Here is a 288,358-nt window from a genome sequence, read left to right as displayed (position 1 = left end):
CCAGTGTATTCATATGGAGTTTATTTTATGTTCAATCAGTCAAACAGAAATATGGAAAAAAATGTCTGTTCGGGTGCAAAGGTTAACATTACATACTTCCAACAGAACAGAATCTAATATGAGCTTTCTTAAAATACTACTATGTTTGGATTTTAGATTCTAGGTTGTTTCTATCTCTTACTGGATTAGTCAAAATTATTCTCAACAATCTCCTGAACCATATCCGATACTCATTCATGTACATATTTCACATCACCTTCTGTGCTGCTTCACTTTTATCCTTATTCTGTTCTGCCGCTTCATTTTTCTTACGTTCCTCAAGCTTCTTTTTTTCCCTTAACTCCTTTGCTTCTCTCACTTTCTTCCTTTTCCATGCTTCAAAAGATGCAATTGCTTCCTCTCTTTTAACAGCTTCTTTCTAGAATGAAAATAAGTGTACATTTAAATGCAGTTAAATATAAAACTATAATTGAAATAGTATGCTTTAAACTCATTATCAAATGTAGGATGAGATAGAGTGATACAGAAATGGAAGATGATTTGCAGACAACATTCCAAGTAATACTCAGTATTAAATGTTAACTACACAGAGTGGTTTATTTCTATGCTCATTTTTAATTTAACTTAATCGAGACAAACTATTCCTGCAAAATATGTGTAAAAGAATATGAAATACATGTTAAATGCTTAGAAGTGAAACATCATAAATACTTAAAAGCCAAATCTAAGAATTTTGTATGGTACTAATCAAAATAGAGTCTTCCATAGATAATCATCTCTTGAGACAGGGAGCACATACATTTTCTAACATAGGACAAATTTAATGACAAATTGAAACTTAACACCTCAAGGGTTGCACCTCCCAAGGTAAACAAACCTGAAAATTACAAAGCACACTTCTAACATACCTTATGAAAATGTGTAGGGAAGCATCAGTCACACACACTTTATAGCAACCATAAGTAGGACACACCATTTAGTGTTTTGACTCACCTCATGCTATTTAGAAAAAACAGGATGCCTTAGAATAGCAGTGATGTAATTAGGCATAAAGCACAGGTAAGCATACTTCAAAGAACTATAGTTTGTCAACTTCTTAAACAAGAATGTAAACAAACCTTTTCAATATTGTTCCTTAGATTTTCAGCTTTCTCCTTTTCAATCCTCTTTGATTCCTGTAGGAAGTGCTTTTTCATTTCCAACCAATTCTGTGAGAATCATTTAGAAGAGTTTTATACTTTTGAAATCTTTTAAAGCTATAACTAAAAAAGTTCTGTTAAAACAACCAAATGTTATTAGAGTAGCACCAATATAATGACCACCAAAATTACTCTAAATTCTTCCTACTTAAATAACTACTTAAATAACTACTTAAATAGCTACTTAAATAACTACTCCATTTGGAAGACCAAGCTGTGATCACATAAACATTGTGATCAAAAAAGTCTAAGGTTCTAAACTATGGCTGTAAAATACAAAAAAGTTTAAGAATCTTTAAGAAAAAAACCTTTTAAAAAATCTTTTAAAAAACTACAAAAAAAGTAAGCATTAAAAAAAAAAGGAAGAATGGAATAAGGATTCTCATCACTTGGTATATTGAACATTGTTTACATTTATTGTCACTATAATTGTCTACCTATAATTAAGAGAATAAAATCCAACTGTGAAAAGAGACGCTTCAAGTATTCATAAAGTGTTATGAGCTATCAGACTTAAATTTTCAAGTTTTAACTAAATATTTGGTAGGCTGCTTAGAGATGCAAGTGTCCTAAATTAAGCCTATTTTACCTTTAAAAATAATGGAGACAATGTAAGTATGTATTTGAGGTTTGAAATTTTGTTCTAGAACAATAACCAGTATTCTAAACACATACAAATATGAACAGCATCTGTAAATAAAAGTAAATAAATCTCACACAGATTAGTAGCAAAAATCTGTTGGAACCCACAAACTAATCTTTATGAAATTCTACACGCAATCCACATAGATTAATCCTTCTGGTGAGAATACTAGACTAGACACTTTTCCTGAATGCCAACTTAATAGAACATAGCAGGAAAAGAAACTTGAAGCTACACACTTATCTATGTTTAGGAAGAAGCAGAAATGAAGAAAAATAATATATATGTCCAGAAATAGTCTGACATAATAAATTGTGAAACATGGTATGTCCCTCATAGCTAGCTTTTTAGTCCATATTTGACAACAAGGCATAGCCAACAGAATAAAAGGATTATTATACCTGTAAGCATATGCAAAGAATATACTGAGAAATACTGATCTCCAGGAAATAGGAGGTGTCAACTCCTATAACAGGGCCTTTATATGCATAGTTTTGTTTGTTGGTTGTTTTGTTCATTTCTTATTTGTTTGGTTTTATGATCTACCTGAAAAACAGCTGCTCGTAAACTATCTGCTTTGTTAAATTCTGTACTGTTCTTCTGCACATGTTTATCCTCCAACACCTTTAATGATCCCATATACTGAGATGAAACAGGTGTAGCTGATGGAACAGCTTTCACTTTTTTCTTCAAGTGTGCAGAACACAGAGACCTATAAAAATATCAAGACACACATATTATCGACTTTTCCATTTACTGTAGTTGATACCAAGGTGTCTTCCTTTTATCTCAGTGTGTATTAAAAGTTACTGTGATTGTCTCTACATGCACTTGGCTGGGCATAGGGGAAAGAGGAAGAAGCCCATTTTCTCCTGAGGGCTTTATTATTCCCAAAACAAGCCACTACTCAACATATCCAGCCAAAGAAAGTTTAAAAATCCCTTGCTCATTTACCTACAAACCAGCTTAAAACCTGTAAAGACATCACGAACTAGATACACTGGTGGAGCTAGTAGACCGCACTCATTACAGACACTGGCAAAAGACTTGGAATCTGATCTGGTACAACCTTGACCAAGGGTTAGAATAGCAGGCTACATCCACTAAACTTTTTACCTGTTTAGTTGTCAGCAGTGAAGACAATGCTGACAGAAAACAAGAATGAAGAAGCATTGTCAGGGCAGTTACATGCACCTCACACTCTGTGGAGTCTGATACATAGCACCTTTCCCTTACCTGTCAGATAAAGAAGCTTTCCTGACTTGTAGAACACTCTCTTTTGTTTCACTTAGTTTCTAAGAAACACAGAGGAAAAGTAAAATTATAGTTATGTAACAGAACCAGACCAGGATTAAACAGATTTCTACAATCTAACAATGCTGGGAGGGAATTAGACTCAATGATCCCTATGCGTCCCTTCCAACTCAAAACATTCTGTGATCATATGATGTTAGAAGAATAGGCAAGAAAACCACTTTAATATAGAAAGGGTACAGTACAGGGTAAGAAATTAAAAAAAAAAAAAAAGAAGTTTCCCTGTTATTATATCAACACTTTTAACCATTTTTAATACTTAACTTTAACAGTTAAGTATATCTACATATTTTCTTTCCTATGATAAAGTGCTTTGCATCTTATCCATTATTCAAGTCACGCCATGGATTCCATTCTCGGCCAACATACACTGCCCATTTCAATTCTTCTAACCTGACAACAGCGATTTGATGTTTTCATTTGGATAAGGTTATTTCTTAAGATTGGCAAACACATTTATTTGATTTAAATTATTTGTGTAAAAGGTATTTCCTACAGCTTCCTTAAAACTACACAGAATTTCTCAGAGCCTCCATTCTAGAAGCCAGAGATAAATTATCAGCTTTACAGAGGTCTGCACATTTAAGGTACCAACAGTAACTTTACTTTTCACTGTGCTTCTAGGACATTGTTCTAAACAATGGTAAAAATGCATATGAATAATACCTTGATACAGTCCTCTGAAGTGTTCTTTGCCTCCCCATGCTCAGATTGATCATTTACCGATACCTTCTGTATTGTATCAGTTACTACTTGCCCCTCCATTGTTTTCACCTTTTCATCTGAACTATCTTCTGCTGACTTCTCTAATTTCTTTGTTTCCTCATTTACTGTGTTCATCATTGCTTTTGTCACAGCAGAGGATTTTCTATTATTGTTCTTCAGTTTCAAGTCACTGGCGTTGATCTGATCTTGATCTAACAGGAAAAAAATATTGAAAAGACACATTAACAAGAATTTCATTGTTTCCAAGTATTGTTATTTCTGCACTAAAACCATCACTTTCTGAAACTTATTACAAAATTTGATATAATTTTTTTTTCTGTATACTTCTTTCTAAGAACTATATGGACTGTTAAGAAGAGTATTCATTTGTATTGTATATACATGTAAGACTGGAGTAGCGACTGAAGTTTTAACAAACATTCTGGAACGTGGGAGCACGTCAAAGGCAAAACTTCCCATCTGCCTTACCACCCAAACACGGTTCTAATGGAAAAAACAAAAGCAAGAGCCATTGCAACCACAGCAAGAGTTCTTCTGACATCTAGCAAACTACTAATGAAGTTTCTACAACAACTTGGGTCACAAAAACTGCTTTCATTGTGTGGTGTTTTTCAGGGGTACAGGACACACAGGGAAACAATGGAAAGATCCTGTGGTGGGGATTTAAACATCACCTCAAATTAAATGTATGCCTAAATGGTGAACTTGTCATTTATGAAACTATTAATAATACTTAAACCCCCCTTTTTATCAGATCTGTACCAATGCAAAGATTTAAATTTGCAAAACAATTCAGACACAAACCAGAAAAGGCCATGGTAAACTCCAAATTACAGTCTTCTACAATCTTTAGATGGAATTCTCAAAAGAAATACGAATTGTGGATTGAGAGATTAACTCCAAGTTACCTGAAGAAAGGAGTATCAGTGCTGACAATCTAAAAAAATTAACCTAGATTTACAATGATGAGGGTAAGTTCTAGGTGACAAGGAGGATTCTGAATTTATATGAATCATTTTCTATTATGTGTTGATATGTAAACTTTCATTTACTTTACACTTACTAGATAGTAAAACTCTATGTAAACTGTTGGCATCAGAAACTGTACAACTCCAATTAAGCCGCAGCATGTAGCACACACGGCACTGGTGACAGCAGATTTACTATGAGCACTATATAGGATAAACTTCACACACAAGTCAGTTTAGCTTTGTTTGCAAAATGGATACAAAATACCAACCTTCCCTTAGCTGAGAAATGCCACATGAAACTTGCATGTATTATTATTGTAGTTACTTTCTTGACAGTTCAAGCTATACAAGTTTGATCAGTCTTCTGGGAATTCTTACACCTGCACACTTCAGCATCACACTTAAGCAATTTTTTCCAATCCCTTTTCCTCTGCCTTTGTTAAAGTCTCTGTATCGTTGTTTCTATGTCCTCCTTTGTCCTGACACCACCACCTTTATTATTCTCTTTCTCTTATGCTGTCCCTGCATGTGGAGAATCTACCCATTCCAGTACAGTGATGGGTAAAAAGGTTTCTAAAAGCCCATTCCAGTGGTTTTCAACCTGTGACCACATATTTTTTGTAACCAGTCTGAAAAAAAGGGGGCTAAGAAAGGTAAAGTCAATGGATACTGTTGAGAAGCCTACAGATCTGGTATTTCTTAAAGGGTCTGCACACCCCTAAGAACTGTTAGTGATTCACAAATCAAAAGAAAAAAAAAAAAAAAGGGCAAAAAATCCCACAACTCAGTTTATATTAAACTTTTTGGGAAAAGTGAAAGAAGAAATGAAAGGTCTACCCTAGTCACGTTGACTGCAAGAGGAAATCAAATGACTTAAGCCTCAAAGATGCTTATAATCAATGATGCATACCCTTGACATAAGTCAAAGTACAAAATCTAAATTGTCCAACTTTAATCTCTTCTTTCTATTCCTGGGATGCCTCTAAGACCAAATCTCTCAGTACCTGGCATGATACTGTATTTGAACATATCTGCAAGGAGGCTAGGCCAGGCCGTTCTCAAAATCAGAAAAGAAGAAGACACAAGGGCATGAGAAAGATACTGCAAGGGAATAGAACGGAAATTAAGAATGCTGCTGATTTTAAGATTGCTTGTATTGTACCATTAGATATTACTAAGGTATAAATGGTTAACAAATATCTCGTTGTACGTATCTAGGCTCTACCTTTTACAGGTGGTGCTTCTCCACACATCAGGAAATCGGAGTCTCCAAATCTTTCATTTGGGGAAGTAAAATTAATGGAATATGATGGTAAAATACTCTCTAGGCATGGACCCTGAGATCAGAAAGTGACAGACATATAAGTGAGCAAATCATAGCACATCAGTATAATTTAACTTGACTTTATAATACTTTGACAGAATGCGTGTCAGAACTCTCTAGGAGAAGTATAAATCTTATTTTATATTTGTAGAAATACATGCACAATCAGCACATATGGCTGCAAACCATCACAAAATCCTGTTTCTAGTTAGAAATAAAAACAGTGATATTCTTTTATCTGGCCCTCAAAAGAATGCTACTGGCAAAGACATTTTTTCCCACTCCTTTTTTTTTTGTTCTATTTTTCTCCCTGAAAGTTTTGTCAGCTAAATGAAACTTAGTTTCTCAAGTTTTCAATGCAGATGGCAAATATCAACACATATACTCTCTTACTTCAGCACCAGGGATTTTAGCAAGCAGTTTTTTCTTGGATGTGGCTTGGGCATTCTTAGCAGTTAGGGATGACGATGCCGAAAATGAAGAAAATTCTTTTCTAGAAGTTATTTTTCCTTCTGTCCTATTTTCCACAGGACTACTTTTTCTCAACATACTTCGTCGTTGAGGTGATGGTCTAGAACAGGTATCTAATGAAGGAATGCTGACATCCTCAGCTGAAAATAAACATTACAGTTTCAGTTATGTCTAGTTAAAGACATTTTAGTCTGGAACACTACTATGTCAAGACAGATTCAACTATTTTCAGTTAAATGAGCTATTTAAATAATAGCACAGCTTTCTTAACACAGTGAGGCCATATACAAACATCTATATAAAGAGTTACAGCCACTTTTTCACAAAGTTTAATGAAAGTTTTACAGCTTCTAATATAATCTCTACATAGACAATCTATGAACTTATTTTTTCCATTTATCATTATCTCTGTACATATTGAAACTACACTTAAGGGCTTATCTGCAATTAAGAGAGAGAGAGACAGAGTTTTCATAAATCTAGAAGAGAGCATATTTAATACAGTTCTGTTGTAAGAAACCCTTTCTGCAATTCTGCTTCTCCAGTTATCTACTAGTGAAGGTACAAAGGGAAGACTGCTTCACTTGCTCCGCATGGTGCAGAACAGAGCAACCTAGGTAGGAGGAGACATCATTAAGAAGTGCAGTTGAAGAGGAGGGCTTGCGTTGGGTTTCTAGCTTCTTCAATGACATCTCTGCTCCCTGCCTAAGGCTGTCGGCCACTGGGCAGCAGAACCACCATGCAAACATTTCTCACAGATTTCTGTCCTCTGGCTTCTCACCTTCCTCCTGCTTAGCAATGCTACCTTTTTCACGTTTTCTTCCCCCTGGCCCACTACCAACAAAATCAGGCTATATAACCTTTCTACCTGCCTTTTTCTTTATGCATGCTGATCCACATAGAAACACTTATCTAGTTCCACGCATTGACACATAAGCATTTCTTACTAAGTCCCTAGTTCATGCAATTCTATCACAGGAAATGAGAGAATCATCAGACCCATCCAGCAGTCACCTGAGTAATGTCTATGTAATTAGTGTAAAGTTAAGAGAGCTAAGAAGTCACAATGTTCCTGCAAGTGCACCAACAGTTTTTCCATACAGTAAATCACAAGAAAAATCAAAGCAGCAGAAAAAGCTGATTAATCTCTGGATAATCACCTCCTCTGTTGGACTGAGATCAATTTATCTAATACAAGAAAATTTGCAACGGTTGACTACTGATGATAATATGCTAGTACCACTGTACTACTTAAGATCCACATGAAGAAAAGGATTACGTCTTCTGCCAGTCTAAAACTACACAAGCATACCGGTAAGGAAAGCCATCTGCCTAGCTGCACAGTCACATATCCAGCCCTTTGGTGCCATCATGTGGAATGAAAAAAAGGAGCTGACATCACTAATCATGCTCTATCAATTTCAAAGTTGTAATCTTCCATCACAGGTAATGACAGTCATAAATTTTTCTCAACATCAAACAGAACGAATTTTTCTCATGTTAGGAAGTAGATAAAAAATATGAAGTCCTTTGATATTTGAAATTTGTAAAAGTATATAAAGTCAGTTATCAGAAAGTTTCTCTTTTCATATTAAAAATTAATTAGCTATTCCTATAATGAAACACTAAAGTTCAGGTTTTTAATATATTTGACTATATTAAAAGTGGCTCAGTAACTTCAAAATAAAAGAACATTTGAAGTTTTAATTTTGTGACGACGAGAAGTCTATCATTCAAAAATGTTTTGGTTGCAGCTCATTTTCTGGATTCCGTTACATTATAGCACTGTGATGTCTCAGCATCACAATTTCAACATTGTATTTGTGAACACTGCAGTCCAACTTCACTGGCCCTAGAGAAGGGATGCCTGTTTAAGGACCTTTCCATTAAAGGGTACATATATGCTGTGGATACTGTGTGAATCTGTGCTATGCACACACAGAGATGGCAACTCTGTAGCCCTCCCACACCTTCCATGGACATAGGCTGATGAAGAGCTGGACCCAAAGTAGCACCCAAAACAACTGTTTTTCATCTCCTGAAAGGAAAAGGAAATAAGAACCTCCTGCTATTTGGCCCACGTTGGGTTCAGTTTAGCCTCTGGAAGCTGGAGGATAGCAAAACATGTATTTTTAGAAGAATATTGAATAAATTTCCTGCAAGCCAAAGCAGCTGATACTTAACACAGAAAATAAGCCAAGTTATAACACTTTAAAATATTATAATATGGCTAAGCAAATAAGAGCAACAACATTCAAATGTTTCTATTCACCTGATGCTGAGGCATTTCTTGGTTTGTGCACCCGTGGCTTTGGTATTGGTATTTTTCTCTCCTGATTTCTTTTCTTTTGCAGTTTATGAATAGGCAAGTCATTGCAGTGGTCACTTTCATTATTATCACGCCGTACTTCTTCAGCAGCTGAACGCTCTTTATTATTTTTTCCGTCATCACTCCCATTTTGAATCTTCAAACATTCTTCTTCACCATCTTTTCTGTCATCCTGTATGTTTTCACTTTCTAAAAGTGTTATTTGCTGAAGCTTCTTTCCATGAAAGGATAAAGAGAAGTCATCAACAGCTTCATTTTCCAAATCTGCTGCCTTTTGTGAAGCATCATCATCTGAGAGAGGACTCTCAACAGCAACTGATTTCTTAGTGCTTTCATCACTTGAATAACTTTCATTAAGTTCTTCCCCAACACCTGAAAATAACACATTATCAACTTCCACTTGAGACAAGTGTAAAAAATGGGACACAAACTGTATCTTCTATAACTGAAAAATATTTTTCATATAATATTCTCCTGACTTAAGTCTCTGAGCATTTCTCTTTCTCTACCTGTGACCTCTGCAAAGCCACCAAGCTAGATACTTATTCTACTTCCTTTCCTGTCATCTATTTCCATGGACCCAATCCAAATAAAATACTTGAAATATTCACTGGTTAATTCTTATCTGTTATGCAGTTCAAATCCTTTCTAAAAAACTAGGTCTCCAGTGCCATAAGTGGAAGCAAGTCAGCAACCACAAAACTAGGCATGTTTGGTTACCAGAATCCAACCTCCATTCAATCCACTTCTACTGAAAGAATAACAATTCTTTCTAATAGAAAGAATTCTATTCTCTTCACTTCTGTCCCATCTGAAATCTACCAGAAGATACTCAAAGGAGGTATTTGCTCTAATGCTAAGGTTCATGTGTTTAACAAAAATATTTTTATCTTTGTGCAGCCTGCTATTTTTAAGTGACAATTTCAGAGCTCAAATGCTTGAGGAAGACAACAAAAAGTGTCATGATAGCGTACCATAGTTAATGCAGGAGGAGCTTTTTTTCTAAATCTTGTTAGCAAAGGCAAATCAAAGCATCTCACAAACTTTTAAAAGATGTTTCAGATGTGAATGAAAAATGAGACACAAAGGAAGTCCTTTGAAAAAGCACAGGTTGAGACAGTTTGGCTTGTTCAGCCTGGGGAAGAGAAGGTTCCAGTGAAACCTTAGACCTTCTAATACCTAAAGAGGGCCTACAAGAAATCTAGAGAGGGACTTTTTACAAGGGCATGTAGCGATAGGACTAAGGGAAATGACTTTAAAATAAAAGAGGGCAGATTTAGATTAGATATTAGGAAGAAATTCTTTACTGTGCGGGTGATGAGGCACTGGAACAGATTGCCCAGAGAAGCTGTGGATGTCCCATCCCTGGAAGTGATCAAGGCCAGGTTGGATGGGGCTCTGAGCAACCTGGCCTAGTGGAAGGTGTCCCTGCCCATGGTAGCGGGTTTGGAACTATGTAATCTTTGAGGTTCCTTTCAATCCAAAGTATTCTATGACTCTGAAAAATACATTATGGTATTTAAGACTCATATTTCCCTTAATATGCTCCACCACATGAGGAGGAAGAAGAGATATTTGACCAATCTCCTTAGACTAAACATAAATATTATCAAATGTCAAATGCATCCTGTCCTAAGAAAAACAGCCAGATCCTGGCTAGTGTACACTGCCAGGCAAGCATACCAGCATGCTCTGCAGTGCGTCCTGCAGCCCTTATTTCCTGATTGTCCAGACTGGGAAAACAGTAAGACAACACAGCTTTCTCTCTGCCCATGTACATTTTCATTCACAGTGCTGCGTGCTACTGTCCCATCCAGGTGTAAACAGTATGGCTAGGAAGTAAAACTGGCCACCGCAACTGTGGGAAACAGCTTCTGTTCTAGGAGGTTGGCACCACCACTGATGCCACTAGGAGTTCTGCTCCTAACTTGGAAGAGAAGGACTAAATGATTTAGAAGTTGTTAGAACACAAAATCTTGTACAATGAAATCTACTGACTCACAAAGATTGTCTGTGATCTAGTAATTAGTTAAGAAAGGGAAGAACAACAAGGAAGAATATTTTGTCTTACCATTTAGCACATTATCTTTGTCACTCTCAAAGTCATCTGAGTACTCAGCTGCTTGCTCTCTTGCTGCATGTGCAGTAATTGCTTTTTGTAGCTCATCCTAAAATGGTTTCACAAATAACTCTTACATAAAAGGGAAAACTCACTTCTTTAAGATCAGCATCAATTCCTCCCTCCCACACACACATAAGACTAATCTATTTAACTGTAAGTTATTGTGAAGGGTAAGTAAAATACACTATTTTCAATCTATCATCATTCCCCAAACTTTCCTTTGTTTTATATATATATGTGTGTGTGTGTGTGTGTGTGTACAAAATCCATGTATTAAATTTGCATTTCTTTGCCATAAGAAACATATCTTGCATATCCCTTTTCCATTTTTGGCAATAATTATGTATCACCATTTGACACTTCTTCCCTTTTCATTGGTTTTGCTAGGCAAGAGCAGCACAACAAAAATGCCTGCACAGCCACCAGTGACAGGGAGGGTGATCAGGGACCTCTTTGTTCAGTGTTGCAGGACAAGAACCTGAAGCAGGTGGCAGCTCGGAAACAATGGAAGAACCACTGGTATTCTGGACTCCTTGCTGTAGGACATCGTGGACACAGCACATATATATGGGTTATCAACGCAACTAGCCTTACTTGCAGCTTAAAAATACACTAAGAAAGGAATCTGAGCTGATTCAAGACTGAGTCACACACCACTGAAGGCCTTAGGACAGGTTTCTTGACATGCCTCTTACGCTGTTCCTGAGGCACCTGCTGTCAGCTGCTGCTGGTCCTTTAGCCAGACATGTTTGCAGGACCATGAAGAACTGGGAAGTCAAGCTGTCCACATCCTGTAGCTACTGGCTCCTGGGTCATGCACAGGGGGCAGCTTTTGGTGTCTGCACACAAGGACACCGGCTGCCCAGTTTTCATTTTGATTTGCTAAACCTGCTTTTCTCTGCGTGTTGTCTTTAACAGCGAACGGCTGTATTCGCAGTCGCAGAAACCCCCTGGCAGCCAATCGCCACCGCCGCCGCTTCCCGGCCCCACCGGCCGCGCTCCCCGCCAGCGGCCTGCCACCGCCCCCGGCCCCCCCCCCCCGCTCACCTGCACCGCGCCTCGGCCCGACGACCGCCGACCGCTTCCTGCCCTAGACATGGCGGCGTCCCCGCCGGCCGGCCGGCCCTACGAGAGGCACTGCCCCCGGCGGCACTGCCTGTCGCCTAGCAACGGCGCCGAGCGACCGAACAAAGGGCGGGCCAGCGGCGGCCCGGGACCGGCTGGCGGAACGCTCCGCCTTCGCGCCGGGGCTGCAGGTGGGGTGGCACCCGCGGTGCTGTAACTGCGAGGTTTAGATCGCTGAGCGGCGGTCCAGGCCTTCGGGACCTCTGTTCTCTGTGGCCGCCGGCGCAGACGTTAAGGACAGCGGAGGACAGACATGTCTGTGCATCAGAACTGAGGCCTTCTGCCACCACTGGGCAACTTTCTTACCTGGGCCCAAGTCACCTCACCCGTGCTTTGAGCAAACCAGCTGTGGTCCACAGGGTTTATTATTTCTGCCCATACCCTACATACAGCACACATACCTGCTCCCACAAGGTACAGACATACCTGTGTGCCACCACAGGCATATTGTTGTGGCAGAAGACGCTCTTCCAATTGGGTTAACTGTCCAAAATGTCCTCCTTTGGATTTAAATCTTAGATTAAAATTTTAAATTTTAGAGATTAAGGAGTGACAATGTAATTCACCTGGTGCTTGTACCTCCTAATACTCCAGTTTGTATTTCCCCCAGTGGTGGTTGGCAACACACGTGTGGAGCTCACTAGCCTCTGGCTGGCCAGACACTTCACCAAGCAGCACGTGTCCTTGGCTGTCCCCAAGCTTATCTGTCTTCATATGAGCAGTGATGGGGAGATCAAACTGCAGAATGATCTGGGAATATTGATCTCATTCATCAAAAGAAAACCGTTGACGTCAGGACTACATACAAATACACACTTCTTCCTCCAGTTTAAATGCTTCTGATTGCTCCTTTACTAAAATAAGACATGGTCCAGTTGTTTTAGTGCTAATAAAGGACTTCTAACATGCTTTCTGTACTGGTGTTATATTTGCATGTATTAATCTTCCTCCAAACACATTACATTTTCACATGTTGTGCAGAAGAAAATCTCTCTGACAGAAACATGGAGCAAATATGTAGGACAGAGCCTTAGGACTTGTTTGCCTCTTGTTTATTTATGTTGAGTTACATTGTAAAAACAGTGCAGTTATGCAAAGACCTCAACACATTTAGGGGGAAAGAGGACCCAAGTTCTAACAGGTAACATTGGATTTAAACTAACAACTGTGAATGATTAATTGATATTTATGTATCATCCATGAGTAGCTAGCTGCTTTGTTTACCTATATTTCTTTATGACCAACTAATGCTGATTTTTCATGGCATTTGTTGAGAGTTATGCTTGCTGCACAATTTTTTGTCCTCTATTCAGCCTTAATTTTGCATCTATGCTATTCCATCTTTGTGCAATTCCATCTCTGTGGAAATTGGGCATACTTGTTTAGAATTTAAAAAGTAAGAAAAAACAAATGTGTGTGTTCTCTGTAATAATGTAAGCGATTGCTAACATTAATATTGTTATTAATAATGTTAGCGATTGCTAACATATTAGCAATCCCTAACATTATTACAGGCTAAATTATGTCCATGCCACAAAAACATGAGGTGCACACTTTATTTAATTCCAGAAGGTGGCAGCAAAATATTTTAAAATTTTATAATCTGTTCATTTTTTTTTTGGTAAATATCCTTTATCCTAGCTTCTTTTTCATTACCACTGGTGTATATGGGAGACATTGTATTATTTTAGATCAGTTTTCCAGCCTTATATATACTATAGAGATGGAAGAAAATTTGGTTTCAATTTTCATGCTATTTATATGAATCATGCAATGGGACCTCGTGTCACCTGTATTGTTAAATATTCAATGCACTGAGTTGGTAGGATGTGAAGGAAACAAGACCAATACTGTCAGCACTGAAGAACTCAAAATGTGTGGAGATGTTTTTGTCAAAATGCATGAACATCAGATCAGCATCTTCTAGACTTACCTCAGGCAAAATCCCATTGAGACCCACTGACATAAATAGGATTTATGCCTAAATATGAATATAGAGCTCTGAGTATAAATATAAAGGTTTTTAAGAGTCTTGCTTAACTAAAAGAAAAAAAAACAAAAGGAGGCTTATTAAGGGCAAAAAAGCAGAAGACAGGTAGAGCAGAGTGCTGGGCCATCTAATCTAGGTCATGCTTTGCCAAGAAAGGTTGGACCAGATGATCCCTGAGGTCCCTTCCAACCTGGTATTCTGTGATAAGATTTTATTGCATCAAAATGAGTGTTATCATCTGCTCTTTAATTAGTAACTGTTGCGTATATGACAGGTATTAATTGGACAAGGAAATGTATGTTTAAAGGTAAAATTGTGCTTTCAAGTATACATGGAACATTGGGAAAAATAATCTTAAATAATCCCAGCGACTATATTCATTTGGCTAAAATAAACTTAGAAGTAACGTTTAATTCTGCTGCCCAAGTGTATGTTCTCTGCAATGGCCGGAACCTTAAAAAAAAAGCCTTTTAGAACAAGCAGTACCATGCAATGTAATTCCAATCTGCAAGAACGATGTTACATTCAGAAAGCAGTCAGCTGTGGTGAGTTTTTTGATGGCTAGCTCATATACATATAAACAACTTCCAGAAGTAGTTTATTTTATTCATGTGGCTAGAGTTTCTAGGATTGGATTCAGTGTTTCTTCTGAACAAATGACACACAAATTAAGAAATCCAAAATCATATACCATAAATCATCTGAAGTCAAAATAGATAAAACCCCTTACTGGAGAGAAATGGTGTTGTGCTTGCTTTAGTATTCCTTCCCAAGGTCAAAAGTTGTACTTGAAGGAGACCTAACACCATGACACAATGCCCAAGTTGGTGCACATTCCTGTAGAAAGTGTTTTTTGGTGTTTGTTGCAAGGGTCTCCACACATAAATGACTGTTTCTGTTCTTAACATCAGTAGGAATTAGACATCTAGCTCCGAGTGCACCTGACTCTTGGATTTTGCATACATAGCAGTTTAGCAGAGTAACATAGTTACCGAGTCAAGTAGCTTCTTTGGTTTTAGACAACAATGAGATCTTCTACCTGTGGGTCATTCTCCCAGACAATTTTAAGTACAAGTATTAATCTTTTCACATTTTCTTCCCAGTTCATATGAAATTACACAATATACTGTATTTTGCAGGGCTATACCTGTCCTGACAAAATATACTCTTCTTTTTTTCTTGTCTGTAAATAAAGACAGAAATACAATCAACTTTATGTCTATAGGGTTAGATATGCCAGGGAAACCACATTCCTTCACTGTAATTCATCCAGTATAGACATGTCTGCACTGGGCTTGACCTTTGCTGTCTCAGATGGTGAGAGGAGCGTTGCTGTGTTGGGAAAACATTCATCATAGTGTAAGCACAGAAAAAGCTGGGTTCTTCTCTGAGCTTGTAGTCTGGAATAGATGCTGCTCCACCTCAGCTACTCAGAGGCACAAAGGTGCCTGAACCAGCTTAAAATCAGTTTCTGAGTAACTGAAAAAAACAGCCACCCACCACTGCAGAGAAGTATACAATAGGACTTGAGCCTTTTGTTCTCCTCACTGATGTTATTTTAAGTAAATTACATTCTTTCTTAGAGAACAAGCTGTTCAAACCATGACACTGCCAGTCTAACTGGGAAGGATTTGACAACTCAACTAACTTAATTCATATTCGCAGTCCTCTACCAGTATCCGTGGATTATTCCACAGCTGCTCCTGCAAGAGCTGAAGGACTTGAGTTGCTCCTTCTCAAAATATCTTTCTGAACATCTCAGTCACTTCTGGAAAGACAGATTCAGATGCATTTCTTGACCATCTGATTCCTTTTTTTTTTTTTTTTCCCCTAAACAAAAACAATGGTTAAACTAATGCTCAGTTAGAGCAGCTAAGCAGATAAGTCAGGAAATACCAAAACTAAGGGTGCAATGTATCTTTCCCTCCTTTCCTTTTGCATTTTTACTATGATACAGTCATTAATTGACTGAATAATTTCTTGAATTTGTTTACAGGGAACCCCCATTTTTTGGATAAAAATATATCTTTTCAGTTTTTCTTAAAAGAAGATCTCCTTATTCAGTGATTGACACAGCAGCATGGTCCCCATCACACAGTGGAAAAGGGTTATATTCCAATACATTAATAACAAAATAGCTATGTTTTTAACCACATCTGCAACCACAAGCTGTCAGATTTGTCAGATGAAAATTTAGCTTGACCTTTTCATCGTCATTCATTCCTGTAGAAAGTCTAATGATATGAAAACAAAATATTTCTTCTTTTACTGCACCTGTATTCAGTGGTTTCCTACCATGTTCCCAGAATAGAGCAGCTAAGTTTGCAATAATGTGTTTTTAATGCATTGAACACAGCAATATTCTTAAAATATGGTGTCATGGAAAACAGTTAGAAATCCATGTTGCTATTAAATTTGTCCTCTCACTTTTACATCTGGATCCTGATTTGTCAGTAGTTAAAGAAGATGTCAGAATAAGGAGGTGTGCAAGCTTCACACAGTGAATTCTTGCTCTCGGGCATATTATCAGAGAACTTGAATTACATAAAACTAATATAGAAGTAAACATATATGTTCAAGGAAAAGGCTGGAATACTGGGACAAAAGAAGGGAGTAGCTAAGACAAATAAATTCACAGCTATTTCATTTATATGGCAGTTTATGAAGAATACACGTGTTATTGTCTCATTAATTTAGTCCTGAGCATTAGACGTAGAAGCTGCAGAGGGAGGTAGATATCTAAAAAGAAAAACGAAAAAAAACAAAGGGTCAAACACCAGGTTCCTTTATTTTTTAAAGTTATTTTAAGCTTTGGTTTTTTTTAAGCTGCTTTTTTTCTTTTTTTTTTTCTTTTTTGTTAATAGCTCTTGATGTGATTTTACGGAAAAGCATTGGGACACACAGGAATGAGACACAGCTGTTGTGCTTGGTCATAGTAACAGATAATGAACTTTTCAAGCAGACAAAGCTTGTTATGTGTTGATGACAGCAGATTAGACTTCCTGTAAGAGGAATCAGAAAATGCAAACCTTTTCACATCGAGTGGAGTCATTTTGTGTGCAAATGACTCAAGCTACTGGTATCTTTGTATATAGATAAATTCTTCTTTTAAATTCTTGCAGATGTGAGCTCTGGTTGAATAAACACCTTTGATAGAAACCTCACAGACCTGCAGTTTCATTAAACATCTATCACTTGCAAAACATCTCTATGTCTAATCTTGTATTAATGCTGTCAGGAAGAGCCAGCAGCTGTTGAATGCTGAGCAGTAACTCAGACCTTTAATGCTATGGCACATTTCACAGAGAGAGGAAGAGCGCTTGTCAGATTATCACCTGGGTGTTTGAGAAGTGTCAGGACTCCAGCTGCTTCCACCTGCAGGATCACCAGAGAGGCAGATGCAGGAGCTGGGTTAAAGACTTGGACAATGTCCCACAGACTTCCAGCCCCAAGGGACAAGAAGTCTGACATCATTAAAATTAATCAGAGAAAATGGATGCAGTAAAAGGCCAAATTAAATTGCTTTGTGGTCAGAAAGATTGATTGGCTAATTCTCACTGACAATAATAATGTTTGCTCCTGCTCTTTACGTCTGTATTCCTCCCTTGTCTCCTTTTAATTTTCAGCGCTATTCTAGTTACGATAGGGCAGGAAGATTTAAAGGAAAATAGAGCTGCCAGGTCCGGTTTTGCTATTGTTACCCTAATGAAGATAGAACTTTACGGTGCAAGTAGCTTCAGCAAGTGAAGATGTAGGATTACTTTGCTCAAGTAAGTGTAGCAAAACTAAGGCCTATTGAGAGCACACTGACTGTATCGATTAATCTTTTTTAATTTATACTTGCCTTATAAGATGGCAATTTTTGTCTCTTTTGAATGTGTTGGTTTGTCTATCAGTATGTCTATAAGATCCTTGCTGCTACAATATCTGAAGACTTCCTAGTCTGCAAGGGAGTTACCAGTTTTCCCTGGCACACTGCTGAGAGAGCAAATTATTATTTCTATTTAGAATATGTAGAGAGAAGACTTAGAATCTGTGCTAGTAACACAAAGGCATGCAAAAATACTATGATGTTGTAACTTTGAAGGATTTCTAATATGCCTGTCTTTCATTAATTTATGCCTTTAACCAGTGAAGAAAATTCAGATATCATAAGAGCTTGTACCCATCAAAGACAGTGCTGCACAAGAAACAAAAGGATCTGAAGAACATCCATGGTATTTCAGTGCTTGATAAAATTTTTAAGCACTTGCTACCAGCTGCCCTTTGTGGTGTTTTCTTTTTTTTAGTAGAAAAGGTGTTGAATGGTGTTTTTCTGCATATACAACAGACAAGGCATGTATCTATGATAACATAGTAGAGAAAACTACATCAGACCTGCTTCTGAAGAAATAAATAATAGCAAATAAGTAATTTTCTATTTTCTATTTAGCATATAAATGGGTAGATCACTGATTTTCTAGTAGAATGGAGCCCTAGTTTCCTTAGCTTCAGATGCACTGTACTCAACTGCTCCTTTAAAGAGAGCCATTTCAAGGGAGGACATTTACATACCCTTTTCCCTTCTCTAGACCAACCAATACATGTCCATTGGTCGTGTCTGTGGCTGCAGGCTGAGCTCTGCAATGGTAACACCAGAGAGACCTGCAAAATACAAGCTTCAGATTTTGTGTAGCTCCTATAGAGACCAAACTACTTTATGATATTTTTCTTGTGGATGAAGAATTATATTGACTTTCCCTATTATTAGTATTGTTGTATACTTTTATGTCATCTCTACAAGGGCTATGGAAAGAACATTTCATTCAGACTTGTTAAGGGAAAGCTCTGATTAACCCCAGCACTTGGCATCAAATAATCCAAGTTAGTAATATGGAACATTAAATCAAACTCTGTGTTTGCAAAAGAAGCTTAACAGTTCATCTTTCCTTGTTCTCTATGTTTCCTTCCTTCCGTCCTGTGACTTAGTTTATAGCCCCTGCAACTTATTTGAAATTTTGCAGATGCTAAGATTACTTAGTTTAGGTTTGACAGAAAGTGGCATCAGTCCAAATCTGTGCTGCAGGTGATCTTTCTTTCCATTTACTATTTCTTTTTCAAACTGATTAGTCATCAGTTATTAGTCATTAGTTAAGGAGATTATCTAAAGCTGCCCCAAGACTGGTTCTCTGTGCCAGGGCTCTTCAGCCTTTTTTGTCAGAGGAAAACCCTGAATGGTAGCTAATGGGTATGCCAGAAACCTGTGGAGTGTAGAAGATCGGAGTGCCAAACCTCTCTTGCAAGGGACTAAGGGAGAAAGAAGTGGTATCTTATTACAGAAGGGAGCTGGACTGAACACAGTGGGGAGGACACAGCATGAAGAGGTGGAAAGGGATAAGTGAGCTCTTTGTATCAGAGTATTTTTGACTGTGTGCACTTCAGGAAAGGGGTGGTGCCTCCTCTAAGTACAATTTCATGTATGCATAGATTCACAATAGCTGATGTAAGTTTAATTTTCAGTTACAGAGGTCCACCCAGGCTGTTTGGGAAAGTGGGAAGGAGAGCTGTTTAGCTTCGGTACTGCAGGATCGTGCTAACAGCTGCACTGTTTCCATATCTGAAGTAAATTCAGTCAGCAGTAATGCTGGTATCACTTGCCAGCAACATCTTATGCCATGAAGATATGTTCTTAATGTTTGAGGTGCATGGAAACATTTCCAGGTACAAACCCAATACACTAATACACACCAAGCATTAATACAAAGATTAATACTTGAAAATAATATTTTAAAACCATATCTGTAAGACCATTTGTAACATGAAGTTCCGTTTTCAATTTTAATTTTTTTTTTTAGTTTCAATACTGGTGCCTTTTAAGGGTGTGGAAGGTGATGCTAAAGCTACTCTTTCCTGAGGTTAAAAGTTATTTAAAACAAATGGTTTAAAACATACTTGAAAACTGGCAGTAAGTCTATATATATATATATATATATATATATGCACTCACATTTATAGTGCAATAACAGTCTAAGCATCTGACTGCCTACCTACCTACTTCATCAATGGGCTCTCTGTGTTGAGAACAGATCCTGGGATGCCTCATGAGAGGAGCCAGCATGATCCTTTTCATCTGTTGCCTATGAATTATCCATAGTATAGCAACTGAACTTCCCACCAATGGTATTTTCTGAAGCTTTATAGTTCTATAACGTTGACAAGCTTTAGACGCAAAATTAACAGGCAGCATCCATATGTATTTACCCAGCTGCTGAGGGCTGTGAGCTATGAAAGCCATTTGATGACAAAATACAGCTGGGAACTGCATTTTGTCTTGTTTGAAAACATCTTTTTTCCTGTAGAAGAATAATGGAAAGCAGATCAAGATGAGCTACTGATTGCATGCTGATCTTTTCATGCAGTGTTTCAAAGTTGAAACATTTCATAAAAACTCTTTTTGCTAATGATGTGAGATCCATTTACATTGCAGTAATTGCTAAATGCATTGTGCAGTGCTTTTCTTACATGAGATTGGTGCCTCTTTTTCTCTTATGTTTGTTTTTTTCCAAACACACAGTTATTTACCTCATAATTCAAATAAAATATGCCAGCTCTATTTCCAAGTCATCTAGGGAAATACCATGCAACTCAGGAATTGCTAATAGGAAGCACAGTTCACTTCCCACTTTTGAGCAGCAGCATTGGCAGATGCTGATGGCTTACTGCACAAGAATACCTATTACAGATCTAAGGGGATTTTCTCTAGTACTATCTACTTACTTTTGGTTTCTAATTTTCTCTCCAAAATCACCAAGGGATCCTTGGAAATCAGTGGAGATCTACCAAACCAACCCATTTCCTTCTAAATTCTTGTTCCACTTCGTGTGGCCAGCTGCTGAAAGAAGGCCCTTATAAAACTCCTGGGATTTTTCCCCTTTTTGGTACAATCCAGTCAGTGTCTGTCTCATAGAAAAAAAGAGGAAGATCTCTAGAGATACAATGTTCATGATACATGTTTAAGCAAACTGGATTCAGAGCAATAAAAGGCAGCGGCTTTCATATATGCTAATCCATGCATTTGTGATATTTAAAGTGTTCAGTAGTGGCCTAATTCTGCACTGCTGGTTTTAGCAGGAGGACTAGAATAATCTGTGAAGGGGCAGAGCTTGGGCAGTGCTGAGAGTTTTTCTAATTCTTTACAGCTGTATTATGTGAGTGAGAACACATTCTTCAGGTATTGAGTTCCTGTCATTTATCTGTGGCTTAGTGTTGTGTAAGGAATGGCTTTAGCCATTGTGAAGTGGGCATAGAAAGACTCTCCCAAGTCAAATGGTGCCCTTACACAACTCAACACCTCCTCTGCTAGCTATCTTAGCTAGCTTTAATCTTGCCTAATACGGATAAAAAGACTGATGGAATCAGGACTGCAGAGACTTCCCTATGTGTTATTCAAATCCTGTTGATAACTCTGCATATGTATTTAGGAATTCATCTCTGCTTTGCTAAAAGCTAGCTGGCTACAGAAAGCTATCCTTTGTGGACGTCAAATGCAACATGTAGAAAAAAAAAAATATCCAGAAAGTATTTAGACATTTAAATCAATGGAGCAAAGCACCTGAGTATGATTGCGTCTGACAGGTGGGGTGGTTGTGTTTTTTCTTATGGCTTGGGGCTAAAGGCACTGGTTTGAAAAAAGTTGGAGTAATCCTGCAATGTCTTGTAATGAGAATTATCCTTAAGTTTATGATGCCACCCTGCTTACACCCGAGAGATAATAGCCAAGTAGGCAGAAACAAAGCTATAGAAGAAAATAGAAGGAGCTGAAATTATATAGGAGCTCCAGTTCTTCAAAGAGGGGAGTGAAAAAGTAACTGGCCCCAATTTTATTTCAGGAAGTGGTTCTTCCTCCCTGTAATAATGGTGCTGGTGACATTATAGAGGGTTTCACATGATTCAAAGTGTTATATTGCCATTCATGAATGATACAAACAGCCAAGTGGATTAGCAGCAAGTAAATATTACCTGCCTTTTAATTTAGGGAAAATTAACCTTACAGCAGACTCCTGCAATGAGCATTTAAATATATACTGCATAGCGCAGTACTTAGCCTCAAAAACAGTCTCCATGCAGGTTTGGATGTTGGTGTTGGGTTTTTTTTTTATGTTGTACTAGTGTTTTTCCATTTTTTCCTGAAAATTCTTACTGCTGGCAAACAGAAAAGAATTTAATTTGACACCAATTTTTCCAAGTGAGTGAACAATGCAAGCTCACAACCAGTGTGATTGCTTAAACTAATCTCTTAATTTGAGTGTTCAGCTTGGCTTGTGGATATGGAGGTGACTGCACCATTTCTGTACTACAGGTTCTTAAGGTGCAATAGGTATATAGGCTCTTTTCACAGTTTTAGTTACATGGGAATTTTAGTGTTAACTTCTGAGGGAGTTTCTGTTTGGAAGACTATTTGCATGTTTTTCCCCCATCTTTGCTTCTTTGTCTCTCCTACACACAAATGCACAAACTTAATCATATGTATCCTTAGATATTATTTTTTATATGATGTATGCATATTATAGTACATGTATAATATATATGCATATTATACTACATGTATAATATACAGGATATAATAATAAGTCAGCCTCAGTATTTGAGATGTGTTAAAATCATATAGTGCATACACAAATTCTACACAGATACTGCAAGTTGGCTTTTGCAGTGTTATATACCGACTTAATGCTCTCCTTCTAATGTGGACTTCGATGTGTGCTGGTTTAGCCCACAGTTATGAATTCTGTGAAGTGGACTTTTTGAGTTACATCTACTTATCCTAAGATAAGCAACTATACTTAGATTTGGTATCAATTTGTTGTTAGAGAAGAGTCTACTAACAGACCTATAGTTGTTAATCTGCAGATGTGAACATGCAGCAGTGCAAAGCTTGATTTATTTGTTTGCCCAGTGCTATGTTCTATAATTAGCTTTGGCTTCCTTTCACATGGGACAAAAACCATAACATGTTCCATGGGGAATCATCCAAGTGTGTTGAACTCAGATGTAGTACTTAAATCCCTTTTAATTTAATTTTTCTCCTATGCCCTTTATTACTTTGTAATTCTCACTTACTTAAAAAGATTTGCAGTGGTAGAATGCATTTTTGAAGGGTAGAGATTTGTACTTAGAAACCAGGTTTCAGATATGCAGATTCTTTCTCCTTTCTTTTAATGGAGTGAGAAAAGATATGATGATGTGCTGAAGGTTCTTGTGATTTCTGCAGTCTCTAAAGTTATATTGAGGCAATGATGAAATGTACAGACTATTAAGGATGACTGGTCGAATATACAAACTTCTAAGATTCAAGTTTTTGGCAGACATAAATACTGTCATAGGCTGAAAAGAATCAATTTTAAATTATGTGGATCCTGGTAGCCTTAATTTTATGGCAAATGCCCAGCTAAACACTCTGACTGCATCCAGGATGAAATCTTTGAATAAAGTATAATACTTTTGTTTTCCAGGTCAGAGGTGGCAATAAAATTAGGAAAGGAACTAAACTGTAAAAACTTGGTCCTGCACATGAAAAGGACCGTTTAGTGTTACACAACTACTATAAAAACATACCCAGGTTCTGAGCAAACATTCTTTTGTTCACTGACCATGACAACAGAGTGTTTCTAAAGTTACTCCCAGAAAGCCAAGTTCTCAGTTACTGGAAGAAACCCCTAAGCACTGAGCAGTGTTTTGTCACATTTCTTAAGACAATGAAGTTATGGGAGCGGTGAGCGCTTAAAACAAAATAGAGGGATCTTTTAATCAGTTTTTCAAATGACCTGTAATAAAGGAAGATACTGACAGGTACATCCTCTCTGCTGACTATCCCATTACTGGTAATTGGTTGTGGTCCTCAGAGAAACCATGTTCATGCAAGTTACAATTGCTTCAGGGTTTTCTGTTTTAAATAGGGACTGTGGATCAGAACTGCAATCCCTCTGGAAGAGGAGGTGCAACTGATGCACAGGAGCTTTACCTGCATCAAATAAGACAGTTCTTACTAATCAGCAAGGTCTGGAAATGTGTTGCCATGCTGCCTTTTGGCAAGCTTAGGCATCTGCTCGTATAGCTCATGATGTCAGAGTGAGCTATCGAGCAGATACCTGAGATCATGTGAACCTGAGAACAGAGCATTTGCCTCTGCAAGCCACACTTTCCACTCAGGGCTTCAGGTCTTTCAGCCAGCCATTTTTTTCTTACAAAGATTACAAAGATTTTGATGTGAAGTTCTGCTTTTCTTCTTGGAACTGAACTTCAGAGGGAGGTTAAAGAGGTTATGCATTTGTAGAATTAATCAGACGCTTGACTAGACGCTGCTGCCTTTCCAAATTCGTGACAATTTTTTTTAACTGGTATTTTGTTTAAAAAAAAATCAAATCCTTCAGCACTTTTTACAGCTCTTCCATTAATGAAACACACACACAAAAAACCTCTTATGGTAATTGGCTTTCTGTCCACCTGTCACACAGGTAATCACCATGCAGTATATTTATAACCTGTATTTCCCTCCAGAATGTCCTTCTTGAGAAATACCTTCTGGGCTTCCAAGGAAGAAGCACATCAGTATTTCAAAAACATCCTTACAGGGGAAAAAAACCCTGTCTTTCTGGATTTAGAGTGTGAGGAATTGAGCCACTTGTTCTATCCCTTTAACAATGTGAATTTTGTTCAATTCCAATCTATTAATACTGGCAAATCTAAATGTTAGATCTTGGACTGTTTTTCAATTTTGATCTTTACAGCAAACTTGTACAGTAAGGGACAACAGAGTTCTATTGTGATCCAGGTACTCTTGTAAATAGTTGCCCATTCTGCCACTCTATGTATCATTTACTTCACTTGAGGTTGTAAAATTGTATGAATATCAGATTATAGCAAAGGTCCATCTACTTCAACATCCGTTCTCAGTCATTTTTTGATAACACCAAAAGAACACAGCAAGCATTTAGTGATAATTTCCTCAGAAAATGTTCTCACTTTATAGCTGTGTGTAGGTCAGAAGATTCCTGAGTTATGGCTAGTGGCTCTTTAATAGCCCTCAGTGGGTTCTTCTAGTGATCTGTGGAGTGACTCTTGCACTAGACCTCCTCACTGGTCTTTTGTATGTTGCTATTTACACAGAATCCATTAGTGCTGGGAGTGGAGGAAGCCACGATGCAAGGTTTAGGAGAGCAATGTAAGATTGCAGAAATGTTTGTCTTTCCAGTCATAAATTCCTCTATTTACTCCACTTATAGGAAGTTGCATATTTCTCTTCCTCAGCTGTGATCTGTGCACATATTTTGTTTTAATATCCGAATAATAGCATCTAAACCGTGTCATGTGGAATGCAGGGAGATGAAGCTCTAATGCCTGTGAGATCCTTCCTGCCTGAGCGTTTCTAATCCCTGATCAGAAGCAAATCACTAAATCACAGTAGTGACAAATGCTGATATTTTATTTTCACTCGCTTGAGGCTCTTCTACCTTTTGCTGGGAGGAAAATGCTCCCTTGCACTCAGTCTCAAACTCTTTCACCTCCCACTGTCCATCTGTGCCAGGGATCTGAAGCAATGCTGCAGAGCCCTTTTGCCCCGTGCACAGCAAGCAATCATGGAAGTGGCTGGTAAAGCAGTAATCCCTTTGTGGTCTAATCTGTTAATTAGAATCGTTAATTGTAGGGCTACTAATTAATTAGTTTGGAATGATCTAGCTCAGCAAAATTCAGTCTCCAGCTTAGAATTTGTGGCAGAGATTCTGATTTATAAAATTAATCTTACTTATAATTCAGAAAGCATCAGTTAATAGAATAAATGGAATGTGAGAATATAAATGCAAATATAAAATATCTGGTGTTGTATTAGTATCTTAAAAATGTTATATTAGAAAGTTTTTCATGTTAGCTGTTTCACCAACCATCAGTCTGTGTCATTCATACTAACGTTGTTATCACTTTTTAGTTGGCTGATGTGATTTGCTTTAGTTCACTTATTTCTAGAGTTCTATTTCTCTTTTCTAAAGAAGTTATACAGCAAATATAGCTCTAATCAGCACCAGTGTCAATGTGCTACCACTACTATGATGCTGCATTTGCACAGTGGTGACATCTGTTCACTCCAATACTTTAGTTTAATTTTCCTGCTGAAATGCTTACAAGTCTCTAGGATATGGAGTCTAAAAGCTTAGAGTCCAGGACATAGCTGTAGTATTTACTCTAGGCTTAAGCCCTTTTCTTGTATTAGGCAATGCTTCTGTTAAGTTGCTTGGCCTTGTCCATACTGAAGCCTTCTTGAACACATTCAGCAGTTAAACTTTGAGGGATTTTTAAGTGTTAAAAGTTGAGAACCAACATGAAATATTATCTGTCCTGTATGAGAAGGGCCAATGATTGATCAGTCATGAGAAATGTGATAAAAGCAAGCTGCAAAAGTTTAAATCACTAAAATGAACACTCCAATGTGCTATAAACGGTATTTGGAAGCGTGTTTAGTAATTGATACAACTTTAAAGTATTAGAGGACAATCATGATTGTGGTCATCAGCTTATTTTCTATTCTGACCTGATCCAGCATCAATCTAGCCTAACTTTGAAGCTGGATCATGTTTTGAGCAGGTGTTTGGACTATATAACCTCTGGAAGTCTAGTTTTGAGCAGGTGTTAAGACTATATAACCTCTGGAAGTCTAGTCTAAATTATTGTATTATATTGCCTGTTTTGACTTTGCATTAATATGATGACATTGATATCATTAAGGCTTTACATGATGCAGAGTAGTGTGAGTTCAAAGTCAAAGTTGGAAGCAATTATTATTAGCACAATGAAAGATGGCTCCTTTTTCTTCACTAACTCTTTTCTGCTAAAAAATAAAGCCATTTCTTTTATCTGTTCACTTTGAAGGTGATCCCACAGATGTGAGAAAAAAATCTGTGGAAGAAATGAAGATGAACATAAACAAGAATGACAGGGGAATGTGGCCCAACAGCTTCTTGAAATTATAGTTCTTTTTCATGTATAAGTACGTGCAGACTAATTCTGTTTTCTACATGTGTAACCGTTATTAGTACTTATTGATTTGTTTTTCAGAAAAAGTCAGACTGTAGATGGTTAGCAAACTAATTATATTGTATGCTCACTGTGAGTCGTCATTCGAGTAAGAGGGGACAGATTCTGTTCCCCAAAAGAATGCCTCTATATATTCTCTAGTATTGTAGCTAATGGTGGAAGTTAGGTATTAACAAGTAACTAAATACTTCCAGAATTACCATTATCCTGATAATACTTGTAAAATCTGAGTCAGTGTGTAGCATTTTCAGAATTATTTCAGCAACTGACCACAAATAATAGTGTCTTCCCAATAACTAACTAATCTTTTTGTTTTCATTTACAGGAGTGTTTCCTGATTACCTTTTGATTTGTATGACCTACTCTTGAAGCAGTCTTACTAGCATTTCATAGAAAATAATATCAACACTTCTTTGTGCATTTAGAATCAGCCCAATGAGCACAACATCTGGAACTCTTTAAAGTAAAATTATTTAACACCGTTGTCCTCTGAAAGGATAGACAATTTATGTCGTGGCTGCAATGGGTGTCCATACTTAAATCTTTTTGTTGGTTTATGCGTGACACAGAATAAGTAGTGGACCAACCTAAGCATGTCAGACAACAACAGTTTATGAGAAACACAAAACCACTAAGAACATTGCACTCACTTGAAAGAACATTAAAAAAAAAATACATTATATAGAATACTGTTAATGTAATTGCAAATAAACATTTTTAAAGAACATTTAAGTGCCAGTTTCCAAGATTTGTTTGTATCAATATCTGAGCCTGTTTGTGACTCGTACCTTGACTTGCTGCTTCCTTACGAATTTTCCTGCTTACTGCAGGTTACACTAAGGCAGCAATGAGAGTCAAAGATTCAAATCTTTCTCGGCTGCTTTTGTCCCCTACAATTTTGCATGTAATATGATTGTGAAATTATTATTTGATGTTGCCTTTGTACTGGAATCAGGAGGCCCCATGTGTTTTTTACCAATGCCTTGATTTTCAGGGTCCTGTTACAGTCGTTTTTGTTGGTTTTTTTTAAATTTTATTTTATTTTACTTTCAGGCTACTATTTACATTTCTCCCTTTATGCAGAAAATGTAGGAGTAGAAAGGTGTCTTTCTGAGTAAAGAATAATATGAAAGGGAAGCCTGTCCTTCCTCCGAAGGTTAATGGTGAATCAAATTCTCAAATTGTGAGTGAGTCTGTGTGCCTGTGTGGGTTTTGTAGGGAAAGATGAGAATTCTGGGCGGGGAACCAGGGCTGGACGCTGGTAAGGCTACTCTTTGCTCATGACAAAATAAGATTGCAGAAAGGACACATGTTTACATGCTTACAAAATGTCCCTGGCTGTCTAATAGAATCATAGAATAGTTAGGGTTGGAAACGACCTTAAGATCATCTAGTTCCAGCCCCCCTGCCATGGGCAGGGACACCTCACACTAAACCATCTTACCCAAGGCTCTGTCCAGCCTGGCCTTTAACACCGCCAGGGATGGAGCATTCACAACTTCCCCAGGCAACCCATTCCAGTGCCTCACCACCCTCACAGTAAAGAACTTCTTCCTTATATTCAATCTAAACTTTCCCTGTTTGACTTTTAACCTGTTACCCCTTGTCCTATCACTACAGTCCCTAATGAAGAGTCCACTCCCAGCATCCCTATAGCCCCCCTTCAGATACTGGAAATGCTCTTTGCTCCCACACTCTGTGTATAGCATCTGTGGAAGAAACCCAGGTCTGCTCCGTGGTGGACAAATAACATGCTAAGACATTTAATTTTTTGAATGCTCAGCTGCTGATGGACTTGCTTCTTGTGAGTGCGTCAAAGAGCCACAATGTGTGTAGATTACAATCCAATGAATCACAAAAGCTTTTGTGGAGAGCTTATTGTAGTCTGGTGGATGCACAAAATTAATCTGCTCAGTTATTTGCATTAAGAAAGAGAAGATGTGCTTAGCTTTTAATAGTTCCATGATAAATTAAATAGTGATATCTGATTTGGAATAGCTCCTGGTCTGTGACAGGTAGCATTAGCGTACAGGTGCTTGAGGGTTTTTTTTGTGTTGCTTTTTTTTTTTAATTGCTTTTTTTCCTGAAAGGTTATTGCAGACATGAGAAATAGCGAATAAAAATAGAGAATATGGGAAAAGAAGAAAGAAAGAATATCTATTTATTTCCAATAAAAAAAAATTGAGAGCACAGGTGTGTGATAGCTGGTTTCATTGCAAAAATATCAGTTTCACTGCATTCGTATCGGCTTAAGTGAAAATGTACCAGCTGGAAAAAATTAAATCAGCATGAATCATGCATCCAAAAGGTCACTGATCTAAAAATATACATCCCAAGAAAAAATAAAAATGGTGTATGCAAACTAAAATTGCCCAGTAAAAAAACAAAAAGCTTCTAAACGTTCCAAACTCAGGTCATTAATTAATTTAAAGTAATGCAGAAGGAGGCAAAAAGCCACCCTGTGATGTCGCTTTCATTATATGGAACACAACTAAGGAGATAAAAGAAGATCATGCAGAGCCCAGGAGCAGATTAAGCCTCTTTATCTCGTTGTGGAAGGGGGAGAACATATATACAGGTAGTATTTTGTATGGAGAAGAAGGAGGAACTCTTAAATGTCTGAGTTTTGATGGTCACTTAAGTGTACTGATGCATAATAGGTGATACACATGCAGGGGCTGGGGATCATAAAGACACCCTACTTGTCAGTCAAAATTGCAAAGCTAACAAGTGAAAACAAGTCCCTTTTCTTAGTATAAGTTCCAAATAGAAATTCTGAAAAGAAAAAAATCAAGCTCTGTCAGATGCTGTAGCTCCCTGTCACAGCCTAATGGTTAACAAGAATGAAAAAATAGAGCATGGGTATGTGATAGGTACGCAAATAGAGTGTAGGTGCTCTTGTAGTTAGAGGCTTTTTAGAAAATGTAGAAATGTTTTGATCCAAAAGTAGATTGTACAATGTTTTGTCAAAAATTGTATGTGCGTGCATGCCTGTGTGCATCTGAAGGATACTAAAAAGTCTTTCTTTTCCTGTGGTAAAATCTCATTACAACATCGTGCACTGGCAGAAGCACTTTTGCAAAGACAGTCATGCCACTTGCAGTCCAAAGGAAGTCTGGACATACAGCCACACAGGGAAATGTATACTGATACCTATATCAGGCCCAGAATATTTACAGAAAGCTCTGACAGTTTTTCTGCCTGCCAGCTTCTTGGTTCTGCTTTAAAAATCTCGTGTCCATGCATCTCCCTCTCTCTACCTATCATATCTTTGGATTTTGTAGTATACTGAAGGGCAACTTCCATGTAAAATCACTTCTTAATTGCAAAATTCCTAATGAGTTTAATGAGCTTCTCTTCTTTCTTGGAATGTCCATTTCTGCTTGAAGTCAAGTGATATTCGTCTTCTTCTGGTAAGTTTATTGACTTCATAATTTTGCTTGTATTTATTTTTACAGTTGGTTTGTTTTAGTTGTTTTTTTTTCAAGAGAGGTAGGAGGGCACATAGAAGGAGGAACTAGTGCTATAAAAACTCTTTGGGATGATAGAGCTGAAGAGACTTTTCACCATTTTCTAAAGGTAGGTACATTCCAAGTTTGTTTAGTTTCCCTGTGATGTCCTTTTCACTGCCTCATCTGCTTGGCTGTGGGGGAACAGACAGAGATTACACATGGAAGTGAATCACCGCATCAGCAAGCAGGAACCAAAACAAGCAGAAGGCCAAGCAGTGGATCATTGCATTTGAAAAGCAGAGGAAGGCAGTGGAGTACACCAGGAAATTGAATGGAGGAGTTAAAGGAGTGCAGAAGCTGAAAAGAAAAGGACTCTGAGATTAACAAAGGCTCAGTTTAGCAGCTACTTCAGTGAGGTTGTGGTAGACATATAGTTGTTGAAAACTGAGAAGATGCATTCAGATTAATAAGGGTTGCGTAATTTAACATAACACAAATTTTTACCCTGTCAGTTAATCCATAAGAACAAAAATATGTTTTAAGGAATAAAGCCAATTATTTTAATTACATGAAAGCATACGTTATTGTTGCTGTTTGTTGATACAGCTATCATTGGCAGTATTCCTCCCCCAAGTGTTTTCTGAACAACATTCCCAAACTGGCACATTTAGTTGTGGGCATTAGCAGGTAAACAAAAATGTTGATTTGCTAATTGTTTACTGCACAGCTTCTAAACCCTGGGAGATCAGTGTTGATGTGATTGTTTTTCTATCGTACCTAATTTCCACAAAAACAAAATCAAGAAACACTTGAAATATTCATGTGTTCATAACACAAAATCCCTTTCTAATACAAAGAACACCATCAGAGAATCAGTTATGATCTGCAGCATGGTAAATCATTCAATATTTGATTGTAATTCAAGAGTGTGATTTTTCGCAGCAATTTTTATGACAATTTCTCAGCCTTAGCTTGCACTCTAAGGTTTTTGCTGGTTAAACCAACTTTCCATCTCCAAAGTAAAATTACCTCTGCAAGCAACATAATTCTTCATCCAGCAAGGACAAGAGCGACAGCCATTTCAGTTGCACTTTTAGATGAAGAAGGGTGAAGAATAATCTGGTGCTTCTGTTCAAAAGTTACTGTTTCTGGTTACCAAAAACTTCCAGCCATGTTTGGATCCTTGCTACCACAAGTGAGAGAAGACACTCTTTCTGACCTCCTGAAAGGATTCCTGGCAGCACCCAGTAATGATTGCATTTATTCAGGAGAGGAAGGGGACATTAGCCCTTCAGATAACTAGGAGGAATTCAAAACACTAGATCTGGGATGGACAATGTTGCAGAGAATTCATGGAACCCACACTCAAGTCATGAAGAGGCAGAGGCAGCAGTCAGTGTTCATCAACACCCAGTTCTGTTTTAGTAGTCTGGTGCCAGTCTATCTCTGATAACCCGGTGAGTCCTTTCTCTTGCCGCAAACACCTCTCACAAAGGCTCTCAGGAATGCCTTCATATTTGTGATGACTCAGACTGTGGAACAGTCCTGAAGCAAATCTAACCCTTTTTAAATTTTCACCATGATAGCTTTATTTCTCCTCACTTGACACTTTATTCAATGTGCAGATTTGCCTTTTTCAAAGTCAGTAGGGATCAGTGGGAGTGCATGATAAAATGGTTGAAGCTGCTTGAGTCCATGTAGAAGCACAAAGGGTTAATGCGCAATGTGGCTGAAGAAAAGCAGAAAGCACAAAACAAATATTAGAAGAATGGTGAAAGCTGTGGGAGGTCTAGGAAATGCGTAACAGGACTTCCATGAATAAGACAAATAGCTAGGAGGAAACATGCACTGGGCTGTGGGAAACAATACATGATGTGTCAGAAACACTTCACATACATCTTAGTGTGACTAAGTTTTTTTTAAGACAAAGGATTAATGTTCAAGTTCATGAGCTCTGAAGTGCGTTGCTGTTTGCACGTCGTTTATCACAATTTGATATAACTTTGTTTTCAAATAATGAGTATGACATTCCTATTTATACATATTTACAGGCTCTGACATCTCCTCTAGCCTATTCATAACAGTCATTTTCAAGTTATGAAAAACCAAATCAAATCCAACTATGCAAACAACTATACAAAATCATCATGCTGTGCAATTCTGACTGTTAAAGGGATCTTTGCAGCCCTGTTGAGCTCTTCTAATTATGCCAGGTTATTCAAAATCAGCAGTCCTTACACTTCATTCCTCCATCCAACTAGTTTTCACTCTACAAATATTATAACATACATAACATCACATAGAGTAGCAGCAATAAGAATACTTAGTCATTACAGTGCAGGCTAGCCATGAGTCGCTGCCAGGATTCCTCAGTGTGTTTGGTACACATTCAACAGTTTTGTTGTTCCTGTTTAGAAAAAAAGCAAATGGTTCTCAGTTGCTAGTCAGTTGCAATAGGAAGCTAATGGCCATCTAAAATCAGCAATGGCTCTTTACACCCACAAGTGTAGGTCCCAGAATTGTGTTCCTATTGGTTTTGCTGTAAAAGATTTTATAGTTATAAGGCTGCAGCATCACATACCTTCCCCACTTAGTGAATGCTGTTCATAAACATCCACATTGCATAAGTGTGTTTGCTGTCATAGAAGACTACAACATCCCACATGGCCATGAAACAGGAAATAATAAGCAATTTCTTCTGTCTCCTTCAGTATAAAATATAGTGAGCATCAGACTAAATTAGATGCCCATTCAAAGCAAACTCATCAATGTAGTTCTATAGGCAACTTCCCAAAAACTTGTAGAACTTCTTACCACAATTTGTTGTGGATACTAGAATTTTATAGGGTTTCAAAAAGCAACAGCACAAATTACTGTAAAAGGAATTCGTCAAAGACTCTGAAATACAATGTGAAATCCTCTGATGCAGGAAGTCCTGAGGCTTGGAGGGTGTTCTGGAGAAGTGCCACTGTTTGCCTGGTCTCCTCTTTTCTCCTAGAATCTCTTGCTGGCTACTGTGAGAGTAGAAGAGGAGGCTAGTTAGACCTTTTTGTGAGCCAGTGTAGCTGTTCATCTGCCCCTTAATGCTCAGAGGCACAATGCAGTCAGTCAAACTGTCTTATACACCGCACTTCTGCATCTTCCAAAATTCAGGTGCCTTGTAATTTCAAATCTGCCACGGTCCTGGCACACCTGAGTGACAATCTGTTCCTACGCTGGGCTTTCCAGCCTGAGCCTCATTAATCTTTGGTAACTATCTGGCCAGACAGGGCCAAATTCTGGGTATGAAAAAAGAGGAAGGCTGTGTATCCATACAGCTGTGAAGGTATTGGGTTTTGCATCCATATGGCTGTGAGGATATTGTGCTATGCCAGAGCAGATTGAGCCAATGTAACAGTGCTAAGGGAGGGATTATACCAACTGTAAGCTCCCTAGCCCTTCTTGCCCCCAGTGAATCGGCATCTGGGCGGAGAGTTGGCAAATGAACAATCTCCATCTGTTGTCACCAGTGCCTCTATGCCAGAGGACACTTTAACCTTTGTGAAATTCAGGGTCGCTTATGATTTTGCTAAGTTTGTACTGCAGTATAACAGCGCACATTCTTTAATGCTTGTTTCCTGCTGCTCTGTTGTTCAGTGCTGATCATCAAATGTCTTCTACGTTTTGCCCTTTTCATGCACTGCTATCATCAGCCACTCCACCTGGTGTCTACCACAGCCCCACTTATCATCTTGGGACTAGAGTCTGCTGGGAGATTTTGTCTGTGAGCAGGCTCTGCTATGCTACTTGTTTCTCTAGGGCCCTTTTTCTCATTAAGAGATTAAGCAGAAAAATGAAAAAGCATCCTGAAAAATCTAAACCAGAAATGTGAATGTTGAAGAATGACAAAGGCATAGTGGGCTGGAAGGAAAGGAGTTACAAGAATCTGAACCTGAGCTCCTTTTGGTATCCCACAACACATTTCATAATGTCCCTGAGGAACTGTGCTCAGCAGAGTTGCTAGGGTTGCTAGAAAGTGTGCATACCATATCTTTTGCCAAAATGGACTTGTAAGGCAAGGACACTTGGCATTAGTGAAGGCAGTTCAGCAAGTGTGTAACTGTCCTTCCAGTGAAATGTGTACAAGCTGTAATCACCTCAAAAGTCCTGCCGGAAAAACTTTCTGGTATAGACATGACCTCAGTCCTCTACAACAAGAAACCCAGGCTAATATTTGTACAACAAGAAACCCAGGCTAATATTTGTACAACAAGAAACCCAGGCTAATATTTGTGCAACAAAACTATGTGTGCAAACATTTACTATCTCTCTTGCATCCATTACAGGCATGACTTCTGTGAGGCTGAGTAACCGGTCTGACGGCAAGCTGAGTGTTCATACTATCCTAAGAACTGTGCATAAACTATAATTAAGCTATAGGCATTATAATCATGCTTTCTTTCACAGTATTCTGAAATTTTGGAGGAAGATACATTTACCTTTTTATCTCTATCTTAATTTGGCTCCTGAAGAGAGAGACAGTTTTTGTCTGTCTTCAGTAACACCGTGGTCATTTAATAAAAAGATATCACATGTTCACACTACCTTTATTATGTACGATAAAAAGATATGATACTATTTCATTACATAGTTTATTATGAACCTTGCTGTTTTTCGAGGAATGGTGTAGTTACAAACATAATTTCCTCCCTTTTGTGTGAGAACAACAGTATTCTCCATTATTCTGCTAAGCAGCAGTTTATCATGACTCATAGATTCTGCCTCATATACATGGCACCAAGTCTTTTTATCTGATTAGGTAAGATTAAATGGAAAACCTTTTAATCAACATGAGTACTAAATTTAAATTGAGAACGTACGTTGTGATCAGCAGAGATCTCATGTTCTCCTCTCCTGTGATTAGAGAGATTGACATGCCTTTGCCACTAGCTGGCTTGTGTGTGTCACTTGTGTTGCCAGCAGCAATAGTCTCATGTGCTGATGCTAATGAGCTATGACACATATTGTTAACTATTTTGACATGAATTTTCTTTTGGACAGATGTTGTGTGTAGTATTAGAAAAGTACCAGCCAAGTACATCAATGTATTACTGTTTTCAAAGAAAGTTGTTCTGTGGAATGCATGCTGAAAAGCAGCTTCATCTTAGGAATGTAGTTTCAGCTCTATATTAGGATGAGCATCTCATCATAAGTATTTTAGGGTAACTTCGGAATGTGCAATAGAGTAACATACATGGAAATGACACAGTGAAAATCAATTTGTGAAAACAGAGGGCTGGTATCATAGTGATATAAATACATACCAGACAAATTACTTCATCTTTATTACACAAGGCTACACATGAAGTCAAAATAGCAAAGACATGCATTTGAGAAAGTGAGAGAGCAGTTAGAGCAGACAGTGGGAGGTCTTTGGTCCTCTGGTGTGTGATCAAACAAATAATCAGCAGCCCATCTCCTCTGGCATGTAGAACTGAAATTCCACTTAAAAAATATAGGAAAAAAAAATCATCAGCAAGGCTATTTAGGGAATTTCATGTAAAATGATGGCTTTCCATTTTCCCACTGAAAGGAATATATTGGTCTTAAGATAATATTGGGTATTACTTTCTCTCTACAGCTCTTTCACAGTTCAGAAAATTTTCTGTTGAAATTCAGAAGCCTGTCTCTACCACGTATTCAGTATTCCTGCTTGATACCCATAAAATATGTGGCTGTCCTGACTAGCTAAAAGAGGAATGGAAAGAGAGAACATTTTCCTTTTATGTAAGATATAACATCAGATAATAACCCGTCCAGCTTATACTGTTGTCTCATGGGCAGGCAGTATACATCTCTGAAGAAAAGTAAAACTATCTGAAGTATTACAACAGAAAGAAAACTGTAGTCTTTTTAGAACACATTCCTTCTACTTTTCTTTTCTTTTCTTTTTTTTTTCCCTGTAATAATTTTCCTTGAAATAATTAAGCTGGATTTCAGCCTTGGGTTATGTGTGGATGCACAAAAGAATAGTCTGGCTTGAGCCAACTACTGCTTTGGCTATAATTGCTGCTATTTTTCACAGCTGCTCTATGTTGATTTCTGTACTTTAAAGGTTTTCTCTTGTGTCCTTTGCAATAACATGTGGAATTAGAGCCTCACAGAAAGCATTTAGTAAAGGTGCTATGACAATAAATTTCAACAAACAGATTTCTGCACAGATGGATATCTAACTTTGTACATCTTCTTTAGACCCAGGATCAGCTCTTCCCTGAGATGTTATTCATTACATGGACAGCTAATACATGAATAATAGATTCAAAGTAATAGTATAAATAACCCTCCTCCATAAGCAGACATAAAAGCAAATGCAAAATCTAGCTGGAATAGGCCTGATTAAAATTAGTTTTCTAACTCTTTTTAGAAATCCTTTAAATATGCCAGCTGTTTGCAAGACATGTTTTTCTTAAAGGGCTATATGAGTCAACCATTGAAATCAGGTAGAAACAAGGAGGTACTTCTTTTTTCTTCTCACTTGTCTATTGTGGTTCATAATCTTTTAGAGAAACACAGTGAATACTGATAGTACGGAAATTAATATGAGGCACCACTAATCCAAACATTGCCGGAACATCCTGTTGCTCCCTGCTGTAGTTATTGGTGGGTTTAGTTTCTCTTATATATTTTTACATCAAACTAGTGGAAACACTGGCTTGCATTTATACTAGCAGTTTACCCATGGTACTCAAGCCTATAAGTTAACAGTAGCAGTGGGATGCTTAGAAAATAACAATTTGATCATGGAAAAATTCTGAGGTTTTTAAACCCTGGGGGGGGACACAGAGGACGGGACACAAATCAATTTGGAGGTCATGGAGGAAGAGGATTAATCCCCAATTCGGTATAAAAATGAGATGGGTGGGTCAGTCAGTTCACAAATGAGACAGTCTCAAACCACTCCTCTGCCTGACACAAAATAATTTGAACTTCATACGAACATTCTGGGTTAGCCTAAGGTCTGGCACATATTCTGGTCAAAACTTGAACCTGAATATAAGGTGAGGAAGTGTACAAGTGAAATTTTTATCAAGCTAATAGACTTTCATAAAATGCTTTGATATCACTGGAACAGTAATTTTGACACAGACTTTTTTCTGTCTGGTTTTGGTATTTTGGGTTGATTTGGGTTTTCTTTTCCTCAAAATAGTGATACTATTAAAAACTTGAACTGCCCAATGTATAATGTAGGAGTCTAATACTCTTCGAAAAAAACAGCGTTTTTAGTACAGGAAAGCCTTTAGCTCATTTAGAACATAAGTAATATCTCTTGGCTTGACTTTTCCCTTTGTTGCTTTTAGGTTTATAGCATTAGCCAAAATGAATCAGATTATTTCTCACAGCTCTGTACCTCTTTATAAAGGTAAGTGTTTAGTGATTGAAAATGTCATAAAGAAGATACATATGGCATTTTACGTTATTGATCTGTTTATAATGTATCATAGTGGCCTCTACTGCTTTAATTTCTTTACTAGCCCACTTAGTGCTGCTGTCAAGGTAGGAAATAATGTTTTATGTCTTTCCTGAGTTTCTCTGTCCTTACCTTCTGCCTGCATTTTACCACTTGACAAAGTCTTTTTATCTTTGCACTTGTGCTTTCTGAATTCAGACAGTTGTTGGTCTGCAGCCTTTTTTACTCCATCTCTTGTGCCTCAAAGAATTTAGCACCATATCGGCTATGTTATTATCCAGTGCACTTTTACTGTGGAGAGATGAGATGCTGAAAATAATGTAAAAATTAAATATTCATTGACTTGAAGGCTAATTTGACTAGGAGTGCATGTGTGTAGGAGTAGTATGCTTGCAAGCTCTATAGTAAGTAGGTTTTCAAATTATGTAAGTGACAGGCTGATTTCAGAGTTATAACATTTCATCTTGATGACCGACAATGGAAATGGAAATGAATATATGAAAAAAAAAAGTTACTGTGAATATACTGTTTCAGTTATGCTAATGGAGCAAATCTATACAAACCATGGAGCAAATCCATAACAATGGAGCTAATCCATATTTACATAATATCAGGATTAGGCTTTTACTGATTTGGTCCTTAGCACCTACACCTGCTAGTACCCAGTACCCAGGATAAAAGGCTGAATTTTTGGTTAACTTCCATGGTAATGCTGAAAGCCCTGGCAGTAAGAAAGCAGAATGGTACATTTGGATGATATTAACATTGCTTCCCATTTGGAATTTGCACTATGGGGTAGAAAGGTACTTCTGTAGGAAATGCAGAGCAATATTCTGAATGTGAATTAAAAATGAAAAACTTCTTAGAGTTTTACAGTACACAGAGACTCCAGACACAAGAATGGGAATAAAAAGCTAAAAGAGGTATCAAAACACTGTACCATGTGTTGCCAGATGAATAAAGAGGAATGACTTCCATGGAGAAAAAGGTGAAAGCCCAGAGATTCAAAAGGACTAAGTAAGCCTTTAAATTTTGGCCTCAGCCCCACTGGAGACGCTAGTGAGTTAGAGATTAGAATACAGTTAGTTGTTTTCTCAGTCTGCTCTGGGGTTTGGGGATCATTCAGAATCTTTTCTAATTAGATCACTGCTGTGTGTAGGTTTGTGGTTTTTTTTCTTTCATTCCTCTGTACTATCTTTTAGCATATTTACAAAATGTGGTCAGAAGGAAGATTTAAAATAGATTTTCTAACACTGATTCGCTTTAAAAGGCTATTTCACTTTATAGGCTATGTGACCTTATATTAATCTCACAGATCTGTATTTTCACCAGTGACACATCTAACACACAGCACACTCATCATTGGAAGTTATTCCTTACTTTAAAATACTTATTTTTCTAGTACATATAAGGTATTGACTCTACTTCTCCCCAGAGATTGCCTAAGGCTGTTGACATCTTCTCTGTGCATTGCCTGGTTACATGATGCTTGGGTCAATTAATGGATGATGTTCTTCCACTACATCGTTCTCTTATATTTTTTTACGTTGAGTGTTCCTATGCATGATTCTGAGGTGTCTTAAAAAAAAAAAGTCCTGAGCAAAATTTTTGCCTTTTGAAAATTATTTCTCACTTATGCAAGTTCAGCCTTTGTATTACCTCTAAAATAAACATTTTAGTTGATTTGAGCTTAATAAAACCTCATCTTAAGTTTCTGCCAAAATCATAGAATCACAAAATCGTAGAATGGTTTGGGCTGGAAGAGACCTGAAACACCATCTAGTTCTAACCATGGAACACCTTCCACAAGACCAGGTTGCTTCAATCCTCATCCAGACTGGCCTTGAACATATCTGGGGATGGGGCAGCCACAACTTCTCTGGGCAACCTGTACCAGTGACTCACCACCCTCATAGTGAAGAACTTCCTAATGTCTAATTTAAATCTCCCCTCTTTCAGCTTAAAGCCATTTCCCCTTGTCCTGTTACTAAAATTTTGTTAATACAAAATGGTAACAGTGAAGTCTGCTTCTGCCTTTCTCTCGGTGTCTGTTTTCTTGTATATGGATAGGTGCATGGGCCTTTATTTCTATGTACTGATTAAACATGGAGGGTAGCCTTTCTGTTTTACAAGTGACTTTTGAACAAGAATTCAGAAAGTAGAAAGGAATTAAAATCAACTTAAAGAATTTACATGAAAATTATAATTAACATGGAGGTAAAGTAAGCTTCACTTGAGCTTACACTGGAGAAGAACTCTGCATGCTTCTATTCGCCTCAGTTGTATTGATCTCAGGATAAAGTATGATAATATGACTTTATCCCATTCTTCTTAACTCTGGTCTTACTATTCAGTGCAGGAACAGGCCCAGTGGTAAGTTCCTAGGACCTAATGACCCTAGTCTAGAAGGAAATGTGCATTTATTGCAGTGTCCATGGCACAGCCAGGAGAAGACAGTTCTCGCTCTGTGAGAAATGCAAGTTATGTCTAGAATTAATACACAAAGCTGGTAGAATACTAACACAATTAGCATGTATACTTTGAATTCATACTCAACCTAAGTACAGAATGTTTGGTGAAACTCTTCTAAAAGGTGAAAGGTAATGTAGGAAACACATTGGCTTTTGCTGCCTTTGGGCAGAAGTACAGTGATAGACTGTGAAGAAAGGTAAAACTGACAATAGGCAACATAAATGGAAGCTTCTGTACTGGCCAATGCCTGCTTTGCTTGGAAGGAGTATGAATAAGTGAAATGCAGAGATTAAATGGTGCCCAACCAAACCAGAGGACAAGCAATCATGCTTTAATGTTGGGTAACAGTGAAGGGAAAATGAGAGATCATTATATTTTTAGCATCTGGTCCTTCTAATTTCTTTTCTAATATAAGTTACTCCAGCATAAGTTGAAAACACAATGTATTTATCTCTGCTACTTGCTTTTCATCTATGAGCCACATTATTTGAAAAGGTAAATTAGTTTCCTTCTGTCATTGTGGTTTATTGTGAGATAACCAGTCCATGATAAATCACCATGCAGTATCTGCATCTGTAATAGTCTATTACCTATGTTCCACTGAATGGAGAGTTAAAAAATAATAGCTGTTAGCCCTGTGTCTTCCACTGCCAATTGTCTCAATATCAATTTAAAAAAAGATTTTTTGTCTCCATTATAAAATTAGAGAAGAACATTGGTGAAGCATTGAAAGCTTACACTTTTCTTTTTTTTTTTTTTTTTTCAATGTGGTGGAATAGAATAGAGGAATGATCTGTATCCTTTAGATAAGATTATAACAGTTCTGGTTAGAGTAAATAATGTCCCTACACATTATATGCATAAATTGACATACCTACACAAATTCCTTATGAGAGGGTAGTCCCAATCCTGGAAGATTAATGTGCCTTTTCTCTCATTACAGTATTACTGATGGAAACAGAAACTTGCTTGCCTCAAATGAAAACACATTTCCTATCTGCAAGTTTCAAAACTTCTTTTCCATACCTGCAGTGAACACTCTTTAGAAGCCATATGAAAGGACAGTTTTACATTAAGATTGCAAGTTAATATGTAGAAAATTTTGTGATATGAAGCTAAATAATCTTAAAAATATCACAGCTCTCCTTCACACCCCCAACAGAAAAGAAGAAACAGGTCTGCAAACTTCATCAAGTGTTCTGTATTTATATTCAACTTTTCAAAACTGATCCAGCCCTGTTTTCCCAGACATATCAACAGATAACTAAATCTAAGAGAGCTTCTTCCTAAATGGTGAACAATTCATGCTGTGTAAAACCTCTGACATCCATTCAGCACCTTTGCTCATTAGTTTTTTCTTTTGTGACCTTTTTCTATAAAAAAATTTAGTTAAAATTGCTTGGTTTATCAGCAGGGTACAGCATATAAAATTGAACAAGATAGGCTATCCTTTCTTGTGGAGGGGAAAATAGCATAGAATATAGTCTGTATTCTCCATTTGCTTTGATTAGACACTGGAGATCTTCATGTACATTTTTAAAGCTAGGAAGATGAGTTTTCAAAGTGAAAGTATCATAAATGACATTAAAGAAAGCGATGGCACCAGTGGTCAGTGAGAATACAGAAGAAATAGGTGGAAAGGTTTTCAAAGAGAATGAGAAAAAGGGGCTTTTTTTGTGTAAGTGATTGAGAGAAATTCTGTGCTTGTCAGAAGAGGGAGAATTAAAGCAGAGTCTGTTCTCTTCAGGCAAGCCCTGTTTTAAATTTGTGGTCTGGATAAAAAAAAAAAAAAAACCTTCTAAGAAGTAATTAATATCTTTTATTAATGTAATGTCTCACAACGAGACAGTAATTTTGTTTTAAGTTCTCTGCCAGAAGATAAATTAGTATGATTGAACTGGGAAACGTGAAAGCCATTATTCACATGCTTTATTCAGGTAATTATTTAAATTATAGAAAAGCAAAAGAGGAGGGACTTACATTTTAATATATCACAGAATAATCATGTGTCAGAAAAGTATGTAAAACTTGAAAAGAAATGTCTGTGAATTGACAATTTAGAGTTCTTCTTTCCCTGAAGATAAAAAGCGCTATATATAACCTGTAGGCTACTGGTGCCATAGGCTAATAAATACTGGAATATGTGGTGACTAAAAACTCAGAAAATTGTATTGCTGGGGTTTTACAGAGTTTAATAACTCTGATTTATACATACAATTTTTCTACATAGCTTTGTATCATGCATAAAATGAGTGAGACCACCTAAAGCTTTAATGTCTGTTGATTTTTTTTTAAACATTAGTGTTTTCTTGCCTCTTGCAATAAATAAGCAGTAATAATAAATAATAATAATAAAATACTACTAAGTAAAAAGCCTGCAAGAATCAATGCAGGTGAGTTTCCTTGTGGTTAAACTACTTGCTTGTGGCAGTGTTACAAATCCATGTTTAGAGTAGATTCAACAGTATGGTGAGCTTGTCCCAGTTTTATTTTCTCCACACAGGCACACAGGCAGTGTTACAATTCTAGCCCTGCCACTGTACACAAGAAATCAGTTTCAGGACCAGGTAAGAGAAGGACAGGACTGTTAGGAAATCTTTTCTAATCCCTGGAAGTGTATGGCATGACATGGGATTACTGTTATCTTCACCTTATTTTACAGAGATAATAATTTCACAGTTGTCAGAGCAGTATTCAGTTGATTTAAAAATCCAGTGTAAATGGGTAATAATAATAGCAATTTTATACAGTAATAGCAACCTCTGTTAAGGTTTGGCTAATGTGATATGAATTTAGTGCTATCAGATGTACATTGAGTTTGAAAATATCGTTAACGTTTAATTGATTTCAGACTTTGTCCCTAGCTGAGGTATCCACACAAAAGAGAAAAAATAGGTGCGTGAGGTTGAGTAATCATTCTTGCTTATTTCCTCTGAAATGGGAATATGATCAAAGAGAGGTCTTTGATATCTGAGGCTCAGGCAGCTCCTAGAGCCTCATCCATCCTCAAGGATGGCCCTTCCTGGGCCAGAGATAGATGAAGCATCTCTTTATCCCTACTTTTTTCCAAAAGGACTCTTGTTGGGTGTCAATTTTCCCCTTGGGTACCATTTTGGTACCCAAAATCCAGCTGATAGACGCAATTAAATTATCAGCTCCTGCCTTCTGTGCTTATGGTGTCTTGGCCATTGTTTTAAAGGATGTTGTTGAATTGCCCCTGCTGGTTAGGCTTAATAGCTGGCTTTTAACAAAACTGTTTATGCAGTGCATCCGATGTACTTCTTTTGGCAGGCATCTCAAACATATACATAAGATTAACAAATTTTTTATAAGCTTAGTAGCTTCAGAAGTTATTAGATCTTTGAATGCAGAAATGAGCATGCTGAATGCAGCCATCATGAGACTATAATGGAAGCACTGTCCATAAAGTTGATAAACAAGCACATCTGGAGATGAGGTTTTTTGCAGCCAGAGCCCCCTGCTTGTTACAACAGTCTCCAGTGCTGAAATACTATTACTTAATTATCTCTTTTGAGATACAAGGCTTTGGACTCTGTTATGTGTATGAGTTTGAGTAGTTGGTCTGTTCACAGGCTTTCAGGTAGCCTCCCTGTTCCAAAAAGGTTTACAAACCTACAGAACAGTGTTACAGAATATAAAAACTTTCAGTTTCTCAGTAATGTTTGCTACTTTGTCAGGTAAAGGGAAAGCTAAATGATGAATGTAACAGTAAAATCCAACAGACTGTTGGATTACATGTAGGTGTATCTTTATCTGCATATGATTCTGTGTAGACTAAAACATTACAGTTGCTGTTGTTATTACCACCAGGTTTTTTGTGCTAGGACTAATACTAATTCTGAATACTAAAAACTTCATCTGAGATAAAGGTACAAATTGAATGCCATAAGTGATCAATAAGAAGCAAAATTCATCTCTTTACTGATACAGTGGAAGAAGAGAGAGAAAGGATCATAGGAATAAGACGTGGTGATGGAGGTGAATCCCATTTTACATTCTTAAAAGACTATCCCCTTCTTTTGTGGAAAGGAAAGATTAGGCTTGCAGTAGAAGCTACATCAAAACCCATTAATAATGAGTTTTTTGTAGAGAAAATAGGTAGGAGACAGAAGATATAGCCACAATGAATGATTTTGAGGGCAACTGACAGCAGTCTGTTTTTTTCATGGCCCTACCTCAGCTGGGAGCACAATTCTGTGCAGTAGGAGTCTGATAGACATACAAAAAATGATACTGCAGCAAGAAATAAACTAGTGACTGTGAACCATTTTAATGTCATACACCATAACAAAGAATAGGAAAAAAATGATGTAACCAAAGCACTGACGGACTGAGAAGGAAGAAAGGGCATTTTTAACAACTCTGATTCTGGGATTTATTAGTGCTAAAATAAAGCAAAATTATTGGATGTCATAGGTATAATTTTGCTATAAAATGCTTTCTTCAAGTTGTGAATTTTTCAAGCCCTTTTTTTTTCTATTGAAAGCACACAGATTGATTTTCTACTCACAGTAACACCTAAACCCATCGCTAGGGAGTTCCAGGGTCCAGTCCACAAGCTCCTGTCACTTGTATGCTTATTGTTTAGATGGCAGTGACATTTTAAAATTTTCATTTCTCATAAACCTGTTGCCAGTTCTCAGATTCATGTTTATACAGATCAGTGAAGAGCTTTGAATTCTCACAGGTCTCAAACTTCAAATACATTTATAAAAGCTTCTTTATTATTTCCTAGGCTTTGCCCCAGTGAACACCATGGGCATTTTCACAGCTGATGCTAAGTGCCAGATTAAAATGGGGGGAAGCATGTGAAAAAAAAACAGTTTGAACAAGTAATTCTCCACATTGTTTGAGTATAGCACCCAGAATTCTGGTTTACTTGACTTTAAATTCTATGTTTTATAAATATTAAATGGAAGAATAATATTAAACAGAAAACGCATCTTCATTCTCACGTTTTTAATGCATTCAGCCTTCTGTTATGGCAGAAAGGCATGCTGATTCGATACCTAAATAACCTAATTACTGTCTGTCTCTAAATGCTAAGACAAAATAAAACCTCCTTTCCTTCCACTGAGAATTTGGCAATACATTTAAGAATCCAAACAAGATGGACCTGGCAAAGCTTGCGGTTCAGGAATGGGAAGAATTCACTGGGTGCTTATGTTTTGCATCCAGACGTGTCTCCTAATTACAAAACATGATTTAAATCTCCAGATGATGTCAACTGGAATAAGTCTGGCCTTTCCTAATTTATGCAAGGCTAGAGATTTATCCTAAGTAAGTGTCTATGTTGTGCTAGGCTGTCATGCAGAATAGCTTAGGTTGGAAAGCACCGCAGTCACATTACAGGGGCTCTTTGCTCCAGCTAACACACCTTGCACTTGAGCAGAGCTGGTTAGGTCAGACCACTGGCTGATGATGTCCTGACCTTCTAGAGCTGGATATCTTTGGATGGCACTGCAGGATGTCCCTTTAGCATGATAAGACATGATCAATGTTTTCATGATGTTCTACCAAGAACAGCAAAAAAATGTTATATAACAAAACTTATGCGAGTCCTTTGCATTACGTGATAAGCCTTGATTAAAGACACATGATTTAAGCGATGCTAGAATGCCATTTTTTTTTGCGCTGATCTGTCTGTTGCTCCACAGCCCAGCAACAGACTGGTCTTTTGCTCTTTCACTTTGGAATTTCACTTGTCTGTACAACATGATACCTGCCAGAAGGATAGCAGAGATGATATTTCTTATATGAATGAGGGCTGGCTTCCCTTTATATTTTAACTTTCCATCCCATCTGCCAGAGATGCTTTTCAACTTAAGTTAGCTAGAATCACATGAAATCAGTTCACTGCATACAGACACAGAGAATTTTTTGTTAGGCAACTTCACAAGCTTTTTAGTATGTCATAAAATCATCTGTTTTAATTTTCTTTCCAAAACTTCTAAGTCAAACCAAAAGGTAAGGAAGCTGATTGTCAATAATCTGCATGACAAATAAACTGCTCCGACAATATTTTGGGGTGACATTTCTTAAAACATATGAATAAAACCAGCAAGTGGGAGTCAAAAAGGACTAAGGGATAATCAATCACTTTTAATATATATATGTGTCTATGTATGTACATGTGTGTGTATGTATCGAAAAACAGAGTTTTTACATTTCAGTGACAAGTACCACCAAGATGATTCATGGTAGCTTCGGTGGAGTGAGACAAGTTGGGGATTAGCTCTGTCAAATACAGAGAGTACATCACTCACACTTCCTTTCTATTGAAAATGGAGATGCCACTTCAAAGGAAAGGCAAAACATGTTTTAGCACCTTTTCTCTTTTAAACATCTCAGAACAGGGCTCCCAGCATAGCCAGCAGCCTTATCAGTAAGGTCATTGTTTCTCATTCTTCTGAAGCAGGCTGTGCTGTAATTAACCAGATGGGGCAGAGCACAGTCTTACCTGAATAGACCTAGCTATAATTCAGCTACCAAAGCAGGGAGCACAGCAAGTAGGATTTGAAGGGAGCCCATCAGAGACCCTATGGATTTGCTCATGTAGCTAAAACTGGATGATGTGGGCTACGCCTATGTCAATAACTAGAACAAGCCGTGTCTGTGTGCTGGCCCTGAGGGCAAGTGTCACAGCATAGATCACGTATACACAGGCACATTCTCTTCATTTCCCAAAATAGATAGGCCAGGACTGCAGAGCCAACTGGGTGCCACTGTGGGCCTTTGCTGTCCCTAACCTGTTCCCTGGGAAAGCCCTAATTGGCACTGGCTAGAACTGGGCTAGGGAGCATGACCCCAGTAGGAGCATAGTGGGCAATCACATGCCAGTGCTTGGGTTCGTGGCCTCATCTCTGCTTAGTCATGGCCATGCATACTAGTACCTGAACAAGCTAAACTAAAGCTGTCCTATATGTGCTTCACCCAAGCATTCCTCATAGGTTGAATCTAGGTAGAGCCTAGGATATGAGCAAGAAACTAGCTGAGATTAAAATAGTATTCGTATAATTGGATCCTAGCTGTAAACAACAGAATATCAGTTTTTGCACTTCTCTGTCCTGCTGTGTTTGTTATACAGGAAGGGAAGACTAAATCATTTCTCTATGTTTATGAATTCCCAATGTGCATTAACATTCACTGCAATAAACTGGAAAATGCCAAGTACTATTTTAAAGCTTCTTTTTCCAGATACACTGTGTCTCATATTCAGTCTTTTTCTTTCAGGCTCTATAGCCACAGAAAGGATGGTGAAGACAACAGGATGAATAATGTACTTAATTTAGAATGATTTTGAAAGCTTTTGCAAGTAGATTTCTTAAATCTTATGTTAAAGACAGCTATTTCAGTTTTTTTTACTTTAGGGAAAAATAAAGTGCCTTCATATTAAGGGAGTGTTTTCTCTATTATGTTTTTTTCTACAAACTAATGATAACTTGTAATGCTTTTATTTTCTTGGAGCTGTAGAAAAGCAAAACTTTTTATTTATAGAGGTTTATAAAAGGATCTGATTCATTCTTAGAAATAAATGATTTGGTACAAATTAATAGCACGGTCTTTACCTGCATCACTGAGAAGCATTGCACTGCTTACATGGGAACAAATTAGTTTATACTAAAAACCTCCCAGAAACCAGGCATAAATAGAGACTTGGATATGGTGACCAGCAATGTGACAACAGTGGGTGGACGCTGAGTGGGAATAATGTAGAAGGAGGGAAATTGAATGCCACTGATTCTTTGGAGCTGAAAAACTGATAAAGAACCTGGCTTTTATCCTTAGGATCTATTTGGATGCAGGCAATCACCACTTCCAGTGGCAAATTCCCAGAGCGAAACGAATTCACATCCTCTAGAGTTTGCTATGATTTGGAGAGGGAATAGCATGTGTAGAAATATTATCTTTTTTGAGGACATAGTAGTTACTCATACTGCAGCTTTCCAGGCAAGCATAGGGACAATGCTCCAGCTGAACAGAAATCATGTTGTAACATGCCATCAAGGTGCCAATGCACTTTCTATACGTAGTATCAAAACTCCTATTGGAGGGAATGAACCAGAGGTCACAGCATCAGGCTGGAGTGGATTTTCACGTCTTGTTATTCCCTGTTACCCAAGTTAAGAAATCCTGTTTGCTAGCTCCTTTTCACAGCCATGCTGCCAAATTCTCCTGCTATGGTAACACCCACCCAAGCACATTTACTGCAGTCAGTGCAGTTTCTCAGGCTTGACAGCAGGGTAACTGAGTCAGTCTGAATTATCTCAAAAATAACACGACAGAATCAAGGAAAAGCAAAAGCTCAGAAACCTACTGCTGTTTTCTAGGAGAAGCTGATGGAAAAGTTGAGGAGGAGAGGCAGAAATAGTTTGTTCTTCTAATAACATATGATAACTTACTCCACCAGTCCTCTGCTGTCTTCTCTTGTATTTTTCAAATATCCAAGATTTGGATAGAAACAGGTAGTGAGTTGGATACTGACTATCTCACTGCTGTGGGTTTTGTCTCATCAGTCTCACTTAAGAAAGTACTGAGAAATTTTAATTTCTGTGTATTACCAAACACTTTGTGGAATCTGAAGCATCACAAATGGAAGCATATATCTGTATGTATATGTATTTGTATGAAGACATATATATATGTATGAGGCACATGTATGTATGAACTGCTACTCTAGACACTCATGAACTGGTAGGCTTTTCTCTTTCAAGTTTTTGGGAAGGATTATATATCAAGGGCACAACCAGATAAGACAACTACAAAGTGTTTCTAAAGCATTAGGGCAATTTTGTATCATTCCTGCTAATGGCAGAAGCTAACGTCCACTAAAATGAGAAGAAGAAGCATGTGACACAGTGAATCTCAGGGCCAAGCCACAGATACGCATAGTTCATAGTCTGATTTATCACGTTTAGAAAAAGCATTCATTTTCCACATTAGCAGCACTAACTAAACAGTAGGCAAGTCCCAGGGAGCTATTTACATTACAGTAACCACAACTGCTGAAAACCTTTGGAAATGTACTGCAATACATTCCCCTAACGTAAGTAAATCCTTGAGAACAGCTGACCCAGGTACCTGGGTACCTAAGATAATTTGAGCATGTCATCCACATACTAATCCACACAGAAGCCAAATGCCTTTGAAGGTTTCCACCTAGAGCAATTTAAACGTATGAAGTGCAAACACTCCCTCAACAACACTGAAATTGAAGAAACAACAATAGTGCCTGGGAAAAAATGGGCTTCTTGTTGAATAAAAGATAGAATTATCTAAAGGACCCAGGTCAACCTAAACTTTTAAGTTATAGTTACAATGCTGATTGTTTGCCAGAACAGGGGAGCTGTGCCAAAGAAACAGCTGACTACAGGACTATATCTTATATGTGTGATAGCCATTTATAAGTGGGTAAGTGTGCATGTGTAATATGAAGTGATGAAAATTTATGCTTAATGGCAAATTATCCCTGTGAAATTTGGAGGCTGCCCAAACACACTGTGCTCCAAAAGCATATGGACAGTGAAAGGACAAAAAGAATGCATTATCAATAGTCATAGGCAAAAAAAGTATTTCTTCTAACTTCATTTCTAGAAGCCAGAGACACAGCCATTGAAAATATCCTCTTATGAAAAGGAGAGGAAAAAACAGGAGAGGAAAGTAGAAGAGAAGAAAGGAGAGAAAAAGAAAAAAGAAAAAAAAGAAGAAGAGGTAAAATAGCTGAGACGTGCAAAATGTCTAAACCTTTGCCAGGCTTATCAACAGAACTGCCTGTGGATGCCATTACTAAAGGCTGAGACATATATTCCTACTACAGGAAATTACTACAAAAATTATTATGAGGGTATTAAGCATTCATAGGAAATGTGTAGTGCATCAAACAATTTAGCTACCTACTTTACTAATAATCCTGTTCCTGGCAATTCTACACAGCATAAATACTACAACATAATATAGCATATATAAGGCGTAGCAGCCTTCCAATATCTGAAGGGGGTCTACAAGGATGCAGGAGAAGCACTTTTCATTAGGGACTGTAGTAATAGGACAAGGGGTAATGGGTTTAAACTGAAACAGAGGGAGTTCTGGTTAGATATAAGGAAGAAGTTCTTTACTGTGAGGGTGGTGAGGCACTGGAATGTGTTGCCCAGGGAGGTTGTGAATGCTTCATCCCTGGCAGTGTTCAAGGCCAGGTTGGACAGAGCCTTGAGTGACATGGTTTAGTGGGAGGTGTCCCTGCCCATGGCAGGGGGGTTGGAACTACATGAGCTTAAGGTCGTTTCCAACCTTATTATTCTATGATTCTATGATAATCCTGGAATTGATTTTTAATGAACCAGCTTTCTTGAAACCAAAGCAAATCTATTTAACACCACACAGAAGGTTTTGTACCCTTTTATGTCCTCTTTGTATATATATCCTCAGTTTCATGGTAGAAAAATATCACTCTGATGAGTTCCAGCTGAGCAGTCACCTTATTACAGACACCAAACTGGAAAAATAAGCCTGCAAAAAGTAATAATTATGCCTCAGAGCATGAGGAGCATCACATGGAGGATCAAGGAACAGCTTAGGGACATGACCAAACCATTCAACAGACTTTACATGCTCACAGTTTCCAAATTCTCACCTTCTCGTAAATACCATTACCGCTGCTGAATCTTGACACCATAATTTGAAATGGGTTTATTCCCATTTTCATTGATGTCACAGTAAGATTGACTTCAAAAAAGAGGTACTTGGACCAAATATTTTCCTGAATAGGTGAATGTCTGTGGGAATGATTTATAATAAAAGACATTTTAATGGAAGACCTAACTACATCAGCAATCCTTTCTGAATTCTGGGAGAATTCGGAATTTTATCCAGCCCTCTGAACTGGATTCCTGTTATGAAGCTGCATATTTCTGCTCAAATATTCATTCTTTATAGGAAAAAATCCTCTTTCTCACTTTTCTCTTAATAATGTTTCAGAGGCAAAAAAAGCTTACAGTATATTGTGTCTTGCTTTGCTGAGTATCCTTCTGGAGAGTTTAGAAGGAAAGAAAAAATGACCATCTGTGAATTCATTCTCCATTGATTTGATTAAAATTCCAGACTTTTAATGAAGTTGAAAACCTATAAGGAAGAAGAGAAAAGTAATGTTTCATTGATGCATAGGAAGGCTGGACAAAATACAATGACAAAAATATGACTAAAAGGCTTCTTAAGGAATAAGGCTTGCTTGTAAATATTTCTGGAATACACTCCCTTACTCCAGCTGTAGCGTATGCCACAGCTTGTCTAAGCCTTTCACTGATGATCTGAAAATTATTTGGATTCTGCCTTTAACCAACATTTTTACTGAAACATTGTGAGCAGAGGGGCATTCCACTGTAGTAGCCTGTCCCTGGACAGTTCCTAGAATTGTTTTCAGTGCACAGACCAGAGATAACTATTCTAATCAAGACTGTACCTCATTTTCTCTGCAAGAGCACAAGGACTGGGATTTCAGATGTACTCAAAGGACTTTGGAGCATTAGTCCCATTAGTGTTTTTTATTTTCTTGTGGTGAAAATGTCACCCCATGTTTAGAAGCTTTATCCTTCACCTTGAGCACTTCTACAGACCAGGCACCATCCAGGCCTGTAAGGAACCTGAGGCATGTGTAAGACTAATTGTGCAAATACTTATGCCCCTGTGGTACACCTTGGAAGCCATTTCACAGCACACTGCAAGAGTACAGGACCAGATTAAGTGCAGAACATTTCATCTATCATTCATCACTTGACTGCAGCAGTTGTTGTAAATGTCAACAAAGGAGTGAAAGAGTATGATTAATAGATTACACTAGAGTTACACTAGAGTGGCTTCTGATCTGTACTCTGGATTGTAATAGACAGAATTCAGTCAACACCTATTACAAGAATACACTTGAATCCTAAACTCATTGTCAGTGTACATTTCTTATCCTTACTAAAGTGAATAGGAAGCTTTAACTAATAGTGAATACCCAAAACATTCCTAGGAAAAAAACAGAAACTGAGGGGATTTTTTACAGATGGAGTTTAAATAATTATCAGTGTACAGAATATGGAGCTGTTCTGTGAAACACTTAATAGGTTAAACCACTGTCAATTACACAATATTCTCAGCACTGAGAAGCATAAATGGCATTTTCAGGTAGTTAATTAGCGTAGAAGAGCAAATGAGCAATAAAACATTGAAGACAACCAATTCATCTTCAAGAATACAAGAAGATAAATGGCCTTTACAGAAGAAGATAAATGCTCCTGAGTCTGTATAGCCTATCATGTTGAGCATAATTTGCTGTCATCAGTATAAAACTCCTTTCCAAAGCAGTAAGAACTATTGTAAGTTGTTCTGATTTGCAGCTGAAACAAATAATTCACAATTGCATTTCAGGTTTTTTGCCTTCCTTTCTCATCCTACTCCTTCTAAAATCCATTTATCTCACCATATTTTCTCCAAAAAAATCTCAGATATTATATGTTCATGTTTTGTTTTGTTGGTATGGGGAGATTTTGTCCCTTTTTTCTTTTTCCTTTTGTAAATTATCTGAAGGTGGTTTTAATCTGGAAACGCTTAAGGACACCAGAAGAAAGTTATAAAAATAACTCCAGTTTTCAGGCTGCGAAATATTTCAAAACCACTGGCTTTTCCACTCTGGCTTTTGGAGCTTTCCTCCGGTTTCTTCTACAAGGAAACTGTTTTTGAAACCCAGCTCAAGCCGCAGGGTCAGTGTGCATTAAAAGGTCTCTGTGTCAGTGTGCTGGGGTGGCCTCAGCTAGCAGCGAGGCACTTAGCCATTTGCTCAGTCTTCCCCTGCCCAGCAGGACATGGGAGAAAATAGGGAGGACATGGGTGAAAAAATTCATGGGTCAAAACGAAGACAGACAACTCATCAAGTACCGTTGTGTGAAAACCAGATTGAAGAATTTAGTATTTAGTTACCGATTTGAGAATGGGAAACAAACAGACAGAAGAGAAACATTAAAAACACCTATCCTCTCCCTTTTGCAGGCTCAACTTCACTCCAGGCTCTGCTCCTCACCCCTTGTTATCACTACCAGTTTCACTCAGTCTTTTCAGGGAGGCAATGAGCCGCACAGGGGATTGTGGTCAAAGATGTAGCAATTTCTTTCCCCAGTTCCTTCTTTTTGCATGTTTTTTCTGTGCTGCGGTGTTGGTCCTCAGCAGTTTGCAGTCCCTTTGGTAATGTGCCTGCTCTACTGAGGAGCATCTCCTACTCCTCCTGTGATGTTCCTCTGTTCTTTCTCTTTTTGTTCACTCCTCCTTCCACTGCTCCTTTATTCCCTTCTCTGCCCTCCCCCATCAGTGCATTCTGCTCTTAAGTATGTTTTTACAGAGGTGCCACCAGCTTGGCTGATGGGCTCTGTGCTGTGTTCTGCGGTGGGTCTTTTGCAGAGCTGTTTGGATCTGGCTGTGCCCAGCGCAGGGCAGGCCCTGGCCTCCTTACACAGAAGCACCCCTGCAGCTCCCTCTCTGTCAAAGCCTTGCCACCTACACCAAACACAATCTGGAGGTTTTATTCAACTCCAAGGTACAGAGAAGAATGTATTTCTCTTTCTCTCAATGACACATTCCCCAAGCAACATTTCTGTAGGTTCCACCTCAGCTGTAAAACCTGCTACAGGAAATTTTGGCAAATGTACCCATGGGGCTACCAAGTGCTTTTGGTCTCCAAACTCCAAAAGTTAAACATGCAGTGATGGGTGGAGGTAGTTCCAGGCCCAGACACTCTGCTTTCATCACAGTAACACTCCAGGAGGTGAAATAGTTCACAGATAAGAAGCGCTACACGCTGCATACAAGAACATATATAATGTAATACCTCTTCCTCTTATCCAAAAGAAAATGGCAGTAATCTTATCCAAGCTCTAGTAGGGAACCTAAGTTTTATACTGGCCATGATTTGAGGAGGTGTTATAAGGTCACTCATTTTGCTGTATGGCATCAGTCAGGTCAGCTAATTTTGAACCGAAGTTGGAAGCATGTTTTCTGGGATAAAAACCTGTCAGAAGCCCAGGAAACTCTGTGGCACACAAGTGATGCCAGCCAGATTTTTTCATGTATCTTAAGGGAGGCTGATTTTCTTCAGGTTAAGGGTCTGAACCATAGCCCATTTGAAAAATCCTCACTTCTGGTCTTAGTTGTCACTCTTTACAAAGTCCAACACTGTAATTCCTAACATACTTCTCAGGGAAAGATAAGTCAATAAAGCACAATAAAGCACAAAATTATCCATTCCACATGGATGGATAATTGGCAATACAGGGGTATTACTCCTTTTCCCTCGTGCTACCTATTTATCATTGACTGATTTGCATAGGCTTCTCCTCTGTTTTAAGAAAGCACAAAATTAATTTATGAGCATGGAATAGGCTTCTACAAATATTCTGCAAATGATAAATATTCTTGGAAAAGAGATGTTGGCTTAAGAGGGTAAAAATATGAATGCAACAGAAATCTCAACAGTCTTGCCATGTCCAGCCCTTGCTGAAAGTTACATGTCTATTGTGTTATGAGAAACTATGACTGCTGTTTTGCATGTCAACCATTTGCAGTGCTGAACTAAAGGGATAGTAATTTTAATAATAATAATCTAATTACACTTTGAGTAATTGTGCATATCATATTGAATTCAAAAGCTTTGACTTTGACTTACAGCAGGATCAGAAAATGTTTTGATTCCATAAAGCACAGTACAAAGACTTTCGTCAGCCTACAGCCTTCAGACACATAGGTCTCTTTCCAAAAATAGGTTAACTTCTTCTACCAAATGGAGAACACCTAAATCAAAACTCTTCGGCGTATTTGTCTGCTATGTATATCGCGTAGCATAGAGAGTACTGTAATTAGTCATCTTTTCCTGGTGGTAATTACTGGAAAAAGTTTAGACTTCAGGAACAGTGTGTCTCTTTTCAAAACCTATCAATCATTTTTAGAATTTGCAGATTATATAAAACATTCTGTATGCTTACAGTCTGTTAAATTTTATTGCTACATCTAGCCTGAGGACCATAGTTCACTGGCATTTTAGTAATGCAGGGGGATTTAAAATTTATATGCGAAGCTGCTAACTTTATTAAGAGCAATATTATTCTTATTATGCTTTTGCTGTTTCCTTCATTTAAGGAGCTGAACATCAGAGATAAGTGAGTCATCGGCATCCATGTTAAGTAATATTAGATAAGGCAGACTTCCCCAGGCAAACATTTTGATTTTAAGCTCATTATTTTATACTGTTCTAAATCCTTATATGAGTAGTTTGTTCAAAAGAGATACATATGGAAATCTAAACCATTCAACAAGCTTTACATATGAATATATAAACACTTTTGCTGCTGTTGTGCAAGTGTTGGCTAGTAATGTATTCAGTTTGCTTTTGAACAACACAAAATACTGCTTATCCTATCAAAGCATAGAAATCACAATAGTGTAAGGCAGTCATGATCATAAAGGTAGTGTTAGCTTCTGGTGACTGTAGTGAATTGGAAAGGATGGCAAAAACCCCAAAGATTGTGTTGCTCTTGATGGCAGAAGTGGGAAAAACTTGAAGTTAATGTTCCTCTTGTGAGGGTACAGTTCAAAGCAGCAGGCTAACGAGTTGCTTCATAGGAAATTTTTAGGCTCTGTCAATGCATCCATTTACCATAAGTATACAAGAAAAAGGTGTCTGGAGTTAAACAGCCTGAAAACCTCTTTGTTGCTATTTGTCTGAGAACTTGAAAGGGCTAGTTAATGAACAATGGAGAGACTCATTACATATTGATCACAATTGTAGCGATGTGTGTGCATGATGGTGAAAACAATATGCACCATAGAAGAAGATTAAAGAGGTTTTGTTTTTTTTTTGGAAAGTAATATTTAACATTATCGGAGAAGTTACTGTTGACAATTTATTGGTTTTAGGATGAGCCCTCACATATAATGAGCAAACATTACACATAACATAGTATTGTTAAGCTAAGAATCTGTACTACTTGAATCATTCCCACAGAATGATGTTGAGACCACCGATACTAGCTAGCAGAGGTAACAGCATTCTTTTCAGTTGCTCTCAGTCATGGGACTCTCAAAGTAGAGACTACCAGTCTCAGGATATTCCAGTATCAGGACATCACCTCAACACCCTTCCATTTTCACAACCATAGCCACTATTCTGCCGCTGTGTTAGATGAACATTATGTGAACTTTTTGGATGCGTGTGAGGTAGGAAAGGGAAGGTCTGTGCTGCATGGGACAGGAAATCCCAACAATAACCTAAACTTGCCATATTGCTACTTTGTGACACTGTAGGACAGGTATATAAAAGAAAATGCAGTGTCATGTAGTTTTTATGCTATCTCCATAAATGAGACATGGGAGCTGTGATCACAGGAAGCAGTGGAGCTAGTCTAGCATACTAACACTTCCTGGGTTAGCAGATCTTGCTACTTTCTCCTACCTTTCCCAGGCATCTTTCTAGACACTATCTTACTGTCATGAAGCTCTACAAAGAAAATTATACCATAACTCTAGCAAGGAGAAGTCCTAAACTGTCATAAAACCAGGTCTTTGCAGTGACATCTTTCCCACTGCATTAAAATTAAAATCCAACATCATGTGTGTATAGAGGCAGCCATACAAGATATACGCACTCTTCTATCCATGCACTCTATGTGAGGTAGATTTTAAATAGGCCAATGACATTTTCAGTATTTTGCTATAAAAAGCAGTAAGACAGAGTGGAGCTATCTTGAACCTGGCATTTAGCAACTTGCAATAGACTCAGAATATTGTTGCTTCATATCTCCTATTAGAGAAATATTTTCAGTCTTACTGTAGCTATTGTTGCTATGGTTCCCCATGTTGGAATACATGTTTATCTACACATACCCTTTTGCTTAGGCTACCTCATATGAGAGCAATATGAAAGGGGAGAATGTTTGAAATCTTCATCCTCCAGAATGGGGGAGTCTAGGGTCTTCTGACGGAGACTACTTCAGAATAATAGCCTCAAATACACTACCAGGTGGTCTGAAAGAGTGATTTAGGACATACTTCAGTTTTGCAGCTGAATGTCTTGTAAATGCGTAAGTTTCATTCTGAGCAAGCTGGCTCATTTTTCATAGCACAAAAAATACATCTCTAAGAAAATGTGGTACTATGCAAAGACTTTTCAGCTTGGTCCATGTCAGTTAGCATTGATTCCAGAAACACTATTGTCTGCTGTTCTGCTTGGGCAGTCTCTTTGTCCTAATTCAAAGTAGTTCTAATGCATTCTGAGATAACTGGCTTCTGTCCTGAAACTAGCAGAATTGTGTCAGTATGACTCTGCATAATCAATCACCTGTAACTGTAAACTCAGACCTATGCTACCACTGATTTACTGCTTTCCAGTATATATGGAGTCCTTCAGGTAGTCTCACAGTAATCTTTGGAGCAGTACTGAACGTGTCCACTGACCTTAAAGCACAAGAGCAAAACAGAGCCTGCACCGGGACTCTGCTTTTCAATTAAAAAGAGTTATAGAGAACAAAACATCAGTCAAGGCTCAGGATTTACTCTTCAGTGTCTTTCCCAACAAAGTAAAAGATTGCTTCTCTCCTCTGTGTTCCACATCTATGTATGCAAGATAAAAGGTACTTCATGCAAGATGCCTCATAGGCCTGAAGGATGCTATACCCAGAGAAGCAGCTCATCTGAAAGAGGCTAGAAAGGCTGTGAATACATTTCAGCTGATCCAGGCTCATCTGCAAACAAAGTTCAAGAAAAAAAATATTAAATAAAATGAGGGAATGGAAAAAAGAGCAAGCAATATATTTATTTAGTTCCCAGTAGTTTTCTACTCACTGGTTCTGTTGTCCTACTCATTGCTCGGAACAGTTTACGAGGCAGGACTCCCCCGCATTCCTCCATAAGAACTGCCCTTAGCATCTGCTACCCCCATGGTGAATTCTGCTTAGAAGCCCAGCATAGCACAAAAAGTCCAAAAACCCCAACTCAGCTAGATCCTTGGTGGAGGTGTTCCTTGAACTGTCCCTGCCCTCTATAGTCAAATAGAAGCCAGACAAAAACTCTCCCTGGGCTTTGCAGGAGAGAGGGAGTTTTCAACCCAATCTCTCCCTCTTTCTTTTCCATGCAGCACTGACCTAAGCATGCTCCGTGCAGCAGGGTCACACAGAGCAAACAATTTTTTGTTGGGGCAGAACTCAGCCATGTTTATTTATATAGCTGGACTAATCACTGCAACCTTCTGATGGTCACCATGTGTCTGGCAAACTTCAGCTGCGGTGTTCTGGGAAGCTACAGCCTTGCTTTCTCCCATGCATTCCCCTATGCAGCTCCTAAATGAGAGAGGGAGCACTGGGAGACAATGAGAATCCAGCTTCTATACCTACATATTAAAGCAGCTGAACTTTTGCTCCCTCCTTTTTCTTCCTGTGCACATCCTGCAAATACAGCAACTGCTTGAGACTGTTCAGTATACAAAGTACAATCCGAGGTGAAACATTTGGAAAGCTAGTGCAGCATGCATTTTCACATGAACTTTCGCACTTAGAAACAAATGCTATTTAAAGTGGATTGTCCCAGGAGTATCTCTCAGTTAGCACAATGCACTTTCCCAGAAGGGGTTCGATTTCAGGTCTTGAACTTGTTCCACGCTCCCAGACCTTCTGGGCCAAAGAGCGTGGCAGAGTCATCAAACCCAAACCCCCCAGACCCTAGCTGGGAGCTGGTACTCTGCTTGCTCACTTATAAGCCATTCAAAAAATGAAGTTTGTGTATCCAGAGGAGGAATCAAACTTGGCCTTCCTCAATCAAAAGCCAACCCCCTGCCACTCCAAGGAAGGGAAGTGGTGCTCTAACCACTCCTGGGAAAGAAAACAGCTACCCTTCCCACTTTTACCCTTCCCAAAAGAAAACCTCCAAGGAGAGCCATAATTAAAAGAAGGTGGAAATTATAAAAAGCAAGCTGAAAACTACAAGGATTTTTTCTATATTTTTTTTTTTTTTGCTACTAAGCTATCTAGAACATGCAGGACTTCAACTGGCACCTGATTTATTTTTTGTGGTACTAAAAATCTGCCTTTTGTGGAAAGCATCCCATTTTGAAAGCTATAGGGGTTGAAGTTGATAGGGTATGTGAGGGACAAAAGGGGAGGGGTTAATCACTGCCTTGCCACAGAAGGCCTTTTGTTTTGAAAATTCTCTTCTGTTTTCTAAAATTATCTGGCAAACAATGCAGCTGGCTTACAGCAGTCTGTTTCCTTTCAGGTCAGTGATGCTGTGCTGATTTGTACCTCTGGGGAAACCCATGAAGGTAGTGACAATGTAATACCTGCTATCATCTCCTGCAGTCTCAAGAAAATTTCGTATCAAAGGTTTTCAGTCTGGCTTTAAAAAGTACTGCTACAATATTTCTATGTTCAGGAAAGCCAGGTATCAGCCATGCTATGAGGGTTAAGAAGATGGACAGTTGAGAAACAAGAGCTCCGTTTTGGTATTATTATTTGCTTTCAATAGGCAAGACAGAAGTGGTGGGTTCTCAGGAAATGCTTTTGCTAATGTTCTGCAGGAAGAGGACACACTCACCCTGAACATCAGCTTTCCCTGCTTATTTTCACAATATGTGTAACTGAGTTTCCTAAACATCCACTAAAACAAACAGAATCTGGAGGTTTAACTGCCATTTGAGAGTCTATGAACATGGACCAGGATAAAGTTTGATATCGTGGGGCTTCCAGGCATTTGAAGATGAGGAAACCGATGCAGAAAAGGCCATGGTATACCTTTCTAAATACTCCTGATGGTGAAGAATAAGTAAAGCCAGAGAAAATAAATTGGAACATGCTTTTGAACTCACCGGTGACCCTTTAGGCACTTAGTGAAAACATGCGACATACACAGTGGTCATATTGACTGGGGAATCAAGCATTAAGATGAGGAGGGAAAGAAGATAGAAGGGAGAAACAAACAAGAAGGGTGGAAAAGAGGCAAGCAATACACCAAGGCCCTTCCTCACTGAGGCTGCAAAGATGCTATGCAGAGATGTTAAGAAAGACTACTCAAGCTAGAGGCATAGCAATAAAGTGGACTATAGTTTGGATCTCAGTATAAATCAGCATCTGTAGCACAGAAATCGCTAATGATGGTAAGCCTCAGAAGATAACTACTGAGTGCTCATCCATCAGCTGCAGAAAAGCTCATTGATGCTCACTCTATCCACCAAGCTGTCAGTATGGTGTGCTTGTGGCTAAAAATCCTGTATTAAAAGAGACACATGCACTCTGATAGAATAGAATTGCGTGAAAGAGTATTGCCAAACAATACTCGGGGTGTGGATATTGCATTAACTACTTTCTCATGCTGTTACTACGTTTTATTAAGCTGGTATCAAGGTGTCTTCCCCTAAAAAGTCCTCCCTGGCTTTATGTGCACAGTGGAGCACTTTGAGAAAAGACTGGACTGCTTAGTGAGAAAAGAGCTATTACTGTGCACACCTGGAAGAATTTCCTTTTCATTCATTCCCTTGTTCATGTATGTTACAAGTACCTGACTACAGAAAGACTTAATTGTAAAACCCAGGCTCCTGAAAAATTAGTTTTACAACTAGAAAGAACCTTAATCTCAGTGATTTATCTTCTGCAGGCAAACAGTAGGGTTGGCAGACAGCAGATCTGTGCATTTTCAGCTTCTAGCAGATATTCAAGACTACTACAAGAAGGACTTCAAGAAAACAAGAGTCAGTACTAGAGATCATTTGGCAGCTAAATAGAATGGCTACATATCTGTTTCTTTAACAGATGCCCTATGTGTTTTGGTTCTCTGTTGCAGTATACAGTGACTTAACTTCAATCCCTTCATATATCTGTACTTATAGACTGGCAATTTAATTTGTGCAAAGCACTGAACTTTATCCCAATATTTCAGTAGCCAGTTATCTAAATTTGGTAAACTGAGGAATTCCAAGATTGTCATACAGTGCTAAAGCTTGCAATATCTTTGTTAGCAAATCTGGAGCTAAAGTGAAGGATCTGTTCTCAGATGGAAGGCCAAGAGACCCTGTTAATAGTCCTGATACTGAGAGCAGCAGAACTGCCCCAGTGTGGTGACTCAGCTGGATTGTTTAGCTTTACTGATACAGAGGGTATAACTACTGTGCTTCAAGCTCCAGGATTACATTGCTCCAGGGCAGTGCATTTTCTTTTGTGGAGGAACAGTCATGAGCAAGCACAGATGATGCTTACTCGATGGTCTTTGCATTTTGACATGTCCCCAGAAATGTATATCCTCCTAAGGGAGAAAAACCTCAGGGCATAGACAGGATGTAGAATAAGGTTGAGAGACAGAACTATGGTTTAAAATCTTTCAGAGTTTATAAATTGTTTTCACAGTATTATTCTGAACAATTAATTTCATCTCTACCTACAGAGGCTTTCAGGGCTAGTACTCAAAGCCTGTATTGGTAAAAGAAGATAGGAGAACATAATCAGAAAAGTTATGCCCATATAGATTTTTGATAGGTTAGCAGGAATCAGCAGTGATACATACTTCTTCCAGAACTGATTTTCAGCAGTTAGTTTAACCTCTTAAAATCTTTGATATCTTCTAACACTAAAGATGTTTATAAACCTGGTAGAGTGGATTTTTAAAATACGGAGCTATATAGGACTTAACCTGGACCCTAGGTGTAAAGAATCTGTTCTTTTTTATTTCTATTTCACTGGGACTTAAAGTTCAGGGGATGTATTTCAGGATATATATTGCAGGATTTAATCCATCCTATGTGTCCCAATTATGCTCTGATTTACACTCCACATATTCCACTGAATCAGTGCTCCTACTTCATTCCCTGTCGCTAGCTACCAGTTAATGTTGTGCTTGTTCTTGTATCATATCTCTTCCACATAGCTGTGCAAACCCTCTTGCTAATCAGAATAGAGATGGCGTACGTTCCCAATGGGCAAAGAAATGAAGTAATGAACACAAATCCTGACACCAAGATCTTACTTAAATTGTATGGCCCCATTGTTACACATAGCTGCTGACAGAACATATATTTGCTTAAAGGCTCAACACACTTCTCACTATGTAAAAGCAAGAGGAGACCTTGGTGTGCCATGATTACGTTTTCCATAGTCATCTCCCTTGTGGTCCTTTCCTTTTGAAAATATCCATGTAAGATATTCAGTTAAAGGACTTTCAGTTAAGATGTTTAAGTGTTTTTTCAGCTTCCCCCAGAGAAGCAGCACACACTAGCACCTTGTTGTCTGAAAGATGTCACCCTCCCTTTTAGTGAAGCAGAAGGATTAGAATGAAAAACAAACCAGTCCTCCTGAAGTAATTTTGCTTTTCCTTTATCACTAAGAGACATAGCAGAGAGTGAATGGTGTTTCTTCTGTTTCAGAAGAACCTTGATTTTTGTCCACATATTTAAATAGAAATAAAGCTGCTGGTATCTGTGCCAGCATGTGACACTGTTTTTTGCTGCATAGTCATGAAAAATTCATGCATTATATATTGGTTAAGAATGTCATCCTTTCCTAAGACCCAAAAGGCAATACTTTGCTTAAACATTGATTCAAATAAAAATATCACAGAGACTTGTCCCCAGCATGGTACATTACACAAGCACATAAAATGAAGAAAGGAAGAAAGGTCACATTAAAGGGAATGCAAGATGAATTTAATCTGGTTAAACAGACAAACTCTCCAGGGCAGGAACTGTCTGCTTACGTGTTGGTGTAGTGCCTTACACAGCAAAGCTCTTACCCAGCGGAGCCTTCAAACTCTTGAACAGAAACAACACTGGGGATTATGGGAGTTAAGGAAAAGACTGAGGCCCATATTTGATTTTCATTGGCATAGCTGATTTCCTCTGACTTTTGTTTACGGTTTTTGCATTTCTTGGACTTTGTATTTCATTGCACTTAAAATACAAGCAAATCCTACTGCAAGTTATATTACAGAGAGTATGCTATTAAACATTTTCTAATATTTGTTGGAAATACTGTTTTAGCACATAGGCCTTTCGGTAATATACAAGGAAAAATGTAAGAGAGAAGTAGGAAAATGTCAAAATAATTGCATATAATATTTTAATGAAAAATCCCCAAAGAGACTTAGTTTGTAATATAATTCAGACTACTGCATTGCAGAATAGAAAGTTATCTGCCTAATAAAAATATCACTGTTTCAGCCCTGATCTGAGTACCAACTCGGTATCTCTTATTCTATTAATAACATCTACACCAAAAGCTATGTATATCTGTAGGCAGAGCAAAAAAATTAATCTCTCAGTTATAACAGTAATGGTTTCTAACCAGTGACTTTATGCAAAACAAAAGAAGTGTATGAAGAATCTGTGCAGTTGTCCATGCTGCCCAGCAAAGTGAGTCTTTCTGCACATACCACCTACTCCAACATGGTCTGGGAGTGGAGTGGCTTTGCTACATATAAGCAGTAAAGTGGAATGCACTGTCAAGCTTCATGGTTGGAACTAAAATCATTAGACCAGCTAACATAGGTGAAAAGTAGTAAAAATGGGGCTTTTTTTTTTGGCAGAAAACCCTTTCTTCTGGTTTTATAGCTCTACAGTCTAAGACTCCATCCAATTTTTCAAAATATACTAGCTAAGTCTACTGAGTCACTGACTTGTGAGCCTACTATCTAAACCTTTCCTTCCTTTGCATTCCAATTTTTCTTGCAGACTTCTCCAACCAGCAAGTCAAAAGCATGAAATAATAACCCTGCTTCCCCATTTTGACTATTGCTTCCCTGCTGTGTATATTTAGACTTTGGAACAGATGAGTACTAAAATTTATAATTTCTCATGGCAAATTTTCTGAAACTGCTTTCTTTCCCCTCTTCCACAAGTTGAATATATGTTTAAATAAGACTTGACTACTGTCTTCTGAATGCTTGTACTTTGTATTTTAATGAGGGACAAGCTGTGCACTAAGTAGCAGAGACTTAATCTCACACATTTTTACAGCTTAAGTGATCTCTTCTTAAAAGTACAGGAGTTAGACAATAACTAGACATTAAACAGTTATGAATGCAGAGGATGGTGCTCTTGTATAAAAAGAGTACAGAATTAGTTTGATAGCTCTCATCTTGTGCATTTGCAATATTTTCAGTGGGATTAAGATAGCCTGTCCAATAAGAAAATTTATCCATATTGTAGTAATTTGTTTCTCATTTTCTTACAATTTAAAGAGTCATTTGATAAACCTTATATGGTGCACTTGGAGGGCAATGTTCTTTTCTTTATTGTTCGCTAAATTTGCATTCCAAACAATAAGTGTCTTTCAGAGTTGTCTAAGTTAGCTCACAAAGATTCCGTCAGCTTATTTTTACAATTTAACTTCTTATTATTTGTTACCCGCTATTGGTATGTTAGGGAGACCTTGTGACTCTTTTCAGCTTTAAGAGATAGTTTCACTATGTGCAGCTCACACAAACACAGTGTCCTTCTTGTCCATATCTATAGAAAACTCACATCGATTATTTGGGATACTATTTTTCTGCATTTGATGTATAGACTGTGATATCCTGTGAGGCCAGTGGTATGTCTTAATAGGCACTACACAGTGAAACTTTCTGCACTGTTCTTCACAGGAGACTTTCTTTTTTATTGTGTTCTTTTACTGGAAGTGAGGAAATTATTAAATCCATCCTACAGCACACCTATTTTGAAGTTTCTCTTCTTGGTAATGAAGCAGTAAAACAGGTACAGATTTACATTTATAATTTAAACTTGACAGCCTCTCTTTCGTATTCTTCAGTTCTGTGCTACTCAGAACAGCAGTGCCTCTCCCCTTCTCTCTCTAAAATGATAATAATTATACTTTGTGATGTGAGATTTTTTCACTAATTACGATCAGAGTTTTCTAACTCTTTGAGCCAACTGTGCCCTCCTTTCAGACTCTACACAAAATGCGTTCATTTATATAGATGTGCATGATCTATCGTGATTTGATCCGTCAGGTTTATGTCGAGTTGACTGTTACTTTGGGCAGGTAATTTAATATTGCCTAGCACAGCTTTTTTCTAAGTTCAAAGCTCATACCCATCATCCCCCTTCCTTAAGCTGTGGGAAGGTACATATTTAGGTCACTGCCAGTTGAAGATCTGTAGAAACTCACTTACATACGGCAATAGACAAAGATTCTGGGACTTAGGTGACAGTCCCACAGCTGTGGTCTGACAATATTTATATTGTGCAGTGTTGCTAGTATCTGTCAGACTGTGTTGAAATGTTCAGCTTGTAATTGTTGGGCAACCCCAAGCAAGTCAGGTGGTGATATTTGTTTGGCTAAACAGAGAAAGGAAAAAAAAAGCCAAATTCTAATAAAAATCACAACTCAGCTTTCTTCACCTGCCTTTCACGTCTCACTAAGAAGTTCAAAGAACCCCCCTAAAACTCCTGTATATTTCATTGTCCAAATTTTACATGTCATAGTGGCTCAATATTTGATCCTGAAAGATTGCCTACTCTTGGTTATTCAGAATGCATGCATTTCAGAAAGAGATATATAGATAACATTAGCCTGTCAATATTAACTTCTCTCACAGAGCAGTAATTCAGGAATAAATTGACTGATATGGGTCTCACCTATAAAGAAATTGTGTTAGTGAGATAAGAAAATAAGTGCAATACTAGATCTATCCATATTGTCCTGCTTACCTTTAATAGGCTGCATAAGGTATGCAAGACAAAATTCCACCCAAAATCCTTACATGATTGTCTGTATAGAACTGGTGACACATCAGAGGATTTATTCTAACCTAATCATGATTTCAAATGCATTTCTTTCTGGCAAACTTTGAATAGACTTAATTATAACAGTGGGAAACACACAACACTTGTAAGAAGACAGTGTCAGTAAAGGTTTCAGACATCAAAACCACTAGATATTTCTTTCTGCTTCCTGCCAGAATAACTCAATGCTTTGCAATGTAATTTAGCTTTCAGTTTAAAACCAGACAAAATGATTGCTTCTAATTCTCATACCCCATGTAAATACTGCTTTGTCCTTCTGCTGTGCCTCCCAGATCGAAAGCATCTGCAGAAATTTTATAAATATTGCTGCAGCCCCTTTGGAGGCTGGTTAATTAAATTGCACAGCTTTAGAGACATATGTGGAAACACACTCTGAGGTCAAGTAATGTGCAAGAGAAAAGGGCTGAAGTCCGCATCTTAGTTATGAATAGAAGGCAAACCATGCAGCCACTAGCCATCTGTTTTAATTATGTGACTGCTTCTCACCTGTTTTTGATTAAAACTGTTTCTTTGAGCACAGACACATGACATACAGTGAAACCTGATGAGTGTTTATTATCCTCACTGTGTGCCATTTATAAATGGTGGTTTCTGTATGCCTAGTTTAACACTCTTTTCTGTTATGACCCTTGGTGGAATGATTTTAACCCTCACTGTCCTGACTGCTGCCTCAATGCAGCCCCAGACAGTGACTTTGGAAGAAAAAGCAGCCTCGTTCTATTAAAAAATTATCTCCAAACTGAGTCCCTGCAACTGGATTGATTTGAGACAATTTACATCGGCTTTACAAGCTTGTTGTCTTACAGGAAGGTGCTTCACATTCACAGAGGAACGCATTTGCTGCAGCAAACTCCTTTATCTGACAAACACACAGGAGTAGCTGTCTTGATTAGTGTTTTTCTGCTAGCAGGAGAGCTCACACTGCCTGGCTGCCTTCCCTGGCACAGTGCTGGGGAGCTCAAGCCACAGTCCTCCACCACTGGTGTCACTAAATGAAGGAGGTCCCTCACTTTTCCTATTGCAGCAAGGCTTAGATGGCTGTTGGCTTGTGGTAGCTCACTCACAGCCACTTGCAGAGCAACTGCCACAGCTTTCACTGCTGGATCTGGCAGGACTTGTGGTAGCAGTGATGAAGCCAGGGCACTGGTACCAAAATCTTCTTTGCCAGTTTTGTTCCACAAAGAGGGAAGCAGATTCATTCTGCTCAGAGATAGCAACCCGGTATCTTTTGTGTCAACCAGGACTATTCTGAGCACAGAAGCTGTCAGATTGCAAATATTTAGATGAGGCATCACAAGAAATATAATGTGAAAGAATCCTACTGCTTTCTAGTTAACACCGTATTCATCACCAGCCAAGCTCTAGCATGAGGTCGGGCACCAGTTTGTCATTGTATTAATCGTTTTTACGTCTCGGTTCCAGTCACAGAGAAAAAGGAGTTAAATAACTCAGTTTACAACTGCTAAAAATAAACTTGCAGACTTGCTGGATTCCTCCACATTAAAATGTAAACAACTGTCAGCTCTTCTGGAAAAGCTGGCTTTGCCCTGCCTCTGACTTCCCCAGGAGGATTTCTGAGGGTTTTAAAAAGTTTCATGATGAAGATTTGTTTCCATAATTGGAACTGGCCAGTTTTCTCCCAGAAAAATGAAAACTAAACTTTCTCCAATTAAAACAATTGCTACTAGAACCTCGACACACAGACCATGTAGAGAATGGTGTGAGCTGCTTCAGCAGGGATTGCAGCCAATCTTTTTCAGATTTGGGTGCCTCAAGAGAGGCAGCTAAATCCATATTTAGACACCTAGATTAGAAGTGGCTGGTCTGGCTTCACTGCCAGCACCCACAGATCCTATGGGTGTCTTCCACTGTCTGTCAAATCCAGGATATTTAAAAATAAATTTATTTAGGGGCCTAAATTCAGAAACATTTTTGGCATTAAAAATAATTAAAAACAATTCAGGCCAAAATTTTGAACACTTTGTTCAAAATGTTCCTCTTATGTTGCCACCTGCTTTCTAAAACTGTATCAGACTTAGTGTACTAAAGCATATGCTCATTGCTTTCGAGCACCACATGGTGCTACCTGAGATTGCTTGGTGCAGAAATAGAAGTTCTGGGGTAAGAAAACAGCTGACATATAATGGATGCACTGTAAATTGATTGATATACCACACTTTGCTTTGGGTTGGGATTTTTTTCCAGGGAAATACTTGGGCTATTTTATCAAAGAAGTCCAAATAAGTGTGTAATAATACAACAATTAACTAGTCAAACCATTAATCTGACTAACATGTATTTCCCTGCTGCTTAAATTGGTTTGGAGGATCCCTTTTTTAGCGCTCCTTTTCTGCGTGGCTTAGATTTTAGAAATTGCAACTGTCAGTCATGGATAATAGTTATCTTACAGAATGTTCATACATTACACATCCTTCTTCAGATCTGGTAATTAATGGGTTACGACATAGTACACCGACTTAGATAAATGGACAGGAAGCATGAAAAAACAGTCAGTAAAAGCTAAAATAAAAGGTGAAATAATTTTTCTTCTCTTACTTTAAGGAGAGAAAAATAGCAACAGAATAGATAGAAGATTAGAATATCTCTTAATAAGCAATATAGATCATCCTAATACTAGTGTAGTATCACCCAAGATTAGTGTCACTTTGTGAGAGCCTTCCAAGAGCAGAGACTCTACTGGGTCTTCAGGGAATCTCTTCTAGTGCTTCCCTATCATTAGAAATTTAACTCGTTTGCATACTGAAGCCAACTGATTTTTCTCCTAGGAGGACAGAGCGAACAGTTCCTTAGCTCTATGCAATAGCTTTTCAGGTACTTGAAAATTGATGTCCTCCTTTGGTGGTCTCCTTTTTATTTAATCTTTTTCTGTAAATCAGTGCCTCCTAACCTCTGATCTTTTTCTTTGCTCTGATCTGAGGACTTTTAAATCAGTGAAAACTTCTGCCAAATCTGGACACAGAACTGTCCAACTCTGTGACAAGGGGCTTTGTAATTCAAGTAAACATCATTTGAAGAATCACTCTTTTTTCTTTTGAATCTCCCACTAGGCAGATAGTTTGATGTCTCCTCCTTCAAGCATTAGAAAAGATAGTGAACAGCTTTTGATGCTTTCTGTATCATGCTCCTTTCTGCATAGTGGCACATCAGTTGTCTTTTTTCCAGGCAGGGTAGCACTGATGTAGTTAATTACTCATCATGTGAAGCTGTTCTAAAACTTAGATTTTAATCTGTGCCTTTGTGTGGTTCCCTGGATCCCTTTTTAAAAAGTCATCTTGCCCTTCCCATTCTACCTTATACTGAGGTGTCTTTAAGTGAGAAGTTACATGCTCTGCCTAGCAGTTCAGCCATTTCACATTTGCATTCCTTTAGAACTTGGGCAGATGCCATCCAGTCCTGGTGGTTTGAGCATTCTGTCAATTTGTTCTATAATCTGTTCCACTGACGCTTCAGTTTGTGACAGATTCTCTAACACCTCCTCCAAAAAGAAGGGTTTCAGCATGGAAACTTCCCTAATTCTGTCCATGGCAAATACATTTATGCCTTCCTTATCTATTGGCTCTCATGCCTCTCTGGCAGGCTTTCTGCTCCTGATGTGTTTGAAAAAGAATTTATTTTTACTTCTTATGTCTTTGCAAATTTTTTATCAAAATCTACTTTGGCATACATCTGCATTTAACCTGCCAGTGCTTGTTGCCTTGTCTGATACTCTTAGTATGCCTTAGTATGAAGGCAGCCCTCTTGTTCTTAATAACTTTCTTTACCTTCAGTTTAGCTATCCTAATCTTATTTTTTCTAGGATAGGTGTCACGCATCTGATGAGAGCTTCCAATATGGTTCTTCAGATAGCCTCTACGTCACCTGTAAAAACTTCGTACTTTGCACCACCCTTTTTACTAAAAGTTAGAAGAATGCCTTCATGGAAGTGAAGGGTGATGCTACAATAGCATGAGGATTTAATCCCTACAGGACCCATCATCTCAAATGTTGTTTTGAAACATTTAAAAAAAAAAAAGTTTTTCTTCCATTCTTCTTTCTCTCCACCACCACCTCCCCCCTCCAAAAAAAAAAAAAAACAACCAAAAAACCAACAACAAAAAAGCCTCCTGTGACATTTTTGATCTTAACCTGGTTTCCACTTTGGTTTACATGAAGTCTTTATTCCCTTCCGGTACCATCTCCCTTTGTTTCTGAAGTCGTTTGGTGGTGGGTTGTTCTCTTTTATCTGGTTCCCAGTAAATATGATCCTACTTCATTTTCTCAACTATGCATTGCAGCTTTTGTTTTTTGCCTCCATTGGCCCTCAGCATGGCAGGAAGGTTTCAGAGACTGTAACTCTGAACATCCTGGTTTGCTGCAGAACCTCTCTCCTACCCCACTGCTGGTTTCAAAGTACAAAGAAGTTAAATCTTCTGTCTTACTCATCTGCATGCCATAGCAGGATATATGTGGTGAGGAGATTACAGAAATATGTTTGCAGGTTCCTTCAGTTCCTTTTATTAGCTGAACGTACTTTGATAAAAACATTTTTCTTTTGCCCAAAAGAGCTACAGAATCCACCTCTGCTTTTTAACCAGGAGAGTGCATTTTATGACACTATTTCTGTATATTTGTGATGGAATCAGGTTTTAAATCTAAGATAACAAAATTAAGAGATAGTAGCACAGTCCACTCATATAATTCATCAATGCAAGGCAGCCTACTAAACCAAAAATTGTTCTTACACCAGGAACTTAATATGGCACAATATTACTGTTGGGCTTTCAATACCCTTAGTAAACATTTCCATTTAAATGATGTTGTAGTGATTACATCTAATTTTATTTTAATTTTTAATTAGAAGCAACGTCACTGCAAATTACTTTTGTGTTCTATTTGTCAATAGTGCTTGTTATGATGATATAGTTCAGGTTATTTTTTGTTTTATTGTTTCTCTTTTTTAAAAGGTTTATTTCTTTTCTCGTGTTTAGTACTCACTACTTTCATTTCTGAAGACAGATACAGTAACAAGTAAAAATGTGACTAGTAGTTTTGAAAATCAACCTATAGGCTAATTAACACTATAGATAAAATTCCCTATTTCTTAAGAAATGGAAAATAATCATATCAAGTATAATTTTCATTTATGCTAATAGTTCACATTGACACAAGGCATGAGGTTTTAAATGTAAAGTAATAGATTAATTGCAATGTATTAAAGTTGCAACATACTGAGAATAGGTTTTCAAGAAATTTCCAACAATTTTGCTTTACTATGCAATCAGTGTTTATTCTGGGCAACGTTTTGCATTCTGAGCTTCTGTTTCATATCAATTTCATGCTCCTTCAAATTGTCAGTGAGTTTGTCATCTTTATGGTTCACAGGCTTCAAAAGGCCTGAACAATTACATGTTTTCTGTCAAAATTTTCCCAGTAAGCCATTGAATAAAGTCTCTTAGACACATCTCAAATAATTGTAATTTTTAGATATGCTTTGGTTCAGCAAGTCATTGAAAAACTAATTTCCTGAAGATGAAGAGCTGCTGAACTTCCAAATTTGTATTGGAAATCCCCTTTGATGGTTTTGGTAATATGCAGCTCTATCTCTGGTGCCAAAATAAACAGTTGGATCAAATCCTCTCTTCTAGAGAGCATGAACACAAGCAGAGAGACGGGGAAATTGCTTGAGGATTTTTTTGTTATGTTTCTTCCAAATTCTCCAAGGAGTGGGAAATAGCTTTGATCCAGTGAAACTAAGCAAAATATATGCACTCTCAAACTCACAGATCATAGTAAACCTCAAAAGATAGTGTCATATTCACACAGCATCACATCATTTCAGTGCTGTTTCCTCATGTCATAGCTATGACAAAATTTTATACCACAGGCAGCTCCCAGTTCCTGTTTTTCATAGGAATACATCAAAAGGAGGGATCAATGGGAAAAATAAGGAAGTAATTTTCCTCTCTCTAGGAGGTATTTCATCTCCTCCTTCTTTGTCCATTATGAAAGATTATGGCATTACCACTGAATGCCAATAAGAAGTTCAGCATAAAATTGAACATATATATGTGTAATTTTTAAAAGCATCATTCAAGTAGACAAGGTAATGCTATGATTATAGATCAGTGTGTCAGCTCCAGTGAAAATCATCATCTGTTATCAGGAGCCACAGTTTCACCTGAACATAATTTAATCAAGAGTTAGAAAACTCTGGCAATAGCAAACACTCATTAAGGTGCATCAGCCTTCTCTTGTCAATTAAAGTTGATTCAGTATAGTACACTGGATGCAGACAGCAACCATAAATAACCATCTGTGCTTTTAAATGAGGTTTTCTAGGTTCAGATCCTCATCAACACAAATAATTGTACTCACCCCAGAAATCAGCTTGAAAGTCAGCTGAATACACTTGAGAGAATATATTTCTATCTGGCATAAATTCCAGGATTACAGATCCATCTGCTCATACTTTCCATGAGTTCATATTTTGTTCCTTCAAAAAATAAGCATTGACACCAATACTTTGTAGGTATTTTTTCTAAGCATAAGTTCCCTTAAAAAGTTCATGAAGTAAATATTTCCAGGTGCTCCATTGCCTTTGATATACTGCATATACTATGATTTCCCTCTTTCTTGCAAAATTCGATAGTCTGATAGAAGAGAATCATCAAGACTTTTTTTTCTTGAAAAGTAATGATTTTGTGAACCAGGTTGTCAGTTTGTGATTTCTTTTGTGCAACTGCCAGAGACGATCTTGAATTTATGTAGTTTTTTTTAATTTCAAAATGAAATTCAAAACTCTAACATCAAGCTTTTGTAACGTGGAGAAAAAAGTCTCAACAGAAACCACTGTGACTAATTGAGAGCAGCCCAGGTGACACAATAAGTCTAGCTAGCTGGACACCTCTGCAAAGAGAAAAAAGGAAAGGTAGTTTGTCTCTCTGAAATTTACTTTCAGAACAGACCTACTAGACATAAGAATAGAAGTTAGAGACTTTGTCAGGTTGCTCTGAACTATGCTACTATAGTTGAGTACAGTGCTATAGTTTCTGCAGAGCAGGCTGTCTCTGACACACTACTTGAGATTTTCCACCCAAACGTGACAAAAAATAATAGAAGCAAAGTAGGGTACTTATTTAGGTATGTAACTTGGTAATACAGTAGCATAGGCCACAGAAAACATGGAAAAATGATGCAACATTGGAACTAGTCTGGTTAGAAGTTCATAATGAACAACCACTGCTGGACAAAGGATGGCTAGCTCATTTAGGATAATGTGGTATGGACAAGGAATACGGTGACCTGGGTCCAGTGAAAATTAACTCTGAAGAAGAACAAAGTATTTTCAAACCATCAGTCTACCCAAGTTCTCAGTGATGCTACAGTTTTCCCCTCAGTTCTTGGAGTGCAACTGCTTCTGGCATTAGAAACAGTAATAAAGTGAAATGGCTTCCACCTGAACCATGAATACTTGGCTTCTATGAAGCCGGTGAGCCAATAACAAACATGGATGCATTTCAGTTTGATACAGCGTGGCATCTATGCTTCTCAAGGCTTGTGTAAGCTGCAAACCACACTTTCAAGCAGGCACTTACCATTAGTAAGAACAGAATCAAGGGTATTTAGTCCAAAAAGCTGTGGCATGTAGGTGGTGCAGACGGTTTTCATTGGTTGTGAAACAGCTGTAGAATACAGGACCACAGAAAAGGCCCTAGCCTCCTGTCATAGCCTTTCATGCTCTCTCCCCAGGAAGGTTATGAACGTTTGAACTTACAAGGAAATTTAATTGCAATGAGATAAAGACTTGTATTCCTACTTCAAAATGCCCTTCAATTACTTGAAACAACCTATTTGTCTGTGCCTGCTTATCTTCTGCTATTTATTCCCAAACATGGAGGTTAGGTAACAGAATGCATTGCCATGTGAAACTGAAAATGCAAATAGTTTGCATTTTTTAACACTTTTGTATGAAAGTTAGGCAAAATGAAAGTGTGAGTTGTCGTTTATGTTTGTATTGAAGCTAAGTGGGATCCTGCTTCGGGAAAAGCAAAAAATAGTTCCCCTAAAACCTGAAAAATTTACATAAATGTTAAACTAATGTGATCACATAATTAGGAGACATTTTAAACTATTCTGCATAAACACGCTTAGTTTGTATTTCCATCTAGATACAAGGCATGCCTATGCTGGCTCATTAGGTTGCAGCTCAAATATTAACAGAATTTCAGGTACCTACTTTGAGTAAGACAATGACTGCAGTTAAGAAAGCTATATATGTCTACTAAATAATCAGACAGAAGAACAACTATAGGCAAGCCAAACCCCATGAAATTTCACAGTTATCTATGGAGATAAAGAGACATGTTTCAATTTAACTTCCCAACCTCTCCAATTCTCCAAGCACACATTTGTGGACTAGGTATGATTTTATTTTTCTTTTTAATACTCAAGTGTAACATCTGCTTAATGGTGTTTTTACGTACTCAGAAAATATGCAAATATTGGCTATCATTAAGTTTTTACCTATTCAAAATTAATCTTGTGAAGGATAATCAGACATTAAAAAAAAGAAAAAGCTAAGACACTTTTATTTTCATTATCAACTAGTCTGTATCACTGTGGACATCTGTATGTCCTCAAAATTCTAACAGATGTGATATTATTTTTGCTGGATGCATATTGAAAGCATGTATCGTCTGCAAGCCACAGTCATTTCTGAATACAGGCCAAAAGAATGCTGTCCATGAAAAACAGCAAGAAAACCCTGGGTTCCTTTTCCTTTAAGGACAAGAAAAGCCTTTTTTCTTTTAAACAGACAACTCATCGGAATGACTGTCCCATAAGGAAACCAAACAACAACAGAGGCGAATTAGAGTTTTACGGCAATTCAGTACAGATAGTGGGATCAACCATGACAGTTGGCAAGTTTTTACTTCAGGGATTTGAACAGTAGCCTTCAATGGAAATTCAACCTGCTGTACAGTTATTAGCAGCGTCAAGAAAAATTATGTGCAAAGCAAGTGTGAGGCAATTGTTCTCAATGCAATGCAGAAAATGTAAAAGCCTTATACACAGCTAAAAGATGGGCTTTTTCTGATCTTTTCTGAGAAGCTGAAAAGCACGTTACTTCTTGATTTATGACTTTGAATAACCTCACTCCCTTAGATGAAAGCAAACACATATTCTGAAATGACATTCCATTTTCCTTCTTACAGTTACTTGCACCTAGAAAGTCACTATGTATTTAACCTTCCTAATAACACTACATGTAGGAGTTTATGCCTGACTTTAAAAAAAAATCTCCTCCTCTACTACCCACACAAATGAGTTACTGATGATCATTTTAGTCTTTAGATACTGTTTAGAAAAGTAAGGCGAAAAAAGTTTAATAATGGATTAACCTTCATGTCTTGTTTGAAGTAGGAGTCCTGTGGAAATGAGTAATTGGCAGCTCTTGGCTCTCTCAGATTTACCAAAACTCCCCCCATTTCATACCTTCAAAAATCTCTGTTCATTTGAATAAACTAGTACTCACATTTCTTCCAATAAAGTCCATTTGCTAGCGAAGTAGGGAAATCAAATAAAAGTATAACTAAATTCTGCAAGTTATTGTAGCTAAACAGGAATCCTGTATATAGGAGAAATAATAGCATTTCTTTCAGCTATGAGCAAAGAAATATAGTTATTTCAGTCATGGTGTGTGAGCAGGCAGAAACAATTGAAAAGTGTTGGAGCAGAGATTTTTAACTAGTCTAGGAAGAAACCTTACGATATTCTGAACCAGCAAATAAAGGTGGCACAGTTGGTTCCTCTACTGGCATGTAGCAGGGTAAATACTAAAAAGGAGTAATAGCTGTTCTTAACACTAGAAAATTGGATGCACATAAGATAAATGGTTGGGTTACAAATGCAATTGAAACTCACGAGCTAAATTCTGGCCACATTCCAATTAGTAAAACTGGGAAGTGGGGGGCAAAGATCATGAGAATAATGTAATTTTTGTTTGAAAAAAAAAGAGGCTCTTTAGCAGTTTTACTAGCGTAACAGAAGGAACTACAATTGATGTAAAGAAACAGAATGGTACCATTACTTTTAAAACAATACATTTTAAATTATTAAAATGGTGAAAAAAATGCATCCTTTTCTCAGCCATCATAATATCAATACATACCTGACAATGACATTATTCCTACTGCTTTAATGGTAAACATCTACCAGACAAAGCATTCTCTTTGTTGAATCAGCAACATGCAATTTAGAAACAGCACAAACCAGATGGGACAGCTGTATTGCACAGCCAATGACTGAAGTAAATAAGAGTTTTGACAAAAGCAAACACTTTAAGGTTAGGCAACAGATAAATGAACAAATGTCACAGGAGATAAGAATAAATATTTATGTAATTTAAATCATTTAGCTAGTGAGAAATTGGTTGCTAAAAAACCCCAACAAAACACCTTGAAGAAAAGACTGGGAGAAAATTCTATTTGGACAGAGATTAGGGAATAACCCCTTCCAGTATCTGAAGGGGGCCTATAGGGATGCTGGGGAGGGACTCTTCATTAGGAACTGTAGTGATAGTATGAGGGGTAATGGGTTAAAACTTAAACAGGGGAAGTTTAGATTGGATATAAGGAGGAAGTTGTTTACTGTAAGGGTGGTAAGGCCCTGGAATGGGTTGCCCAGGGAGGTTGTGAATGCTTCATCCCTGGCAGTGTTCAAGGCCAGGCTGGACAGAGCCTTGGGTGATATGGTTTAGAGTGAGGTGTCCCTGCCCATGGCAGGGGGGTTGGAACTTGATGATCTTAAGGTCCTTTCCAACCCTAGCTATTCTGTTTCTATGATTCTATATTGCAATAGTAATTATGGCTTCTATGTATGTACTAAAGGGAGATTACAAGAACTGATAGCAAAGTCTCTAGACAATTTCATTGGTGTAAAATAGTTGAGAGTAGAAGCAGACCCTCCACACAATACTCTGGAACAGTTTATCTTTTCTAATGGAGGTGTACAATGTCAGGATGACCTATTGATTGTTTGTTACAGGTTGTCGAGGGTAAGTAATGGCTCCACTTTGATGTTTAAATATTACCTAGTGGAAGTTCTAGAAATCTGTATCAAGCAGTGCAATCAGTTTACTAAATGCTATGGAAAACGAAGGGCTTATCTGACAGTCTTAACGGCTGTCTTGCAGTCAGAGAAAATGGGTTGGAGTATATACAAGCATAAGTAGGAAAGAAAATCTGGCTTGACTGATTTTTTAGTAGAAGTTCACAAACTGCGAAGCCAAGCCCGGAAAGACACAGTCTGCAATAACACTTGGCTAAGAATTGCATCAGTAAAGAATGAGTATGTCTGGGAAATCTGTTTGAGTAGGGCTGAACTGATGAAAATAGCACTTCTAAAGAGATTCACAGCAAAATTTGACCACTTCACAAGCAACTGCTTTGTGCAGACACGGACACAGACAAAACAAAGCAGGTATCTTAGAAGTATCTTATATAGTTAAATCAAGTCCCATACGGATTAGGACATATGACAGTGTTATGGGAAATTAATAAGTGATTTGACATTAAGAAAAGTGTTCAGGTATGTGGACCTTCAGTTCCTTTTTCCCCATTTAGACGGATGGACATTTTCCAATACAAAATAAAACTGTATTAGTTAATGATCCATGGCTAGAATTGGGAACAGAAACAGAAAGGTTGATGATAAAGGTTTCATCAAGTGCTTGGATACTTGAGCAAGAGGCTCAGTGATTCTGTGGCCTAACAGTTAAAGCGGTATGTCCTCTTGATTGAGCAGAAGACTTCAGTGTGGTAAGCCACATTTTAAATGGATGAGAGATTTAAATCTGATTTTATATCAGGATGATATGTTCTTCTTTAAGAGTTGAAGAATGTTACTATTTTAGCAGAACCATTGTTTTAATAAGGTCTTCTCAATGCCACTCATCCACCATAATTTCTCCAGCTTCTCTGACTGCTAACAAAGAGTGCTCCCACTGCTGCAAGGTACATGAAAACCTGGCGAGGTTCTTTTCTGTGTTACCCTCCTGTAAAAGTCTGGTTTTGAAGACAAAGCTGTCAGCAATGTTACTTTATTCCTGACTATATCAAGATGCAAATTAAGGGCATGTGCAGGGGAGGAAGCTGCATTATAAATAAGAACATGGATTTTTATTGTTCACTGCTCAGCCATCTTTGTCTCCTCAAAAAATTACCTCCCTCCCCTAAATGTTCATCATAGCTAAGAAATAGAGACTAAATTGCTTTTAGGCTTTAATAATGAATCCACAAGTGGAGGAAATAGCTTTTGTCTGCAGTTTCTGATTTTTTTTAGTAACAAAAATTGCATCACATAATTAATTTCTGCAAATATCCCCATGGAGTAACTGCATCAAAATCCTTGACAACTTAAAAATGCTACATTTTTGTTACGCAAAGCATCCTTCTGCCTGATGGCTTTTGGTCAAAACCTAGTACAGGCATAACTCAATTACATGAGTTTTAATACAAAATTGAATTATTTTATTCATAACATTGGTGTTCGATGTGTTTATTAAATTGTCCTGCTTTTCTCTGTGTTAATTAAATGGAAGTCAAACTGTTAAAAGAATCATTTGAGGATATTAGGCTGAAATCTCTGTTGATATAAATTGGCAAAGTACCAGGTTTGGTCCAGTAGCAGCCAAAATTCAACAATCATGCCTTATTGCCAAGGCAACTTACAGCAGTTGAGCATAAACTTGAGCAGCTTTTCATCAGACTGAAGAACCCAAGTGTCTCTGGTCTGCTCCTTTATTTATTTGCTTGGGGGGGTTTAAATTCTGATTAGTTTATTTCTGAAAAACAATGGTTGCTGTAGAAGAAATTTTACAAAAAGGCATATATAGACAATTTATTGTGGAAAAAATAAGAATAGTTTAAGTTTCTATATGCCAAGATAGCAAAGATCAAGAAAATTACACTTTCTTAGTGCTTCTGTTGGGAGATATTAGAGATTTTGTCAAAAGCTGCAAAAGCTGCTTTAATTGAAATTGAGAGGCAGTAGCTGAACAGAGTACTACTTAAAATACTACTGATCATTCAAGGGATATAATATGAGAAATAAGCAATCGATGAGTAATAGCTGGTAAGTGCAGAAATTACAAAATAAAAATAAGACTTCGATTAAGCTGCTGATTTTTAATTGCTCATTAGTAGCCCAAACTTGTTTAGATTGGTCCTTGTGAAGAAACATTTCTATCCTGGGCAAGAAGACAAAAGAGAGTTAAGACATTTTATTTGTTTCTTTTAAAGGAAGGCAAGATTAAGCATAGCTTGTATAATAGAGAAAAGAGCCAAACAAAGCTAGTTGAGTAAGGGATTTGCAGCTGGGTGTAGAACAGATAAAACATACACATCTGTAGCAGAGAAATAAGAAAGAAGAGATGGCTAACCAAAGTGAGGAGGAAAGTCACACACTGTTACACCCACTGTCTTTTGATGAATAATGAAAATCCCGTTCAGTGAGGAGGGCAAAGTCTGAGAGAGTGGCAGGGACATGGAAAGCAATGCAACAAATAATGTCACAGGTACCTACTAACTAAAACTAAGGCTGCATTGCACAAATAATAGACATGAAAATAATCATCAAGTAAAAAAGTCTATCTGTTTATGGGTTTCCAAAATTCTCTGAATTATGAAAGCACAGTACTTAGTACTAAGGCATGTTCATGTTTTGGTGAGCTGATATATATTTAGTTGCATTCGAATTTGCTCTTATTTTGATCCACCGTGAACATCAACATGATTCTAAGGTTCTTCCAAAGATGGATCTACTGAGAATGCAAAATGGAATTGGTTCGGCTTGGTAAAGAAGGAGAACTGTCTTAACTGCCTTTGTACAGTCAGCCTGTAATGTAATTTTCAGCATTGACTCCTCAACCTTCTTCGCACATTACTGTAAAAGATCAAACTAATGGATGTGCTGTCTCTAATTTTTGATTGCTGTTGATTCATATTTTTGTTGTACTGTTGTACACAGCAGATTGTACCCTAGTGTTTAAATGTTTTTCTCATTCAAAGCTAAGGCTGATATGCTTAAAAAATCTTGCCAGAAAAATGGCATACTGTTCTAGTGATTAAAACTGTATTGGTAGCCTATTTTCAGTTGTTACTACAAGAAATGTTAAAGTATTTACAGGGAAAATTGTTAACAATTCTAATATTTAGACATACAAATTGCTTGGATATCACTGGAAACAGGATATGGAACTATGGTGAAGCAGTAGTAACCCTGCCTTCATAGCCCAAGTGGAAAATTATTCTGTGGATGAATTTTGAAATACAATAACTATAAGTTGCTTGTAACAAACATCATTAGCTTAGGTGTTATAGCTCTCTTCACCTCAGTCATCACATAAATCAGATCTACCGTGCCCTCAGGGATTTTTAGGGACTTTGAACAATGAGTAATATTGACATATTCCAAAATATTTCCCTCAGATACTTGCTAAATTATTGATGCCTGTCAACTCACTGATTATTTGTAAGAAGGATATCGACATAACAGAATTAAAATCAGATTAGGCTTGACATCCCTGTCAATAAAATACAAGTAATAAAAAAAAATGAAGTGAAAAATAACAGGCTTTTAAGGGTGGTCTGGAACACAGCTTGAGCAAGGGTTTGAAATTTTAAAGGAAATGAATATTTTCTGAATGGTTCCCACTGCTCTGAAGGTAGTTGATTGTCATCATCTTCTCTAACAATTAAGTTCTTTTGAGACAATTTTAGAATATGTTTGCAGGGATAATAATGGAATACCCTCTTAATTTTCCCTTTGATGAAATAGTGCTTGACTCACAGGATAATTTGACCATGATAATGGTTTCTTCTTATTTCTCAATTACATGTTTATGTGGAGCTGTGAAGAGAATTAATTTTATAGTGACTCTTCAGTTTCCTACAAATACCTGACTGGGAACTTGCACACAGAGGAGCTGCAGCAACCTGATGAAAGATGCAATGGTGAGGCAGTTTATTTTAACGGGTGAAAATTTGTCTGTAAACATTTATTAGTTTTGTTGCATCTCTCTTTACAAAAATGATAACAAACTTCTCTTGCATCCCAGAAAGAAACAACATCACACCAAGTACTTATCAGCTGTGTACAAACAAAAAAGATTCAATTACAAACAGTCTTGTCTTCTGACTGGTTTCTGGCACCTCACAAAACACAAAACATACTGTGATCCACCACCAGTCTCACAAACTATTTACAAGTTGAACATTTAACTCTGATATTTAAATACCCTAAGTTTATTTTAACATTATCTTGCAGTTTTCTTAGGGACCTAGCCTTTCTCCTGGAGTCTGAAGCTAAGTGGGGCCCTGAGGCCCCCGAGTACAGCATATGGGGGACTGGTATCCCAGAAAAATGGTTTTATTTATGGTCAATTTCAGCACTTCCTGCTGGCTAGATGGATAGTCATCCCACCCTATCCCAAGGGCTGTGTGGACACAGCTCAGCTCACTTGGAGATGGTACTGCAGAACTCTCTAAATATTGCCCCTGGGAAGGTAGTGTTGAGTCTCTACAGACTCTTCCACACCTCAGAAATAAGAGGACCTTTTTGTAATGTGCCACAAGAATTCTTTAGTCAATGTTGTAGCTTTTTCACAGATGAAAGTTGACTTCCCTTTCTAAAGACACAGCCTGTTATCATTAGGCATGTTGTTTATAAGGTTATGAATTTTAGGAAGAGATATCTGGTAGGAAAGATAACACCCTTTTCCAACTTCAAGCATCTAGTGGGCAGGAAGTGCCAAAAAATACTGAGTGCAGCAGAACGGAGGCTTACCCACCCTCTTTTTCACAGCCCTTCAAAATTCATTTTAAAAAGTCAAGATCTACAGGTCAATCAAATTTTCTTTGACAAGTACTTTGTTGCAGATTTTAAAAAGTGTTTGGCTCCTACATATGTAAAGAGGTGCTTTGCACTTTCATTAGTGTCACAGAAGTTGTGATTTAACCTCAGTGCTCTACCAAGCACCAGATGCAGAGTCCACATGCATGCCCTAAGGTGTACAGGGTGTTGGTGAAGTACAAAGGATTTATATTAGTAATCCCTTCCTTTATTGTCCCTCCTTCATGACTGTTTCCTCGTGAAAAGGACAGCAAGCCATAATATGTGCAAAGGCTCAATCTACAATTAAAGTCACTGAAGTGTGGAAAAATCTGACATTACAATATTTTTGAGAACCTCTGTTTTCTGCTTCTGAAGATGTAAAATGCTTGGAGACAGGGTTTTCCAATCCTAACCATGTAAGATTATCTAGAAAAGGAGTTTAATGTTGCACAGAAAATGAAAATATCTCCCATTTCTCCAATTATTTACAAATATCTGCTCCATATATTTGCCATCTTGTTGCTTACTGCTTGAGAAAGTACCTATTCATGCATCACTAGTAATATTTTAGATATGTTAATATATGTTAATACTGCATTGTTAGGACAAGCTTACCTAAAACTTTTATTCCTTTCTTCTCCCTGAATGTTTGAATTTGCTCCTCATTTAGGTGGAAAGCTTGGAGACAGGAATATGCATGTCCTAGCAGCTATGATGCTGATACATACTGGATGCTGTATAATTCAAGCAAACTAAGAAATGGTCCCTCTTCCTATTATTTTGTTCTAATGTACACTGGTTCCATTTTATTGCATTTGTGTACAAATAGATACTCTGTTATATAGGGTATCAGTCTATCACACATGAAGCATGTAACTTTCCAGAATACTTAAGTATTCCTTTGGGAGTAAATCCAAATTGATCTAAACCCGATATACAATCTGCTAGTCACTCAAGCTATTTGGCTTGTTATGTGAGCAATGCTCCTTTTTCCACTTTTACCTGTGGAAAAAGTCTGTCAACGTAAAACTTGCAAGCAGTTTCCATGATTAACACTTACGCACAAGTACACTCTCAACAGTGATTAACGGAAACTGTTGCAGTAATTTTATCATGTTTGAGAATGTTTACTGGCTAAGAGACATTAGGACATATCAAATTATTGAATATAGTCATATGATTCCTGAAACAGATTATTTTTCCACACTGCAGAAGCAACAGTAATAGTATACAATACAATACAATACAGCTTCACAAGTGACAATTGTCCTGCATGTTTCCTTAGTTTTATTATGAACTATGCCAGAATACCTCTGAAAATTAAAGTCAATAATTAACCTAAGGTGCCAATTTGGGAATTTCTGTGGATGACAGCAGGATGAGCAATGCTGAAATGGCAGAATGGAGAATGCATCGTTATGCAGGAGCATTACCGATACCTCTAACAGAAAACAGAGAAAATCTAGTAGCACCTAATAGTGAGACGAGTTGCTGTATACTCTCATCAGAAAAAATAAAATCAAATGCCCTGTGCAATGAATCATGTTTATTTACAATGTCAATTTGAGAAGAATGTAACAATAGCACTAACAAACAGCATTGATCCAAAGCCTATTGCATGAAGTTAAAGAACTGCCTGTGGCTTGTGTGCCAGGCTTAACTGAAAGTAGTTCTAAAACCAGTACTTTTTTTCTGTATCCTTGTCTGCAGTGCTTTCCAAGTGTGAGATTGTATGGGCTTGTTTCTTTTTCTTTTCCTTAAAAAGTTCCTAATGCTTATATATCAGGTTGCTAACATTTGTGGAGAGGTTTAAACTATGAAAAACACTACGTCGTTGGCAGGACAAAACATTCTGGCTGCTCATAGTAAGCTACAGGAAAGACAGCAATGGTACAAGTTTTCCATTTTACAGAGCAGCTAGTGGTATTTTACTGCATAGAATCAAAGATACTCAGATCTGAGCTAGCAAAACTGCTATATGCTCATAATAATATTTTTATAAATGCGCATATTATTTTTATAAATATTTTATAAATGCATACAGTCTGCTTATTAACACTGTACAAGCTGATCTACTACATTGTTTAACCTCTGTACAAACTTATTACTTTCATCCGATTACACAAGTTATGCTATAGTTGAGCTATTACTAATTGAATATAGTGACTTTGATGTAGAAAACTAACTGTAAGTAGGAAAAAGATTGTATCTATCTTTACCATAATGTCCTAAACACAACCCTCACTGCCACAGGAATAGATCTTAATATGTATTTCTCTTATTCACGTTGAATTATGCAATTCAGACTCATCTCAAGAAAAATAGAAATACATGACCACATCCAATATTAGCCTTAATTTATATTGCAGACCTTCCCCTTTCTTTTCTACCTGACCCTCCTCCACTGACTCGGTTTCTGCAGTCGTTGTTCTATTTATGCTGCTAGACATAATAAAATTCTTTAAAAATCAGTACTGATATAACATTATCTCCATTCGCCTTGACGTTTTGCTCTCTTCCTGAATATTAGTTTCTAGCTAGTATTGATGATAAAGCACTGGTATTTTCTATAACTTTCAAGCTTCATATTTTGAGGCAGAACTTTGCAACTCCTCAGTAAGAAATGGGAAACTGAAAAGTTGGTGCTTTAGCCAGATAAGATTCAGCCTTTTCACCAGTCACACTAGCAAGCATTTCCTCTGCCAGCCTGTACTTAACAGCTTTGCTTTGGATTTCTGCATTTACCCTGAGTTGTAACAAACATATGTGTGAAACATGGGATTATAGTCCATAAGTATTTACGTGCTCAACTCACTACAAAATAGTCAGGCAATAGCTCCTTTTCACATTGCTTTGTCCAAGTTTCCAAGTTAGCTGCATTATCAAGAATCAAGACTTTCACATTAACTTCTTTTCATAAGCTTTGAATCTCATCCATCCTGTCAAAGACAGCAACTTGCATTTTTCACTGAATTTCATTATGCTGAATATATAACTTGATAAAATGCCAATATTCAGTTCAAGTTTGGCTGCAGTACAGTGCAATTATTTTTGTAGAGGAGGTACAGACTGAACTCCATTCATTTTAGTACAAAGATGTGCAAAGATGTGCACATGAGGTGACAGTCTACTGGACTCAGGGGATGTTGGAGCAAATCTGAAAAGACTCATACAACATGAAGATAAGTACTAACTTTCCTTTCCCAGATCCCTTAAGATTTTTCCATGAGATTGATCATCTGTTGGTTACGAGAGTATCTTGTAAGGTGATGTGCTCTCATGGTGGTCACACACTTACTTTTTTCTATTGACATATACAGTAAATATCTATTTTTACTTGTGTGTAAGGATAAGAAGATACTTTATTGCCTTCTTTTATTTTAAATCTCACACACAGTGCAGCTGGAAAGCGCAATTTTCTACTGATGATCATTTTAGAACATGTATTCCCCAAGGAGGGCAAAACAGTGTCATTTTTTGAAATGCCTTTTCAGCAACATTCTCCAATATTGATACTTTTTTTTTCTTTTTTTTTTTAATTCAACTTAAAGGAAATTAAGCACTGAATCTGAATGGTAAGATGATAAGTAACAAAAGAAAGAGATTAATCGAGTGAGACAATATCTGAAGACTTTCTTAAAGCAGCAGGAGTACCTAACTATCACCCAGGCAGCCTGGAGGTAAATTAATAGATTCAGAGTGAAGTTCACCAGCATAAGTCCCAAACGCATAGCTTTTCATCCTAACAAACATTTCTTCTGCAAAGCTAAAATGCTTCTTTCATGGAATGAAAAAATCCTGGATGTATTATTTTGAAGTGGCTATGAAAGATCATTATGATACACTAGAGCTTGAAATAATGTTCCATATGTGTCTCAGTTTCCCTCTGAGCGTGAACACAACAGTTTCCAAATGGCTGCATAGTCAGGGAGTTTGGCATATGATGTGTGTGAGAGCAAGCTTGTGAAACAACAGAGATACGTATGGACAACTGTCCACCAGTGGGACCCAACTCCTTCACGTACCAAGATAAAAAACAATTCTTGAGACTCACTGAGTTTTAATTAGAATATGTATGCAGAATTGGTGCTAGAATTAGTGATGGGGTGGGGGAAAATGTCTAGATAAGCATAGACTGGATCACTTGACTGCAAGACAAAAGCCAAGTGCTCTTTATACACGTACTGCCCGATGTGTTTTATGTGATACCAGGAAAGAAAAGAACTACTGAAGCTATATGAGGATTATGTTAACAGCAAAGGAAAATCAAAAGAGCCAAAACTTGCTCTGCATAATTTCAGGCTGGAAATCAGAAGGAAGTTTCCTACCATTAGAGCATCAAGGGTAAGGAACAGTACTGAGAGTTGTGCCAGGCAAAAAAAATAAACCCTTAATTGGTTTCAAGACTCATAGAACAAATCAAGTTAAGACAAATTATAAAAGCATGTTGCTTACAATAGCGTAGTTCCAGATCCCTGCTCCTCTTACAGCTCTGGGCTCCTTTGGGAGTGTGTTAGCAAGGATCAGAAGCATTAGAAATGCCATTGTGGCATCTGTAGCCAAACCTCCGCCAGGAGAATCAGAGCTAGTATCAAAACTACCCAGACTGGTATATATCTCCTTGTATCTGATTGCCTGTCTCAGAAACCACAGAATAAAACAAATGTGGAAGCCTTGATCTTAGTTTTGTTTGTTTTCAGAGTAATTATTGCTGTTGGCAACTCTGACAGAGAAGAAATGACTCAGAGTGAATCAATATGTCCACAAGCAAAAGCAGACTTTTTATAGCTAAACCAGGACACAACTACAGTTGCATAAGCATATCTATACTATAGTTGTAATTGAGAGGCCTATCATACATAATAGAAACCAAATTGCTTCTTTCTCCCACACTTCCATATCCTCTATCAGTACTTGAACATGAGGAATCACATCTGGATTGTCAGTAATGATGGATTTTTTTTCCGGAAATGGCATTCTTGTGGTCTTTCAAATGTTGCAACCTCACTTAAGCCAAAATTTTTGGTTTCAAAGATGCTTTTAAATAAAGTTTGAAATCTGGGACTGCCAAAGCCATCCTAACTAGAACAGGAAATCTCTTGTTTTCTGTAGGGAAATAGCAATTTATAAAACCCTTTTGTGTTGTGTACAAACTTGCAATCATCTCCATTACAGTGTGATGAAAAAATCATTTTTGAAAACTCTGCAGTAAATTTCAAATCAAATTCTCCTCTGGTCAGCTATGTGACAAGATCAAATTTGCCTGCCATTAAAGTGCACAATGCACATCAAATATGAAATGCTGTTATACCAGAAACTTTCATGAATAACTACCTGTTATTCTAGTGGAAGCAGGCTGCAAGTGATGTTAACACCAATTTTGTACTGAGACAAACTGGGATCTACAAATGTTAAGAGCAGGTCCAGAAAAAAAAGTTCACATACCTGTAGCCATGACTTGTGATTAAAATACAGTCCAGTCTAAGTTATTGGGCTCTGCTCTCACAGCAGTCCACATTAATGAACTGCTTAATGTAAAACAGCTATCATCTCAGGACTCTGATCCAATGGAGTTTCCTGCACTGTGGCACAGTTCAACCAGGGGTAAAAAGCATCTGTCTCAGAATAACGTAGCATAAAGCTTGTGGGAATAGAACTCTTATGCAAAGTGGAACATTTGAGTTATAACTCCTGCAGGCTCAGGAAGATCTGACACTAGATCAACTTTCTGGTCTAGCCCCTTGGCTATGAAAAGGAGGGTTATCATCAGTCACATGATACATTAGAGTAGTGGCTAGAGAAAAGGCTAAACATTAGGATAGATCCGTACTACTGAAGCATTGCTGTGACTCCAAGGATCTTAAGGTCAAATGTAACGTGCAATGGACTTGAGGGACCGAGCAACTTGCCTGAAAATAACAGTTAAGGATTTAAATAGAATTTATATACCTAGTTCCACTTCAGATCAACTCCCCTATCCCTGGGTTTTATTATCTAACTCTTATGTGCCCTGTGGTACTCACTAAAAATATACAATGCCTGGTCTGCCCTGGATTTGCTTCAGATCTTTGTTAGCTGTTACATCCCACCATGCTCTTTTCCATCCTTGGCAAGCTGAATCTTGAGCAAGGCTGAGGTAACAGAGCTATGTTTAAAATAACTGTTAAGGCTATTTAGCCTCATAGCCCACAGGAAACAAAGGAAATTTACAGTGAGCTACTCCCTTTATGATGGCACACAGCAAATATTTACCAAGTAAAACACAACCTTCATGAAAGGCCATTTTCAGAGCTGCTGCTTAACATTCACCATGAAGTGGTGGGAGCATGATTTGTCAAGTTAAAGCCTTAAATATCTTTATCTCCTCTAGCTCCCCACACCGTTATTGAGGGTTAAAATGGGGTAATCCTTCCTTTTGTTTGTTGGTTTTGGCAAACAGATTCTAATACATTAATTGCTTGCAAACAAGGTCAAAGTCACACCCAGATGAAATGTTGGATTCTTTAAACACCTACCTTATTGTAGTTGTGTAAAGTATCTCTACCAATAGGAAAAGCTCACACTGCATTACCAAATGGTGGGGTTTTTTTCCAAACTGCATATATTTGCAGTGATCCAACAATAAAAGTCCCTTTCTATAGTGCTAATACCTGCTTGAAACCTTGTGGAGCCACTTTTCATACAGATTCATTTTCTGAAGATGCTGTGGAAGACTGGAGAATAGCTCTGCCACCAAATCAATCCAAACAATCTGTAGCAAGTTCCTCACATAATGTGAAGAATTCTTCATAATAAAAGCAGCATAGGGTACTAGCTGCAAGAGTTCATGACTACCACAAACTGCCTCCTGATCCTTTTTAGTGATGTTTGAGTTTACTTAAAACCTTTCTGGAACATGGCAGAATTGTTTTTAAGAAGTGCCTGAGGCTTCAAGTATTAAGATTTTGGACTTAAACTGACAGCTGTGTGTGAATCCTTTCTTCATTTAGGTCTTTGAATAAGAGACCAGGTGCACTGCCAGAAGGCTGTTTTGTTCAAATGATTTGCAAAATACTTGGCTATACACCAGACAAATATCTGTAGAACATAAGGAAACTGAAATTTATGTATTATAATTGAGGTCAACTCAAATCTTCATTTCCTGGGGAAAGAAACTGTATTTAATTAATCTCTGGAAATGGTCTTTACATGAAGAAATGGCACTTTGTGCCTTCTGCACCTTTGTTGTATGGCTTCATTGCTGTTATCACACAAAACATCTGAATATTTCCACTGTAGATTAAAACAAATGAGTTCTGAATTTGAGAAGCCCTACAAGTCCAGTTTCACTGTTCTGTGATAGATTTTTCTCCAAGACATATTACACAGGACACTCACCATCTCTTCATCCATGCACTAAGGAGACAGCTTAACCAGTGTTCCCTCCATTTTGATTTATAGCTGAACTCTTCCTTACAAGAAAAGAACAGCCATTCCTGTCCAGGTTAATGGCAGAAACTTCTATTAATAAATTAAAGAATATTTTGGTAGTATTTAAATAAGTTTATTAGTTAAATTTTGACTTGAAAAAAAAGTTGCACCACTAGAAAATGGAAGACTCATTTAATATATTTTTTATTTTTCCACAGAACAATTTCATTTCCTGTAACAGCAGGAAGAGGTTTCAGCAGATCATTGATTATATTTCTCGCTGTCCAGAAAAGTCAACCAACTTTTTCAAAACAAAAAAAAAACAAAACACCCTCAACAATATAAAGCATGCTTTATTTTATTAGCTTGATAAATTCTTCATGATACAAAAGCCTTGTCTTCTCATCCAACTCTCCATCATCTTGCAGCAACTTGTATACATTTTGTAGATTAATTCATCCACTTTTGGATATGGACACTCTTTGTTACTCAAAGGTGCATCTACATATTTAGTTCAAACCAGAAGCGCACTTCTAAAGTAAATCTCCTAATTGCTCCCACTTACTGCTTATATGTCACAAAACAGTCTTGGAGTACATGAATGGATTCCTTCTGGATGAAAGGAAAGCTGAAGATGGACTCTAGAAACTCACCTAGTGGGCTTTGACTACAATTGACCATTCAATCCACAGGATCTTGTCTGAAGCAAAACCCCTTGAGAACTGTGTAGCACTGTTGTGGTTTAAGCCCCCCCCCCGGGGCTCTCCCCTTCCCTGCTCCCCTGAGGGATGGGGAGGAGGATAGAAAGAGTGCAACTCCCAGGGGTTGAGACAAGAACAGTCCAGCAACCAATGTTCGACAACAATGATAAGAGAAAATAACAAGGGAAGAGAATACAATACCACCAGCCAAGAAACAAGTCCCACCCGGAAGCCCGTGTCCTTCCGGGTAACTCCCAGTTACCCCCCACCCCGGCATGACGTGCTGTGGTATGGAATACCTCCCCAGCTAGCCCGGGTCAGGCGCCCCGTCTCTGCTTCCTCACAGCCTCCCCTCCTCCCTGGCAGAGCATGAGCCTCACAGAGTCCTTGGTCAGGGTAAACATCACTTAGCAACAACTGAAAACATCAGCTTCACCAACACTGTTCCCAGGCTGGAAGTCAAAACACAGCACTGCACCAGCTACCACGAAGGAGAAACATGACTGCTACTGCTGAACCCAGGACAAGTACAGACATTAAGGGCTCAATGCCAACCAGCCCTATTAGGCCACAAATTAGTCAATATAATGCAGTGTAAGTGCATTACTCTACTGTTTTATGAATCTAGAGGTTAAGCAGCACCCACAGACACACTAAGATGCTTCTGGAATAGTACCAAAGCATCCAGGTCTCAGAATGCACAGATTTCTCACAGGTTTGGCAGCAGCTGAGGACTGAAAAAAAAAAAAGGAAAAATGTTTTAGGTACTTAAGCCACAATGCAGCCACCAATGTTCCCACCTGGGCAGGTTAGGGCACTTCCAGGTTTTGGGGCAGGCTTTTTGTTTTTGTTTGAAGAGCCCACAGCAATCTCTGTGCATTATAAAAGAAGTCTCATCACTTAAATAAGAATGGTTTTCCTCCTGCAAGCACTGAAGAGAATTACAGAACTCCATGCTTTGACTCTAAATATTCTTCAATGCATACATGTACAACCATGCATTGCTGCAAGGAGCTGTTATCTCAGATACTACAGGCCTGCATTAGCACACCACTGTACCCAGACCAAGCATTCCCACTTCTCAGAGGATTGCCCAGCCGAAGTGGCATACCCTACTGACACCACTTCTTTCCTTCCAGAACCACCTTCTCAGCATCACATTCAACAGCACAGAAGCAGCTTTCATACAACAGAGCTCTGGAGTTATGTGACTGAATGTGATAATAAGACTCACTGAAAGGGGGAAAAATAAAACACCTGGCAACAGTGGAGGTGGTCACATCGCTTTGTAAAACATAATTGCAGGCTGCTCCACAGACAACCTCTTCCAAATCTATTATTTACATCTACTTTTTCCAGTTCTTTGAAGTGTACCTGCATAATTGCATCACCACAACTCTGATGTGTCAAAAAGACCAGTCCCACGCAGTGACAGAAACACTACATACCTATGCAACCATAACTGTTGTTATGGTTGTAGGCAGTACAGCCTGGCTGGCAGATAAGAAGACTGAGCTATGCCCACCACATCCCAGACTTCCACAAAAGCATCAGATAAGAGAAGCATACCTCCTTCCAGCCTCTATCAGATGAACTGACACTTCTCCTCTGCAATAACTTTCACATGTAATTTAGGACAGGGCTAATTTAATCTACAGCAGCCTCTTAACACTTTCTTGGCCAGTGTGGAGTTTGTATTAATCATCAGAGAATGTTTTCCACTTGAGTTTCATGCCTTTATAATAATGTGATAGAACTTCACTGCGTAGTGAACACCCTACTCTGTAACGACATCATCAGTCGCTTTTACAGTTGTAGGCCTCTCTGTACACCTTTATTGAATCAATACCTACTAAATTCAGAATGAAAGAAAGCAGTTCTATTTTTGAATCTGCTTCCTAGATCAGACAACCACTTCCCATCAAAAGCGATGAGTACTTCCTGTTGTCTTCAATGGACTTTTACCAAGATCTGGGAACAGAAATATTACATATTTGAGACTTTGAATTATGTTAATGACTTCAGCCCCCTCCCCCCCCCCCCCCAAAAAAAAAAAAAGAGGGAAAAGTATCACAGGTATTTCTTGCACATTGTTTTCACTTGTATCTCTTGACAATCTGACATCAAAGTAATAATAGCTACATTGAAAAAATACTATGGTTTATCTTCATTACAAAAGTACAAGTATGAACCTCTTTTTCGGCAATGCAGTTTCAACAGTGACCATGCAATATCATATGTTGCTTATCATATGGTGGTGCAAGACACCCACTTTTTCTTGCTGATGTCAAAATAAGAAAAAAAAACCAGAAATCCTGGTGTGCATTGGTACATGTTCTTCAACATAGATACGAAAATAGGTATCTCACAGTTTTGTAGAGTATAATCATTTGACCCTCTAACAAAGAAATGTCGCAGATAGACAGATGCATGGCCTGATCATCAAAGTTACTATATGTGTGTCTTCTGCTATGAGCTTCAATAAGGGTGTTTGCACAGGCAACAGAAACAGTACTAGGGTATATTCCCATTACCCCATTTCCAAGACTTGTCCTCTGGAATATTATCACTGTATTTCTAGCACTGCCCAACAACCCCAGGGAGAAGGAAGGAGAAAGTGTTCCACCCTGTGTGTAATAGTAACTGATGAGCCCCATCTCCCCAAATTTACCAAATGTATTTCACTAAATTTCTTTGTAGATCTAACCTCAGCTTCATTTTCTATAAATAAAAATCATATATCTTGCCTGAACCAAAGGAAAACAAATGGTTAAGCCTGCTTAATTCATTTCCACACAGGATGGTAATATTTGCAATTCTTTGCCATTCCAACTCGTCGTATGTATCTTTCCATTCTCACTGGTAGCTTACTTATTGCTTGTATGCCTATGTGTGTATATGCAAACTTTGCTGTCTGGTAGAGTCACCCAGAATCTGTGTTTTTTGAATGGAGCTCCAGCCAATACCGTTAATCTATACATTAAAAGTGGATTTGCTGTCTCTGACTAACAGTTTTGCTAGACTGAAAACATTACATTTTAACTACAAATACTCATGGGATTCATATTTCCAGCTATATTTGATTAATAACTGGAAGCATAAGGTAAGTCTCATATTTGATCCTTGATCACAGGAAGCTTATTCACATAGGAGCAGGCAATGTCAGTTTTACATGAAACAGCGCACAGCCATTGCTAGGGGGCTGGATTTGGTCTCAGCTGTCTTTGACCCAGTGCTTAGCATTGTACTTTAAACAATGCTGCAGGAATGGGGCAGTATCATGAGCTATTGGTTTAAACCAGCCAGTATATATCTTTGCCTCTGAAGGGGGGCACTGCTTTTGGATGTGACTATTATCAGCTGGGCGGGGGGAGTTAAGAAGTCCAAAAATAACTAGCTAAATTAAAATGCTATGTTGCTCTGCCAGCTACTTCTATTATTACATCTAATTATCGTGAGAACCTTTCCTCAGTTCACACCAGCAATTTTTTCACTTAAATAACTTGTCATAATAGCTGCTATCAAAGCTCTTCTTTGATTTAACTACAGTTATTCTAAGCTCCCTAAGTGACACTTGGAACTTTCTTGAGACAAGTTTTACAGTGACAGTATCTAAGTCAGAGCAAAACCTGACTCCTCAGTCATTTTTTTCCTCTGCTGAGACTACGTGTATTGAAGTGCTTCACGCTATGCATAGGGTAGGAAATCCAAGATTTAGTGCTAGACTTAGAAATCAGCAGAGGAAATGCATTTGTCTTAATGCGTAATTAATTGCTATTAGTGTATTTTCTATATTGCATATTACCCTGACTTTTCAAGTTCCTTGCATGATAAATCAAAAGTTATGAAATAATGAGAAGTGTATCAGAGAAAATGTAAGTATACATTATGGATACTCTTTGCTGTTTTAATAAAGAATATTTTCTTTTACCTACTGAATTCTGCTGAGGCAGTACCCTTCAAAAAGATTATAAATATTTTCTTTCTATACCCCAGTAAATCATAGGGTTAAGCTTTTCTTTTTATATGAGCACAAATTTCCCAGGAGTTTACATAGTTAAATAGTCCTTCACATAATTGAGTCTTAATACTTTTAATTGCAAATGAGGCAAATGATCAGCTCTAGAAGAAGTTTTGAGCTTTTTTACTTTGAAAAAATCCTATTTCCTTATTTCTAATTTTTTGTTCTGAATGATTACAATTGAATTTCATAGACTAGTGCTAATATTAAAAAGCATAAATTCAGGTAATAATGTATTCCCTCCTCTGCATTGTACTATTGCTGTAGGAGAAGGGATGTCTCAGCTTGACGGTACTTCCAGGAAGGCAAAACCTTTATTGCACTGGCCTCCTTGTCTGTGTTCTGGTCATCAATTCTTGCTCTGCTAGCTAGTCCACAGATTTTGGGATATAATAATACATTAGCTACAAAATATGCTGACCAATGGCGATAGCTGTCCAGTAGAAGTAATAAGATTTTATATTCCTTTAGTTGCTTTCCAGCCACGTACATAAGAACTGGTTTAGTTTGACGCTTCGGAAACAACCAAAAAAGCGGTTCCTCTACCACATTTTTGTAATAATTTTTACATATTTTTACATTTTTTTCACCTTATGTCACCAGCAAAATTTTATGTCATTCTCTGGCTACATATTGCCACATAAACTTCAGTAAATTTTTTCTTTAAAATGCTATACTAAGCAATATCTTAAGGAAGGTTCTGGATAGTCTCACTTCCTCTGTCAAGAGGACTAATAACATTTACTTAGCACTTTGTCAGATTATTATTATTTTTATATGGGTTAAATACTACTCCTATTACATATAATCATGTCATGTTTGAATAGCTGTAAGTAAAAAAGCCAGTTGTACTCAAGATACAATGTCTACAAATCTTGAAAAAAACCCTCATTTATACAATGTAAGCAAAAGTGGAAATCACTCTGGCATTTTAGTCCCTTGTGTGTTTTAAAACAAATTATACTTTCATAACTTCCCATAATCTAGAGTACAAGCAGCATGTGAAATGAAATTTACTTGGTGTTATTATTTTTAGCTTTGTTCAATTTCAGGCGTTAACAAATGACCAAAATAATGACACTGGATTAGAAGATGGCAGTGTGTGTAGCCATGGCAACAGAGAACTTGGTGTATACTCGCCTCCCAGATATCTACTGAATTTGTGGGGTGATGCCAACATGCACTGAATTACTTGATGCCACAGCCACATTTTATCAATACCTAAGACAGTTAGGTTAGTACCAAGTCAGCTACAGCCCCGTAAGCGGTCAAGGATAACGTCAAAGCAACATCTTCTTTCAGGACTCACAGTCACCTGTGCTGACCCTCCTGTGCACTCCGATGCTCAGGCAGAAAGTAATTTGCCTTAGATTTATTGAAGACAGATGTAGTTCAACCAGGAATGTCAGTGTAGAGAAAAAGAAAAAAGAGACATTGCCCTCCAAAATACAAAATCTGTGGGCACCATTACAAACCTCCTTCCACCCCATCACCCTGAAAGTATTGAAATAACACAAAGTGAAATGTTTGGAGACAGCCAAATGAAATAGAGTATACCGATTCAGGTCAACCAGCCTGAGAAGGAATGCATTGGTTTAAAATTCCTGATGAAAAATAAAAATAAAAAAAATAGAGAGAAAAAGCAGTCTTTCTGAGTACAGTTTCAATATTGTGCTCTCTGGGTTTTCCCAAGAAGTATTACTTTTAACTGCCCATCAGTATTTGAAATCATTTTAAGTTGCTTTGTTCATGTATATGATTGAAAAGGAATGTATGCAAACATGCTTATATAAATTGTTTTTGCATTTGCTCCTTCTGGTAAGACACTTTCAGTAACCAGTCTGTGGGTCACTTCTCTCTCTGAGTTGTCTCTACTTAAAACACTCAAGAGAAGGGGGAGGGAAGTGCTGCAAATGAAGACAACTGAACTTTTATATTAATGCTTAATAACTTTCTTCACTAAAGTAAATTCTTGCATGCAAATTCAAAAAACTTGCCAAACATTGTTTACCTGATACCAGAAAATAAACTGGTTTTCCAGGGGCACTGAGGGGGGGAACAACACAATCCTAATGATCACTGAGTATGGATTTGAGGAAGATCTGAAGACCAGCCATAGTTATTATTTATTTACATAGCTATTTATTTACATAGCTATGTAAATAAAGATCAGTGAATTACTAGGCCAGGGGTCTTCTGGCAATCATATCATAGTCATAGAACACCAGGTTGGAAGGGACCTCAAGGATCATTTGGTCCAGCCCTTCCTGGCAAATTAAGAATAAGGCCCATGTACTGCCCTTCCCTTGCATTCCTAAATGCAAGATTCTAGCAAATTCTGAATTCCTTGTCCAGCCATATTTTCTAGTTTACATTTAGTGTATATGGAAGTTACATTAATCATAGAAGTCCTGTTTCTTAATGCTTATATATGTTGTCCATCAGCAGTATTACCAGAGAATCTAACAGTAATTTTTTTAACTTTTCCTATTCCTCAAGCCATCTATGCAATTAATCAATGTAATTAAAGGCTGCAAATCATAGGAGAAATGTCCTGAGTGTCCATCACCCTATGTCACATTACCACTAATGTGGTTTAGTGTTTCTCTCTCAGTTTTTTAGTAGTCTGCATCAAATTTTCTACAGACCTATTCAGTATAGCAGCTTGTCTCAGACCCCTTATCATATGTATTCCAGCTAAACTGGGCTATACTCTATAACTGTTTTCAAGCACTGTCATCAACATCCACTAATAGTAGCTGTGGGCACAGGAATGCACTTGTTCAGAAAAGAACATAAAATTATATTTACTCACTGAATTGAGTAAATACACCTATATCTTAACTAAGTAATTTAAGGTGCTTTGTTGTTTTTTTTTTCTTTAAAAATCATATTATGGACAAGTTCTTTATTTGAATCAGTATCAAATACCCCAAACTGTAGCATAAAAACAAAAAAACATAAAAAATTGGAAACCTTAAGTTCACTTGTATTTTTAGATATTTGTCAAACAGTACAAAGGATTCCAAAAGCGTGACCCTTTGGAGCTCCTTCCATCTCTGCAAACTTGTAACCCAGTTTTCAGTTCACAGAAAACAACATTTTTCTTCTCTGTTTTACTTGGCTTGAATTTCAATTGGAACGTCTCTTTCCCACAGAGTACTCTGAAATGACAGAGAGAAAGAGGGGGAGAGAGAGAGATCAAGCGTTTTCTTAATGGATGACAGCGTTAGCAGTAAAGGTCTGTGACTTGCTTATTTTCAGTCAGCAACCTCTTTGGTAGTGTATATGCTAATTCATCATTATGCTCTTCAAATTCCAAAATGCATTTATAATATAACCTCAGGAAGTGTCCCTTGGCCAATTTGCCAGCCATGCATTAACAGAGGAGTAAATACAATAACCTAACCTTTACTGTAGGACATCCAGCCAGCCCCTGCTGAAGATGACAGAGAGGCACCCTGCACTGAAGCTGCTCCCAAATCTATTTTTCATCAGCTACATGGGTTTCAAAGCAAATCAGTAAAATGATCTAAATCTTCTCACTGCCAGTTGAAAAGGCATAATAAAAAAGGAGGTTTTGCCTGGTTACTTGAATTTCATGTACATGAAGCTGTGGCTGGTTTATCAAATAAACTACTCTGATGAGAAGTAATGATGTGGTTCATGTTTAGAGCTTGCAATAAGGTCAGTAAATAAAAAGACAAAGTGAATGGTCTTATGTTACTTTAGTTACTAAGTAGTCTGGGTCTGATGCAAAATTGTGCATCTCCTAAATAAAACGAAAACCAGGGGAAAGACAACTTGCAGTGCTGGAAAATCTCCAAAACTCATGGCTTTTATATGTATCCCTGGAAAAATGATCTGACTGCATCTTCACTGAAGAGCAAGCAGTCTTCCCTCTTCAACTATGAGAAAGAATTCAACCAGTTTCTATTTTCTATCATTGCTCTGGATATCACATACTTCTAGCACTGTAGCTGCAGCACTATTAAAATCAAACTTACTTTAACTTTCTCATTATAACTGTAAATGTGCTTGGACTCCCAGCTAGCTATTAACCTACAGGAAGTGCCCTCATTGCTGTAGGAATTTACAATGTAGACAACTGATTGCGCCTGTACATCAGTATCCATTGTGGTTATGACCTTTTTCATTTACTTAACAAACAGTAATATAAATTCTTGATGAGAACTATAATCCTTATTTCCCAAGCACTCTCAGCCATTCTGATAAGAGTAACGCTATAATTTACTAGGGTAGCAGCCAAGTTGATGTTTATGCATAAGCACATGTGATAGAAAGCCAGACCTGTGCTGTACCCAGAGAAGCATTTTAGTGTGTGTTTATCTTTGAATACAAGAGCAACCTTATTATTCCTGTGAGCTGACTCAGACATTTAATATCAAGTATATGTTGACCAAGTTGGTGGAGCTGAAACCGTAACTCATTACTGTTACGTGCTCAGTCAGCTGCACAAAATCTATCAAAAAGCATTTTGAATAAAGCTTTGCATTGATATTATTTAATACTTTTCTGAAAAAGATAAAGCATAAATATTAAAAAGTTTGAGCCAAACTGTACCATTACAAGTTTACACACAGCTTCCAGTGACTTGGTATCTGCTGACTGCAGGTTAACCACATGCTTCTGTCTGAAAGAAGAATTTGGCTCTATGACAACTTAAAAACAGAAGGAAGTCTTTCAAACCAATTTGTGGATAAATGCTTTGTACCAAAGGCCTTTGTATTTCAATGAAAATGAATCATCACACTTACTTTCTGTTTAGACAATACTTTTTCAAACCAAAACAGCCTTAGGAAAACCACAAAAGCACATATTTGTATTAAAATACTTTTTTCTTTTTTTTCAAATGAGAAGAATTCTAAACATCCATGACCTACATAGATATTTTCAGCAAGATAGGAATTAATTATATTTACAGGGCACTTTACTAATTCCTCTTCACATTCTGACAGCAGAAAGCCTTTTAATGGTATTCGGACACTATAGCAACTATTTAAATATTTTATATATAAAACATGAACTTACCTAGGTGATCACACCTGATTATTTATCTTCCTTAATACAATTATACACAAGCTAATAACCAAAGAGGACAATTAGACCACAAGGTTGATCAATGGGTGATCAAATTTCATAATTTCAAATGTTACCAAACTGCCTGTTGTTTGACCTGCTAGAGCTGACATTTCCCAAACAGTTCAACTCACAGCATGGGCCAGGGACTGCTCCCAGTAACCAGTCTCCATGTGATCACCTTCTGAGGGTAAGACCTAAGGGGCACAGACATGAGTATGTATGTCTCATGACCAGAGAAGACTCAATAGTCCATTAATAATCACAGAAACGTAGAAAAAAATCAGTTTGAAGGGATCCCTCATCATTATCTAGTCCAATCCCCTGATCACTGTAAGGATAACTTCAGTTAGATCATTACTGAAGCCACTGTTCACTTGAGTTTTCCATATCTCCAAAGATGGAGACTCTGCAACATCTCTGGACCACCTGCTGCAGTGGTTGACTACCCTCACTGTGAGATTTTTTTCCTTTCATCGGTCAGAATTTCCTTAGATGCAGCTTGTGTCTGCTATATCACCCCCTTTTGCTGTGCACACTGTGAAGATTCTGTGTCCCTCTCCTCTGTAGCCTTCCATAAAACAATAAAGACACCTCCTGAGCTTCCTCTTCTTCAAACTGAACAAATCTAGGTCTTTCAGCTTCTTGTGCTTCAGCCTGCCAAACATCCTGGTGGTTTTCCACTAGACTCACTCCACTTTGTCTTTGGAAGCACAAAAATTGGACAGGTACAGTACAGAATAAAAATTGATCCCCCAGCTTAGTGCCATTTGTTATCTTCCTGAGAGTGCTTACCACATTTTTTTGTGAGCAGCAAAGGTTAGTGGTTCTCATGAGATACTGCCTTGGCAATTCTTCTGCAATATCCTTGTCTGGGCTTGTGGCAAGCAACAGACATCTTGAGATTACTCGTGTAGGCGTAAATTGACTTTAGAGTGGAGAAGCACTCATACTCAAGATAGTGTTCTGTATTAACTGTGCCTACAAAATCTGTTTCAGGATATCCCAGCTGTTTTACATAAAGTCCACTAGACTGGACACTAGAAGCAATATAGCAATGTTTCCACTGAAGCTAATTCAACTGGAATTTTAATGGACCAGTCCTATGATGACAAGAAATATATTAATCCAAGCAGAAATATCCACTAATTTGGTTTTATTACTCCCAGTATTCAAGCCTCTCCATTTATACATAACTTTGACAATTCTATGTTGTATTGCAATGTGCAGTATAGACATAGCCTTCAGCTGAACCAACTGCATTCACTGTGACTAGAACCCAAAGAGCTTCCTTCTCCTGCCAGATGGGATAGTTTTGACCCATGACACAGAAATGAACTCATAACTAGTCTTTAATGCCTAAAAGGGGGAGGGGGAAAGCAGCATTTTACTTCCATTTTGAAAACTCTTTGGTATCTGTCTTTTTCAATGCAGATAGTACTTCTGACAGCTCACTTTATAATTAATCCTGACATCTCTGATGGTCTGTTTCTACATGGAGAAATGGTGTTTTCTTGCTATGCTGGCATTTCACATCCCACTGAGTTCAGAACAAAGGTGGTTTTGCTGCATTGCTTGCATACTAAGTTTGGAGTAAGAGATGACAAGGTAAATGTAAGCCTTTGATTAGGTGGATCCATTTTTAAGCCATGATTGATATATAAAATCTGCATCAGATTGTTACAAAAGAAGCCCTGCCCTGTTAAAATCTGCAGTACTTCCTAGAGCAATGTATTGAAAGCATAAGTACATACTGCTATTGATAATTTAGCATTATGTGCTAGATAACACTAGTGTTAGCTCTCTTACAACCATTACTAGACTGGTGATTAGAATTTTTCTACTTTACCCTTATCTGGAGAATGTAATTTTCTTTTAAAGTGACAAAAATCAGTCTCAGGATCCTTACCACAGATAAGTGGTAATTACCTAAAACTCAGAGGCTTTATTTGTGCCCTCTTCTAACTCTAAATGTCCTCCAGATGATGTTATCAGAAGAGTGTAGCATATGGCTACCTGTACATGTTTGGGATTTTTAAAGTTGGCTTTACTCCAGACAAGAGCACTTCCACACTAGCTGAACTGTCAGTTATGAGCTTTAAAGCTTCTATGTAATATAAAAGGAATATTATGTCATCTGTTTCACAACATATCTCACAAAGTTATTTTAAAACTCTCCCTGAGCTTTTCTGGAATAGTCATAGGGATTTGGTAGGTGATAGAGGTTTAGTTTTATTCCTTTGAAGCCATGCTTATTTTTTGATTTTGTGTTGTAATCAACTAAAGTAGGTGTTGGGATTCAGTTATGGTTCATTTAAATAAACTGAAGTAAGGCTTATCATCATGTAGCTAGTAGAATCAGATGTACCACAGAAATATAGTGCTTTTATTAAAATTAGGAAATTTAATGATTTATGTGAAACATATACTGTTCCTTAATTGCATTAAAGATCATCCTTCGTCTGTTGTATAGTTTAGTGCAAAATTTGCACGTGCACAAAATCAAAAATATCACACACTGGTGCATCTGCCTTGGAATCGTAACTAAGCTTTTTGAGCTATTTGTGTAACATTTTTTTACAGCATAAACACCAATTTCATCTTTAAATTGCAAGTAGAAATAGGAAAATGCTGAGTTCAAGCCTCTGATAATCATAAAAAACCCTGCATATACTGATTATTACTGTCCTGCCTCTTACCTGTAAGACCTATCAGCCTACAGCACTTTTAAGCAGATCTGCTGAAAGCAGCTATAAGCAAACCAAATTGGGCATGTCCACTTGCACTGTGTTTTATAAGTTTCATTTTCTATATAGTTTTTCTCAGATTTTTCAAGATATTTTCTCATACTGCAGTTTTACACCAACTAGCAGACTGAAAGAGCTGTGTAAAGATAGGGACTCCAGAAAAAGACCTTGCTACAATTATTTTTGTAACCTTCTGAGATACGTCTCATACTGGTGGCCCAAAAATACATGGCAAGAATACACCACCCACATTGCAGCACTTTTCATGCGTGTGGAACAGAGAAGGATTATCTTTTCTTCACTCTGTCCATTTAGAGCAACTCTTTTGTGCAGTTGTAAGAAGTGGGAGCCTTCCTCTACTATGGGATTTTGGGTTCTTTAATTTGGTGAAACAGGGTTCATTTACAACCGGAATAAGCACATTAGATGATTTTCTCTACAAAACCACATATACACACATTTATAAATTTACTTCTAGCCATACACATGAAAACTGTTTAAACTCCTGAGCATCTTCTCTGGTTGGCAAGACCAAAGAATTCATGAGGCAACTGATTTTGACTATATTTATCCTGTAGTACTGTACAAAGCAAGGAAAACAGTTCATAAACTTGCATGTTTATTCTGATTTATTCATAAGAAAATGAGAAAATTTTGCTTGGCTCCTGTTCTGTCATAAGTTACTAAGTTAGTCACCACACAAAGGTAAGGTCTGACTCTAGGAGCAAGTATATCTGCAAAACACTTGCCAAATGGATCTGGTACATAGACTGAGTCACATTAGGGATGATCAACAATGAAATTGTATGTTGTCATTGCAACAGATCCTTGCAGTGTATTTACTGAATAATGATTTGAAGGAACTGCAGCATAAAAAGGAATATTATATGTGTCCTCCTGCTGCATCCAAGAAGGAATACAAAAGCTCAGCTTTAATATGGTGAAGACAGGTGGCTATGATGGAGCTGGTTTACATTCTCATTTCAATAACCGTCATTCATAAATTTCATTTTCCAATCCTGTCAGAAACTTTGTAGGAAAGAACAGATTTTCTGTTTAAAATCAAGATGCCCAAACCCCTTCACTGTCTCATATTTGTGTGAGAGGTACTCTGCATTTCAGAGAGCCTAGCCCAATGCTTCCCATATTCTTTAAAAGACTGCAGAAGGGTGAAGCAATATGTTCTTTCTGTTCTCCAATTTTGCTCAGTTGGCTTATCCTACTTTCTATTATTGGCTGAAAAAAACTGTCTGAGAGACATATAATAATCTAGCCACTCAAAGTTTGGTGCTTGAAAAAAACATACATATAAAACCCATACACAGAATATAAAACCCATACACAGAATATAAACCTATTATAACAGTATATTGTTTCTGAATGCTTGAGAAAAAACAAGCAAAAACAAAACAACAAACTGAACAGTTGGAAACAGACATATATGTATTTCTGAAGCATGAAAGGTTAGAAACTTCAGTTATATTTATCATAAACCATGAAAAAAAGAAAATGCCAAACATTGTATTCACAAAGCTTTTGATCATCTTATGCATTGAGAGTTACCCAGTCTTACCTTATCTTCCAGATGGTTTCTGAAAATTAGTACATTAAAAGATTTTTAAGTGCTCAGAAACTGCAGAGCACTAGAGAGAGAAGGAAAATAAAGCTCAAAAAGTTACCAAGAGAAACAGAGGAACAAAAGAGAAAGCCAGAACAAGCTCAAATCCAGCTAGCAAGACGTTAATTCCATCTCTCAGTGGAAATAATCAGAAATAAGAATTTAAGGTGGTCAGTAAAGGAAAACAGTAGTGAAAAGGCTTATTCCAATGTAATACAACCCAGAAATTTACCCTAATTCTCTTACACTGGAAAGTATTTCCCTTAAATAAATTGCTCAGTGTATTTTTCATAATAACTGTGTGCTTAATTTTGAATGGCATGGATTTCTTTTTTTTTTCTAAAGCAAATTAGCTCTTGAGTGAAGATTTCATAGGCATTTGCTGATACTTTATGGACTGTTTTCCATAGCTCTGTCAATCCTGATGAAAGTCAGCAAGAAAAAACAGGACTTCTTCATAAATTCTTCTATTTCAGTTTTTATCATAGCCTTACTGTTTCACAATTCCTTCCTCTCTATTATGTAGCTTTATTCAGCAAGGCCCTACGTATACATATATTACACTTTATTACAACAATTGCTTCCTATAATTATGGTAAATGTTTTTTGCAAAATTTTCTGAATCCGTATTAAGCTGCTGAACTTTTGTGTGCTAATCCATAGCACAAAATCATGAACATTTTTGACAGGTTTTCAGACTGAAACAAACATTACCAGAACAAACAAAACACAATGTGTTTGCAGTTAATTAATCAGGGCACTTCTGTTTCTCATGAAGAGAAATCTGAATGAATACAAAGAAAAATAACTTAATTATAAATATACTTGCAGTTGAACATAATGGTGCCATCAATTTTTTAGCAGATTCCACATTACAGTCCATAGGGGATCTGTTAAAATATTGATAGCAGGATATGACCCATTATGAAGACATACAATGTGTGCTATTTTAAACAGAGAATTAATGAAGATTTGTTTGAGAAGGATACTAGATGATCTTAAGGTCCTTTCCAACCCTAATTATTCTATGATTCTATGATATACAAAGAATAAACTCAGTGTGTCACTGGAGCATATAAGGAAATCTAAACTATTGAACTATTGCCTTTTTTTTATGCCTTGCAACATGCATTTTATTCATAGAAAAGGAAAAAAAATAAGGAACCATGTGAACTAAAATATTTCTATTATGTAATCTATAACATTTTTATATAGTAAAAGCTAAACTAAAGGGCAAAAGATGTTTCCATTGCTCTGAAGGAAGGAAATAAATCCCTCCATTTTTAACTCAACCTCCTTGAAGCCTTATAGAATGCATAACAGACACACACACTAATATAGTATTTCATCTCTTTTATCTTTTTCCTGCTTTCTTACAAATAACTGAGATGCCTTTTATAAATGTTTTTCAGCTAATAGCTTCAAATGCTTAAAAAAGGAGGAGACTATAATACTGGTGGCAACTTAGCCTTTAGAATTTTTACGTGAGAGCTTTTTCTCATTTTGCATTTTTTTCCCACACAAAGCATTCATTCCTCTCCCTAATCTGTTTCCTCTCCCAGAGAAAGGGACAGAAGCACAAGTGTAATGAGGATGCAGAGGGTAACACAGCCTGTCAAGCCAGCATAGTCATTAGGACCCAGCAGTCCAGACTGACAATCTGTTTGGGTTTAGTGTGTACTGGGTTCATCTGCCATTTGTAGGCAGCCTTAAAAGCCTGTTTTGGAAAAAAGGTGAATTTATCACCTTCTAGACAGGGAACTTGAAAACTGATGATCAAATCCTTTATCTTCAGGTTTCACAGTTCAAGTAAACTGGAAGTTTATCTAACTTATTGTCACTTATTGTAGCTAGAACAGTATATGAAGATAAGCTATGTGAAGACAGTTAGCTGTCAATGACAAGCTTTTGGCTGAAGCAAGCTTTTGGCTTTCCCTGTTGGCAGGCCTGGGATATTTCTCAGGCAGCAATTAGGGGTTCATAACTCCCCTTGCCTCCTAGAAGGGATAAAAATCATAGTAATGTGTGTGTCACAGCTGCCAAATCTAATTTGAAGCAGGAAAATGTTTATGTTGGGTCCTCTATGCAAGGGCAATTAGAATTGATGGGACTCGGAAATATGTGGTACCTGTACAAATGCCAAATCATCTCATTAGAACTGGTGAGATTGCACTAAATAATCATTAAAGTATTCAGATTTTACTGAGCTATCAAATAAAAGGAAAATGCATATTCCTGAATTCCTGGTATCTGAAGTTATTTCAGATTCTTGAGTTTTCTCTTTCCTTTTTCTCCATCTTTTACCAGTGTTGTTGTCCTGGGTTCAGCAGTAGCAGTCATTTTTCTCCTTCTTGGTAGCTGGTGCAGTGCTGTGTTTTGACTTTCAGCTCCGGAACAGAGCTGATAACAAGGATGTTTTGGTTTGGCCAAGGACTTTGTGAGCCTCATGCCCTGCCAGGGAGGAGGGGAAGCCGGGAGGAAGCAGAGACAGGACACCTGACCCAAACTGACCAAAGAGCTATTCCATACCACAGCACGTCATGCCCAGGATGTAACTGGGAGTTAGCCGGAAGGGCTGGTGCACTGCGGGGTTGGAGGAGGTATCGGTCAGAGCTTGGTCGGGCTGGGGTGGGTGAGTTATTGGTTGGCTGGTGGTGAGGTGATGTATTCTCTTCCCTTGTTATTTCCTTTATCATTATTATTATTGGTGGTAGCAGTAGTGATTTGTGTTATACCTTAGTTACTGGGCTGTTCTTATCTCAACCCGTGGGAGTTGCATTCTTTTCGATTCTCCTCTCCATCCGTCCGGGAGGGAAAGAAGGGGGGGAATGAGTGAACGAGTTACCTGACTGGGTTTAAACCACAACAGTTGTCTAAGTCTAGCTAGTATACATTGGTTTGATCCTGGACTCACTAAAATCAGTTTCAGCAGGGCTTGGATTACAAACTTGAAGCCATTCAAACATGGCAAATGAATAAGCTCCAGGTGACTGCAAAGTTGTACAGAACTGAAACCAGCAACCTCAAACAGTGTAATCAAGTGGGGCCAACAGCCATTCATACTGATGGAGCCATATTAGCATCTGGTGCTGGCAGAACGTCCCCTTCCTCTTACAAAGCAGGTTAAGAAGTCAAGCATTAGATCCTGAGGTTTTTCTTCAGCAGCTGCATCAGAGGATGGTTTTCTACATCTTTACTTCTGTGCCTTTTTTACCTTTTTTTTGTTACTCTCTTTTAATGCAAGCCTTGATATAATTACATACTCCTTGCTTAAACGGGAAGGTTTTTTTTGGAAGATCCAGAGGCCTCTTCAAAACTGAAACACAAAAGTCCAAAGTTTTTGTGAGGGGAAAAAGCTATAGCTAGTCTAGTGTAGCCACATAAAGAAATGGGCAGGAAAAGCATCTTTTTTCATCTGTTTGAGCCCTTATGGAGAGAATCTACACAGCTTCTCACAGGCGGAAAGCAGTAGCAGGTTGGGCATTCTTCATGAAGGCTCTTGTCTTGAGAAAATATGCATAGTACCACATCTTGGATTTACAGAGATAGTACAAAGGCTGTATTTTCCATAGATTTTCTATACACAATTTTATTCTAAAATTGAATATAATCTATCTTGCTGACGGGCAAGAAGATATGCACTATGCTTTTTTTAGCTACAATGGAAATAATTTTGGTTACTGTAAGTTATAAATATCTGAAAAAAGTGCCCTTCTTTGGTTGCAATGGTGTATAGCCATAATCACATTGTGTGTTACAAATAAGCCTCTTGCAGCTTTGAATCAAGCAACATGATGGCGATATTCCTTCAATGTCAGGTCATGTTTTGTGGTGGAACAGCATGAAGAGAGGATTTTATGAGTTCCTGAAACAGGGAGGAGCAGATAGAGACTAGCAGAAAGAAGAAGGGTAAATCTCAGAAATCCTTACCCTAGATGAGATCTATGGGATTTATAGGCTAATGTTTCTATACTTGTCAACAATCCTACAATCATCAAAATGCAGATTAATTAATGTAATAATAAATCAGTTAAGAGAAATAAATCTGAAAAGAGAAAATGGATATAATGAAGTTTTGATTGCACAAATTTAATTGTGTGCACATGTTTGCATAAAGGGAATGTATCAAACAGAAAAAAATAATACTCAATTTTGCTTTGTAACAAAGGTAGTTTCTCTAGCTAATTTACAGACCTTTCCTCTTAAAAAACAGTTAAAGCAAACACCTAAAACCAGCTATTGAATAAATACATAGGTACTGTCTGAAAGAGAAATGCCAAGGGTCTGCTGTATAATTAGTGTCCCATTTGTTGGGTCTTAGAGAGAAAGGCCACATACTAAGGCTTGCTACATAAGGCTAACAGGTACTTCCTCTGTTAGCACACAGTCTAAATTTTTTATTAGAATTGCCTTAACGGCTGTGAAAATACTGCTCTGCTGAAGTGAAATTAGAAATAAAATTAAAGATTTGAATTGTTAAAGGAAGGTATTGGGAGCAAAGGGAGAGAAAGCATCAAGCTTTTGTTTAGCAAATGGTCTTTATAAGGAAAGCATATAATAAGGCCAAGTTAGACAGGACTCTGAGCAACCTGGTCTAGTGGAAGGTGTTCATGGCAGGAGAGTTGGACTAGATGACCTTTGAGGTCCCTTGCAACCCAAACTATTCTATGATTCTATGCTTCTATGCTTCTATGATAAAAGATCTGTGGTGATCGCAATTGGGTGTTTTGTGCTCATCGACACAGAAAACCACCAACAGTTACAGATTTGTTTTGTCTGTCAACTTTAGCTCCTGCCAGCTATTTAAATACAGAAGAAAGGAAGAAATCAAATAGTGGCTTTGGATGGATGCTCACTATTTAGGGTACACTACAATGAGGTCGAGAGTTTCCCACATTGCAGCCCTAGAGGCATTCTTTCCCTTTCAAGAAAAAGCAGACAGCCTATGAGCTTGCAGAACTGGCTGCATGCCTAACAGGGCATACAAGTTACTTTCGTCTACAACAGATGCTGGGTCTCTGTCAATCTATGCTTCTCATTTCAGTAGTTAAAATTTCTACACCAGAAAAATACTGAATTCAGTAAAGAATGGCATTCACCAGAAATAAAATACTGAGAGCAGATATTTAATCTATATGTTGCCTTACATCTTTGCCTTATTTCTATTTGTCATAACCAGCCTTGAGCCTAGCATTTCAGTACTGTGAAAAGAACTCTGTTCTTCAGTTCCTTAGGGCAGTCTTTTTTGGACGTAATGGTAATGGTAGGTAAGCATGAAATTAGTCCATAAGTAGTAGCCCTCTTAATCTACCAGAAATTTCATTTTTGCAAAAAGTCAGATGAAAGTGATATGCTCTATACACTGTATTTTGTGTGCCTGCAATGCCCAGAACAGCTGCCTAACACAAGACAACACGAATGGTATCAAACAGCCTTTGTCACTTTTTGTTACTTGAGCTGAGGCCAGAAAAACAGATGCAAAGTTCATAAGTAACGACCTGAAACTGCAGAAATGGAACAACTGTCTTTGTCGTGTTGGGTCTTTTTCTTAACAAAAATCCATGAGAAAAACATTGGAAAAACATTTAATCCAGACCAAAGGAGTATATTATGAGACCAACTCTGTAAGTGTACTTCTTTCTTAAGAGCATCTGGCTCTCAGAGTATGATGCAGTGAATACAGATGAGGTCTTGAGATAATTATGGTAATACAGTTTATGCTGACTGATGAATAATGCTCAGATGTCCTCCCTGTTAAAAGAAGTAGGTGGCAGGAAAGCAGGTGAACTTTTCTGCACTGGAGCTTTACAGTCTTCCATGATCTGAGGCTCATCAGCCAAGGTTAGCCTTTAGTTGTGACATGACTCAGCCCGTGCCATAGTTGTAAATATCCACACCTACACATCATATTGGAATTATCAAAGCACTTCATTTATACAGTCTATTTAACAAAGTACTGAGAAATATGAACATAAGTACTTCAAATATGGTTCAAGTAATTACCATTTTATATGATAAACTCAAGGGTCTATCTACATTAAGGACTGCAGAATTAAAAATATTTCCTTTGCAATAACAAATAAATTCATTGTTCTGATATCATCCAGGGACAGGAAAGTTTAATAGCTTTATTCAGTGTCTGTCAACCCCTTGTATGAAGCAAACCACATTCAATCATACGAAATACTCTACATAGAAAAAAAATCATTCATTATGAACATTACAATGAGCATATTCATTCTCATCCATAAAAGAAATGTAAACATTGCTCCAAGTCTATGCATGTGAGAGTAGGACACAGTAAATTACCTTCTGGAAAACAGAAATTACATGAAATAACCTGGAACTTGAGATGGAATATGCTGTATGGTGGTGCAATGCGATTTGGTGCTGATGTTTTGTATACTTTTTTAGAGGAAACTATGGAGAAGGGTAACAGTCTTTTACCCAAATAAAACAATGAAGTGATTATAGCAAAAAATGGCTTGGCAAGACTAGTCAGTGTCTCCTACATGTACAGTTTACTTTGCATAACCTTCAGCAAGGATTCCTCTAATCATCACAGTAAGGAATACCTTCTCCAAACCAAAGCTAGACTTCCTATTGAATGCAGACAAATATTGCCACCAAAACATGTAGGCAGACCACTAGATTTTTCATAGACCAGGATCTCAAAAAATACAGCCTATACTGCGGCTTCTCAAAGTACTTCATCGTGGTTTGCAAAAATTCAGCTCACTTAATGATGTTGGCCAGTCCCGCTTTCTAGCAACTGAGTTGTATTACAAGATGCCTTGAAATACAAAGAATGCTTTTCTAAAGCTGATCTGCTATGGAAACAACTGCTGTGTTGTTGCCACAAAAACCTGATGCAGCTACAGACGAGAAGAAGCCTGTGCAGATGTAGGTTGGAGGAACAGCACAAGCAATTTACGGGAAGGTCTGGTTTAAACAACTCACCCATGTGAAAGCTATTTGTTAATAGAACTAGGAAGAACTCTCTGTAACTTTTTAAAGTGGTATCACTTGAGTGTCAAGCTATTTTATGACTTCTGGTCCCAAAACATCTAGCCACTGACATTACTCTGTGCAAGAATAAGTCAGTGTCATGCTTGAACTCATGGCAGGATATTCAGTCAGATTCTTTGAGATTCCTGCTGAAGTCAGTCATTTCAGCTGCTGCTTTACAGACTGACATCTTCACAGAGAGGTAAGTACAAAACTGCACACCATAATCTGGTTTTGTAATCTGTTTCAGGGGTTTCCCGCATATGGGTTTCTACAACAGGCCACCATCACCTGTTCTTCTAGCACCGTTAGACAGATATTTAAAGAGGCTGGTTTGCATCACAAATGACAAAGCCACCTGTGGGATAGCAGCAGTTTATACATTGAGGTGAAACATAACTGAAATAGAATTAAAGCAGATGGAGGAAACCTGACCTCTGCTTAGAATGTCTTACGCATATGAATTGTCTCATCTTGAGATCTGTTATTGTGAGCTCTGTGACAGCGTTAAAAGAAAGGAAGCAATGCAATAACATTCTAGTTTTGACAGTCCTAAAACTGTGGCTGCTAGGAAAAAAAAATAATTACAGTAAATTTTTAATTTTTCAGCTGATTTCTGAAGCAGCAAGCAGTTTTGTTGTTTTTTTTTCATCAGTTGACAATTATAAGCAGTTACAAAAAATCCATTCACCATGGACTTGGTCAGAAACTGGACTGCCTATCTGTGCAGCTGAGTAAAGGAACAAAAAGCTGGCTACTGGAAGTATGCACTATATGAACAGCAAAAGCAGATTTTGAAAGGTTTTTTTATGCATATAGGAAAGGATTTGGAATTTAGTATTTAAATGATAATCTGATTCTAGATGGGTTTCCACCACACACAAGAGGGCTGGCTTATAAATTTGCATAGTTCAATCTCATCTTAGAAAAACTCACATAGTAGTTATAAAGAACTTAAAAATTTGTACTTAAAGATGGTACAAATTAAGCATAGAATATATGGTGAAAAAGGAAGTGGATGAAAATTTTCAACATATTCTAGAACAGGTTTGGTATTAGTTATTTTAGCATTAAGACCCATCAACACAAAAACATGTTTTCTAACAGCACCAGCTCCAGATTTAAGCATAAGGTGTGGCCACTCTGTATACCAACAGGAGCAAATTTTGTGCTCAGTCAGCACAGACCAACTGTAAAAAACAATTTCAATATGGCAGTTCTGACACTTCCCTGATTCCTATAATTTTGTAATAGGGTGTTTTGTATTGAGTATAATTTAAAGCAACCTTTAGACTATATATTGACTTTCAGGAAGTTACAGTGCTTTGTACTTTGTAAATTACTAGTGGTCTGTGATACAAAAATCTATACTCATCAAGGAGTTATTTGAGGAGATTTCAGAAGAAGTGAAAACCAGTAGATTTGTAAAGTCAGTGCTTCTCATTTGGAAAGGTTAGCACCCAGTTCACGGTATGCTGCCTGCCCATTATCCCTTCTCATATGCTTCAGCAGCTCACACTTTATCAGAACTACAATTTTTTTAGAAAGTGCAGAATTATTTTCTTTTTTAGGCAAATGGCATTCAAGATGTGCATTTCTAGAGTTGAATAAAATGAAACTTTTCTGGTTTAATTATATTTGAAGTTAAATTACATATTAAAAACTGAAAAAAATAATTAAATTATAGCCAAAAAATTCCTGCTCCTATCTGCATTATCCAAATAGATGAAACCCCACATCCAGAAACTGTGAAGCAATTCTTCATTCTAAAGCTTACTGAATTAATCATTTTTTTCTTAGACAGAATGACAGGTAAACAATCTTATTGAATCTTTTTTCCCTCATCCTGAAACATTTTTCCTTATTTGGGTATTTACTGGAAAGGTCTGTTAAGAAGTCTTTTCACTGAAAAAAAAAAAACAAATGGAAGGAGACTAGGACAGACCAGGATCATAAAATTATCTTTAACTTCATCAATGCTTTGTTAATTTTTGCCTTGGCTTCTGATTGTTTGTTTTGTGGTGTGCGTTCATGTTTTTCCTAATCAGGAAAGATAACTAAATATACTTCTGAGGTTAGGAAAGCATTTATAAAATGACAAGCTTTCACATACCACCTACAAATGATTCTAATTAAGCTGCAATGGTATTTATATAGTGCCTTGCTAACTGAAAAGATCCATAGCTTTGTATATAACTTAGTCCATGGTGATGATGCCTGTGATAGCTCCTTTCCTTAGGGGAAAGATTAGCCAACTTTGAAGCCTTGTTTACCTACCCATACTCCTAAACCCACTGTAAACAGAACAAATCCTTACAGAATGCTTAATAGAAGGTCTTTCCATCCTTCATGTTTTCACTTAAAAAATAGATTTTAAAATGAAGGGTTTTAAATTCAGATTCAAAGTAAAGGAGCTGTGGTTTTGTTACAAGAAATGTCACAGGGTGGTCCTGGTGGCAGCATCTGGGTGTGCAGGAGGAAACTAAACATAGGTACATGTGTCTGTAAGACCATGTATGTGCTTTGTATTTTCCTGGTTGGTACTGCATAGTACATAATTTGAAAATATTACAAACATAATAAAATGTACTTTCACATCACTTTCTTCATACTTTTCACCTAAAGAGCTGTCTCAAGGAAATCGCGTTAAACCTAATGATATTAAATGAGTACTAGGGGAAGTGATGGGGTTAACAGGTGCATATGATATTTATCTGAGGAAACATGCCTTTTAGTCTGATGGCTGAAGGACTTGTTTTACTTCAATTTTGAGGATGCATTTTCCAGCTGTGCAAAACTTCTAAAACAGAGCTCTAGATTTCAGGACTTTTTTCATATCAAACATACATACTTCCAAAGCTTTTGAATTTCTCCCCATTCACTTTGTGAGCAATAGTTCGGACACTACAAGCCAAGGAAGTGCAGGGACATATTTTTACTATTAACTGTCTTGCAGCAGGTGCAGTGGCATTTGGTGTAACCTAGCAGTGGAAATGTTCATAGAACAGATAATGTGTATAAAATTTGAAATTCAGAGACAAAAAAAATAAAATCATTCAAGTGATGCTCTCTTATTAATAATCACATTTTTTTTATTCTTCTTACCTGTAATTTTATCTTTTGCCAGGTAGCACTTCTTCAGGCTTTTCAGAACTTGGCATCTTTTCTCTTTTTCTTATTCTGGTTCTAGTCATTATATGAAGTCAATTTCAGGTTTCCTTCTTTTGTTGTCTTATTATCATATTTAGTTATTCAAAACTGAGAGCATAAATGTTACTTTGTACTGACTTTAGACAAAGAATTTACTCATAGACTTATTCCATGGAAAGGTCTATAGAACAAAAGGAGTGTCAGGCTCATTATAGGACAATGTTCACTGAAAAGAGCTAATTCTTTGTGATTAATAAAGTGTGAGGTAAAGGGAAAATGACAGATGTTCATGCCTAATATAAAACAGAAGGTTTCTACCAAGGTGTGGGATGTATTAAAAAATATTTCAGAAAGTTTTAGAATGAGGGAAAGATGCACATATATTGGGGTGGGGGGAGAAATCAACATTTTGTGATAATATGCTTTCATCTGTCTTGAAATAATTAACACGTGGTTATTCTTACACTATCAGTGCTCAGCTGACACAATGCATTGAGTTTCACCAAGATTATTGGAATAACTTTTTCCTGGTGTTTAATAGGAAGTACTCTGCTGCTGCAGAGAGCGACAGGAGGCAGTTCCTTTCTCAGTTCTCTGTAAGACATTCCATTTCTGTCTGGCTTTAATATATGTGTTATTCCTACCAGATGAGGAAAATGAAAAGGAAGAAGCAATGAAAGAAGAGGAAAGTTACCGGACAGTAGCCCGCACTATTGCTGGGAAATAAAAAAGGAAAAAAAGGGGATGGATGAATTGAAGGGGTGCAGGGAGCAGGGAAGTGGAAGGGGGGAAAAAAGGAAAGATCTGGCAGGCAGGAGAAGGAAAACTGGAAAACAGGAAACTCCTTGAAAATGCAGTTCCCATTTGCTTGAGTTTCCAGAGGAAAAAAAATAAGACCGCCTGCATGTGAGTAGTCCACATGAGAAGTCCTGTGAGAAGGATGTTCCTTCTTTGTTTTATTTTCTGTTTTTCTCCAAAAGAACAACCTGAAAAAAGGCTGAATTACTATTTTTTCCTCCATATGAATTTTGAGATAGGTTTCCATTACCTAGCCATGATTTCTTTGACTAGACAAATTGAGATTAATGAGGTCACCGTAGCTCAGTGTTTATTTGCATTAACTAAAATTAAACAACACAGTTTAAAGGGGGGGGGGGAGGCAGGGGAGAGGGGGGAGGGTGTTTGCAGGCTTTTTCTGATGAGTTAGAAAACCTACTCCAATCAGTAGCATGATAAGCCTATTCAAAATTTCCAGATTTCAGCAGCAACTGCTGAGAGCTAGATTCTGTTGATGATAATACCTTTGCCATTCATTTTAACTCTGTGCAAACCAAGCTAAGAGGTTTCAAACTAAAATGATCCTGGAACAAACACTGAAAACAAGAAACCCTACCTTCTTACAGTGTGGTCAGCAGGCATTTGCCATGGTAGTTAATTTGAATAAAAGAGACATCCTTATCTATACGAACCAGCATTTGCAAAACTGAAGTTAACCTAATTTAATTTGCAAATAATGCTCTGCGTTCTCAGTGGTGATGATTCAGTACTGTGTTCCATTTTCTTTTGACAAAAAAGGATTTCTGGAATAAAGTCTCTTTAACTGTTCATGACAGTTTCCCACAAAATCAGTAATGGATCCAGATGTTTGCAAAACAGTCTGCAAAAGAGAAGCTTCATGAATTCACTCAAGAATGTTTTCATGAGCAATTATATCTATAGAAAATTGAGAGTTTATGTGTATAGGAAGTTGGATCTTCGCATATGTTTGTACTCTCACAGCATCCAAACGTAAAGAAATTACTGGAACCCATTGTACTTGACACAATGAAAACAGAATCTCCTTAACAAAAAGTGAATGAGTAATCTTTAAAATGATGTAGTAATGCAACTTCATCTAATTTAGAATACCAAGGATTGAAATATTGAATGGGAACTACTGTTATGCTAAAGAATAATACTTCATCCTATTTTCAATAATACTAAGACGGCAGATAAGAGGAGAATACCTCAGATGTGATTGCCAACTTGTGCACAGGTTTTTTTATTTCCCACATAATTTTAACAGCTGAATTAAGCTGATACTCGGAGACTGCGGAAAAAGGGTGGCATTACAGCAGTGGGCTACAGTACATAAACATTTCTCAAAAATGAGTAGCTTAGAATTCCTTTTTTTTTTCTCTATATAATAACTGGCATACAGCATCAGTAAAAGGCTGTTAAATAGCAGGGAAAATGGTTTGAAATTGTCTCAGGACAAGTTTTCCACCACTGTCTAGTATAGCTGTGTCTTTCCCAACTGTAACAAATGCATTGAATAGATGAATAATCTAATCTATATAAAATCTATATCAAGTTTCTTGCATATGAAGAAATACCAAAAGTTTGGTAAACTTGAATTCCTGTGCCTTGAGGAATCAGTTAACTAACCTGAAGATAAAGTGTGAAAAAGGCTGAAACTTGTTGCAGCTTAAAGGCACTTTATGGTGTTTACTCCCTGTACTCCTAATTCCCTAGGCTCTGTGTTCTCTTTGGGAGCACTCTGCAGCTGCTTTCCTGCCTGCCTGGGCTTCCTCAATGCACAATGGAAATGAATGCATTTGCAGAGCTCATCCAAGACAAAGTTAGGTTGTTGTCTGGGCACGCACCTAGAGCAGGGAGCTGAAATATTATTCGGGATCACACCGCATAGGCATAGCTGATGTTTAGTAGAACACATGACAAAGATTTCATAACAATTCACTTGCAACAGGAAGGATGCCATAAGAATTAGAGGAGGATGCAAAGAGTTTTCAATTACTCAAGCTGAAACTTGTATTTAAAGTTGAGAGTTTCCTAAATATGACTTAAGAAATTAAATAAATTTATCCTCTGGCCAAGTAGCACTACTTCCTTATCTAAAAAGAGGTACTAATATTCAATCAGTACAAACAAGAATTATATCCATCTTCCAACTGAAAAAAAAGAATACTGGGCAAGAAAGCAAATCCAACTGGCAGAAAGATGTTTCCACAGGAAATCTGGCTACCTGTAACTTCCAGTGAAGATGAAGGCTGAGAATCCTATTTATCTGCTGATGCTGTTAGAACCTTTGTAATATTTCTGTGACTTTCCATGGTGATACCATAAGAACTTCACAAAATTGTCTTGTCTACACAAGACACAGACATGTTGTCAGAGGACACAAAACAAATCCAGCCTGCCCTTCAGGAAACAGCAATTCACCAAGAAAACTTGCAGCAGCCACAAAAATGCTTTTGAGCCTAAGAAAACTTGTGTTCCCAGACAGCTTGCTTGCATGGGCATGAAGTCTGTGAAAGAATGGGGAACCTGTGCTTTTATTCATTCAACAAAACAAACCCCTTCTTCAAGGCAGACTTGAAACTCTGCACAAAACTTTCCTTGGTGAAAAGGTAGACAAATACTCAGGTTTGACTGCCCAAAGCTGTAAGAATATGACATGTACTATGTGAAAAGGAGTCCTTCTGTGGAAGAGAGTGAAGGGAAAGCATTTTAATATTGAGGAAAATATTTATAAGACTTAACAACAAGTAATTTCTGAGATGATTTTACGTTGTCCAGAAAAGGACAAATGAAGCTAGATGTGGATAAGTCACTGAAGCCTCCTCTGAATTTTATCTAATTTTAATAGAAAGTCCAGTAGATGCCTTCAGGCACATCAGTGATAGTATGTTTTCTATGGTGTTTTCAACTCCCTATAGCAAGAACAGTTGAAGCAATAAAAGGATACTAAGCAGGTGGCAGAGGTATCCAAAACCCACATGTAACCTCAGTACAGTTGTATTTTAGATACTGCAAAATTAAATTAACTCCTCAGTTGGCAGCACACCCTTGGCACTTAGATTGATCTTAGAAGGTTCTTGAAAAGATACATGATACAATTTTGGGGTTTTTTTTAGGTTTTCAAATTCTCCTTTAACCTTCAGGAAAAATTGTCTTTTTTTGTTCTGTAAAACCTAATTTGATTACTAGTGCCATGGATCAGGTGACTGTCACCTTTCTATGTCATGTGCACCGCCTCTGCACTGGAATGAAAAGCTAATGTGTTCTTCCTGTAAGTCTCCAATAAATGTCGTTGAATAACAATACTGAAAATGTACCATCATAGAATGGAGTAGAAATTACAATAACAAACAAGAAACATGACCCGAAAAAAAAATATGAAAATGGGTCAAATCTACAAAGCCAAGCATTACAGTTAAGGCAAGGATTAAGTTTGCCCTCACCTTGAAAAAAGAATAGCCACATCACTCCTGGGTTCACCAGCTAGAGGTGAACTGAGCCAGGGAGACCACAAGAAGGACTCTGATTGAGCAAATAAAATTCAAGAGCTGAAAACCTAAATAAGCATAGTACTACAGCCGAATGGACTACTAACTGAACTGGGGCACTGCACAGTTGCGACAATGCTATTTGTAGTGTTGGTGATAAATGCAAATAATATCAACTGGGCTGCAATAAGCAGCATATGGCCTGTTTTAGGATGAGCACAGTCAGCAGGTGGAGGGGAATAATGCTTCCCTTCTACTCAGCTCTGGTGAAACACACTTGGAGTGCTAGGTCTAGGTCTGGGTTCCCCAATACAAGAGAGACATGGATTCAATTCAGTAAGTCCAGCAAAGGGCTACTAAGATGATTAAGGGACAGCATCACCTAACATATGACGAGAGGTGCAGACAGCTGTGACTGTTCAGCCTAGAGAAGGGGAGGCTTTGGGTGACTTATCTACTTGCATAAATATTTGATGGGAGAGAAAAGAATACAGAGCTGGACTGCTCTCAGTGGCATCCTGTGGAAAGACCGGAGGCTGTGGGCAAAACCAGGAAATTCCATTTAAATAGAAGAAAAAACTTTTTTTGCTGTGAGGGTTGTCAAACACTCAGCACATTGCCTACAGAGGTTATCTGCTAAAAACTTGACCAGCCACTGCCCTGAACAACGTACTGCGGTCGCCCCTGCTTTGAGCAGCAGGGTTGGATTAGTTGACGTCCAGAGATGCCTTCCAACCTCAGTCTTTCTGCAGTTCTGTGATCTGCCAGCATCTCCAGTCCCATAGTGTTGCTGGTGCCTGAAGCCACCAAAGCTGAGCCATCAGCTGCCTAGCACCACAGCTTTGGGCTGCAGCTTTCTGTACTCTCAGAAATTTCAGTTGCCACGGGGGAGATGATAAATTTGAGAGGTGCTTCTTTGAAGACATCTGATTTTGAGAACTTGATTTAAATACAGCAGATGCCAGTAAATGACAGTTTAAGAGTGCTAATTATACTCTGAAATATGATGCCCTTATATTTGATTATACATATATCTCAGAGCGTTACATATAATATAATCTTTCTATTTTATCTGTCAAAAAGAGACCTTTAATTTAAAGAAGCTGAAGAAAATGCAGCCATTTTTAAGTGTGACATAAGTGTTTCTTGATAGAAACATGGTCTTTTTGGTATTTGTAGGATTTTATGGAAGAAATTTAGCTATTTTTGTTTCAAGAACTAAATTTTCAATCACTAAAGTAAAATGAATACTGCTTTACATAAATGTTTCAATTAATAGAAGTTGAAATATTACTTTATTCTTCCAAATGCTTACCTATAAGCATTTTCTTTGGTTTTTACTTGGTGCCAGTTTGCAAGCCGTTACAAGTATGTACAGCAATTGAATGATGGCTTTTCAAGAACTGTGAGAGACCTCTGGGTGCTGATGATCCAGTTACCTACCAAATGTCCAAATTCACCTTTCTCGCTTAACATCAATTTGCCACACTGGGCACAGCAGGTTTACACTGAAGTGTTCAGCACATCTAAATCTGCATAGTACGCCCTGATATAGGAGTTCTTACTCCTTTTTGGAACAGAAACTTGGTAATGGAATTTATTTATATCAATTGCTCAGAAGCTGGTTCCACTTTATTTTTTTACAAAAAAAAGATGGTTCCCTGAGGCAAGAAAAGAGAGAACAGCAAGAATTAGGGTGGTTTGCAGGTAAAGGCAAACATCAGCAAGACCAAACCTTGCCTTGGGACTAATCTTTTGTTTCTGAAAGCAACAGGCTGCATCGATACATTATCCATTAACAGAGTAATTTTATAAGGTACACAATCTCCTAGACCATTTAGCACTCAATTGAGTTTCACATCGCTTGTCAATAACTTCAGAAATGGCAATAAAATAGGCTTTGGCAGATTATTTTCAACTGACTAACCGGTGATTGAAGGAATTCATCAGTTCCATACTCCAGCTGACAGGTTTCTTTCCTTTTAACACTGCAGTAAGGGAAGCATGGTGCGTAGCAGACACATTTGTTAAAGTGTTTTTCAGTTCTTACAGTCAAAGAAGCAACAAAACATTCGCACCTTGAGCTTTGATACTCTGTGTAAAACTGTTCTGTTCAAAACCATTTGGAGATGGGCTGCTTTTGGCTTGGTTGATTTCAACTCTCTCATACTAGCTTGCTAAGGTACAGCAGTGAGCTACTAGAAATGACACCCCTTCTTCTCTTGCCGTGTAGGTATGCTGCTCCTCCAAACTTATCCTTCAGCTTACAGAAGCCATTTTTCTTGGTGGATCTTGTTTGTTTCCATGAGATTTATTAAGGCAACTAACACTACTATGAGGTCAGTCACTGCTGGTTTTCCATCTCCAACAAAATAACTATTTTTGACCTTGGGCTTCCAAAAACTGTCTTGATATTTTCGCGATGAAAATGCTATAAATGCGCTATGGCATTTGTGAAGACTTAAGAAGTGTGGAGTTGTCATTCTGTTTCAGTGGTGACATGCAAGAATTAAGATTATAATTTCAGACCTGGGCAACTCTATAAAAAGCGTTTCATGAATCTGTATTTATTTCATGAATCTGTATCTGTAATTGAACCTGGCTATCCGGTATTTTGAATGATTCTTCTTTTCTGTGCTTATCTGGACAGGTATTGTTTCTTTTCTGTCATCGCTTGGCTGTTAGTTTCAATAGTCACAATCCAAAGCTAGAATGAAAACGTATATATTATGGGCTGCACAGTGTCATCACCATCGACGAGTACATCGAAGCAGTGGTAGGGGAAGTGCAAACGAAACGAATAAGCTAGCACACGATTTTCAAACTGAAGAGCGTTCGGAAGGATGCTTGTGTGCAAAACACAGCAGCCACCACCACGCCCTGCCACCCCTGCAGCCACCAGCTCCTACCCGCGCGGGAGCCGCAGGCAGAACCTCCTGACTGCGCAAGTGACATTTCTCGACACCCAGCTCCGTGCGGCGCTGCACGAAGCCGGGTTCAAACGCGCCCTCCGAAGCCCCGCTGCAGCCCCGCGCACAGCCACCGCTGCGCCAGCCCCGCGCCGTGCCGCCGGCGCTCCGCTAGCGCGGCTGTTGGGGGCCGGGCCGCGCTCCCGGGGCGCCCGGGGGGCAGCGACAAACCCTCCCCGGGCCGTCACCACCCCCGCCGCGGCCCGCGGCCGCCCGCCCCGGCCCTGATTGGGCCGGCAGGGAGGCCCCTCCCGCCGGGCCCCCTCCCGCCCGCCGGGGCGGCCCCGCCGCCGCGCCGCGCCCGCTCCCCAAATACACCTTTGCGGTGGCAGGGATCGGCAGCGCTGCCCTTCACACAGCCCTTCCGCGGGGCTGCGCGGCCGCGGGTACCCCCCGCGACATGGTGAGTGAGCGGCGCGGACGGGGCGCGGACGGGGCGCGGACGGGGCGCGGAGCGGGGCGCGGAGCGGAGCGGGGCGGCGCGGCGGGGACCCTGGACAGCGCTGGGACAGGGCGGCGGGCCGTGCCCACGGGGAGAGGGGAGCTCGGGGCAGGGCCGGGGCCGGTTTTCTCGGCCGGCTCACGGTGTGGGGCTGAGCCCCGTGATTGGGAGTGGGGCGCGGAGGCCCCCTCCTGTCAGCGCCCCGAGCCCCCTGTGCACCTTGCCTTGAGCCAGATGTGGTCCTGAGCGGCGTTATGTCGCGATTTGGGGCTGGAAGCCGTCTGGGAGCTCGCAGAGATCTCCAGCCAGGAGGGGTGCTTGTCTGCCTTTGTGCATTGTGAGGCTCTCTAAGAATTTGCTAACTGCCGCTGCCCGTCAAGCGACTCAGACCTATTCAAGCTAGTGTTACTGCATTGTATTTAGGTAAGGTTTCTTATCTGGTTTTCAGAGTAATTCGTATCATTGCATTTCATGAATTAGACACAAACCTGGTCTTTAATCACATACTCGATATTTTAATAATAACTGCATTTTTGCATTTGTTATTTCATTTCTTTTTATTCTAGGAAGGAAAAATGAAACCCTAGACTGTGTTGTATTCATTATGATTGGCAGTTTACGTTTTCAGTCGATTTTCATTGCTACACCATTCTTTCTGTTTTTGTCAGGACTTTACACTTCTAATTCCTTTTCTGAGTGGATAAGAGTTGTTTCTGTGGCTGAAGTTCAGTGGCCGTTACTAGCCTAGGCCTAGTAGTCCTTGCATAAAATCATCTCTATGTATAAACATGAGACACTTGAAAAGTTTCTTTCTGCTGTAAAGGAGTACTTTTACACATTGTATGTGCTCTCTCAAGTTCGATCTAATGCTCCTCCTAAAATGGCTCTGTTTTCAGAGCTGGTCACTTTGTGTATATAGGGCGATGGCTTTCTAAGTTCGAAGGATGAATTAACCGGAAAAAATTCCTAAGCAAGGATTCAGTACTGCTAACTATGAGTACTACGCTGAAATTAACTGTCTGCAATGCTTGATTTGGGTTCTGCACTTTCACTGGACTGCAGGTTACACTGGCCTGCATATGGGTTAGTCTAAAGAGAACTGGTAAGAGTTCTGGTAGTTGAAATACTAGAAGGAAAAAAGACATTTTTATTCAGTCAGATTTTCCACTGTGAAGTCTCAGAATACAGAGTTACAGAAAAATGTAACAGCGCACGTTTTCATAACAAGTGTAGACTTTAATTACTTTTCTATGAATAGAACAGTGTTTTACTTATTTGGAAATGGTCTAATCCTACAGGTTTTCCTAAGACTCCCAATGGAGCCACTCCCTTTTCTTGTAGTTACGATTAAGACGATTTGTTTCCATACTACAGAAAGTAGGCATAGGGCAGCATACACTTTCAATCACATTAATGGGTCTGCTGCTTTTCCAGGGTTAGGAACAAAAGGTGGTACCAGCCCATGCTGGAAAGAGATTCCAGTAACAGACCATTTACACAATTATTCACTCAGAGAAGTTAAGCCATTTAAGCAACCAGAGAGTGTGTGCTGATGTGTTACAAATGCAAGCATGGGAAGTTCTCCTTATAGTAGCAAAGTGTCTTGCTTGGATTGTGTTGCTCTGGGGTGCTACATATGGCAATACATTCTGCAGTGCTGATGACTGTTCTCTTTGCTTTGCTTTGCCAATAGCAAGAACCTTAAATGAACTAGATGACTGTAAGAAAGCATGAGGAATACCGTAATGGTGGTACAAAAGACTACACTGCAAATTCTCAGAAGAGAAAAGCAATTGCTGAAATCATGCTGATTTAAAGCAGGCAGGAAATGTAAGGAAGAAGAAAGAAGAAAATCACATCTTGAGATCTCATGGTTGTATTTTTTCCAGTGGAATTCTGTAGCTTGCAGCTATTGCTAGTCATGAGAGTGCAAGATCATGAGGCAAATGCTGCAGGAGAAAGTAAGGAATTTAGTTCTGCAGTGGGTTTTTTAGCCTTTTTTGACATTATCAATAAAATGGCTCACCATCCCCTCTCTCACTGGTTCACTTGCTGAGTGTTCACTTATATTATTCAATTAATTTTTTGATGAACTGTTAAAAATGAGAAGTCAAGGTTGGTCTTTAATGTTGTGTCCATAAGAATAAGTACTGAAGTCTTGTGTATGCATCTTATTCTGATTAATGCTTTCTTTAAGAAACCTGTCTTTAACCATTCTATGACAAGCTGTTGCAAAACACATCCCATACTGAAATCAAAACATAAGTAAGAGTTTGTAATAAAATATAATACTCAAAACAGCAGTAGCAGTCAAAAAACCGGGGATGTCACATAATGCAACATAAAATACCACAGCCTTTATGAAGATAAATGCCATATGTTTGCAAATCTAAAAAAAATACTGGGACTCAAAATAAGCAATCCAGGAAGTCGAAGTCGAGTTTGTAGCAAGTGCAGCTATTTTGCTTATAACTGAAATGAATTGTTAACCAAGAGATGTTACAAATTTTAATTTTGTTAAAAAAAAGCACCTCAGTAATCTAAGGAAACTGACAAAATATTCTAAATTATCAACAAGGAAATATGTATTGGAAGATAGTGGATGCATTTTGCATCTACTCTGTAGACAAGCAGCCAGTTTCCTTTTTTTATACAAACTTACTCATTTAAGAAGAGTTCAACAGAGGTAAAAATAAGTCTTTAAAACAGTTAATCGGAAACTACAGGATGTGTTATAAGAAATTTTGTTGTAATGATATTTAGAAATCACTGTGTTTCAGCTTGCACATTTTATTAGCAAATGAAAATTGAGCCGTGGAGAGCTGCCATTAGAGTTCCTTTGCTGGAATTCCTTGCACATTTTGTACGATTTCCTTTTTAAAGACCTTTATTGTCTATATGTTTATTAAAATTCACTGCATTTATTTAGATGCTTAGTGTTGCAATTAAGATTTTTAGCACTTGAAATTTAAATTAAGCCAAATCTCACATTTACGTCACATTAAATATTCTATTCAGCATGTTTTGAGCATCTGAGATATGCCTCTAATGCATATGAGATTTATTCAGGAAGTCTTGTGTGACGGGTAGAACAAAGATTCGAGATTATCATTGAACAGATACTGTATTTTTCAGTCAGTGTTCAGGGCATAAGTCTTTGATCAAGAAAGCATCACTGTTCTGGACTGAATATTAGTATCTACTTAATTTTAAAATTCCTGTAGAATTTGATCATGTGCATAAATGGACTTGGGCTTCTGACCAGGGTTTCTAGATAGGGCATAAACAAAGAATTTTATTTACCTATTTTTGAATACAGGCAGCAAAATTTGCTAGAGAAGGGATATTTTTTATGAGTTTTTTGCTTATATATCCACCTGCTATGAAACAATTGAATAGACTATGTTAATATCTCTAACAAAGCATTTTAATTGTAACACAGGTATTGATTGCTACTCGTTTGGTAATATGCCCTTCTTCCCATTGTTTTGTTGTCCTGCTCAGGTGATGCTACTCTTAGCTTAGTGTTAATGCTTCTTTGTCATTTTGGCTGCTCATTTATAAGAGCTCACACAGGATGCTCACTTACTTTTTGCAGATGCAGAGTCCGGAGCAAGCTGACATCTACTCCCTTTTCATAGGAATGCAGGTTTCAGTGCTGTCAGTTGCTCTGCTGCTTCATGGCCTAAGTCAGAACAAATACATTCTTTACAGGTTAATTCTACTTCACTGTAGAGGGCTAGCCCATCCTTGCTTTCCATAGGGCAGGCTGGTATAAAACACAGACCCCCTAACTTCCCAGCTTGCGTCCCTTCAGCCAAAGCATCACAGGAATGAGACACAGGAATCTGTACACTTTCCTATGTCAAAACACAGCACTGCACCAGCTACCACGAAGGAGAAACATGACTGCTACTGCTGAACCCAGGACATTATACCTCACCAAGTCCTGTTCATTGCTTCAGACACTAGGTGAATTTGAGCTTTAGGGCTTCCGCAGGCCTTCAGCCTTTGGGACATTCTCGCCCTATCAGAGCATAGTCTTTTGTGATATACACTTCCACTTATTTTTCATTCATATTTCCTATTATATGATAGGGTTTTTAAGCGCACTGAATGCCCTAGCATTGTGAGTTGATTTTCTTCTTTCATATTCATACTAGAAGTATCTGTTCCAAGAGAATGGTGCCCTGCTATTAGAAGTAGCCGCTTTCTTGTGCAAGTCTGCACCATTAGGTTAATTTCTTACAGGCAGCACACTAACCCTAGATGATAACCAAGTTGTGACTGTACATATAATTTCTGAGAGGGTACTTTTTTCATGAGACCTGCTGTATGTACCTCCTATTATTTGTATCTACCTGAACGTGAAGGGAATGCTATGCTGTCCCTGATTCAGTGCCAGGACCACTTTTTCTGTGCCCTGGGGCAAGGGGAAAAATACCTGAAGACTTGCATCCCAGCATGGGGCTACAGGGCAGAGGGCTGTCCGAAACCCTCTCTGGCTGCTGTTCAGCTATGCCTTGCACTTTATGCATGGCTGTGTCTATTGATTGTTTTGGACAAGTCCATATAGAAAATAGGTCAGCTATGCAGCGGCTCAGGAAGAGAGCTTTAATTATGTGGCTTGTAATCGAGAAAGCAGGGTGTGTGCATCATCATGGAGGAGGCTGGAACCAGTTCCAAAGATGTTATCAAAGATGTTGCGGAATCTAGCCCTTGACAGTTATTTGTATTAGAGAGCTTCGGGGAATATCCCATGCAAGTCATCCAATTGTTTCAGTGAGTAAAAATTTCTTACTAGAAAGCAGTGTGCTAAAATCCCTTGATTATTTTCTCTTCCACAAAAGGAAATTGAAAGAAACATACATTTATGAAGTGAATCTCTTCCCCAGGTCCATTCTGAGGTATTCAGAACAAAAATATATTTCCCTGCTCTTGTGGAGAAAATATATTTTGTGGGAATCTTTCTGGTTTAATTCTGGAATGTCATCGATTCCAGAGGGTGTAGTAAAACTTATGGTTTCTGTGATGCCACAGTAGTTGCTGTTAAACTCCCTGTTTTTAATGAATAGCAGGTTTCTCTATGGTATATTAGATAGTAGTGTGTTATATAGTGATGACTGCCTTTCTAATGCTGACTGAGGTAAAGATGTCTTTAATTTAATTTTAACCTCACCTTTCACTTGGCACTTGATACAGATGGAGACTGACAAAAGTTCTTAAGGGAAAGCTGATTTCTTTCCTCGGCAAATACAGAAACTCTTCGCACATGAAAAAGCAATAGTAAAGGCCTGACTACAATGGAGGAACACCTCAGAAAGACTTCCAGTTCGGTGCTTGGAAAAACTGTGATTTTGCAGTTGCTCATAATTATTCCTATGATTTGAAAACAGGAGACAATATACCCAGTTGCTGCCTTCTGGTTAACAGGGAGGGGTGTCTGCTTATATTAATAGCTGTGTGGCTCCCTAGTCCTGACTGCAGGCACCCTGGAGCCTAAAATACTCATTGCAGATCCTGTTTTAAATAGCACTGCTAAAATTTCCCTGTCTTTGGAGAAAGCATGCATCAATCTAACTTTAAATTATTTTTTTCTTTTGCCAAAATGGTCTTTGTAGTTGTCGATTTGCACTTGCAAGCTGAGAGTGCAAAACCACTTGCCTCATGCTGAGAAAAAAATATTTGGTGCATTGATAAACTGTTCAAATTTTGGTGAAAATATAGCCATTTGATTGTAGAGCTCATAAAGCATATTTAGAGGTAGGGTTTTAGGAAATTCTAATGGGATTCACATGGGAAGGGTGGTATGAAGGGAGGGATTGTCTTGTGAAGCTTCTCAAGGATTTTGGTCAATGTGGAACTGATTTTTTTCTTTTCTTCCCCTCAAAATCTTGAGGAAATCATGATAGAATAATTACAGTTAATTTTATCATAGAATCATAGAATGGTTTGTGCTGAAAAGGACCTTAAAGGTCATCTGGTTCCAACCCCTTTGCCATGGGTAGGGACACCACCTCAAATCCCTTTCCGACCTGGCCTTGAGCACTGCCAGAGATTGGGCATCCACGACTTCTGTGGGCAACCTGTGCCACCCTCATAGTGAAGGATTATTTCCTAATGTCTAATCTACATCTCCCCTCTTTCAGTTTAAAGCTATTCCTTATTTTATTGCAGTTAAAGGTTCTCAAACAGGTTGCATAGTACTAATAAAACCAGCCAAGAGGAAATGCCTTTCCTATAAGTAATTACAGAGCCTTTAGAAATGGGAAAGTGAAGTTAAACCAAGTGTGTGTTAGCCATGAACCTATAGGGTGAGGACAGCTTTTTTGTTCTGCTTTTATATATAGCACCTACCCCCTTTTACAAATCCTACCTGCAAAATATATTTGGATTTCACTTGTAGAAATGTGCAGTATTCTCATATTTATTTTAAAATCTGACTTCAATTTTTTATTAGCTTTGACCTGATTTTTGTAAATCACTCAGGTCTATTAAACTCCTGGCCAAAAAAACTTGTGCAACTCAGTTCAAGAAGTCTACATTCACTTCCTAGCTCAGCAGCAGCCTTTCTTTTGTGATTTCCAGCATGACTTATTTCCCCACTTCTAAAAGAGGCATCTGACCCCTTCTTTTCATATCCCATTTTTCTGTCTTAACTATTCAGAAGGCAAACCCTTCAGGTCAAATATCATCTTTTACTCTATATTTGGGTATTGCCCTGATCTTAATTTGGACCTTCTGGGAGGTTAAAGTAGGCAAATAATACACCTAGCAATAGCGACAGAGAAGAAGCAGAATGCAAATTAACTGGCACAATCTGTCTGCTGAGCAACCTGCCCAAGGATGAAATCACCAGACAGAAGGTTAAATACCATTATTTAGGTTTAAGCAAAACCTCCATAAGAACTTTCACATGCTGACCAAGTATTGATCTCACTGACTGAAAGGCAGCCTACACGAATGCTAAAAGGTAATGAAATATTTCCCTTCCCAGAGAAAAAACATTTGGAAGTGTGGTGGCAGTGGAGTAGCATAGAGAGCAGTCTTCCAGTCATAAGTTAGGCATGGCTTGCAAAACATTTTGGTAGGCTCAAGGAGGCAGAGACTACATTTGTAGTAGGACACAGAGTCTACAGGTGATCTGAAAATCGGCATCAACTTAAATCACCTCTGCACTTACTCTGCATGTTACATGCTCCAAATCTGTGGAAAATTCAGTAATAGTCAATTATATGTGGAAAAAGTCACTGACCATAACACCACCAAACATAACATCACAGCTTAGTCAAAAAGTTTGAAGTGTGCAACTGTATCATGTGTGAGATAGTGGTGGGCATCATCACAGAATATTCATTCTCTTAGAAGATTAGAGACTGGCACTAGCAAATACCATTAAAAATGGTTTTAATGCTTGATTAATGTAATATATGAAATGTGGTTTCATGATATCTTCCTTCCCTTTTTTGCAGTCCTAAGTAATACTAAGTTCTAAGCAAAATTAGGTTTAAATGATAGATAGAGGGGAATTAAAAGCTAAAAGTCTTTTTTCAAATATGCTTTGAAGTGGTGAAGAGCAAGGAGTACTGATGGAATACAGGATTATGATTTACATGTAGTAAAAGCTGAAAAATAACATCCATCCCTGCCCATGTTGTGGGCAGATTTTTGTTAGCAATAAAGTGGAATAGGGAAAAAATGAGGTAAGAAACTGAAATGAGAGTAGCGGCGGCAGAAAAGCATCTAATGGGTTGAAATATTTAAAAAAAATAGTTGTACTGCAGTTTCTGTAATGTACTGTATTTTAAATGGCTGATCTGTCTAATGCTGGCATAAATGCACAAAAATAAGACGGTTTTTGCACGATTTTCTATAACATATCCTCAGTGTTTTCTTTTCCAACTGTTACTCTGCAATCATGAAAACCACTCATAATCTTTAGTAAAATATTAATAAATGCATTCAGATCTTTAATGCTAAACTTAGATTTGGTACTGTCTTTTAACAAAGAGGCTGCATTAATTAGGAATGGAATCCTGTTGTCAGTTTAATATAGTATGGGCAGTGTGGGATTTAGATGCCTGTTATAAACAGAGTTAAAAACCTAGAGCAGGGGTTTACAACGTGAATATGATGCAGAGATACGTGTGATACTGTGAGAACGTAATTTCTCCATTGTCACAGGACACTTGTAAAGTTAGTGCTTTTGCCTCACTAGAACTTGCCAGGTACAAACATTTAAAACAATGTTTTGGATTTTCAACATCACCTAAACTGTAAGCGGAAATGTCAAAGGTTTCTGACCCCATGTAAAGAAAGATTATACACAGTGCAGCAAACTTTCTTTCCTGTTTTGTTTTTACCTGTCGAGAGTGTACACTCCACGAGATTCACGGTGCTTCCGGATGCTTCAGAATGCCAAAAGGCTTAAAAAAATACTGTCTACATCTTGGCAAGAAGTTCTTCATGAAGGAGATGCTACCATTCTTTATCCTTAAACTTAGGTTTGTAGTTATATCCTCTAGAAACTCATGCCTCTCATTCTCTCCCACCTGCTTAACTATACACATGGTCTCTCAGCCTTTTCATCACGGAATTTCATATATTTCTAGAAGAAGGGGGAACTGGCTATGTAGCATTCTCTGTCTGTGCGCATACACAAATACAGAGGTAAAACTTGTTATCTGTTAGATGTTTTCTTTTATCGAGAACCCAGTAAACAAAAACCCTTAACTTTCCAGTCAAAGGAGCATTTCTTTACAGGGTACTCTATTTCAATGCCATTCAAAACCCATTTGAAGTACTACTCTGAGTACATATGGACTTGCCAGGGCCAGAATTTGATTTTGGTTCATTTTTAGGTTTTCACCCACAGTTCACTGTCCAGTCTGTCTCTCCTTTCACCTCTGAAACAGATGAAATGTTTTCTCTATTAGCTTGAGCTGTTATTCACAGTGCCAGTATGCGACATGGCATGTTGGAGACATCTTGTAACCTGGCTCCATTTTTGAAATGAATGTAGTTTCTTAATATAATGAAAAAAAACAGGTATTCAGTGGTAGATGCCCATTTTACAGATTTAGAAAACAGAACATACAGAGTGGTTGTTCTTCTACATTTTGGTGGGAAAAAGTACTTGAAGGACCTTTGATGTGGGATAGGTCCTACATTAAAACTGAGCTTCACAATACCTGGGTAGTTTATCTGTCATTGCACAAGCTGAAGTGTTGAGATAAAGATGTTTATCAATTACATTTGATATTAATTTTGGTCCTCAGTGAATTACAACTGAGATGACTCCATTACCTCAATAACGTCAGTGCAGCCAAGATCCCACACAGTCATTGCCTGTCACTTGAGCGTTCAGATTTTAACCTTCAAGGATGACTGGCAATGTCCATTAGTCAGCTGTTATTTCCACAAGCCTATCTGCTGCTACTTCTCCTTAGCTGATGCTCACATTTGAAGCCCTACCCTCTAGAGCAAGACTCTCAAGCTGTGTTCTGTGCTCATTTTTCCTGAGCACTGAAACCCAAAGGCTGCCAGCACTGAAGCATAAATTGCCACTCCTTGAACTAAGAAACTGAGTCCCCTTTTAGTTCCTTACCTTCTGTGGTGGCACAGTGCAAGGAGAGCCTGGCTTCCAGTTCTTGGTGATTAGTGACATTAGTGCACTTCTGTGCTGCCTCATTGGACTGCAGGTCAGGGCTTTCAAGTAAGCTAGGTAAGTAGTGCTTCCATCCTAGGATCTCAGATGCCTGTGCAGCACTAACTGGTATTTCAGAAGGCCTGATGGAGAAAGAAAAGAGCCTCCTTATAAATGTATTACGAAAGAGAAGTGAAATATCTTTAAGAAAAAAAATGCAAAACTATGAAATCTTAAATCAGTAACAGTGTGTATCTGGTCTTTAAATCAGTGGCATTTGAAACAAAATCGTCTGTATCTTCCTTCTCTCCTTTTTCTCTCTGACATAATGAAAGACAGTAGGTATTGCAAAATAGTGCTATGATAAATGAGAAAAACTGCTATCTGAGGACTGGAGCAAAGTTTTGATCTTTCAGACTCTGTTCTGAAATAGCAGAATCTGTGATGTTAACATTGTTACAGTCAATGCAGATACAACTATGGACAGTTGTCCACCATGTATCCATAATAACTCCAGGACGATTACCCCATTATTCCTACAACGTACAAAGTTCATGTTGTGTATTATAGAAGCTTACTAGTTTGCATGACATATTTTTTTGGTAAAAGTTTTTCATATGATTCTAGTCTTTTGGAAAATTCAAGTCCTCTGGTGAAATCATCCCCCTTCTTTTATGGAAAAATTATCTGCATTTTCCTAGTGAGACAAAGACCTGAAAGTCTTTCCCCAAAAGTCACAAAAGGCTGTGGGAAAAGTAGCAGGAGAATCCTTACGGTTTAAATACATCTAATTTACTTTTATTACATACTTAAACCCTGAATGTTTACCTCAAATTAGAGGCCAGTGATTGTACATCTGATAAGAGATTCTACAGTGTGTTCTTTGTTAACACTTTCTTGGATTTTCATTACTCCAAATTTCTTAATCTCTTTAATCTCTGTTAATCTGAAATGTCTGCCACAGAAATGAGAGAATATCAATGGAATTCACAAGTATTTCAAGCCAGGCATATGTTCCTGTGCCTGTTTGTGCTCAGCACTCCATCACTGAAATAACCGGAACTGAAGCAGACTCTAAACTTCCAAAAAGATGGATGACATTATTTTTATTTTTGTGGGATTTAATATTCAGCTTTGATACTGTTATAAGAAGCTGCAATTCAACAGTTAATGCACTTGAATCAGTATAAAGCATGGTTTAAGGCATGACAAATCTTTCTAAATGCATCTATTATAACTGGGGAAGCAGCACTGATTGAGGCTTCTACTATTCTATGATTCAAATTGATAGTATTTTTTTAGACATAAGGATGGATCTTCATTGTTTAGCACCCCTGAAAGTTTGGAGAAGTAGCATATATGTCATGTATTTTTTTTTGTGTTAATGCCTCAATAATCCTCTGATTTTCAATGAAAGTATTATTTAAATAAGAAATTCCTTTATAAAGGATCTCACAATTCTAGATCTGAATAACCTAGATTTTTGCTATGGTCTGTCCTATACAGTCCTTTCACTTTTAAATAGATGTGTTAAAGCTGAATGACCCATAAATACTTTCAGCTTACTTTTCTTCAGGGCCACATTTTCACCTCAGTCTCTACATGAAACTACCATCAAGGCCAAGGGGACGTTCCACTTACAGAGTATGTGGCAAACATGGCATTATCTCCGAGTTATGTTTGCATGGCTTATTCTCCCTGCTGCTGTCATTTGCATTTGCTGACGTTTCCTATGCAAAAGTAATCTGAGAAATCTGTGCAATTTGATTTCTTTCACATGCTTAAAAGAGAAGTAGAATAAATTGAATGGAAGGATTTGAAGGATCAGTAACTCTGATAACTCCCAGCAATTGCACTGGAGGCAATAACAAGCATCACAGATTGAACAGTCTACAGGAAGCCAAAATCTGCGTCTTGATTTCTATAATATTTAGTTTTGTTATAGCGGTGGTATACACTAACATCAGGCTAGCCTTAGTCATTGAGGGCATATTTGCTGTGATTAAATCACAGCATTAATTTCTCTTAATACCACATGTGCAAGCTCAGTATTTCACAGAACTTCTTATCTTTACTTTGCTTTGTAATTTTAGTGAAAAAGAAGCCTGTGTTTTCAAAGATAATATAAATTTATATATTTGCCATAATTACCTACCTTTCTCTGCTTTAAATGCATATCTGCTGTATTTTCCAGAGTAGTATTAGAAAGCAACTAAGTGATCTGCTCAACAGGGAAATTGGAATTGTAATTTATTCCTAAAGCATTCAGTCTCAGAGGATGGGCTGATAGGCTTTGCAACTGTGGTTTTCAAAGGTAAGATCTACTGCTCATATCTTTATTTAAATTGGCAGATTTTGAAAGGGGTGGGCTGTGAATAGCTGTAGCTGCCCTTACATTTTTGAGAAAAATGACAGGCCAATCAGGGAAAGAAAAAATTAAGGTACTCATTTACAATGCACATGCCCAAATCAGCAATTTAAATGATTTTAAACCTGTTTTCTAGCAGAAACTTTGTAAGCATTTAATAAAAAAGGAGGTGCCTGCTGGTCCTGCCTTGCCGATACCATGGAAGAGAACAATTGGGAAAGTAGCTGATTTCTCCTTCAGAGCTGCTTTCTTTGCCATGGGCTTTAGCTAAAACAGAATCAGTAGCTGCATGATGGCTGTGAAAGCAGCTCTTCACTCATCTATTCCGGTTGAATACTCTTCTTCAGTCAATATATTTTTCTCTGTCAGAAAAATGACAAGGACATAACCTTGCTGGTGTGGGATAAATGATTTTCACTAATTAGAAGTTCCTGTTGTTAGGTTTCCATGCATAGTTTTTGACTTCTCCAGAATCTCAAATACCTCAGTTCAGTGTTTACCATCACATCTGCCCACCAAGCTGTGAAAACACAAAACAAAAAAAGCCTGGGCTTTATTTGGCTTCAAAAATAAGAGAGATGCAAATCAGTATTTCTGTGATAAAAGTCACAGACCTGTTAGGTTAATCTTATTTCTGCTATGTCCAGAAACCAGCTATTGACTTCAACAGTAGTTGGCATGAGTGCTTAACTAAAAATAAATCTGAAAGGTAGTTGTCAGTGATGTTCAGTGCACAAATGATTGTGTCGACATTGTAAACAGAAGTGGCAGGTGGCAGATATTCAGTCAGAAAACTCTGCAATTGAAATCTACTAATGAAACACTTTGCTTTCTACAGACCTAGTTTTCAAACAGTTCTTTAAGAAATACAGAGTTCAGAGACCTTTATTTATAAAACTTGCTCTTCGTTATAATTTCAAGTTGTGAACACAAAGGGAATGTTTAACCATAAGCACCGTCATACCACACTACAATCAGTGTTTTGTATTACTTGACAATGCTTCAGTATCTTTGGGAAAATAACAACAATAATGGTGTTTATGCAAACCTGTGTGTCAGTTGTGGAAGCAGTTCCCCACACTGAATTTCAATCAGATGAATGCATGCATGTAGGAGTCTCAGCAAGATAAGTGTCTTTGAAGAAGTAGGATAATTATTTTATCATCATGCTTCACAGTTAATCCAGACCATGGTTCTCAAATGAGAAGTTCCTTAATGCATTGGAAATTTAGATGTTTTAAATAGTTTATTCTACATGATACAGCAATCCTGGCTAAGTCATGTATGCTAGCTGAAAATTTCAGTAAAAAAGTAGTGCGAGATAAAAACTTATTTGATTTTACTCTTATTAGAATAATTGCAAGTATTTTTTTTACATTCCCTGCTCCTAAAAAGAAAGTTTGATCTATGAATTAAGTAAAAATCAGATTTTGTGGGCATTTGAAGTCCAGTTATATGAGAGAAGTTTTATGTATCAGTAAGTTTGAGAGATGCAGTTGTAAGTAGGTATTTGTAAAGAATCAGTAAAAACAACTGTTGATAATTACTTCATATTGTAGAAACACAGCCCTTCTCCTTTTGTGGATTCTAATTTACATTCCATTTGCTGTAGGCAAGACTTATGTCTTTACATCTAACTCTTGATAACTGTCATAAATACCACATGTCCTCAGGACAAGTTTTAATTCTTGAAAGGCTTCTGAAGACCTTATCTTTCTTCTTACGATTTTTATAAAAGTATTGTACTTTCATGGACTGCAAATGTAGATTAAATGCTATATTTAAAATATATTAAAGTGTGAGAATCGTTTCCAGACACTGTGGGTTGCTTTTGGTTTTGCCTGCCCTCACTGCAGCACCTCCTCTGTTTCAATAGTTTACTCATCTGGGTACCCAGGTCACTTGAGGTGTCAACAGTTATGTCAATTCAATAGCAGGATTTCTCATTTAAAAAAAAAAAACAAACAATCTAACTAATGTGTTATGGTTGCATACAGCAGGTTATTTTTAGTGTTTGTGAGGTATCATTGACTCTGCCTCAGGAAAAATGCCCATGAGCAGTCGCCTTCAAGAGCTCCCACAGTGTAAGCAGGTTGGGGTTTTCAGGGGTAGCACCTTCATCATAAACTGCTTATCTGGTGCCACAAGCCATGCTTCGAATTGGTGTGAGGGTCCGAAGATGTGCCACAGCCAAAGGCTGCTGTCTCTGCCTGAGCGTGTGAGCAGGGAAGCAGAGAATCAGGTGCTGTGAGGCTGCCTGCTGGGCTTGCTATGGAGTGTTTTCACAGATAGGTTTTGACTCACAGGAAGAGAGTATTTTTCCCACGCTATCTTCTCAGCGTGCCTCCCTGTTATTTGGTCCTGGTGTAGGAAAAATATTTACCCTATGAAAGTACATGCGATACTTAAAATGACAAATATATATTTTTATAAACAACATTTGGGAATCAGTCCTTCCTTTAGCTACATGCCAAAACGTGGGTGCAGTAATTAGGACTCCCCCTGTGCCTTTAATTGAAAGCAGAGATGTGTCTGCAATATAACTTTCACATCTGGAGTCTGGGCTTCTCTCAGGGATATATTTGGGTCCAGGGATTTGCTTCAGACCATTAGAGAGAAATGAGTCAGTCATAAAATTAGTACCAGAAATTCAGTGATACTTCAGGATTTTCCCGTCTTTAAGAACACTGTTTTCAATATCAAGGTACCTTATTACAGATCGTATTACACAAATCCTATTATAGTACCACAGAATCATATAGGTTGGAAAAGACCTTAAAGAACATCAGCTACCACTGCCAAGTCCATCACTAAACCATATCCCTAAGTGCCACATCTACACATCTTTTAAATACCCCTAGGGAAAGTCTCAACCGCTTCTCAGGACTGCCTGTCCCAGTGCTTGACAACCCTTTCAGTAAAGAAATGTTTCCTAATACCTAATCTAACCCTCCCCTGGCACAATTTAAGGCCATTTCCTTGTCCTGTCACTTGCAGCAGAAATGTCTGTCTCGTAATGACCTTAAAATGAGACATATTAGCAGTTTTGAAGTTCACTTATGTATTCCTTGAAACTTATTTTCTGCTGATTACAACAGGGACAAGATGGAAAAGGAGATAACTTATTTTCTTCTCTGAAAACAAAGGTAATTATTTTCTTAATCTCCTGACTTTGTAGCTATCTAATGTTGCAGCAACACAGGTCACAATCCATTCAACCTGGAGTACAGAGGAAACACTTGATCGTGTTTCTCTGTTTATTAAAACACTTGATAAAAAAAAGTTGGAAAGGTGAAGAAATTCCACATTATGTTGGGAGAAAGTCTTTCTTGCAATCAAGGGCTAGATTTTTAGCTTGCCCTAAGCAGTCATGTAGGACAGTCACTGGGATGAATTTGGATTTACTAAAATGTTTGGACTGTTAATAAGTACTTAGCTTAGTTATCACTGCAGTTCCATTAGATAGTTCAGGAAGTGCTGTGGTGTCCTGTGGTATTTCCTTCCTGCCAAAAGTATACTGTGATTTACAGAAAACTTTTGAGTATACTTATCTTAGAAATAGCCCCAGGCAGAGCTACGTCTGGCTGTAAGGACACTGGAAATGGGCTTGCACAGCACATAATGGCAATCAGTGCTTTGGAGAAAAAATGGTAAAACTACTCCAAAGGGCTCTGGGATATTGACAGATCTGCACTAGGGATGACTCGTCAAAAAGAAGGGTGGAAGTTTGCGGGAACAAGCAGAAAAGTTGATGCCTGATAAAGATATTTTGAGAGCTAGAGTGGAATTTGCTGAATCTAGCAATTTCTTGGGTACCAGTAAATTACTGTGAAGTCTACTGTCCAATATTATGTCTCATCCTGATGTATAGAGAGGATAATAGCCTTTTCATCAGTTATTGCCTTTGCTCAAGTAGCAAAAATCTGTGCTGTGAAAGAGGCTAGATCTTGCTGGAAAAAGGGTACTACTTTGTAGTATAAGTAATGCCAGTGTCTACACAAGGGTGGTCATGATTTAGGATTGAATGGTCACATGTATCTGGGATCTCCTAGAGCTCAACTCCTCTGCTTTGCAATTTCTTTCTATAGTTATGTTCTTTATGCAGTACGGTTTGATTAATATTTTAATTACATTTATGTTGCTGCTGCAGATTTAGAAATCCTGTCCCTACTGTGCGCTTTCCCTAATATGCAAGTTATACACGATACGGTTTTTAAATTATTCTTGTGTAATGACACGGTTATCCCGTGGTAGGTTAGCAAATGTAATTAGTGTGTTAATGACAGGACCAAATTACTGGAAAGAGTTAAATGAAGCATCCTCACATTTCAGTTGATGGGTTAGTTGCTGACTGGGGAGATGCAGGAAAACATTTCACTCCTCTTCACAAGGACACATTTTTTCCAAGATGTCCTCAACCTAAGTCAACAACTGAACTTTTCTGTTAGGTGTCACCCGCTACCACTAGGAAATTTGAAATCAGATTTCCCTGTCTGCTCCAGTTACTTACATCTTGTGCTCTCTAAAGCAGCAGTACCCAAACAAATTAATGCTTTGAAGGTGTGTGCCCTGCCCTCTGAATGTGTTTAACAGTGAAGCAGCCAGCGAAAGCTTCTTATCTGTACAGAATTTAATAAGCCTAAGAAATACTTACTTTGACTTCTTAAAATATTAACTTACTGATGCGGACTTGTGCAGTTGTCTCTGAGTATTTTAGAAGCCTCCTTAAAATCCTTGGAAACAGACAAATCACAAGGGCTTTGATTCTGTTGCTACACACAGCACTTGAAGTAGAAAAAATAAAGTGTGGATATTGCACTTTAGATTAATAAGACAAAATTATAGGATTTAGTTATTTTCCCTGTATTTGTCTGCTGAGAGGCACAACAACTGAATCCACAATGAGCTGCTACTGATTGATAGGATGATGGGTACTAACCTGTCTTGCTAGAAGATGATTGTGTTTTGCCTGTGAGTAGAAGCTCCTGCCTTTCTCTGTGCAGAGGCCTAATGACTAGCAAGGGGCAAAAGGCAGGGATTTCTGCATCCCATAATGATTGGAGCTGAGAGGGAATTGCAAGACTCTGTCTGCCATAAAGGCAAGCTAGAAATTAACAGCTGCTTCTATTGAGGCAATGTCTACCAGACCACACTGAGCTCCTGCAAGCACTGCAGTCACACTTGTGCTGAAGAAAGGTAGATCCCGTCAGTGGTATCTTGTGACTGCTGCAAAACAAACTATTTTTTTTTCTTAATTCTTGCTCAACATGCAGCAGTTCAACTACCAAAGTGATATGTGTGATTAAAACCAAGAAGTGACATTGTAGCATCATACCATATTCTGCTCCCTCAAGCAAGGGACTCTGAAGTAAAAAGTATTTAATATTGCTTCTGATTTTTGTGCCATATCCATAAGCTAAGATTATAAACCATCATTAGCTACTGTTAACAAGTGGTGATTCTTATAAATGGCTGTATTAATATTAGGGGGGGTTTATGTACGGTTGATTAATTGCACTGTATTTCATGGCCCTGTCAAGGAAATGTTCTAGCAGAGGTAAATATTCAAAAGCAACTAGTAAAAATAAGCATACAGGAAGGCATTTTGGCCTTATGACAAGTATAGATGGAAAAGTACAATGAAATGTTTGCACAAAGCATTTTGAGCCCTCAAGTTATTCTGCTGCTATGACTATACTATGTAAAGTCATCTTCATTTTTCTGAGTGGCACAGTGCCATGTTGCATTCAGCCAGGCACTGAATAAATTGGTCGCTTGTAGTTTGATCTCACAGGAGATTATTTAATTTTAATTTTAAATTTGCTTCCCAAGGTAAATATGACATCAATTAATATGGCAGTGATGGAGAATTCACATGAAACACTGCTGCTCCCCTGGGATGAGATCTCTCAAAGCGTATTTGGAGAGGAATTAAACCCAGAAACTTTTCCCATGTTTCCTAATATTTTTTTGTTATGATTAGAAAATGTCTTTAAACACTGTGAACAAAGGGAGGGCTGCTGTTCCTCATTCTTGAAACACAGCTGCAAATGTCAGACTTAACCTGTGGTGTGTGCCATCTTTCTTCTATCTTTTTAAGGTCCATTATACTGTTGGAATTCCTTCTGTAGACTCTACACTGGTGATTCATTGTCTTTCTCCTGTCAGACCTTAAAAAACACTGTCTAATTACTGTTTGAGTGAGACAGGTTTCCCTATAACACAGTAGACGTTTTTGTCCTGAATTTTAGTTAATATATTAAGGGCAAGATGTACTTAGGATACCAGATACAAAGTTGGTGTTTTAATAAAGGAAGACCTAGTACATGCAGGAGAGTTTTGGTTTGGTTTGGCTTTTCTTTTTTTTCGTTTTGGTTTGTTTTTTTTTCAGTATTTGAATCCTCTGAAGGTCATAGAATTAGGTTTTCCAGTTTGTTTCTCTAAAGATGTGATTAAGGGGGTCTTGCCATTGCAGAGGTCAGCAAGAGGTTTGAATTGCTCACTGCTTGAAAATTGTTGATACTGGTTTTGAACTGGGATAAATGTTCACAAAGGACCATCCCATTTGTTTCTGGGAAAACAAGAACATCAGGGTACCTAGAAAAATGGTTCTGTAGGAAGCTTTCCTTAGGAACTGTGTCATCATTATTTGGAATTTAAAGATCTGTATGTTAATGCTACTGGTTTTGTACAACAGTATTATTACTAGGGATTGCCACTTTCTTGCATATCAGTGATGATTTTGTCGTAAACTGCGATTGGAAGGGGCGCAGAGTCATTTTCAGAGCAAGGGAATAAATTCTAGTCCCCTCCAGGGCTGGAAGAGGTTGAATGCGAGTGTCCTGTGGCACAAAGGGTGGCAGGCTGTACTGCAGAAAGAAACTGCAGACACAGTAGGTACATGTCCATCAGCTTTGACTGGACATCAGTGCCCATTTTGCCCCTGAACAGAAGTCCTGGCACAAAATCTTCTTCTGGGACCTCTCCTTCCCACTTGGCAGCTTGTGAAGGTTGCAGGTTTTCCAAGTGTAAAATAATGGCATCACTTCCTTCAGATTCTAGCTAGCTACCACATCAAATGTAATTTAATTAAAATGCAACATGCTATCATGGAATTGAACCCCCAAGTAATTCCAGATTATTGTCTTCTAGAAACAGAAAAATAGTTTTCTTGTTTAGTAATACAAACGTTAAGTAATGTAAAGTAATGCAAGGTTATATAATAGCTCCTGAATAAAAGTACTTTTACATGTATATAATGTGCTTACGTTATAAAGTGTTGCATATATTTATGTATTGAAAGTGTGGTTCTCGCTGGAAATTTTTCACTGCCTCATTTGCTGCACAACAGTATTCAGTAATAAAAAAATAAAGCATTACTAATGTCCATGCAGTGAAAACAAACTAGTTTCTATGAAAAAACTGAAATCAGAAATATAGAATGTTATGTAAACATTTTTCAACCTCTTGTTCTTAGCATTGTGTTTATTGATTCTTAAAATAATACATTAATAATTCTGATAGATGTCCACTAGAAGCTGGTCTAACACCATCAGTATTACAGTGTGCTTTAAAAGAGCCTTTTCTGCCAAGTATTTTTCTGCAGCATGAGGTCCAAAGTAGCTTCGTCCTGTTTCTCCTTGTATTCATGCTACTTGTGCTGGGTCTACAGCACTCCTCTGCTGTGCCATTTATTCCAGCTGTTTCAAAAGAAGCAGCTCATAACCTGTATCAGGGAATTAGTTATTTTTAACCCTGGTACAGTTGCTGTGTGACCCTAAAAGCCCTTTGGGTGTCTCAGGGGCAGAAATAAGCGGTGTGGTTCACAGGCTGATTAAAGCCATAGTGCCTCTGAAAGAAAGAGTTACCATACCATATCTCCAGAGAGACAAATCAGCTTCTCCCAGAGCAGCCAAAAGCTCTCTTGTTCGAGTATTATATGAGGATGAGAGGATCTGATTCAATCAAATACACTTAATAGAAAATAAAGCCCTTAATGGAAGAATATTTTTAATATTCAGCCTGAAATACATGTAACAAACGTTTATTATTAAAATTATTAAAATGAGAATTTCAGAATTTTTTTTTTTTTTATTTAAATGTGTTGTTTGAAAGGTATTACCTTCAAAAGCACAAAAATCCCTTGGTGTTTCCAAGCCACTTATGTGGTCAAATTCCCATTAGGGTAGTTGTCATCAGTCAGTGGCTTTTACCCAATGTGCTAACCTTTGGTCTTGGATGGTTTTCTATTCCAGAAGTACAAGTACTAACTTTAGTTATACATCTCTCTGATACAGAAAGGCTGTCTTGGGCATCAAGTAAATTGAAATTTAAGTATCCATAACAAATCATTTTCATTGTGCCATATCACGTAGTTTTTAATAGCTGCTTATGAAGAATTTAAAAGGTTTTCTCATTAGAATTTTGTTCTCTACTGTTTCAGAAGCTTCATCCATCAATGTGATGAAAGATACATCAGATAAAGCAACTTCTCTGCCTTAATCACTAGAGCCCAAATTCAGCCAAGAACTTATCCATGCACGCAACTTTAATTACCTGATTCACTGAAGTCAGTAGGGATTATATACTTAAAATGCCACATGAGCTTAAATGCTTTCCTAAGCAAGGTCCTAGAAAAAGCCATTGTTGTAATGCACATAGGATAAAACTAGCATATCATGGGAATTTAAAAGAGAAAATAAATGTTTTTAATTTTTCTTTTCTTTCCTCTTGTTTTGCAGGGGCATACATTTGTTCCTGTGGTGATTTATAGCTACCAATAATCTTCCACAGCGGTTGCCCTATCTACTATTCTGGCATCTTCTGCGCTTGCTGGTAACAGAAGAGAACCATTAAACACAAAGCCAAGTACTGAATCTCAAAGGAGAGACTTCGTACAGTATGTTCTGTACAAAACTGAAAGACTTGAAGATCACAGGGGAATGTCCTTTCTCCTTACTGACTCAAAGTCACATTACTGAGGAGTGTGACAAGGATTGTGCAGAAAACAGCTCTAGAGCAGCTTTGCCCATCTGCAAAGAAGTCCATGAAAAAGATGCTCACGGAAACCTTCCACAAAGGAAAACAAGCAGAAGTAGAGTGTACCTGCACACATTAACTGAAAGCATCTGCAAACTGATCTTTCCTGAGGTAAACAGATCCTGCATAATAATACTGTAATAGCATTCAGTTATAAATACTAAAAAAGCATTTTATGCCAGACTTTAGGAAGTCTTTTGACTACAGAGTTTGTGTTCCTGTGTAGTTCTGTATAGTTTAAATCCTCATTTCATCCTCTTCCATTCCTTCTGGATACAATTTTGCCACAATCAGTTTTGTACACACCATCCTTTCCACTGTATTTCCCTATAGCTTTGCCTTGTATTGGCAACATTCCATTCATCATTTTAATTATTCCTTTAAAATCCATGTATTTCTGTAGCCATTTATTTTGCTTTAGAGATGCAATTAGAGAAACTCTGCCGTGTTACCTAATTATGTAAATTATGTGGTCACCTCATCAGTTCAAGTGAATCCATACTGCTAAGTGCATTAAAATTAAAAGAGCTGTTTTCATGTGCCGTGATGCTAACCTCCTGCCATACTATTTTTAAAACCCTCTATGTTTACCACAAAGGTATTCTTATGTCTCTGCTCAACTCAACTGAAAACAGATACAGTGCATGCACAATGGTTTGCTTGAGTGGAGATAAATATAGTTTATTTCTGTAAAAAGAACACGAAAAATGCAGCTTCATAATATTCAACACTTGGGCTTGCCTCAGATTCTGTTGAAAGTGTGAAGGAACTGTCTGTGATATATTGGGGCTGCAAATGGCAAATGGCCAAGTCTGTATACTCATTTAATTACAATTCTATTGTTTGTACATTCAGTGTTCCTTACTAAAAAGTGCTGGAGTTTTGTTAAATCTGTTTTCAGATCTGTTTTCACAACTCTTCATCTATTACTCTTTCACTAAAACTCTACATACATTTTTTGATAGACGCCCTTTCACCTCTGCTGCATTTACAGAAGAAATTCATCCCTTTAAACTGACCTTTCCATACATAAAGGAAAAGACCTTTAACTCAAGAATGAGCTGGCGAAGGACCCTTTCTGTGGTGTCAGCATTGCTGTATTGCTTCTTTAGTATATAGTTGTTGCTGGGTTTCTTAACGAAATAACCGCGAGGTTTTTTTTAATTTAAAGAGTAGTATAGATACATGCAGCTGTTTATTACATAATCCCAATAAGCTAGTACATCAGCTGCGACAAAAGCTTGGCAAAGTCAAGAATGTTATGACCGTTTACCCCAGGAGCTACTGAATTTCAAGATTACTGTCACTGCTATTTCCAGTTATTCAAGTCATATTCATTGGAACTTTGTCCAAGTATAGTAATCTGTCCTCATGCTGATTTGGAGTCCTGATCAGCTTGCCAGTCCCAGTTCTCTGTAGAAGGGTTTTGCTTATTTCAGAACATAACTTTTCATTGCTTTGATACTTTACAGTGCCTTACTTAACAATCAGTAATTAACATAATCTTTATAAATTGGAAACTTTACAGGGGCCACATTATGGCCCCAGTTGATTCAGGGACTCCCCGTGAAAAAGTGAGTTGTGCGTGGAAGTCCAGGACATAGCACATCCAGAATAACTTTTGATTAAATCTGAGATAGTGTGGTATGTGTTATTGTTAGATTTACTTCTTTGGGTGTTTACAGAAATACAGGTGACTTTGGTAAGTAATGAATTGGAAGGTATTCCACTTACTGTACCAGTTTATATGCAGACATTGTGTACATTGTGTTCATATACATGGTAGAAAAGTTACTCAGTTTAGATTTTTGCTTGGAAAAAGTCTCCCGAATATACTGCCTATTCTTCAAAATGCATGGTATTTTCTTTGAGTGTGCAGACTTTCCTTTTCAAAATACAGAAAGGATGGAATAGAAAATGCTAGTTTCTTCAGGGAATGAGAACCAAAGAAAAAACAGACTACAGCAAGCCCCACAGCCAAATTGTGTCATGACACTAGTCTACGACCCTGTCTTTATGGAAGTTTGAATTTCAAGTGATCAGAAACTACACACATAAGACAGCTTTACTGGCCCCAGCAATTTGAAATATGCATGTTTGGAAAGTATTCTATCTCTTCCAATTAGGAACTACAGGAAGAATATGGAACCATGGGATTGAGGTAAATTAAGATAAATAAATCTTCATGGTACTCTAAAGGGTCTTTTATTGTGGAATCCTCTTACAAAGGTTATCTACAGTGACTAGATTTTCATCTGGAGGATATTTAGTTTTGCAGCATACATAGCCAAAATTATTCTTTTTGTACAAATATAAAATAAATTATTCTAACATTGTCTTGAAATGCTGTAGTCTTGAAATAAGAAAATGAGGTAATCTGAAGCACAGAATGCTGTATTGATCTTTTATAGCTGCATTTGAAACTCTGTTACCTTTTGCAATTTCAATCTTTGCACTTCTGAAAATTGTCCTGAAAAAAATAACTCTTAATATTCCAAGAAAAGTTACTATGTAGAAGAGCTACTTTTTACTGTTTTGTTCTGGGCATAATGCAGAATATGACTATCTTTTCTGTTAGAAACAGAGGATCACAGAATAGTTAGGGTTGGAAAGGACCTTAAGGTCATCTAGATCCAACCCCCCTGCCATGGGCAGGGACACCACACACTAAACCATGTCACCTAAGACTCTGTCCAACCTGGCCTTGAACACTGCCAGGGATAGAGCATTCACGACTTCACTGGGCAACCTGTTCTAGTGTCTCACAACCCTCACAGTAAAACACTTGGGATATTAGCCCCAAGGACAGTGAAGTAATTCTTCTCTGTATGAAAATGTTATGATTAAATTTTCAGCAATTACATTTAATCAACATACCTTTTTTTGTTCCCCAGTTTGAAAGACTAAATCTTGCACTTCAGAGGACACTCGCAAAACACAAAATAAAAGAAAACAGGTATGTATGTGTAATGGGTTTCAAATTCACTTCACTGCAAAATTGTTTTGCAGACAGTTCATAAGGGCTGGAGTGCTAATTGGGAATCAGGATTCTGGAATCTGTTTTCAGTTATTGTGTCCTACTGGTGTGTAACATTTCATGTAATGTAAGTTAATAATGATTTTATTTAAAAATATTCACAAACATTTATATTACTCATAAAGTTAATGAGCAAATTTAGCCATTTGTGCAGGGAGAAAGGCAACAACTGTGAAGAATGCGCAGGTGTTTTGGAGGAAGTCAGAGACTAGTCAGGCATAAATGGAAAGGTAGATGCACTTGTATATAGATCTGTCCCAATGCTTCTAAGATCCCAGAAAAAGATTTTTAAATGCAAACAGTTACTATTAAAAAAAAAAAAAAATGGCTTCTGAACAATGATATGCTACACATACTGACATACATGTTTTCGCTGGGCTCACTTGGCTTCTTGTTTCTGTTTCTGAGGAACTCACCTTGATTTTCAGCACTCCTTAGTACTAACCCAGTATTAATCATCTGAGCCTCTCAGGGAGTGAGAATTTCTTAGCATCTTGTTACATGCTGGGGATTCAATTTATTGAATGAAAAAAAAAGTGGAGAACAAAACAAAGCTGAAAACTACACTATTGCTCCCCATGATAAGAACAGATAATTGCAATGTATCTTTTAAATTATACTTGATATTTTCAAAGCAGTTTACATGCATAGACTGAACCAAAGATAGCTGGTCATATGTGCATTGCAATTACTGACTGGCATATTGCTATGAGTGTTTTCCCCATCGTTAATTATGTGTTGCTTCCTGGCGTAGTAGTTTGAAACCTAAAAGTATTGTGCTATTCTGAATGATGCAGTAATACAAATGTAAAACAGATCTAAATATCTGTACTGCTTTTGCACATAAATACATCAACAATATTTCAAACGAAGAAACCCAGAAAGCATGCACCAAAAGCTTATCGCTTATATGCAGGTTAATCTAATGTTCTTCTCATCACTGTGGTTTGGGTATTCAGGTAGATGTTTATTGACCTCAGAGGGATGCAGTTTTGTATCACAGAATCTGAATTACTACCAATGAAAAAATCATTTTGAAGTTTATAGATATTACTGGTATTTCCTCTCAAAACAGAAATGCCCTCTCATCTCTTTTGAATTGAACACAATGTAATTAAAATAAATGCTTGAATATAAATTCCATTTATATTATAAAATGTGTTATGAAATTTAGTTGTGGCTTCAAGCAAAAAACCTTAACCAAATGAAAAAACAGGACTGTTGCAACCTAAGAGTTTTTAATCAATGGTGGGCCATAGCATTTGGCCTCAATCCGTATCTGAGCTCAAACCACTAAGACTTTAACTTATCACAAATACACGGGATAATCTAAGATCCTACCAAGACCCTATTTTGAATTAATGAATAACTGCCTATTTGATCAGCAAGGCTTAGTTGATACACATTAAAGACAGGGTAGGTAACTGCCATTACTTCCTATTTTTTACAAGGTTTGTCTTGACTTTCATAGTATTTATTTTATTTTTATGATCTTTACAGAAAAACTGGGGATAGAGAAGATTTTGAAAAAATAATCAGTGATCATGCTAATGCAGCAGGTAATATAATCTCATTTAATAATATGTATAAAAACACATATATATATTATTGTCTCGGTTTCAGCTATCATGTATATAAAATAACATATGTATATATAAATTAGGGTTGCTACTAAGAAATAATTTCCTCCATGTAAGGGCTTCAGTGATGCTGGCAACACAGAGGCTGAACTGGGATCTCTGCAACTAACAGTTTCCCAAGTTTGAGATGCCATAGAATCATCTACCCCTAAAACCCAACATCTAGAAGGAGTTGAAACATATATTCAGTAGTAAGTTACAGTCTTACACTGATCCTTTTCTTCTGAACGACTGTAGTCTGTTGGAAGAGAACTGCTGTAATTTGCAATACGGAACTCTCTGGCTACATCTGTAATAGTAAATTAACATTTCCAGGAAACGGAAACATGGGTTTTTGTACACTTGAACTGTTAAGCTGGTCCTGGCACGCAGTTGGCCTGTGACAGATAACACTTTTCCAAATGATTCCCAGTAACAGTTGGGGAGTTGGAAAATTCCCAACCATCAGTCTGCTTGCAGCTGTGCTGTTAAAACAAATTTTCTAGCAAAAATGTGAGCTGTGCTGTGCCAACTGGCCTCAGTGTCCCAGAGTATTCCTAGGGTCATTTAATTTATTGGATCAGGCATAGTACTTGTATCTGTGTGGGTGCACAGATCCTATTTTATTCTTCCTTTGTGTTCTTGTTTTAAGTTTTTAAATTCTTATTTTAATTTTTTATATTGAGCTAAGGGAACTGGGTTAAATCCTGTGCCAAAATGTGCATTCGTTCTGTCTACATCTTGACAAAGAACATGAGTCTTGGATCTTTCCAAACTACAGCCTGTTGTCTCCCTGTTATGCGGACACCACGAGTATGTCTTTGGTTACAGCAGGACTCCTAAAAGAGAGGGCCCTCAGGTGACCTTGCTGGATCAGGGAAGGATATTGCTAATTTGATTTGGTCTAGTGGAGGTTAGCCTGCGATTCAGTGTGATGAGTGCAGTTCTGACTAAAATGTGATTCCATGCAGGTGTTCCTGTGGAGACTCTACGGGAGTCCCTTGGTGAAGAGCTATTCAAAATATGCTATGAAGAGGATGAACACATATTAGGTGTTATTGGAGGAACCCTTAAGGACTTCTTGAATAGTTTCACCACTCTGCTGAAGCAGAGTGGCCACAGCCAAGAAGCAGGAAAAAAGGACAGACTTGAAGATGCTTCCATATTATGCCTGGAGAAAGATCAGGACTTCTTAAATGTGTATTATTTCTTTCCTAAGAAAATCACAAGTCTTATTCTATCTGGTATTATTAAAGCGGCAGCTCATGTTTTATATGAAACTGAGGTGGAAGTGATGCTCATGCCTCCTTGTTTCCATAATGACTGCACTGAGTTTGCTAATCAGCCTTATTTGCTGTACTCTATACAAGTCAAAAGTACAAAACCTTCCTTATCTCCATGTAAACCACAGTCTTCACTTGTGATTCCTGCCTCTATGTTCTGTAAGACTTTCCCATTTCATTTTATGTTCGACAAGGATATGTCAGTTCTTCAGATTGGAAATGGGATAAAAAGACTTTTGACCAGGCGAGAACTTCAAGCTAAGCCCAATTTTGAAGAGTATTTTGAAATTCTTACCCCGAAAGTAAGCTGCACGTTTAGTGGAATAATGACAATGCTAAATATGCAGTTTACTGTAAGAGTCAGAAGATGGGATAATACTGATATGAAATCATCCATGGTAAGAGACTTTTTATAATCATTACTTCTGTGAGAAGTTTGGTTTCTACAGGTAAGAGTGAAAATAGCCACTGAACATAGTGCACTTTGCATTGTTTACATACAATACAACTGAAGAACAGTGATTTATTGAGCGCCGTAATGTAATTCAGCTTGTGAAGCGAATATTCAGTCAAAACTCTGCTTTAGGACAAGTAAAATCTGACTGTTAACTTGATTTTATAAAAAAAAAATACTGAGATTAAGTCAGTAAATTGAGATAAAGCAAATGACAGGCTATGCTGTTGAGAATAAGGGCATTTCCAACACAAAGGCAGTGGCAGGGAAAGCTTTCCCAAAGTGCCCCTCAATCATGTGGAAACAACAGTTCTGTGGTTTGGGGAAAGATGTAGGCATTTCTTGTGCTCATTCACCCTTTGGTATTTTGGCAGCTTTGATATTTTGATGTTTTCATCAGAAACAATCACCAAAGGTCCCACTTAGTTTCAGCTGATGGGATTACTTGCTTTCTGCTGAAGCTGGGTCTGTGGCAAATGACCTGGGACAGTAAAAAATATTGAATATTCAATGACTGGTTTTATTCATCACTGCCTCTCAGATGAATTCCATCTTATATACACCTGAGGTACTCCAGGATGAATTAGCTGTTCAGTCTCAGCACTCCAAGAATTTAAATGAAGAACAGTAATAAAGGTTTCACTCAGTTATTACTGAAGTGGGAAAAAATGTAGCACTGAACAGTTACTTTGTCTCAGATCCATTTCTGCACTAGGAAACAGTTTAATGATTACAAGGGGTAGTAGACTCTGAGTTCCATTTGCATGTATTTAAATCCACAAATCTCTGTTAGCATGTAACAGGTTTTCTTGAAAAAATGATCTTTCAAGCAACGTTAAGCAGAGTTTTGCAGCACCTTGCGCATTACACAACTGAATACAGAAGGGACATATAAACACTTCACACAAAATATTTTGCTTTTTTTAGATGATTAAAATGGGGTATTTCTGCCATTTATGCCTTTAGTTTTAAATTGCAGCGAGTACTGAACATCCTGTGATAAAACTGAAGCAGATTTTCTCACTGTATCTTACAAAGAAAGTAGTGCATGAACGAAACTACTAGAGCTATTAGCAGAAATTGAGAGGCCACTATAGTCATTAACAGTTTATCAGTTGGTGAAAATACACAAAATTCTTTTTGTTTTTCTTTCCTTCCTGAGCTAAAACGGATACTGATACTCAAACACAATTAGATGTTTAAGTTGTGGTCTTAACTTTCGTACCAGAAGGCTCAAGCAAAATAAACTTATTTGATAGCCCTATGATTTAGCACCCTATGTTTTCTCTTAAGCCACTAACTGAAAATATAGGGACTATGGACCAGTCTCATTTTCCTAGGTTTAAGACAAATGTATTTCTTCTAAAACTTGTTTCTAAACCACTGCCATGCATGTTTTGCATGAATTCTTGTTTCTTTAACTGTTTCAGGTAATGGATCTTAAAGGGCAGATGATCTATATTTTTGAATCCAGTGCCATCCTATTCCTGGGATCTCCTTGTGTGGATAGACTAGAAGATTTTACAGGACGTGGATTGTACCTCTCAGATATTCCCATTCACAATGCATTGAGAGATGTTGTTCTGATAGGGGAGCAGGCCAGAGCTCAGGATGGACTAAAGAAGAGGTTAGGAAAGCTAAAGGCAACCCTTGAGCAGGCCCATCAAGCCCTTGAAGAAGAAAAGAAGAAGACCGTAGATCTTCTGTTTTCAATTTTTCCTGGAGAGGTTGCTCAGCAGCTGTGGCAGGGACAAGTTGTGCAAGCCAAGAAATTTAGTAATGTCACAATGCTTTTCTCTGACATTGTGGGATTCACTGCCATCTGTTCCCAGTGCTCACCTATGCAGGTTATCACCATGCTTAATGAGCTGTATACCCGCTTTGATTACCAATGTGGAGAGCTAGATGTCTACAAGGTACACAATTTATTTCATTTCTATGGGATTCTAGGGCAGAAAGGGAAATGGAAGACTAAACTGGACAAAGGACAATAGATGTCCAAAATTTATTTCCCCTAACCATCATTATAAAAAAAGACATTTAACAGATCTAATAAAAAAAATAATCAACAGAATCAGCCGTTAAAGGAAAGCATTTTAGCAAACAATAAATACAAGTTGTGTAATTTTTTCCTTTTGAATGATATTGCAGGATTTGGGCAGGACTTAAATCAGCAGAACAAATAAGACCCAGTCAATATGTAGGTACAATTCTTACTGAACCCACAGACTATTCCGTTACGTGTCACAGTCTAACAGCAGGGAACAAAGAGCCTTGGGTGGCAGTTTTAGTGGGAGGTGTCCCTGCCCATGGCAGGGGGGGTTGGAACTAGATGATCTTAAGGTCCTTTCCAACCATAATTATTCTATGATTCTATGCCTGTTTTAGGTTGAGACTATTGGAGATGCCTACTGTGTCGCTGGAGGTTTACACAAAGAAAGTGAAACACATGCTGTTCAAATAGCGCTGATGGCCCTGAAGATGATGGAGCTGTCAGATGAGGTGGTGTCTCCCCATGGGGAACCTATCAAGGTCATATATTTTATTCTGTTTTATATGGTTAAAGTAGCCATTTTTGTTTGTTTAGTTGCTATTCGGGTTTTTGTCTTGAGGAAATTTCTTGTCATTGCATTAACTCAGACACATTTGGGAATCAAGTGTGTACGACTGGAGAAGCTGATCTTTTGAGTTACATGAATTAAAGTTTTGTGGAAGGGTAAAGATGAAACAAAGATCTGAAAATCAATCCAAAAAACTTGAATGCAGTGAAATTAACAGGTGCACACTGACGTGCTGCAGTTCTTCTCTCATTAGCAGTAAGTTTTCAAGTGGCATGGAATATTCTGTTACATTTTCTAATGAGAAGATTAATCCTCTCTCAGAATTAGACCCAGTGAGAATATCTAAGTGTTGAGGTAACAGGTATAAAGACGAATCATCAAAGACCTGTTCTGACTGCACTAATCCACACGTCTTTAAAGGATTCTGTTGCTATTCTTATTTTACAGCCAGATACTGAGCCACCATTACTATAAGGTAATGGTGTTAGTGCTGTTAAAGCCAAGTGTTAGTTTCAGTGGTAGTTATATTTGTGGCTTCCTTTCAATGAAGACATATACATCTACTGAGCTTTTGATGTAGGTTCGCCTCTCACTGAGAAAAAGAAGAGAAAAGCCTATAAATGATGTGGACATTCTTCTGAGTTAAAATATCCTGCAGTAGGGTCCTATTATTTTTAATACAGGTGTCTCAGTTCATTATGTCTTTCTTTCATTTGCTCATTTTTAACATTTATCTGTTCATTTGTTCATTTAGAAAACTTCAGGCTTCTTTGATTTTAGGTTAAGGAATATTTGTATTCCAAGACAAAGAAAATGATTATTAAGAGGATTACACACTCTACATCTATCACAGAGAACAGCAGTATTATATTATAAATAAATGTTGTTCTTTTTGTATTTCACAATATCAAATTGTTAAGCTTAAGAAATCTGGAAACATCTTGACAATATTATAGTATGTTTATAATTTCCATGAAAAAGCTACCTCTGTAATTTTGAATGAGGAATGCTATTACATTTTTTAATAAAATAGGGAGAAAAAAAAATTGTATAAGTACTTACTGTAAGCTTCGTAAAGAAAACTGAAGCTTTCTGGTTTTAACAAAAGCATGCATCTGTTTTAATGAAATGCATTATGAAAGCATTAGTTGTTTTGCAAAGCACAAAATATATCACACAGTCTACTGTCATTTTATGTATCAGTTGTCAAAGAAAAAGGCGTGACTGCAAACCGCTTAGTTTAAATCAGACTTGTATATCGATGTACATTATTTCAGCTATCTTTGCTGTGTGGGTGGATTTTGCTCTTGTTGCAGGCTTTTCTGCTTTTCACTTAAAATTAGAAATTGTGAATTCTTCATAATGATATGATAGTCTCTTAGTATGTAAAAGTAGCACATGTAGTATATGTGCAAGCTTCCTGACATCTTGCCATTATTGTGTCAGAGTGCTATTCTGAAAAAAAAACATGTCTACATCTGTATAATGCGCATAAGAAAAGGAGCACATCTCAAAAAAAGGAACCTAAAAACACAGAAAGTAGCACCAGCTAACCAAAACTCAAAAATCTGAGTATGAGTTACAATGAAGAGGTATCAAAATGTTTCAGCTACTGTATAATTAATTATCAAAAGTCCATACCCAGGGATTGGGATTTACTGTTTGTGTGAGCTTGTCAATAGAGTTCAGTTGGAACTACAGCATATATATATTGTCTTTACTATTCCCTAAGATTTGTCTTTCTGACCTTAACAGTGAAGCAAGTACTATTCATTAACTGTCGCCAGTTTAACAACATTGTATCATGTAATTCCTCCCAGGAAAGCATCCAAGTATTATAGTAATTCCTACTGATATTTCCACGTCAATATACTGCCACAGACACCAGCATTATCACAGTCATATCAGGTGAAGGATTACATAATATAAATGCAAAAAGCAAGGTAAACTTCAAGCTGTTTCCTCTCCACAAGCAGTGGTGACCAGAATACAGACATTTTAAGGAGACTGTACTAGCTCAATGTATATTAGTAGCTCATTATATTTTTTTAATAGAGGATGGATTTATAAAACTGTCTTTAACCATTTTGTTTTGCTTAATAATGCTATTTTGTGTCTTTTATTTAAAGATGCGCATTGGCCTTCATTCTGGATCTGTCTTTGCTGGAGTTGTTGGGGTTAAAATGCCCCGTTATTGCCTTTTTGGAAACAATGTAACCCTTGCCAATAAGTTTGAATCTTGCAGTATACCTAGAAAAATAAATGTCAGCCCAACAACTTACAGGTACAGTGCTTCATATCTGTAAAATGTCCATCTGAAGTTGTTACTGTAATAGTTCATTATCTTCCTTCTCTTCTCCCCGCCCCCGCCCCAAGTACTGCTGTTTTCCTTTTTCTCTGATTGCTCATGAATGCACCATGATTATTTTCAGTCAGAATCCAATCAGCAGCACCAAGAAAAAAGGTGAAACAAAAGCTGATACTTCTTTATTTTTTGATGTTATATTTAAGATAAATGGGCTGTCCAGGCCAGTTTTTCTTCTTACCCTGCAGCTGCATACCTCTTGCCTTCCCCCCCCCCCCACTATAGTTGGCTCCTTTTTGAGCTCTGTGGCTTTCAATGTGAACTGGAAGCCAAACTAGCTGCAAGTGCCCTTGAGAATACAACCTAGCTGAAGAGCTGTTAAACATAACCCTACACATTTTCATTCTCTTTTAGTCAGGGAAGATGAATTCATAGGTTGCAATGAATCAGCCATGCCACGGCTTAGTTTATAAGGGTCTTGATCTCAACTGAGTTTAAGCTTTTTAGTATGGACCTTCAGCTGTACTGTTTATCACAGAATCATAGAATGGTTTGGATTGGAAGGGACCTTAAAGATCATCTAGTTCCAAATACCTGCCATGAGCAAGGACACCCTCCACTAAACCAGGTTGCTCAGAGCCCCCATCCAATGTGTCCTGGAACACTTCTAGGGATGGGGAAGCAACAACTTCACCAGTTGTGGCAGACACAACTACTCCAGTGACTCACCACCCTCATAGTGAAGAACTTCTTCCTAATATCTTATGTAAACCTTTCAGTTTAAAGCCATTCTCCCTAGTCCTGTCACTACATGCCCACTGAGATCAGAAATTTTTAGTAATGTGTACTATATAATTATGAAGACAGCTAGCAGGCTCTCCCATGGGAAATACAGCATCTCTCCTTTAGACACTTTGTCCACACATGACATGCTTATAACTTGTGGCATAAGTAGGTTTCTGCATGGCTGCGTATTCATCTCAAGAGAATATTTGAAATTAGTGTACTGTTGAAATTCATTCTCTGAGCCCCTAGAAAATAGAAAACTATTATTATCATGGTATGTTTGTTTTTTTTCCCTGAGCGAATGATGTGTTAACCTCCTTCTTGTTGAGTGGTTGTTTTTTTTTTTTCATTTTGATTCCTTCACCAGTTCTAAACACATATTGAAAACATTATGGCACCTTGCACAGTTCCTGTATATTGCAGTAATTGTTTGAAAACTTAAATACCAGATACGGGCATCTTATGTTGTGGGTTTGTTATATAAGTTACGGGTAACTTAGATACCAGTCATGGGTATTTATCCCTACAGATTAACAATTTGTGTTTCAGATATAGAATACCACTGGGTTTACTGGGTGCATGTGTTTAAAAGCAAAATTGCTAGAACTAGCAAGAGGATCTGAATAGATCTGAATAGTTAATAAGCTTTTCAATATTTCATTAGTTGAAACATTAATTAGGGTGCCAGTTTATGTGCAAATGTGAGCTAGCTTTCAGTACCAAATAATTTTTGAAAGCATTTACAACAAACAGCACCTATGTGGAAAGCATTGACAAGACAAAAAGAAGAGGAAATATTCCTGTGTGTGCTGGTATAAGTTAATAGGCTATCAAGATTACCAGGTAAACAGGGCTGGTGGTAGTGTTGATGGTGCTATATTTTCAGTAAATAACTTACAAATTTTAAATTAGATTCTGCCCCGACTTTCATGAAGGATTACTGAATGTCTGTACTTGTAATTACAGTTAGTGACTGATTCATTTTTAATCAGGAGGACTTGTCTTTATTCTAGGATGTTAAAGGAATATCCAGGTTTTGTGTTCACGCCTCGCTCAAGAGAAGAGCTTCCACCTAATTTTCCCAGTGATATCCCTGGAATTTGCTATTTTCTGGATGCTTATATTCAAGAAGCAAACTCACAGACTTGGTTTCCAAAAAGAGATATGGGAGATGGCAATGCCAATTTTTTGGGTGAGGAAACAGGAATAGACTAAACTGTATATTCGCAAGTGTATAAAATAAATTTATAAATATTTTGATTTTTTTTAATAAATTGAATTTTTTTTAAAATGTATGAAACATGAAAGCACTTTAGGTTGTTAACACCTGAAAGCCAGTATTAAAATTTCAGGAAGTATGTCACTGACTACTTTTTATTTTTCCTTTGCATAAGGAAGATAGTCACTGAAATAATATTGCAACTTCACTGTTGAAAGTGCTACTAAAAACTACATTTTCCCTGTGGTAATTTGTAAGTGCTGTGTAACAACTCTTGGTTTTCTCTGTGCTGAGGATTCTAGATGTATTGTACATGCAGTGTGTCAGGAAATGTAATGTACAAGTGATGCAGCCAAATGCAGTGTTGTGAGCTGGTGCTTATCAATGACTATTCAAATGTATTTTCTTAGTGATTCCATAAGAAAATATCCATTGCTGTCATTGCTATTACATACTCCTTCCAGTGCATCTTTTGGGCCCCATCGTAGAAGCTGCTGACATCTAACACTGATCAGAGTCAATATGTTGAGGGTGCTCAGCATCTTCTGGATCAGGCTGCTAATTGTAGCTAATACATATATATATATATATCTAGCAGAGTTGCTGCTTACTGTTTCATGAACTTTGTGTATAAAATGAATATAGATTAAAACACTGTATAATCATACTAAAGTTTCTGTAATCATCGAACAATATTTTAGTTCTTGGGGTTTTTAAATTACTTTAAAAAATAATATCCACTTGCTATTATGTATTAGAGCAATAAATGGTTTCTTTTTGTTGTAATTTAAATTTGAAATGCTTAAAAAGATATGTAATAAAACATGCTTTGGAGTGTTTACTTCGAAAGGAAATTTCAGTGGGACTGTATAAAATGGAACAGAAGCACACTAGTTTAAAGCTATGAGCTTTATTCAAGGACAGCAATGTGGGTATGACATGTTATTGAAATTCCTATGGTATACTTACTTTAAAGATGCCAAGGAAATCTACATGTAAACAAAAATGCTTTAAAACGTATGAACACATATTGCAAACTTGGAACGTGAGTGGAGAACTCTCAAGGGTCTGCCTCAAGAACAGGCGGAGTAGAGTTAGTTGCAAGTTCTGAGTTTAGGATTCTGCCTCTCAGACTAGCAGATCCGTATGCACAGAAATTTCTCTGATCCCAGCTGCAGGGTGAGGAACTGCTCTGCTTACATACATACAAATATTTCCAGTAGCTTCAAATATTATTAGTTATTATTCTAACCTCTTAAACTCTTGGGTTCAGACATATCAAGCCATAAAAGTCTTTCTTCAAGCTAGTTGCCACTTAATCAGATTTTGCTCTCTGCATATTTACAGGGAGCAATTACATTAGACTAAGGTGCCGTTCTGTTTGTTTTCTGAACTTGTCTGGTTCATTCTGAAGCTTAATATACTGTTTTGTGTCAGTTTCTTATTTGAGTGTTTTATCTGAGTAGAAACTCATACAGAACATGTACCATCTCACACAGAACAGGTACCATTAAAGGCTTGGGGAAAAATTCTGATAATGAACTAGCACAAAGAACATTTTAAAAGAATATTTTCATTCAGATTTCCTGTAGTCAGCATTTGAACAAAACTTGAAACATTGACTCCTGCTATTGCTTGAGGTCTCCTATATCCCACCAACACACTTAGAAATAATTTTTTGACACAAAAATGGAACCTGAAAGTCTATACATTATATATATACCCATCTCTCTCTTGAACACAACATACATATACATGCACATATACAAGCAGATGCATTTGTAACATTTTTAACAGCAGTGTTTCAAGGAAACAAGAACTATGCAAATCTTGGCAAGTGATCTTTGCAGTATTATTTTGGTTGGAAAATTCTGTTCTATTGACATAAATACCCAGAGGCAAGTAGCAGTCCCATGGGGCTACTCCTGGATTTTAAAATGTCAGAGTATTTGAGTACTGACTCTTCAGTAAGCTCATATGTTAAGCCAGTAATGACTGAAGTCAGTAGGAATTTATCCATCCCCATCAACTGTTGAATGCTGAAAAACAAATAGGTTTTTAAATAAAAAAAAACCTTTCTTTCTTCATATCTACCGAATGGGAGGGACTCTTAGTAGTGAATTTCGTTCTGTCCCTAGGAAAGAATATTGCTGGACTGGATGATGTCCCTTTGTCATTCAGTAGGATGTCCTTGACACCTTCCTAAGTATATATTTGTAAAATTAGATGTGCCCTAGGCCAAAGAGAGTGAATTAATAATTTTGTATTAATGCAGATAACTGATCTGATTACAGATCAAATTCATCTTCCAACATTAGTTTTTATATCTATTTTTTTAATACACACTAGGCTACATTACCAGCTAGGATAGAATTGCTGTAGAAATCTTTTTAAATTTACTTTTTTTGTTTTTTCTGAAAAGTTCCGAATATTCCCATGTTTACTACTTCAGCCTTATTTCAGAGAAGAAACTGGATAAAGCACTTACGTGTACACATAAAGCAACTTACTTGAATCTCAAGGAAGTAAGTAGGATTTAGGCATGGATTTAAGGCAATGATTCAAAAAGTGCTTTAAAATGTACTTGTGTTCAGACTCATTCTGCAAAAAAAACCACAAGTCTATGTTTAGCTTTAAGCATAACTTTAGAATGTAAGTCTCACTGAAGCTGCTCCTCTGTTTTAAGTCTTTTGCTGAATGAATATGTATCTAATAAGGGATAATTATTTTCAACTAATCTTTTCACTTGGATCTTCAATGTCCTTTCACTTTTTAAGTAATCTTTTCACTTAAAGTCAGTGGAAAAAAAGGAATCAGACAGTAAGAAAATCTCTGAAAGAAAAGGAAGGCAATTTAAATTCTGCTGTACTGGGAGATTTTGCAAGGAAATAAACCAGTTGTTTTTTAACTGATGGATAGTAGTATGTTGTACATTATTGTACAACAATTGTACAACAAAATTGTATTTGGATGCAATGCTGTTTATATAAGTATACAATTACCTTAGTATTATGTCCAGAAGCAGTTTTGTTACTATATGAATTTTTATTTTACCTTTATTTTATTAGTTCATGAAGATTCTGAGGGGCTGATTCCATCACTATGTGATGGAAGATAGATTTTGTCATAGTGCAATTACTTTGCCAAAGGTGTTCATGGCCCTTGAAAGAAATAACAAGTGGGACCGTTGAATCTTAACAGTGACATAGTGAAAGTAAAAGCTATAGCAAAAGAATTCAAATGAATTTATTTCGTTTATATTTATTTTAGCAGGCAAGTCCTGGTAAGATTTCAGGGAGATGCTGAAAAGAAACTCTCATTGCTGGTGTCTGAGGAAGTGCAATTAGTGTGGAGCTGATGGTTTCTTTCTGAACTACTGTGTAAAACCAAAGTAAACAAAGTCACAGAAACTGATAGAACAGTGAAGTGCACAGATAATAGAGCCCCAGGACAGATCTACATTTTCCCGTGAAATCTTACAAAGGAAGAATTCAGACCTCACCCAAAATCCAGTTTATTTCTCCCATCATTTTCTTCTGCATTCTCTGCAGAAATGGCTGCAACAGATAGTACAGGAGGTCGAATCAGTATTTCCAGCTGAAGGCCACCATAATTAAGGGGAATTTCTCCTCAATCTTGGCAAGAGGACCATTTTTCAAACCCCACCCATCCTATAACCTAGCAGGCTGTAGCTCCTCCCAATATTTGTGCCTGCTCATTGTTCTGCAAAAACAGTGGAAGGGAAGTTTTTGTTTCCTGCTACAGCAATAATTTTTGTGGCTATTTGCCCTATAGCAAAGAACCACGTTGCTGTCAAAGTCCTGTTCCAGTTTATCAGAAGTCAGCTTGGCAGGAACCAAACTTAACTTTGAGGCTGTTTCTGAAGTGAAAGCTAGGACTTTCTTTTCTACCTCTTAAAGAAGTCTGCAAGATGTGTGTGACAACAGTCTTTAGATACCTCTAAAACCATCTCCCATGGTACGGCTGCTCACAAATACATACGAAGGAAATACTCAGATATAAACTTTTTTTTTTTTTTTAATTTCCTAATCCATTCATATGAGTTAAATCACAGTTCTTTTCTGCCAAGCAAAGGCAGAGAGTAAAACTCACTGTCTTACATTACTCAGCATTGTTCTGATTATGAAGCATAAGATGGAAGATAGTCAGCGGTTCCAGAACTACTGCTACATTGAGGTGCAGTGGTTTAAAGATCCATACTCTCCCAAAAACAAACAGTATGATCTGAATGTTAAACATGTACTTAGGCTAGAACATGAAACTGCAGAGCCAGTTGAAGAAATAATAAACTGTGAAAAAATCTCAGACAAAGTAAAGAACCTTATAAAGTTTTGTGTCTCATCTGCTTTTGGTGGTTAAAGTGAAGTCAAGTTTAGCCAGTTGTTTCCTAATATAAGTGGAAATAACCACAGTGCTTTGTAGCACCATTATAAGCCTCCTTCAAAGATCTGTGCTGAAATTATTTCCCATCTTCTAAGCAGTAAAAAGTTACAAATTCTTGTGCCCCTACACCAAGAACTGCCATGTTTATATGATCATCCTGAAAGCATGTTAATAGGAAATAATGCAGAGGAACACATGCTGTAACATCCCAAGGATGTGAAAGGGGGGCAGATTAAGTCATAGATATACTTTCACTCTTCTGAATTTTTCAGCCTGAACAAAACCTGCCAAAGAAAATATCAAGGACAGTAACATTCCCAGGAGCTTTGGAGTACAAGCCTAGAAAAATTAACAGAAGTCTTTTCACTGATTGCAGAAGGTATTAGGAAAGATTTGGATATATGATTAGCTGGCTCTACATTGCTAAGATTACATTCACCTTACAGGAATGGGCAGAGCGCACAGAGTTTCTCAAGTCTGCACAGGTTATGGCATTACAGAACAGCACTGACACATTGAGGACTGTTTCAGTCAAAGCTTGTCAATATCAGTATTGGAAGATGAATGTAATGGCATAGTGAAATAGTGTGTAGTGGTACAGTAGTGTCCTGGGTTCAGCAGTAGCAGTCATTTTTCTCCTTCTTGGTAGCTGGTGCAGTGCAGTGTTTTGACTTTAGGCTCGGGAACAGAGCTGATAGTGATGTTTTGGTTTGGCCAAGGACTTTGTGAGCCTCATGCTCTGCCAGTGAGGAGGGGAAGCCAGGAAGAAGCAGAGAGAGGACACCTGACCCAAGCTAGCCAAAGAGGTATTCCATACCACAGCACGTCATGCCCAGGATGTAACGGAGAGTTAGCCGGAAGGGCTGGTGCACTGCGGGGTTGGAGGAGGTATCGGTCAGAGCTTGGTCGGGCTGGGGGGGGGGGGGGGGGGGGGCGAGTTATCAGTTGGCTGGTGGTGAAGTGTTGTATTCTCTTCCCTTGTTATTTCCTTTATCATTGTTATTATTGGTGGTAGCAGTAGTGATTTGTGTTCTACCTTAGTTACTAAACTGTTCTTATCTCAACCCGTGGGAGTTGCATTCTTTTTGACTCTCCGTCCCTCCGGGAGTAGAGGGAGGGCAAGAAGGGGGGGTGAAGTGAGTGAACAAGTTGTCTGGTTTGGTTTAAACCAAATAATGAATCTTTCTGAAGTGATCTTGAGGGAATTTCTCTGTACCTGAGAAGTAGTATTATTACAATACCAAATGTCAAGTCTCAGACCATTACAATTCGAAACAGATAACTAGAAAATACCCATAGTTCAGTTTGATGTCAGTAAAGTAACTCCATCTTCAGTAAGTGAAATCCAGCAATACCATGTGAGGCAACATTTTTATTCAGGATTACGGTAACAATATAAACTGTAAAAGCAAAGTCCAAAGTAAAAAATGCATCTTATTACAGTACTTTGTTTTATAGTGCTCGTGTATTAATGCAAGCCATATTAAACTGAATGTAGATGTTCTTGGCCAGCTAGTTGTTTTCCCAAAGTCATTGTCTCTGCAACTGCTCTTTCATACACAATAAAAGGATCTCATGCTACTCTTTGTTTTCATGGATCTCACCAAGAATTTCCAGATGAAGCTAGCATCTCAAATCAGGAAAAAATATGTATACCACCACTTAAAAAGTACAGCAGTTGTTTTCTTCCTGTAATCAGTGACTGCAACTCTTTTGGCTTTCTGATGGCCAGTGCAGGAAACTCCTCATGAGAAACATGTTCAGGAAGACACAAAGTGGTGAAGCTGCCTGGTAGGATTTTAGTTACAAAAATAACTTTCTAAAAGGCTCCTTTCCATCTCATACACATCCCAGCTGTGGCTAGTGTCACGGCTACCCTCCCACTCCTGAATACCAAAAAGAATCTTGAGCAGCAAGATCAGAAGCTGTACCTAGTGTATGAGGGCTCCAAAATGGAAATGAGACTGTGGGCTATAATGAACAAGCTGCATGCTTTATGGAAGTGCATCAGATAGAGTCCAAATGGTTGCATTATGTGCATGATGCATGTGACCTAGCAGTACTGATAATGATAGGGTTAGGCCTTGAAAAACATAGCCCATATGTAGTTTATCTTATTGACTTAGATCCTTTCCTTCAGCCGAAACAAAATCTTGCCTAAGACCTACCAGATAGTCTTGATTCACAGGCATCTGGAATGGAGGCAATCCCCTCTCAGAAAATCACTTTGTTGAATTCTTTAATTCACCATCTTCCAAATGTTTAAAGGGGATCCCTGTTTTAGAAAATAAATCAATCATTGTCTGCATTAATTCTGCCCATGCTGGTTTCAGTTCACATTTTACAAATCTCTCCTGGGATGCTGGAACTTCCACTTGTATTGCAATGGTTTAAAGGCAAGAGCAACCTGCAAAGGCAACCTACCAAGCCTGAACCAAAACAAAGGAAGAAAGGGAATTTCACAATTAACCTTTGCAGATATCAGCACTTTTTCAAAGTATCAGTAACAAGAAATTGTCAGGATAATCCACTTTCTGGAAACTGTACCCCAAAATTATTTTATATAATCTCTCTAGTATTATATGTGCATGAGGATTTACCCCATATACAGACTAAACAAGCAGATCCTCTTGAAAGTTATGAAGAATGGAAATGTTAACACTGATTCTCAATCCAGTCTTCTTGTTTCCTGCCTGGGATGTGCTGTCAGGACTTCCTTGACAATTTGTGTTCTCAAAACTGTTTTATAGGTATGTGAAGAGGAAGACTACACAACATCAGAGGGCAAAACTCCCAGGCGTTGTCTTAGATCTTCCAGTAGTGTAAATTCACTACCACCAGTAGGCACACAAAGATTACAAAGCACATGTAACGACAACATTTGTATTATAGGATATGGTTTCCCACTTTTCCAAAACTTCCTTGCTACCAAATCAGAAAAGCAGACGGAGACCTGATGTACTTGAACCCGAGTTAATTGGTGACTAGCTGACCCCTTCTCAGGTATGGGGAAAAATAGCCTTTTGTCTGGTTTCAGCAACATGATTTATTGTATCATTTCTGTTGCCAATTTCTTGGAGATTTAAGAGATTCTTAGAGATTTCATCTCTTCGCTTTTGTCTGGTTTTCTACGCAGGCATCTTCAACCAGTTGCTTGGTTATTTCCTAGAAATTTTCTTTCCTCCTTTCAAAATTAGCACACTATTTCTATGGTTTTAACTGGTTACATTGAAACTTTTGTTCTGGGTCATTCTTTAAAAAATGTTGAATTGGTTTTCCCAGTAGATTGGGAATGTGTTAAACTCAGTAGAATTATTATACCTATATGACCCAAAAGCAGGATTTCCTGCTAGTGTTCTTGGAGATGATGTTTGCCAAATTTCTAATGGTTATCCACCTGTAATCTGTCTCCTCACTTATGAGCAATTTTAACAGATCTTGACACAGATTTGAAAGTTCACCAAGCAACACATGAGATTTTAGAAGATTTTAAAAGCTGTCATTTGTTAACTTATTTACATGGAAGTTCCAACACACATACTCCATTTTCACATTTTTACTTTTTTTTTTCATGAACTATGTCAATAGTTCAAATTTTAAAATTATTTTGCACTTTCTTAGTAAAGTCTGAACTTTTGCAATTTTACTTATATCTAGAATCCATCTGGATAAATTAGCATCTATGGCTCTACTGACTTGATGTACCAAGGTCTCTGCCCAAGAGCTACTTCAGCAGTAGTCCATCACATATTTATGTCATAATGCTTCTAGATAATGTCATTACCTCTTGAACATATTTTGATTCTTTTAAGTTATAAAAAAAACCCAGCAGTCTCCATAGTATTTTTATTTCATGCACTGAGATCCAGTCTTTGGATGGTACAAAGAGCTCTAAACTAAATGCGTTCTTCAAGTGATGCATAATAGAATAGTTAGGGTCGGAAAGGACCTTAAGATCATATAGTTCTAACCCCCCTGCCATGGGCAGGGACACCTCACACTAAACCATGTCCCAAGGCTTTGTCCAACATGACCTTGAACACTGCCAGGGATGGAGCATTCACAACTTCCCTGGCCAACCCATTCCAGTGCCTCACCACCCTGACAGTAAAGAATTTCCTCCTTATATCCAATCTAAACTTCCCCTGTTTAAGTTTTAATCAGTTACCCCTTGTCCTATCACTACAGTCTCTAATACACTCCATCCCCAGCATCCCTATGGCTCCCCTTCAGACACTGGAAGGCTGCTATGAGGTCTCCACGCAGCCTTCTCTTCTCCAGGCTGAACAGCCGCAACTTTCTCAGTTTATCTTCATACAGGAGGTTATGTTTTTTGTTCTGTGTATATGATAACATATGACGACAGTGGGTTATATCTGAACTGTCTTTGGCATGTTGTCAGCAATCCTCTGCTCAAAACCTCCTGTCGTAACGGTCATATCTTACTTGGAGAACCCTTTCAGAATCCATACGCAGCGAGTTATTGATAATGCAGTGTTTGTTCACAGTGGCTACTGACAAGGAGTCAACAACGCAGCCCCACCCACCAAATATTAATGAAAGCAGTTGTTATCATGCTTTCGACTTCATCTGCATTTGAAGAAATGAATGCACAGAAACAGAATGCCTGAAATAATTTTCACTGATTCACAGAATACCAGTTGGAAGGGACCCCGAGGATCATTTGCTCTAACTTTTCTAGGCAAATCATGACCTAGTCTAGGTGGCCCAGCGCCCTGTTCAGCCAATCTTTTGCCCCTCAGATTCTTCACTTTTTAGGGTGCATTTATTTCCCCAAAAGCTAAGAGGTTGCACTGGGATATGAACAACTGAGGAAGCATTATCTGTTCCTGCAAACACAACCACTGCAAAGGGCACTGACACCAGAGCACACGTTGCCCTACACATAGCTAGCTAACCACTATGAACCTGCATTTTGATATACTTTCTGCTTCAGTGTCAGCCGACTCCCAACGACTCCAGCTGGAAAAAAGCATCTGGGAAATCCTTTTGATGCTAGGAAACTCTTAAGTCAGATGTTCAAAGGGTTCCCCTCTGAGGCGAGCATCGGGAAAGAATAGCCGAGAGGGATGTGCGTATTCCCTAGGCCTGTCCCTCCTTCCCTCTCCCCCACACGCCAGCCCCAGACTACAGCTAACGCCGTTATCCCGCCGCCCTCAGCACCCGAGGGCTCATCCCGCCCAGCCGCAACAGCAGCGGCCCCCCCGCGGCCCCGGGCCCCTCAGGCCCGCCACTCCCATTGCCCCGCGCCCAGCCCCCGCCGCGCCGCCGCATCCCCAAACCCAGGCTACCCGCAGTCCCGCCTCAGCCTCTGATTGGAGGACAGTACCGCTGCCGCGCTCGCCATTGGCTCTCGGTGGATGCCACTCGGGGAGGTGGTGGCCGGGGGAGGTTGTGAGGCAACCGGGGCCGATCTTGTGCTCCGTGGCGGCGGCGGCGGCGGCGGCGGCGGCGGCGGCGGCGGCGGCGGCGGAGGGGTGGCGGCGGCGGCACCATGGTGAGCTCCGCCAGGAGACTGGCAATGGCGGTGGATGGTTGGGCTGGGCTGGGCTGGGCTGGGCTGGGCTGGGCTGGGTGGTGGGAGGAAGGAGGCCAAATCTGCTTGGGAAGAGGGAACTGTGAGGGGAGCCGGGCCCTAGCCCTTTGTTTTCTGGAGGGAGATGGGGTGGTGGGTGGTGTAGTGTTTTGGGGTGGTTGGTTCCCACCGGGATGGGATGCTGCGGGCTGTAGAAGGGGCTCCCCCGCCTGGCGCTTGACTGTGCCGCTGTCTTGGTTTGCCCCTCAGTACGGCTTCGTCAATCACGCCCTGGAGCTGCTCGTCATCCGCAACTACGGGCCTGCCGTCTGGGAGGACATCAAGTAAGTGTGCGTGTGTCTGTGTGCGTGTGTCTGTGTGCGTGTTCCTCCGCTCCGGGCGGGCGGGGCCGGGGTTCGGCGTCGCCCGCGAACGTCGGTACCAGGCCGGGTGGCGGCGGGCCGGCGGTGCCCCGTTTGCGACCGGTACCGGCAGGTCTGTATAAACATCTGTTGTGTGTCAGCGGACCCCAGGATGTGGCTATCGTCCATCACAAGACCAACACGGTTCTTGCTGCGTTTGGTCCTGCTCGGGGCCTTTATTCACGCTGCAGAGACGCACCTTGTCCCGTTGTTACTGCTGTTCAGGAGCTGCAGCGGAGATGGCATTGATACCTGCAGTTCCTTTGGTTATAAAAAGTATATAGCAGAAATAGTGTGTGGGCAAAATGTCCCAGAAACCACAGAAGCCCTTCCTTGAGTCAGACTACCAGATGAACCATGCAACAGTTGCATCTCTTTGCATTCCTAAAGGAACTGAAACTGCAGTGTTTAGCTAGTAAACTCTCCATCAAAAACGAGTGTGAAATTTTGGTAATTTGATCAGCTTGAAATTAGAAAAACTAACTGCTATATAGAAATATGTATAAGAATGCATGTATAAGAATGATTTTTGGTTTTCTGCTCTTGAACTCTGGTTTCTTGTGTCACGCCCTTGCTAGTCTGGCAGTATAGCATTTTTCCAAGGAGATGACTGTCTTTAAACTTTTGATGAATAGTGAGATTGCACAGAAAGTTTGAAATGGGTAGTGAGAACAAAATTCTATTTACCATAAATATGGTGGTATTGATACTTCGGCCAAACTAGAAGAAATATTTTTTAAGAAGACATAAATGCTCATAGAATTTTAAGCTTACTTTGTAAAGCATCAGGTAACTGTACTTTGAAGAAAGGGTTCCATATGATTTCTTGGTATCATATGTTTTAAAGAAGAAATAGATTATCCAACTTGGAAAAAGTGGTCTTCTTTCAACTGGACACCTTCTTCTATACTCCTCTTTCCCATTTATTTTGGGCCAATTTCAATATGTCGATGTAACAGTTTTGCTATTGTTGTAATACAGTTTTTGGAGTTAAAGGACTGTTCTTGACTGAGATTTTTGTGACCATGACACTTTTTTTTTTTTCATTAATCCATTCATTAAGAATGTAGTAATCTGACACAGTACCATGAAATCAGGGAGTCATAGAAATGTTGGTTGGAAGGGACCTCTGGAGGTTATTTAGTCCATCTGCTCCAACCAGGACTGTTACGGGCACTATATCAGTGCCTAGCTATGACTTTTGTCTAGCTGAGTCTTTAAAATCACCAGAAATGGAGAGTCCCGGTTCTGGTTTGGCAGACATTTGCTGTTCCAGTGATCCTTGACAGTCCATAAGCTACTCCTGGCAAATACAATTCTATGGATTGCATAGATGAGTATTCAGTGGATGTCAACAGTTTTGTGATGTAGGTCATGTGAACTATGCAAGTTTATTTTTCTTACATACCTTATCTAAACACACTGCTCTATTTTGAATTCTTGATACTGGTTTCATATGATGCATTAAATTTTTTAATTAAGAAACTTAATTAAAAGAATAGCAATACATACATCATTTTTATGAAAATTATAACAAAAAATGTATAAAAGAAAATCATGTTCACTGTTTCCTGGCATGCCATCACTTACCAAGATGCCCATCAGTGTTACGGTCTACTTTCATGCAGAATTGAGTTTGTATTTAAGACTAATCTATCTGAAAAGATACAACATTTCATCTTCTAGTACAAGGTCATGCTGCAGTCTGTCAGAACCTAGTCATGATTCCTGATGCATCCTGTCTTTTAAGATTTTATACACACCTAATAGATTACTGAAGATAACTAAAGCCTGTGAAGAATACTACTTATTTAATGTTTTGGAAAAAAAAAAAAAAAGGTAGAAAGATATGAAATACTTTGCTAAGATCAGTTGTGGGAATTCAGGAAGCTCCTACATCCTGTTGCTGGTTTTCAGCGGAGAAACATTTCTGCCTTGTAGCAGCCCAACAGCTAGGCCCTGCTATTAGCTTGCAGAGAAGATGGCTTTCTGGAAGGAAACTGTAGCACACCACCATCCAAACAGAAGAATGAAACATGATCTCCAAGAAAGAGCCAATGTATATGCAACAGCTGCCATACCTCCTGATGCAAAAGGTGTTTGCAACAGGGTAGATACTCAGCAGGATTTATCTTCACAAGTAGAATATCCTAGAGTTTAGAAACTAGCAAACAAACCCCTGTATATATATTACTGCAAAAAATCATAGTGGTGCTTATTTAGGGGATGGTACACGTTCAACTGGTAGCCGCTAAATGCTTGTCGATTTAGGTACTTTTGGGTACTGCAGGTTCCTGTGGTGCACTTGCAGAGGAGATGTGGAAGTGGTTAGGTGTTTTAGCTTATGTAAATACAGACTTATTGCAGAGGTTTTGTTAGAAGTGTAAATCATGTAGAAAAGAATGGGAAGATACAGACCAGTGCTGTGTCATGCTGGGTTGAATCAGCTGAATTCAGTGATGATTGAATTGGAGGAGTAATTGTTGAAGTTAACAATCTTCGGCTGTGTTGTGGCTGTTTTTAAAAATTGAGAGGAACTTCGCACTGCTAGTATGGTTGAACTTGCTACATTTGCAACAATTTAAGCATTTCTGTCAAGCAGAAAGGCCTCTGGGTAGTTTGGTACAAAATTTGACATCTAAGCTTTATTTTTTGTGTTGAGCTAATCACATGCTGCTATTTTGTTCTCCCTGAAGTCAATGCAGAAGCTGTGAATCAGCATTGCAGAGTGGTGGGTTGTGATTGCTGAGGGAATTCTCAAATGCCAGTGAGTGAATTTGAACTTAATATTGATAGAAGTGAAAAGAAAACCTAGAACAGAATAAACTGAAGTAATGGAAACAATTCATTTTTCAAAAAAGTACATTCAGAAAAGTTAAATATTGAATTTAAAGGGTATCCTCCATCTGAAGCATGAAAACTTTTGTCTCCTGTGGCTTCTTCAGTCAAATGTGACGTTGAATGAAGTTCTTACATGTAGAATTTGGGAGACCAAATAATTGAATTTGATGCTTTTGGGAGAATGGTGCTTTCGTTGATATGACTTAGCATTAACTGAGTCAGAATGATGATTTCGAGTCTCTGCTTCTGCTATTTCATTCATTTTTCAACATTCCTGTCAAACCACAGTCTATCTAGAAAACATACATATTGATTCTGGTTTTAAATAACCCAGAGTGGTATTCTTGGGAAAGTTAGACTCCATGTTTTTTTAATCCACTTTTAAAACAGAGCATAAGTAAACGACTGAATATCAATTTTGTCAGCTCAATGGAAATATGGCTTGGTTTTCCTAAAGAACTGGAACTAAAAAGCTTTAAACCCCAAACAACTTAAAGCCATCTATTTCTGAATCAACATTGTTGATCCTGAATAGGATGAATTCAAAACAAGATGAAGAAAGCCAGTATATGAGTAATGAGAGGTAATCTTCATTTATGGAGCCTTTATTCCTTTTCTCAACTGCAAAGTCTCAAAAATTAATTTCTCCTTAAGTTTTTCTTTGGCTGCCACTCATAGAACTGAGAATTTGGGCTTGTGGAGAGTTTTTCATGATGAAACCCTGGAAGGATTAGAGGGATTTAGCAGAGCTGGATGAGAGGGGGAGTGGGAGCTGCTTGGAAAGAATTCTTATGCAGTTGCTGAATTCTGCAGTAGCAGGTTTTTCTTATTGGGAAGTGAAGTTGATCTAGCATCATAATTTCTTTTACTTACTGGCAGTTGTAAGCTGCATATACATTTGTCATGGTAGTTCACTCAATGTCCTCCTAGTTTCTTTGGAAAGGAGGATTTAGGACCTGGAATACATGGAGATATGCTGCTTTGTTCAGCACTGTACTAGCTGTGGAAAGAGTTATTAGTAAATAAACTTTTACTTAGAGCTATTAATCACATTTTTGCTAAGAAGACACTTTTGATTTGTCCCTTCCCTGGCCAAGAGAAAATCTCTCTCAAATCCCTTATTTTGTCATTTCAGGACTATTTCAGATTGTGTGGCCACAATTGCAATGGCTTGAAAAAATGGTGCTGAAGATTCTTTTGGCATTAGATATCTTCAGTTCCTCTGCAGCTAACATAAATGCTAGCCAACATAAATAAAAAATCTGCATTGGTGTTATAGTGGTGAGCATAGCTGCCTTCCAGGCAGTTGACCCGGGTTCGATTCCTGGCCAACGCACCAACGTACTGTCCTGGGTTCGGTGGTGGTAGTTCATTTTCTTCTTAGTAGCTATACAGTGCTGTGTTTCAGTTTGAGAACAGTTCTGATAATACACCAGTGTTTTAGTTGTTGCTAACTAATGCTTACTCTTAATCAAGGACTTTTCTGTCTCATGTTCTGCCAGTGATAAGGGGCAAAAGAAGCTGGGAGGAAGGAGAGACAGGACACCTAACCCAAACTAGCCAAAGGGGTATTCCATCCCACAGCACATCATGCCCAGTACATAAACTAGGGGGAGTTACCTGGAAGGCCCAGATCACTGCTCAGGTTGGGTTGGGTATCGGTTGGCGGGTGGTGAGCAATTGTATTGTGCATCACTTGTGTTTATTGTTTTTTTTTCCCTTCCCTTTTTAGTTGTATATTCTCTCCGCTTGTTATTTCCCTTATTACGGTAGTAATAGTAGTTTTATATTATACTTTAGTTATTAAACTGTTCTTATGTCAACCTGTGGGATTTACATTCTTTCGATTCTCCTCCCCATCCTGCCCAGAGCTAGAGGGGGAGATAAAAGGGGGGCGTGACCAAACAGCTGCGTGGTTCTGAGTTACCAGCTGGGCTTAAACCATGACACTAGCATAAATTAAAAAATATCAGGCCTAACTAGTCTCACATACATGCAGTTGTGTGCTCATGTCTGATCAAAGCCAAATTTGTACTGCTGGATGATATGATGTGTGAATGTGATAGTAGTATGCATGGAATTACTGTCTATGTGCCTGCCCAAAACAAAACAGATATTGCTTCATTAAAAAAAACAACCAAACAAAAAAAAAATCCAAAGTTTGTGAAGTCCTGTCTTCTCTGATATTTAAATACTTGTGTGGTTACATGTTTTTAAAAGGGGATTCTGTCATGATAAAGTCTGAGTTCTTCTGCAACAGGTGTCACATTTGGCTGAGCTGAACAGCCAATATGTGTGAAATTCTGAGCACTCCATTCAGCAGCTATAAAGTTTTAATTGTTTAACAAGCATTAAGAGGGATTGTCTTCCTGAAACAACTCCGGGACAGTATGTGGGAACTAGAGCAGTGCTGTCAGCAGGGAATATGTACATAGTTGCTTATCTTGTGTTTCCCAACAGTATCCCTCTGTGTTTGATTAAATGAATACAGGATTTTCTTACAGGCTCCTAAATCTGAATTTAGGCCAGGTTAGATGCTCAGCTGTGACACTTTCAAATATAGTGCCAAGAAAAGGAGTAAGAACTCAAATATCTTATTAAGAAATGCATTAAAATGCTTCATCACAAGGCTGTAGAATAAATTAGTATTTTTTCCACAGAGGTACATGAAAAATCTGGTTTTGGGAAATCAAATGGCATAACTAGTCAACTGCTGTCCCCACAAATGCATGTGTAGCCTGATGAGCATGTAAAAACTAGAACTGAAGTTGAATACTCAGTGTTTGCAAAAAGTAACTACCTAAAGGTCAAACCACTTTTTTAACTGATTCTAGAAAATAATATCCGTTTTAAAATTTGCACAGTAGCAAAACAGGCATTTTCTGCCCCAAGAGCCATGTATCCTTTGCTGGCTGTACCTTAGTGTGGGATGCAAAAAGCCAGTAATGGTCTTATTTTCTCGGTGCTCAGTGCTTAATGTAGAATTAAGGCATCATGCTGCCTTCGTCCTTCTTTTGTGGGTTAGACTGATGTGTGCTGTCTACACATGCTTGTAAATGCCAAGACTCCAGGTCTGGGTAGCCTGCTGTGTAGCACAGACTTTACATGGCCGTAGTGGCCTGGAAGTGCACACAAAGAAAGAGCAAAAGTTTATCACTTGTCTTCTGAGAAAAGAAATTTTTGTTGTTCTCCCCCAGACTTCACACATTGTCACCTACCAATGCTCCAGCCTAGTTTACTTTACAGAATTTATTTTCTGTAACTGTCCTGTTATGGTTAAAACAGTGGAAGGTTGAGGGTTGAGAAATTATCCGCGTGCAATATAAGTGGAAGCTCAGTTTCAAATTGGGTTCAGTTGAAGTGGTAGAAAACTAGAATTAGGGGGAGTGAGATAAACTGCAGAGCTAGCAATTGCCTGTAGAAAACTGAACAGGCAGAGAAACTTATGCATCATATAGGTAAAAGGTTAACAAGGTCAGACTTAGGTGCTCACTGTGGCTTTTGCAGTAAAAGCGATTTAGGAATACATTTTTATTGGATAAATTTTAAAAGATATTCCTAGCAGTTAGGTACGTTAGTGTTGTTGCAGGTTGGCTAGTTAAGTTAGGAGAGGTAGATGCTTGTATTCATTTAGGCATTTAAAAATGTCCTTCACTGACTTTCACTAGTATTTAGATACTTATGAACTCCTTGACAGGATGTGATATTCTCACTAATTTTATTTGCAGTTATATTCCAAAATAGTAAATAATATAAAATAAAAGATTAAATGGAAAGTCTACTCAACTCTGCCTTTAAACATGTATGTTACAGATTTTTTTTTTTACAGGGGACAGAATTGGATCTCTTTTTAAACTGTCATTGTTTCCTTGGAATTTTTTGCAGAGCAAAACCTGCCCATTTTTATGCATATTAAACAAAGCAAATAATAGAAAACCTTTTGTAGCTGCAGAATAATGGCACTGGACTTACTGTGTCCGTATGCAGAGTTCAGAATGTCACGTTGTCAAAGATGGTTTTTTTCCTGCTTACTAATACAGCAAAACACGATTTACATGTGTTGACAAATCCTGTAAAAATCAAGGTCTTGGCCTATTATTGTTGTTTAGCACAATGTTTAGATGTAATAATAATTCATATTATAGCATAGTTTAACTTTTCAGAAACCTAGAAAAATATACACAGAAGCTATAAGGAAAGACTGTTGTTACAAGTTACATCGATAATCTTTTAAGAGACGTTGAAATTCAGATAGCTTGTTGGTCTGATGTAAACTGTGTTTTGAATATAAAAAATGAAGTACCTTGAAAAAACAGGTCCACCTGTCTCAAACTGGGTGCCCAATATTAATGAAACTTTCTGTGTGTGGTAGTCTTACCCATTTAAAATGGAAATGGTGTAACTAGCTCTCACAAGAGCTAGTTAACACTTGTGTGTGCAAATAGTATAGGGATGAATTCCACAGGAAGGCTTTAGGAATAGGGATGATTTTGTCTTCTGAGCTGGATTTGAAAGCTACGCTGTAAATCAAGCCTGATGTTACATAACAATGAATGGGGTAACACAAAATACGCAATAGTTGTATGCCAACTGAGTAGGATCTACCCTCAGTACTGAAACAGCCAGTAGCCTGGAGGAAAAGGAACAGGTTGAGTGTGACTGGTAGGTTGTGTTATGCAGGCTTAGGGAGAGGCAGGGAAATATGGTTTGGAGCAAACTTCGCGAATGTTGCTGCAACCAGTACTCGAGTGCATCTCTCCTGGTTTCACAAAACAACAAAAAAAGTTAATCAAATGCTTATGGCTCATTATGAGACACTTGTTTTATTTCTTCATAATCATTCTGGAAAATGACATGTTTTCTAGGTTTTCAGCTGACCGTAATCTCTATAAATAGGGCAACCCTTTAAAAAGCATGTAAAACAGTACCATAGTCTATACCAATCTGTCTACAGTGTTAACTGTGTAATTTCTGCTGGGAGAAATTATCAGCTTAGAATGTAAAGTTTTTTGATAAACTATACTTGTATATGTAGATACATATGTATATAAATATGTATGTGTATGTATATGTGTGTGTGCGTATTATGTCTACGTAACCACAGTGTGGCCTGGGCAATAAAAACACAAACTAAACAGGAGATAAGAATCAAAAATCTGTACAAAAGAAGAGGTATGGCATTTCAGTTAGTTATTGTGGATAGCTGAAATGAGCAAAAAGCCTTTAAGTTATTTGTCATATTTCTCAGCAAGGGCTGATTTGCAAGAGAACCTTGGTGTCAAACTCCTTTTCAACATCAAAACATAGGTTTGGGTATGCTGAGGATTTCCAGGGTTTTTTTGATCCTATTAATGCCTTTGGCATTTCTACCATGAAATTGCTGGCTTTCCTATTCCTTTTTTTATGTACTTCTCTTCCCTGGACTGTGGAAGAAGTCCAGGTAGGTAATGAGTTCTGAATTTTACCAGATAGGCACGAATAACTGTATATTGCAGTCCCATGTGCATCATCTCTCCTGCTTTGTTGAACTGCTGTTGAGCTTGCTCAATATTTACCTTTCCCAGCCCACACCTCATTTATTATAAAGAATTCTTGCTTTACAGTTTGCCTAAAGTTACTGATTCTTTTGTGCTCAAAAACATTGCAAACATACTGTGTTAATTACCTGCTCACCATGCACACTGATGAAAAAACAGACTCTTCACTAGAGTTTTAGACCGGAAGCCCATACTTACTTTAGCTCATCTAGGACTCGGTTGTAATGAATTCCAGCTGTCTGTGAAAAAACATGAAAATTAATTTTTCACTGCTCCTTAGTAGCATGTGGGTTTACTCATTGCTGAGAATGTTCAATCAGTCTCATAACAATAAAGATATCTTATAAACAGATGTCAAAAAGAGACTTTGGAAAACAAATAGTGAAAGGACAATTCAAGATTAATTTTTTTAATCCATATACCTCTAACATTAATGAGTGTTTATCAAGAAAGTGGCATTAAGAAGGAACATTTATTGTTGTTTATGTTTCTAAGTCCTTATTTCATGCTATTCTGAATTTCTAAGCAATATATTTTAAGTTCTCTTAAAACTGATGCTGAATAGATGATTCTTCATGGGTCTGGAGATTAATACTCATAAGATTCATAGGGTCAAAACTACACTTCTGCCCCTTCAGTTCCTCACAGGGGAAGGACCTGCTTGGAGGTCAAGTGTTCAGCATGGATGCCAAATTCTTTAATTCATCTGGGAAAGACTTGGCTAAAAGGAAATAGTGGTATGTTATAGAGCATGATGAGTGTTCTTGTAGCATCTCTCAGGTATTTTACAGTTCTCCCAGAACTGGGAAGTGCTTTTATACCTGTCAGGATAGTAGGTTTTATAAACATGTCACTCACTCATATAAATGAAATGCTTAAAAGAGTTAATACCATTCCTTTTAAAAGGAAGCAAAATAATACTAGCTTTATATTTTCAGTTTTTGGAATAGTAGCAAAAAGCTTCTACACTTGTTAAATGGATCTTTTAGGATTATCTTGTTTTGAAAACCTACATTAAACACTTTCATATCCAGCATGTAAAACTGGGAAATAACTCAGAACTCTGAAGTCTATAAATACAACTATTTACTTTACCCAGAACATAATTTTCCTGGACAGATTCCCATTTTTATTTAATCGTGTAACTTAATATAATTTATGTTTTTCCCAGCTGGGTGTTTTAAAATATCTCTGGATCATCCACAACATGTACATGTCTAGTTTCTTTTTTTCTCCTTTTGGGAGGAGTGAGAAGAGTGGTTCAGTATTTTTAATAATTTTTAACAAAGTATTTTCATGAAATACATGAAAAAAAAGATGAAAACACATGAAAAAAAGATGAAAACACAAACCATCTGTGGAAATAATAGAATGAGCAGTGAGTTTGCTATTTTAATGTAAAAGAGATGCAAAGATGACGATTCTGATTTCACCGATACCATCTTCAGTTCTGACACATGTAATTCTGTTTAATAGTGTTAGTCTTGGAACGGGATTAAACTTGACATGCTCCTGTGGGTGAGATCAGAACCATGCTGTGTTTCTAAGTAAGTGCAGTAGTGTTATTTTGTCATTAGGATTGTTTTGACTGGTCTGTTGAATTTAATGAGCAATTTTTCCATCCTTGGTACACCAAGAATAGTTAAGCACAATGGTGGCAAAAGTCCCAACAGAAACAATACCTATCATGGAAGAAGTCATAAAGGTGGTCTTGGAACTAGCTGGTGTTGTGGTGTGTTCAGGGTGACACACCCAGGGCATGCACTTTGGACTGGAGTTTTCATAGGAAGAGATCCAGTGTGCTTTTAGGGCAGAGATGATCTGTTGAAGTGACACCAACAGCTTCTAAATAATAGTACTGTTACATCACAGAGAAGCCTATGCACCTTCAGGATAAAAAGTAATTGTTCCATGCAGTCTTGCACCATCTTTTTTTTTCTTTTTTTTTTTTTTCTGTTTGTATCCTTTACACTTTCTCACTGTTTAGTGAATGCAAAGCTCTCTAACAGGAAGGGTTCTTTTTCTGTAAGATTGTTTAATTCCAGTTTATGACTGACTACAGAGACACGATAGGGAGTGCTACTTCACAGGAATAAAAAAGTTCTGACAGCAGCAAGCTTCATCTTGATTATGGTTTATTCTAATTCCCTTTGAATGCTACAATCCAACTACAAAACTACACTAAAAAATACTTTGTACACAATGGACTGCATAAGTAAGACCAGCCCGGTATGGCATCTTGTTCAACTGTGTTGTCTGTAAAATCTCTAATGATGACAAAGAATATCCTTACTACATTAAAATAGAGAAGATACTTCCTCTATGTGAAATAAAAATGTGTGCAATCTGTGATTTAAAAATCAGCATTATTATCTTTAAACATTAGTAGTGTGTTTTCAAATACTAAACTGGTTTCAGAATAGGAAAGATTTTCAAAGGGCCCATTGGACTCATGTAGTATCACCTGTTACAGTATGCTGTGCTGTTAGACCAACAGCAGTTTGGGAGGTGTTAGCATGACTGATGGAGGAAAGGCTGCTTTAAGACTTGATCCTGCTTTGACCTACTCAATAGGATTTTTTCCATTGATTTTGAGATCAGACTTGTATATGAAAAATGCCTCTCTACAGCTGTGTTACTTTTCATGGTGCAATGGTTACGGTTGTTTTTTTTCCCCTAGTAAACTTCCTCACCTTAACCTGGATAATATAAACATTCTGGAAAAAAACAGAGGGCATTTTAGAAAAGTCTGGGCTGGAATCTTTGTTTCCCACAATTCGAATAGCTCTGTGTAATCATTCAGAATTAGTCTAAAGTAAATAAAAAGGGCTGCTAGACCGTAGCAGTTAGGACAGGCCTAACATAGGATGTAAGTTTTGAACCATGAAATAGCACATCCCATCTGCTGATAACAGGAGTTAGTTTGGGCAAGAGTGTTAAAATCATGGATTTTCTTAGAAGAAAAGCACACCCTTCTTTTGTCTCTAGAAATGTAAATGAGACATTAATTGTAAATTCTGTTCTATTTGAATTAGAATTTACTTTGAAAGAAAGGCCATATAGAAGTTAAAAGTTTGCTACTGTAGTGCTGCTGCTTCACTAAAGAATTAACCAGGGTTTGGGAATTTGCCAGAGCTTGTTGCTTTTGGCTCATTTCCAGTCAAGCCTTTAAGAAAGCCACCAACATGTTGTTGCTGTTAATGCCTTTGTGATCAAACACTGTGGTCTGCAAAAAACATTAGAGCAATGCTAATCTATTCCCATAATTCTGTCTGGTCAAAAACTGGAATTCCAGCAAAACATTTCAGGGGAAATGCCAGAGTTTTGCATAAAACTACGGATTATGAAGTTTTTGTGAAATATGGTCAGCTAAATGTAAATTCTCTGCACCTAAGGATTCTGTATAGTATTGCAGTTGTAATCGCAGCTCATGAACCATCTGTCAGCCAGGAGAGGGAAGCATTCAGGTGAGAACAGTTGCAGTCTTCTGGTCTTTTAAAGTTCACATACTCAGGTCTGTGGCCATACCTTGTTGTTCCGCAAAGGCAGGATTGTTTTCCTATGTGGTACTCACAGATTATGGAGATAAAAACATCTGTCTCCCACTGGAGGAATGCTGTTGGCGGGCAACAAACCACAGCAGCTCTGAAAACCTGACAAAGCATGCTCACTTTTAATATTGGTTGTAACACTTTTCACAACACTATCATATGTTTCTTCATATCATCCTTGTTGTAGAACCAGATCCTTAGGGTAAATACAGGCAAGCTTTGATACATCAGGTACCAGCTTTGTGGACTTGCTGAAGGACAAGCGCCTCTGTAAAGACAGGAGTGTTTTCACATTGCATTGACCATTTTGGATAAGCTTACAGCAGCATTTCCCCATCACATGCAGTTTTAAAGTTAATCATATACTTAAGAGCAAAAAACTTTCAGAAGTTCTCACTGCTGTCAGATTACATAGGGAGGCAGGAAGGCCTCAGAAACCACAGACCTAGGTCACTGGAGGCAGGGCAAAGGCTTCAGTTGACTTCAGTGAATCTTCTGTCCTCCAGCCACTCCCATCTGGCTACATGTTGTTCTGTATGCGCAGCATCTTCTGTGACCGGGTGATGAAGCAGACAGGGAAGTCCATCCAGCAGAAAAATAACCCAGGAAAATAACTGAATTACATTTCAGCTCAGCATCTAGCTAAGTGATTGGGATGTAGCAGCACAGTAGGGTTTAGGGGTAAGGAGAAGGAATTGTCCTGAAAAGGAAGAAAAAAGTTAATAATTTTAAGTACAGGCTTTAAAAAGGCAGTTTATCTTTTGACACAGATTTAGATCAGACACTGGCATGGGATTTACCATCTTTGTAGGACAAGCAAGAGATTTTTGCCCACATGATTGTGAGTGAGGAACATAATCCCCTGCAGGAGTAAATATTTAATCTGACAAATTTTCTAGAAAAAAAAATCACAAAGTGAATTAGCTTTTGTTGGATTACATTTTTTAAAAAAATATATTTTTCTCTGTCTTTTTAAAATAATAACAACGAAAAAGCAGGATATTTTTGTTCTTGTTTTGGAGTATTAGCCTGCAGTACAAGCACTGGGTCCTTTTCCTGTACTGCAGGAATGTCTAGTAAGGCTCCTAATACTGGGGATAGTGAAGCCTTAGAGTAGTGAGTTTCACTGCAGAAGATTATATCCAAGGAATGCAGATGTGATTGCTGATTGAACTATTTTTTGTTTAACTTTATCAATAAAGTTGTTTTAGTAGGAAATACAGCATTAAGGCTGCAGAGAAGATGACTGCTGAGTGATCCGAAGGACCTAGAAAAAAAAGAAAAACAAAATAGCTAAAATAATGGAATAGGCATTGAAATAACCACTGATTATTTTAAAAAGTGGTGGCTCTGAAAAACTGCAGGCACTGAAGAAAAGCTCTGAGAAAGTAAACTAAAGACAAAATAAGAAAAAAGGAAGCATGGCTTGGCACAGAGAAGGAAACAGGAAAAATTCCAGTCAGTGTAATTGGAAAGAAATGTAAGAAGTTTTGAAGGAGATACCAGTGTCATAAAACTGGGTCAATCTTTAAGAGAGAAAATTCTCACACACAAAAACTGTGTCTACTGGATTGGTCAAGTATGCATAATTTTCAAGGATGTTCATAGCTTTTCCAGATGTGTGTGTTATCCTTTGTGGTTTGGCTGAGATCAGAGAGACTAAAAGAAAGCACAGTATGTATCAAAGATGTGGGAAAGTTTGTTCACCCTTTGCAAACTTCCCTCCAAACTGTATCTGATTTCTAGTTACATCTCCTGTTATGAGAATCAAAGAATCAAGATGGTTTTCTTCTCATGTTAATTTTGGTTCAGTTCTTAGGGTATGTAAACACTGCCTTCTTGTCCCTGACTGATCTCATACTCTTCAAGACGGTGTTTTCTACTAAGAACTACAGCTGTCCTCATGCTTAGGAGAAGAAGGAGTATGTGGCATGGAAGCTGTTTTCAGGAATCAGTGAGACTTTGGTATCCTTCAAGCCGATCTAAAGTTTTCAGAGAATGGCTTGGGAAGAGGACCAGAAGTACTATTGTGGAGTGTGAAAATACTTTGGAGTATGAAAATAAACAGCCCCATTACATTTATTAATATTTTTCATCCCATTGATTAGAGAATGATGTTTGTTTTATGTAGAAATATGTAGTCTCACCTTGCTGTCTTTAGGAAAATTGTTTAGCTTGTTTTTAGCTCATGCCCATTCATAGAGTGAGTATAATAATGTATTTTAAGTAGCAGTTACAAGACTACATGAATTTGTTAAAAATAAGTAGATCTATTTTTTAGATATAAAAGCAATATAGTATAATTTTTGGTCAGCAGTAAGAATATGATGAGCAAGATTAAAGGAAAATAAAAAGGAAATAGTGAGTTCTAGGCTTCCATTGACAAGTGAACAGGTTATTAAAGACTGATGATTACTAGCTGGAGAGTTAACTGACAAGGAATATCATTTAGGTAAATAGAATACTACTATATGAGATTGTATTCAGGCCTTATCAGTGGTATCATTTGCTGTCTAGCAGTTTTAAGATTAACAAGAGTATTTAATTCTCAGACCTCTCTCTTCTTTGAGTAACACAAAAGATGTTTCTGTTTGTATGGCTGGATAACTCTCTACAGCGGTAAATGCTTGAATGGTTGTTCAGGCATTATTATTTTGTATTTTATTTTTAAAATAAGTTATGCCTGCTCTAGAAAATTAGAAACTGAGTTTCAGTCGGAGACTTTTGTTTTGTTTGATGGTTGACCATGGTATGATTACAGACAAAGATTTTGATGTAAAAGTGGTTGTAGAATTTTACACAGTAGATTTAGAATGTAGTTTTTTATAGGTTTGTGATTCCTCCGGTGACTGTTAGAAATCTAGAGCAGTTAAGAAATGTGGGCTCTTAAACTGTATGTTTGAGCGTTATATCAAGGAACGTTTCTGGTACTAGCAAATTTGTTTTTCACTCATCAATCTCTTTCATTTGTACTTTAGAAAAATAATTATTCTGGTCCTGGGTTGATGAATGTCTTGATTTGCATGACATGTGCTTACTTTTAAAAAAAAACAAACTACCTCATTGTCTGCCTTTTTGATAATTTTTCTATTTCTGAAGCTTTTTCTGAATTATAGCTCCCTGTACTATTTGGTTTTTTGGTGTGACATAAGGAGGTATGATGCGGTCATTCTCTTCTGGGCTTTCTTACCTCTTTGCCTTTCTTTTGTCTTTCTGAAGTGTTCTGCAGCATAAAGCTGCTTCAGATGAAAGGGTATCTTTTTAACGAGGTTGCTGTTACCCTCCACCTGAAAAGCTGCTATAAATGCAATGATCATATTAGTGTTACTCAGCCAAAATACATTCTAAGTGCATAAATAAGAGCATGAGTACCTACAAATGTCTCCTCTTTTGTCATTATTCTGCAAAGAGCATTGTCTCTCCAGAGAATCATTGTAGGTGGAACACAAAAGGTGAACAACTGTTACAAAAAATTGACTGAGAAAGGAGGCTGTGCTCCTTTGTCAGATGAGGGCTTTAACAAACAGCATGGCTTCATCACACACCACAGTATGCCCCCCTGCACATCACATTTCTCTGCTGAAGGAGAATGTGGTGGGATGAGGAGCAAATACAGAGTATGACCTGCAAGAGTTGGGGCTATGTCCATTTCTTGCACTGTGCATGGACTTAGGACAGTCATGTCCTGGAGTCTGCCTGCCCATGCAGGTGTCTGTGTCCTCCTCTTGAGAGCTGGGACTCAGCCACCACTGCAACACCAGAGGCCTGGTTCCTCTGTTAGGGCTGTGGGGGTAACACAGGGATGAAGGCACATGTGGACCCTCCCTAGTAACTCACTTCTGTCAGATGCAAGGCTTGGAAGACACAACAGTTCATTTCCTAGGGATAGCAACTTGTTTACCTCAGGCAAAAAGAAAAAAAAAAAGCTTACAGAGTTGTGCTGCCTTTTGGACAAGCTGCTGACCCAATGTTCAAACTGGAAGGAGTAAGAAATGATCCTGAAAAACAAAGGAGTCATTTCATTTTTTTTACTTAGCAACAGTAGTAAGAGTGCATGTGATATATGCATGAGTCTTGTCTTAAACCTGGGGCTGAGAATTGTTTCCTGTAGTGAAGAAATGTATATTTTTATTGTACTTTCACTCATGAAAGCTTGCATAGCGTGCAGTGCACGAACAAGCTCTTACAAAATCCTAAATCCTAGCATGCTTTTTTTTTTTTTATCCCCGTCTACTGGGAATGTGCAAAAAGTATTTGATTAGGTACCTACATCTTCATTTTAGATTCCTCTTTGAAGATACGTGCAAATGGTGTTTAAAACATCCCAAGCCTTTTGTAAATGAAGTACAATCAAAATTGGAAGGAAAGAAGACACTTACTTAAAAAGTGTTTGAAGAGCCCGTCTTGGTCTGGATTACTGGATAGTCCCCTGCTTTAAAATGCAAATTCTGTTGTTGTTGTGAGGCTCTGTACTGAAAAATCATGTTTATTTTTCCACAGCTAATTATTGTTTTAGCACATGCATGGTCTGAAATGTTTGTGTTGTGCCTTAATGATTCTGAGATATGGAACAGATTTGTTATTTTCTATCTCAAGTAACTTCTTAAAGGTAGAACCTACAAACTTATTTATTTAAAAGGCTGGTACCAAACAATATACAATTGTTTTTTCAATATGGTGCTTCTCCCTCAGCCAAAAAGATTTTATGCTATTTTCTTTTTAGGAAGGAGGCACAACTGGATGAAGAAGGACAGTTTCTGGTCAGAATCATTTATGATGATTCCAAAACCTATGATCTGGTTGCAGCTGCAAGCAAGGTCCTTAGTAAGTAATAAGGATATCTTCTTTGCCCATTCATCACAGAAAAAAAGATATACCCCCCCCCCCCTCAAAAAAAAAAGCAAAACCAAAACCAAAAAAACAGTGTAGCAGAGAGCAGTAGGATTTAGCACAGAGGAAATGAAAACAGGGTAGTGGTCAAAGAGATTTTTTTTTTTAATCTCAGAAGAAAGGAGTTTACTTATTCTATTTAAGATATTTTTATTCCTTTTATTCCTTAAAGCGATTTTTATTACTTCCAAAGTATACCAAGTCATAGGAACACCTTAAACTGTAGTTATACCTCATCCACAGAACATGGTCAGTGTTACAAGCAGTTGGTAGGAGTGATCCCTACTAACAACTGATTTCCTTTATTTTTGAGTAGTGATTACTAAACTGAATCAAAATCTAAAATGCTATAAATGCATAAAATGCACAATGCAGCAAAGTCATAATGCTGATTGGTAAATTGTAATGGAATTCTTGTATTTAATACTTATTATGTGCCATGTGGACCCTGAATCTTGTTTTTCTCATATTCTTGACGTACTGGATCTGGGTAAAGTTCAGGTACTGTCTTTCTTGCTTATGAATATGAAACTGAAGGGGTAAGCAAAGCACATGAAATACAGTGTTTGGACTTAATTGTATTTTCCTGTTTTAACTAGATCTAAATGCCGGGGAAATTCTTCAAATGTTTGGGAAGATGTTTTTTGTGTTTTGCCAAGAATCTGGTTATGATACAATTCTGCGTGTCTTGGGCTCAAATGTGAGAGAGTTTTTGCAGGTAAGAATTTTGTGACAAATTATTGCAGATATCAGATGGAAGTATGGTCTAGTCAGCAGATTAGATTGAGATTTGGAAATATAGGTTGCAATCTGTGATCTCCCAATTATTTGTGGAGAGGTGTCTGGAAGCCTTTTGCCTTGGTATTTGTATTTTATAAAGCTTTCCACTGCTCAGCAGTTTTAGTGATTATGTTCTCTTTCCCTCTCAGTTAATACAGTTACCTGATAGAGTAGTAATTTTCCCATAGCATCTGTGACTGTTCAGTTTTATAAATCAGTGAGAAGGCATGTAATGTGGGGTTGCAGAGGCATTCATTAAATCTGAAATTTTATTTGAAATTCCAGAGAAAAGTTTTGAACAAGAGTTCTCATATATAACAGAAGTATGGAGTAGAAGAAACATGGAAAAAAACACCAGCCCACATTGTGTGTATTAAGTAAAAAGACTTACTTTGTTTATACTAACAGAAAATGTGGTCTTCAGATTTGTAGGGTATTTCTTCTTCTAATTTCTCTTGGGCTAACTATAGCTACTGGTTATTTCTAATTGTACATTATGTACAGAGCTAGAGGTAGTACACAGCTCATCTCAAAGACATTATCCTTCATCCTGGAAGTAAGAGTAGGATAGAGCAGCAGCGTTGAAGTAAATTTTTATGCTTTCCTGACTGCAGAACAGCGTGATATGGCGCTGTAAACCAAAACAAAATGAAAACAGTTTTTCAGTGGCGTGAAAGAAATACAGTTGCTTCTCTAAAGTGTGATTTCTAAGTGTAGAAAAAAATGGGCTTCCTTTTTTTTTGTCACTTGAAAATTGCTAACTTCAGAAAAACACTTTGGATTCAAGATTCGTCATATATTTCACTTTTTGAGAGAACTGTGTGTTATAATGAGTTTAAAAGCACTCATTAAGATTTCATAGGACATTGCACAAAAGCCGAGTGTCAAATCTCTGTTGATTTTCACTGGAAATTTGGCAGCCTTTTGTAATCTGTTCCCTTAAAATGTCTCCAGCAATATTAAGTGAAAAGAGCAGAGTGCACAGGTTGCTGGATTACCAGAATATTTACTTCTGTCTCTTACTACCTACCCCAAAACTTGGATTATTACAGAGCATCCTAGATGTAGTCAACCCAGACTTCTTGTACAGATCCCATGGACTGTAATTGCTGGGCAGATAGTTTATGTGTACCCTACAACATGTGCATACCATGTGTGATCTGTGTACTATTGTTTGTCTGTGGGATGTGACATCCTTTATATTTCATGGCTTCATTCACAGGCTGCCCTCAAAGCAAGCTTTCAGATAAATGTGATTTCTAAAGATGACTCGTGTATTGAAGTTGCAGTTAGGGTTGAGCAAGAATAGGGGAGGAGATAAAAAGGGGTGTATCTGGCCTGTTGCTTCATCACTATGGGTATACCTGAATGGGCTAGTCCTCTATTCCTTTCCCTCATGCCCTTTTCCATACAGTGTACTTCCTTCCATTCCTTAATCATGTGTGATGATGAAAGTTTGTTTGTAGTACACACCAAACATTTATAAAAGTGTAAACAGCTTAAATTTATTTTCTTCTAATGATAGTATTTTAAGCTGCTTTGTTTGAATTTCAGTGTTAACAGATGATGTTAGCTATTATATACCTCTGTAAATTTTAACAGGAATAATGTACTGGTAGCTCTTCCAGAAGCGTACTTTTTAGCTCTTTGTTATGATGAAAAATCAGCGTTATCTGTGATTTATTATTTGTGCATCTTTCAGCAGTCAGATTGGGTCAGGAAACTAATTCATAATACCTGTTACAAAAATAGGTGCAGATTGGGTTCAATGTGCTGAACTTAAGTCAGATTCTTAAAATACATAATAGAGTTCCAAAAGATGCTTCTTGAAATCTGTACTGAGTCAGGGTATATGAAGTAATTGAGGGCTGCAGCTTTTAAAAACATGTAAAAATAAGTCTCATCTTTACGTTCTGTTTCCCTTGACATCTCAGAGAAAATTAAGTTTATTTGTAGATGAAACACAGGTACTTCAAACTTCATGAAAGAGTTAAAGATGCAACTAAACCTATATTTATACTTTCTATGAAAGACACAGGCCTGGAAGAATTGCAAATCATATTGAAATACATGCCCAAGAGAAGCAGCGTGAAAAGAGGTACCTCCTAAGAAACCCAGTGTGTAGCTTTCTACTGAATAAAAATCAAACCCTGGAGTAGTGGTTAGTTCTCTCATTTAGGGAATCATTTACATGGCTGTTTAATTGTTCATAATGGCAGTGCAATAAATTACAGGGAACTAATTCCTCTTTTAGAAAAGTTTCCAGATTCTCTGTACTACACAGGACTGAACAGCATATCTTTGAATTTCAGATGCCAGTGACAGCTCTTTTGCTTTTAGACAGTCCAGGATCTGCTGATTTAGTATCACTGCTTGTTCTTGCTTGGAGATCCCTTAGTTTTTCACCATGGAGCTGATCACTGCTCTCCAGAGTGCTAGAATTAGCGTCTCTGGTCCCAGCACAAGCTCTGGCATATATGTAAGCAGTCTAGGAGCCAAGAATTCATGCAGAGAGCTTAACCTGTACATGATCACACCTCTGGCCCACAGCAGAAACAAACTAGAAAAACACACACATTTGTTCTTCCAGAAGCTGCAATATCAATACAGAATGAATGAAACATGCACACACACAAAAAAAGTGGGAGTGAAAATAATGACAATGACACAATGACAATGTCTAAATGGCAGGGTCTGGGAGTGATTTCAGCTCCTTGATCTGAAGCACATCTTACAGTTTCTTGTGTTGGAGCAAGGTTCTGAATACAGTAAACTCTTTGCTCAACCCATAATCTGTATTCACAGAGAGAAAAGACACATGAGGGACTAGAAAGCAGCTGCAATACATCCTGAACAAGTCCACACTCTGGATGATGAGAGAGTAAAGACTAAAGGGCATATCATATGGGCTCACCTGTGACACTTCTTGGTCAAAGTCAGCAGAAGTATCAGGCTGGCAAAGTGGTCTTGCAGAATGGGGCTATGCCAGCTTTTAGCAATACTTGTGTCAGACTTAAATGTTAATAATTACACAACCATCTTAATAAAAGTCTGGCCTTGATATTGGCCACTTCTCATAACAAACTCCTTTTGAAGTTCTTCAGGTGTTGATGACTGTAACTGGAAGATTGTTGTCTTTTCCCATGTATCTCTTCAGCAGTTTTTTTCCAAAAAGTCAATATATCCCAGCTGTTTCTGAGATGTATGTACTGAAAGAGCATTTCTGTACCTGATTAAGGAGATTGTGGGGCACTCCCTCAGAGCCAGTCAGATCTCTTGGTCTTTTCTCATCCACACTTCCAAAGCAGTCTCTTCCCATTTCATTGTCTTGAACCCTGTGAAGATCTTGCAGAATTTGCCTTCAGGCAATTGCAATTGAGTGCCCACTAACAGCTGGAATGAATTGACTCCCAGATTGTTGCCTCTTCAAGTTTTAATTTGGAGGTGTTGATATAGCAACAAAAACATGGATTTGAAACAAACCAGAAAACTGAAGGAGGAAGTTCCAGGCTGAGTACATCCTACGGAATTCATTTCTAAGCATCTCATTTCCTCTGGAGGCCTCCCAGGAGAGGCAGCTGTCCAGGCACTTCACAGCTCACATGAAATCAAGTTCAGTATGCTTCCACAAATTTGATGATCGACAGATGCTCATGAAAGGTGGAGAATGTCCCAGACAGCACACTGAAAATAATTTCACCTCTCTTCTTGTGCTGGCAGAAAACAATATGCAGAGCCTGGTTCTAGCACTTACTTGGGAGGGTAAGAGAACAACATTTAAAATATGTAGTAATGTTCTGAACTTAAGATGTTAAGGAGTTGTGTGAATTTTACAATATAAGTAAATAATTATGTGGGTTGCAGCACTATCCAGCAAACTAAGTTGCTCTTACTGTGTTAGATATACAGTAAATAGCAACCTGGAGCCTTGAAAATTCCTTCACAAAGTCAGAGCAAGACTTGTTTTCTAAGTGTGATGTTGATCTCATTGTTCTCTTTAATGTCCTTATTAGATATGCCTATCAATTTATCATTTAGGTCTCCTCTTTCTGGTCAAGATTTAAAGTTAAATGCATAAGATGTCCAGGACATAACTAGAAAAATAGAGGACTTCTTCCCTTTCCTGAATAAACTTTTCTGAAACATGATTACAGCAGCTGTGATATGTGCTATGTATTCTGTGGGGCTTTTTTGCAATTATTCTCAGAGAAAATATGTATTTGAGGTTGGTCTTTCAGTCATTTTTATATGACATTAAAATTTGAAACTTTGTCAGGTCCTGTAAACTTGGGTTGACTGTTACAAATGTCAGAACTAGGCCTTTTCATTGAAAATAAGGAAAAAGAGTCATGTTTATTCAGACATGCTTATTTGTATTTGACACCTAAATTCACGTCTGAAGAGGAAATAGGGACTATAATCGGAAGCGATAAAAATGGATAAGGTACAGGTTTGGGAAACACACAGAGTGTTCAATCATCAGAGTGTTTCCAAATACAGCATAGTCAAGCATGAATTCATACTAACTGGAGTAATTTTTAATAGTGTTAATCTTGATTGCCTGAAAAGCAAGCTACCTGAAAAGCTTGCTATGATGACATATGGCAAATGCACAGAGAATGTGAGCAGCAGGAGAAAGCAGATGTTCAAATTAGACAGAATACGTACACACTTTCTTCAGAACTAATAAGTGAATGCCTTATAATCATGTTTTTAATTTCTTCTTCCAGAACCTGGATGCTTTGCATGACCACCTTGCTACTATTTACCCGGGCATGCGAGCCCCTTCCTTCAGATGTACTGATGCAGAGAAGGGGAAGGGACTCATTCTGCATTACTATTCGGAAAGGGAAGGTCTCCAGGATATTGTCATTGGCATCATCAAAACAGTAGCTCAACAGATCCATGGTACAGAAATAGATATGAAGGTAATGTCTGAAGGGATGTGCACATCAAAAGCTTCTGTCAAATGAAGAAAATCAGAAGTGAAGTTACCTCAGATTGAATGGCTAGTTATGTGTAGTGATGGTGATATGCTTGATGTCCTTGCTTAGATTCTACTTTGTACAAATCCATACTTCAAACATTTACAGCAGGTGTTAGTATTCAAATACGGAAGGATGCAGCAGAATCAAAACAATCCTCTTCTTAGGTCCCTGTTTATTCAAAGCTTTGAGGAGGGCCATGTTGGAAAGTTGGCTGCAAGAGTGTTGAAGCTGTTGATTGACAAGCATTTCTTCTGGTAGCACAGGCAACTTATTCAGTCCTCCTTCTCTTACTGCTCAGGCTTGTCCTATGACAGTTTCTTCAGCTGTGTCCCTCCAGCTGTTGTCGAGCTATAAAATAAGCTAGATTGAGAAAGTGAACTGTCTTCAAAATAACATTTTTCTTTTTCTATGTTATTAAAATAACATTTATTTTTTCTGGGTTTATTGCACCTATTCCTTTATGTGGTTTGGTGTTCTTTGTGTCAGAGAGAGTTCTGCCAGCATAGTCAAGGGGTCATGCAAAGACAGAAGTGGTCAGCAAGGCAGCAGAGAAATAATATATGTTCTGAGGAGGCTTAAATATTAATTATAAATTTACTTCTCATTTCCATGTGACTTTCTTAGGCTTTTCTGGAAATTTTATTGGTGTACTGTAATTAAAAAAAAATATAATACTGTTGGTCAAACCTATTGTAAGTGAGCCCAAAGTTCAGTTTAAATCCAACCTATACTTACAGACTCTCTGGGCTAAGAGCACATAGGTGCCTAAAAATAAGTGTTACCTCTAAACTGAAGAAAGTGCATATTGTCTGTATTTTATTTTGTCTGTTACCCTGTTTTTTTCCTTGTTTCTACTAGAAAGTCATGTGCCCTCAACCCTGAACTTTTGGTGTCTCTGCTGGTTAATAATCCTAGCTTTTGACACCTTTAATGACATTAAATAGTGCTTAACTCCACATGTGCTCACAAACTACCAGTGGTAGTTATGCAGAGAATAATCAGTTACTTGTTTCTGCAAGGTCAGAGTGCCAAAATTTGCAGCTTATCCTCACAGACAACGAAAGTCTCCCTCCATTACTCGACAGGTCAGCTATTAATCATTAATGGTACATCGTGGGTGTATTACTGCAGAGTAAGCCTGCCATTGTGGTACCTGGCTAGTTTTACACTGTTCAAAAAAATGAGAACAGGAGAAAAAAATTGGCTGACTTCTCTCATTTCAGTCCCTTGCCTCATAATTCAATTAATGCTTTCATGTTTCAGACTGTTTGTAATGCTTTGTTTGAAATAGCACAGCACAGAGAAACAATGGAGTTGATTTTCATTCCCTGTTTTTATGGACCAGTCAGTGCCTCTTCTGTAAAGTTTTTGGTTTGGTCTTTAGTTAGAATTTTGCTCAAGGAAAAATTTTTTTTAACTGGTAAAAACCTCAATGCCTAGCCCTAAGTTTCTCGTGTTATTATGGGAGTTACCTACCAACATGCAAGAACAAAGATGAGATTCACAACTTGTCCTTCCAGATCTCTATCCAAAGCATTTACATAACAATCCAACACAGGACTGGTTTAGTAAGTTCTGCAGTTCTCTTTATATTAATTAGTGTGAAGTTGATACCTACAGCTTGGTGTTTAGTACTTTGTTAATCACTTTTCTTTTTTGGCTATTTAGAACAAATGCTTACATAAATCCATTTGAGAGAGTGCATGCTTCTAAGTCTCTATTTTCATACAATTCTGCTTGAATTCTCTTTAAATTTTTCTTACCAGCTTCTGTGCAAGTGGTAGCAGATCTTAATTGTTTACAGTAATTCTGCTTTTATTTCAGCAAGTGATTAGATTTGGTTTCATGGGTTACGCAGAATCACGGAATGGCAGAAGCTGGAAGGAGCATACATATATATATATATATACACACACACACATACATGTTCTTCTAAAATATAGAAGGGTTTCCTTTTCCAGAATGGTGTCCCTCAGGAAACGTGCCCTTTCTTTTAGCACCTAGGGAATGTGTGTGCTGAAGGCAAGGAAAAAGAGAAAAAGGTAAAAGGTCTCAGTTTGTCTCTATTAAATGCTGTTAGCACTGAAAGGAAGGCCATTTAATTTGCACTTGGATTCACAATTGCAGTTGTGTAGTTCACGAAAACCCAGGTTGACATGGATTGATTAATTAGTTCAAATCCAATTTGCTTTATCTTCCCTGACAGGGTAATTCAGTTTTAGCTAAGTCCAACTAAGACTATAGAAAGTTTGCATCAGGTATTGTCCCAAGAATTGTTGCTGACTTTGAGAACATGCTAAGAATTTTTAAGTTCCACCAGTGTCAGTATGAGAGCTAAAAATCTTCATGGTACTGGTGACCAGCTTTGGCATGAGATCTCTTTTAGAAGCCTTCTGGCTATGTCTTCTCTTGCTTCACTTGTCAGAGGTTCTTTGTGTATAAATGAGGGTAACCTGGGAAGGTGAAGTCAGGACAGGGATTCCCTCAAGGCTACAAATGGGATGGGTCAACGAAAATGTACAATCCTACAAAGCCCAGAAATCTGTTGGGAAGACAGACTTTTGCAGTTCTGTTACCTGAGAGCAGACTATCAGTGTCTTTCTTTTAGACAGGGAAGATGGTTTACAATATAAAATGAAAAAAGATCAGGGGAAGTCCTTGACAAGATGGTAATTTCAGACTGTCTCATTACTAATGGCGATATGAAAATTGAACCCAAGATGTGACCAGCTGGAGAGCTGACTAAAAACTACTTTGGTAATTATGGAGAGTAAGCAGTACTGACCCCATGTTAAAATGCTAGCTGTATGTGAAGATGTCAGTCATGGAGCATGATCAACCTCTAATTCTGACACAAGTGCAGCTGGAAACTTAGAGACATTCTCACAGTTTTAATGTTGGCTGTACAAAGCTAACGGTGATACCATTTACACAGTGAACTGCTTTGCCTCAGGATCACCCCAAATCAGCTGCAGTGAAATTCATCAAGTAGCATTGTGCACTTGGTTTTGATCAGAAGACATCAAGAATTTCATCCTGTACCAACCTTTAAATGGCAAACTCCTTACTTCATATTAATATTCACAACCTGATGGAAAAAGACCCTGTTGAAGGACAGTCTGTCCTTCCCCCTCTCTCTGTCCTGAGATATGAGTGTATCTCAGGGACATGCTTGTATCTATAAAACTGAGTTTTATCCTGTAGGTACATCAGTGGAAGTTGAACAGATAGCACGTGTTCATTATACCTGCTGTATCACAGTGATACTGCTGGATTTAATGTCTTGTGTGTAGCTCACCAAATATATTAAACCACAATATCGTTTTAAAATAACTGTTCTTTTAGTTGTCCTTCTCCGAAATGTTGGTTTGTCTTTTCACTTGGCTAAGAAAGGATGAACGCTGAAGATACACCCTCCAGAAAGCCCAGGCATGTTAGCAGTTGTTATATGTTCTCTTTGAAACCAGGAGAGTGATTTTTCCGCTTCAGTTTTTAACTGCAGTTACTATGGTGATTGAGCTCTTAGACATGGTGAACTGATGTCACTTCACCACCTAAGACCACAGAGGAGGAAGAATTAGATTTGATTCCTGGCTTTGTTGCTTCTGTTACTGAACTTTCATTTGTCAAGCATTTAACAGAGGCTTCTTCAACAGTATTTAAGTGACAGTGAAATTCCATGGCTTACAAACTTTGCTTGGAGAATGAAACAATGGGTAAGTTCTATCCTAGTTAAACTTACTGCAGAGTATGTAGGGCAGGTCTTTGGTGAATTAGATTGGATCTTTAGGTACAAGGGTAAAAGGACAGAATTTAACATACTCTAAATGTCAAGAAATGCTCATTTTAAATTTGCTGATAAGGTGGATGACATTGTGAGATAGATTCTCTCTAAGATAAGATAGTGCATAAATGATGTGAGCAGAAAAAACATCATGAAATTACATATCCAATAGGAAGTTACGAATCAGTATCTTTCTTAGCCTGGAGAGAGGTATAATTGTAGTGTCTGTTAAGAAGGGTCTGTGAATGGATGACCAAAATCAAGTTCAGTAAACTAGCCACATCCACAGCATGTCAGGTTTACCAGGAGTGTGCAGCTGGCACTGTGGCTGTCTTGTAGATCTGACACATTTTGTGTGTGTGGCCTGTTGTTCATTTTCTGCGCTAATACGCTAGTACAGCAGGCATTTCTTGATGCCCTGGAGTCTGATCAAAAATAGTGTTGCAAATGAACTTGAAGATGCCTGAGAAATTTGCAGCAGTGACTATCTGGTCAGTAGGTTATAATATTACTGTTTCTGGAAGGTGGTGTGCTGATAATATGAACATTCCCATAATAATTATTAGGTATTAAAAACTTAATTTTAGGACTGCTTTGCCAAATTAAGAAGCTTTTCATTCAAAATAAGCATTTTGATTTTTTCAGCTGTGGCAAGAGCAGCTCTTTGAAGTAAGATCCAAGACTGGAAATGATCTGGAAGCATTGATCAATTCTAGTGATAATTCTACACAATTCGAGAAAGGTTACTGTGTCTCAGCTGTCCTTGGCCATAATAATATTAGGAATAGAATAAAATCTATGGGAGTGTGCACAAGTGGTAGAAAGTAAGAACTGAGACTCTAAGTATGTTCCGTCTAACCTCAGTATGGTCACAGTCTCTCACAATTTCAGGGATAGTGATTTAAAAGAAGAGGAAGAACATGGAGAACCTTTAAACCCTAAATTCACAGGAAAACTAGGTCTCCATCTACTATGTTCCATTTTCCTAGACAAACCCACATAACTTGTTTTCCTCAAGTGACCACCACATAATTTTTCTGAGTTTTACCTTTTATTAACTATAATTTCCCACTTGTCTTTGCCACGCAGTGCCATATGGATTGCCAACACAGTTTCTTGAGGAAGTTAGGTTTAATCAACATTAGCATTTGAACTTATTCATACATCCAGCCTTAGGTACCTACATGGGCCAGTAAATTTAGTAGCCCAGTCTTTCTCTTTTAGTTACATATGCAATAGAAAGAGAAGACTAATGCAGCATATGGTATAGAGCACCTAAACAAGGCTCCTGCTCTGTTTTCCAGAAAAGTCATTCTTTCCTTTACATTAGTAGTCAAATAAGAGATCAGGGAACGCTGCCTTCTTAATGAAGCATCATTTAGCAAAAAATTACAGTTTTGTTGTTTTCCACTCCTCCATTTGTATAGGAACAAAGGTATCATCATTCCCCAACCCATCATTGGCATGGCTGACAGTTGTGGAGGAGAAATATTTAATAAACTAAACATCTGAGGGATCAGTACAGTGTTTGTGCTTTTAAGAAGTCTATTTTGCTTCAGTGGCTTCAGGATCAAATTCTACATGAATGGTAGAATCAGGAGCAACATGTTCCAGAAAGTTGCCACTAAACAATGCTGTGTAAATAGAATTGTTCTGTTCCAGTCATTAAATCTAATTAAGCTTCAGAAGAGGTGAATTTGGCCTCTCAAAGTAAATTATGTTATTCTATTAGTTAATAGCTGTAATTATACTGCAATACGTGACTCTTACTGCAGACAAAATAATCCCTATTAATTTCCTGGTTTTTACTAACTTTGAGTAAAATTACTAAAGTGTGAGATGCTGTATTCAACACAGTTATTTGAGGTTCTGCTGACAGAGATGACTAAGGCTTTGCTGTAATTTCATTTAATATGGAATGCAGCTTGGAGAAGATTGTCATTGCTTTCAGTTTTATCTGTTGATCATCTAACAATCAGCTTGAATGTGTAGGGACTGTATATTCAAATATCTACTCCATCCACCTTTCTTCTGGCTGACTGTGACATGCCCATCCTCTGGTCAGCACTACTTGCTGTTGTGTCATAGACCTCGCAAACAGATCTCATCAAAATAAGAATTCAAGTGGCCTGTGTAATTCAACATTTGCCACACGTTCATTCAACAGGAGGGGAGAGTCCTGTTTTCCAGCAAGTGCCAGTTAAAGCAAGCATAACCTTAGCCTTGACCCCTGATTTCAGGATATGCATTTTACTTAGGCTTTACAAATCATATTTGGGTGCTATTCAATATATTGTTCATGCAAAGAGCAACTAGACTAAACAAAGGTATGATTATTCTCCTGAAATTATAAAGACTCTCTAAAGTCAGAAACACTTACTAGAAAAAAATATTTTCCAAGATGCAAATATCATTCTTGAATTAATCTTTTTTGCTCTAAATGTGTTCTTGTCTTTAAAATAGCATTCCAATTATTAATGAGTAGCAGTTTTCAGCTTTTTGTTTTTTCTCCTTCATTTTCTAGGTTATTCAACAGAGAAATGAGGAATGTGACCACATTCAATTTTTAATTGAAGAGAAAGAGTCTAAAGAAGAGGACTACTATGAAGACCTTGATAGATTTGAAGAAAATGGTACCCAGGAATCTCGCATCAGTCCCTATACTTTCTGCAAAGCCTTCCCTTTCCACATAATATTTGACAGAGATCTGGTGGTCACACAGTGTGGCAATGCTATATACAGAGTCCTTCCACAGGTTAGATGATTCTGATGCATGAATAGTTGCAGAAATTCTTAATAGTAGATGCTTCACGGGTTTATTTAAAAATTAATAAAATAGATTTAGGATTATCTGTCTAAATTGCATTACTGTGTAACTGTATAATATTTACTACATTGTGTTCCTCTTGTTTGAAAAAGGACTGTGAAAATAGCCCTAATTCTGCAACAGCTCTTGTCTCTTATGATCATACCCATATGCAGTAAAAGAATAAGCTTGAGCAGAGAAAATTTGATCACCCCCACAAGTCAAACGTTAGCTTGATACCATGTTCTTTCTTGTAGCTCACTCCAAGATACATTTGCTGTGAAAGTGGTAGATAACTCTTTAAAGCAGATGTGATACAGTCAGTGCAACCTGGCCTGGGGTTCAGGACATGGTCTTGCCCATGCTACTGTGTAGTGTAGCAGCAGATAACAGTCTATATATGTTACTTGATAGTAATGCCTTTAAATACTTAAACTGTCAGGGGCACAGTAACTGCAGAGCAGAATAACAGAAATTCTAGCATGCTTTCTTGGCTTGTGTATCAGTATTAACTAAGATGAGCCAAACTGTATTTGTGAGGTGTGTGTGTGTATATATATATGCACATGTGTGTGTGTTCTGAACTGAATGCAGCTACTGCAATTTCCTATGGTTGTTTACAGTAAAAGAGTGCTCAGAGGTCCATTTACATCCATTTAATGTTATGTATTCTGTATATGATAGGATATCTCAGTTCTTGCCTGAAAGAGCTGACTAGGTTTCAGAATGTAAGTAATAGGTGAAAGGAATAATACGAGAAAAGCAAAAGGTAGGATGATGAAAATGTCAAGTGATGTTTACAATTGTGTGGGCTAATGTTGCACATACTTTTAAATGTGATTTTATGTTATTAGCTTTTTCCTGCAGTTAGTTTTTGATAATTTCTCTCTGAATTGTGCAGAAAAATTTTAAAGAAGAGCTTTATAAGAAGCTTTGCCAGATTCTTCCCAGGGTCATTCACAGAACAGCTGTTCAGCCTACTGAGGATAGCTATCAGTATCCTTATTATCAGAGGTGATGCTTTAGGGAACATGGCTTATTGAAGAGATAGTTTGAAGGAGGTGAGTTAGGAGTAAAACACTGGAAAGCTTTTTTACTGTAGAGTGGAAACATTTTGACAGATAATGAATGTGATAGTCTAACACAATTTTACAAAGCCATCTTGCTGACTAGAATTGCGCTTTGAAATTGATATGTTTCTGATGTAAAATCCTTAGTTCAAAACCCTTGTATTTTAATGGAGAAATGCAGTATTGTCATCTAAGCAGATTGAATATAATTACTTCATGTTTGTTTTTATTATAAAACATAACAACCTTCTTTTTTTTTTTTTTTTTTTTTTCCCCAATTCTAGCTGCAACCAGGAAATTGCAGTTTGTTGTCAGTTTTCTCCTTGGTCCGGCCTCATATTGATATTAGTTTCCATGGTATCCTCTCACATATCAATACAGTCTTCGTACTGAGGACCAAGGTAACTAGAGAATATTCACCTGGCTTTTCTTTAAGTAAATATACTTTTGAAAGATACAGAAAGGTGCTGAAAGATCAGAAGTCTTTAGAGAAAATTCTTTGCACAGTAGTAATCCCTTTTGAGTTGGAAGCCAAGAAAAAGTCACAGGCCTGAATTCATGTGTGGATGTTAAGTAGAGCACTTTATAGGCATGGTGGAGTACATATACTTCATGTCTGATGCTTTCTTTTTACAAGGGACCAGCCCATAATATGGTATTGTACTGAAGTATATGTAGAAAGCTAATTACATTTACTTTTGCTTCATAATAATATGGGAGACAAATACGAAATGTGTTCTTGCTTGGATACATATGTTCATACACAGTTATGTGTCCTTCCCTCTAGAGAGGGCAGGAGAGCAAGTGGCTGATGTAGAGCTTGTAGTGTAGCATATACTATGTCAAGGAGCCTGTTTATTTATAGAAAAATGTACCTGAGAGAAACACAACAAGATTTCTTAGAATTGCTCCCAGGCACAGATAGAACTTCATAGAACAGACAATACTTTTGTCAAGCTGTTGTGAAGACATGACAGAGAAGAAAAGAAGGTACAAGCATGAATGTAAAGAAAGATACCATGCTTTATATCTTTGAGGTAGCAAATCATAGTATTGAAATACAGGTAGTGTATGGTTTTCAAATGAGAAATTAATTGGGTTTTAATGTAGGGTGTAACTCAATTCCAAACATTCTGACTGCCTTCATAGTGGAAGGCACTTGCATATGTGGCCTGGTGTGTAACACATGCACCATTGCCCTTATATAATTGTGACTTTTCATCACCAGGAGGGGCTGTTGGATGTGGAAAAGCTGGAGTGTGAAGATGAACTGACTGGCACAGAAATCAGCTGCTTACGTCTGAAAGGGCAAATGATCTACTTGCCTGAAGCAGACAGCATTCTCTTTCTTTGTTCGCCAAGGTACTTTAAGCCTTAAGAGTTCTACAATGTCGATTTTCCTTTTACAGTTACTAATTTTAAGAACACTTACGAGAGAAGTAGTACAGAGATTAATTGCTTCAGGTATTGATTTCATTGATTTCAATGTGTTTATACTAAAAGAGGGAGGAGAATTTAAATACTAGAACTTGACTGATTATTAAATAATTCAGTATAAACATTGGGATGCCCTGGTCCAGTTTGTACAAATGTGAATTTCTCATGGTTCCAGGATTTTTGGTAAGTTTTGTCCTCTGCTTCTTACTCTGAGAGTGCTAAGAAATGTCACAATGATTTGATGTCCTATGTGGATTCATATATGTTTGCAGTAGTTGTAGTGTAATAGATCATTGATAATTATAAAGAAGTGGTTGAAATGGGGGATTGAATGAAGGGCATCTTTAGTTAAGAGCATCTTGAGCTAACACATCAGATTACAGCTATGATGTGTTGATCTCCTATGTGAAAGGGAGAGGGTGGATGAAGACAGAAGAGGAAGAGGCTACTTTGGTGTAATCTTGGTTTTATTTGCAAACTGAAGTATGTACATTTGATACATTCATGAAACTCATCCGTGAGAATTCTGTATTTAAATGGAACAATCAGGAGCCTTCTGTTAACATAAATAAGGTATTTCATAGAAGAGACGTGTTGCACACCTCATCACAAGTTCAGAAGCATCATCTTTCTTCTGTTATTCAGCAGCCTCTGCTGTTCATTTGGTTTTTAAATGCTCCTTTGGCAAGTTAAATTGCACCCATAGTATTATATGTTTCTTCACGTTGCAGTGTGATGAACTTGGATGATTTAACCAGGAGAGGTTTATATCTGAGTGATATTCCATTGCATGATGCTACCCGTGATCTGGTACTTTTGGGAGAGCAGTTCAGAGAGGAATATAAACTGACTCAAGAGCTTGAGATCCTCACTGACAGACTGCAGCACACACTGCGTGCACTGGAAGATGAAAAGAAAAAGACAGACACGTAAGAACCAAATCCTCATTCTGAGCTGAAACTGTCACAGCAATATATTATTTATAGCTGTGTTCTTAAAAAAAATAACAGAATCTTGGAAGGAGTAAAAGATACTCAGTGCTGTTAATTTTGGAGTCAAGAAAGAACATTTTACTTTAATGTTTCATAGGGTATTTCTTCATTTAGATTGTCAAATGTCATCTGCAGTCTAGGCTGTTACATGCATAGGTGCTTTGATTGCTCCCTCCCTGATAAGGAAAGCTATGAGAAATGAACTGACAATCCTTCTTGCTTTGTGAGTTACCTAAACCAGTAGTTTTACAAACTTGTGTACATGCAGTCCTTGTAGATGAATGTGGTGAGTGCCATACGCTATTATTTGACAGTAAATCTGCACTAGACCACTTTGTCTATCTAAACTGCCATGCTTACAGGTTAATAAAGGAGGAAAACACATTTCAGAAGCCTTAAAAATAGTCTGTATAAAGGTGAAGTTTTGCAGTAGGCTAATGCTATGAATTTTATTTTATAGTTACCTGTAAAAGTGAGTTTGGGGCTATCTATATAATGCAACTGTCTAGATATAAGTACATAACAATAATAAAGTTTATGCGTTTGGCCTCAAATCCATTTCTACAGGTAACTGCAAAATCAAATTCATAGCATTACCCTGTGGCAGCTCATTTTAAGGACTACTGGCAGGTAAGTTGAAAGTTTGTGTTGCAAGCACTGTGGGGTTGATGGTTGACACTTGTTGTTAAAACATAGTTCCCATGTCTGTAATAGAAGAATTTCTTGTGGCTTATACTTGTTTAGTAGTAGAATTAACAGTCATTGTGCTATGAATCCTATGGACAGATTTTTTTTTTTTTCTGTAGTAACGGAAATTATTGTAAAAAAAATCTGAAAGGGATGGACAGAAGAGTCAGAAAAGAAGTCTAAAAAATATTTTTTAGATTCATTTCTGTTGCTTTGCTTTATAAAGTAATTTTATCTTAAGGAATTCTAGCCTTCTTGGCAGCTGCTGGAACAGAGTGTCAAAAGCATTCACTACCTAAGAGGCATGCAGTAGTGAACTTGCCAAAAAATCTGATGAGGTTTTGTGCAGGAGGCTGTGTACAAAGCGGTGTGAAACAGTCAGAGATCTTCAGCTTGTCCACTTAGCTGGGTAAGAAGGGAAATACACCTTCATTTGGCAGTTAGAAAGTTGAAGGAATACACGAGAGTAGGGCAAAGCTCTTTGTGTGTGATTTGGATTTTATTTGCATAATTTGTAAATTGAAACAAATGTTAGTAGGTCATGTAGACTATTAATTAAAAAAAGCTTGCAATAATCCCTAAAAGCAGCATTCTCAACAGAAGAGGAAGCATTTAGTAATGCAGGAATTGATCAAAGGTGAAAAACTGATCTCTTGGTGGCCATTTTTGCCATTTTTGTGGTTCTGTGAGCAATACCAGATTACATGAGCTGAGGATATAGCAGAAATGCATAAGCAATAAGCAGATATGATCCAAGACACTATTAATAGATAATGTCAGAATTAGTAACATATGCCTCATTTTGTTGGTAATTTAGATGTATTAATTTGTGTTTGAAATGCATGGCTGTAGGTATGCTGATGTATATCAGTTCCTGTTTCCCAAATAACGTATTATTTAGTGAGCATCTTTTATATTGCTCTTTGATGATGTATCTTATAAACCCCATGGAAGATACTAAGTTAATATTTGAAGAATGCTGATGTAAAGACCTTCCTTTATATTCTGTTTTGCTTGTCTTTCTTTTCTTATTCATTTAGATTACTGTACTCTGTTCTACCACCATCAGTGGCAAATGAGCTGAGACACAAGCGTCCTGTTCCAGCTAAGCGATATGACAATGTGACTATTCTATTCAGTGGCATTGTTGGATTCAATGCCTTCTGTAGTAAACATGCCTCTGGAGAGGGAGCCATGAAGATCGTTAACCTTTTAAATGATCTTTACACGAGATTTGATATTCTGACTGACTCGCGAAGGAATCCATTTGTTTATAAGGTAAGCAGAAGATTTTCAGAGTCTTTAATCTGTGACTTTTCAATAATTTATGATTATGCTACTCTTTTTCATCCTTTGGATTTTAGGTTTTAAAAAAAAGAAAAAAAGAAGTTGTGTTTGCAGTCTTTGAACTGTGTAAATTGCTATTACATAGCTAAAGAAGAGTATGTTGTTTAAATGTGTGAAGGAGCATTAAGGGCTTAGTTCCCAGCAGGATTTCTGGACAGTCACACAGTAGGTGGATATGCAAATATACTTCCACATTTAGCAGATGTGAACAAGCAATTTGTGGTTCTGCTGACCCTGTGCTTTTAAATTTTTCAGTCATATACCTGAGCCTCCTGGTTGTAAATTATAACTTATTATTCAGCTATTCATAATGTGAATTTCATTAGGAATGAGATGTAGTTGCAGATGCAGCTCGTAGCAGATAGGTAGAGAAAGAGATACATATATTGTATATGTACCTGTGTATGCTTGTGTGTTTATACGTGTAAGGTTCATTCTTAGATTTTACTAGAAATCAACTTTTTGTTGTGTACCAAGTGAACCAAGAGAGGCTCAAGCCACAGTCACAGTGTCATTTTAATTGGTTACACTGTGGGCAGACAGTACATTCTCTTCAATAACAAGTAGAGATGACAGGGATTAGGGTGATTTGAATGAAAGTGAAGGGAAGCTTTTTGAAAGAACGAGCAGTCTTGTAGGAAGCACTACTTCCATTCTAATACTCTAAAGCTCATGATTATAAAGTAATTGAAAAATATGTATCTTGATAGGTGGAAACAGTTGGGGACAAGTATATGACAGTGAGTGGTTTACCAGAGCCTTGCATTCATCATGCTCGATCTATCTGTCACCTTGCATTGGATATGATGGAAATAGCAGGCCAAGTTCAAGTAGATGGTGAGCCTGTACAGGTTAGTAAATGTGAGGGCTTGAATGAGACCCCATTCTTTGATATGATGGTAATGCTTTGAAATATGATAATGCTCAAGTCCCAGTTCATGCAGACTTTGATATTGTTAAAATTTGAGGCTGATATCTACAAATACTACGAAGAGTCACACATAGATGTGACATGTTCATTTCCCAGACCTTAAAATCTAATTATTGTGCTTAAACTTTTAAACGACTAAATTGGGTTTGCATGATTTGTATCTGTTTTCCAATCATTTCAATCCAATCAGAAAATTCCCATTACTCATTAAGTACAATTCATTGAGTCTTCTTCATCTCAATGAACAGAACTATAATATTCTTTCAGTGATATTTTTGATCATGCTTCAGATCCTCATGTCAGTATGAGAAAATACTGCATTAAAAAGAAAAGTACAGTTCCATAAGCAGTTATGGCACTGATTAGTGGCAACAGTGTATATTAGTGGAATTTCACTCCTTGTGGGATTTTATGGAGATATTGTGGCCTTAATACAGAAGTGGGAAGGCTGCATTGACCTATCCTCATCAGAAGGCTGTGAGAGCAACATAATAAGTGTGATGCCTTTTTCTAGTTCCATGAATGTTACTGGTTTAACACTTAGCTTAGATCTGTGTACTTCACTTTGTCACTGTGCAAAGAAGCAAGAAGGTTTGATTTGGGGCTTTACAATAACTAACGTGCTATAAGAATGAGTTTCTCCAAACCCCTCTCCTATCTCTTGAGCTTTTAACTGAAAAAATACTATGTTTTCATCTGAGAAACATCTTTTTTCTTGACATAAGCCATCCACTTCTGCACCTTCTGAGTACTCATTAAACACAGACCTGCAGAGTATGCTTCTTTTCCACTTTTTTAGTTTTCACAGTGCATAATTGCAGCAAGGCCTGTTGCATGCTGGAAAAATACAGTTTGTTCTTTCATGTGGGAGGCAGAGCCATGACACTGCACCAGAAAAAAAAAAGTGACACAAAACACAGAATGCAAGGCTGTGAAGAAGCAGGAGGAGCACTTTGAAAAAAACCCTGTAGTAGCTAGAAATAGCATAATACCTGTATTTAGTTAGAAGTATCAGATTAGGTGCTTTGATTTTGAATATTCAAACTTTTTTTTTTTTCTCTCTAAAGATAACAATAGGTATCCATACTGGTGAGGTAGTCACAGGTGTCATAGGCCAAAGGATGCCACGTTACTGTCTCTTTGGAAATACAGTGAATCTAACAAGCAGAACAGAAACTACTGGAGAAAAGGGAAAGATCAATGTCTCTGAATATACTTACAGGTGAGTGATGCAGTATTTTTATTGGTGTTGATATCTTAAATCACTTTGACAGCATAACATCAAAGTGTCTCTGAAATTGAAAGTGATAGGAGTCCTACAACATGTTATTTAAACATATCAGTTCTCGTGAAACTGTATGCAGACTCATTATGATATATCTTTATTGGTATGCAAATGTAATAATGATCTGGAGATAGCTTTGACTCAGTTGCTGCTCACATATCTGTATCATGTTTAATATTTTATATAGTACGTGGCACGCATGCAGACTGCATACACTTACATGTTTTCTCTTAATTTCAGGTGTCTTATGGCACCAGAAAATTCAGATCCTCAGTTCCACCTGGAGTACAGGGGTCCAGTTTCTATGAAGGGTAAAAAAGAACCAATGCAGGTTTGGTTTTTGTCCAGAAAAAGTACAGAGACAGAGGTATGACTAACCCCCATGTAATTTTATTTTATTTTTTCAACAAGGCATAAACATGACAAATTTAATCTAAACCACTGAGATCCATTTGCATTCACAAAACTAAATGTTCCCTAGAAAAAATGTTTTGTACAACACTGTATCATTAATGTGTTTACTATCTTGACAGCACATAAAAGTCCTTGATAATTTGTCTTTGCAGTTTATGCAGTCCCTGAAAAAATATTCTCGTACTTTAAAAACTCCTTGAGAGAATGCCAAGTGTTCAAGTATTTATGTCTCCGTTTTCTTATGTATTTCTTCACTGTACTAGATTTTGCAGTATGTCAATTTCTGTTTAGCTAACATGTCTGGTTATCAGCAGTTCAAAATTCACCATTTGTTTTCTTACAGTGAGTGAATAAATGTTCCTTCAATATTTAGGCAATAGTCCAGCAACTGCTTGCAGGCAGGTTCACACCCAATGGATATGGTGGTCATTTAACTCCAGATGGATCTGCTTGTTCAGACTGTTGCATAATAGAGGTCTTGCTTTAGAAATACACAGGGTGAAAACTATTTCTTCTAAATTACATATGAGCCTAAATCTTCTCAAAATGATGTCAGATAAAGCCCTTCAAGCACTGAGTGGTCTTTAAACTTATCCCTCAATTTCAGAAGTCTGGGCATGTATTAACCAAAATTTCAATGAAAGCCAATGAGATCTAAACTCATAAGTGTGCTACAAACTTTGACATTTAATCAGGTTACAGTATGCCAGCTGATTTCCCATAGCTGAGCAGGTGCATACATTCCTACCCATTGTCAGCAGGGAGAAAAAAGGGGTGAAAGTTATTTACATAGCTTGAATTTTGCCCTAAATTAATGCAAAAAGAGTTTTAAGATAATGTATTTAATCTTAAAAATACACTTTACTAAAATAATGAAAGTCATCAGTTACCTTGGCTGAAATAATTCTTGAAGTCACGGGAATCAGTTACACATCTGAATAATGATGTGCTTCTGAAAATGAAATTTAGGCTGTTAAAGTAGGCTCTTCAGTAGATCTAATCCAGATTTACTACCACTGGTACCCAAGTATTTGAATACTGACTGTTTAATGGTAACTACCAGTATCATACTTCAGGGGAAAGCCTGTACTTTAACACTGAAGTCTGGATTTTGGTATATATTGCTTACAGTAATATTCTGAGTGCCGCTTTTGATAATACTTTCCATTTTTTATTCTAAATCGAGATTAACTAATCTCACATGGCTACTGTTCTTTCAAATCTATAGTTGTGCTTAAAATATATTTTAATTAAATACCTTTCACTTTTTCTGCATTATAAATTATGTCGCATCATTTGTAGCAAAGCACATTGTAATTTTAAATGTAAACTTTCAGAGGAGTACTGAGTCAGATGGGTATTTTCCTAGTTTAAGCCTCATGCATGTTTGAAAAGTGAAAGAATATAGTCCTCTATAATATTTTAATTCTTTTCACTTGCATGACTTCATCTGTCCATACACAAAAGATGCACTGAGTTTTATCCTTTGAGTTTTTCTGAACTGTTTGCAGTTTGTCTTGTGAAGGTACTCTCCATGTTATTTCAGGCACTTTATAGGTTGTACATGACATCTGTAATCCAAAACCAGAAATCAGATAACCATTTTTTTATGTTTGGTTACTTTAGAGTAATTGCTTTTCTTTAGACAAGGGTCTAGTCTTGTTTTTCTTTTCAGAATCTTATTCTCTCTTGACTTTTCAAATACATGCACATGCTAATGTATCATGATGTGCAGTGCCGTTAATTTCAGGGGGACTGTTCATAACAACAAATATGGCCTGCTAACATTTCTTTCAGAAACCATATGGTAAATTTCCTGAAAAGTCACTCCAGAATATTGCAAGTGGCTTATAGAAGAAAACATGAAAATATTTCTTTAATCATCCTGAAGATATTTCTGCTAATCATTCTTTTACTGTGACATTTCCTACCTCCAATATCTTTAAATCTACAATAGATTCACATTAGTGATATATTCTCCATTATATCCCTTAGAGAGTAATTACCTCAGCATTTGCAGATCTGTCAGCGTAATATTTAACCCTTAAGCCTAGTAATTAATACATGGTGAATAAAGGGGATAAAATACTTAGAGCCGGCATAGAGATGTGAAACCAAGGCTTACAATATGGTGTCTTTCTGCTAAACCTGTAGAAAACTATAAGGTTGGAGCAGCGCAGCATAACTCAGACTTGGTTGCTAAATTGACATCTCTAATATCAGTCACCATGAGCAGTAGTTACTTCTGAGAAACACCGAATTTACAAGAATCAGTGTTGATTTGGACTGCTGCCTCTTTACTTTTTTCCACTTAATCTCTTCCATGATACTGTTATAGCAAAAATTAGGATTGCATCAGAAATACACATAGAACAAAAGTAACTGTGACCAATTGTTAATTTTTTACCCACTTGTTTGCATGTTATAAGATTATTACTATCATTATTATTTTAACAGAAGTTCAGCTGCAGCTTCTCTCATGAGAAAAAGATTTGTTGTGAAAAATAAAGCTCGCAGAAAGCTTCACTTGTTTGACTGCAGTTTCCATCATTCCTCACTTTCAAATATCTCTCTTCTGCTCTGTCCCTACATTACTGATGGGAGCAAGTTTAAAGTATCTCAGTTAGAGCTGGTAATTCATCAGGGAACATAAGAAATAATTACATTCCAACATACAACACATACAAAAGAAATGTGTATTATCTATTCTGTGTTTTATTATTTTTATTATTTACTGTTATTGGTTGCAAGTTGTAAACTATGTTTTGTCACTGCACTGACTCACCATGTTGTTGCTTCAAAAAAAATTCCTTACTTCTCAAATTCTACTTGCATGCATTCAAGGAAACAAATCAAGATGCTCTCTAAGCTGAGGGAAGAGGAAGAGGACGCTGGATAGGATACAATGCTGTCTCCAGATAGGGTGCCAGGCAGTAAGATTGTTATGGATGTTATTTCACATCATATCTCCCATTGCCATGTGCAGTACCGTTGTCCTTTCCCTGCTCCTGAATCATACTCACCATTTTTCTCCAGGCTTGCTTGCTATGGAATTTTTTTTCCCTTGATGTTTGGTATTGTTATATCTCTGCTATGAGCATGTATTTCAAGCTTTTCTTTTTTTAACATGCATTTTTGCACGTCAGTCATGTGGCCCTTCCTACTGCCAAGTAATAATTTTGTAGTATGCACGCTACAACTAACCACTTCAGTGTGATGCTTCACATCTTCATCTTCATCTCTGAAGTATTGTGGTTATGTCAGTCAGTGACATTTCTGGAAAGATAGGTATTTCAGTTGTTGGGCAGAACAATGAACCTGAAGAACTATCTTAAAGAATAATACCTAAAACAGCATTATGAAAATTATTGTATAAATATTGTTTATCAGATTTAGTTCTATTATTACCATACTTCCCAGTCATTTTGTGAGTAACACTTGATGCACTGTAAATTCCTGGTTACAAAAAGGTTCCTCTTCCGATATCATCCTGCATATTTTCCCTGTGTCTACACTATGTAAACATTTTCTGTATTGAAAGGGAGCAGTAGTTTGTCTGATATTGCCGTTTGAAGCATGTGCCAGTGTACTTCTACTGAAATGCTGTTCACTTGCAATGTATTTGTCATTGATTTTTATTAACTAAATTAAGTTGTCAAGTTAATCATAGATTGCTGGACAATTTTAGACCACCTGTAGTGCTTTCATTCTTTTCTTTTCTGATGGAGCCCTCAGAATCGAAAGGTGTGCTGTACCGTTGTGGTAGTCATGGTTGCCCTTTGGTTCGGTCTCTCTCATTTTTAGAACTTATTTTATACCTTGGGAGGACCTGGTAATATTCTAGGCATCATGGATAATCAAAGGATGCAAATCTTCTAAGGGGACATAGCGTCTTTTATCAGCTGATATAGTTAGTATAAGTGGACAGTTTCAGATGTGTGAACCTTCCATAACTTCAATATACAGTGCATTTTTATGTGAATAATACCTGTTCTTATCTGACTGATAATTTCTGAATATTTGCATTATAAAATAGAATAGTGCAATTATTTTGTGTATAAATTTGTCTATATCTAGTATACCTTATCAGCACAAAATATATATGTATAAATGTTTCATGTTAATGTGCAAAAGAAATTGCAATAAATTATTTTTTCCACTGACTTACAGAAATGTGGAGACTTTCTTTTTGGTGAAAGCTGTATTTCATTGTTGTTGATCATTTGTTGATGATTTGTTGATCGCACGAAAGAAGTATGATCTCCATTCTATAATTTAAGTCCAAGTGTAAATAATTTATCAGGTCATTGTTCCAATATTTGCAAATGTCCAAGATTCTCCCATATTCATGTTAATGGTCCACGTCCTCAAATTAGTGTTCAAAATGTGCAGATTAGTGCTCCAAAAATAGTAGATGAGGTCACAAAAATGCATATACTTCCTGAAAACTTGGACGTTGTTTAACAAGCAAAAATTATTAGCCATCCACTTTGAGCAGGATGTACATTACCAACCAAAGCTTTAAGAATGGGAAGCCACATACATTCCTTTCCATCATCTCACTGTCAGCAGCGCATCCCAGCACTCTCTGAGAGATTGCCCTCACTCTAATAGTTACACAACAGCAATTTGCACTTAAAGTTAATCAAGCCTCCCAAAACATTAATGGTGACTGCTAAAGACACAGGATTTGTGTCAGCTGTAGTTGTGCATTGACATAATTCATGCAAATGGCTGTGAAGTAACTGAAGTTTCTGTATAATACTTCCAGCTGTGGAAGAACGCTCAAATGCTGCTCTGCCTTTATATTTCACCTTCTTAATAATGTTTATAAGCTCACATTTGAAAGACAATCACATGCACAAGAAGGAGACAGGAAATGATATGCTGGCATCTGATATGAATAAGAGCTGGGTGGAACTTGAGGCTCTGAATCTTTTCTTTGAAGAAAACTCCAGTGAAATGTAAAGCTAATAAATATTTGACTGTGTTGCAGCCAAGCTGTGTAGTGCAACAGACACACTTGTACTCTGAAGCTTTGATAGCTGTGTCAGTAACACCTGTCTCCATGGAGCCAGAGGAAGGCCTGAGTCATCTGTATTTTAATATGGTTCTTGTTCACTATGTAGATAGGTCAATACTATATGTATGTATATTGTCACAAACTAAAATGGCTATTCAGTGCATTTCCAGAGCTAAAAAGAAGAGAAAAGTTGGTTCATCATGTCCTAGCAGCATAAGAACTTGAAGAGAATTTGGTATTCATCCTCTCCAGACAGTCAGCAGGTAGTCATCATAGCAATATAAAAAGGAGCTTATAGGCTACCGTATATGAATTCTGTCAGTTACTGTGTTGGCATATCATCTCCAAGTAAAGTGATGTTACTGGACTTACAGTCCTGTTTTATTTGACTGCCAGGGACACACAGAGGATCTGTATTATTTTTCATTTAACAAGATCCTTCTTTACTGGAGGAGAGTCTGAAAATGGTGTCATTTTATGCACCTATTTGGCAAGGAGGGGGAAGCAAATAATATGCCAGTAAGCAGAGCTGTGCTAATTTAAAGAAAAAAAAAATTATTCCCCAAGCCAGAGCAGCACATACAAGGTGTTACTTATTTTCTTCTCTACTGTCCCTGAGTCTTCTGGCTAGTTTTGGGAAACAGTTGTGGAAAAACTGTAACAATACTTGCTGTCTCCACCAATTCACTCTTTGTTATGAGCAGGAAAAGGCTAATGTTCGTTTTCATCATAATGGTCAATAGGTCTTTCTGCCAACTATTTTGGAGATAACAATCGAAGAATATAAGAACAATTTTGTGATTATTATTCTGGGATGAAGATGTGTGTTCTCTGTTATAAAGGTTTTGTTCCAGACTATTCCAAATACCCAACAGTCAAGTTAGCATTGCCTTTGTTAATGTTTGGTTTTTTTTTTCAGAGATGATCATGGGTATTTCAATACATATAAAGCACCTAGTGCAAACTTTATGCTACAGTACAGTTGTACTTTCAAGGAAAGCGATTTTATGTGGTGAGGGTCTATGAACTCACGGCAGTCAGCTAATGCTAGCACACATTTGTTTTCAGCTGTTCATATGCTGGACACCTTTGGCTTGAAGCCTGTGTGGTTTATTTCTGTTGCAGGTTCCCAGGGTCATTTTAGCCTTCCAAAATTGATTTTACACTTTGATAAGTGTTGTAACCTGTCCAGTGCTGAAACAACTGACTTGTGATTAAAATGACACAACTTAGCTGAGTGCAGACAAAGTGTTCATAGTTCCTAGCTGGTGTTAATCATAATTCAGAAGTGGAGACCAATTAGGTCAATAGTCCTTGGACCTTTGTTTAAAAAAAACCCAAGCACCAGCACACAAAAACTACATGGCCATGGTTTTCAGATGAGAAATAAAACTCTGAGTTCAGTATTGCTGGTTTCGAATCCTACACCAGTATGAGCGTAGTGTTGTAATGCACCGTGTGGAAAATCAAACCACTTTGTAATTACTTTCAAGGTCCCTGTCCTTGCAGTCCTTCTTTTTAACATAAAACATGTTTTATTGCACAGTTATTGGCAGGGAAGGGTTCAGCTAGGCACAGGAGGGGAACACCTGAGCTCCAACTACAATGACCAGAAAGTGTCTCAGATTGCAAACAAACATTGTTTTCTCATCTGCACCTCATACAGTGTAAATTTAAGGTTTGGTGTACATACATTGTTAAAATGGAGATGTCAATATTTTCTTAAGCTGTAATTAGTTGTTGTTTTATCCTACAGATGCCAAGAAAAATTCAACGTCTGTTTAAGAAATACTTGTCCTAGGTTTTTTGCTTAGTCTCCTTGCTGGGCGTGATTAATTTTCCAGGTGTGGTATCTTTGGTAAATGTTGGAAAACACAGTACTACAGCTGAAGACAACTTCCATTGTCTCTTGCGTTCCCAGGTATGTCACATTTTAACTGTGGTACTAACTTATCTTAGGACCACATATTTCTGGCACTATGGCACTGCAGCAGTAGGAAACACTGCTTTCTGACTGAGTGCCATAGACTATTAAAAAAAAACAAAATGAACCTTCACTTCAGCCAACACTTCAAAAAGGCCACTAATTCCTTTTTTCCTTCATTCATTTTTCATTATCTTCATTATCTTTCATTATCTTCATTATTTTCATAATCTTCATTTCTGGCCCCAACAGGCTAAAACCTCTCCAATAAATTGTTCAGAAAGAACCTGCAAAAGTAAGAGCTGCTGGAACATGGGAGATCGTGCAGTAGCCAAACAATAAATCTGTCTGGGTAGCTCTCCACTGGAAGAGCTGCCAGTCCCAGTTTTATGTTCCTTCTGAACTAATGGAGGAGCCTGGTCTCTGTCAGATGATGTCATGTTTTCTAATTAAATGCTTCTGGGTGCTAGTATTTTCTTCCCTGTTGCTACAATAATACCAGGCAATCTGTGTAGAACGTTAAAACAGTCTTGAAGGCAACAAAATGGATATCACAGACGCCGGTATCAGGTTTTGAGAGCTCTGCAAGGCTGACAAAGCCATAATGATTATTTTGTGTGTGATCCTGCCTATAGCTCTCAGATTCAGACCTGTCTTTCAGCACCATCCTGAGGTAGTGGTAGTGAAGTTGGTAGAGGTGCTTTGTTGGAGCAGGGAAGAGTCATTTTTCTGGGGCAGCAACTCAAAACTGGCTAAAGGGAAAGTATCATATGCTGTAAAACATTTGGGAAGATGTAACGGAAGGGCCTTGCTTTGCCCTGAAGCAACAGAAAAGATGATGTCCAACAGGTCATACAAGGGTGGAACAGGAGCTGCCTGAAATGTGTCTTTTGTTTGTGGGTTGTTGTTTTTTTTTTTTGAATTGAAGTCTTAGGAGAAGCTGCTGTGAATCTGATAGTTTTACCCTGCCATGTTTTGATGTTTATTATCTGTTTATACACGATTAGAAGATAAAGCTTTCCCTGTAAATGAGCAGCTAATTGATGAGCTGTGTGTTTGGTGCTGAGTTACTTTATGTTTGTTATGCTGTGACATGAGTACAAACATTGCACCATGTTCCTGTAGAGTGGAGGTTGTCTTTCTGTGTCCTTCTGGCTGGCTGACGTTGTGTTGGGCCATCACCTCTGCCAAGAGAGGGGACTGTAGCCTCATTAGCTGTGTTACAGGATGTAAGAGTTTGCAACAAATACCCAGGCAAAACTCTTAGTGAAGGCAGCCAGTAAATTCTGGGTTAAACAAACACACAGACTGCAGGAATAATTCACTTCCACAGATGGATCATGACTCGAGATAATTCATAAGACTGCAGATGTTTTACAGGAATGAGGAGGAATAAAAGGCAAAATTAATCAGAGAACCTGCACACAGTGTAGCTTTGGTTGCAAATGCTCTATTACCCTTCCTCTCGCACTCTCCAAATGGCCTAACCTTCATATGCCCTCACTTGGAAAAAGGAGAAAGGAGGTGCAGGAGATTGTACCTACCTACCTACTAAGTGCACAACTTAAATATGTTGATCGCTGTGGGATCAGTGATGGGCACAGATGGCACGCTACATCTCTTCCCTTGATTGAGGACAGTGCCTCTGGAGGTGTGGATTCATGAGCAGATATTGAGTAAGGCCTCAAGAGGTGACCTGGTGCTGGTGACTGGTTTTGTCCCAGCACTGTGTAAGATACCCAGAAGGGACACCCAGAAGTCTGATGAGCAATCACAAGCCTGCTGCCAGACAGGGAAGGGGCAAAGAGCGCGCTGTGTCTGCAGGACTGTGCACCTCCAGGTTCTTGTCAACCTCCCCTGCTATGGTGTCCTGGGTTCAGCAGTAGCAGTCATTTTTCTCCTCCTTGGTAGCTGGTGCAGTGCTGTGTTTTGACTTTCAGCTTGGGAACAGAGCTGATAACAATGATGTTTTGGTTTGGCCAAGGACTTTGTGAGTCTCATGCTGTGCCAGGGAGGAGGGAAGCCAGGAGGAAGCAGAGACAGGACACCTGACCCAAACTGACCAAAGAGGTATTCCATACCACAGCACGTCATGCCCAGGATGTAACTGGGAGTTAGCCAGAAGGGCTGGGAGACTGCAGGGTTGGAGGAGGTATCAGTCAGAGCTTGGTCGGGCTGGGGGTGCGAGTTATCAGTTGGCTGGTGGTGAGGTGTTGTATTCTCTTCCCTTGTTATTTTCTTTATCATTATTATTATTGGTGGTAGCAGTAGTGATTTGTGTTATACCTTAGTTACTAAACTCTTCTTATCTCAACCCATGGGAGTTGCATTCTTTTCGATTCTCCTCTCTGTCCCCCCAGGAGTAGGGGGAGGGAAAGAAGGTGGGGAGTGAGTGAACAAGTTACCTGACTGGGTTTAAACCACGACATGGCCATCTTGGCAAAAGGGTACAGAGAAGCAGCTGGCCCATAGCCTGGAGACAATATGCTTACCTTGGCTGCTGGAGGCTTGCTTTTGGTTAGAGCAAGCAGGATCTTGCAGGTATTAGGGAAGCAGCAGAGGGCCACTTTCCTAGTTGTTGGCTTTCTCCTGACTAGCAGGTGGTTAGCTCTTTGTTGTGCCTGCAGTACTCCTGTTTAAAAGATAAGGAATTAATCACTGACCAAATAGGTGCCTTGAACTGCACCTATTTGTGTCCTGTACACCCTTCCTCATAGTAAGAGTCACATACAGAGTGCAAAATCTGAAGTCAGCAGCTGTTGGAAGATCTAGCTTCTTTGAGATACTCAATTCTCCTAAGGAAGACCATGGAAATAACAGCTGCTTTTCTTTGATTGCTGGGAGAAAAGGTCAGTTTTGTTATGCAGGAAAATATTTAATTTTGAAAGCAATTGCTTCCTTCAACACACAAAGATTTGTCAAATTTGTTATATTCATTTCCATTGTTCCTTTTATAACACTTGAAAGGCTATGTGGACAAAAATGCTGGCTTAAGAATCAGATCTCTACCTCTGCGATAGGCTCAACCTCAATTTTCACTTCAACCTTATTTCCTGGGGGAATGGCCCCCAAACCATGCTGTACCCTTAGCAAGGGACATTGTCCATCCTTTTGGTTCACTGGCCCCCCACCACCCCCAAGAAAATGACAAGCCTTTCCCTTCTTGAGTTCTAATTGACTTCTAACTGCTTTGGACTTCAGACATCAGTTTAATGTTTGTGGTTTGTTCATCTGATACTGGTGGTGTTAAAGATATTTAAAATACATCATGCGGTTCATTACATTTCACTTCAGGAATATACAAACCAGATGTTTTGCTTCTGATGGATGTATCAATACTTTGCATTTTAACAGCTGTCATGTGTAAGAGTATGTATAACCTGTTATGAATGAAGATAAAATATTCCAGTATTTGCATAAGAGATGGTTAAAATTCTATTCATAACTTTTTTGCAAGGATTATGTAACAGCAGTGCTACATAACAACCCCAGTTCAAGATAAATGAGTTAAACTTTTCCCAAGTGGCAGACAACATTCCTAGAACTCCCTTTACAGGAAGCTTTTAGCAGTGTCCTAAAAGCAACAAAAACTTGTTACAAAACAGATCCTATTTGAAGAGGCAATTGTTTATTTTAAGTAAGACTTCCAAGCCAAAGATACCTTAATACCACATCTTTCTAAACTTTCCATTTCATATTTCATGGATAGTTCCTCAAAGATATTTTGTGTTATTTCTGCTTGCATAACTGTCAATTTTATTTCCCCCTTTGTCTTTTCAACCTGGGGTCTTGCAGCAACTGCAACATTTCTGCAAGACAACATATGTTAGGGCACTTAACTGGTCTGTCAATTGAATTAGTTATTTGAAAGAGCTTGTCAGCACTTCAGCAGTGGCTTCTCTTGTGGAGTCTTCACTTCTCTACTAGGAGTTTCCAGTTTCTACTGACCAACAGTATTACTCTTAATGCAGGGTAGTCCATTTTGCACATTGATTTCTTCTGTCTTATGTTCATTTTGACCACAGCCCTCTGGTGAATATACAAAAAAAGTTTCATTAATTGTTACTGAATTGGAGACAGGATTGAAAACACTTGGAAGAAAAAAAGGTATATTATTTCCAGGCTGTTGTTCACAGTGGAGTATGCCAAAAGCCCCTAAGTCTGATGCTTTTGTTCTACAATTCTAGCAGTTTCAAACTACTGCACAATCTTCATTTATGAGGATCTGGATAAACCGGATGGACTGATGCTAGAGTCTTTGCTTCCTTTCCTCAGCTGTTCCTGTAACAATCCCTTTTCCCTTCCATGTGTCTCAACAGTGGAGATAGAAACTTTGGGTTGCATTTATCAGAATAGTTCTACTTGCTCCGTGTACTTGCGAACATCCATAAGCCACTAGTGCTACTAACCACAGTAGCTGGGTCAGGATGGAATGTCTCCTGCTTCTAAAGGAGCACATCCTGGGAAACTCCCTGCCTGTGGAAAAACAAAACCGGCTTTCTTCTGCCTTATATGCAAGAATATGTGTGAATTCTGCCAGTGCATGGCTTGATGAAAAAAAATCAGAATAGGGACATAAGCAGGAAATCAGGTGATGAAAAGAACAACCCCCACCCACTGGCACACAGCTGTATTGGGGAATAGCTTTAAGCACTATGTGGCTTTTTCATTGATGCCCGTTTCGATCCTACAGAGGCAGGTGGAATAGATAATCAGAAATTTGTAGGACAAAGGAGAACTGATGTTTTCTGAGCATTAGGCCACATTTGGGCCCCTCTCATTTTCTGGGCATTTGCATGAGCAGCACCTGCCTTGGTCTGTAGCAGAAGGGGTATGGCTCTGTGGCTGCAAGGGACTGGGGGAAGGAAGATTGGCATGTAAGGTGCTGGAGGCTCTGGTCCCTACTGAGGACTTTCTTCCCATCAGCACCTGAAGAAGCATTGTAAAGCAATGTTGCTGCTTTTTTCACTTTTAACAAGAAAAAAAGTGTCAGAGGTTGGGCACTGATTCTGTAAGTATGGCTAAAAGAATTGTTTTTATGAGGCTGGGCACTGCCTGGTATCTGGTGTCTGTTCTGTTATCCTTCACGCTCTTAGGGCGGAAGTTCATCTGTTGATGCATGTAAACTGTGCATTTATTTTAATTAACAAGCCCTGTATATGCTTTATTTCATTAATCTGTGGTTAGTAATACATAGCAAAGTCATGCAGTCAGAATACATGATATAAATCCGTTCCTCTTGTAGCTTTCTCAGCAGGACAGCCATTCTGATGGCTGATTGCTTACCAATCTCAAAAACTCCCAACCTTTTTCAGCTGATTGTTAGAAGGTAGAGAGCCTTTGGGTAACCTAGTGTTTATAAATGCAGATAGGGAGACTGAAAAATAGTAGCCAAATTTTATTCTTGATGTAACCCTCCAGAATCTGTCTAGCTCTAACCACTGCACTGTTGCATGGGATTTTGTTGTAAATGAAATCCATATTGATAAGTGAATGTTGCACGTTTTCCTTACAGGGCACCCTGGGGCTGGTCTTAAAATCATGTAAACGACTGATCAGTTTGTGAACGTGTTTATGTTCTTTCCTCTGTTGAAAGGAACAATGTCAGAATTATGCAGTTGAGTTCCGAAATATATTTATTGACCTTAAACTGTGAGAGCGTGATGAAAGCTCCTGTAAGGGTTAATTAGCAGAGCTTAACTCCATTGTGGAGTGCAAACTCAATAGCAGGTTCTGTGTTTAGAAGGCATATTTCCTATTTGGTGTTACAAAAGACACAGAGGTTAGGAAAGAAGGCAAATGTGTAGGGTTTTCCTTAGCACAGGAACTATTTGGACCTTCAGCCCTTCTCATTTTCCTCAGAGATACGGACCATACCTCTTATCGGAAGTGTAACAAGAAATACTCTGTTCTTTTGAAAACTAACCCTTTCTCTTCTTTTTGTGATGTTTCTCCAGTTAAATGGTTGGGTTTTTTCTCATACCTGGTTTGTTTCATGTGGGGCATTATTTGCCTTTTTCATTCGTACATTGCTCAGAAGTTTGAACTAAAACAGCTCAAAGAAATTCCATTTATTCGGACTGCAGGAAAAGATCGAGATATGATGTAGCACTTCCAGAGTAGATCCCAAACTGTGAGTTTACATGGACATGGGCTGAAGTTGTTTGGCAGTTTTGGATTGAAAAATTTCCATTGAAGTCTGCATCAAGTCTGTGACAAATAATACCGTTCCTGCAGATGGTGGCTAGAAGCATTAAGGATTCATTCAGGCTTACAAATGTAGCAGGCCAGGTGACCAACAGGAAAACATCCACCAGGGCTAGTCCTATTAGCAGGAGTCATAGTCTTTCTAAATATGTTTTCTTCGTCAACTACTGTATACAAAGACCTGTTGGTTACCCCAGGAAAAGAGGTTATATTAAAATTCTTAGCTAAAGTTCTTGGGAGTATCAGTTATGGAAACTGCACTAACAATTGAGTCATTGTTGTGGGAGGCATGGGTTGAGCTGAACCACACCAGAAGCAAATCTTGTTTTTTAATGAACAGGTTTTGCGTATTCCATGGCACTTGTGCAGCTCCAAAGCCCACATTTTTCACAGCTTGTGTACAAAAGTCTTCCTTCTTGTAACTCTTCCTATTTCTGATCTTCGGTTCATTTGCAGTCTAAAATGAAGCTTTTAAGTATGTGATGATACGTCACAATGGTCAAATATATAGTCATGAATCCTGCCTTGAATGCCTACTTGACAAGTCTTGAATAGGTAGATGTAGGTAAAGAAACCCAATGCTGTGCTTAGATTGAGACCCATGAAGGCCACAACCTGTGTTGATCTAGGTGTTAGTCACTTTAACTCGAAACAAGAGGGTAGTTGAGAGTGGCTTTGAAAGTGTTGCAAAGTAAGCAGAAATCCTAACAATTATAATGTGGACTACAAACCTTCTTCTCATCAAGGACCCTGCAGCATACGGGAAGTATTACTATATTTTCTAGGCTCAGGGTCATTTTTCGTATTGAAAAACCCACAATTATGAAGGCAAAAGCAAGATACGCGCTTAATCAGGCTTCATACAGAAAAATGACATGCTTTACTAGAGGTAGAAGGGTTTTAGTATTTGAGTCTGGAAAGAAAAGGTACGTGTGTGGATCTCTATCTCTCTTTTGTGGAAGCACTCCTGAAGAAGTTTTGTAGAAGCACTCCTGATCCCCCAAAAGGCTTAAAAAATACCAAACAAAAAATTATCACCTTGAGTGCATCTGTCCTGGGATAGGAGATGGGTAGGGAGGGAGCCCCTGTTTGGACACTGGTTGTGTGTGCAGTGGGAAGAGCATTTGGGAGTTTTTATCTTCTAAAGAAGCTTCCCCTCTTCTTGTGGACACTTCATTTCTAGTGAGGAGTCAGCAGAGGTGAGTTGCTTCTGGTGCATAGGGAGACTTACAGTGCCAGAGGGTTGACAGGACAAGGGATGGTCATAAGCAGCATCAGCAAGATGTGATACTAGCTGTGGATCTACAGCAGTATCCCATTCTACCCCATTCATACAGAGCTTATGGTTAATAACCGAGTCATGTTTCAACATTGCAGTAAGCAATTACTACAGTATGAGCTTGGCAATATTTCCTGTATCCTAAATTTAATAGCACATCAAGTCTCAGTCTGAGAATGTGTTTAACTTAGGATACAGTTACAGTGACTAGATGTACTAATGTTTATAGCGTAATAAGGGATATGCACTTCTAAAATACTGTGTACTTTGACAGGCAGTATGAGTGATCCATTATGGTTTATGTAGGTCTGGGATTTTTTAGAATCTCATGATGATCCTTGGATTTCCAAAATACAGAGAAACCCCAGAGCAGTGCTAAAGTGGAAAGGAGCCATAAGAAACCACGGGCTTATATCATGCTGCCATGGGGTATTACTCTGCTGAGGAAGACTGCTTTCCTGAAGTTTCGCTAGCACAGATTCACACATGGTGTGACCACTTGTATCAGGGTGAGAGGATAGACACAGCTAGCTACCAAACTTGAGTGAGTGTATAGGGAAATTCCTGTTTTACTGCATAGTTTCAGCTTAAAGAATTGGTGATTCTTATTTTGTGGAAATTCTTATTTTAACTTAAGCAGTATTTTCTTAAGCAAGAAAACTCAGCTGGTTTCTATAAGCTCCTTGAGAGATACTTTGATCAGCTTATTTTGATGCAGAATGGGGATGGCTGTATATTTTTGCTCTTTTACCTTGGAAATGAATTTAAACATTGTGCAGCAAAGATGCTATCTGTTCAGGCTAAATAATGTCAGGTTTGCCAGCACTCCTTTTGAAATATTTACCTCACTCATACATCATTAATCAGACGGTTTGAAGTTATACTGAGTAATTCCATAAAAGATGTTGAGAAATCAACTCCACCCATGAGAAGGCTGGGGAACAGAAGTCTAAAGTTAGTGGGGCATCTACTGGCGATTTGCTGCAATGAATTAATCTACTCCATAAAAGTCTGATCCAAATACTTCTCCTGTACAGGCTGTTCTGTGTTCATTTTGTTTTGGCAAATAAGCAAGTGCCAGGCCCGTTTCCTGAGCTCTTTGGCCAAAATACGAATATCTCCTTGAATAAATCCTTACTTTTTGGCACTCCTTTAGAGATGTCTGACACATAAATTGCAATAGTAGACTTGTGAAATATCTTAGTTAGAAGAAGAAAGGAAATGAGCTAAAGAAATTTCTCAAAAAATGTGATGCAAGTCTTTAACAATCTCCAACTTCCCTCAATCCCAATCTATCAGGACAAGTTCTCTATCTGGTAGATCATAAAGCTGTCTTCCTTGTACCAGGAGCTACTTGTGATATTCTGATGTGCTGCCCAAGGATATGGAAATGAATACAATGCATAAAAGAATGCAACAATACAATCATAAAATACAGAGCAACCAAACACAGGTCATTATCCACACAACCTAGAAATACCTTCCTCTGTTCTTCAGAAAATGTTGTATGCAACAGCATGGTATTCTGTACAGTATTAAATAAAGTTTAACAACTTCTGCAGAATGCGTTTTAAAATGTCCCAATTTTATTTTTTATTGTGCATCACTACTTTGGACCAGTGGGAGGGTGTCATCGTCAGGCTGGCGCATTTCTAGCTACAGAATTCCGTGTTTCATCTTTTTGCGCACATTAGGCAAGGATTTGGAAGGAGCCTGGGGGGCTTTCCCAATCATGTCACTAATTTCATTGTTAGGACTAACATTTTAGAATCAAACAATAAGCATGCAGAAAGCTTGCTAATATCTCTACTTGGGCATGCACTTGTGAAAACAAAACAAATAAACAGCAAAGTAATGCTAAGCTGGGAGATGATCTGATCGAACTGTTAAAATATCTTGCTTCTGCTGCCCTTATAGGTATGTCATCTTTGCATAGACAGTAAAGCAGAATATTTTCCAAAAACTTCAAAAAATCCTGTTGCCTTAATAGAACAGTAGTCATACATCAAAGTACAAAAGCACCCTTACTTCTGCTCTGCTGCACAGCACACTTCTAAATTTAGCTCTGCTGGGGAATCAATTGCTTTATATAATCTCATCACAAGCCATTGTTGCAAAAAAGCCATCTGAGTCTGTCACTTGACTTTGGGCAGAACACCAGCCTTTGTTCAGCTTTCTTCAGAGCTACTTTTGCCATGTATGTTAGAAGAATCTATAACCAAGCAGCGATTTCAGCTGTCCTTTTCTAAAGTCAGTGGAGTAAGCAAAAGTAATTTTAGTCTTGTTAAACTAAGCAAAGATGCAAGTACCTTCTCTTTCAGAGAACTGTTGGCTTGTTGGGGTCTTTTTGCTCATTCTTTAGCATGTTCTGTGCTTCACTTCACTCGAACTTTTGACACAGAAGAAGAGATGCCAGCTTTCTTTTGTTTAGTCCTTACAATACTAATTTTCTTTTTTGTAGTCTTTATTCGTAGAAGGAAAGAAAAAAAATTAGTTGTGATTGATAGCCACAAACCACTTTGATCTTGAAAATACAAGGGATGCTGGATTACTGTGTTAAATCTTTCTTCTGCTTTTATTTTTATCCACGAGCCAGATAATACCCGATTCCAGCTTCCAAACCCGTAATTTCTTCTGGCTTAAGAAATCCATGGCTGTAAACTATTGAAGCTGGGAGAAATCTTTAGGGAAATATTGCAGTATGTTTGCTGTGTTCTTTCCATTCTTCCTCTACATTGGCAAAAATGTGCCTTGGATGACAGTGGGTTAGATAGACGTTTTTGTACAGCTGCTGTTCCAAGTGTGTGTGTGTTTGGTGATAGTGATGGGGGGGAAAAGTCCCAGCAGAAATTACTAATAAAAAAGAACGGAGCAAAAATATCTCTAAGTTAACCTAAGACCACTTAAGCCTGCAGTTACTAAGGAGTAAAATCGAGGCATCTCTTTCTATGAAGCAAAACCATTTCCTTCATTTCCTGAATCCTGGGACTTTTGTAGATGAGAAGCTGTTGCCAGTGATGGCCAAATAGTAGCATTTTCGTTATTTTATATCTAACTTTAAAGATTTGGCTGCTTAGTCAGTACACTTACTACTTTCTGTGTAGAAAATAATTCATTAATAGTGGCTGAATCTGAGCAGACAGTATGGAATAATAGTGTGAATTACAGAGAATGGCTATGACTGCTTGCCTGGAGTTTTTGGCACGGCATTGACATAAGAGCACAGAGGCATGCTTCTGAGTAGTCTGAGGGTTGTAGAGCCCAGGCGCCAACTGGGGAACCATCGTTCAAGAAGGTATGATGCTGTAGCCTTTGTAAGCTTTCTAATGTAAAAATGTTTTGATTAGCAAAGTCTGTATGGTGCTAGTCTGAAGTCTAGAAAACTAAGTTTTCAAGTGAACAGTTACCTATTACTATTATGTATGGTTACTTGAGAAGAAGCCAATGCTTCAAATCAGGATAATCCTTTATTATGTTGTCTTAAAATTAGTCTTGGGTGCATCTTTTACAAGACTGTTTTCTGTCAGCCTCCCCTTAAGGATTTCCATCCAGTCTGTTTGGCACCTCCAACTGCATCAGAGGCTCTGATTGATAGATTCTGTCAGGAAACATGAATTTGTGCAGAACTGTAAAGACCTATTCTAGAGAAAGACATGCATTAAAGATATACTGTCTAATTCAATTGTATAAATTGAAATTATCCTATTAACTTTCATATTTAAAAAATATCATGCTGTTTACTCAGATGTTGTACTCAAAAAGAACACAAGGCCCCCCTCCAGTGCAAACTTGTTCTATGAGCTTTAGTGTTGGGAGCAGTGGAAAGCATGTCTATCTACACTGCACTATTCCACATTTTTGGAATTCTATTTAATCACAGAAGTCTTCTTTAAAAACATTAGACTATTAACCACTACTGCTCCATAGGCCCACACAGAAGTAGGAAAGCACAAAAGCTTTTCTGAGTGCTTCTAAAGGAATAAACATTCAGGAAGCCTGATTCAGCATCAAACCCACAAAATCTTACCCTCACTGATTTTTAATATGACACAGGTAACGCATTTCATGTGATTCTGTGATTAAACTCTGAACTTGACCTATGTTTGCCCACTTGCCATCCACTCAGGTGCCTTGTGGTTCCCCATGGTAGCTGCAGACTCATTAATTTTTTAATGTATTTCAGACAGATGGATAAAACTGTAGAAGTTCTTAGGCATACTCCTAACTCTGATAGGCAAAGCTAGGGTATCCCTCACTGGAACGTGTAACTGTTGTAAGTGACTAGCAAAGACTTCATTGTTAATAAGGCAAATGCTTTTTCAGCAATGCAGCTTTATGGTGGTTAAGAAGCTTGTGTGTATTAATTTGATGTGTTTATTATGTCCTCCCACAAAATGGAGAACTGGTTCAGAAATGTTAAATTGCATTGTATGTCAGTATGACTTGCTATGTTATTTTAAAAAATTGGTAATTCTTTAAAATTTTAGGCAAAAATTCTGTTTTTCTTTACATGAGAAAGAAAGTGAGACTTTCCAAAGTTCACTCTTAGCATAGTTAAATAGTTCCAGGTAATAAAAAGTAGGAAGAATAAGAAGTGCAGGGAAGGGAGCAATGCAAAATATTACTGTTTTGTTTGTGTCTTAGACAGGAAGAGAAGTGGCAGAAACAATTCTGTGCTTCTACAAGACACTAACATTCTTGTATTCCTTTCTTTTTTTCCTTGTATGTTGGGTGGTTGTGGGATGGGTTGTTCCATTGAGGCATTTCAGGAGCTTTCAATAGAAGAAAGATGCACATCCAGCAGAAGTTAGTAAAAATGTACTCGAGCAGTTCTATGATTGTAATCATACTGGCACCACAAAACAATCCAAGCTGGCCACCTACATCAGCTGTAAAAGAAGGAAATAAATATCCTAAGCATTTTAGTTTAGTCCAACAAGGAAACCAAACCTTGCCAGGTTCAAGTGCTAAATAAATTCAATATAAATAATCCATTGCTTTAAGAAAACAGAATTAATATTCTTAAGAATGTTTATAAGAGAAGACTAATGTGTCTCTTAAAATTCTAAATAAAGAAGGTAAACAGAACACATCCACTGTGAAACAGATACTTAAAATATTTCCTGTTTCTATGTCTTTTTAGCTGTTTTCCTGCATCTCCTCCCCATGTTCTCCCTCTCCTCTCTGAATCCCGTAAACATCAGTATTCTTACAGTCCTGTGTGTGATACAGCCGTAAACCAGTGCCAGACTTAATTCTTACTTTCAGCTGCTGCCCATACTGTAGGTTCTTTAATGGGATGAGAGGAGAGAGTATCAAAAATGACCATGGGGCAGACATGATTATTACCATTATAACATAAAAGGCATTGCTTTCTGTTTAGAAACCCACGTAGGCTATGACTCAGGAGCGGAGAGAATAAAAACCAGGTTTGTTTGTGTGGCCTACTTTAGTTTAATTATTAATCAGCAGTAAATAAATGTTAAACATTCACTTACCAAGCAACTCGGATATAGTCAAGGCCTTCTGCTGCTGAGTTATTTTGTAGCTCAGATCACTATATTTAATGTCAATACTCACAAGGTTCTGCCTAATGACAAACACATACAGCCTTACTAGAGACATTCAGGACTGCTATTCACTTTCAGCAATGTTTATCAGCATGGACAGAGTCAGGGAGGTGTGATGGTGTCTTTTAAAGAACAATTAGAGTGTTACCAAAATGAGTTAAATGACTGAAGGAAAAATTTTCTAATGCCAACAGTTAGAAGCTTATCAGAGGAGTAGATCTTCAGGCTGTGCTGAGAAAGTAACTCTAGATCTGTACTGTGAGATAGACTTGTACTTTTTAAGGGTCACAGAGATAAGCTTTAGTGAAAGCCTCAAGCATCCTGAACTACAGTGGATACAGTGCTTGAAAGTGCAGTCTATTGCTCCTGTGTGCAACTGCTGTTTAATTGTGCTTATTTCAATGAGCATGTTTGTGCAGAAGGGGCTTTGTCCTATACGCAGATGTTAAGTTCTATCCTGTGCTAATAGCCTCATTTACCTAATTATTACCTAATTACCTCATCTGTAGATTATATTCTTGTCTGTTGCAAAAGTGGAAGAGTAGTTAAATCTGAGTTGGAGCAAGACCTGTGAAATTATTCAGTGTGAGTAAAGAGCTCATCATTGATATCATGTCTGCTGAAAGAATCTGCCTAACTCCTGAACGGAATATAAACCTAATGATTGTGGAATAAACCAGACAAAAAAAAACCTGATTGCAAACATAATGATGGACCTTTAAGAATAAAAGTACTGATTATTCTTCAGAAGTGCAAAGAGCTACAGATTTTTGGCTTGACAGTGATAATGAGCTCATTAACAATATTCATGATAATGAAATATTTGCTGTACAAAATAATCACTTCTGTATCTTTAGGTGATAATTCTAAAACTCAAGATAGCACTGAATAATAAAAATAATATCATTTTCATAACTTCTATTAGTAAGACTTCCTACCATTGTCATGGAGTTGCTAGCAGAATTATCCAAATAAATATTTAACTTTTCCCTCCTTACATTTTCAGAAAGAAGTAGATTTCAATGTTTTATAGTTTGGAATAGGTACTCATTAATACAGGGGCAGGAATCCTATTGGTTAAGGCTTGGTAACAGGGGAATGCTCTTTATTTTCACTTGCTTAATTGAATAATTACTGAATCATGCATGATGTTTACAGACAATAAAATAATCAACAAAGATAATAAGGATTAATACTTTTGCATATAACAACATGTTTGATTTTCATAATCTTCACTGGATATAGACTTCTTAATAGGGCCTGTAGCAACAGGACAAGGGGTAATGGGTTTAAACTAAATGAGGATAGTCTCAGACTAGATATAAGGAAGAAATTTTTTAAAGTGAGTGTGGTGAAACACTGGAACAGGTTGGCCAGAGAGTAGTTTCCCATCCCTGGAAGTGTTCAAGGTCATCTTGGACAGTGCACTGAAAAACCTGATCTAATAGATGTCCCTGTTTATTGCAGGGGGTTGGACTAGATGACCCTTAAGGGTTCATTCAAACACAAACTATTCTATGATTCACATAATTACTGCTCACATGTAAACATATGTAGACTGATGGCCTCAAGAGTAAGAAAAGTGAAGTCACTGAAACAATGAAATACAGATATTTCGTTAGCCAAATTTTATGCAGTTCTTTAGAAACGTATTTCAAGACCAGGTTGGACAAGGCCTTGGGTGATATGGTTTAGTGTGAGGTCTCCCTGCCCATGGCAGGGGGGCTGGAACTTGATGATCTTAAGGTCCTTTCCAACCCTAACTATTTTATGATTCTATGATTCTATTTCAATGTGTGGACACAATGAATTCATGTAGCGTGTCTTAATACTTGCACTGTTAACATCTGTGTCTGTGAGCAAGAGGCAGTTCAGTCTATAAAACTGTATTAAATGCTCTTTGACCACTAGATAGTATCTTTCAAACTCAAAATCATTCTATTTCTGAAGATGTAATACTTGCTTGCAAGGAACTCTGGTATCAATTTATTATATGGTAACCATAAGGCATGTATGCTCTATTAAAGCATAAACATATATGATATCTCTTCTATGAAATTAAAAGTATGTAGGTTGTCAGCTCAATGCTACTACTGAGTGACACAGCACTATGCGTAACAAGCTCTAACACCATTTCCTGGTTAAAAGGTGTAGTCAATACTGTTGAGACATGTTTTCACGCTAGAAGGTCCCTTCTTTTGGGCATAGACCTACTTCTTTGCTGTGTAGTCTTTTCAGTCACACAGAAATGTGCTATTTCACTCTTCTGCTGTCTCATAAGGGTTAATATTGTACTAAATATTTTCTAAATAACTTCTATAATATAAACTGTATTAGTGGATTCTACTAATAATAGAAAAGAATGATAAACTTGTGATATTATTGCTACGCTAAAACCTAACTCATCAGTGCTTACAGAGTTTCCTTTGAGAATGGGTTGAGAGAAAGCAACTTAATATAGTATCTATTTAGGTGGTTCATTGACTTCAGCTGTGGAAGGGTGAAGATTTATCTTCTCTATTGGATGGATTGTTCATGTGGACTGTAGGTAGAGTTGATAACCTTGCCCTTTATTTTTATTTACAAAAGTGATCAGAAAAGCCCACTTTCTTAGAAAAGATCAGTGACAGAGTAGCTAATTGAAAACATTCCTTTTTTATTGCAGTATCTATTTTACGTTACCCACAAGACTTAGATGTATCTAAGTATTTTAATATATATGAATATGTCTAAATTTAGCCAACTTTGTCTAAGACTTTTTTATCTCAGAGACAGCATTATTAATATCTCACATAAGAATGTATTTTTTAAAGGTCATATTTAAATCATATGCTCTGTTAGTACACTTAAAAGTAATTGATAATTTCTTTTTAGACAAGGTGTTAAGCAAGATTACCTGATGTATTCTGGGTTTTTCTTCAGTTTTGCAGAATAGTATTTTATAGCGTTTTCTCCTCCAAAACTTGAATATGTGACAGTAGTAGGATAATCTGTTTCTTCACATGGGGCAGGGCAAGTGGAATTGTGGGTTCCTACTGTACATAATCCTTTCATCTCTATATCATCTGAAATGTCAAGATAAAGAATCTACATAGAATTTCTAAAAAAAGCATACAGCTTAAAACCTTCTTTTAAAACTTACAAAATAAGTATCTGTAACTGGCATTTGGGAAACTGGTGCACATTGACAAGGGTTGAGATTTTTATGTTCCTTTTCCCCAAGGAAATTCAGCACCCAGAAGTGTTTCCTCCTCATTAGGGATTTATGTGCTTGTTATTTTTCATTCAGTTAAACAGCAGGACAACAGAAGACTCTCCATGTTCTGTGCTAGCTTTCTGTGCTTAGGTGTATAGTTTTTGGTCTTGGTGCCTTGATGTCTGCCTAGCTCGTTTTAGTGCACAGAAACAGCTTCCAGAGCAATGCCAGTTGCAGTTTACTATTATCTAATAACTACATAAAAATCTTGGTAAGATAATTCACTTTACCTTAACCCCTGTCTGCAATTTGATAATTGGGCTTAAGACAACTAAGAGGGTTTAGGGACAGCTTTTTTTCTTCAAATACCAAAGAGAAGCCACAAGATGCTGCAGGTCTGGCTGCTCATGAAGTTGAGGAGCTATTCCTCAAATAGTTACAGAAATCCAGGAAGCATGGAGAAAATTAATGTAGAAGAAAAATGGTAAGGCATAAATGTTTCCTAAATCATAAACCATCACCCATAGGTATCTGGTACTCTGAGATGAGTACCATAACCTCCTGCTTGTGATGCTGTGTTTGTCCTGGTGTGGTGGTGGCCGTTGTATTTTAGGGCTTTTGCAGCCTGCAGGGGAGGAGATATCTCAACCTGCTAGTTGATGATTTGAGGTGCTCTCCAGGGATGCTGGTGGTGTGGATTTTATTGATAGCCAGCCTTTAGGGTTCCTAAAATATATGCTCTCACCAGTGGTAGGTCGTGCAGATAGTGCTGTCATTTGAGAGTTTCTTATCAGATGTTTAACTTCTCCTGCACTGTAAAAGGAGACTAAACACCTAACTTGGGGATCTGGGGAGCAGACACCTACAAGCCAGGTTCCCCATGTGCAGTACTGTGATGCGATCTCCTTGTGGGGTACAACCCTTGTGGGGTTATTTTGTTAAATTGCTCACTGGTTTCATTGAAACTTGGTTACAGAATATCCATTAAGTAAAACAATATACACATTTCCACCATGACAGGCTACCAAAGATTGTGATTATATAAGGTTGTGAACTCAGTGGGATCTATTTCAAGACAGCCACAGGAGAGATAATCATTGTTCCTAGTGGTAGATCTTGCATGAATATTGCACACACCTAATCAAAACAGAAAAAAACCCTGCACAGGCCCACCAAAACTTATTAATCTACCTGTTATCTTAATCACCCATTCCTTTGGGAGAGTCAAGAATCCAACACAACTAAAAAGGAGGCCTTCTAGAGTTCATGAGAAGTTACTTCTCAGACTGCCAGTTGCAGTATTCTCCAGGTTTACAGATTCTGTATCTATTGTGTGCACATTATTTGATTACAGAAATTACTTGTATTTGGAGCTCTTTCAAAACCTATAATTCATTTTACTATTGAAAAGGTAAAACTTTGAAGTCCAGTGATTTTCAATTATATTTTCTATCAGCTGGCAAACCTGTTATTACTGTGCTGTTCACTTTTCTGTCACAAATATAAAGAATACAACGTTGGAGCTAGAAGGATGATACTTTGAAGATGCAAGACAGAGGCTTGATAATGGAAAACAGACTAATTGAACACTCTTCTATTTTATACCATTTCTGATTAGTAAAATTAATTCTTATGTTTGATTTTGTGATTTGTTGGGTGTTTTGGTTTTTTGTTGGTTTTTGGGGTTTTTTTGTGTGTTTTTTTTTTCTAATTGGCATCTATTTAAAGCTCTATTCTGGTCTCTGCAGAATATTTAATGAACTGGGATGTACTCAGTTTCAGTACCGTTTTTGGTATTGTTTTAGTTGATGGGTACTGTCTGCTATTTCAAATTGGCTTAGAAAATATAAAGTTATTACTTACAGACTGCCGGATAAACACAATTGTAATACTTCAGCAAATCGCACTCTGTTCCATTTCCTGAAAAATAAACAACAAACTTTAGGAAGTTCAATTAGAGTCTAGGCCTTAGCTCTGTTTGTACCCCAATGAAACATAATGTCATGGAAGCCTGCTTAGCACTTCTTGTTTATCATTATACAACTGAGAAATCAATTTGTTTGGGCATGATGCAGTTACCAACACCAAAAGGGGCATATAATGATGAAAGACAACAGACCAAGCCAGGAAGCTTGTTGTTGTAGCAAACATCTTTATTTTGTGTGCCAGACAGAACTGCCTTTAAGCTTGTGGTGCACTTTTTGTGTTAGCTTGCTGAAGCAGGGAATTTCTGCTTTTCTGAGTGGAAATGAGAAAACAAAATAGGGTAGATGGGATTACACCCATCTATGATTACACCCATGTATGATTACACCCCATGTGTTTCAGCAAAAGTTTCGAACTTCATGCAAGAGTTAATTGGAGACCTAAGGGGTAAGACAGCACCCTGAGCTAACAGTAAACTTTTCCGATTTCAGATGATCTCAGTTTCACCCATTTTTTCCCTTGCATGGAAATACTACTTTGCAGTTTGGCACACAGTTAAAGAAGGCATTGCCCTCCTTTATCTCACTAGTACTGTATAAAGCTCTCACCCTGGGTAGGGAGACCTAGATTTAATTGCCTTCTCGAACTCCTTTCCATGAAAGTTCCCAGGAAATTGCCGACCTCCTTTCCAAGAGGCTGCCAAACAAATGAACTGGAGATCACCCATTAATGGGTCTCCCTTAGTGAAAACGTTCTACCTTGCCTTGTAACCTTATCTAGGTGTTCCTGCTCCGGCAGGGGGATTGGACTAGATGATCTTTTGAGGTCCCTTCCAATCTCTGGCATACTGTGATACTGTGAATATTTAAAAATATATCGAGTGAGAAAGTGGAGGCAGGACAGTGCTTTCTTACCCCCTAATTGTGAAAAAAGAGCTGTGGGAGCAGAGATTTGGGTTCCAGCTCTTGCTCTAGAGAGAGGTGACAATATTATCATTGCTTTTAATGCTGAAAAGGTGGGAAAGAGGAGACTTTCCCTATCTCCTTTGCTGTTCAATAATAGGTGAGGACTTCAAGCAAGATGATCGGTGTAGGGGTATGATATGCCTGAGAAATACCTGGAAGAATGAATGGCAAGCAGCCACACCAGTCCTGTATGTACTGGGCTTTGCATTCCTGCAAACATCCATTAGTACTATAAATCCTGTGGTAGCGAAGCTTTTTATCAGGCTTGCACTCTCCCCATGGGTATTCTTGGATAATTGACTGTAGGATAATAATAACAGAAGATATATATAGATATATATATATATTGTCTCAGTTTTAAATTTAGATGTTATTTTCTCACAATTTAAAGTACTAAGGAAGACTGTTGAAGGCATAAGCAGTAACATTGTGAGGCAATTGGAGGCAATTACAGGTTATGCTTTTGGGATTATAAAATCAACTCCTCACAGCAAAAGTAAGACTTGATCAGAAAGCCTAGTGCAGAAGAGTAGTGCACTCCACTTGGATTCCACTAGGAATCTGAGACAGTCTTAATGCTAACAAAATATGCTTTGGTGTCCTTGTATCATTATATGTCAGCGAGACTGTAAGATGTTAGGGAAGAAAGGCTGATTTGAATAGATACTGATTATAACGACCAGAGACACCCTCCTCTGCCGCCCCAAAATTGAAATAATTTTGTTTGTCTATGAAGGAAATGTTATTTTTAGGAGTCCCTTTGGCATGATAAAATACTTAACTTCCAAAATGTCTAACTCATGGTCATAGTTCAGAAGAGGAGACAGCAAAGACCAATATTTCCCCTTGATGGACAAAGTCCTTACCTTCAGCTGGCGGATTGCAACCTGTGCATGCATTCCAACTGGTGTTAGTAAACCTAAACCATCAAAGTGTGGAAGCTCTCTGGGTGAATGGATATCAAAAGTTACCCCAGCATCAGTATAACCAAGAGAAGGTTCATCGGTGAATTGTTCCTGATGCAAAAAGAATTATTTAAAGTAGTTTTGGCTCTGCTTACCATCTGAAGCTTTAGCTATATTTAAAATGGTGCTGTGCTTTTTGATTTGGTCTTGTATCTCTAGTTGCATTTTAGGCAATTTACAGATAAGTATAGAAGCAAGCTGACTTGAATTTTCTTTGCTAATGGCCTCTGTGGGTTTCCTTCCAGTAACTATAAAATTCAGGGGTGTTTTTTATTCCTTCTGTTATCTCCCAGTTTCAAAAGCAAGAAGACATAGATAAACATTTACTCATAACTTGGATATTTTCTCCTTTTACTTGCAACTACCCATCACATTTCAGCAAACTTTCCATTACTCTCTCCAGAACCTGTCACTCCTGTCTCGTAATTCCTAAAGAATAAAAGTGAATGTCTAAGTCATTTATCACTCAAAATATTAGTTTTCCTCGCTGACCTCACAAGGTGATATTAATTTTCTGGGTTTTATTGCTCAAAGATAATTGTAATGAGGCCAGAGGCTATAGTGCAAAGACCAAATCTTAGCTGTCATTGAGCACTTACAGCTGCTGCAACTAAAATTCAGTAATGCTTTAGAAGCTGGCACCATATGACTTCCCTTACTGGGCCTTTTATTAAAATGAATTTATGTCACCCCAAAGTGCTTGTGTAAAATGAGATTACTGCTCTCATGACATGTTTTGACTGTAGAAGAACTGTACATATGTACATATACATTCACTTGCAACTTTCAGAACCATTTAGCTGGGGACAGAGTCAATAATTCTGACTTTGAAAATCTGTGTTAGATCTTCCCTTGAAAATACCCTCTCACTCAGAAATGGTCTTCATATAGAAATCTGTGCATGAAATTCTGAAGGTCTGTGTAAAACCAGCCAAACAAAAACACAAATCCAAACCAAACCAACTCAATTCAGCTGCAAGTTATTACATGAAATGTGATTTATAATCATTAGGATAGCTGTACCTGTTGGACATCAAAAAGCAAATGTAAGCCTCTTCCAGACAAACTCACTCTTCTTGCTGCAAGATCATTGTGATTAAAAGTAAAGCAGTTTCCATATTCAGTGAAAACATGTTCAAAATCCTTCAATAAAGGAAAATAGGGAAGAGTAAAAGGAAAGAAGTTTCCTTAGTGAATTACAATGCAAGAGATGGGCTACTGGAGTGTTTCTTTTTCCTAAAGGCAATGCTAAATGTTTCAATCAGAAAAGTGCTAATTGATGGAAATATTCAGAAGGATTTCACCCTTTCTGCAGGAAATTAAGTTTAAAGGAGAAATTTCATGTTATTAATCTGTCAGCTGCTCAGAATCATTTAATGAAATCCTGTTTTTCTATACCTTATAGAAATTATATAGTTACATTATCTAGAAATATATATTATTTAATAGACATATATTCAAAACCAACTTGTTTAGTTTTTTCAGTACATGTTTAGTGAAGATTGTTTCAAATCTAAATGTCATGTTACACATGAAAGTATAGTTTTTGCTTTAGTCTTAGTTATTAACACTAGTATCTTTCAGTCAAGAGGGCTCTCCAATGCCTAATTTTATAAGTTGTAGCATATCTATAGGTTATATCTGAAAGAATAAGGTCCTGACTTTTCTGTTCATGTCTTCTATGTAAGTTGGGAATTGCTCTATGGAAGAATTGACATAAAAATACAATGATCATATTCTTTGGTTGTTGTCCAAAATTCCCAAAGCTGGACTATTTTCACCTCATTATTTAAAATTCCTGTGGAGTCTGCATGTAGTTACCCTGGCTGTCTGTATTCTTGACCTCAAGAACAAAAGTACGTAATCATGTATTGCAAAAAAACTTTTCAAACTGACCTTCATTACAGGCCATTTATGGACAAGGTTGTTGGATACAGTCTGAAGGTTTGACAGTTGCCAAAGGCTGCTATCTCCAGTGCAGAAGTGACACTGGACTGAGAGCAATTTAGACCGAAATCGCATTTTACAGCTCAGGGAGTCCTGCAGGCTGTTTCCACAGTCAGTGGGAGAACTGGGGTCCTCAGGGTAGTTTAGAGCAAAACTTTCTTTCTCCATTGGGTAACTGTAAAGGAACAATAGGAGGGAGTAGCTGGCAAAGATAGGTGTCTCAAGTGGGGAGTGGTAACAATATACTTCCCTTCTCCTTATTTTATTAGTAAAATAAACATCTTTACCTGGGGGTAACATGGCTTTCCAAAAAAGTCACATTCTAGCAATGTGCTGTTGTTCAGATAAAACCCATTTTTCTTTGTAAACTCTTTGATGCTGAAGTTCTGGTTCCCAAGAAGAAAATCATTGAGCTCTTGAGAATACTTATTTTCCATAGAAAAATTGTGGAGTACTCCAGACACAATGGTCCAAATGAAAAAAATTATCTTGAGGTTGCTTACTGCATGAGCTTGGAACCTGTCAAGGGAAGGAGAAAAAATTGCTTAGTTCTGTGCATCTCAAAGCTGCTCTTGCCAAATCTGTGAGACAACTGGCTGTCTGCATGCAAAATGTGATTCTTGCCCACCACAATGCACTTTGGTCTCTACAATATAAACATATAAATTCTATATTCTATATTATAATTATATATTCTAGATATATTATCTAAACAGAATAAAAATATACTCTCCATTTCTAGGAAGCTATTTTCCATATCTGTAAACAGAAAATGGACACCTTCCCATGGCTATTCTGGTCAGTCTTTGAACAGATTTCTGTAGATTTGCCATCTGTGTAAGACAACAACCAGATTTGGAGAACTGATGAAAAAAATGAAGTTATATTTACATGTGGGAAACTAGCTGGGAGGAGCCATTCCTTTCAAAAAAGCTGTCTTCTAATACTTATGAAATTGATCTGTAAGTGTATTTGCAGTGCTCTCATAAACCTGCTTTACTAAGGCACTACACCCCAGTGCAGAGACAATCTACCTTCCCATAAGCTCTGTGGCTCCATGGTGAATATTGTGCAATATAACCCAGGGTGGCTTTACATGGGGCAATGCGAGGGATGCAAATAGTTCCAGATATTTGAGACTGGGACTTCTAGCTGATTCTGCCAGGGAAAGGCAGAAGACTGAGGAAACAATGTGGTTAAACTTTCTGTATTTCTAAAACTGTTCCTAAATTACATATTTGCTCTAAAAATCAGGCCATAGGTTTGTAAAATTATTTTCAAGGTGGCCGCATCTGAATGTTGGCCATTATCTTCAGATGTAGTAATCTGTAGTGAACTTCCATGACTTCCAAACAGACCAAATGTTTCCCTCCTGAAAACCCCACTGACACCAGCTAGAACCATAAAGTTTGACCATCTCTGAAAAACAACATCTGCTTTGTCCAAAATTTCTACATTTGTCTGAGTTTCTGTTTGAATATCTGTGTTTGCAAATCTCGTGTTTTATTTTTAACTTGGGTGTAACTGGTGACTGTCCCTCAGTTGCACTTTAGAAGCAGTGCTTGTACATAGAAGAGCACCACCAGAGGTGTTTCTGTTCCAACTTATGTTTTAAAATTTAAAAATCTGTAGTTCAATTGTTCATCTGAAGGAAGGGGAAGATTAAAAAAAAGCAGCCCTCTACTTGATTCTTGTACTTTCCTCTTCATTTGGATCTCATGTGTGGTGTGGAAGACATGCCCCTCGGAGCCATATTTACTTTATGTGATTTGTTAAGGCATGTTGTGGAAGCCAACTGTTTTCACATATAAAGGTATTGCCTCTAAAGAGCAAATAACAAACATAACTTTTACCTGTTCAAGTTGCAGAAAGTCACAGCAGGGAATTGGACATTTTCCACATACTGAACTACCATTGTAGTAGTGGTTGGCCAGGTGAAGTAGTAGATGAAGCGGCTGCAGATTTGCCATATAACAATGGCAAAACAGCCCATGACTACAAACAGCCACAGCACTTTGCGAGTCTTGCTCTGTGTTTGAACAATATTATGCACTCCATGAAATGAAGTGGATGAGGCAAACTCCTGATGATAATTTCTTCTGTCATCCAAATGTGGCACCAGTTTCTTTATTAAGTACAATTGTATCTTTTTCAATATTCCTTAATATGGAACAAAGTGAAAAAACATTTGTAAAATTAGCATTTAAATGACACTTAAAGGAAACCACATAATTTTGATATTGGAAGCAGCTGTAAAATTTTTCTTTAACTGTAAATTCTCTCTTTAAGTAGTGAACTTGCCTCTCAGGATGGAAGACTTGTGTGCTGCAAGATGAGCTCAGTGCTGTCTGGGAACAGACTATATCTTGCAATATTTCAAGCACACAAATTTTTAAGCACATTAATATAAAAGGGTAGTTCCACTTCTGTCGAAAAGATTGGATTTTGACATACCTCAGTGATATAAGACCAGAGGTTGCTGTGAACCTACTGTAAAAAGCTGAGCATCTGATTTTTACAGTAACATCCCATTAAAGGCCTGGTTCTTCATACTTGCTCTGAGAAATTAGGTAAAAAGGGAAAGATATGGAATCATATTAAAGGAAATTTTACTCTTTCATTATTAAAAGTTTTTGGATAAAACTTGAAGTTACAGGTTCAAAAGGAAAGCTACTGTCTGGGTTTTTAGGCTTGTACATGTCTGATTCCTTAACTTTGAAACAGGACTGCTTTAGTTTTCATTTATCCCACTTTTCTGCAAAGTGATGTTAAAAAAAAATATTTTTAGATCTAAGTTTAAAAACAGTAACGAATATAATCAGTACCTGGAAATTTTTTTATGCTTGCTGCTGAATGAACTTTGGGCATGGATTTGAACAAAATGTTCTCTCAAAACATCCAAATGAGGGAAACTTAATAAGGCCTTTCCTGTATCTAGTTATAATTGGACCGGTCTCTTTGCAAAGTGCTTCATTTTCAGATTGTTATCTGCTACTTTATTTTGTCATTAAGAAAGTCCATAGGAGCCATAAATTAAAGAAAGTTTGTGAGACAATAATGATTAGGACTTGGAAATACGCTTAGATTAGCATTTAACAACAATTAAGTGCTTCCCTAATTCCATTTTTTTTTTTTTTTTAATAGATTTAATAGTGTGGCATACATGGGAGGAAGATAATATACCCTTTATAAGACTGATTTACTTGAGGCTATTACAGTTGGTCAAAGGATGTGAAGGGGTCATCTGCCAAAGCTATTGTGACCACATCAGCAATCTGGGATGCTGCTTTGGTCTCTGCACGGTCTGGGGCCTGTGATAATGAAATCTCAGATGATGCTAGATTTCAAAATGTTTCTGAAGGGAAAGAATTTTCTCTGTTTCTCTTTAAAGATGTAAGAACTTTGATCAGTACTGGCTGAGTTTATTGTGAACCCTTTTTATCATCAGGTTTCTGCTGGAAAACTGTTCAAAAGATTCTCTCCTAGCTCTAGTGACTATTAGATCCCATTGCAAAGCTGTTCACTCACGTGTGCTTTTGTCTTGCTTTAGGCTTCCCTCTCACCAGCGCGTGTGCAGTGGGACATGTGCTTTGCTTGTTCCCTAAGTAACAGCAGAGCAAATTACATTCCTACCATGTGTCTGCGTCTGCTGTCCATAGCCTCTAGCAAGAGACCACAAGCAGTCAGACCCTATTCTCTCAGGAAAAGTGCTGTGTATATTCTTTCCTCCTATATACACTGTGCTAGGTAGAAGAATGATAGCATATGCCTACATAAGAATGAACTGCCATCAAAACCCACTAGTTAGCTTAATCAGTAGCAGTGTAACTTAGAATTTATGCAAATATGTAACTACGTTGTATTTAGCTGTTGTGCATAGCTACTGCAGTAAATATACATGGTTTTATCTGATTGTGAAATTTTTGCTGTTAGTGCATAAGATTATCTAATATCATATTGCTGCTTTCATTGCTGTCTTTCGCCAGAGGAATTAGCACTACTAGGTGAGTGCATATAAGAATCCTTACTCTACTTTTAGTTTTCATTAGAAAATGCTATAATTTAAAAAAAAAAATAAAAAAAAAAAGATTTTTAACTACAAAGGATCATGTGGTAGATTTCTGGTATGAAATTTCTCATATGTGGTGGATTGGAAAACAGTATGAAATATGTGAATTAGGAGTAGCCATTTGCTCTGGTATTTGGTCTATTTGAGGAACAAGTACATTCCAGTGATATATAATTAATAATAGAATGGTTATTCCAGATCTCATTTACTAAATAATAATACACTATAGTAATGGGTGGGTGTGAGATTATAAATTATTAACCCTTCATCCTATGCAAAGCTTGGCTGTGTGTATCTGTACTAAGGTTGTGTAACCAACACAGATGAACTAGCTTTAAGTTGGGTATCTGTGGAGACAGTGTTCTCACAGGAGAATGGATAATTGGTACATAAACTCTGAATAATCCTGAAAGATACAGCAAGGCCATGAGAGGCCCAAGGAAGCTTAAGCAAGTAAGATAAGAAGCTGGAATTCACTGAGTTAATGAGAACTGTGGACTGTTGGCAAGCTTTCGAGGTCAAGTTCCCACACCTGTGTTTAACCAGTTATATGCTGGTTGCAAGGGTCTTCAAGATATGTATCCAATCATAATATGCCAAATCACTGTAAGTGCATGTAAGAAATAGTATTTAAGGGGTTAAGGCTTTGTAATAAACGGCTTTTGTCTGATCATATTGATCTCTGTCTGAGTCCATATATTTTCTGCGGCAAATGGCGCCCAAACAGGGACCCCCCATATTTTTGATATTGAAACTGAAGGAATTAAAGTGCGTGGCACTGAAGAAAGTGGAAAACGCGGAGCCGCAGGGACGTCGGCTGGGTTCAATCTGGCAGGACCAGGATCGGGAGGTAGTCGCCTCGGAACAGGGCCTAGTGAGCCCGGAAGACACTGCGCAGTGGAAATAAGGTAACAGCCGACGGGGTCTGGAAGAGGGTTAGGATGGGGAATCAATTAAGCAAAGAAAAAATGGTCATCCTTAAGCTCTTCCAGCATATCCTCTCAGTGAGAGGGATAGAATATGACGATAATCTGTTAAAAAGATTGTTGCTCTAGAGTAAAGAAAAAGAGCTGATCAAGGGGGTTAATGAAGCTTCTGATCTCGGGACTTGGAAAAAAATTGGGGCATGCCTGTGGGATCAGGTTACTTGTGGGTTTAAAGAGGTGAAGTCTCTTGCTGCCCCCTGGTTACTACTAAAAGGGACTCTAGCCGCAATGAAGGCTGAGAAACAGGCGGCGAAATCCGTTTTTACAGCTCTCTCTGACTCGCCTTCACAACAGCAGGGCTCGGCACCTACATTAGATTCAGCACCCAGTGCTACAGCCATGGTAGTGTCGTCTGCTTCAGGCATAAAACATTCTGGTCAAAAACCGGCGCGCAGTACAGTACGAAAGTTTGAGGACCCTGCGCCTTTCCTCTATCCTGTGTCAACAACGCCTTTACCAGCGGTAGCTCCAGCTGATACTCGGGAGTCAGTAGCGGCTACTGAGCAGCCAAAACAAACTGATGTTAACCCTTTTCGTGCTGCTACTGCCCCTGAACTTAGTCCCCAAGAATTTTTGCCAGGGTGGGAGTCTCCTGAGGAGGAGAATGTAACTCCTTCACAGCTCCTACATTTTAAAAGTGGGTTTGAGGAGCTTGCTGCAAGGGCTGCAGATGAGAATTCAGAGTGTAATCCTCATCACCCTTTGCACGGTGTTTCATCTGAAATGTTATTGGGAAAGGGACAATTTCACCCTGATGGAGTACAGGCTTGTATGAAAATTGAAGTTTTACAGCAAGCACAGCAATTGGCTTTAGCCGCTCTGAAAGCTGTGCCGGAAGCAGGAAAACCTAATCCTTCATATACATCAGTAAAGCAGGGACCTACTGAGCCATATATGCAATTTATTGACAGATTGACAGAGGCTATCAAAAAGAATATTGATCTGGCATCTAATGCTAAAGAATCCATGCTTATGTCTCTGGCTATGGAAAATGCTAACCCGGCTTGTAAGCGTATTTTGCAGGTTTTGCCAAAATCTGCTGGTCTTCAAGAAATGATGGATGCATGTTCTAAAGTGGGCACAGCAGAGGAAAAGGCTGGATACATGGCTACTGCCTTCGCCGCTGCTGTTAAACCCCTTCTACAACAAGGTCAGGGTGATCGTGGGGGTACTAAAGGACAAGCTATTATTGAACGAACACATCAAACTTTGAAACAACTGTTGGAAAAACAAAAAATGGGGGAAGAAGGATGTACACCGGTTGCAAGGATACAGAAAGCTGTATATGTTATGAATTTTGTGCAATTGACAGGAGACTTTAATGACCCCCCTGCCATAATACATGGTCAGGCATTAGGTTCAGGTTATATGACTAAAACTCCGGGTATTTGGGTCCGGTATAAGGACTTGGAAACCGGCATTTGGAAAGGTCCTGCGGAAGTAAAACTAAGTGGTCGAGGTTGTATGTGTATAATTACAGATTCTGGTCTGTGGGGGGTGCCGGCTCGATGGGTGAAACCCTGGAAAGAACCAGCACCACCGCAGGACAACCCCCTTGTCAGTGATTGAATTAATTGAAATGTCAGCTTTTATGGATGTTTTTCAGTCCTTCTTATAGTGAAGAGAGCAACCATTTTTACGTTAAAGTAAAAAAAAAAAAAAACCAAACAAAAAAAACCCCACCATCCACCACCCCCCACCCACCCCCCCGAACCTACAGTGAGACAAACACGGGATACAGGCGTATTGCGTGCATTTTCGGTGATGGGAAGGTCTTTCATATGTTCTTATCAGGGGTATTGGGCATACTGTGACTCATTTAATACAGTCTCTCTGTGATACTCATGCACTAGAAGTTGGTAAAAATAAGTATGTCCAGGTTTCTATCAACCTTTGGAGACCTTTGTAGATATTGCTGGCCACTTCTTCCAGCACAGGCTGGCCACCTGTGTCGGAATGAGTGTGCATTTTGGTCAGTATAAAAGCCCAAGTCTCATGTGCTGTGGGGGAGGCAGAGCACTGTAAGTGCATGTAAGAAATAGTATTTAATGGGTTAAGGCTTTGTAATCAACGGCTTTTGTCTGATTATATTTATCTCTGACTGAGTCCATATATTTTCTGCGGCAGGTATTCAAGTTGCTGCTAGAGAGACAGTAAGGTCTTGCAAGACCTCAGACTATTAGTAAGGTCTTGAGAGCGCTATGTTCTTTTAGAACCAATACAAAGTACATTTAATGTAGGCATTGAGCTAAAAAAATAATTTTGTCAAAGATGTGAATAAACCCAGTATTTCTAGAAGATCCAAAGGGTAGAGCATGGATAAGTAAAAAAGCAAGGAGGTAACTAAATGAGAGGAATCCAGATCTAGGAGCAAATCACATATTTGGAGCCAAATATAGAACATAAATGGAAGAACTATATGGTAGCTCATATGTTCAGGATGGGCTACAGATGCTTTGCCTCAGGAAACACTGACTACTGGAGAAGCCCCAAGAACCATCATGGTTAGTAAGAGAAACCTGATTTTCCAGTCTGTTGTTAAAGAAGAAATGAGTTCCCTGCACCAGGGACACACGGCCAGGGACATACAGTTATCAGCTTACACAAAAACCTCAGAAATTCACAGTATCTATAATGTTAACACTGTAAATTGAATAATTGAATTTAAAGGTTTCTTTTCATTTCACTCAGCAATTAGTTGGTCACAGTCTGTAACTGCTTGCATACACTGACAGATAACAGTAATAGGCTCTTTGATCTAGTGAGGAAAAAAATGTAACAGGACCTCGTGGGAAGAACTGGAAGCTAAGCTTTTGCATAGCAGAAATAAGGCACAACATTTTCATTTTTATATTCCCCCTGTTTAAGTGTGATTGGATTTTCATTTGTGAACTTATTAAAAAAGAATGGCCTTTTCAAATATAGCTCAGCAGCCGCAGGAGCTCTTGCCTGGAAGGAGTTATATCATTCAGAATAGTAGTTGCCTAGTTAAAACTTTGTTGTCTTTATTCTAAATAGCTAGAGACTTTTCCTCACCCCCTGAATAACTTTGTGATTTTTTTTTTTTTTTTCTGCAAGCTTTTTTCATCTCTCTCTTTATATCTTGAAAATGTACACTACAGCTCTTTTTGGACAAGGTTAAAAGAGAAATGAGGCAGATTTTCTCATTTTGGTTGTCAGTCCTGAAAAAAACCACCAAAATGTAACAAAACTCTTGGTAAAGAACTCTAATATGTCTAGTCACATACCTTTAGCATCCGATTGAATGAATCTCTGAAGCTGGTCCATGAGGCTTTGCTTATTTCAGTAAGGAAGGAATGGGTAACACGCTGCCTTATCACTGGTTACCACTAGGTAATGGCTTTTATAGAAAACTAAATGGGAGTTGATGCTCAATGACACATAACACTGGGCAATTTACCTGCCAGGGTTGCTATGTTTTGCATTTAAGTAAAGTGCTTTGCAACGTAAAAGAGATTATTTTTATGACAGGATCATATTTATATACATTTCAAGTCAGTATTATACTAATAATAATACAAGTGCAGGCTTGACTGGTGTCTTGCATCACTTTGCAAATATCTTCTGTATTTTGCCTGTTATTTTAGAAAGACCAGTTATCTAAACTAAAATACTGTGCTGTTCCGAACTAAATAGATTCTCTTTAATTAGATAAGGAACCCTTCCTGCTCTGGAGGGCAACGAATGTCTGCCACTAGGTTCCCACCAGCAGCAAAATTCAGTTCATCCACACTTTGAATAGCTGTCTTCATAACCAGCTCCAGATTTCATGTTCTTGTGGGCTTTAGCAAAAATGAGCTCTTATTCCTGAGAACTGACCCTCTGGGTGAGGATGAAAACGCATGCAGAGTCAATCATTCCAGTAACCCCTTAAGATAAAGGATAGAGACTGCTTTTGTCTTAGATGTGTGGTATGATCTTGTTTGAAGTTTTCTCAACTTAAAAACCTAAGCATCTAATAGAAGGCAATTAAAAATACAAGTAATTTTAGTACTGGGCTGTGCTTGATTAATGCTTTAGAAAATAATAATAAATTCCCCCTCTGCACATTCCCTCTCTGTTCCAGTTCTTTCATTTACTCTCTTAGTAATGGTTCATTTGATAGTCCATAGTGTTCTTGGGTTATCACGTATATTAACTTGGTCCCTCAGTGCCTCAGTGTCTAGTTGTTTGCAGACAACTTGGCAGTTGTTTTCTGCCATGTTGTTAAAACTAAAAGCAGGAAGCTAAAGCACTGAACTCCATTTAGTCACTCCTGTGTGACAAGCAGAAGATTTTTGTACTTGGCTTCTTGGAAAGCCTAGCTCTGTTTGCCACTTTTGCCTCACCGTTGAGGCTCTTTGCTGGGGCAAGCTTTGCACAGCACTTGCGTTCACTCAAGCAGTGAAGTGCTTAACAGTAAACTGTTTTTCAGCATCTGTATGTAACTAAACCACATCTAGTGCTCTGCTGAGCACTGATTTGCAGATCCGTTGAGTCCTGTTAATGCAAACCACTTTAATTCACAGTACCCAGATGATGCCTCTTGCTTGAGTTGCTTGACTTCTCAAAGCAAATTATGTTGGTCTTTATACCACTGTGTGTATACAGTTAAGGAGTACAAACTGTAAATTGCTCTCTATGCAGCAAATACGATTCATCCTACTGGTGTTTGTGGTAAAAATTCTGTGGTAAAAATTCTGTCTTACAAAGAACCTTTATGTAATACTTCAGACAGACATGGCTTGTGTTGTCTGGTTCTGTTTTACAAAAGAAAGTGATTTTAAAAGACTTCTTATTTTATAGTTGTTTTACAGTAATTCTGAAGCAAACACTAGGGGGCGAAGACCAACCTTGTATTTGTTCATCTTTCCCAAATGGCTTGCACAAACAGCTTTCAGATTATAAATTAGTCACAGCCAGCTTGGTTTGTCCGGTCAGTTCTTGCAGTGTGTATCTGGTTATCTGAATAACACATTCCCTAATACTTAATGCAGCAAAGGTTAGGAAAAAGAACCAGTGAAGAGGTGGTCATGATGGCTTTTGTCCATCTATATTGTAAATTTTGTACTCAAAATGTCATTCCTCAGTGCTGTTCAGTTCTCCTAGGGTGCTAAATTTAAACAAAATGCTGCAGCCAGCATAACTACACAGCTATTTGCTGAGACAAAGAGATAATGTGTTTCCGATAAAGTTATTTCTTTATAGCCTCATTGCAGCAAAATGTCTCATAGGAATTCTCGTGGGCTGCTGAGAGAAATTACATACATACAAGCACAAATATGTGTTCAGTGCATATTTAGCTTTCATTGGACTTTTTTTTTCTCCAGAATGTTAAAGTGCTTCCTTCCAATTTACGTTTCATTGCATGAGGCTCTGCAAGTGCTTTAGCAGCATTAATGCTTCTTATAATGTTTTGCTTAGCTCTCTTTTTTAATAGAAACTTCTCAATTATTACCTTCTTTTAAGTCAGCTCAAGGAATGCATTTGCTAATATAGCAGATAGCAAATACTCAATTTATACAAAATATACTAGGAAAAAAAGGAAAAAGCAGGGGAAAAAGAGTGACCAACATCTGGACTGTTTTAATGTATTGTCATTGCTATTTCATGGCAAATGAAAAGCTGGCATATGTGAAACGTGGTAACTAATTGTACATGCAACAATCTGTCTTGCTCCTTCCTTCAAAGCAGGTATGCCAGTAGATTCAGAAATGGGGGAGAGGGGATGTAGAAAAAAGCCTCATAGATAGTTAGAAGGGGGACTCATTGGGTCTGTCTGTGCATCAAGGCAGAATCAGCTATGACTGGAGAAATTATAAACTCTCCTCAATATTTTGTAGTGCTCTACAGATACAAGAAATGTTGCTACATTTTGTTTTCTGATGTCTGTGTTGCCAGAATTTATACTGGTTACTCCTTTTCTCATTCCCTTGTATATGGAAAATTTTTATTAATCATTCCTTTGAAAGAAAGCTATTTATCACTTTTGCCCCACAATCTTCTCTTAGTTATACAGGTCATGTATAATTCTTTCCATTTCTCTTAATGGACCATATTTTCTATGTTAATTTATTGTTCTTGCTATCATTTCCTGAGCCAATTCCAAGTGGTCTTCATGCTTCTTGAAGACTGGTACTCAGTACGTAATACAATGGATTCTATGGATTGGAAGGATTCCATGTCATATAGAAAGTTTCCATTTAAAATTTCCAGTATAAAATTTGCTCTTTTCACAGTTTTGCCTGTTGTTGCTTAAACATGTTATTTTTGAATAACTGAAAAATCCAGGTGATTTCTAAAGAATTTCTTATTTGCTAGTTTGGTTATCGCAACCAGCATTCAAGAGTGCTACTGTTTGCATTACTGAAGCTGCACATTATTTATTTCAGTGATTAAGATAGTTCTGAATTCCAGCCCCCATCTAACAGCATGCTGTTCACCATCCAGGCTGTTCATTTGTCAATTTAAGTAGTGTACAACCTATTCCATCACGCAAGTCATTAATGATAATACTGAATAGGATGAGCTTAGCAAATTTTTATTAGCGTTTGCCCTGAACCAGCCCTTTGAACTCCCTAGCCAGCTGTACCATGGAGCAGACAGTAGACCAAGTTGAGCCATGGAGGCAAGGGTGTAGCTTATGGCTCCAGATTTTGACTTCACTGTACCTGAAATAACCAGGATTCAGCTCAGGAGAAGAAGAACAACAGCTTTCCTGTACTAAAGAATTGTACCTTGCAATGTGTGGCTGCAAGGCATTAAAAGAGGATAGGTTTGCCTTAGAACAACTCTGTAGCATGTATTCAAGATACGTGTTTTTTCCAAAGTTTATGGTTTTGGCTGATATTAACACATTTCATACATGAAAAGAGGAAGTTTTGGCAATAGCAGTGAAAGAACATTTTCTGCATACTTGGAAAATAATTACCAGTCAGAATGTGAGAAAGCTAAATTGTTCCTCTGGGACAATTCAAAGAGCAGGCTGCTTCATTGTCAGAGCACAGCTTGCAGGCAACCTGTGCAAGCAGTCAGCATGAGTGCTGGTTGGTATACATAGAAAATAACAGGTGTAGGATGACCTGGTGGTAATCTAGGAAGAGTTCCTTTTTGAGCACATCTTGGGGTGGGAGATTTTTTACCAACATTAACAGGGTCAGATACTGTGCAATGTGAAAGGAATCCTGCTGCATTACGCTGAGCCATAAATGATAGACAGTGGGGCAAGGGTATTGTGCTGGGATGTGTGAAACATAAATGGAAGTTAAAGGTATGGTGGGAAGCGATGACAGATTTCTTTGTGTTTAAGTAGAAAAAATACAATTAAAATAAAAACAAATTAAGATCTTTGCAGCGCTATCTCTTCTCTTTGTAGCTTGCAAGACCTTGAGCTCTGTTCCTCCCCCATGTACAAATGTCTGATTGGATTATTAATATTGCATCAACTTCAAGCTTGTTTGTTTTAGCCTTGAGTCACCAAGTTTTAGTTTTTTTCAAAACTGACTGTTAATTTCAAATGCTTGTTAAACAGCAAGTCCAGTTTTGAAAATCACAAAGCACTCACTTGAGCGGAGGACCTGTTTTAGTGCCAAATTTATCTTCCTCTCTTCTTTTTATGTGTCTTTATTCACCTATCTCTTGTTATTTTATTACATTGGCTGGGGAAGTAATTTTGGTTCAGTGCTTGAACAGCAGCCTACGCAGTGAGGGTTTGACTCATGCTGTGCAATTTGAGTTGTACCTTTTCAACCAAAACATAACAATAGCTTCTGTACTGCATTTCACTATTATAGTTGCGCGTTTGGTGTCTAAACATTTTTAATCGCCATGATTTTATGGAACTAACAATGCTTACATCTATACATTGAAAAGATACTTACCTTTTGAATGCTTCATCTCAAAAATGTCACAACAGAATCTGCACAAGTGCAGAAGAGGGTGACTGGGACTATAAAGGTATAGCACAGTTATTTGTCATAAGATCGTAAGCCATGACTTAGTACCAAGCAGAAATGAAAATTACTTGATTACTTGGCAGAAAGTTTGAAACTAGCACAGGGAGATACTCTTTCATCTGATATGCACTTTTATTATGGAAGTCATTGCTGCAGACTGTGGATTCACAGAAGGGTTATTAAGTGCAAGGACCTGGGTATCTTAGGAGGGCCTGGGCTATCAATACTGGAAAGTTAGATGGATATACCAGAAAAATTATCTCATTGTAAACTTGCTTTTCAGGTTGGTGGGGTTTGTTTTGTTTTTTTTTTTTCTTTTAAATGTTTGTTTGTTTTGTTCCAACACCTCTTCCAAGAAATCTGCTACTTTCTAGTAGAATCTCCTCAGCATGGCATGACCTACTAGGATCTTTTATCGAACTCACTGACGCCACTGTTTTGTAGGTAGAAGCTGTCTGTGCTGGATAACTCCTAGTCTAATTCTGGGACAAGCGTTGGGAAGCTCCAAGCGTCAGTTGTTTGTAGCCAGAAGGTCTCGGAGCAATTTGTTCAAGTTAATGAACACTGCAAAAGCACATTGATCTGTGATGATTTTGTAATCAGAACGAGATTTTGAGCAGAAGAATTGGTGACACCATCCAAACCATCTGTGTGTGCCTTGGTCTTCTTTTTTCCTCCGTAAGTGATTTCATATGGGATAACTTGAGATTTGGCTTAGGTGAACAAGTCACTTCTAATTTAATCACTTCTAATCCAACACTTGTTGGATTCATGGCAATACATAGGGGGTCACTCTTACTAATATTTTAGACATAAAGCCCCACACAATAAGAACATGCAGGCTCTTGACCCCACCTGTAACTACAAAATACGTTACTGGCCACCTCCACCTTTCATCAAACCTTGCCTTGGCCAGGCTTAGAAGGGGGCTCCATTTTTGCATGTATGAATGAATCACTTCTCTCTATGTAAGTCCAGTTTGTATCCGTACTGCAACCCTGTTGCAGCTGAGATGAGAGAAGCTAGCTCAGCCACCCCATGTCCATCTGGTTGAGGAGAGGTAAACAGAAAGGGGAGGAGGGTGGATTAAGAAGGGTGCTTAACAATTCGCATGCTGGTCATGAAGGCCATGACAGTTCATTTGAAGGCCCCAACGTGCAGTTCTGTGAAGCCGTGGGGTTTTTTTTCTGCTGTGTTTGTCTTGTATTCAGGCCAGTCGTGAAATAGAGCATTCTCACTGTCTGCTGAAGGTCAGAATTCTCTTGATAGGTATCTGGGATGAGCAGAATTTTTTCTGTCTGACTTTCATACTTTAGAAGTAAATAAACAAATAACTAAATAAAAACTCAAGGCCACATACACACACTCCTGGTCTTCATGGCTTTGCTCAGCCATTCACAACACGAACAGCAAGTTGTGTGTGCATTCATGCTGAACAGTCAGAATCACATCTGCTTCTATGTGATTTTGAGTGTTCAGCATGAGGAAGGGAAATGACAGTGCATTCTGAGAAACAAAAGTAATACTGTCAATTAAAATGAAGGTTGTGTTTTGCTTTCAGATGTATTCACACGGAAGAGCTTTTTGCGTCAAGACTCATTTATGGTAATGCTAGTATAAAGAGATGGCAAAGCAGCTGTAAAATCTCTGCCAGAGCATAAAGGCTTCTCTCAAAAATCAGGTCCCTACACTGAGTCCCAAATTTGAGCAGCATGGCAGAAGCAGATTCATTTCTAAGGGTCTCACAGCCATGCCAGTGTTTAAGGCTCTGAGCTGACCCAAAACTGAAGGCTCTTTTAATCTGCATTGTCATCTACACTGCTAACAGACAGTTTCATGATTTTGTAGTACAAGTCACTTTTTAAACAATTTTTTTAGTACCAAGTTCATTACAGACTTGTGAAGCCTTGCTGAGATCAGGTGAAGGCTGCCACTAAGATGAATGAATGATAGTTCCGTATTGTCTGTGTTTTATTTCAGGGGTTTTCAAGTCCTCACTAAGACCTTTTCTTCCACTGGTCTTGTATGGTTTGAGATCTGTTGTAGCTGGGGAATAGTTTAGTTAGAGAGCAGAACTCAGCTAGTGTGAGATTAAATTTCCCTGAATGGTGTCAAGGATGGTATTATCCATAATATCACCCAGCTGTTCTGGAAACAGTCAGTCTACAGTTTGCTCTCGGTAGATATGAGGTGCAGGTAGGAGTTATAAGCTTTAAGTCCCATACTTGTTTTTGCTTCCCTCTATAAGACATGAACCTGGTGGTCTCATTTGGTTTGCTTGTTTTTGAAGTGAGGCAGGGATAGGTAAGGCTTTTGTTCAACAAATTAACATGAAGCTGCTCCCAACATTTCTAGTTTTCAAAAGGAAACATGGACTGTTAAATTATCATTAAATTCTGCAGTGCAGTATCAGATCATACTGATTGAATTTATGTACATTTTAGATTGAACATTTATTTCAATTGAGGTTACATATGAGAGAGAAAAGAACAAATTATTTCTGGTTTGTGTGCAAAACTGGAGAGTTCATATACTTTCCCTGATAAACATAGATTTGCATTTAATGCACAGAATATAGTCTGACGTTCATTATACAAATATATACAGAGTATATATTTTAAAAGCTAAAAACTTTCTAAAACAAATTTACTATGTAGTCTTTTTTCTTAAACACATATTTGGGTTTTGCTTTCCATAAAAACCCAGAGCTTGAGCTTACCACCTTCATTCTGAATTGTTTATGAAAGTAACAGCTTTCTTACTTTTAACTATCTCTGCCATTAAAAAGGAATTATTAAATTACTGGAGCTTTTCTAGGACCTGAGTGAATATTTTGATAAGTGTTTCATGTATTGACAGCACTGCAAAAAATATTTTTGTTTCTTATTTTAAATCAAAGCATGATGTTGTACAAACATGGTTAGAGGAATGCATTTGTGGCCCAAGTGTGGGCTTGAAACAAATGGTTCATGTTACTTTCCCCAATGTCTTTGCAATTTTCTGATGATTTGGAGAATCATATTTTTTAATCCTCTCATGTAAACCTTAAGGTTCTTGGTTGCTAGTGAATTACAAGAGAAACTGATGGAAAACAGATGTTGGTAAGGACTCAGACACACTTGGGAATGCTTTCTGCGCAGGAGGATCCTGAGTATAGCAAGGCTTTCTAATGGCACCAGCTCAAGAGGGTTGAACTGGAGAAAGTGAACATGGTCATCGAGCAAGAATGATGAGATGTGAATGCAGATGCAGGTGGATTTGGATTGTCAAATTTCACAAGAGTTTCTAGGCTGGTGGTTTCTAGAATGGAGGCACTTTGGGACCAATCAGCTATCACACACCTAACCAGAGTTTGAACATGTTGGAAATACTGAAAATAACTTTCTAAATTGTTGTAGTCTGGATGATTTGATTGACTGAAACTCATCTGCTGCTGAATCAGAGGGAGGAGTATAGTGCTTGGTTCAGACAGTATCCTCAGCTAGATTTTGAGGGAGTTTGGTAACCCTGAACCAATTGAGGGTAGTATTACTTCCCAAACAGGGAGTTAATATTTTGTTAAGCACAGAGTTTAAAAGGTCTCTGATATTTCAAAATCCTTTGCCTGCTGGGTAGACAATGTAAAGGTTGCATTTCAGAGACCATTGCTCTGGAAGTTTATTATTCTCTGTATCCCACAGAAGAAACTAAAACTCCACAAGAAAATGGATAACTTCTTTGGTGAGGTTAAGAGTTTGATGTTTTTCAACTACTCTTATTTTTATTAGGTTCATACTCTTTCTTTGCTTGTGCCATGAGAAAAGGTAACAAAAATTCTGATTTCACTGTGGATGCTCAGATTGGATGTTTCAGGTGAAGGTATATAGAAATGACAAGATAAACATTACTTGTCCATGTCTTTGATGTCTGTGCATGTGAGAGGTACCAGCATGTACATCAAGGTTCTTGAGTGCAAATGGGATGGTGAAAAGCACAGTTTTCAACATTTATTTCTGATGTATATGCCAGTGCATGGTCTTCATTTTCATCTCTACTCGCCTGCATCCTGAGCGGATGTGTAGATGTGTGTGGTGAGAGGATTATTTTCCTCTGACAAGTTTTATATCCTGAAGGAGGATCACCTTGACCTTGCCTGATGGGTTGCCTCAGTGGAGTCCTACTTGTGGCTCAGCTTAGTTTTAAGCTAATATTTGTACAGCCTGACGTACGGCATCTGGCTGAGCAGGGTACATATTCCATCACCCACATACTGCGTATGATTCTTTTAATGAGCCAAGTCATTCTAGTCACTCTGAAGTGACTAGAACTACTGAAACTGCCACAGTCACTGCTAAGGAGAACAAGTCTTGCAGAGAGCAAACGGTCTCGGGTCATGGGGGCCCTGCAGCTTTGTTTGCAGTAAAACTGGGCATTAACTTTTTTTCAGAGAAGGCTAGCAGGCAGGGAAGAAGTGCACACTGGTTATATGTTACATCATTGTGTGTTAAGCTGATGAATAAATAGAATTGAGTAACGTTTGTCAATAAGAGAAACTTTTGCATGAGGAAATAAGATCAAGAAATTGCCATGAGTTAAACAACTGGAAAACCAGCTTGAGAGGGACATGATTAGTTTTAGTGCTTTCACTTAATCTGTGTGCATTTTTTGAAAGTATGTGTATCACTTGAAATCTCTTACAATCATTATTCAGTCTAACATTCTGCTTCCTCTTCCCTTTCCTTTTCCATGTTTCATTTTTTAAACTTAAAAGTACCTTGATATCTTGATACAAGGGTCTGCAATTAAAAACTTACTTTAACGATTCCTACATTTATTAAATATTGCCTTTTTCTCATATACGCACCCCTCATTAACTTACCCCAAACACCAGCCTTAATCTTCAAAGAAGCAACTGGTGGAAAATGTGCAGTAAAAAGCATGTAAAGCATGTGCCACAGGACACAGCAAGTATACCAGGCATTCCTGGTTTGACTGGTTGAAAAGAATCCAAACCAAACCTGGAAAGCCAACAACACATGAACTTACTGACCTTTGTGTTGTGATAGTTTCTGGAATTACTGAATAGCGGGGATAGGTTGAGGGGAGTTTAGGGGCTGGCTTAGGCAGTGAAGTAAGGTTACATATAAGGCAGCTGCAGTGAGTTGGGAACACTAACGGAGTACGTTTACCAGTGTGCAGCTCAGCGAGTTTCAATCCTGGAATCATGAGCGGGTGCCCCTTCGCAGGGAACAGTTACCTGTGAGTCCCTCATCCCTGTGTTTTGCTTCATAACATCAGTTCAAACAGTAGAATGTTGATGTAAAATATGAAAACTCGGAGAGAAATTAATGACTGTCAACAAATAGACAACTGTAGCTATTGCTAAAGGAAAAGGTTGAAGGTTGTCTGAACACTTGTTATTTGATGAAGTAGATGTAATGCTACCAGCTGTTAGTGTGACAAGAGGTATTTCAGGTGTACTGGTTTTTGCCTGCTTTAGTGGTTTGGTTTCTCAAAACAAAGCATTTGAATTATAGATACATCTGTTAGTAAAGAGGCAGGTATATTGATAGCTCTTTAATTAAATAGTTTACATATTTACTTAATTTTCTTCTTAGATTTAATTTAAACAAACTGTCTTTGGAAGATGAAAAAGATGACAAATCACAAGAAGGAATAAATAAAGCCAGCAAAGGTGGACTTGTCTATGGAGAATACCTACAAGTAAGTTTTTCATGGTTACTGCCCTGGTTGCTCTTAAGACTTGAGCCAGGATGTGTGACTGATGCTTCTCCTACCAGTCAGACACTATGACAGGTCTAAAAGTGCCCTTCATCTGCCTGTCTCTATGTGCAGTCATGGGCACAGGTGCCTTTCTCAGCTGAGATGGGGCTGGTGGACTGGGTATGGCTTCTTAAACTGCAGGGAACCTGGATATTTTTTGTGGGGGTGAAGGGAGTGGTGTAGGGAATTACTTACATTGGTAAGCTTAAACTGTGAAGTAGTGACGACAAAAGTCTTTCTTTGGTCTGACAACCACCACTTGGCAATTTCTCCATGTCAGCAGGCTGTGTGCAACTTTCCCGAATTATTGCATGAAAGCCTAAAACATTTGGCTGGAAAAATATATTGCAGAGATCAAGGGGGTAGGATGATGACTGGGACATACACAAGCAAAAAACCCAACCAACCAAAACCAAAAAAAAACAAAACCCAACCAAACAAACAAACAAAAAAATGACAAGGCTAGAAGTAATTGAGAAAAAAAGTGAAAATAAAATGCTGTAAGTAATAAAAGAATATGGAGTGGGACTTTTTAGTGACATTGTGAACTAAGTGGGATTACTCTGTGCTTGTGAACACAAGATTGATTTGTTAACATATGATATGGAATCTTGCAAAGATTTCTTTTAAAACAAGTATGATTAGACTGTAAACTTGACTCAGTAAAAAAATTGGTAATGCCAGAAATTAAACAGCTAGTAGAGCCTCAAATCAGAGCTCTTGTGCAGATTATTGTATGATAACACAGAATTATAGTATAGGAACTCCTTGTCATGAAACATGACAGCATAGATGGTAAGGTTTGGAAAACAAGCTGGATATTTTGTTTTCTCTTTTTTCATAATTAAAAATATCATTAAAATGATTTTTCAAACTTTATTACTTGATGTACCTGAATGATCCATTTTAGGCAAGATTTTTTTTTAAAAGTAAAAGTGCCACCTGGGACCATTTAGTCTAACTTCTCATACCTCATAGCAGTCTTCCAGTATCTGAAGGGGCCTACAAGGATGCTAGAGAGGGACTCTCCATCAGAGATTGTAGTGATGGGACAAGAGTTAATGGATCCAAACTTAGGGGAAGTTCAGGTTAGATATAAGGAAGAAGTTCTTTACTGTGAGGGTGGTGAGGCGCTGGAATGGGTTGCCCAAGGAAGTTGTGAATGCTCCATCCCTGGCAGCATTCAAGGCCAGGCTGGACAGAGCCCTTTGGACGACATTCTCTATTGTGAGGCATCCCTGCCCGTGGCAGGGGGACTGGAACTAAATGATCTTAAGGTCCTTTCCAACCCTAACTATTCTATGATTCTAAGAGTCCGATACATATTTGATATCCTTAAATATTAGCTCTACACAGTAGAATTACCATTGCTAATAGCAGCATTGAGAGCTTTACAGAAAAGTCTTATCTTTATTTTTAAGCTGAACAAAATATTGAATGCTCAAGAACTTCAGAGTGAGAAGAAAGGAAAACAGATCCATGATGAGCATCTTTTCATTGTAACACATCAAGGTAAGTGGTTGGAAGTATTTCATTGCTGGTGGTTGACCAACATGGAATACAAAGTTTGTTTTCATTTGAGACACAATCAACACAATTGCTCTGTATTTGTATTTGTATATGTCCCTGTATAATTTGTAAGGCTGTAATCAACTCTATGCTTATGAAGCCATAAGTCTAATTTTTAGACTGAGTAAACCACAATTTGAATGATTCTGTTTCTAGAGAAATTAAGGTAGCAAAATTCATTCACCATCTGAGTAATAGACTTCTATGGAGTTTATTGTAGTCAAATTTGTGCATTGGCTCTGAAACTTCAATTCAGTTCTAACCATCTGGAGTCTGTTTAGAAGCCAGCACACTGGTTAGGTGCTCCTTAATACATGTATTTTGCAGGCCCTCATCTAATGCTATTTTCCTGTTATTAACAGAAAACATGTAGATGACATAAAGATTGTAAGCAGCTCTGGAGTTAACTTTTAGTGGATCAGATCTAGATTTTCTGTTTCTTCCTTTTGTAATGAACATCCTGTACATCAGATATCTACAGTGTAAAAGACACTAGAAATTCTGTCAACATTTTCAAGATGATTGTCTCCTGTAATAGTTTAGGTAAAGGACAGCATCCTGTAACAGGTAATGCATTTATGTATCAGTATCTTTTTGTATACCAGCAGTGTAAATGCAGGCTATTCATTTCAAATCAAAATGTAAGATGCTATGAAGAAAAAAAGCAAAATAATGTTGAAGTTAATGCTAATGATGCCTTTCTTTTTGTAGCTTATGAACTTTGGTTTAAGCAGATTCTATGGGAAATGGACTCCGTGAGGGTTATCTTTCAAAATGGCCAGGTAAGTTAAAGGCAAATATTAATTTTGGGAAAATGTAGCCCTCTCTTTCTCTTGCCTCCTGCCTTTCAGACTGATAGATTTGGGTTTACTAAAGCAACGTGCTCTTTTTAAAAACAGCATCACAAACACCCTAATGAAATTTAGCAGAGTGGCTCTTAGATCCTGATAGAACAGGTGTTTGATCAGCAAAACCTTATTTCCTCCTGAAGTCTGCCTTTTGTGCAGATCACTCTTCAGGACCAATTTCATTGGCCAGAATGCTCTTATACTCTCCTACTTGTACTGGATAACAGCAGAAACAACTTGAGAATATTCTGCTGCAGAAAAGGCATGCTCAGAGGCAAAACTGAAAACCAGAGGGCTCCCAGGTATCTTTATGCTGAAAAGTCATTTCTGTCTTTGTTCAGTTTTTTGATGTCTACACACTATATCCTTCCATCCAGTATCTGCTATACAAAAGGGAAACTCTTTTCTGTAGTTGTATATTTTAATTCTATCAGAAAAGCAATACTAAAAATTACAGCATACAATTTTATGAGAATTTCTGAAAATTACAAGTATAACAGGAATATTTTGAACATTTCTAAAAATATTTCCAAAGCTACACACACCACACAATAATGGATAACAAAGGAAAAGTCCTGCCTGACACTGCATCCACATAAAAAGGCTGACAGCATGTAATTTGAGAAATATGTTAAATAACATCAAAAGCATGTGTATACGAAGAAAATTTGAAACTAGACGTGACTGAAAGAAGGAACACTTTTATCATAATGTCCAATGAAAATGTTCTCTGTTGTCCTCCACGTTCATAATTTTGTTGGCTTTTTAGTTGAATGTTGTATTAAATTATAACTGACAAAACCCAGTTCTTAAGCAGAATAATTTTTCATTATTTATTTGTTTTAAAAACAAAACTTTGTTTACAATCAGAATTTGAAATGTCAAAGCTAAGGTTAAGTATGCAGCCAGGCGATTAAGGAAATGCTTATCATCTTTCATTTTTGTAGCTTGATATTTAATGGTTTCGTGCCCAGGGCATAGAGAGAAGTTTAATCCCATTGAAACTAATAGGAATTTTAGCAGACTCCCCTTCAGGCAAAGTGTTCAACCTAGCCAGAAGAGAGCTTCTCTGTTTTCCATTTAATATTTTATATTTCCCACCAGATGCAGTCATCTCTGTTTTCCTCTGCTTGCTAATGCATGTCTCTAATGAATATCTTTTTAGATGTGCTCTCCCGATGTACCTCTCAAATTATTCTGATTCTCAACTGTTAAGTACTTTCCACATCTGCCTTATGATTTGTTCCTTCACAATAATAGAAATGATTGTAGAAGTAATTATAATAGAAAGCATGATTATATTTTATCATGTACCATTAAAACTGAATTCTAGTAATTGGAAATGATCATGATATAAATTATTTCAGTCTGCAGTTTAATTTCTTGTGGTGACTTCTATCTGAGTCAAAAAGGGTAGAAAAGAAAAAAAACCCAAACTATATGTTTGGCATAGTTGTAACATCAATCTGAGAAAAACATTTCAATCTTTGAAAATTATAGTTTTGGGTTTCAGTTAAAACCAGAGCTCTCTATTCAAGATGAGAACCTGCTGCTATGGATTTCACATAGAAAAGACTTAGGAACTATAGTGCTGTACAACAGTGAAAAGACCTGAAATAAATAGGTAGGATATGAAGAAAATACCACTCTGTCTGATTATGATATTTATGTTTTCTACAGGTAAGAGATGAGAGGAACATGCTGAAGGTTATTACTAGAATAAATAGAATTTCAATGATTCTGAAATTACTTGTAGAACAGTTCTCAGTGTTGGAAACTATGACTGCATTGGACTTCTTCGATTTCAGGTAAATACTTAGTATTCCTCCATAGTAATCTGTGAACCGATAATTCCCATCCTTGGAGCTCATGGTAAATTTTTAATGGTCCTTAGCTAAAAAGCAAACAAAACTACAATTTTGCTTTTCTTGGAAATGTAAACCGGGTGTATCACCCAGCACACTACAGCAGGGGCAATCCATGGGCTAATTGTCTGTTTTGATGCATTCTTGTTTCTGCTTTTCAACCACATACTGTCATTTGATAAGCAAACATAAGATCAAATCAATGATCTGTTTCTGCCAGATCTTGTACTTGCAATGCAAAGTACGTTACAATCTAGCACTGTGGGATTTCAGATTACTTTTATTAATTGTTATTTCAGCATGGTCACACAATTTAACTCTGAAAGAATCCTGTTAATGAAACAAAATGCAGTAAATGTTCTTCTGAACATTAGCCTGTTGTGTACATAGCAATTATTCTGTATAACAAGCCTATTTAAAATGCATTCATTGGCACTTTAATGATGTGAAAATTTCTGTAGTAGTCATTTGTGGTGAAGCTACTTATTCTGTCTGGAAAGGAAAATATGTTCACTAATGTTTTCTCCTGCGCATCACACATACAAAGCTGCCAATTTAAAACACAGTACAAACATAAGTGTGTCCATATATCTGTGTATGCATAAACAATATATATATATAAAACTAGAATATGTTATACATGCATTGTAGTTGCGTTATAAAATAGGTTTTCTCCTAATTGAAATCATATAAAAATGCTCAGATTTACCCTTACTATTCTATAATATCTATTCAATATTCTTCAAATCTGAAGTATGTTTTCTTGTTTTGTTGTGAAACAGAGAACTCCATCATTTTTAAATAATATCCTGTCTTTTTGTATCTTTTTTTTCTTCTGTTCCCCAAGATACTACCTAAGCCCAGCCTCAGGCTTTCAGAGCCTGCAGTTCCGCTTGCTAGAGAACAAAATTGGTGTTCCCCAAAGTCTGAGAGTCCCCTATAACAGAAGGCATTATCGTGATAACTTCAAGGGACAGGATTATGAACTGCTGCTTCAATCAGAGCAAGAACCAACACTGCTGCAACTTGTGGAGGTAGCAATGTCTGTTTTAGACCTTCCTTTTTTTTACTCCCACCTCCCAAGAATGTCCTTCATTGGTGCCAGTGACAAATTCTTCTTTCTTGAGAGAAGCAAGCATGCTGGCAATTTCCCAGTCAGTTTCTTGGATTCTTACCAAATTTTATATGAAAGAGAGTTAGTCGTTAGTAAACCAACTGATTTTTCACAGCATTTCCTCTTGTCTGAAAAGTCTGATTCTTAAACTAGTAAATTGCATTGTGGAAGTATGAGCTAAGAATATAAATGTACTGTTTCATTCACACCATAAACCTTTTTTAGAAAAAAACTTTAAAAGTATCTCCACTATTAGGAATGGCTGAGAGGTTAAAACAAGAAAAGGAAAAATAAAAACTCAGAATGGAAATGAGAAAAGACATTTAACAAATGTTTCATTATCACTTGCCTTGTTTTAATCACTTTGTCTCAGAGCTATCAATGACTCAGTAATTTCTCTCGTCATTTTCACACACAAACTTACATAACTTTATAAAGAATAATGCAATATAAACCTCAATAAAAGAATCCAATCTTATTAGCCCTAGCCATTTGACTAATGGCACCTAATGCAGAATATATAAGAAATTTCTCTAGCTTTCTTTTCATTTGTCAAGACTTCATGTTCTTGTATCTTTGAGATGAAGAGTGATCTCTAAAGAGAGTTTGACCTTAAAGGTTCCTAATTTTTCCCCTCCAAATTTCATTCCCATTATTAAAAGAAAATCAAAGAAAAAGCTTTGTTAACTGCCAAGTAAATTTCTGTCTTGCATCATCACATATTATGGTGGAAGTTAATGACAAGACTGCTTAATCAATATTCAGCTTGTCTGACATGATAGAAACTGGTTGTTGTCACCTTCCTTCTGAGATTTATTTTTACAATTATCCTATATATGGAGAATAAGGTTGTTATCTTGTATCTACACAGAAGCTGGTTTTAAAGATAGTGAGACAGCTTTTGTCTTCCAATACTAGTCACTTCACCTGGAACCCATCAGTGTGTTTGCATGGCACTATTATGTAGGTATAAATCATCTACGCGGATATGCTAACTGAAGCAATAAGCACCTCAATGGGATATTAAACCTGAACAACTGCAGCAGTATGATTTATGCTGCTGCAACTTGCGATTGTAAGGTAATGTACTTACATTATTAATGTTTGAGCACGTTATTATCATTATTGTTGTTATTACTAAAGGCATGGCTGGAAAGAACTCCAGGACTCGATGCTGAAGGATTTGATTTCTGGGGACAATTTGAAGTGAATGTTTTAAAAGGTCTAGAAGAGGAATTTACCTTGTTGCAGGTATGGAGTATACTCCTGATCTAGCTGTAAGCAAAGGCAGCGGGCAAATTGACATCCTGACATAATTTTGACTTTATGCTCATTTGCTTCACTTAATCAGCAAGAAGTGAAAAAAGTGCATTTTTTTTCCCCCAGGAAATCTGAATAAATTTGTAATTTGACATCTAAGACAGTTTAAAGTATGTGATACATGTATGATTTTGATTGCAAAAGGAAAAGGATAGTATCAACAGAAGGACTGAAATTGATTTTACTGAAACTACAACTTCGCCTTTAGTTAGCGCTTGCATCTACAGTTGAGGGTAAACATGAAGTTTGAGGCCCTGAATTGTGAGTATGGAGTGTCACTATAAACACCCCATTTCTGTTTAACAGTATGTGGCAATTTGTTGCTATGTGATTGTTTGAATTACACTAGCAAATTAGCAAAAGAAAATCCCCAAAATACTGTAAGACCTGTAGTTTTAAGTAGATTTTTAATGGTAAACAAAAAGGCATAACATAAGAATTAGTCAATTTTCTATGAATTTCTGTTATCTAAACCTTTTTATTTACAATTTTCTCACTCATAGCTGTTCAAGGTTGTCTTCTTTTTGCCTTGAAGATTAAGTGTTTTTAAGGCCTCTAGACCCAAATAAAAGTGATAAGCTGCCAGTTTGTTTGAACATTCATTAATGTGAATTGTGCTGATGGATATTTAATGGTACTTTTGTCGTAATTGTGTATCTTAAAGGACAGTGACTCAGCGATTCATCTATCTTGTTTGAAAATACAGCTCTTACTTTTTTTATGTGAACTTAGGGTATTTATGATGAAAATAGCGGTTACATTATGGGTCATTCAAGTGCTTAATTTTCCCTATTGATTTCTAAAATCAGTTTTTGTTTTAAATATCAAAGGCCAAACCAGAATCAGAAGAAAAAGATGATGAATTATCTGAATTCCAAAAACAGAAAGATGTATTACTTTCGTTATTTGATGAAAAACGCCACGAACACCTGCTTAGTAAAGGTAGATTTCATTAATGTGCACTTTCAGGTTTTTTATACATGATCTATATAAACACGTAACAGCATTAAATTTGTAGGATAATCAGTAACATACTAAGGATGCTCGTATTTTGCAGGAGAAAGACGACTGTCTTATAAAGCACTGAAGGGTGCCCTAATGATCTACTTCTACAGGTAAAGGTAGAAGATGTATTGTTAATACTTACTGGTAGGAGGGAAAGTGAAGGTTAAGGAGAGCAGCACAGATTTATTTAGGTTGGAAAAGGCCTTGGAAAGTACGCTTATACAACCCTCCACAAAGCCCAGCTTGAAGGTCAGGTTGGCCTGCTAAGGGCTGAGTCCAGTTGAGTTTTGAGTATCTATTCAAGGATGTAGGTTGGCCTCTTTGGGCATCTGGTTCGTGTCTGTCCAGCTGCTGCTCCTCAGAGTGTAACAGGCAAATGCCTTGTTCAGACCATTCTACAAATTGTCCTAAGAAGAGTTATTTTCCAAGTATGGGGGAAAATGCAGATTCAGGCTTCTATGGCAGAAGCCCTTCTTAGAGCATCTAGTGACATTTCCATACCAATTTAGGAAAAAGATATATGTTATGTCATTATTGTACACTGGTGAAGTGCTACTTTGAAAAATACAGCATATCGTAAGAGGTCCCACTGTCTTCTCTTTCATTTTCCAAGGGAGGAGCCTCGTTTTCAAGTTCCCTTTCAGCTTCTTACTTCCCTTATGGATATCGATGTGCTCATGACCAAATGGAGATGTAAGTTCCACTGTCTGACTGTGACGCTCCTTCTTTTAGATGAAAGTAAACTGCCCTGTTTTACCCTCTTTTAGACAAGTTATGCCCAGAGTTTTAGAACCGAACTGAGTTCATCCTTTAGGAGTGACTAGGTTTTTTTATACTTCATCCAAGAGGAAAGATGAACAGCTTCTTCTGTGATCATTAGATACATAGGTACAGCTGTCACTTCTATGACATGCTATAAGTGAACAATTCTATTTAAATGGCAGGTATAATTTTGTAATGTCTCCCAAAATGTGACCATGTCATTTCATAATAGAATCATATAATGGTTTGGGTTGGAAGAGATGTTAAAGGTCATCTAGTTCCAATCTCCCTACCATGACTGGGGATATTTTTCACTAGACCAGGTTGCTCAAAGCCCTATCCAAACTCATGAAGACCTCATATGCAAACCTTTTTTCTGCTCCTTCTCTATGTAGACATCCAGAAATGAATTAATTCTGTATTAACAGAGCACAATAATGTATAAGAATTAGTGTATTCTTTCTATATTAACAATAATTTATATTAGCTGACTGAAGAGTGGCGGAATTAACTCCTACACTGCTGAATACCTAGTAGTGTTATATCTACGTAAAGATCTCTGTAGAATCTTTACTATTTCAGTGATGCACCTTGAGGTGACCCTTTGTTGTATCTTAACAGTGAACATACAGCCTGATTTTCTTTTATGTTACTTAGATAACCATGTCTGCATGGTTCACAGAATGATTGGCAGCAAGGCTGGCACTGGTGGTTCATCAGGCTACCAGTATTTGCGCTCAACAGTGAGGTAAGAATAATGTGATTCCCCCACCACCTGCAAAAATGCAGTTCGGACGTACTCTAATGCCAGGAGATAGATTTCAGGTAGCTCACTAGAGGATGGAGAGCTATTGTTTTTCGTCTGGGACTCTAGCATTTCCTCCTGGTGGTTGTAACGTTGTTTTTCAGGTTGACATATACAAATTTCAAGAGTTTTGGGGCAAAAAGAACTCCTTTTTTGCACATGCAAAGTGCTATGTATAATTCTCAGTCAAGGGATCTAGGCGTTACTGGAACAGCAGCAATAATTAACCTTGCATTTTTCAGTTTGTGTGCAACTATTGATGCATAACTTCCTTTCTTAGCATGACCTCTAATTGTACAACATAAGGTACTTTAATTTAGGATTGAATATATTCTGAAAGCTGATAATAATTAACACTCCCAAGCTGTGCAGGCAACAATCAGAAGTATGACTCCTTTTGCTGAAGCAGAAAAGGAACTTAGAAGGGTTGTTAGGGGCCTGAGCACAGAACTCGCTGAATGGGTTGACTTTTATTACACAAATTAGAGGATTCAGCTAATTAGACCATTCAGTCCTTTTAGCTGCAACTATGTCCTGATAGTCCTGAACAGCATTATGTCAAAAAAGCACAAACATCTTTAGAACATCTTCTAAGAGCACCTTCTTTGAGGTTTCATTTCAAAGAGAAACCGTTTGTAGCTGGTGACTCCTATGTCAGTCTGTGGGCAACAGTTCCCATCACAACCATTGTAACAGAGAGTGGAATGGAAATCAGATAGTTACATGAAGATTATAGGTTCACTGTCTTTTTCAGCAAGCTTTCTCACTCTTACTTGCTTTCAGGTTAACCTTCTTCCTAGGTATATTCTACTTTGTATCTACTATGAGAGTGGAGGTCTGAAGATTATAGCCTACACACTGCATTTTAAGGAGAAGAATGTGACTAATGCAACCATGTCTCCTTTTAAAGTCTGATCCCATATGCTTTATAAGCAGTTAGGATTGTATTTCTACTCTGGAATACTGAAGAGGAGTGCAGAAATCTCATTAAATAATAGAGATGGAATGATTCCTGACAATTTTGATATTAATGACCTTCCTTGCCAATACCGCAGCATTAATTGTTCCGATTATCTTTTTCAGTGACAGATACAAGGTGTTTGTGGATTTATTCAATCTTTCAACATTTCTAGTGCCAAGACACTGGATACCAAAGATGAACCCAAGCATTCATAAATTCCTTTATACTGCAGAATACTGTGACAGCTCCTATTTTAGCAGTGATGACTCTGACTAGCCTGCCTCTTCAGACTGGTTGCTGTAAAGAACTACAGGACCTTCACCTCCAGTGGTGCTGTCCCTTAAATGTAACAGCTACTCTCATAGAGTGTGAGCTTGTAAATATGTATTTATGTATGACAGCTATGTGAATAGGATGATTGGCTTGTGGAAGAATCTTAATTTTTGTACAAAAAATAACCCATATTGAGTTAACCTATATTAAGACAAAAATGATACCCCAATTCAACTCAATGACCAACTTACTTCTTCATTGGCTTCTTAAAACCTGTAGCTGGATGTTTTTAAAACCTACAGCAAATTATACAGAATTACTATGATCATGTCTTATTTGTACATATTTTCGTATTTGTTTGCCTAATGGCTGTTATTAATTTACTTCTAATAAATTAATGATTAGTCTTACCACCTTCAGAAAAGTATTAGTTTCTGAGCTTTTGTGGAATTTCAAAAGGAATTTCGTGCTAAGAGTTTCAAAAGCTAGATTTAAGAGAAGAATTCCCGAATCCATAGAAACCCAAGCGTCTTGAAGTTTTACATACATCAGGAATCATGTTCCTACCTGTTACAAGTGAATGCAGAAACACTGTTAAGAGTAGCAGATACACTTACTTTGCATTTCAAATAAAGCACTATTAAAGCTCACCTTCTGTTAATGCTTCTTCTAAAGTAAGAGTAAAGTTCATAAAACAGTACAATAGCCATTTAAAGTGGGTTTTATTCAAATATCACTGAAGTAAGGATAAAATTGATACATAATAAAATCAAGGCAAATTGGCAATAGAATATTGATAAAGCTGTGTAGTCTTCATGTTGGATGGAGGCTTCTCTTCTTAATCACTTCCCTTGGAAATACACATACACTTTAGCCTAACTTCTGCTGAGTTGCTCTGTGCCTTAGGTACTTACACACTTCACAAACACTAGTGGAATAGTCTGTGTCTGATGCTACTATAACAGCATTACTCTTATCAATGGCAACTGGGAACTTTGGCTACTGTTTCCCAGTTACGGAAGTAAGTGTACTATTTGTTGTTTGCAAACTGTTAAAATATTAACACTTAAGAAGTAGATGAGTAAAATGGCAATACTTACAACAGAAAATGATGAATGCTCATTGCGTTTGTCGTAAGATTATAAATACGCTGATCTAGTAACATGGTACTGTAATTGAATGCAAAAACTACAGAATCGCTTCAGCATTTTTCAGAGTGGTGCTTCATAAAATATACAGATTCCAGGTGAAAGTTTCAGAGCATTTTAGAGTTACATGTTTGGTTGTGAAATCTAGTTATGACCAGCAAAGCTGGCATCCCTTTTCTGATTGCCAGCAATTCCCATCTATGAATTCAATTAATTAATGCAGGGAAATCTAAACCCCACTCTATTTGGAGTATCCTGTAATTACTGACTTTAGAAAGGTGTATTAACAAACCCCACCCTCATAATTTTTTTTACAAGAAGCAAATTTTTTAATTTGTATTTTGCATCTGGCTTCACTGTAACTCCCGATGTAGAGAATAAAAAAGGCACAAAACAGCTCTTGAAGCACAGAAAGGCTGATTTGCAAACACATACAACCTGCCAGGACATAGGATGTTAAACCACTAGAACTGCCTCTCTTTGTCTAAATACACTTACTTATTACTTTTCTATCCATCTAACAAATGAATGCAGAAGACTGATATTATAGGCACTTTCCAAAACACATTCCCTGCTCTGAATAGCATTGAAGATTTACCCAATAAAGGTCTGAAGACTGATGATGAAGGACTACAGAACTTCAGAGACACTGGATACTCAGGCAACAAGGCTGAGTATCTGTTACCCTCCTGTATTCTTCCAACTTCACAGAGTAAGATTTCACAAAAAGGAGGAAGACAAAATATATGTGTCTGTCAGAGGTGCCCAAGTATCAAACAGCATATATTCTTGACTGACTTTCTTCCCTGCACAATAAAATCAGACCTGATCGTGGTAGTTCTTATATTCTAAGCATTTCAATTATACCTTGCCATAAGGTATTTGATCCAAATTCCTCATCATTCATCATCACTTCTTTCCCTGTAAGATTTTTTTATGGAGTAGTATTCAACACCTGGATAGAGATCACACTCGCAGTTTCAGTCCATCATTGTAACTTCTTTTTGTATACTCTGCAGATTACTCCAAGTCTTCTTATTCCATGAGAGATTTGACACACACCACATTCCAAATAAAAACATTTTTAAAAACTCCAGCCAATCCATTCCTGTATTGCTTAAAAGGAAGAGTTGCCCTTACAGAGATTTCTTATTTTAGAAAGTGCTGTTTTGAAGCAAATCTTCATGTACAGTGTGTCCAAATGATACTTGGGGTCTTTGGCCAGTAAGTGTCAAACAAAAACTGCTGAAACTGTATCTGCTATACCTACAAATGAAACAAAATATTATTTTTAAATAAATACTGAAAGTGGAGACTTGCCAGAAAGAAGTTACCAGAATTCATATTCATATAATGCCCTCTCTCTGCACCAGGACAGCAGGTGAACTGCTGAGGGGCAAGAGAAGGCAGGAAACCAGCTGCAACCTTTTTATTTCTTCCTTGCCCAACATGGTTTATAGTTGTGGTCTACTTTCCCCCTTCCTCTGCTTTCCCAGTCAAAACTTTAGATCCTTTCTAAGGATTCAGCATTGGTCCAATTTGGGTGCCGATAAGCAACCTAAGCCTTGATATCCTCTTCCCTTTTAATCATATGCATTAGCAATGTATAGACAATATGAAGCTGTGCAGCTTTGAAAGCTCACGAAGAGAATAGAGATCACAAATTCCATTACTAGGCACACTCTTGAATACTCAGACCCATACAAACACAGAACAAACCAGGCTTTTTTTTTTATGCTCAGTTCTTTTCGTATTGCTGTACTCCTTCCAGCACTAAAAGCAAAGTCTGGCTAAAGCCTGTGACAGGTAGCAAAGGTTGACAGCCCTTGTACCCTCAAAAGCTGTGTCAGAGCACCTCTAAACCAGAAAACATCATCTGTGGGAGGAAGAAAGCAACTACTGGCATTTGCTGGATTGTTCTTGTGTGGGAAACTACAGAAAACATGAAAGATCCTGCTTTTTGAGAGAATTTGAAAACAACACATCTGTTCTTCTGGACCAGCCCTACAATTCACTTGCTTTACTTACCACTACTTCTAAGTTTCTCTTTCCAAATAGTTTGTTTATACAAGAACACAAGTTTCAGCAACATAGAAAAGCTCTGATGGGATACATTGTCCTGATCTTTACTGGGTGTAGGCAAACTGAAGATCATCTGTTCTTATTTGCAGATAATTTGCATCCTCTTAACACCTTTTACAATGACTGAGAGCTACTGTTAAACATACATGGAAGTGAAAGCCAACAGAAGACTTCCAGCATTTATCTAACAGAAGGAAAAAAAAAAAAAAAATCAATGGATAGACAACACTCACTAATAGTCCAATCCTAGCAATTTGGCTCAGCAGTCTTTGCTGGTAAACAGGAGTTCCACCTGCCTTACCTCCAGCAGTTACTCAGCAATTCAGAAGAAACTGGATATTTAACATGATAAACCCCCCCTCAAGCATCAGGAAATACCACATGCAAACAGAAAGAGCTAGGAGATGGAAGTAGCACTGAGAGCATGTACCTCTATCTTAACAAGAAAAGCCACAAGCAGGGTACACAACTCCCAGGTACTGGCAGATCCACTTTCCATACTTGTTTGCTAAACTGAGTCTAGAGACAATTCCATCCACCAGACAAGGGCAGCAGCCAATTTATCTACACTGAGTGTAGTGATGGCATTAACCTAGAACAATGACACGTAAGTGTATACTTTGCCTTGTAATGTATACATTATGGAATGTATTCATTGTAACATATACATTACCTCTACATGGTAAGGTACAGTAGAACTTTATGCCTTAATAGCATTACTCTTCTGTGGTGTTTTTCAATCACTCAGGTAGATGGCTTGGTTGAACTAGCAACTGCTTCATTTATTTTTCCATCTGAATTCATCTAACCTTTTCCAAAATGTAGCAATGACTTGCATTTGCTCTCTGAGGATCCCATTATATTGCTTTACTTACATGGTAAAAACCGGATCCCAGTAGGTGGCCTTTACCACTAATTATTTTTTGTCAGACTTACCACAGACATTGCTGCCTATCTTAACACGAACATAGCCGTCTATTCCCCATGTGGGCCCCCAAGAGTTCTGTACAATCCAGTAAGGGATACTACCTGGAAGAAACATTTTCATAAACAAGAGATAACATGAGATTTGGGAAGCATAAAAAACTTCTAACATTCTACAGAGTTAATTACCATTTTAATATCTCATAGTTTCTGATGGTTTCATGATACAGTACAGTAAAACCTAATGTAGTTCACATGGAGGACAGAGCTAATATGCCAGTGTTGAACAGACTGGTTATATCCTCTGCTGGTGTAAAGACGCATACAACTGTTTTATTGACTTTACAAGGACATGAAATCCCACAGAACTAATGAAGCACAGACAGGAAGTTTTTCTCCTGGTATCAGGCTGCATTTCCATAACTGGTGTGACACCAAGCCAACAGCTCCCAGCAGAACACCCAGTCCTGGATTTTAATCACTTACACTGTAGGAGACAAGTTGCAAATAAGAGAAAAACCACAAAATCTACTTAGCTGAAGTTCAGTTGATGGCAACGCACCTGTTCTGTCAAAACCAGTGATAAGAACAGCATGATTTGCTCTTCCACTGGAGCAGTGATATTGTATGATCCCACCAAGATAATCCTGCCAGCTAACCGCATCTACTGTTACTGCCAAAGGGCCCCAGTTCACAAGCACCCTCATCATTTCTTCTTCTTGATCGCTGTGAAAGAAGCGATAATGCCAAGTTACTGACGTTAGCACACTAAAGCAATCTGAGAGGTGATAATCTACTTGTTAAGTATGATTTAAAAGTCAAAAAAATTAAACTGTTTCCTGTGAGTTCTACACACTGCATAACAAATCAGTAATTATGTATTTCATAGAATACAATAATACGAATATAGGGCACACTGACTATGGGAAAGGTGCAGATCCAAGGACATAATGCTATTAAATAGCAGCAGGTTCCTGGGTCAAGTCGGTGGGCACTATGTAACTTTCAGCTACCACTCTTCTCAATTAAACCCAGCTCTGCACAAAACATTCATCTATATTATTACTTTCCATTAGTTTTTCAAACATACAGAAGTACCTCTTCTATCATACATAACAATAGACTCAAACATGTATCTCAAACACATCAAAACACAGGACATTACTACTATCATTCTCATACAGCTTTACTTATGTAATGTACTGGAACAAGAAATCTTTATCACTGGGTGATACGTGCAATAACTAAATTTGGCAAATACAGACTGGCAAAGCTATCATAAATTTTACTTACTCATAAGTGACAGCAACTCAATTCCTAGTCAAAACTGAATTTCTTGTCTTTAAATTCAATCTGCGGCTGTATTGTACTGATAAAGATTAGAAACAAACTTTCTTAATATAGAAACCTAAAAAGCTACCAGTTGTCTTTACAAAATTCAGCTGACAACACAGTTTGTAAAGTCATGGACTGGAGAAGGATGAGGGTGGCTGTGCAAATGGATGAATACTGAAGTAACTGAGTATTTTGTATTTCCTAATTTTTTTTTTTTCAACAAATTCCAACTACTATTGGTAGGATTTACTGTTGCTGATACTTAAGCAGTGTAACATTCACTTACCATATATTAAAAATTGAAACTAACTCAATGTTCCAGTTTAAACACAGCCAATTTAGAAGACCTAATTTCAAGACACATATCTTTATAATTTGAGCAGGACTAGTGATGGCAAGGTTGAGTAGGTTCATCGCACAAGCCTTAACTCTCAAAAATGTTATGTATTCTTATCCACTACACAGCTTCAGAACTGATGCAATCAACCTCATAACCTTTGGCTGGTCAATGCACTATTGGCTCTCGCTTACTCCACAGTTACTGAACGCAGAAGGGAAAGTACAGCAAATAAGAAGAATCAATAGTAGCTACCTGAAGTCATATGCAGCAAATCCTGCTATTGAAACTCCAAAATCTGAGTGACCAAAATAATGGCACAGTCCTGTCTGAGCTTTAAAAGTGTATTCTGAATCTCTCACGAGTTTTACTTTTGTCTGCAATAAGAAAAATGAATATATAGACCATAAAATTCCAATCTAGTTTCCATTCTGCTTGAACAAAGTCTCTTTTGGTTCCAGATTAAAGAAATATGCAAGAATATATACACACATGGATATATTTTTATATATATACGCAAGAATATATACACACACACATTAAAAAAAAAATCAGTTGAGTTGTATGCTCCACCTTCCCCATCACTTTTTCCCACTAAAAAGAATGTTAATATGGAAGCTAAGGAAGGGTTTGAGATTTATAAGGAGTTTCAAACCTGGTTCAGCCAGTTCAAAGCACTAACAGTGGATCCCCCGCTGCAGCCATAATTATTGTATGAACAGTCAATAACCTGCTGTACGCTGAGTTCTTCCAGGTTATTTCCTTTAATTGCGTAGGCAGACTCTATACCACCCACCACGCTGAAAGCCCAGCAGCCTCCACACTGGTATAAATAGAAGGGAAACAGGAGAGAAAGAAAAGGTTAGTGGTTTTTAAAAGAATGCATTCAAGGAGACAGTCTACAACTTTCTGCAGTCTGAAGAATGTTATAGAAATATATTAGATAATAGTTTAAGAAACAATAAACTGAAATTAAACAGAACAGAAAAATTCCTTAGACAGTAACAGAAACTAAACTACAGTTGTAGGCTCTTTAAACTGTGGCATTAAAAACAGAAAGCAGAATTTATTCTTAGTCAAGGTCAGGTTACACCGTGCGAAGCACAGAAAGAAAAGACACTGGGGTTGTAACAGCTTGTTTGTTTCTTACCAGCAACCATAACCACACTGGGATAAACTGTAATCATGTAGGATATGGTTATTTTCCTATCATCCCCTGAGGTGTTAAATGGTAAGGATATGGGTATCGACTAGTTGATGGCATTCATTCATGAGAGAAAAAAACAGCAGAGGATCTATCCCCATATCCAGGTGAAATGGAGGAATGAGGTCAGGTGCTGAACTTACCTCCTCTCTTCAGAAAAATACAAAAAACATGTTGCAAAAGACTTGCAGATTTAATTAAACAGATTTAAAAAATGTTTTACAGTTTGTAATTGCACAATTTAAAAAATGCACAAATTTACACCTCTTTTAAATCTAATCCCACTTTGCATAAAACGCTACATGACTTTGTTCAACCAGCCATACTTGCGCCAGCACTCCAGGGAGTCTTGAGACAGTGCTGGTCCCTTCCAAAGCCTTCACTGTGCTCTGTCACATACCTGCTGGAGCTGTCTCTGAGCAGTGCTTCAGAACCAGGAAAAGAAAACACCAGGACTTACTGTTTGCTGATTTCTCACTTCTGCAATGACTTTCTTGTCCCTCCAGTCAAACTTCTTTGGCAAAGGCTTTTCCTTTCCCTTTGGCACTTTTATGTATCTGGGAAGTTTGTGAGGTATGCTTCTTAAGTAAAGAGCTAAACACAGAATACAAACATCTATAAATTTACTAACTAAAAAAAATAACCACAAACAATGTTTTGCTACAAGCATAAAAGTAACTTTGATCCATAGCTACAATTGCGAGACTACAACTCATTTCAAATCCATAGAAAATTCATAGATTTTAAAATACTCATTTAATTGCAGAATGAATGTGAATAATCCTTTAGTTCTGGAAAGGACAGAAATATTCCACGTAGGTAATGCGGGTAGAATACATGAAGATTTACTGAAGCTGATCAATAATCATTCCATAAACCAAGTTTTGTTTGAAAATTTTCACAACACTTACTGGGAACATATTACTTTATTTTAGCCAGGTAGAAGGGGAAAAATAAGAGGAAAATAATGTAAAGATTCTGAAACACATGTAGATTGCTGGTTTTTAACTTAAAAAAATTAAAATCCTTAATTATGAAAGATTAAAAAAAGGTGTGAAATCCCCTAATGAATAGAACATATAGCGGCTCACATGAACAGCAAGAAGGAAGATTAGGTTATGTATCAAACAATTTTTCTTAGTAAAAAAAAACCTTAAAAATAATCAATAATCAAATGTGTCATTGCTCCTGAAAGTCACAGATAACATTGTACAGCTGTGGACTTCCAAGCATTGTCTGGATTATAGTCAATGTCATTTCAGGGTAGGAAACAGGAACTTAAGAACCTTGTGTATGCTTCAATTTTAAAACTGCTGCAGTCAAAGAAGGCTTTAAGGCCTAGTGGGAAGAAAGGACAGTCTATAGACTATATCATATTCAGGCTCTGGGCAATTCAACCTTGCAAAACTAGTGAAACATAAAGAGGATCACTGTATCCTTCAGAAGTACTTACAGTTTGGTATCAGACATTGTAAACTAGCTGACTACCAGCACTGGAAGAATCTGTAAATATGAAAGACACAAGGTTCTGGGAAAGAATAAGAAAAATAACAGAAAAGGCATTAGCAGCAATCGGGAAACGTACCTTTGAACTCTTCAGGAAACAGGTGAGAAAACTGGTTTATTCCATAGAAAGCGGTCATATTATCTTTTGATGATGAGTTCAGTAAGCTAATTCTTTTAGTGCTTTCCTGAAGGAAAAAAAATAAATGTCTCGTGGGCATTATTAAGATAGCAATAGTGATAGAACCATAAGAGCAGGAAAAAAACAGGTTAGCAACAGTAAACATGAACTCGGGTAACAAGGCAGATCTTCGCCTCAGGTTCACCTCAGATTCACTGTGGATTCCCAGCAAACCGACATGAAAGCCATTAGACTAATTTGAACTCCAAGAGAGATAGCAGAAAAGCCTTTTTAAGTGCACAGAGGGTAAAAAATTGATACAAGACAGACAAAACAGATGAGTACAAATTTTGTCAAAGCCATCTGATGCCCTTTGACAGAAAAACAAACGTTGTGGTTCAGAGATACGTAAAAATGATAAGAGTTAACCCTGTTTTATGTCCTTATGAAAGAAAGGAACAGTATAATGGCCTAAAACCCTAGGCTTTAAATTACCAGGAATCCTACATCTGCGAAAAACACGGTTTTGACCCACGAAAGACAATCGGACAGCCACCTCCTCGGTGCGAGGGTGACACCTGGCGCCAGAACAGGGGAAGGGGAGAAAAGCAACGGAATCCCAGCGCCTGCAGTTTGGGGGGAAGCAGAGAGAAGCGAAACAGCAAACGACACCGGAGCGGGTGTCGGTACCCCGGGCTGAGCGCTCCAGCCGTGCCACCCTCTTCCACGTCACACTCTCTGGTTAAAGCGGCAGCTCGGCTCCGCTCCCTCTCCGGCGGAGCCCGCAGCCAGCGGGCCCGCCGCGCGGCGCCGATCGCCGGTGTAAGTGCGGGCACGGACACCTACCCGCAGGGCCGCCGCCGCCACTTCTTCGTCCCGGCCGTCTCCATCCCAGGGCAGGCGGCCCTGAGCACCGCCGCCCTGTTCCCCCAGCCAGGTGCCCGCAGGCGCCAGGAGAGCGGCGCTGCCCACCCGCAGCAGGCAGCAGAGAATCGCCAGCACTCGCACCCTCACTGACCGGCCGGGCTGAGCGACAGGTCGCGCCATGCTGCGCCGGCCAGCGGGACCAGCTCCCTACCGCGTCCCGGTCTGCAGGCCCTCCCCCGGCAGCCATGTCATGGCGGGGTGGGGTGGGGCTTGGGGGTCCCACCTCCACCCCACAGAGCTTGTGGGCTGAGCTGTTTTGGGGGGGGGGGGGGGGGGGGGGGAAGGGCTGAAACCTTTCTTTCCGGAGGCAGCCCCCACTTTTTCCTACAGCGGGCCTGGGCACAAGCAGCCAGCGGGGCGGACCGGGGCGGGGCCCTCAAGCCCCGTCAATGATCGCCACCCTCAGGTGCTGGGTGCACGGCTCTTGCCGTACCCGGGTATCCTGCTTCTGTCGGCGGTTTTGCTGTGTTTTGGGGTATTGGGCAGCACCTGGAAAAAGCCTGAGTTTCAGGCAGTGCTTTACATGTGAGAGATGCGAGTCTCACAGGGCTGCAAAGGAGGGGAGAAGAGGTGCTGACCGTTCAGTTAGCTAAGGGAAAACTTAATGCTAGACCTTTGCTGAAAGGGAGGGTGGGTGGTACCTGCAAACTTGGCTGCCAGTAGGAAGGCGAAGGTATAGTTGCTCCTTTGGGGCAGTAGAAGTGCCGCTTGTAGGCTTTAGCAAGGGAGGGCATTGGTAGGGGGAGATCTACCCTGTTCTGCACTGCCAATGTCCCCAGCCTCTGGTGTCCAGTTAGGTTGTGCCAGGAGAAAATGCTCGAGAGAAACCTCCGTGCATGCTTACGGTGGCTCACAGGTTTCCTTAGAAACTAGTCAAGTACTGGTACTCCATCAAGCAGGTTAGTGTTTGATGTTTAAAACTTTGTTAAGCTGGTATAAGTTAACACAGTTCCTCTTGTAAATTGCCATCAATAGATACAGAATCATAGAATGGTTTGGGCTGGAATGGACCTTAAAGATTGTCTAGTTCCAACCCCTCTGTCATGGACAGGGACACTTTTCACTAGACCAGGTTGCTCAAAGCCCCATCCAAAGTGGCCTTGAACACTTCCAGGTATGGGGCATCCAATGTTATGCAGTATTTTTATGTAGAATATTTGTATGTTTAAAGCTATTCTATGTTTTAGTTGTCCCTATTGCTTTTCTCCCCACCATTTTGCTACCACAGTGCAGTGGTACCAGTCGCAAACCTTGCCGCAAACCTTGCAGTGTGATGCAGGCTTTCCTTGCACTGAAATTTTACAGGGTGTGAAGTTTTTCTACAGTTGCTGTGCTGTGTAATAGCAAAGACATATAGGGGGGTGTGCTGTGTAAAGTGTGAGGTGCAGAATTGTGCCAATACATGTTTTGGTTTTGTTTTGTTTTTTTTTTTTGTGGCATGCAGCATTTTATCCAACAATACAAGTTTGAAAGTGAAATTGTATTGTATGAAATGTACCTATATGAGGTATAATGAGATCTATATATTTCTAATTTCTAGATCAGTAGATATAGGCAGACCTGGCAAGTAGAAGACAAAGGATTAAGCCTATGCCTGGTGGAGGGTCGGTCGGGGCAGCGCCACTGTCAGCTGCACCTCTCTACATCATCATCTCAGTTCAAATGCCTACGCTTGCTGGCTTCAGCAAGCTGGCTTTGTTGTAGCATCCCTCTCTGGGAATGGTAACTACTGTTTGAGGGGGGGGTCCAGGTAGCTTCAGTCATGAGTGCTGATTGATGTCTGTCATCTCCCCACTAGTGACTGAAGAAGGATTTAGATAACTTTAATCAGCAGCACTACAGAGTCCTCTGTGCTATGTAGGCCTTTAGCCCCCTTTCCCCCCAAAAAACTGGCCTTTTGCTCTTTTCTATAGCAAAAGTATTTTGATACTGGCTGGCCTTATGCTGCATTTGCTTGGTGGATTGTTTTTTTGGTTTTGTTGGTTTGTTTGGTTTTTAATGAGGAACTGACCATCAATTTTACAAAGAAAAACAGCCCAAACCACTCACTTTTCTGAAGTGAGACTACAGTACCAGAGTTGTTATCTGTCAGGGAAAGGGAGAACAAACCCCAGTACTTCAGTCATGAGAGGACAACAATTCTCTCCAGTCCACCCCACTGGCAAAGGAGCGCTTGTGTTTATTTGCAGAACACTTACCATGCAGGTACCTTTTCTTAATGATGGAAAGAAAAATTCATTATTCTGCTTTATAGCCTGCAGTTACACATATTTCTGTAGTGAAGAGAGAATTTAACACACTGTAATTTCTGAGAAGTTGAGGCCTTTTAAAGGCACTTAAACGGTGGCAGGTAGATTAATGATAAAACAATCATGGCAGTTCAGGAACCTCCTGACAGTATAAATAAAAGTTTATGATCTGTTCCTACGAAATAGGTTATGTCCAGGATTGAACAAACCTGTGGGGATCGTAATCCAGCTCTGCCTTTGCTTTCCTCTTCCTGTAGACAGGCTGTCAGGGGCATCAGCTAAACTGTCAGCAGTTTTAGTACAGGAGGGCTATTTATGGCTTATAGTCAGAGTATGAAACCTTAAAAGGGCAGCTTTTATTGCTTATTCTGATTAGTTTTATTCTTGTAACCCCAGGATTGGCAAAAGAGGTGTTATTAAAATAAATTAAAAACTTATATTGATGTAATGAGGTCTGAGATCAGCATAGGGACTGGATAGGGTGAAGACTGTAGCATAAGTGAACAGTGAAACCTTTTTAAGGATGGTCTGAGCCTCAGCAGACAAATTTTGAGGCAAAAATCCATCAAACTGACTTTGCGCACTGTGACCCTTGGGGGAAGTGCAGGGCAGTGGTTGGCAGGAGCATCAAAGGAAAGCTTGGTATGGGAACCATAGTTTTGGATATACTGATACCAAGAGAAACAGAGGCTTTAATGCAATAGCCACATGATTTTGTTCTGTATAGTGTCACTTTACCAGTCAGTGTAATCGGTGAAAAGGTGCTGAAATTAGCTTTAATGAAAAGTAAGTTTTGAAATAAAGCATGTCATATTTTCCATCAGGGTGACATCATCCACTTGGACTGAGTTGGCCTGCTAGCATTGAAATCTGTTCATTGGGAATTATAAATCTCAAGCTGAATAATTTTTCTTATTTTTAGTATATAATCATTAAATTATAAACTGGTCAGCTTTACTAGAAGAGAGAAATAAACTTTAAGGTTTTTTTTTATGTTGCTATTTCCATGGACTGTCTGTTCATAGCAGAAGCTGTTGTCTTGGTTGGAGAGAGAGCTGTTTTATTTTTTATGTAGACTTCAAGAGTTACTTTTCCTGTGAAACACATGGGGGCAGCAAAGGACTTTTGAAACGTTATTTGCAAGCCATGCAATTTTAATTTTAATTAAAATAAATAAACATACCACAAACAAACAAAAATCGCCTCCTATTTTGGAAAACAGATATGTTCCAGATTGATTTGCATTAAAAATTCTGTACGGCATAGCAGGAGGAAAAAGTGTATTTCTAAGGGACTTGCCCTCTCTGTGTACTAAGTAGATATGTCAATTTATCTTGTTCAAGAGGAGACAATGATAGAAAAGTCAGTGTCTCCTCTGATGATTGGCTTAGGGAGAACAGAAGAGTAGCAAACAGCACAAGGTAGGTGACTGACAGCCAAAGTGTTTCAGAATGCTTTATTTTCCACTAAACTACCATGCTATTAAAACATTTTTTACTTGTACTTAGATGAACAAAGCCCCACTGAAGTACCTGGAGAGTTCTGTCTGTAGTCACTCAGACCCTGCTCTGTTTTCAATTACTCCAGTGTGAATCTAGCTCTGCTTCATTAGGATAAAACAAAATACACTTGTAAAAATAATATCAGATGTGGGCCTATAAAAAGGAATAAGGTATAAAATTTGTGGTTTGTTTTTTGTTTGTTTGTTTTTAAATTATTCTCAAGGTTTTATTGCTACCAGTTCTTACTGCTTCATTGACACAGGTGAGCCATATGTTAGTTACCCATTATTCTAGACAGGTTATTAAAATATTTTTATGCAAGCATATGCTTTGTTTATGTTTCAAGATTTTTTCAGAAATTCTGATTTAGAATTTTATAATTGTAAATGCTTATTTTTAAATGTATTTTGATGACATTTTACATATTTCTTTCCTGTTCTGGCTATTAATTATTGGTATTTCATGAGCACAAGCAGTGCATACTTAAGGAAGAAGCAGTAATGAATATATATTTGGGAACCTCTAAACTCCTTGTAAGATGTTTTCTTTAACTGAAGATACTCTTTTGCACTCATCAGGTGCAAAACACCCATTTCTAAAATTATTTGTCACTTCTAACAGTGTAATTAGTGGGTGGATTTTCATAGTTGTTACAGGGTCAGAGTGAGAGAGCATGTTAATATTCTGTAAATTGACTCTTGTTAGACAACCCAGCTTCAGAGCCCCTTGGCCTGTGTGTTTATAATTGTCATAGCAAACAAGGGGAAAATACGATAAACTACTTTCAAGTTGAAGACAGTTCTTCCAAGGATTGGTACTGCAGCTGCTAAGGGCAGTAACGAGCTATGTTAATGGATCTTTGGGGAGGGGGGATGCTTTTCATTTTGATAGGTACCTTCATAGTAGCAGTTTGTAATTCTGCATCTTGCATGGATAGAAGATGTTGAACAAATGGAAAATAAATCCCTTTGTGCAGTTCTGAGCCTCAGAGAGAAATAATCTAAATTTGACAGCAGATGGAGCTGAGCGCCTTTTCTTAAAAAGATTTGTTGGGAATAATTATTTCAGGATAAGCCTAAAGATTTGCTTATTTTAAGACCTTGCAGAGGTGTTGTTTGCTAATATAGTTGCACTGGTAACAATTATTAAACATAAGCAAAGCAAGTGTGAATTGAAATCTTGCGATGAAATCTGGTCTTGTTTAAGGCAGCATAAGGGTAAATAAGCAGTGTTGCTGTAGCTTATGTTCAGAAGTCATCTTCTCTGAGCCCCAAGGTAGGCTTTGAAGTTTGTGAGAAGCAGGGAAAATTGCACATGGTAATATTTGGGTTTGCAGGAATAACCAGGCTGTGCAGGGAGTTGCCTTAGCTAGGTCATGATAAATATCTGTGTTCACCATGAAGTCTCTCTGGTAGTGCTATACTCCTTTGCAAATAATGTAACTGCCGGACCTGCTTTTTAATCCTGACTCTTTTGAATCTCAGCTGAATATCCTGAACACCAGTAAGTCTCTAGCTCTTTATCTTCTTCAGTCTTGTCAGTAGGGAGTAAATTATGAATGGGGAAGGCTGGCAGCAGAGCTAATAATTCAAATCAAATTGTGAATCAAAATTTGAAAATGAGCTACCCCTATTCTGAGTGAGACTGAAGTAAGAAATCTTGACAGTTTTAGGGAGCTGAGAATTGGCTTTTAAGATGGTGACTGTGCCATTTCTGATTTTCTGTCCTCATTTCTAGTCCTACTTGCCAGTATATGTAATAGCTTGACATTAAGTATTCTCAGCTGAGAACTTTTCAGATCTAGGTCATTCAAATAATATTTTCCTGTTGGCTTCTTTTTCTTTTTAATATTTAATTAGCCCCAGAAAGTGTGGTAAGTGGTCAGCTTTTCAGGAAGACATTCAGACAGTACTGGGTGCAGCTTGGTTTAGGGCCACAAGCATTGTTAAACATTTATTCACCTTAATTGTTCTTATTTCTTCCATCAAATTGGATTTAGATTTCCATTAGATTATGGAAGATGGTGAAGTGCTCATCGGAAGAAATAATGCTGTTTTGCAGAATCTACTTTGCAAATTTCTGTAAATCCTCCAGTTAATTTGTTTATGCATCCTTCATGAGTTCATCAGTGACACTGCTGGTAGAGGAATCTAGGAAGAGGGTAAGAGGACTTTCCAAATTAAAAAAAAAAAAAAAAAAGGAGAAATAAATTAAAATCCAGATATTTCCATTCTACATAGATTTCTGGACTCATGTTTGGAAAATCTAGTTACTGACTTTTTCCACTGGTTATTATAACTCAAAAGTGTTGAATCATCCCAATTTATATTCTTCCTCTTCCATATGCAATGCCTCCCAGTTTGGTTTTACTGTGAAACTTAAAAGGACCGATTTTCCAGTCACATTGCTGTGAATCAGTTATGACTATTATTGCTGATTATAATACATTGAAATTATACCTTGTCACTGTAGTGCTTTATATCCATAGATTTCAAGTTCTCTTTATGGGAAGGTCAGCAATGTAAAACCAGTGTCAAATTTGCACATCAAGCATGAGGTCTATGTGTCCATGACTAACCTGTGCACAGAAATAGGGGGTCTGTTGTGCATCAGTGGCTGACTTCAGTCTTGCTTAGATTCTGTTGTTTATATGACACATGCTGTTAAGGTCTGGCATAAAGTAAAATCCTTGCAAGAAAACATACTGATTTATTGTGTAAAGTTTTGATGAAAGGTTAACTTTGTTGCTTCATTGTCACCCTTTCCATGTGTGCCGCTAAAGGTGCTGAACTTTTATAAAGTCTTGCAGCTCTTATAAACTAGGAGGGTAGGACCCAGCTGCCTGTTGTGAATGTCAGGGTTAGTATGCAGGAAAATAAACTTACTTAGGGGGAAAAAGCGAGGACTAGGACTGTGCTCTTGGTTTCCTCTTTTGTTACCATGGGGAGCACATAACCTGCCATGGTTGTCATGTTCAGTTAGCATCTGCAGCCAGTATGTCAGTGCTATGTCTGTCTTGGTGTTTTAGTACTCTGATTCTGAGGGGTGGTGCAAATACACCTAGGGAATTGCCGTCTTTGTCTTATTCCAGTCAGACAGTAACTATTAATCAGTATTGAAGACTACAAATATTTTAAGCTAAAATAGAATGGTCTTAAAGCATGGAACTGCTAAAAAAAGAAGATACCCACTGAATATTTATAAATGGTATGTTGGAAAAAAGTTCACTTGCTGAAGAGTGAGGAAATTAACTGGATGACAGATAAAGACCCTTGGCTTTTTTTTTTTCTGTGACTCAATGATAGTTTTTGTACTGGAATCCCTTCCTTATTTTGAGCTATTTTCTGTTCAGTAATAAGAACCAAATTTGATTTTTAGAAAGAAAATAGTGCAGTAGGAATGCATCATATACAGTTACTGTACTGATTAAAAATCTGGAGCTAAGTAAGAAGCAAAAATGCTTTTATTATGCAGAAAGGCAAAATGCTTCAGGGTTCATACAGGTTTGCTTTCACTAAAATTAATGTAATTATTTTATGAATTGGCATTTGAGCATATTTGGAAGTTAGGGGTTCATTGGAAAATAAATTACGTATAGGTAAATTGTCAGCCAGGCAAATCAATACTGGGCTTATAGTTGTTTATACTTAACATTCTAAGTCAAAAAATCACGTGATTTTAATATAATTTTAAATGTTCGATTAAGCTGATGCTTTTTTTTTTAAGACTGTAAACGAAAGGATAGTTCCACTATTCCGTGGTCCTAGTGGTGATTTTAGATGATGTAAACCAGGAGGAGCTTCATTTAAGTGAGTGTGGAATTATACTGATGCAAAATTAATGCCACGGTGAGCACAGCTGAGCCTTGTATGTTTATCTTAGTTATGGACCTTGAACTTCCATCTATGGCTTGTCAGGGGGAAGGAGAAATTCTAGTACAGCTTCTAGGTTTCTTCTTACAAACCAGTACTGTCAGCCTCCTGTGTAAGACCATACATGGCAGTGCAAGTAGAGTTTCCCAGCTGATTAAATTACATTGTTTTAAAAAAATTAGATGATGTCAGGAACTGTTGCACAAAGAAACAAAGTTCCATTAATTACTCAAATATTTATTGTATTTAGGGTCATCTAAAAACATAACGGCAGCTTACTTCACCCTTTCTCTGTTAGCAAAACTTAATCCTAGTTTTTAGAAAGATAATACCAAGTCTTAGGGTATTGCAGTGTGGCTTGTTTTGGTTCATGAAGATACTGCATTGCTCTTGTAATTTTCTCAGGAAGTAGAAACTTTCTAGGTTGTATTTTTATAGAGCAGTTTCTTAGTGATGCACTTAGCATTCTCTGTGCTGTACCTCATAGCTTCTCATAAGCACAAAGAAGAACCGGTGAGGCAATTTCTTTTAAAAGCCCTGATCACGGCAAGTGCTACATGTTGGCTTCTGAAAAGAAAATCTTTCTTGTATCTCAGCTTTTCCTTGGGAGGTTGAGAATTTATTCAATTTGAAGCCTTTCATCCGAGAGATCACTAAAAACATTCTTTAAAAAGCACCCAAGAAGTATATTGTGCTTTTACAAAAAACATTTGACATTTTATTTTTTCTCCTATGTTTTTTAAATGCATTTTAATTACCATGTACAGAGCATTTATAGTGTGTGTGTTGCCACAGCTGAGTATCAAAGAGTGTAAAACCACAGTGTGGTAGAATTTGAGGGAAAGTAATCCTTACTTAATATTAGATGCAAAGGATTTAACATCTAATTTAATATCTATGCTTAAGTCTCAGTTAAAATGAACATTTCTGTAATACTTTTTTAAAAAACTTTGTTAAATAGATTAAGGTAATTCTTAAAGGAACATATTTTCTGAGGAAATACGTATGTGGGAGATGTTCAAGCTAAAACTGTGTGAAAGCTCCATCACAGCTTTTTATCCTCTGAGCCTGTAAACCTCATCTAGATGCCTGTGTTAAGTTACCAGTGTGTCACTGGGTTGTAATACTGCTGGTGACATTTGGCAGTGTCACTATGTTTTTTTGGCCTTTATGTGGTCATTTCTGGGGAGTATAGGTGTGATATTTATGGGACAGATGTGCGTGTGTGGCCTAGATTGGTACGTGCTCTGGCTTCTCTGACTAAAAGAAGCAACTAGTTCTCCTAGTTGTTGATGGTGTACTGCTGTTAGCTCTGGAGTAGAGCACTGCTCTTTATTGACAGGTTACTATGCACAGGTACACAACATTTTTGAGTTTGAGATGCTTGCTTTACCATTTAACTTTAACAGAATTTCTCTTTGGGGTGGTTTAAAAATAGCTGCAGTAACTTTGCTAGCAGGCTAGAGCCAACACCAAGCATGCTGCTTCTTTTGGTAGACCGTGAGCATACAACAAGACTTTTAATAGTTTCTATGATCAAAACACAGACAGTTTGTCTCATTGAGTTATTCATGCTTAAGTATTTTGAGATGACTGAAAACTTAGTGAAAATAAGTGAGGTCTGGTTTGAGCTGAGGATAACTGGGGATGTGTTTGGAGTAGGTTTCTTAAGCCAGTGTACTTCGTTTTGGTCGTAAGAAGAGAGGATTTTTTTTTCAGTTAACACCACCATTGTGGTGGGTTGACTTTGGCTGGACACCCGCTGCCCACCTGATGGCTTCAGCAAGACAGGGAGGGGAGAAAATATGATGTGGAAAAAAAAACCCTCCTGGGTCAGGATAAAGGCAGTTTAATAAAGCAAAAGCAAAGGTTGCACGTGGAAGAAAAGGAGCAAAAGATTTTGTTCTCTACTTCCCATCAGCAGGCAATGTCCAGCCTCTTCCTGGGAAGCATGGCTTCAGTAGGCATCACAGTTGCTCTGGAAGACTAACATTATAAATAATGACTGCCACCCTCTTCCTTCTCCTTTCTCTTATCTTTTATTGCAGCACAGCTGTCATATTATATGGGATATCTCTTTGGTCAGTTTGAGTCAATTGTCCTGGCTGTGCCCCCTCCTAAGATCTTTCCCACACCCAGCCTGCTAATGAGGGGTGAATATTGGAGAGACAGCCTTGATGTTGTGCAAGCACTGCTCAGCAGTAGCCAAAATGCTGATGTGTTATCAACACTTTTCTAGCTATCAATACAAAGCCCAGCATTATGAGGGCTGCTATGGGGAAAATTAACTTCATCTCAGCCAGACCCAATACAACCATTTATTCCCAGCCCAAGTTAATGCAAAAAGAGAATAAAGCACCGTCGAATTAGATTTCACATTTGTAGGCTGCAGAAGGAAATGAGCAATAATGAGTGCTTAGGAGTTTGTTACTATGTACTTTTGTGGTTTGGTATTGGGAAGAATATGCATTACCTGAAACGTGGTCCATAAAGTGCAGACTGGCTGGCCCTAGCAATTAAGTTGCTGAGATGTTATTTGACTTAACATCCAATTTATTGTAATTTGGAACCAATATTATGGTGCAATGTGTGCAATTAAAATGGAAGCTAACTGCTGTGGCAAGAGGTGCTTACCTAAGCCCAGCTTCAAGAGCTTTCAGAAGCTCATTTTCCTCAGCAGGACTGCCACATTACACTCTGCCCTCAGTAATTATACAGGTAGTCTGCCTTAAACAGTGCAGGTGGGATTCAGGGCTGAGCTTGAATTGCCAGAGGAGTTGCTCGCTCTTTATAAAAAAAGGTTGGAGCCTGCAACCACAGTGCCCTAACCATAACCTGTGAACTCCTCTTTGCCTTGTGGTAGGTGGGCTATGAAACAGAAATAGTGTGCTTATCAGCAAAGCAAAGGCTGGGGGTGCACTTTTTTTAAGGCTGGTCTTATAGCTGAGGGAGAATTTTTTCAGAGATCCTTGGTTTTGTGTATATATATATATGTACCTATATACTTGGATTAATTTTACTCCTTTGAACTTTATTAGAGGGAATTTAATAATTCTCATTCTTGTCTTCTATTTAGGCATAGTCAAAGATATTCTCTGGGTCACGCAGCAGGGTGGGGAGCAACAGAAGTGGCCAGCTGGGCAGAGGCAGGGAGGCAGTGCAGGAAGCAGGGACCATTTCCCAGTTCTGGGAAATGGCCACCAAGCCATGATTTCTGGGTAGTCCTGGCCTGTCTGTTTCTCCAGTGCATTGCAGAAAAGGAAGTGACGCTATTAGGGTGGGGTGAACTTATCCCTTTATATGCCTTAAAAATACTTCCTTGATAGAGCCGAATGCATCGAAGGGAGAGAGGTTTCTTCTTGGCCGTAGAGGATATGGCCTCTGCAAGAGTTTTATGCCACAGCAGCCAGAACTGATGGCAGCCTTGGTAGCCATGTGTATATGTGGTGAGCAGCTGGTGCAGCCATCCTGTGCTCAAGAGATAGCCGGTCACATGCAAACAGAAGTGGAGATAGTAATTGCTTTATTTGGATGTTGGGACAAATGTCTGATACTTCCTTATTATCATAGTAGATTTTCCTTTTTATCAGTGTTGACCCTTTTAAGGACTTCAAAGTTAAGACAAGCTTAATGTCATCTCACATGAAAGCTAAGTATGCAGTGGGTTATTTTCCTTGCTATTCAGAAATATATCCCATCAGACTGTAGTGTTTTGATCACCTTTTTTTTCTTATCTTGGAAAAGTAACTTCCCTACCCCCCCCCCCCCCCAACCTCTTTTGCAAACCGAAATATGAGACAAAGACCAGCATCTGGTCTGTTTGCTATAAATCCAAGCATAGCTCTTTTCTAAAGTATGGATATAGTACCTAACTAGGATAGCAACAACTACTATACCATGCAAACTTGGTAAGTCATTGCTAAGTTGCACGCCCCTCTGGCTTGCCTGGTTTGCCTTCCTTAAATTCATTAAAAAACCCCTCTCAAGTAAGTTTCAGCCCTGACTGCTCTTTTTCAGGATTAATCCTGCACTTATTAAATTACCACCTCTGGGGACTCTAGGACAAGAGTCTAACAAGATGATAAAAATCTAGAAATGTCTCTATGGCTTGCCAAGTGAAATATGCCTATAAATGCATTTGGTTCATTGAAGCATCAAACTACAGATTGTTGAAGTAGTTTTCAGTAATAGTAAAGAAGAAGATAAAGTGGTTTGAATACAAGCTTAGCTCTTGAATACTGATTAGTCATCAGAGATGACTCAAATTTTGACTTCTTAGTTTTTGCCAGTTCAATTAGATTCTTGTAACCATTTTGAAGACTGATAATGTCAGGGCAGCAGCTGTATCGCTAGCCAAAATGTGATACTAAATTGGATGCTCAGTGGACTCACTTATGTTGTACTAGTAGGAACAAAATCTTGAAGATAAGCAGTTTCACTAAGTTGGGAAGGAAATAATTGAAAAGGATGATTAATTAGTGATTTTTTTTTTTTTTTTTTTACTTCCATTTTAAATGAATTACTGTGGAGGCAATTAAGAAATTCTTCGCATGTAATAAATTAACTTGATGAGTTGTTGTGGTCCAGAAATGGCTTAGATTTTATTTTGGGTAAATACAGTCTATCAAATTAAAGTTAGTAACACATTTTCTAATAGCCTTTCAATAAAAAAGCCTCACTGGGACTGGTTTTACAAATGCTGTTTGTAAGTGATTTATCTTCACTGTATTATTTGAGGGTTTTGTCCAAGAATTAAGTGCAACTTTCACCCAATATTGTTTCAGGAAGGAGAAGTTAGTATATATGAGTCAGTGAGTTATGGACAGAAGGGGTTCCTTTACTGAATAGTTTCAATCTGATTAAAAGCTGTTTAATGAATTATTTATGGTATTTCAGGTACCACCTTTGAGAGTATTATGACCAGTTTTACTTTTCTGCACTGCAGATACTTAGCAATAGTCATGGGTTGTGCTAAAATCCCATGGAGGGATGAAAAGCATTATAATAGCTTCATTGTATTAAAGAGTTAATTTACAGGAGAAATTCCCCAAATTTTTTTCATGGAGGATCATTTGAGTAGAATATTAGAGTGGGGGCTGAATGACAAAATTAAAGGGTTTCCATATATAGCTGTTTGGGTGGCATTTCTGGAAATATTGATTTAAAGCCTGTGGAGAGCCTCTGTCTCTCATCACAGATTTCTAGTCCTGAGCACTTCTGCATATTTTCTAAATACAAAGATTAACTAATGGTTTACAGCGGAACTAATTTACTATAATTTGATGGAACTATAAACCAAGAAGGATCAAAAGTAAGGCTCTTACAAGAGGACTTGAACAGTATATAATTTCACCAACTGTCAGCTAGTCCATATTAACATGTAGCTAAAGGAGGACTAAGGTATCCCAGCTATTAGCATAGTATGGGTATTATGGAGATGGTTAGGTGTATTCTTGCTGTGAGCAAGGAGAGTAGTCCTCCAGTTAAACTGATGGCACAGTGGAGGGCAGAGCAGAGGCACTGTCATTCCCCAGGGATCCTCTTCCTTCTGACCAATCTGTGCGAACTCATACTGGCTCCATGATATTCCTTTCCCAATCTAAAAAGTAAAGTGATGATAGATGAATTTATGTTATTATTTTTTGTTACTATTATTTATTCATAGAAGAAATGCATGTTTTGGGTGAAAAAACCTTGAAAATCCAGGAATGGCATATATGTTTATGTAATTAACGTGCAGATGCTGCATGTTATGAGAATGCAGCAGTGTAGAGGGAGGTTCCAATGGGTAGCTATGGAAATGTCAGTGAAAAGGTTTTATTATTCTTCTGCTGTTACATGTTAGCTTTCCTGAGAACAGTTACCTAACTGGAGAGCTAAAGCAGGCAAGGGACTTGTTTGTTATATAATACTATTTCCATATTTAACTCAATGTTCATGTTCAAACTAGAATGCATTTTCATGCTAGGAATAATTAAATGATGGAAGCACCTGTTTGTGGAGGATTTGTTGTACTCTTGCTGTTTAAGCAAGACTCAAATTGTTAACGCTTTCTTGCTGATACGACTTGTACTTTGGTTATAAGAATTTTACACAAAAGATTAAAGAATGGTGACAATCAGCAGCCTGGTTTGATTGCTTTTAAGTACTCTATCTCTATGGAGCAAAAATTTACATTTCCACAATTTAGATCAACCAGAAAAAAACAACCAACCAACCAAAACCCAAACCCAAACCAACAACCAATCTAAACCCTCGGAGCATTTTATTTTTTGCTCTGATCTTGTGGGGTTCCCTCTCTTCCCACCCCAAGTCCTACAAAAGTTGATTTGACCCTGTTTCTGTGATCAGCAGGTAAGCTTTATGACAGTTTCTTATATTGTGTCAAGCTTAATATCTGACCTTCAGGTATAACTAAAATTTACTTTTCTTTCCCATTGTAGGTCTATATTGAACATACTCTAAGATGAAAAATCTGAAGTCTAGAGTGGAAACTCAAACTTTGATCTTCAGTTTCTTCCCCGTGAAGTGGGAATAGATTTCAAAGAGACTGATGCACCTGCAAATATGTACAGACTAAGAACTGACAGCAGGCACTATTTCCCATTACACTTCCTCAGTCTCATAGGTAAGTATGATTACTGGAACAATTTATCTAACTGTGTAACTTCTTAATGTGCTGTGTCCCTGGAGCTACCAGTTGAAACTTACACTTTTGTTACTCCCTGTGCTGCCTGCAGATCTGCAGAGTTCTATGTGAGTTAGGACTCTGAAGTCTCATGAGTCAGCAGTCTGGACTATCACATTTCAGATGCTGCCCCGTTATCCCTTTCCATATTCCTCTGTTTCAATTGGTCTTGTTCTGCTGTTACTCTAATGGGGCTGTGAATAGGGTTCCTACATCTATATCTGCCTCCATAAGGGCAACTGCCTGAGTCAGGCTGGCAGTACTGCAGTGTGTGCGCAAATATTTTACGTTGTTTTTTTTCAGTGCTGCAGGTCTTAAAATGAATTCTTTTTATCAAATGAACACCACAGGAATGAGTGCCTTAACCACTGCCATTATTTCATTAACTTTTCTTGCCATTGGAATAGAAAAATATATATATACAGAATTTCGAAATAGATAAGTAAGTTAACAGAAGGTGAAAGTACTGAGAGAGCTGTAGAGATTATTAGTATTTAACTTCCTAGATGAGTGATTATGTGTAGAACCCTGGTAGCTACAGAAGGTATTGAAACTCAAAAAATTGGCATTAAGTAGGTGATTCATAACATGTGAAATGGGTGTAGTGAGTCTGCTCATAAACATGATAGGTGAGGAAATGGCATAAAACTGCACCAGGAGAAGTTAAGATTGGCTATTAGGAAAAAGGTCTTCACTGAGAAGGTGGTTGAGCACTGGAACAAGATCCCCTGGGCAGTGGTCGTGGCCTCAAGCCTGTCAGAGTTAAAGAAGCATATGAACAATGCTCTTTGGTTTAACTTTTGGGCTGCCCTTTGTGGTTTCAAAAGTTGGACTTGATGATCCTGGAGGGTCCCTTCCTACTCAAGTTATTCTATGATTCAGTATGTTCAGACTGTTAAATTTTCTCCTGGCAGTCTGTCTTCTTAAATCTTTAAGTGTGTATCACCAGTCTGTAACTCATTTCAGAGTACTCACTGCAGGGATTTTCTGCCTTCCTATTTGTGATTCTGTAACATAGTTAATGAGAATTAATATTAAATTGCACACATATAAAATGGCAAGAAAGTATGATGTGTTTTTCCTTTTTAAATGCATTAGTAGAAGAGGAGGTAAGAAGTAGGAGTCAGGGCCTAATCATGATTTTCAGGGAGCTGTCCCTCAGACATTTGTCAGATTTCCGTCTTTGCAAAGAGTAGGAAACATATCCTACTAAAATGGTACTGTTTCACTCCCACTGTTTACAGGTATTTGGGAATACACAGGCTCTAAAGGAGCAGAGAATTAGCTATTCAGTTTTGATCCTAGGCTGGTATGATCATTCTACCCCTGTGTAGATACATCGGGAAATTACAGTGTCAGATATTTTGCAGCTTGTATTTAAGTTCTAGAACAAAATATCCAGTCTGTGCTAATGATGTATCATTCCAACTTCTGCTTACAGATGCAGTGGTATTTATACTGAGGTAAGCCGTGCAAAGGAAATGAAACAGATTTGGTGTCTGCTCATAATGACATGCTACTTCCAACTTTTTCCTTCACAGAATAAAGTGACTTAATTTAATGGTCAACACTTAAGTGCAAAATAAATTATTTTCCATGCTGGTACCTTTCTTGGTGAAGACTCCAGTCACAGTAGAAGAGTTACAAGATTTCTATGTTAAAGGTAATGAATTTCTTGCATACAAAATAACTTAATACTTTCTAATTATTATCTGAATAATAATAGTAGTACTTTTTGAAAATAACATTATTTAAATTGTTTAAAGCTACAGAGCTTAATCCTCTTAACTGTTCATTCACCGTTCATATGCACATCTTAGATTTCAGTTACTATTTCTTTACACCAGTTAAAATCAGGGAATGGAAACACTGGAAGAAAGACAACTGGGTAGTTTTGGGTTATTTTTGTTTTGTTTATTTTCCCCTAATTATTTGCTTATATAATTTTCTGATGAGAGTTGAAGGTAGTGGTATTTATGATGATAGTCATGTCCACATCATTTGTACTCATGATGGTAGATCTAATAAAGATGAGGAAGACTAAATGAGAAGAGAGACAAAATTCATTAATTTACCATAGCAAAGAAATTAAACATGTGTTAGTGAAGAGGTTATCAATGTCATCTGGTATAATGAACAATTTGTCTTGTAACCAGGATGAATACTAATAGTCCTTTTGTCCCTGTTTGTGTTGATAGAAAAAGAGAAGCTGTTGTAATTAAGAGGGTTCTTTTCAACCTGAGCTGCTCAGAGAGCAGTAGAATTGTTATGTATGACATTGTCTGTCCATCTGGTGATTCTACCTACCTGTTCTATTTGTTTGATTGTCTGTTTT

General features: G+C 37.9%; 6 protein-coding genes and 1 long non-coding RNA gene across 10 annotated transcripts in view; 4 read left to right on the top strand and 3 right to left on the bottom strand.

The window, feature by feature from the left end:
- The window catches only part of MAP9 (microtubule associated protein 9), an 18,379-nt gene extending 6,146 nt beyond the window's left edge, over window positions 1-12,233 (bottom strand). The window contains exons 1-10 of the mRNA XM_061476017.1: window positions 12,147-12,233; window positions 11,049-11,145; window positions 8,921-9,349; window positions 6,571-6,788; window positions 6,079-6,190; window positions 3,823-4,073; window positions 3,079-3,137; window positions 2,389-2,554; window positions 1,119-1,208; window positions 257-418 (exon numbers count right to left, since the gene is read on the bottom strand). Coding sequence (XP_061332001.1) covers window positions 257-418; window positions 1,119-1,208; window positions 2,389-2,554; window positions 3,079-3,137; window positions 3,823-4,073; window positions 6,079-6,190; window positions 6,571-6,788; window positions 8,921-9,349; window positions 11,049-11,145; window positions 12,147-12,197 — 1,635 coding nt within the window. The 5' untranslated portion in view covers window positions 12,198-12,233. The remainder of the gene's footprint in view (window positions 1-256; window positions 419-1,118; window positions 1,209-2,388; window positions 2,555-3,078; window positions 3,138-3,822; window positions 4,074-6,078; window positions 6,191-6,570; window positions 6,789-8,920; window positions 9,350-11,048; window positions 11,146-12,146) is intronic.
- A 64,769-nt stretch (window positions 12,234-77,002) lies between these two features.
- On the top strand, window positions 77,003-262,945 carry LOC133280945 (uncharacterized). The gene is made up of 2 exons (XR_009747316.1): window positions 77,003-77,300; window positions 262,343-262,945. It is a non-coding gene; the product is annotated as an uncharacterized LOC133280945 (long non-coding RNA).
- Window positions 121,615-156,951, top strand: GUCY1A1 (guanylate cyclase 1 soluble subunit alpha 1). 2 transcript variants are annotated; one of them, XM_061475928.1, is made up of 10 exons: window positions 121,632-121,776; window positions 133,656-133,775; window positions 142,571-142,979; window positions 145,763-145,824; window positions 147,406-147,464; window positions 148,496-149,205; window positions 150,692-151,177; window positions 151,650-151,793; window positions 153,952-154,106; window positions 155,927-156,951. In XM_061475928.1, exons 3-10 carry the CDS (start codon window positions 142,731-142,733, stop codon window positions 156,126-156,128), a joined length of 2,067 nt encoding a protein of 688 aa, XP_061331912.1. In that variant the 5' UTR covers window positions 121,632-121,776; window positions 133,656-133,775; window positions 142,571-142,730; the 3' UTR covers window positions 156,129-156,951. The 2 variants fall into 2 exon arrangements, with proteins under 2 accessions (XP_061331907.1, XP_061331912.1); XM_061475923.1 differs by lacking the exon at window positions 133,656-133,775 and having other exon boundaries at window positions 121,615-121,776.
- GUCY1B1 (guanylate cyclase 1 soluble subunit beta 1) lies at window positions 166,008-207,997 on the top strand. Of its 2 annotated transcripts, none has more exons than XM_061475942.1 (14): window positions 166,008-166,054; window positions 166,343-166,416; window positions 183,147-183,247; window positions 183,913-184,031; window positions 188,824-189,021; window positions 195,390-195,620; window positions 197,026-197,142; window positions 197,970-198,103; window positions 198,910-199,107; window positions 200,898-201,135; window positions 201,915-202,055; window positions 203,203-203,357; window positions 203,661-203,787; window positions 206,679-207,997. In XM_061475942.1, the coding sequence occupies exons 1-14, from the start codon at window positions 166,052-166,054 to the stop codon at window positions 206,700-206,702; spliced, it is 1,860 nt and encodes a 619-aa protein (XP_061331926.1). In that variant the 5' UTR covers window positions 166,008-166,051; the 3' UTR covers window positions 206,703-207,997. The 2 variants fall into 2 exon arrangements, with proteins under 2 accessions (XP_061331926.1, XP_061331935.1); XM_061475951.1 differs by having other exon boundaries at window positions 166,011-166,034.
- On the top strand, window positions 194,563-262,781 carry TDO2 (tryptophan 2,3-dioxygenase). Of its 2 annotated transcripts, XM_061475981.1 has the most exons (13): window positions 194,563-194,566; window positions 251,039-251,084; window positions 251,444-251,549; window positions 253,031-253,121; window positions 253,890-253,960; window positions 255,707-255,834; window positions 256,739-256,925; window positions 258,149-258,256; window positions 259,156-259,267; window positions 259,383-259,440; window positions 259,944-260,023; window positions 260,750-260,840; window positions 261,981-262,781. In XM_061475981.1, the coding sequence occupies exons 2-13, from the start codon at window positions 251,050-251,052 to the stop codon at window positions 262,132-262,134; spliced, it is 1,221 nt and encodes a 406-aa protein (XP_061331965.1). In that variant the 5' UTR covers window positions 194,563-194,566; window positions 251,039-251,049; the 3' UTR covers window positions 262,135-262,781. The 2 variants fall into 2 exon arrangements, with proteins under 2 accessions (XP_061331965.1, XP_061331956.1); XM_061475972.1 differs by lacking the exon at window positions 194,563-194,566 and having other exon boundaries at window positions 250,954-251,084.
- ASIC5 (acid sensing ion channel subunit family member 5) lies at window positions 222,909-250,818 on the bottom strand. The gene is made up of 10 exons (XM_061475963.1): window positions 250,705-250,818; window positions 234,690-234,996; window positions 233,124-233,355; window positions 231,913-232,032; window positions 230,791-230,940; window positions 230,077-230,224; window positions 228,897-228,953; window positions 226,734-226,902; window positions 223,766-223,857; window positions 222,909-223,156 (listed from the first exon to the last, which is right to left on the bottom strand). Exons 1-10 carry the CDS (start codon window positions 250,772-250,774, stop codon window positions 222,957-222,959), a joined length of 1,545 nt encoding a protein of 514 aa, XP_061331947.1. The 5' UTR covers window positions 250,775-250,818; the 3' UTR covers window positions 222,909-222,956.
- Window positions 262,946-264,257: 1,312 nt separating the features above from the next.
- CTSO (cathepsin O) lies at window positions 264,258-271,904 on the bottom strand. Its single transcript, XM_061475997.1, has 8 exons — window positions 271,632-271,904; window positions 270,747-270,852; window positions 269,622-269,755; window positions 268,613-268,780; window positions 268,213-268,334; window positions 266,848-267,011; window positions 266,298-266,390; window positions 264,258-264,545 (listed from the first exon to the last, which is right to left on the bottom strand). The coding sequence occupies exons 1-8, from the start codon at window positions 271,830-271,832 to the stop codon at window positions 264,511-264,513; spliced, it is 1,023 nt and encodes a 340-aa protein (XP_061331981.1). The 5' UTR covers window positions 271,833-271,904; the 3' UTR covers window positions 264,258-264,510.
- Window positions 271,905-288,358: the final 16,454 nt, after the last annotated feature.

This window comes from Pezoporus flaviventris, unplaced genomic scaffold (genome assembly GCF_033815535.1).
Source record: "Pezoporus flaviventris isolate CSIRO_AGI_PZ_B2104156 unplaced genomic scaffold, CSIRO_AGI_Pfla_v1 ptg000002l, whole genome shotgun sequence".
Taxonomy (NCBI): Eukaryota; Metazoa; Chordata; class Aves; order Psittaciformes; family Psittacidae; genus Pezoporus; species Pezoporus flaviventris.
Note: the sequence above shows the minus strand (reverse complement) of the source record. Positions and strands in the feature narration are given on the sequence as shown.

Bases quoted from the DNA above. Each gene is read 5' to 3' on its own strand.
- TDO2 (XM_061475981.1), top strand. From the start codon at position 251,050: ATGAGCGGGTGCCCCTTCGCAGGGAACAGTTACCT. The intron at 256,926-258,148 runs GTAGCAATGTCT...TTATTACTAAAG, and splicing joins CACTGCTGCAACTTGTGGAG to GCATGGCTGGAAAGAACTCC. The intron at 258,257-259,155 runs GTATGGAGTATA...TAAATATCAAAG, and splicing joins AGGAATTTACCTTGTTGCAG to GCCAAACCAGAATCAGAAGA.
- CTSO (XM_061475997.1), bottom strand. From the start codon at position 271,832: ATGGCGCGACCTGTCGCTCAGCCCGGCCGGTCAGTGAGGGTGCGAGTG. The intron at 270,853-271,631 runs GTAGGTGTCCGT...TTTTTCCTTCAG, and splicing joins TGGCGGCGGCGGCCCTGCGG to GAAAGCACTAAAAGAATTAG. The intron at 266,391-266,847 runs GTGCGTTGCCAT...TGTTTCTTCCAG, and splicing joins CACTGGTTTTGACAGAACAG to GTAGTATCCCTTACTGGATT.
- GUCY1A1 (XM_061475923.1), top strand. From the start codon at position 142,731: ATGTTCTGTACAAAACTGAAAGACTTGAAGATCACAGGGGAATGTCCT. The intron at 142,980-145,762 runs GTAAACAGATCC...TTTGTTCCCCAG, and splicing joins GCAAACTGATCTTTCCTGAG to TTTGAAAGACTAAATCTTGC. The intron at 145,825-147,405 runs GTATGTATGTGT...TGATCTTTACAG, and splicing joins CACAAAATAAAAGAAAACAG to AAAAACTGGGGATAGAGAAG.
- GUCY1B1 (XM_061475942.1), top strand. The intron at 183,248-183,912 runs GTAAGTAATAAG...TGTTTTAACTAG, and splicing joins AGCTGCAAGCAAGGTCCTTA to ATCTAAATGCCGGGGAAATT. The intron at 198,104-198,909 runs GTACTTTAAGCC...TTCACGTTGCAG, and splicing joins CTCTTTCTTTGTTCGCCAAG to TGTGATGAACTTGGATGATT.
- ASIC5 (XM_061475963.1), bottom strand. From the start codon at position 250,774: ATGCTTTACATGCTTTTTACTGCACATTTTCCACCAGTTGCTTCTTTG. The intron at 234,997-250,704 runs GTAAGTTAATGA...TTCCATATTAAG, and splicing joins GATTAAGGCTGGTGTTTGGG to GAATATTGAAAAAGATACAA. The intron at 226,903-228,896 runs GTAAGTAATAAC...TTGACATTTCAG, and splicing joins TTGTGTTTATCCGGCAGTCT to ATGATATAGAGATGAAAGGA.